This window comes from Schistocerca piceifrons, chromosome 2 (assembly GCF_021461385.2).
Source record: "Schistocerca piceifrons isolate TAMUIC-IGC-003096 chromosome 2, iqSchPice1.1, whole genome shotgun sequence".
In the NCBI taxonomy this organism is placed as follows: domain Eukaryota; kingdom Metazoa; phylum Arthropoda; class Insecta; order Orthoptera; family Acrididae; genus Schistocerca; species Schistocerca piceifrons.
The window spans coordinates 734,797,833-735,086,190 of NC_060139.1; the positions used below are offsets into that span (position 1 = coordinate 734,797,833).

General features: G+C 42.4%; 1 protein-coding gene across 1 annotated transcript; it reads right to left on the bottom strand.

The window, feature by feature from the left end:
- Positions 1 to 85,140: 85,140 nt before the first annotated feature.
- LOC124776719 (circadian clock-controlled protein daywake-like) lies at positions 85,141 to 211,227 on the bottom strand. Its single transcript, XM_047251836.1, has 6 exons — positions 211,021 to 211,227; positions 126,380 to 126,472; positions 113,624 to 113,771; positions 100,564 to 100,697; positions 95,231 to 95,380; positions 85,141 to 86,213 (listed from the first exon to the last, which is right to left on the bottom strand). Exons 1-6 carry the CDS (start codon positions 211,187 to 211,189, stop codon positions 86,059 to 86,061), a joined length of 849 nt encoding a protein of 282 aa, XP_047107792.1. The 5' UTR covers positions 211,190 to 211,227; the 3' UTR covers positions 85,141 to 86,058.
- Positions 211,228 to 288,358: the final 77,131 nt, after the last annotated feature.

Genomic DNA, 288,358 nt, shown 5'->3' on the forward strand with positions numbered 1-288,358 from the left:
GAATCACGAAGGCCCTGCCGTAAAGTACTAGGTCACATGTGGCGTTCAACAGTACATTTTCTCCTCCTCAGTCACCAGTTCTTCGACTGCTCTCGTAATGGACTTCATCCCTTTTTACTATTTTGTATCAAAATCTAAGGCTTTGGGTATTTACTGAATCTTTCATCTTCGGTGATTTGATTACATGATATAATCGCTGCGCCCCCTTCTCATCCTCCCAGTCTGTCTACTCTACTGTTCTTTGTCTGATTAACTGTTATTTGCTTTAGCAGACGTTATTTTAATCTGCCCCTTCCATCAATACGCGTTTTACGTAAAGCTTTGCCATCTGTACATTTTAGTACCTCTTCATTCTCTACTCAATACACCAAATTTTTAACGACCTTCTAGCACACCGTACGTTGCGTTCATAAGGATCTTATTCGATTACATAGTTTTCCCTTCCATTCAGGTCTTGAAAGAGAGACCTAACTTCTTTTTGTATAGCTTTATTTGATCAGTATATTTAGTACATCCGTTGCACAAGTTCAAAATAAAATATTTGATTAACAATGTTCGTACACTCAAAATAATTACAAATAATAAGAAGTAGATGGAAATATGTAAACAATTTAATCTCAGCATCAACAGCAACTGCCATAATACTATGTGCATTTAATATTGTAGCGTATTTTTCTTGTTGTATCTCCGCTTTTTTTCGTCTCCAACGTAACCATAAAACAAATCCACATCTAAATGTCAAATAGATTTTACCACCTGCGATAAAGTAGAGCAAACGTTCACATTATTCTCTCTGTTTGAAAAGAGAGAGAAGTTAGTTCTATTTCGTCACTGTAAACAATAAGTCGCATGTTGTTAAGTGATTCACAATTAGATGTCCATCACTTTAATAATACATAGGAAAACAGTGGAGACTGTAATATTGCTGTGAGAGAAGAAATACATTTAAACGCAAGTGCATACTCGGAATAACTTTATGAACCAACAATAATAAACACACTAATTTAATTTGGGATGTTATTCTGTGTCTTCTGTACGTTATTGTTACAAAAGAATCTTATGTTTCCAGAAACATATTTACATAGGACCAACGAAGTATTTTATTGTTATGGTTTTCCAAGTCTCAAGTCACAGGCAGTATATTAGATGACTGTATATATGTTTGGGACGAATTAAATAATACGAAACTCTTAAAGTATCAAAAAAAGAGAGGGAAAGGAATGAGTACCGTGTTTCTATTTTTCTGACCATTGTTGTTGCAGTAATTTGCTGGATAGCGTTCACCGAGCCATTTCTCATTGTTTGTATACTTCACTCCAACTCTTGTATCCTACTAAACATCTCCAAGGCTAACATCTTGTTCTCGGGGAAGCGCTGTTACCCATCTTAAGATGTAGTTTTAGAGGAGTACCGTTTATCTGACAGAAATTACGAGAATGAACATGGACAGAAAGGTTTACCAGAGAAGTAAGACCCACAAAGTATTTGGAAGCGATGTGAACAGAGACTCATTAAACAGTACTGTCAAGGAAATTGGTCGATAACAAAATTGGAAAGATGGAGAAAATTCGTAAAGAGTAACCCTTTCGTCTCAACAGACACAATGACGCTGTGATAATCCCTGGGTAGTATGTTTGTCCGTAGCCAGATCACCTTCTGTACGAATAATGAGACAATCAGTCCTGCGCCCATTTTCCAAAGTCCAAGGTCGGCAAGCGAAAACAAAAGCATTCATGATGCATGTCTATCATTAATCGAGACCACAGTCAGAGCAGTACTGATGTAATAGAGTATGGGCCATACCGCAGGCGTAACCCTGAATACATCACTGGATCTGCAAGATATTTCTGTTGGCGTCGATGGTGCAACTTTGCCTTTGGCGTAGTGGGCTCCTTCCAGATGGTGTTGCCGTCCTCGTCTGTGTTCTCGTCGATATCTCGCGAAGATACAATCTAATTTACGAGGGGTAGTTTTGCAGCTTTAATTATGACCTTGAAAAAGCAAGGGTAAGTTCTTCTTTGTTTATTTCCAGGTACATGTCTAAAGTCGTGGTACACATGGAAGTCCCCACCTGTGAGCATTTCGCTCTCATTTAAGTATATGGCCGAAAGAGTCAGCTTTCAGGAATTGTGAAACGAACTCTATCGTTCAGGACCGGATGCCACAAAGGGCGCAGATTCACCACGAGATGGGGAAACTCACAGGCGTATATTGTCTATTGAGGCCTAAGCGCTGTAGTGTGCGAGTGAGACAGACGAGAACCTACGTCATAGGGAAACCCAGTAAAAGGCTTTTGTGCCCAAGGAGGCGTAGCAGTGTTATATATGATGGACCTAAATCGGCATAAAGGAAAACATTTATGAAAACTATTTAATTCTGTAGTGGTGCAGGGAATCAAACCACAGTAATTTTAATCTGCCATCCTCCATAAATTTTCATGGTGATTCCAATAAAACTTGAATACTGATCACATATAAGATAGTGTAAGATTTAATGTTAAAGCGAAATTCACAATTTTTGTAACAGAGACCTGAATGCTAAAATATGAACCCTTTTGTCGATCTTAACGATCGACATTTCATACAGAAGCACATCATTAAAATGAAAAATGTTGTAAATATCAACTCTGTAACTTTATTTATTTAAAAGATGTAGTAAATTTAAATTATCAGTATTTACAGTTAAGCACCAGATCATCATTTCCTCCACACAAAAAACATTGAACGATGACAGCATGACACCTTATTGGTGTGAACTCTAACTTTTCACGTAGATGTATTTCGCGATGAGATTGTGAATGATCGAATTGTGTCAAGTGGATATGTGCTCGAGTGTAACAGTAACTCTAAATACGATCACTTTCGCTGTTAGTTTGCTTTCTGAATAAACATTATTCTAACCAAATCGTAACGGTGTGAACTACATAATTTATGTGTGGTTAATTTAATTCCCGATATTATCATTACTGTTATTACATGTTATGTTAACTTTGTATTTCGCAAACTTGCCATGAGCCAGCAGACAATTTAACCAAAGGATCACAAGTGTCTAATTTATGGCGTGTAATGCGACACGTGCTGTTCAATCCCTAGACGAGTTTGAGACAAGACATTTCGACGAATGTGAGCCCGAACATCACAGGGATGTTAGCTCGCACAAATCACAGTAGTATAGCACACCGATAGTGGAGACAAAACAAAATGACGGATCATAGTGACAATGTGAAACATCGTGTGGTGAATCGTTTCCGGCAATAGTGGAGATGCTGCAGCTGCATCAGACCAATACAAATGACATTTAGCCGTCTGGATTACTGTTTGAGACGCTCTCTCGTAAAACATTGTTGCGCCGCAGAATGGGCTATCATCAGTAGTGATTTAGGAGAGACATGTCAACAGAAGTCGCTGTACATACGGCGATTTCACATGCTAAAGAAAGCTAAAGTACGCACGTTCCAGAGATGATGATTGATTCCATGTGTGCTTCTGAAGGTCTCTAATAATCATATTGTTTTGGGCTTCAGAGGCTTTCGGACTGTCCACATGTGCTGTGCCACTGCTTGAGATACTGCTGAAGTTGACAAACCTCGTTAATGTGCCCAGGAAAAGAAATTTAAAAAAATTCAAGAGCTGTTTCCAGCGATCGGAGTGTGTTCCAGAGTATTGCTACGGCACTTTCGTCTCAACAGCCATTATCTTTTTTCCGCTAAACAAACGACACTCGCTACACGTGATTACACAGTGACACTGCGATAATCTTTGAGTAGGATGTTTGTCCAGATCACGGGACAGTCGGTCCTCCGTCTGTTCGCAAAATCCAGCGACCAGCAAATACAGAACCATACAGCGGTAACCTAAATTGGCTGGTGCCATTTGGAAATGAAATACTGGTTATTACAAGCGATGATTGCATAAGATAAGTACTGTTCTTCACTCCATAGACGACAGATATGTTGTTGAAGTGTCAAATTATCACTACACAATATTAAGTACCTGCTGCTCAAAAGCAACCTTTCAAGAAAATCCAAAATTAAATTGAAATATCTAGATGCATTCCTAGATGAATATACTAACTTCACATGTCTTGTAGGCAGACACAGACGGACAGCAGGTGATGCATAAAATTTTCAAAATCGCAAGTGAATAACTTCGATTTCTAACGGTAAAACTGACATTGGATGTAGCGATTGCAACGCTGTTAGATGGTGCATAAGGTCACACTTCCCGATCGAGAGAGAAAATTTTTGTATTAGCAACTTCGACTTCCGCTGAAAACGCGTGTGGTACACAACCCTAGCCAAGCTCGCCATGTGTGTTCGTGCGAGGTCTCTATCAAAGAACGAGAGCCCGAATAATTAATAATCCATACTTACTGCAATTTCAAAACCCATTCTTAATGTCTAAAACGCTGGTGAACTTGTAATTTTACGTTACCGATTCTATTTCAAGGATTCCTAAACTTTAAATGAGAATTAACCACTTGGGTATTAAACATTCAGAGACAAAGGAGGCAATAATAGATTAATGATATTTTGAGGAATAATATTCTGCAATTTGTCTTTGCATGCACTGATTTTGAGAGGATTTAGTTATTTGCTCAAGTTGACAGCAACTGTTAAACTCAGATAAAAATTCGAAGAACTCCTTCATCTTCCTCGAGGAGATATAATGACGCAAAGACGTCCGCGTTTCGACAGATGGAGCTAACGCATGAGGTGAAACCTTCGTTGTCAGAAGCCATTGCCTGTTCTCTAGGTTCCGGTAGGTGGCCCTTGACCACTGCTACTCGTAGGTGGTACTAGACCTGTTTTCTGAGGTCGGAAGCTGACTACAGCCAGACGACGGAGAGGTCCTAAAACTTTGGAGCACACATATCCCAGCCCCATTTCACCGATTTTTCTTCAATCCAACGGCTGCAGCCAAACGACACGAATGCGAACGCGCTCTGCTTTTGGCATTTACCGCGCCGAGTCAGCTTCATTGCCTTAGCCGAAGATAGTGATGTCGCTCGTATATAGTTGTCACAGTCACATTGTTGACATGAGACGACGACATCTTCCGCTGTGTGGTAACGTGCCACAGTAACTCTCCCCATTTGTCACAATCGTTGTCTTATGAGTAAAGCTCTCTCTCTGGCATATTAGGATTCCGACACACATTCAATTCTCTCCTGAACGTTAGTATTGCAGGTGTACTTAGACTCATTTGGTAACTTTGTAAGTAGGCTGTTTAGGTTTTTATGTTGGTAACTCCACGTAGCGCTCTGTAGAAAATCACTGACTGTGCTGTGTGCAGTCTGTGGCTGGTTGGCACTGTTGGAATATTCGCTATTGTAGAGTTGGGCAGTTGGATGTGTACAGCGCGTAGCGTTGTGCAGTTGGAGGTGAGCCGCCAGCAGTGGTGGATGTGCGGATGTGGAGAGAGAGATGCCAGAGTTTTGAGCGGACGATCTGGACGTGTGTCCGTCAGAAAAAGGAAATTTGTTTAATTGGATGTCACAAAATTTGAACGCTATTAAGGTAAATGCATTTACTAACTATGCCTTTCAGTAGTTAGAATCTTTTATTTAGCTGGCAGTATTGGCGCTCGCTGTATTGCAGTAGTTCGAGTAACGAAGGTTTTTATGAGGTAAGTGATTCATGAAAGGTATAGGTTATTGTTAGCCAGGGCCATTCTTTTGTAGGGATTATTGAAATACAGATTGCGCTGCGCTAAAAACATTGTGTTTCAGTTTAGTGATGATCAGAATAAGTAAAGATAGAACTGACTGAGTGCGTTCAGTTTTACTCAGCTGTCTTTGTACCAAATAATGTAGTTTACCAACACAGTAATTCATAATTTTCCAAAGGGGACGTTTCAACTTTTTATGTCGCTTCCTTATTCAGTGGTTGATGTACTGCTCAGTGCCTCCCTTGTAAAACATCAGCGTAGGCTGCTCTTAGTTCTATGTTTGCGAATTCTGATAAAATACATCTCATTGTTAAACTTGATTTTACTAGTCTTCAATCTCCTATCCTCTTTCCTCCGTCGCCTGATTAATCGCGATCCCATGTAAGCATGGACGAAGTCAATTGCCGTCCATGGGCGAGATTGACTGAAATATCAGTACAATTTCTTGCAGCTTCTAAATTTCTTTTGCAAAAAGCGGAGCCAATTAGAGTGGTCTGGCTATTTTGGGGCGAGCTATTTACAATAAGTCGTTGACGTCTGGGCACAACAGATGTCGTACATTCAGAGGATAGCACCATTTTATTATAACCTCTGTTTTGGGGTACACAACAACCGTATGGGCAGATATACTACAGTCTGTAATTTCAGCTTCATTACTCACAAGACTGCAACGAGGCTAGATAATTAGCTTAATAGGATTCTTCTCTACTACCCCACTCCAGGCCTATGGAAACCCTTGTTGGATCTGAAAATCAGAAAAACAGGAACCGAGCACTGACTGAAGAATGGCGAACAAATTCATAACATGATACTCTGAACTGTTCAATGCGAAAACAGATATACTGTTTTGCGTTTTACAGACATGGGACACTATGACTTACACAATGTACCATAAAATTTCTCCCTTACATCAGCAGAGATTAACCATGAGATTCCCTAATATCTCCGGTGGTCTGATTCACTGCCTGACTTGTCAGGCACCGTATGCAGCGTAACAAATGTGTCGGATAAGTGATACTTCTGCTTTTGGCAGTATGGGTACTACGGAGCATGCTGATTGCTTTACGAATATGTAGCTCATCGCGAAGGTCAGGTGGACGTTTGATACGGGTGTAATATTGAGGGGCGAGTTGACATGACACATCCTCGAGGATACAGTATCCGCAGTATTCAGGAAAGGCCGTAGAGGACTTCACAAGAGATCCAGTCGACGATATTTTACTTTCCCGCCAGTAAAGGTTCTGTGGAGCTGATGAGAAGGCAGTTAAAGTCGATGCCTACAGACCGAAATGATACGGAACCGGGCCAACCCCGGCAGGCCAAACAGTATGCGAGCTGCATGTTTGGGCCACGTGCAAACCGATGTTCGTCCTTTCTAGGCTTTGCTCAGTCCTTTCTAGAAGAATGCGATCGACACAGTTCGGGAGAATCGTGGTATCAGCCTTGTTTACCCTTCGCTATTTGTTCGTAGTAAGAAGGACGTTTACAGGTCCAGTGGCTGACTGAAAAAAAAAATGGAGATACTGCAGTGATCAGTCGTGACAAGCCTTTACAAGTGAATGTGAATGACAGTAGAGAGAGATGAGATTGTCAGTATGTGTCATGCAGTGGAATAATCGACGGGTACTGCAAATATGCAATGAAACGACGTTACAAGAATTTAAAGATTTAGTTGACAGTAAAGAGCAAAAAATGCAACGATCGACAGGCAGGATTAATTGTTCTGTACGTCATGAAGCACTTTGTGTTAAATTAACGGGCATGGAGCACGTGAAGAAATTGGTTGTACGGATAGTACAATTTGCGAAGTCGCACGCATTATTCCACTGTCAGTTGTAGCAGTTAAATACATGGAATTTAACGACCCTTTCGCCTGCCCAGCTATGGACTGCACTCTCTCGCCCGCATCTCCACACATCGTGGTCCGCTGTATTTATGGCACTTTTGATGGACTGTGACCCTCGATCTGACGGTCAGCCGGCTACGTTCGGCCTACTGCCGTCCTTTCCGGATTCATGGCACGCTTGAGGCAACGTGGGCCCATGCTTTCTGCTTACCTGACGAATCGCTAATTGCGTCATTTACTCATAGGCAAGGAATGTTCGGTCCCGTCCATGTAGCAAACTTTATGTCATGGTATAACGTATCTAACCTGATGACGTGACCTTTAATCTATGGAGCTGACAGTTAAATAAATTATTTACAAGAACAACCAAGCGATTATTATTCTAGATGTCTACTTAACGACTGCGGTTGTCCCTCATACAAGATAATTTGTAACTTGCATATTAGACATCGATAATATCATTTTTGCTGCAGTTTGTCGAAATAATCGTCCCCATATTTAGCTTTGCTCTCACTCTGGCAAACGACATAAATGGGGCGTTCGGAACACAAAGAGCTTCAAGTCCATTTTTGGCCATTTGGGACTTACTCCACCTTTAAGTATTATTTATGAACCTGCTTTCAGCGCATAAAAGATTCATGTCCAGATATTGTAAATAACATTCTTGAACATGGAGGAAAGCAGTATTTTGTTCAGAGCGCAATGGGAACATGTCCATTGTCACAGTTTGTATGGTTCGTATCGTCGGCGTATGAGCTCTGATTAAAGCAGACTACTGATTATGAGTGTTTCGTTTGAAGTTATGGAAGATAACCCATCGAAATATCAGTGTTATAACTCGGGTAAGCTGACAGTTTCTCTGTAATTTTGATAAGTCAGAATGAACTATGTGTTAATAATCACACTGGACTGCTGAGCCTAAATGTGTGATAACAATATTTTGCGGTACTTTCACAGTTATTGTATGTTATCTTACCACATTTTTCTTTTAATGCAGGACACGCCACAGCTGCTGAGGAAGATGGTGCTTCTGGTGCAGCTGATAATGATGTCTGCAATCAGGCTGGAGCAGAGAGCAGAGGAAGAAGACGTTGTCGACATCCTGAGAAGTGGAGGACGAGTGTTAGGCAATGGCAACGGAAATGTGGCGAGGAGTATACTACAAGGAAGGGCGTAAGCGTTCTAGCAAACAGCCTTTCTGCCAACGTTCTCACCTGCCAGCCGCAGTGGTTACAGTCGTCAAAATATATACGTTGTAGGACTTCATTTAGGTCCAATTTGAAGTCTCGGGAAAGAGTTGGTTCTGGAAATCCTAAAGGTGTTAGCTCCAAATGTTTCTTAAAGACAGGAGTGAGATCAGTAAGGGCGTGTGACGTTTGCACATAATAAAATGATGGTAATGTTCAGACTCTTGTACCATCCAAAACCTGACCATCAAAATGTCATTGTCTCACATGAATTTATGTCAAAATCCGAGCGTGAAGCTTCAGGACATACTTACTTACCTAATGATAATGATTATAGTTTTGCGGAGAAGTCCAGTAGAGAAATTTCGCACATTTACACACCAAATGATTGGATACGTGTCATTAGGCAAGCAAAGAAAATGTCCCCAGATTTCAGGTCACTGAAATGAATTTCTCAGACTCCTTGTCCTCCAGTAACTTGGAGAAGTCAATAATGAGGAGAAAAAAAGTTAATGGTTAAGATTCAAATGGCTCTGAGCACTATGGGACTTAACTTCTGAGGTCATTAGTCCCCTAGAACTTAGAACTACTTAAACCTAACTAACCTAAGGACATCACACACATCCATACCCGAGGCAGGATTCGAACCTGCGACTGTAGCGGTCGCGCGGGTCCAGACTGAAGCGCCTAGAACCGCTCGGCCACCCCGGCCGGCAATGGTTAAGGGATCAACTGGCTGTATGAGATGGGTATATTATGAAATGGAAACTCATTTTATCCTGATCTTTAAGCAGACTCTGATGTGGAGTTTGAAAAAGTTGACTTAAGAAAGAAGCCCGTCCATCCTATGGCGTACTCTTGTAACGTCAAGCAGGGCCCTGTTTGTACCCCACGTCGACCAGTAACAGAAGCGTAAAAAAAAGGACGTGGAGGACTTACTGTTATGTAAAGCACCAGTGCATCACCATTTTTCAAGAACCTATCGTGTGATACTGCCACAAGAGCTTCCTCAGCTTTGCAAGACAAAGAACGCGAAAGTGAAGACACTTTTCTTTGAATCTGAATTGTGTAGCTCCCTGTTTGGAAGTATTTAACAGAGACAAAGGTAATAAATTTAAAAGTATACATTCAAGAAATATATTTCTTTACTGTTTCCTTCAGAAAACCGGAAGTAGAACAATACGTTCCGTGAACAAAAGAGTCATCTCCAAATTTTTTCTTTTCTGTTCAAGGTAGCATTTAATAAATTCACCCTCCTTCGCTATGAGAGTATATTACACAAAATACCGTCTACCATTCAAACATTTTAAAGTGGTGTAAACTTTTTCCTGTAATTAATTATTCAGCAAAAACATTGTTCTTCTCAAAGCTTTATTGTTGTGATTTGATTCTACCGCGCACTGAACGTTCCTTCTGTTCCAATATCATATTTGTATGCGCGCAGTCACCATAATCAAAAATGATGCTTATGAATTATGTAAACAACTGTTATCTCCTTTCCAGTATTTACTTGCTTAACTTGACAGATACATTTCTCGTTGAATACAGGGTCACCCTGCATCTCTTTTCCAACCGAAACCTTAAGCGAAACCCGAGCTTTAACCCACATGCCCTCAGCTACCAGCCGGTGTCGATTGCATTTCTCGTTCAAGAGACCTGCTCTGAGATTTGTCATTTACATGAACTCAAAAGAAACCGAAAAATAAATGCACATATACTTCACTCAACCTCCAAAACAACCTCCAACAAGAATACGCGTTGGCGTCATTTGAACAGAGCTCTTCATGCTATTGGTCTCGAAAATATACTAATGCTTATGGGTCGTTACGATAGTGCAAATGCGTTCAGTATTGCATTTCACACGACAAATGAACTGGGAAGCTTTAACTGAATTTTTTTCTAATTAAATTTTTGTATATGGCTTCTGGAATGAAGCTATCTGAAAAACAGCTGAAATTAGAATTACAGTTTCGTGAACAAAGAAGACGGTATGAAACTAAATAGTTCATAGGACAGAGGCTTCATAAAATTAAAAGAGTTCGGAGGGCGCTAAGCGAAAGCGTGCGACGCCACCGTAACCCGTTGCGCGGATGTGTAATAGCGTTAACAATAGACCCACGACAGTGAGAAAAGTCAGTTGAAAAATGGTAGATATTTAATCACCGTTCGCGATCAGAACTCGTCTACACCATATGTCTACGTCAAAGAACACCTATGACAGCAGGGACTGTATTTTACTTTCACTTGGTCCTGTTTCCTGAGTAATTTATCGTCCGCTCCTTGGAACATAAAAGCTGGAGACGGCATTGACGCACTTCTTCCTATCTGGATCGTACGGTACGGGTCACAGTCTCTCATTTCGAGAGGAGACCCCGTGAGTGACAAGAGAGGCTGTTAATACGTGTCAGGGCTATCTGCTCGCTCCAGAGGCAGTGCCCACAGATCTCTGACAGATCCTGAGTGCGACTGTCGAATGGGCAGTGTTTCAGGCGCTGAGCTGTGCGGCATGCCCTTCTTGCGTAATTTCGTTATGGCTCTATTGAGAAAGCATCTCTCCAAATTCGAAGACGTGATTAAAATATAACATATGCTGAGAGTTTTCCTTATTATCTGCGAAAGTGCATCTCGTCTACATCCATACTTTGTAAACTACTGTGAAGTACACGGCAGAGAATATTTCCCCTTGTACCAGTTATTCAGGCTTCTTCTCACTCCATTCACGTACGGAGCACGGAAAGAATGACTGTTTAAACGCCTCTGTGCGCTGTAGCTAATCTAATCTTGACCTCACGATCCCTACGTGAGAGATAAGAAGAGTATGATATATTTTCCTAGATTCATTGCCGTAAGTATGTTTTTTCGGTGTAGTTGCTTCTATCTTCAAGTGTCCGCCACTTCAGGTACTTCAGCGTCTCTGTAACACTCTTCCAACGGTCAAAAAAATCTTGTGGCGATTCGTGCAGACCTTTCCTAAATACGTTCAATACCCCGTGTTAGTTCTACTTGGTGCGGGTCCCACACACTTCAGCAACATTCTATTGTGAGTCGTACGAGTGATTAATAAGCAACGAGCCCTAAGTTCTCTTATTTTATCGTTATGATCATTTCTCCATATGTAGGTGGGTGCCAACAGAATGTTTTCGCAGTGGGAGGAGTAAACTGGGGATTGAATTTTTATGAGAAGATCCCGTCGCAACGAAAAACGGCCTTTTTTTTCTTCTAACTATTGCCACTCCAATTCACATATCATGTCTGTGGCCCTATCGACCCTATTTCGCAATAATACAAAACGAGCTGCCCTTCTTTGTACTGCCGGCCAGTGTAGCCGAGCGGTTCTGGACGCTTCAGTCCGGAACCGCGCGAGCGCTACGGTTGCAGGTTCGAATCCTGCCTCGGGCATGGATGTGTGTGATGTCCTTAGGTTAGTTAGGTTTAAGTAGTTCTAAGTTCTAGGGGACTGATGACCTTAGAAGTTAAGTCCCATAGTGCTCAGAGCCATTTGAACAATTTTTTCTTTGTACTTTTTCGATGTCATCTTTCAGTCTTACCTGATGCGGATCCCACACCGCACAGCAATACTCCAGAATATCCCGGACAAGCGTGGTGTAAGCAGCCTCTTTAGTAGACCTGATGCACCTTCTAAGTGTTCTGCAGGCGCTCCTGTTTGAAGCTCTTAAAAATATGTAACAAACGAACGGTGTACTCGCCTTATTAACAGCAGGAACACGAGGTGCTCTGTCTCTGACGGTCTATCCGACGCTACCTTCTACAGAGCCCATGTGTCAGTTCCATTTCCTATTGCTACATATTGCTACAACCGTGTACACTGACCGAAAAGCCGGCCGCGGTGGTCTAGCGGTTCTAGGCGATCAGTCCGGAACCGCGGGACTGCTACGGTCGCAGGTTCGAATCTTGCCTCGGGCATGGATGTGTGTGCAGTCCTTAGGTTAGTTAGGTTTAATTAGTTCTAAGTTCTAGGCGACTGATGACCTCAGAAGTTAAGTCGCATAGTGCTCAGAGCCAGCCATTTAGCCACTGACCGAAAAAAATCCCAACACCAACAAGGAACAGTGCGAGATGAACGAATGACGGTAGGTGTGTTTCTACTTCTGAAAGATGAAGTCTGTTCAGATTTCTCACCAGTCGCATAAGAATGTTGCTATTACCACCATTGTGAGGATGCAGATCAAGTTAACTTTAAACACGTGCTGTAAAGGTCGTGAGCGTTAGTTACCTTTGAGGCTGGACGTTGTGAGTTGATGTTAGTCAAGAACGCCTTTAAGACGACGAAGATGCTATTACCAACAGCTCGATGAGTTGAAGTCCTGTAATAGGGCTACGAGAAGCTGCATATTACTTCTGCAGTATTGCAGAAAGACGTGGCAGGAATGTAGCCACAATGCATGATTGCTGGCAGCAGTGGTCACGAGAATGAACGGTCGCAAGAAGACCGGGCTGCGGACGGCCACGTGGCACTACCGAGAGGGAAGACCGTCGTCGTGTCCGGTGTATGATTGTGGCACGTCGTACTGCGCCTGCTGCAGCAATTTGAGCAGCAGTTGTCACCGCAGTGACACAACGAACTGTTACAAATCCGTTACTTCAAGGACAGTTCCGTGCCAGACACCCTGTAGCGTACATGCCACTGACCCCAGACCACCGCCGTTGCAACTTCAGTGATGGCAAGCGAGAGCTCATTACAGGGCGGAGGTCCGTCGCGTTTTATGATGAAACCTGGTTCTCCATCGGTGACAGTGATGGCCCAATGTTGGTTAGACGGAGGTCAGTTGAGGGCCTGCACCAACCTTTCTGCGTGCTAGACACATTGGACTTGTACCTAGATTTACGGTCTGGGATGCGAATTCGTACAATAGCAGGAGCGCTCTCGTGGTTATATCACACACCTTGCCTGCAAATTTGTACTCCGTCTAGTGACTAAGTCTGTTGTGCTGCCACTCGTGAACAGCATTCCAGGGGATGTTTCACACATACCGCTGTAGTAACCCGACACACTCTACAGAGTGTCGAGATGTGGCCTTGGTCTGTTCCATCAACGCATTTGTCCTCCATCGAGCACGTATGGAACATCGTCGGATGAGAAATCTTTTCGTCATCCACAATCAGCATTAACCGTCCCTGTATTCACCGACCAAGTGCTAATTGACATCCGGCGCCTGTACAACAGAATGCATGCACTTCTGCATACATGCGTTCAGTTTTCTAGCGGTTACAACGGTTATTAATGTACCAACATTTCACATTTCCATTTGCTTTTCTTGCGGTTACATTAACCTGTGATCTTTCAATGTTTACCACTTACGTATGTTACCTAGACAAATGTATTACCGAAATTACATTACTCTAATTACTTTTTGGTGTTGGGGATTTTGTTCTGTCAGCCTATTTGTATGAGTTGGCCTATTCCGACTTGAAGTCGTTGACACTTTAGTGACAGGAGAACACGCTTTTTCGTTTTTTGAAGTGCACAATTTTACTTTTCTGAACATTATAAAGCAAACTGTCAATCTTTGCTTCTCAAAATCCAACTGAATATTTGTGGAGCTTATTTTCAGACAGTACTTCGTTGTAGATGACCTCATCATCTACGAAAAGTCTGAAGCAGCTATTAATATTATCGACCTGGCCATAAGTATGCAACATGAACAGCAACAGCACCAACATGCTTCCCTGAGGCGACCGGAGTTTATTTCTACATCTGTCGTTAACTTCTTACTTCTGCAAAGTATTACATTAATATACACACCTGTCCAAAATTGAAGAAACAAATCAAAATTTTGCTAGGTTGTGTTTATTTTGCAACAAAACAGCGTAATCAGGTGATACTAAAATAGAAACACTATGAAGAATACAGAACATAAACAACTGCAACGTGCATAACGGCAGACAAAAATGTTCTTCCTTTTTTCCAACTTAACAGATTGACACACACACTCCAACAACTCGTTAATGCTCTCAGTGCTACCATCTCTGGCAGCAAAACAGGCTTGACAAATGACGTAGCTTGCTGTAAATGATGCCATCAATCTCATGTTGAGGCAATAACGCCAATTCTTCCTGAAGCGCTGCTCACAAGTCTTTGAGAGTGGATGGTGGATATTGACGTGACGCAACCCATTTTCCTAGTGCATCCCACACATGCTCTGTGGGATTTAAATCGGGAGAGCGAGCAGGCCACGCCATGTGTGCAATATCTCCCGTTTCCAAGAAAACATCAACCAAGCGTGTTCTATGAGGTCGAGCACTATTTTCCAAAAATACGAAGTCTGGGCCCACAGCACCTCGCAACAGCCGCACTTGAGGTCCAAAGATCTCGTCACGATACCTTACAGCAGTTAAACCTTGCCCATTTAACCGTACAATTTCATGAAGAGGTATTCGAGTGGTAAACATAATCCCCGCCCACGCCATTAAGAATCATCTTCGATATCATTCTCTTTCCACAATGGTTGGGTCCCAAATCGTGTTCCACGTTCCCTCCACATGAGAATCTGTCGAGAATCGTTGTCCAGACCAAATTGGGACTCAGCTGTGGAAAGAACATTGGCCCACTGTTCTATCATCCAGATGGCATGTTGGCGGCTCCATTCTAGACGTTCCCTTCTGTGCATACGCATCAGTGGTATACATACAGCAGGTTTATGACAATAAAGGCCACTCTGCCGAAGTCTTGTGTAAGCCGATTGTCTCGATACAACACGTCCAGTGGATGCTGCGAAGTCAGATGTCATTTGCCGTGCAGTACTAAGGCGGTAGCGTCGTACCCGTACAGCGAAATAACCGTTCTCTCTTTCTGAAGTTACACGTGGTCGGCAGCGCCCCGGTCTTCGGAATATAGTTTCGATCTCTATAAACTGTCGCCACATCCGAAAAACAACAGAACGATTCACATTAAGCCATCGGGCCATATCAGTTTGCCATAGACCTGCTTCCATTCTTCCTACAGCCCTCCATCGCAGAGAGCCTAGTAGGACTCTTCTCTGCACCGTCTGTGACTGTGTACACAGCGATTGCAGCTGTGGGACTACCAGGCAAACACAATACCGTTTGATAGGCGCCCTGATGTCATTGTTGACGCGGTTGTCCGTTGACCAGAATGCCATCTTCCGTCCAAGACACGATCATACGTACATATGTTGACAGTTTATATAATTATATCGTGAACAGGATGGGGAAATAATGGTTTGTTTACTTTAATTTTGGACACCAGAGTATTACTTTGGTATTTTGATCAACACAGTACATTTTTATAAATTAGTGTTACACATTTGAGCACCACTGCTAAAAAGAGAACTGCGAAAATATGCATCGAAGTAGCTGACTTCTGTATGAACGTGTTTAATATTAAATAGGTGATCAACGGCATCTTGTATGACTTCATGAATCACTACCTACTTCTACAATGGTTTAAAAGAGCCATCGATTGTTAAGTAGAGACTTTATAGTTCAGCCTTCGACTAGAGGAACAGAGAAACTCTCTGTCCAAATAAGTCCGATGCTTGTTGGTTACTCTAATTTTTAGGACGCAGAATGGTTTCAGGGTTTTATTATTTCTATCTTCAGTGATATTTCTTTATCAGCTGAGGCTACCACATGTCAGCACAATATGTACTGTGTGGATTACTCAGCGTTCATAACGAGTATTACAAATACTATAAAGGTAATTCAGATTTCACTAGCAGATACAAATTAAGAAAGTACTTTGATGGAGGCTCTTGCGAACTTAGTTTATCATCTCAAACATCGCCATCGCTGTGCTGCGACTGTATGGTTAAATCAGTACTCGCTGGCGATACTACAGCTACGTCTATGGATTTTCTACTTCTTGGTGCTTTGTCCGTCAGAGCTGCCATTCACTGTGGCAGCGACCTCCATCTGTGGACACAGGATAACTTAATTATCTTCTGGACAGATCAGTGGCGCACTGGTGTACGACACACTAACAATTGATTTTCCAGTGGTTTTCATTTTGTAGATACTCAAGGATTATCCTTGTAAAATTATGCGATTATGTGCTTGTCGCCACAGACACAAAGCTCAACATACGAACTCAATATCTTTCATTGCTGGATAAGTGAATTTAAACGCGATCGCAAGATGACAGAAATTTAGAGATGTTTCGGACCCCACATTGACTTCTCTTCTGAAGAACTGCACGATAGTATTCGAGTTGGCGTAGAAAAAAACTGTCACATTAAGAATATATAAATTGAATCGATAGGCTGATCATATGAATAGCTACTAATATCCTGCTTATGAATAAGGAGAGTGCGCTATGGGTGCGGTGCTTTTTGTCACCAAGCAAAAACACTCGAGGGAAGAGATTTCACAATCTTTGTTGGAAAGGTGTGAGCGTAATCGAAAGCACTGCTAAAGTTATTTAGTGGCTGTTGAAGTAATGGAACACATTACCTCAGGAGCGAAACAATAGTCAAAATATTGGATGGACGAAAATGTAAGTGAATCAAGAAAGTGAAAATCGTTTAGTGGGCGCTAAAAATGGTAGTGATTGGTTTTTTTCGGTTGTTTGTTCGTAAAAGTGTAAAACACTGGAAGTTATTATCCAACTTTATTGGACATTTTGTGTAGAGAGCTGAGCGAGAAGCGACAGAGACTGGTGCGCAGAACAGTGCTTTTGCACCTGGACAATGCTTCTGCTCACATATCGGCAACTGCGACTGAAAAAATGCACGAAGTGAGTTTCGGTATGATTCTTCACCCACATTATCTCCCATATTCGCCATCATTGTCCTTATTCTCTCTCCTAATCTCAAAGCAAGTCTAGAGGTAAAAAAGAGTCGAATGAAGACATGATCAATGTTGTAAACGAGTATTATGTGGAGATGGATAGCAATTTTATTTTGTTTTTGAATTAAGATTTTGGAATGTCACTGAATTAATTGCATTTCTCAAAGCGTAGATTATTTGGATGAATAAACGATTGTTTTTACAAAATAATTGTTTGATAAGTAAGCACTTACTAGGTTAAAATCGAGTGCTGCAGAGGACTCGAACCTAAAACTTTTACCCTTCCTGGCAATGTTTTCAATCTTCCAGGAGGTTTCAAAACAGTGCACGCTCTGCTGCTGAGAGAAACACTGTATTCAGTCCACTTATTTGTTATGTCTTTCATCAATCTGTTCAACTCATTTTCATATATTCTGCTTCAAGCATACACAAAGTGCATCTAAGACGCGATTGAAATTTTACGGAATCAGCTGAGTGAATACGATCAGCCTATAAACAACTGGCACTGAACTGAGTTCTGCAATATGTCAGTCAGTGTATCACTTGAAACTGCTGTATAATTTATTCCAGGAACAGTAATTTCTTTTGTTACAATAAATAAACAAACAGCATTTGGACCACTTCTTTTATTACTGACTACCGGCTTCAATCTGTGACGAAGATAATTTTCAGGTCTAGTTGGAACAGCAAAAAGGGGCAACAACAATAAAATTCCAAACGTGTGGTATTACAAACACTATCATCACAGAATGCACAATTAACAACAAAATTTATGAGAACGCATACACTTCTGACGCTGCAAGTGCACTTTGTCAGCTATCGTAAAATACAAAGTAGAGTAAAAGTTTTTGTTTACTCACGTGAATTGTTATTATGTCATAGGCTAATACATTAAACGGCGTCAATGAGATTCCACTATCATAACATGTATTTTTATTTGTAAAAATGAAGGCCAATTCTTAAAGTTGTATTTTAATAGACGGAAGACAAACTATGCTAATCAGATATGTTTGTTAATTTTGACGTCTTTTAAAATATACAAACAAGAACGAAATGTACGGTGCAAATTGCACTGTGAGGTTTTTCACAGTTGTTTTATCTTTTGTTCTGTAACGTATCATACACACAGAGTATCATGTCTTTTAATACTCGATTTCATTATTTATTTCATTTTATTTATTTGTGTTTGTCTGCCCATGACACGTGCAGATAAAAAAAGTTCTACTGCACTATGTATTTTACGTAGATGACAAACTGCACTTTGCTCTGCGAGGTATGTGTGGATTCTCATAATATTCTGTTGTTAATTTTGCAACCTCTGATGGCAGTCTTTGAAATATTATAAGGTTTCCTACCTCCATTACGTATCCTCAGATCACAAAAATTTATTATAATTCAAGTAGTCGGGATGAATAAAATACTGAAACGGGATATTTTATTCCTTTCAGACTTAGTTTATTACGAAGCCAAATCTCTCCTCTCTGCCCTCCTCGACACCAAATCCACGTGGAATTGCCAAAAATTGTCCCTGTTAATGGCCAAACTGCTCGCACAAATTGAACCAATGGCGTACTGATAACACCGCACCAGAACTCCCCCTTGGACACGGCATAACGGTACTGCTCCAACGAGAAAGTTTGCCGTCAAAATCAACGTTCTTCTCCGCTAAACTTGCAGCCTGAGAAACATGTGTGCACTCCACGCCTGTGGCTCCTTCCCAGAGCAATCACAAAGCTCGGGGCCTGTCTGACGATCAGACACCCAAAGTGGACTATACGCATCTGGAATGCAGGCAGCTGGCCATCGTCCTGCTGAAGACTGGGCCGCTCTCGTGGGCCGACTTTATTTCGATGGGCCACCGTATGCGCCCACAAGCAAAGAGATCACGCTTTTGTGGAAGCCTTGATGCTTTCCCGGAAGGGCCTACCGCTGTTTCTTTGACTTCTGCAGCACTAGTCACGTCTCCCTGCTATCCTCGTCGATACAAAAATGGCTCTGAGCACTATGTGACATAACTTCTGTGGTCATCCGTCCCCTAGAACTTAGAACTACTTAAACCTAACTAACCTAAGGACATCACACACACCCATGCCCGAGGCAGGATTCGAATCTGCGACCGTAGCGGTCGCGCGGTTCCAGACTGTAGCGCCTAGAACCGCTCGGCCATCCCGGCCGGCCTCGTCGATACAGAAAAAAATCTACTGCTACAACTACTATTGCTAGCGACAAACAAACTCTTTGTCATAACTACAATTAGTTGTCATGATGACTCGCTACATAGTTGAAATGGCTGCAATGCCTCTGCAGGACTACATAATTAACAAGGGCTGATAGATAGCGTGCCCAAAGAGTCGCCACCTTTCAATACCACACTTTTGTAATTTTTATTGTTATTGCTCCTTTTTCCAATTCCATCTGGATCTGAAGATGATCTTCAGTGCAGGTTGAAACTGGTAGACGGTAATAAAAGAAGTGACAACTGGTGTTCTTTGTTTAGTATACAGAGTGATTCAAAAAGAAAGAACAGATATCAATTGTTTATTGCAGAGAATTTATAAATGATAGAAGCACAATGTGCATGTCACTGGATAGACGATTCACAGTTCTACGTTCACATAGACGCTATACCATTGGCACCATGAATAGCGCAAGAAACATCGAAGAGGTAGTCCATTTGATTCTACACATGAATCAACAGGTTCCTGTTTATTGAACTGACAGCTTCAGCAATTCGATTTCTCAGCTCTTGAGGAGTAGTTGTCATAGGTAGGTTCAAAAATGGCTCTGAGCACTATGGGACTTAACATCTGAGGTCATCAGTCCCCTAGAACTTAGAACTACTTAAATCTAACTAACCGAAGGACATCACACACATCCATGCCTGAGGCAGGATTCGAACCTGCGACCGTAGCGGTCTCGCGGTTCCAGACAGTAGCACCTAGAACCGCTCAGTCACTCTGGCCGGCTCATAGGTAGGACTTTGTGTTATTTGTACCTCAACAGATAAAAATTAAAGGTATGAGGTCTGGTGACTATGGAGACCAAAAGTAATAAACAAGATCTTCCTGTCCACCTCTTTCAATCCAACGTTGTGGGATGATGTTGTCAAGATAACGCAGCATCTCAAGGTGAAAGCTATGCATAAAATGAAATCATTGGAATCGTAGTGAAGTTGGGGAAGTAGCCAGTTTTGCAGCGTGACCAGGCATGACATTCCCGTCAAAGTTTCCTCTGCAAAAAAGAATAGTCTATAAACTATTGAACAGAAACTGCACAAAACACAGTGTGTTTCTGTATGTCCATCTTTTTAGCGATAGTTCCGGGACTCGGCTGTTCGATAGAGGATGTCAAATTACACGCCTTTCAGTCCTCAATTTTCAACCTTATTTTATTGGGCAACCCGTTTCAGCGTTTTACTGCACCATCTTCTGGCCCCTGACCGACGTGTAGGAATACTCTACCACGCTTGTGATCAAAACAGGGGCCAGCAATACTGGTATTAGTAGATATTTGTTGCAATGACCACAAACAAATATCTACTACCCGTAATACCAGTATTTCTGGCTCCTGTTTTGATCACAAGCGTGGTAGTACTATTCAAACTTGAGATAATAATAATTATCAACCGTAAGTGGCATACACGTGTTTCTTGCTAACATTAATTTTAGTTAATTATTTTTAATAATAAAATTTAGACGTTTCAGAAAGTGCGATATGTTACAAGCTGGATACAGCATATCTGAAGAATCTTGTGGACGCTTTCTCTTCGAATCAGAGGTGTTTACAAGAGTAACGGCGGTGTTAGGCGGTATCAGGCCGATGTCTCTTGAAGGTGACTAACGTTTGGTCCAGCGTCCTTATCTCCGTTAGTCGCACGTGGCTTTTTTTCTTTTCACTTCTCGATGGCGGTGGAGTGTGTCTGTCCACCAACGAACAGAGGGATTCTGTACACTGCACTAAGTTGCCTCTGGACTTCGCCGTTTCGGTTCACAAACATTCTCCGGGCTTGCGCGTTAAGTAACCACATAACGGTGCCAGAGATACAGTATCAGCGAAGAAAATACAACTAGCTCCAGAATGGGCGCCATTGATACGGTATCGTTGCCTCAGACACAACTACGTTTATTTTCGTATCTTGTTAGTTCCTACTCCTGTAACTCAAGCTGTTTCAAAAGCAACTGCAGTAAATTCCGAGTTACGTAAAAATATTTTGGGGAATTATTTTCCTAAATCGGTCTTGAGTATTACTCAACGCAGTGCATTCAGTGTCATTTAGGAAAGATATAGAGTAAACTGTTTTCCTGTGCAGGCTGCGCCATTGTATTCCAGACCAATTCTATCTCGGAGAGACCGAAAGACCTCGCCACTTGAAGTCTGACACGAGACGCCCTATCTGGTTAAACTTCACGTAGCGAGCACGTGGATGCCTAGTGTCTACAGCACCTGACGAAGAGAAGGACAGTTGTCTAAGTACTGAACACAAAACAAAAACCATCGATATGCCTAGACTTATGAAACTATAGCTTCAGCAATGGGACCGATAAAACTTTCGAAAACCTCCTCACTGAGCGCGGTAAACCAGACACACACACACACACACACACACACACACACACACACACACACACACATCTCGATATCACAACGATGATCAAAATAAAAAGAGTTAAGTGTAAGCAATTGTGGGCGTGGACGGAGAAGAATGAGGAACCTCTACTGCCAAGCATCCACGCCCATAGAACAGCGGGTGGTTTATCGTGTGTAAGAAAATGCGAACAGGAGTAACAGAGAGGAACTAATGTAAAGAAATTGAGGATAATCTACTTGGAACTTCAGTATGGATGTTCCGACTGACATGGTAACATGTCACAGGGTTGACAGCATTTTTACGAATTCCGATGATCAGTTCATTCAAAAATGGCTCTGAGCACTGTGGGACTTAACATCTGAGGTCATCAGTCCCCTAGAGCTTAGAACTACTTAAACCTAACTAACCTAAGCACATCACACACATCCATGCCCGAGGCAGGATTCGAACCTGCGACCGTAGCGGTCGCGCGGTTCCAGACTGAAGCGCGTAGAACCGCTCGGCCACACCGGCCGGCTCAGTTCATTCGTTAATAGTGTTGTGCTCAGACAAGTGCAGATGTTCTAGTGGTCTAATGTGTAAGATTGCAAGGATTGCTACATTCACATAACCAACGAAAAAGTAAAAAACACAGTTTTCGATTTTTTCTGCAGTTACTTTACGCCGCCATAAAATGACTTTCAGTCGATGTCAATGTGATTGACGTAAAACATTGTCTCAGTTGGAGTAGAAAAACCTCTGCGTTCTTAGTGAAGCCAACATACGATCATACATATCACATAATGCAGAGAAACAATGGCTACCTTTAGCTGAACACATAGAAGCATGTGGAAATTTGAGTGTGACCGTAAGTCGTGCGGTTTTATAGTGCTGTTTTATAGACACGAATCTTTCTTGTGATTTGATGTTGTCCTTCAGTTTTCCAGTCATGATCTAGTTTATTCATGACTGCACACCTGCTATAGCCAACATGCCCAGTTATCTATGCTGCATGCCCAGTTATTCATATTCTCTTTAAATTCTTCACTATGATGCTACCTACACAACTACATCTACGTCTACATCTACGTGATTACTCTGCTATTCACCATGAAGTGCCTGGCAGAGGGTTCAATGAACCACATTCAAGCTGTCTCTCTGCCGTTCCACTCTCGAACGGCACGCGGGAAAAACGAGCGCTTAAATTTTTCTGTGCGAGCCCTGATTTTTCTTATTTTATCGTGATGATCGTTTCTCCCTATGTAGATGGGTGCCAACAGAATGTTTTCGCAATCGTGAGAGAAAATTAGTGATTGAAATTTCATGAGAAGAACCCGTGTTCTTTTAATGATAGCCACTCCAATTCACGTATCATGTCTGTGGCACTATCTCACCTACTTCGCGATAATACAAAACGAGCCGCCCTTCTTTGTACTTTTTCGATGTCATTCGACAGTGCCATCTGATGTGGATCCCGCATCGCACAGCAATACCCCAGAATAGAGTGGACAAGTGTGGTGTAAGCAGTCTCCTTAGTAGACCTGTTGCACCTTTTAAGTGTTCTGCCAATGAATCGCAATCTTTGGTTGGCTCTACCCACAACATTATCTATCTGTTCGTTCCAATTTAGGGCATTTGTAATTGTAATCCGTAAGATTTAGTTGAATTTACAGATTTCAAATTTGTGTAACTAATCGCGTAATCGAAATTTAGTGGATTTGTTTTAGTACTCATGTGAATAACTTCACACTTTTCTTTATTTAGGGTCAATTGCCAGTTTTCGCACCATACAGATAACACATCTAAATCATTTTGCGATTCGTTTTGGTCATCTGATGTCTTTGCAAGACGGTAAATGACAGCATCATCTACAAACAATCTAAGAAGGCTACTGAAATTGTCTTCTATATCGTTAATATAGACCAGGAACAATGGAGGGCCTATAACACTTCCTTGGGGAACGCCGCATAGTATTTCTGTTTTATTCGCTGGCTTTCCGTCTATTACTACGAACTGTGACCTTTCTGACAGGAAATCACGAATCCAGTAGCACAACTGAGGCGATATTCCAAAGGTACGCAGCTTGGTTAGAAGACGCTTGTGAGGAACAGTGTCGAAAGCCTTCTGGAAATCTAAAAGTATGGAATCAATTTGACATCCCCTGTCAATAACACTCATTACTTCATGAGTATAAAGAGATAGATGTGTTTCACAAGAACGTTATTTTCTGGACCCGTGCTATGTGTCAATAAATCGTTCTCTTCGGGGTACTGCATAATGTGCGAATACCGCATATGTTCCAAAACTCTACCGCAAATCGACTTTAGTGATATAGGGGTTGTAAGTCAACGGAATACTCCTACTTCCCTTTTTGGGTATTGGTGTAACTTGAGCAGTTTTCCGGTCTTTAGGTACGAATCTTTCTGTGAGCGAGCTGTTATATATAATTGCTAAATATGGAGCTATTGTATCAGCATACTCTAAGAGAAACCTGACTGGTATACAATCTGGACCGGAGGCCTTGATTTTATTAAGCGATTTAAGCTGCTTTGCGACACTGAGGATACTGTTTGTGTGTTTCTCATCTTGGCAGTTGTTCTTGATTGGAATTCAGTAATATTTACTTCGTCTTCTTTGGTGAAAGAGTTTCGGAAAACTGTGTTGAAAAACTCTACTTTAGTGGCACTGTCATCAGTGACTTTACCGTTGTTATTGCGCAGTGAAGGTATATGCGTCTTGCCATTGGTGTTCTTTATGTATGACCAGAATCTCCTTGAGTTTTCTGCCAGATTTCGAGACAGCGTTTCGTTGTGGAAATTGTTGAAAGCATCTTGCACCGAAGTACGCACTATATTTCGAACTTCTGCAAAACTTTCTCAGTCTTGGGGATTTTGCGTTCTTTTAAATTTGGCATGCTTTTTTCACTGCTTCTGAAACAGCAATCTGACCCGGTTTGTGTACCATGAGGGATCAGTACAATCACTTATTAATTTATGTGGTATATATATCTCTCAATTTCTGTGGATACTATCTCTCTGAAATCATTCCACAACTTTTCTACACTTACATGATCAGATCGGAAGGAGTGAAGACTGTCCCTTAAAACGACGTTAAGAAAATTTTTATCAGCTTTTTTGAACAGATATACTTTGCGTTTCTTTTTGATTGTTGTAGGTGTTACGGCATTCAGCCTAGCAGCAACTGCCTTGTGGTCGCTAATCCCTGTATTCGTCACGATACTCACTATTTTCCCATGATTATTTGTTGCTAAGAGTTGAAGTATGCTTTTGCAACCATTTACGCTTCGAGTGGGCTCATGAACTAATTGTTCAAAATAATTTTCTGAGAAAGCATGAAGTACAATACACGGTCAAATTAGCTTTTCCTATAGGCCGTCGCCCTCGAATCTTTCCATTCTTTTGCTTATTCATTTCATAGATTTTTATTTATTGCTTTATTTGTTCACTGAGTTGTTAAGACCCTCACTGACCTGCATATTTCAGTTTCTACAGTTTTAGGTTTTTCATCCGTCTCCTCTTCCACTTCCTTGAAGTTCTTTATTCCAATCGAGAACTTCAAAAACGTTTTCCGCAACTCTAGCCCAATGCATCACATCAGTAGGTGTGTCCGCCTATACTAGATTCGTTTCTGTTTCCTCCAACGTTATCAGCAGCGAACTGCAATCTGATGTCCTTCCTGCTTTTGGTACCATATGTTTTAATTAGCTCGTTCTTTCAATTCTAAAGTTACAAGTTTTGGTTTCTTTCAGCCGTAACAGCAATGCCAGATATGAACAGCAACAAACGTATTTGTTTCCATGAAAGCTTTATCCATGCCATGAAGTGTCTTCTTTCATGCGGTTCTTTTTTATCCAAGCCCATATTTTAAATAATCTTACACTTTTTTTATTCGCAATTAGTTTGTATGGATATTGTAAACTATTTACTAGTGTAAGTTCATTACTCTTATTACCAACATAACTGCACTTTGCGTTATCTTAGGTGTACTGTGGAGTTATAAATGGCATGAAGGCGTTTCTATTGTCTTTGATTTTGTTTTCCATTTCCAAACTTAAATTTAGAATTGATTCACCGTGTTCCACAGTAATCGCATGCATTCAGATGGTATAGAGTAAAAACAATACTTGCAGTAATTAGTTAAACGACGTGATATTGGGGACAAACGCACTTCTTTCTCAAATAACTTTGTCCAATCATAGAACAGAGCCCTCATACATGAAAATGATGTTTGACTATATGTTTAAAAGAAATTATTATGATTACATGAATAATTAATACACCGGAAACGCATGAAACAATCTTTCGTCTGCTCTGAAGACATAATTTGCTTGACTAACATTTATAGCTGAACTCTGGAAACTGAACTGTGCAATACAGATGTCTAAATATCGTGAGAGTCAGCCTGTCCCTGTTTTAAAATTGTACATTACAAACAAAACGATTTGTTAACAACACTGCAATTGCATTGCCCAGCACCGAGTATTTGAACAGTGGTGGGGAAGCTCCGAAAGTCAGGAGGTATTGTAGGAGGAGCATTCAATAAGCAATGCACTTTTTTTTTGAAAGCGGGTTGGTTTTATTCAGGGTTCCAATACACCATCTTACTGCCCACTCTTTTGGCTACAGGACTTTATTTTTCAACGTAATCTCTATTCTATGCGATGACCTCGCGATACCGTGTTGGGAGGGCCTGTATACCCGTATGGTACCACTCTACTGGTCGGCGTCGCAGCCAATGTCTCGCTGCATCAATAACCTCCCGGTTATCAACTTCCGAGGAATGCATCCTTCATTCGGTCAAACAGATGGAAGTCGGAAGGTGCAAATTCCAGGCTGTAGGCTGTATGAAGAGGAAGAGTCCATTGAAGTTTGTGAGCTTGTAACGCCGGAAATGCATATCCTCCTATTTCCATCTATTGCACTGCAAATTTTTTTCCTTATTTTGTTACCTGAAGATATAACATTTCTGTGTCTTTGTATATTGTAATTGTTTTACTATTTGTATATATATGCATTTATGTCGATGTATAATTGGTTTGTTTTGTGAATATTATTTGTATTTATACGCTGGGTCTGGCCTAGGGAAAACTATACTATCGAACGAATACATCGATAGGTCGTGTGGAGAACGAAAGTGTTTAGGATCTTTGGTAGTGTTAACTATGCCGCGTGGAGCGCGGGCTGAGCAGAGAGAGTCTGGCTGGGGTGGTGCAGTGGAGCAGGTGTGTTGTATGACGCTCCCGCGAGTTGCCGCGCTTTCGGGGTTGGGCAGCATGTAATTGCGCTCGACTTGCTATGATAGTTTCTGACACGGTGTCGCGGACTGGAAGCATTAGCTGGCGCACATCAAGAGCCCGTTTCGCCTGGTGACCGTGTCGAGAAGAAGGCGCGCCAACATCCAGCTTCTGCAACAGCGACGGCCGACAATATGTGACTGTCGCCACCTCCTCGATTGACGGCTTCAAACCTTCAATCAACCAACAAGGAAGACTGGAAGCACGTAAAGTTTTAGAACTGTATGGGAGACCTCAGCTTTTCAAACTGTTCCATTTTCGTAACTATAATTACAGCAACTTAGCATGAACATTTGTCGCCCATTGTCCCAATTGCATTACCAAGCAGGGTCCCTTCCTTTTCCGGAATGAACTCGAGTGTCGTTGAAATTCAAATGCCAGCATCATTCGATTTCACTGCTTTAATTTCAAAGTTCAGAAACAGCAATCTGACCCGGTTTGTGTACCATGAGGGATCAGTACAATCACTTATTAATTTATGTGGTATATATATCTCTCAATTTCTGTGGATACTATCTCTCTGAAATCATTCCACAACTTTTCTACACTTACATGATCAGATCGGAAGGAGTGAAGACTGTCCCTTAAAACGACGTTAAGAAAATTTTTATCAGCTTTTTTGAACAGATATACTTTGCGTTTCTTTTTGATTGTTGTAGGTGTTACGGCATTCAGCCTAGCAGCAACTGCCTTGTGGTCGCTAATCCCTGTATTCGTCACGATACTCACTATTTTCCCATGATTATTTGTTGCTAAGAGTTGAAGTATGCTTTTGCAACCATTTACGCTTCGAGTGGGCTCATGAACTAATTGTTCAAAATAATTTTCTGAGAAAGCATGAAGTACAATACACGGTCAAATTAGCTTTTCCTATAGGCCGTCGCCCTCGAATCTTTCCATTCTTTTGCTTATTCATTTCATAGATTTTTATTTATTGCTTTATTTGTTCACTGAGTTGTTAAGACCCTCACTGACCTGCATATTTCAGTTTCTACAGTTTTAGGTTTTTCATCCGTCTCCTCTTCCACTTCCTTGAAGTTCTTTATTCCAATCGAGAACTTCAAAAACGTTTTCCGCAACTCTAGCCCAATGCATCACATCAGTAGGTGTGTCCGCCTATACTAGATTCGTTTCTGTTTCCTCCAACGTTATCAGCAGCGAACTGCAATCTGATGTCCTTCCTGCTTTTGGTACCATATGTTTTAATTAGCTCGTTCTTTCAATTCTAAAGTTACAAGTTTTGGTTTCTTTCAGCCGTAACAGCAATGCCAGATATGAACAGCAACAAACGTATTTGTTTCCATGAAAGCTTTATCCATGCCATGAAGTGTCTTCTTTCATGCGGTTCTTTTTTATCCAAGCCCATATTTTAAATAATCTTACACTTTTTTTATTCGCAATTAGTTTGTATGGATATTGTAAACTATTTACTAGTGTAAGTTCATTACTCTTATTACCAACATAACTGCACTTTGCGTTATCTTAGGTGTACTGTGGAGTTATAAATGGCATGAAGGCGTTTCTATTGTCTTTGATTTTGTTTTCCATTTCCAAACTTAAATTTAGAATTGATTCACCGTGTTCCACAGTAATCGCATGCATTCAGATGGTATAGAGTAAAAACAATACTTGCAGTAATTAGTTAAACGACGTGATATTGGGGACAAACGCACTTCTTTCTCAAATAACTTTGTCCAATCATAGAACAGAGCCCTCATACATGAAAATGATGTTTGACTATATGTTTAAAAGAAATTATTATGATTACATGAATAATTAATACACCGGAAACGCATGAAACAATCTTTCGTCTGCTCTGAAGACATAATTTGCTTGACTAACATTTATAGCTGAACTCTGGAAACTGAACTGTGCAATACAGATGTCTAAATATCGTGAGAGTCAGCCTGTCCCTGTTTTAAAATTGTACATTACAAACAAAACGATTTGTTAACAACACTGCAATTGCATTGCCCAGCACCGAGTATTTGAACAGTGGTGGGGAAGCTCCGAAAGTCAGGAGGTATTGTAGGAGGAGCATTCAATAAGCAATGCACTTTTTTTTTGAAAGCGGGTTGGTTTTATTCAGGGTTCCAATACACCATCTTACTGCCCACTCTTTTGGCTACAGGACTTTATTTTTCAACGTAATCTCTATTCTATGCGATGACCTCGCGATACCGTGTTGGGAGGGCCTGTATACCCGTATGGTACCACTCTACTGGTCGGCGTCGCAGCCAATGTCTCGCTGCATCAATAACCTCCCGGTTATCAACTTCCGAGGAATGCATCCTTCATTCGGTCAAACAGATGGAAGTCGGAAGGTGCAAATTCCAGGCTGTAGGCTGTATGAAGAGGAAGAGTCCATTGAAGTTTGTGAGCTTGTAACGCCGGAAATGCATATCCTCCTATTTCCATCTATTGCACTGCAAATTTTTTTCCTTATTTTGTTACCTGAAGATATAACATTTCTGTGTCTTTGTATATTGTAATTGTTTTACTATTTGTATATATATGCATTTATGTCGATGTATAATTGGTTTGTTTTGTGAATATTATTTGTATTTATACGCTGGGTCTGGCCTAGGGAAAACTATACTATCGAACGAATACATCGATAGGTCGTGTGGAGAACGAAAGTGTTTAGGATCTTTGGTAGTGTTAACTATGCCGCGTGGAGCGCGGGCTGAGCAGAGAGAGTCTGGCTGGGGTGGTGCAGTGGAGCAGGTGTGTTGTATGACGCTCCCGCGAGTTGCCGCGCTTTCGGGGTTGGGCAGCATGTAATTGCGCTCGACTTGCTATGATAGTTTCTGACACGGTGTCGCGGACTGGAAGCATTAGCTGGCGCACATCAAGAGCCCGTTTCGCCTGGTGACCGTGTCGAGAAGAAGGCGCGCCAACATCCAGCTTCTGCAACAGCGACGGCCGACAATATGTGACTGTCGCCACCTCCTCGATTGACGGCTTCAAACCTTCAATCAACCAACAAGGAAGACTGGAAGCACGTAAAGTTTTAGAACTGTATGGGAGACCTCAGCTTTTCAAACTGTTCCATTTTCGTAACTATAATTACAGCAACTTAGCATGAACATTTGTCGCCCATTGTCCCAATTGCATTACCAAGCAGGGTCCCTTCCTTTTCCGGAATGAACTCGAGTGTCGTTGAAATTCAAATGCCAGCATCATTCGATTTCACTGCTTTAATTTCAAAGTTCAGTTAAGGTATTCATATCTGGCTACAATATTTAGATTACACAAGCACAAATTAAGAGTGCGAGTTTTGTTTGCATATTTTAGCATACCTGTGACTCCAACTCAGCTTGGCACGTACTAAATTTTACTATTGTTAATTGTTCAGAATCATTTACTTCAAGTTCAAAGTTAAATCTCTTATTTCTAAATTGCGTAGATTCAAGTAGCTTTTGAAATGATTGTTGAGGTAGTCCAAGACTAACCGTATTTTACTGAATTTCGATGTGCTTCAGAAAGAAAGCTCACTATTAATTTCAGTCACTAAATTAACTTTCGATTTTCCGGTTTTATTAATTCTTTTGCTAAATTAAGTCAGAGTGTAGCGAAATTTATTACTTCTGACAAACTTTCAGTTTTCACACTACACGTGTCAACCTTCAGTTGCCACGCTTCTAGTGCTAATTATATGTGTAATAACCTTTCTTTTTCAGTTACTATAGTAATTGTTCATAGGACTGGCGACCGTAATTTCCCCCAAATGTCAAATATCTAATTACCGCTAGTTAATTGTTAACGTAACGGCCGCACATTTACTTTCTTTATTAACTTTACCCCTTTTCAAAATTAATTTCCACCAGTTTCATTTGATTTTTCCTTTCATTTAGATGTAACCCTTTCCTCCCTCTTTACCGACAGATTAACTTCGGTGACGATTGCTTTTCCCAAATTTCCATTAGGTCCACGTGGTTTAATTTTTCACTGTCATTAAGGTCGATAAGTGAGGGGGAGGTTACACGCGGCGACCTGGTGACAGGACAATCTTCAGATTTGAGGTTGTTCTGGACACGAATTTTGTATGGTGCAAATGTTGTAACAAAGTATTGGTTACGAACAGGTAGTCACGTCAGCGAGATAAAGTAGTGGGAGGAATCCTAATTAGATTTTAGATATGGCATTTATACTGAAAATTATTAAAATGAGTGAAGGCAACAATTATCAAAATTTGGTAGACTTGGATACGGAACAATCGGTCGAACAGTGGGAAACGCGCACCACGGTACCCATTGTTGAGAGGCAGGCGGCTAGCATGAAAGACGCGACCGCCGAAACACAACAAAGAGCAGAAATGGAATTCCAAACTTTGGAAAATGTTTCGGAATCGGAAGTGAAAATCAAGTCTGAACCCCTTGATGATGAATACGGGGGGACAATTAAAGAGGAAGCCGCTACGGATGTGAAACCGGTAGTTTCCGGGAATTTAACTGATTTATTGAATGTTTTGATTAATGAAATCAAGAGTCAATCGGCAGAAATTAATGCTCAGGCTGCCAAGCAAGAAGCTCAGGCTGAAGAAGTTGAACGGAAGCTAGACAACCAAAACAAAGCTATTAATGTTGTTAACAACAATGTTGGAGTTGTTAACACAAAAGTTGATAAAATGAAAGAAGATATTGTTGTAATTAATACCGAAATCGGTAATCTTAAACAGGAAATGATAAGCGTTCAGGTGGAAATACTCGTTTTAATTCCGAAATTAGCAGAATCGAGAAAAGTGTAGGAGAAGCAGTTGCTCCGATCATCGAGAATAAGGTGACGGAACAAATTCAATTAGTGAAAAAAGAGGATCAACAGAAGGTGGAAACTTTAAAGGCTTTAGTGTCCGGGGTTGATGCTAAAGTGACGAAGCAGGCTAATACCTGCGAAGAGAAAAAAAAGGGAAGTAGAAACGCTTGCGACAACCACTTGCCAAGTAATTACGAGAGTTTCAGAATTAGAAAAGAAACTTGACGAAAAACAGAGCTATGTGCCAATCTGTGCACATAGTTCGGAATTGTTGACGAAAGAGGAGCGGTTCGACCCCTTGAAAAAAGGCGGTATACACCCGACGGATTTCATTAAAAATCGTGAAAGAGTTTTACCCAGATCATGGCCTAATGAGAGAAAAATTAATGCGGTTATTGATGTGTTGGCTGGTGATGCCAAGCGTTGGGGCTTAAACCTCAGCTTTACGAACCTGACTTTTGACGAGTTTAAAAATTTGTTTCTGGCTGAATACTGGTCAGAGCAAAAACAGCAAAGTGTCTGGCGCGAATTTGTCGTATCGAGGCCTTTCGATGCGAATTCGCGCGGTTCGATGAAGGAGTTTTGTGAGGGCTGGATCCGCAAGTTGGAATACTTGCGTGATCGCCGCACGGAATCCGAAATAGTCTGGGAACTCTACAAGAAGCTTCCAGATGATACAAAACGCTACTAGGAAACAATTACAGGACAATCAATGATTTCCTGGAAAGAGTTGAGGACGAGGACAGTTGGCGCAATAATCGCGACAGTGGCAGAGGCCGTGGTAACAACAACGGGTACCACAGCAACCACAACAATGATAACTATGGGAATAACGCATACCGCAATCTTGGCAGCAATAACAGTAGTGGTTCGGGCCGTAATGACAATTGGTACAATGCAAATAATAACAGGAATGACGGAAACCAGTTTCATAGTAGCGTGATACATGCTTCGCAGAATAGTAATAACGCCAGAGGGTGCGGTCAGCCGCCTCAGCAGCATCCGGGGAGCGTATCTGCTGGGACGAGACAGGGAAACCATTAGCCGCGCCGGTGAGGGGCCGACCGGACGTGGAGAAATTTTGGTGGCCCAATAACAGGAGAAAACCCAGGTGTCGTCGTTATGAAAATTCCGGGTGGAATAATCAACGGCGGGAGAGTGTGCCAGTGTTAGGAGAAAGGAGTGCGCCCACAAGTAGTAGATCAGCTGTAGACACGGCAGTAGAAAATACATTCACTGTCAGTGAGAACAATTTAAGTAGTGTTCCGGAAATCGATTATAAAGTGGCAGCTGTAACACCCACAGTGGTAATGGAGATTGAGTTTAAGAATAATTCGCAATTGTTGAGAGAAGATCAGATGTCGGATAATACGCCCGTCATCGAGTGAGGGGATGCAGAGAGGGATGAGGTCTGGTTAAGGCAGTTCGGTCGCTTATACGACGAACTAAGAGATTATAGGGGCCTGTATGGGAGAAGTGTTTATGGGGAGCGCGGGCAGGATTTGCCGCGTCTCGTCCCGCAGGAAGGTACTGTTTGTGAAGTGATTGAAAGTTCTGGCCCTAACCGGCAGACTTTACCAGAAATAGTTGATGTTAATGGGGAGCACGAGCAAGATTCGGCGTGTTTCATACCGCAAGAGTTGGATGTTGAAGTAGTAACGGAAAGTTCTGGCCCTAACCGGCAGACCTTACCGAAAGCTGTAGTGGTAGAAGTAGCCGACGCATCCGACGCAAACCTCCAGTTTAAACATTGCGAGAGTATTAAGGGGCTCCGGAACGCCCTATACTTGCAATATTAAAATAACGCTTATAAATGACATCTTTCCTCACAAAGTGTTTGAGGTAGGAAGTTGAACTTTTTACAGATTATTTATTGGAATATGGGCTACAACTTAACACAGGGATTTTACAAAATTTTAGTTCAGTTATTAAAAAAGATTTTTTCAATTGTAATGAAAATTCACAACATTTTTTTGCAATTTTTTATTTATATATTCAAAAATATACAGTTTTTTGGAAAAAGGCTGTGTTAAATTATGCAGAAGGTACTGTGTAACATTTACTGAAAGTTTGAAACAAATATGTTTGGAAGATCCTTAGAAAACATGTAATTAGTATGAGAAAATAAAAGTTTTGGGAATCGAGCGACAAAGATTGGATTAACTTTTTGGTGCATTCCAGGTCCATAGGATGGATTATCTTCATCCTCCGCAAACTCCTCCTCCAGCTTCCTCTTGTTCCTCCTCCTGTTTACTCTTGCTTGTATTTCTAGATCTTTACAGCCCTGTCTGCAGCCCGAAGGCGTTCCTTGTCTAAAGCAAGCATCGCTCGTTGTTGTGTTCGTACATTTTGCTACGATTTTCTTCAGTTGCAGTTACTGCAACACTGTTCCAAAAGGTGGTCATGTATGAACACTTATCACATTTCAGTTGTATTTCACTAGCAAGTCCTACGTGCTTTATTATGGAGAGTTCCAGACCAACTTCACTACAATGAATACATCTTACACAGTTTGAAAAAATTCATTTGAGAACCGACATATCAAATATTTCATTCACATCCGATTCGCCCATAAAACATTCATAGTTTTCACTCATTGAACCAAGCTTCTGTGAAGTATTTTCTTTCCCACTTTGACTGCTATGGGCAGGTGTACTTGAGAGGTTAGGTTCACTCACTTGGTTATCGTCTTTATTGTTTACAGTAATAACACATACCTTTGGCTTTCCAACATTTCTCCTTTTCTTAAAAGCCTTCAGAGGATTTCTAATAACTTTACTTTTACTCATTATTATACTTCAACAAAACAGAGACTCAAGAAACAGAATTAATTTCGAATATTTTCGAGGTAACGACAGAGTAAATAAACATGAAACAATCGACAATCACGCCAGCGATATATATTGAACCATCACAGGTTAGCCACAACACATACTTTATCTCACATCACTAAAATGTACCTGATGAACACGGACGTTAGTAATAACACCATTTGACAGCAGTTTAACAGCGCCACAGTGGGTCACGCCCATGTAGAACACACTTCAAAAAAAATTTAAAAATAGTTGTAGTCTTCGGAATTGAATAAATTATATATCTATTAAAAGGTAATAGTCTGCAGATTCAGAAAACGCAAAAAAGTAAAAATTGAACTTTTCATGATTTTGAGCCTTTCCGGAGCCCCTTAAGGAGAAAAATTACGAAAATTTTAGTGATAGCCGGACACGATTGGTAGAAAAGCACATAGATTACAGCGTGTATGAGGTTAGAGCTGACATTATACGGTCAGACGATAGCAGTGTGGGTTGCGCAGATCTAGAGGAAGTAATTGCAGATACTACTGGGCACATTCCTCCAGGTAGATTGGCAGATGAGATCAATCTGGCCAAAGATGAATCAACGAAGGTGACAATTAGTGAACTGATAGCAAAGCAACACTCAATAGTTGACGAGTTACAAGAAAAGGTTTCGGTATTGGAGGCGAAACTACAGACTAAGCCTCAGGACAAACCTGTTGAAATTAAAACTGTATGTGAACAGAGGCTGAAAAAGCCGCCAGATAAGCCGGATTTAGGATCAAAGCCAGATGGTTTTTTCTGGAATGACCTGGATATAGACGAGGATTTACTGTGGGAAAATAAAGAAACAGTCGAGGACAAGTGTAGACAGATAGTAGTGTCTGTTAATATGCACGGCCTACAACTAAACGTGTTGATTGACACCGGTGCAGAATTGAGTGCTGTATCTGGGAAAATATTTGAGTTACTGAAAGACAGACCTGGCATCGTAGTTATGCCAGTAACAGGAGAGAAAATTATCGGTGCTACTGGGAAGGCCAGTAAACCGGTCACAAAACAGATTTTTGTCAACTACGAGATATGTGGGGCACGATTTGAACAAGAGTTTGTCGTCGTGCCAGACTTAACTACGGAAGTAATTATCGGGTTAGATTGGCTATTAAAGTACCGTGCGGTGATTAATTGCGAAAGCAAAACTTTGACATGTACGTCACAAGATAAAGCAATAGTAGTTAGTTTTGACGAGGCAGGAGACGATGTGCATAGGCAATACCAGCCTATACACATTGTTAACTGGCCGGATGACATTGACGTAGGAATGAATTTGAACTGCCGTAACGTGAGGAATCTCGGCATTGACAAAAGTTTAGAAAGTGAATTGGAAGAGATAATCAAATTTCCTCCACGGATTGACATTAGTATTGGTGTGAAAAAAGCTCGTTTGCGAGAAGTAATGAAGCTAAAAGCCGATGCTCGCATACGTCGTCATGACGCTAAAGCGCGTTTTGCTAAGTTTGCAATCGGAGACTTAATACTTGTAAAAGCTCATGAGAAATCGAGCGAGATAGACGATGAAATCTCTAAATTTGTTTATAATGGACCAAATAAAGTCATTGGTATACCTCACACAAATGTTTATTGATTAGAGTATCCAAGCTCTGGAAAACTATTAGGTATACGGAACATTATAGACTTGAAATTGTACCAACCTAGGATTGATTAATACCACACAATAGGTAATTTGTACAGTATGTAAATATAGAGTGTAAGATTAAACGATTTGCTAGATTGCCATGCTTTTGCCTGACCAAGAGGACATTAAAGAAGTTGTAATTAATAAGTAATTAATTTTTACTAAATGATTTAAGAGAAACTGATTATTAATCTACTGAAAAATCCAAGCTGCTAGTTTAAGTTTTCAGCTGAGTCACAGTAAATTAAGGAATGTAAATATGATTTTGTAACTAGTTGTAAGATTTAATGAATGTGTAATTTACTAGTCGTTTCCGATGTACTTAGACGTTGTTTTGAGTTTCAGGCTAGTACATGCGTGTGATGATGGACAGTGTCGAGTTGAATTCTGCTGTCAATATTTATGTTTTTTTCGATCTGCTGTGTATTATTTTCTTGTTTAGCGTTAAGTGGACTCTCATGACGAGAAAATTAATTATGAAAAGGTTATATAAAATGTGTATTCTATGTGATTAATTATTAATTTGCGTATTTTGATCTACCTGTTTTTATGACCATGTACTCTGATTAATTTTGTAAATAGTATTCCATTTCTTGATAGTGTTACGAATTTTGACGATTTTGGAATAGCTAAACCATTTTCTATGTTTTCTATCAATTTTAATATGTTGTCAACCTGTTTTATTTTGTGCAAGATGACAGAGTGGAATAAGATTAGGAGTGTCTCCACTCAATTATTGTGGTCTAAAAATTGATTTATGCTTAATTAGTCGAATACTAAATTTTGTTGATGTTTTGAGCACATGCATTTCCGCTGTTTCTTTTTTGGGACATTTTCTGAGTCTGTTTAGGTTACACGAACATCCTCAGACAATATGGGGCACGTGTAACGCCGGAAATGCATATCCTCCTATTTCCATCTATTACACTGCAAATTTTTTTCCTTATTTTGTTACCTGAAGATATAACATTTCTGTGTCTTTGTATATTGTAATTGTTTTACTATTTATATATATATGCATTTATGTCGATGTATAATTGGTTTGTTTTGTGAATATTATTTGTATTTATACGCTGGGTCTGGCCTAGGGAAAACTATACTATCGAACGAATACATCGATAGGTCGTGTGGAGAACGAAAGTGTTTGGGATCTTTGGTAGTGTTAACTATGCTGCGTGGAGCGCGGGCTGAGCAGAGAGAGTCTGGCTGGGGTGGTGCAGTGGAGCAGGTGTGTTGTATGACGCTCCTGCGAGTTGCCGCGCTTTCGGGGTTGGGCAGCATGTAATTGCGCTCGACTTGCTATGATAGTTTCTGACACGGTGTCGCGGACTGGAAGCATTAGCTGGCGCACATCAAGAGCCCGTTTCGCCTGGTGACCGTGTCGAGAAGAAGGCGCGCCAACATCCAGCTTCTGCAACAGCGACGGCCGACAATATGTGACTGTCGCCACCTCCTCGATCGACGGCTTCAAACCTTCAATCAACCAACAAGGAAGACTGGAAGCACGTAAAGTTTTAGAACTGTATGGGAGACCTCAGCTTTTCAAACTGTTCCATTTTCGTAACTATAATTACAGCAACTTAGCATGAACATTTGTCGCCCATTGTCCCAATTGCATTACCAAGCAGGGCCGCTTCCTTTTCCGGAATGAACTCGAGTGTCGTTGAAATTCAAATGCCAGCATCATTCGATTTCACTGCTTTAATTTCAAAGTTCAGTTAAGGTATTCATATCTGGCTACAATATTTAGATTACACAAGCACAAATTAAGAGTGCGAGTTTTGTTTGCATATTTTAGCATACCTGTGACTCCAACTCAGCTTGGTACGTACTAAATTTTACTATTGTTAATTGTTCAGAATCATTTAATTCAAGTTCAAAGTTAAATCTCTTATTTCTAAATTGCGTAGATTCAAGTAGCTCTTGAAATGATTGTTGAGGTAGTCCAAGACTAACCGTATTTTACTGAATTTCGATGTGCTTCAGAAAGAAAGCTCACTATTAATTTCAGTCACTAAATTAACTTTCGATTTTCGGGTTTTATTAATTCTTTTGCTAAATTAAGTCAGAGTGTAGCGAAATTTATTACTTCTGACAAACTTTCAGTTTTCACACTACACGTGTCAACCTTCAGTTGCCACGCTTCTAGTGCTAATTATATGTGTAATAACCTTTCTTTTTCAGTTACTATAGTAATTGTTCATAGGACTGGCGACCGTAATTTCCCCCAAATGTCAAATATCTAATTACCGCTAGTTAATTGTTAACGTAACGGCCGCACATTTACTTTCTTTATTAACTTTACCCCTTTTCAAAATTAATTTCCACCAGTTTCATTTGCATTTTTCCTTTCATTTAGATGTAACCCTTTCCTCCCTCTTTACCGACAGATTAACTTCGGTGACGACTGCTTTTCCCAAATATCCATTAGGTACACGTGGTTTAATTTTTCACTGTCATTAAGGTCGATAAGTGAGGGGGAGGTTACAAGCTCCTCTCGGGGGACAGACTTTTGTGAGGCCTTGCGTTGTCATCAAGAAGTTTTTTTCAGCTTTGAAGTTTTTCTTCGGAGGACTGCTGGTATGGCGCCACTCCATGGACTGCCGTTTTGTTTCCGGTTCGAAGTGATGAACACATGTTTCATCGCCTATGACGATGTTCGACAAAAATCTGTCACGATCAGCCGTGTAATGCACAAGCAACTCCGCACAGACGGTCCTTCGTTGCTCTCTATAGACTTCTGTTAGTCGGCGAGGAGCCTAGAGGGCGAATATCTTTCAATACCCCAAATGATGGGCGAGTGCGTCAGCACTAGCAACTGAGACGTGCAGTAGTGCAGCGAGGGGTTTAATTGTGATCCGTCGATCACCTCGATTGAGAGTGTCCGCACGTTCCAAAATTGGAGGAGTCGCAGCTGCCACACCCGCTGACACATTGTTGCGATGAGTACAAATGCCTCGTCCAACGACACACTGTGCTTTTGTTCACGCCTGGTCTCCGTGGACTTTCTGCAGACGCCTACGAATATCTGTGGTGCTCTGGTTTCCTACCAGCATAAATTCAATGACAGCTCTCTGCATGGAACGAATCTCCGTTACAAACGCAATTTGAAGGTTACATATAGCGTCGCCACCTATTGGAACTTCATGAAACTATAATGGATGAAGCAGGAATATTCTACGATGTCCCACAACAAATTCCACATTTTTTGAAACGAAATTGATCGAGAAAAATTGTGTTGCATTAGTTACTGAAAGCCGCTCTTATGACAACAGACATGGATGCTTAGTGGCCAAGTAAAATCGAGTAAGATGTAATTAGTCTCTTGATTATGTGTGGCCAACGAAACATGTACATCGAAAGACAACATATTCTGAACAGGATTTTTGGATACACCGAAGGCTAATACGTCCAACATACACACTCGGCTCCTAGACGTCAATACAGATCACAAACTCTTGAAGATATCTATATCTGTTTGGGAAATGACTAGCGCGTCACGTGTCAATAAAGCTATTATCACGTACTGTAGGCGTCTGTGTTTTGTTAGATAGGGTGGTTATTACACAGATTCTGATAACGAAATTACTTGGCCCCTGACTCTCATATGAAGTGAATAAAAGGCAAAAGGACAAACCAGGCAGCATGGACTACGAACCGTGCCAGCGATCACGTCCGCCGTTAAGTGTCATTCGACTTATGCCATGCAACACAGAAAGAACGGCTGCGTTCTTCAAGACCTCACCACTCACAACGAAGGAGCTCTAATTCAGAGATGGCTTCCTGAGAACATCTGCAAGAGCTCTCTGGTAAAATATTGCTCTTCACTAATCCAAATTAAGGTCGAGTCTGGCATTTACTTTCACATTTCCACAAAAGGACCTAAACAAGAAAGAGCAAGTCCTTCATTTTATTACCTAAGATAAACATTGCCTATACCGGACGATTCATACGGGTCCCTGAACAGCCTTGTCACAAGACATTGTTCTTGACGGGGAAAACAGTGATCGGTGTTCGGACAGTTGATATTCCACATTTGGACCAGAAGTTGGTTGATAAGAGCTTGAGGATATTTTGTTTACATTAACATTCTCCACAGACGGATTCAGTCACATACCTCACATTTAGTAGAAAGTAAATATTGCATACTGACTAATGTACTTTGGTTTCTCTGATCTGCGTATGGTGGACTATGCAGTGTAAAGGACTTGCGTTGTTATACAGGTTACGAGATGCAAGTGGAAGCCGGTATTTTAACGCGGAAGAGGCTAGTGCGTGAAGTATCGATATACCTTCATGGAGGTCGATTTTGTAAAGTATCTACTTGATGCCACCCTCTGCTAAATATAAGCAAACCGGCTAATGAAATGACAGAGCGACCGTCCTGTTCTTCTCCTGGCGAGTGAATCTACGCTGGTGCCCATCGAGATTGTGTGGGTACTGACGTGATATCGGTTTTGAAAACAACTGAAAGCTTTGAAGTTACAGGTTTCATTAACGTGGGAGTCGTATTCCGCATCCGAGCATTCTACCAATTTAGGGGACTTATTTCTATGTTGTATATTAATTTACACATACTATAAATAAAAGTCCCTCGCCGATTGTTTCTCTCTGTATGTAAGGGTAGTCTCAGGAACTACCTGTATGGATTTTCTTACTGTTTGCACCAATGAGTAGTTTGCTTCACGAGGTAGGTTTGTGTGTATAATTTATAGGTAATGACGAGTGTATAATATATGGTTACTGTTCCTTATTGAACAGCCGTTTAGAGTGACATCTCGTGGCAGTTATGGGAGCTACGTGCTGGTAAGCTATAGAGGAAGCACTATTCGGCGGGCGAAGCAGTGAAGTAAACAGAGGCTGCAACTCCAGAGAGCGGCGAAGCAGTAAACAGAGGCAGCAACTCCAGAGAGCGGCGACGCTTTACTAGGTTTCAATTGTCTGTCTTCGTCTTTTTCTTATGCTTTTGTCCCACATTAGCACAGGGTTGGTATAATTATTAACGGATTTGGTATGGTTAAATTGGTGATGGGGGGACGGATGCCCTTTCTGTCGCCATTCCAACAGTCAGGCTGGTAACCTACCGCTGTCCGGGGCGTCTTCAGAAACATCTTCGCTGGTTATCAGGCCCCATTTCAAAGCGAGACTTATCACTCAAGACAATTCTGCTCCAGACCTAAGACCACAGGCCGAAGGCGTCTCTGGAGCAGCCCCAGACAGCGTTGGAAATCAATTTGTCTCCCGGAATACTATTCGACAAACATGAGTGATTGTCTGGGATGCCATTTCTTTTCATAACAGGACTCATTTGGTTGTTATCCGCGGCACGCTTACAGCACAGTGAAATGTCAACGATATTTTACGCCCAGTTTTGTTGCCACTCATGGCAAGCCAAAAAAAAAAAAAGCCTCTGAGCACTATGGGACTTAACATCGATGGTCATCAGTCCCCTAGAACTTAGAACTACTTAAACCTAACTAACCTAAGGACATCACACACATCCACGACCGAGGCAGGATTCGAACCTGCGACTGTAACAGTCGCGTGGTTCCAGACTGAAGCGCTAAAATTATTTGTGTTGCACTAACTCCACGCCCTGTAAGAGGATCGTGATGTAACTGATGGTGTCCGTGAGAATTCCAGCATGGATCGTTGTGCAGTTTTCCGTGCACCGAGAGATACAGCCATGCTCCACCAGAAAGAAAAGAGCATTTCACGATCAGGTTTAGTATCATGCACAGAATGCAAGAGCCGGATGCGGTGCCAACGTCGAACAGAAGTATGTGAATTTGTGAGTTGATGCACTTCCGTTATTTTGCGAGGTTTCAACTTCAGTTTGTGCAGAGCCCTGTGAGAAGATGCTACTGACACATCAATCCGAAATGCTACATTGCTCAGCGGTGTTCTCTGACTTCTTATGAAGACCCCTCCTACGTTGTCCCTTTTTACGCTGTTAAACACTTCCTTTTCTAAATCTTTTTATGTGTAACACGAATCCTTGAAAATTCTTTACTAACCTATTTATCGTCAAATCAGTGGGAACGATGTATACCGGGAAATTATAAAATGAAAGAAAGACGATATTCCACATCGTCTCTATTTTTCCTTAATGCAGCAAAAGAACCACTTGTTTCCCATCGCCGGCCGGAGTGGCCGTGCGGTTCTAGGCGCTGAAGACTGGAGCCGGGCGACCGCTACGGTCGCAGGTTCGAATCCTGCCTCGGGCATGGATGTGTGTGATGTCCTTAGGTTAGTTAGGTTTAAGTAGTTCTAAGTTCTAGGGGACTGATGACCACAGCAGTTGAGTCCCATAGTGCTCAGAGCCATTTTTGTTTCCCTTCACGTACAGCGTAATGCACAGAAATTAGACAGTAACGAAGAAAAAACGTATGCTTGACAGCAAATCAAACGAGACACAACACACACACACACACACACACACACACACACACACACACACACACACACAACCCCCACCCCCTTCCCCCAAACTGTTAACCAACACGTTACCTGCCAGGCTGACCGAGCAACTGACCGCAGCGTCATGCATTGATCACAGCGTACACAGGTGGTATGGGATTTTGCTCGCCACGCAACGCAGTAGACAGCGCTTAAGCACTTAAGTAGTGCGTGAAACGCCCTGTACTTGCAGACGTAGAGCTATAAGATTTATTCTGTGCCAAACTCTTATTAATGGTTTAAACGAAAGCGATGTAAAAGATTTCTACTTTTTTTTATATACGCAATATGATAGAAGGCATCAGGCACCCCTATGTAATGCGGAATCGACCGATAGACGTCACAAGAGGTGGACCTACATCTGCATCTACATCTACATCTACCGGGTGATCAAAAGGTCAGTATAAATTTCAAAACTTAATAAACCACGGAATAATGTAGATAGAGAGGTAAAAATTGACTAATATGCTTGGAATAACATGGAGTTTTATTAGAACAAAAAAAAAGAAAGTCCTCAAAATGTTCGACAGATGGCGCTGGACAGCAAAATGTCAGTGACTGCGCATGACAATCGTGTATAAAAGGAGCTGTAATGAGAGAGAGAATCAGATGCGCCAGCAGTTGCAGCATGTTGACGCTACCTGAAAAGGCGCTTTTAGTGAAGCTGTATTATCAGAATGGGGAATGTGCTAGTTCAGCGTTACGATCCTATCGCCATACGAAGGGGAGTCGAACGGGTAAAGGTCCGTTGACAATTGCAGCTGTGGCGAGAATGATTTCTAAGTTCGAAGCCACGGGTTGTTCAGACGATAGATCCCGTAGTGGCCGACCGAACACAAGGCGTAATGCTGCTGAGACAGTTCAGGAAGAAATGGAGACTGTAGCGTGTTCGTCTATGCACGGAAAAGTCAGCGCTCGTGCAGTCGCACGTCGCACCGGCATTCCATACACTACTGTTTGGTTGGCACTTAGGAGTACCCTCCGATGCTATCCGTACAAAATCCATCGGCATCATGAACTGTTACCAGGCGATTTAGTGAAGCGGGGGGCATTTGCGGAGTGGGCGTTCCAAAAGATGGCGGAAGATGACGATTGGTTGAGTAACGTGTTGTGGACCAACGAAGCTCATTTCACGCTCTGAGGGTCTGTCAACGCCCACAACTGCAGAATTTGGGCTACCGAAAATCCTATAACAGTCGTGGAAACTCCATTGCACGACGAGAAAGTCACGGTATGGGTTGGATTTACCACATCTAACGTTATCGGGCCTTCTTTCTTCGAGGAAATGCGTGATTCTGGTTTTGTAACTGCTATCGTGACGGGTGAGAGGTACGCCGATATGTTACGGAATCGCATCATCCCCAGCCTGGCTGATAAACACCTGCTGGAACGTACGATGTTTATGCAGGATGGCGCTGCACCCCATATTGCTAGACGCGTGAAAGATCTCTTGCGCGCGTCGTTTGGTGATGATCGTGTGCTCAGCTGCCACTTTCGTCATGCTTGGCCTGTTAGGTCCCCAGACTTCAGTCCGTGCGATTATTGGCTTTGGGGTTACCTAAAGTCGCAAGTGTATCGTGATCGACCGACATCTCTAGGGATGCTGAAAGAGAACATCCGACGCCAATGCCTCACCATAACTCCGGACATGCTTTACAGTGCTGTTCACAACATTATTCCTCGACTACAGCTATTGTTGAGGAACGATGGTGGACATATTGAGCATTTCCTGTAAAGAACATCATCTTTGCTTTGTTTAGCTTTGTTATGCTAATTATTGCTATTCTGATCAGATGAAGCGCCATCTGTCGGACATTGTTTGAACTTTTGCATTTTTTTTTTTTTTTTTTTTTTTTTTTTGTGCTGATAAAACTGCATGTCATTCCAAACATGTGAGTCAATTTGTACCTCTCTATCTATATTATTCCGTAATTTATTCAGTTTTCAAATTTATGTTGACTTTTTGATCACCCAGTACATGGAGACTCTACAAGTGCCTGGCAGAGGGTTCATCGAACAACCTTCACAACAATTCTCTATTATTGCGTTCTCGAACAGCGCGCGGAAAAAAACGAACACATACGTCATTACAAGCGAGCTCTAATTTCCCTTATTTTATTATGATGATCGTTCCTCCCCATGTAATTTGGCGGCAATAAAATATTTTCGCATTCAGAGGAGAAAGTTGGTGACTGAAACTTTGTGTAAAGATTACACCGCAGCGAAAAACGCCTTTGGCTCTGAACACTATGGGACTCAACTTCTGAGATCATTAGTCCCCTAGAACTTGGAACTAGTTAAACCTAACTAACCTAAGGACATTACACACATCCATGCCCGAGGCAGCATTCGAACCTGCGATCGTAGCGGTCTCGCGGTTCCAGACTGCAGCGCCTAGAACCGCACGGTCACTTCGGCCGGCGAAAAACGGCTTTGTTTTAATGGTGTCCATCCCAAATCCTGTATCATATCAGTGACATTCTCTCCTCTATTTCACTATGATACAAAACGTGGTGCTCTTCTTTGAACTTTCTCGATGTACTCCATTAACAGTATCTGGTGAGGATCCCAGACCGCGCTGCAGTACTTCAAAAGAGGATGGACAAGCGAAGTGTATACAGTCTCTTTAGTAGATATGTTACATTTTCTAAGTGTTCTGCTAACAAAACGCAGTCTTTGGTTTGCCTTCTCCACAACATTTTCTATGCGTGCTCTCCAATTTAAATAGTTTCTAAATGTAATTCCTTGGTATTTAGCTGAATGTACAGATTTTAGATCAGACTGGTTTATCATGTAGCCGAAATTTAGAGGATTTCTTTTAGCACTCATGTGGATGACGTCACATTTTTCATTATTTAGGTTCAATTGCAAATTTTTTCACCATTCAGATATCTTTTGTAAATCGTTTTGCAGTTGCTTTTGATCTTCTTGTGAGTTTATTCGACGATAAACCGACAGCATCATCTGCAAACAAACCATGGCGGTTGCTCATATTGTCTTTTAGATCGTTTATATATATAAGGAACAGCAGAAGGGCTATAACACTACCATGGGGAACGCCAGAAATCACTTCTGTTTTACTCGATGACTTTCCGTCAGTTTCTACTTACTGTGACCTCTCTGAAAGAAAATCACGAATCCAGTCACATAACAGAGACGATATTCCACAAGCACCAATTTCACTACATACCTCTTGTGTGGTACAGTGTGATAGGCCTTTTTGAAATCTAGAAATACGGAATCAATTTGAAACCCCTTGTCAATAGCACTCAACACTTCATGTGAGTAAAGAGCTGGTTGTGTTTCACAAGAACGATGTCTTCTAAATCCGTGTTGACTGTGAGACAATAGATTGCTGTCTTCGAGCTCATTCATAATGTTCGAACACAATATGAGTTCCAAAATCCTGTTGCATATCGACGTGAATGATATTGGCCTGTAATTTAGTGGATTACTCCTACTACTTATCTTGAATATTGGTGTGACCTGCACAACTTTCCAGTCCTTTGGTACGGATCTTTCGTCGAGCGAACGGTTGTATATGATTGTTAAGTATGGAGCTATTGCATCAGCATACTCTGAAATGAATCTAATTGGTATAGTGTCAGGACCAGAAGACTTGCTTTTATTAAGTACTTTAAGTTACTTCACTACTCTGGGGATATATACTTCTAAGGTACTCTGCTGGAAGCTGTTCTTGATTCAAATTTTGGAATATTTATCTCGTCTACTTTAGTAAAGGAGTTTCAAAACGCTGCGTTTAGTAACTCTGCTTTCTCAGCACTGTCGTCGATAGTATTTCCACTGCTATTGCGTAGAGAAGGCACTGACTGTGTCTTGTTGCTAGCATACTTTACATACGACCAGAATGTGTTTGGATTTTCTGCCAGGTTACTAGATAAAGTTTCGCTGTGGGAACTATTATAAGCTTCTCGCATTGAAGTCCGCGCTAAATATCGAGCTTCTATAAAAGATGCCGAGTCTTGGAGATTTTGCGTCTCTTTAAACTTGGCATGATTTTCTCGTTGCTTCTGAAGCACTGTTATGACCCGTTTTTTTTTTTTTTTTTTGCACCATGGGGGATCAGCTCCGTCGATTGTTAATTTATTTGGTATAAATCTCTCAATTGCTGCCGATACTATTTCTTTGAATTCAAGCCACATCTGGTTTACATTTACATTTGGAAGGAGAGGAGATTGTATCTCAGGAAGACGTCATGTAAATTTCTATCTGATTTTTTGAATAGGTTTACTTTTCGTGTATTTTTGGAGGATTTAGGGGTTACAATATTCAGTGTAGCTACGACAACCCTTTGTTCACTAATCCCTGTGTCCGTTTTGATGCTTGTTGTTAGCTCAGGATTATTTGTTGCTAAGAGGTCAAGTGTGTTTTCGCGACCTTTTGCTTTTCGCGTGGGTCCATGAACTAATTGCTCGAAATATTTTTCAGAGGGTAAATTAAAGTCACCACCAACTATAACTGAATGAGTCAAGTACTTGTTTGAAATTAAACTCAAGTTTTCTTTGAACTTTTCAGAAATTGTATCATCTGAGTTGAGAGGTCGGTAAAAGGATTATAACAATTCTGGAATCGAGTCCCGACCTGCCTTAATGGAACACCCTGAGCTGAATCAGAACTTAGACTTCCCTCCAGATTCCTGCATGCAACGTAAATACCTCCTCTGGTTGCGGCTCTTGAGGAAGAATGGGCTGCAATTCTGGCACAGACATTCACGCAGATTTATCCCAGTCTAATCTCTCTCAGTATTCGCATTTCCTATGAACATTCATTTGTGGTCAGTACAGTCACTTAACTATAAACCGTACAGCGTGTCCGTGATATAATTAGAAGATAGAATCAGGAAAAATTTTGGTTTAGCGCTCTATTGGCACTAAGGCCATTAGAGACGGAAGATTAAGGTTTAATGACCAGCCAGTGACGAGATCGTTAGGCTAGGATCAGAAGCTCGGGTTGGGGAGGGATGGGAAAGGAAATCGGCCTTGCCGTTTCGAAAGAATTATTCGTTTTAAACGATTTAGGAAAAAACTAAATCTGGATCGCCGTCCCCGCGAAAATCATCCCAGCATCTTACCAACTGCGCCATCTTGCTCGGTATGATATGTACTAGTACGGCGAAGGAAATCTTCCGCTGCCTTCTTGGAGGATTCTTTCGTCGTTTTCCCGTTTTAGGAAACCTCGATAGTCACTCACGAATTGGAATACCGTTTCTCCCAAATTCGAGTCCAGTGTCTTATTAATCACAGCGCCGCTTCACTCATTCATAATATGTGTGGAATCAAGGCGAAGCAGTCACGTGGTTTTAAATGCGACGCACGCCGGCAGAAAGGACGCCATTCTGTAGTCCGGCTGTCAGGACTGTTAACCGTGTATACAAGCGTGTCTGGCAGCCTTTGTGATAAGGGTCCGGGCCGCTACATTGGGGAGGTCAGTGTCAGAGGTCAGAGATACGCCGGCGGCCGACTCGCTGCCGCCAACCGCCAGTGGCAGGAGGCGGCGGTGGCGGCGGCGGCGGCGGAGGCGCCGATATGCGAAAACCGAGGAAAACCCTCAGGACCCGCTGAGCTGCTAGCACCACAGAATTGCCTTCAGAATGCTGTTCTACTGTTAACATTATTGTGGATGACGCACTACATTACAGCCCAGATAACGTCAGGTGTCATTCAACGGTGCCTACGAGGGCGGTTTGGTAAATCTGATAGAAAAGGAAGAAAATTTTTTTTTGTAAACAACTTACCTTTTTTCTCGACATAGTTTTTTGTGTGAGATAAACTTATTCCAGCGATCCTCTGGCTTTTCCATCCCATTGGAAAAATAGGTTCTTCAAACTCTGCAAAATACTCTATGACTGCAACTGCCTCTTCCTCATTTGATGAAAATTTCATTCCCATCAAGCCAAAGTTACAAGTTACGGAACAGAACGAAGTCACTTAGGGCTAATTGTGGTGAATAGGGTGGATGAGGAACCAATTGAAAGCCCATTTTGTGCACTTTCACCATTGTAATCGCTGATGTGTGGGATGGTGCGTTATCCTGATGAGAGAGCACCTTTTTGCCCGCCAACTTTGGTCTTTTTTTCAACCAGTGCAAGGTTCAAACGATCCAATAATGAAGCATAATGGGGTCCAGTCATCGCTCTGCCTTTTTCCAAATGGTCTGTGAGGATTGCTACTTGGCAATTCCCCCCCTCCCCCCCCCCCAAAAAAAACAGTGGTCATCATCTTATCAGTTGACAAAATGGTATTTGATTTCTTCGGTGCACTTTCATGAGCCTTTGTGCATTGTTTTTAAGGCCGTTTTGACTCTGGTGCGTATTGATGGATCTAGATTCATCAACAGTCACACATCGGTGCAAGAAGTCTTGGAGATTGTGATTAAACATTGCCAGAAATTGTGTTGAATTGTCTGCCAGATGCGCTTTTGGTCGACTGTGAGCAATAGCAGCACCCACCTGGCACACAGCTACTTCATAGCCAATTCTCCGTGCAGGATATTATGCACTCGCTTAGTTGAGATGCCTATAACAGCAATCTCAAGCATGATGTTTGGACAACATGGTTGTGGAGTAACTGCGATTGATATAAAATTAACTTAGTATTAGGAAAACAGGTGTGGCAGGAGACACACCTTGGTAGACGTGACACCACCAGCAGTCGACCAGCGGTATGGTCGCCCTGGAGATGGTCTCTGCGATGGGCTGAAACCGGTCAGCACTAAATAAGTAAGTAAACGCGATTAAGACTGTTTTCCTAATATCAAGTTAATCTCAAGCATCTTTATTTGGCGGCCTTGCATTGCCATATCTTCAGTGTTGGTGCAGAATCCGCGTGAAATTCATCCAGTTCTGTTTTGATCTGTGCGACAGTCCAACCCTTCAGATGAAAATGTTTAATAACAGCACGAAGCTCCATTCCTCCATTTTCAGTCGCCGCCCACACACTGAGCAATTCAGCCGGCTGTCAGTAATGAACTGTGCATTGTACATTGCTGAAAGTCTTTATACGATCATTGAAATAATCAAGATTACCAACCATGAAGGCGCTGCAAAAATATTCCATTGTTTCACGGAAATTTACCAGACTTGCCGATCCGCCCTGGAATTAGGGATGCTATTAGAACTTTTATAAGAGACAGCATTAGGATCATTTCTAAATACAATCCATCTTAACGGATTCCCACTGCAACTGAAAGTATTTTTATTTACTACGCTGCCTTTTAAAGAAAACGTTTCTGCTGAGAGGTACTAGGAGGCAAATCGTGACTTTTATTCGAATCCGAATACTGGATGACTTTACAGGAAGCTTCTTCCTTACTGAAGGCAGCTGTCATCGTGGTGACAACTACTCAGCTGCACTAGTAGCTATCTCATAATTACTCCACCAGTAGACACCGGAACGAAGGTAGCTTTACAACATCATGAAGCTGTCACACATCCAGGAGAGTTTTAATGAACTATACGGTACTTATAGCACGAAAATTTGTTACGCATCACAATGAAAATAAAGAGTAAAGGTAATTGCAGTCAGATGCAAACTAGCACCAAAGGAGCCGCCAGGTTTGACGTTGCTATCTGACGGAAGACTCATCAGCACCCGCCCGGGCTACTCTACGAGCATATTTGGTATTTATCTAAATAAACTGACGTACTGTCTGATCAGGACGTGACCCTCAACGTTCTTACTCGTTGCTTCCTTCTTTCCGGTGCCCTCTATCCAGCCAATGCTGGATAGGAAATTGTATTTACCACCCCTTTATGCGGGCTATTATTACGATGGTCGCCAGTCCCAAAGATGTTTTACAGCCGTTGCCAATTCCCTCCTCCAGGGATGAGTCAGAGTACTCCTTCCATCCAGGACTTGTGTTCATCGCACGATCGACCAAGTATGATATAGTTTTTCAGACTGTTTGCACATCGTATAAACGTGGGAGCCAGCCCGGTATTTACGTCGGTTTATTTCGAAAACCGTCTAAAAACTGCAGCCATACTGATCGGCACATCGGCCCCGTCGTTTATCCGTGCGCCTTCCCAGTTCCCGATATCGAGCTGTTTAATGCGCTGGGCTAACGGAAGAGATAACAATATTCGAAATTTCTTCTATCACTTGGACTACAACCGACTACCGCCAGATCATCGAATGGCACTCGACAAGATTCGTTAACGATTTCGGCTGCGGAGTCATTCCTGACTATATATGTAGGTAAATGAAGACAAAGCGCATGAATCAAAAGCCGGTAGATTTCGGCCATAGCATCATCGATAAGCAACCACGTGCTGTAACGCCTGTGAAAGACGCAAAGTGACGTTAAATTAAATGAGTACATGAAGGCGTTGATAAAACATATTAGTTGCAGGATTCGTTTAATAGAAATAATTCTGAGAATGTGCAATTACCCTAGGGTGCAAACCGACTGCAAAACTCTTGTGCGACGCATCCATGAACTTTACTCCAGTCATAGGGTTTCTTCCAAGGGCGGTGTGAAGAAAGAAGCTGGGTAAATTCGTGGATGCAGTGCTGATTTCTGACTAATAACTATTTTTTCGTAATAGATTCGAGAACATACTCAGTATCATTAAGTGAAAAATGATGCAGTTAAGACGGCCTTGTGTAAGTGCAAAGTTAGTGGTACAATTTTGAGATTAATTTTTCGAGACAAACTCTAAACTAGTTCTGTTGTCTGCAGAGTATGTTTCGCCTAAGGAGCATAAGAGCCAGCAAGAACTTCTAAGATATACAAGCAGGCATTCAGTCGGTTTTTTCTAGCCCTATTCAGGAATGTAAGGCGAAGAAAAAGCAAAGAAGAGTAAGCTTCTGGAGAAGTAATCTTAATGTAAGTCAAGACATAGAATGTGGAGGAGCAAGGTCAAAGACGGAGCTGAAGCCCGGACTGGGGAAGGACAGACAACGAAATTGATCGTGCGCTTTCAAAGGAACCATCCCAGCATGTGCCTTAAGCGATACAGCGAAAAACATAAAGGTGAATTGCCGGACGCGGGTTTGAACCGTAGTCCTCTCGAATGCGAGTCCAGTGTGCTAATCACTGCGCTACCTCGGTCGGTTAGAATGTGGATATAGCTGTGAGATGGCAATATTCTTCGCATGTCAGATCGTATATATATATATAAACAGTATGTAGTATTAAAATTTTTGCTGATGGAATCAATCATTCGATAATAAGCGAAATCATAAACATTAGTCCAATTCTGCACGACAAGCTGAAAAAAGTAATGAACTTGTCCTAAGAGGAGCGGCTGTGATTACGTCAGTCACTCGTGTACCGCATGTGAATTTTAATAAAGCAACATTGCAGGGTGATATGTACAGCGGCTGACAAATTACGCTGTTGATACAAACTTGACTTGAAGACCGACCCTAGAGCTGATAACTGTAACTGCTTCACGTCATCCGTAGTATCAGTATTCTCTCATGGACGTGTCACTGCAAAATTGATATAGCACTACCAGGCGCGTGTAATAGTACCACGGAATTCTGTTTTGTCTGCAGAAGTAAGATGAGTGATAATTAGAGTACATATCTCTAAGGTGACTTCTGCAGTTGCATGCAAAGAAAATGAACATTTCTGTGTTAGAATTGTCATCGGTTTTAAGGTCATAAGAAGCGGAGCTTCAGCTCAGAGAAGACAGGGATGGAGACAGGAATCACTGACATTCTAAAAATCGCCTGCAGAACTTAGGGGAAATCACAGGAAAAATGTCCCAGGGATTTGTGCCCGCATCGCTCAATCTACAGCCCATGTCTTGTATTTGCATCATCTATTTTAGAGAGGAAGAAACGTGGTCGTCGGTTTGTTTAAGAGCACATCCTTAAAGCACTAATATCTAAATGTGCTTTTCAAACGTCTAAATTACATTTTTGATTTCATACACAGGAAAATGTATAGCTGTATTAAAAAGAAAAAAGAATTATTAGGTGTTTGCATTTCACTCGAAAATATAACACATACCCAAAGGATTAACATTTGACTGTATTTTTCAGACGTTTATTACATTACCGTTTTGACGCTGTACACAGTAAAAATTAAATGGGTCGCAAAAAAAGTTCGTAGGAACTTAAATCCCTTTCATGAATGTAATGACTGGGCGGGAGACTTTATCGATAGATCACGAACGTAAATATGAATGTTGTTGAAGAATAACTTTCCATGTCACTCATTGCTTGATATAAGCTTTTCAATGGTACATTATCTTGGCAGTTTGGTTCTCGAAGTGGTAGATGTGTAACTGTGCAGTGTCGATGACTGTGAAGAGTACATTCAGCGCGTGCTGTCGTGTTTGAGTAAGTGATATTGACGAGAGGAGAGATAGGATGCATATTCTGTTTCTAGTGAGCTTGGTGTACAACACGAAAGGGTATTTTCGAGGACGGAACAGCAATGTAACCTATGCTCACTCCGTGAGATACTGCAGGCAAGTACGGCGAAGCCAGTTTCTTTCGTTACACGGTTAGAACTGAGAGCCATCACACAAGTAGGCGCCAGTGGTCTCGGTGACGGCGGCGTATTACAGAACAATCGCAGACCTAGAAAACTGGAGATTAAGTCTCCGAATCCACCGCTTCTGTATCATAATCCTCAGCCTTCTGACACACAGAAGCACTTGGGACTACAGTTTGAACCGTCACTGATAAAATACATAAGAATGGCCAAACCTAATGAAAATTTATTTCTTCTGACCTACAAGTATACCGAGCCTTTATCTAGTCGATTCTCACCATTGCCCACATACGCTGTATGTCCGCCGCTTCGATTCTTCTTTCCTCCCCAAGTTCCTGAACGCCACAAGTTCCTCTTGATTTACTGCAACCACTTCCTTCCATGTTATTAATCAAAACCATTTTATTGATGACTTATATCTTCCATATACGTTTCCCTCCATAAGCTAACATCAATTATCTTTTCCTCTCACTCATCGATCTTGGCAACACCCAACCTGTATCCAGTTACCGCTTCCCTCCTATTTCGTTCTCTTCATATCTGTTTCCAAAGTGTTTTAAATATATTCACTCTTTCACACTTCTTTAAATTAGCCGTAAACCTCATCCACATGTATGAATCAGTACCTCACCCACCAAACACTTGCTTTTTAGGCACCGACACTGCATCCCTTTCTACGTTGCACAACCGTCATCACCCCAAGACAAAGTGCTGTATCTTTCTTTGCCACCATCTTCCCTCCCAGGGCTCTTTTCAAAAACATTTGCGCAACCTTTCTATCCCATTGTCACACACATTGCTCAGTAGCAGCATACTACTACCGTTACGTCGTCCGCCAACATTTTCACATGGTCATCGCCGTAGAGAAGGTGTTTAACCTATTCTTTCACATCCATCAACGTAATGAACGTCCCCTCTATTTAAATCTTTACTTAACTACACTACGGATCCAGAGTAAATTGAAGAAAGACGGCAGTAATTACCGGTAGCGGAAATAGCATTAGCGATAAACTTAACATCAAAACTGGGGACAACGAAGTAAACGAAGGAATTCTGATAACTTGGAATAAAAATAACACCTTAATGACGAAGCGACGAGGACATAAAATGCTGACTAGCGCAGCCAAAGAGGGCGTTCTTCACCAAAAGAAGCCTAATATTATTAATCATCATCCTTAATGTGAAGAAGAAATTTCTGGGAATGTAAATTCGGAGCACAGCGTTATCTGGAAGTGCGTCAAGGACTGTGGGAAACCCAGAAAAGAAGAGAATCGAAGCGTTTTAAATGTAATGATAAATAAGGACGTCGAAAATTAGGTGAACTGAAAAGATAATAAATGAAGAGGTTCTCTGCAGGATCGGAGAGGTAGGGATCGTATGGGGAACGCTGATTAGGAGAAGGGACAGGATGATGGGACATATGTTAAGACAACAAGGAACAACCTCGGAGCTACTGTACTAGAAGAAGCTGCAGAGGTCAAAAACTGTAGGGGTGAACAGGGATTAGAAAATATCCTACAAATAATTGAGAAGGATGCGGGTGTTATTCTAAGATGAAGAGTTTGGCTGTGCTGTTTTGTCCAGGCATTTGTGTAGCCTCACTACGCTATTCCTTTACATCATATTGACAGCAACAAAAAAGCTTCTCCATAATCGTCACCTTCACTGTCTTCACCAAGGGCTTCGTAGCTGCCAGCAGCACCATCTCCGTCATCGGAGTTGCAACATCATCACACAAAATGATCAGTCGCATCAACATACTATAGTTCCATCACCATCAACATTTTCACTGATCTTCATAGTAAAAAAATTATAACTCCTCGTTTCACATCCATCAATATAATGAATGTTCCCTCAATTTAAATTCTTACTGAGTTGAGGTTGCTAGCAGAAAATTGGTTTAGTTAGCTCACACCGAGATACAGAATATGAATAACAGAATATGAATAACAGGAAGTTGAATCATAGTGCAAGGAGTTGACGTGAGGTGCAGCTACGAAGAGCTTTTGAAAAGTCCGAGCAAAGCCCGAGAGATGGCACCACCGGCGCGTATCGAGGTCATATTTAGTTAGCAGCATTTTTGGAAAGATCGCACACGAAATTTCAGCCATATTGGTCTATTTCTTTATGTTTGGCATTCGTGTGAATCAAGGTAGTCAAGTGATTGTCAAAAAATGGACGAAAAAAAAGATTTCGTGTGGTGATTAAACATTACTTTATGAAAGGCAAAACGCCTCAGGAGACTTAAGAGAAGCTTTATAAACATTACGGTGACTCTGCACCTTCGATTAGAACAGTTTAAAAGTGGTTTCAAAATTTTCGGAGTGGCCATATGGCCACAAGTGATGCTGAACGTTCTGGACGTCCTGTGGAGGTTAAGACCCTAGAAATCACTGATAAAATCCGTGATATGGTGATGGATGACAGAAGAATTAAGGTGCGTGAGATTTCCAGTGCTGTGGGCATCTCGAATGAATGAGTACATAATATTTTGCATAAACATTTGGACATGAGAAAGTTATCCACAAGATGGGTTCCGCGATTGCTCACGCTTGACCAAAAACGGAATCGTGCGAAGTGTTGCAAGGATAGTTTGCAGCTTTTCTGGAAGAATCTGTAGGACTTACAGCGTCATTTAGTCACTGTGGATGAAACATGGATACATTACTATACTCCTGAGACCAAACAACAATCTAAACAATGGGTTACCAAAGGAGAATCTGCACAAAAAATGGCGAAGACCGTTCCTTCGGCCAGGAAGGTTATGGCGACTGTCTTTTGGGATTCACAAGGGATAATTCTCATCGACTATCTGGCAAAGGGTAAAACTATTATAGATGCATATTATTTATCGTTATTTGAAAACCGAGCTACAAGAAAAACGCCGGCGAGTGGACCGCAAATAGTCCTTTTCCATCATGACAATGCACCAGCACATACCTCAGCAGTTGTGGTCTCAAAATTATTGGAAATAGGATTCCAACTCGTTTCACATTCCCCCCCCCCCCCCATTTTCTAGACTTGGTTCCCTCGGACTACTATTTGTTCCCCAATTTAAAGAAATGGCTGGCGGGACAAAGATTTTATTCAAACGACGAGGTGATTGCAGCAACTAATAGCTATTTTGCAGACTTGGACAATTCCTATTATTCGGAAGGGATAAACAAATTAGAACAGCGTTGGACGAGGTGTATAAGTCTAAAAGGAGACTATGTCAAAAAATAAATAAGATTTACCCCAAACACGTAAGTAGTTTTTATTTTTGTACGGACTTTTCAAACGCCCCTCGTACTGGTTGCGCCTGTAAACAGCGCATGGCCTACGTATTGCAGAGAAGAACTTCGGTGATGAAAGTTGGCTGAAATGGTTACACAAGACGCGGGCCTACGGAGTGACACATTGGGGCCAATGCGCCCATTACTGCGGTGCGGATGTGGCAGCTTCTCGCTGGCCTCTGGCCTCAGAGTATTGGCTGGCTATCACTCATGGGCAGCCGACAAATGCGCAGTTCCCGTCCATCACATGCGCGTCTACTACACCAGGAGACGCGATTGATAGTCTCCTGTCGACTGATTACTCCCACTAGCGTTCAGTCATCCAAATGGTCGTAGCTCCGCTGTGCTTCCCGGTTAGTTCAGCGTACGTGTCAAGTGCAACTTCGCCAGCGACTTGCTGAAACTCTGACGCTGTTATAACTGACCACGCTCACGTCTAGACATGTTGTACAACGCTGCAGAACTTTGCTCCGTTGTAGAGATTCCCATCTTGTACCGAGATGGTTCCACTACAGTAGACGCAATTACGAATTTTTTGGATCTTTAAAATCACATTCTTGCTGAGGAATGGAGCGCTCGTCTAGAACGATGTTTGTTATCTACTCATAACCGTTTTATGGAGGTTAAATAGTGCAACTCTTTATAACAGTGCCGTAGAGGTACTCTAAGTAAATGTCTCAATGAGATCACTACTTAGTGGAAAATTTTCTATGGTGATAGCGCAGTAGTGCAATATTTTTTAAAAGTATAAACTGTCATTTGATTGTGTATTTATATTCTGTACCATCTAGATTTCGCCTTTTGTGCCATTATCAAGCCTAGTGCTAAAAGTTATCATAACTGTTAACGCAATCAGAAGCCCCTTTGGACTGGCATAATAGATATAACATAATAACTGTCTAACAACTTTTAGCATTATACTTGACAATGGCATAAAAGACGAAATCTAGATGCTAGAGAAGATAAATATACTAATAACCGTCAAATGGTTGCGGCTTACTTTAAAAAAAAAATGAATTTTCTTAGAGTATAGCTCGGCAACGAAAGGCGACACAGTAGAATTCCAGTCATTGGATTTTGCATCGCGTCTTAATTTAAGTGTCCCATAAAGGCAAGTCAGCTACCGCAGGCAGCCACGGTTTCTTTTGTGACGAGGCGTTACGACAGTATAATATTTACTACACTTTTCTTACGTAGCAGTAGAGGTCCTGCTTCATTGTTCTCTAATCTTTTTCAAGATGTGGACTTAAGTTATATTTTGAAGAGACGCAGACGATTAAATTCATACGTACAAGACCTACAGCCGTCTCATCGTCACGCATGCAAAATATTCGATGGATTGTTACACCTTCCAAGTTTTACAATTTTCACCAAATCCTTGAGAATCATGCACTCCATCTCACTATCGGTATTCGTTTACCTTTTCTCAACAGGTCTTCTGTACCAACTCATAAGGTTATCAGACTTCCTCAGACACGTGGAAAAACCTTCGCCATTCCTCTATTACTCTCAAAATTGAATTTCAGCACCACTTAGTACCCTTTATCCTCAGAATCGTGGCCTGGTGCCATACTTCTGTTATCACGTACTACCATCCTTTCACCTCCTTTTCAAGAATAATTTCAACGTCTTCTTCTCTACGATCATGAAATCATTCCTGATATATCCCCATTGTATCAACAAATAATAATAATGTCGTGTGACAAGGGCCTCCCGTCGGGTAGACCGTTCGCCGGGTGCAAGTCTTTCGATTAGGACAATACAACACCCAGTCCCTGAGCGGAGAAAATCTCCGACCCCGCTGGGAATCGAACCCGGGCACTTAATGTTGACATTCTGTCGCGCTAACCACTCGGCTACCGGGGGCGGACTGTATCAACAAAATTCCGCGCTACCTCATTCTTTCATAAAGAAGATTCCATCGCACCCTGTCCTTGAATTTCTGCATTCCTACTCGCCTCCTACCACCTACAGGCCTTCTCTTTGCCCACTTCATTTTATATGCTTTCTTCTATAACTTCCTCTCCAAATCCATGAGCATCCAACACTCTCACTTAAAAATGTTACGTCCATAGCACTGCTATCCTTACAGAATTTCAAGTGCGCATACATCACCTCATAAAGCCCAAATTATTTTTATTCCTAGCAATGTGCATCTTTCTGTGTTTCAATTTTTGTAATCAAAGCCTGAGGCTCGGCTAAATGCCTCCTGCAAATCGTCACTCCCCGCCCCGCCCTCTCTCGGTTGTACTGGAGGACTGTAAATAACGTATAAATTAGCTAATTACTAGTAGTACTAATTATATAATATCTTTGGGAAATATGAAAGTAGCCAGGTAGATGGGCAGCTGTAAACATATATTAATACGACATACACTGAAGAGGCAAAGAGACTGATACATGTGCCTAATAACGTGTGAGGCCTCTGCGAGCACGCAGAAGTGCCGCACCACGACGTGGCATGGATTCGGCTAATGTCTGAAGTAGTGCTGGAGGGAACTGACGCCATGAATCCTGCAGGGCTGTCCATAAATCCGTAAGAGTACGAGGGAGTGGAGATCTTTTCCGATCGGCACGTTGCAATGCATCCCAGATATGCTCAATAAGATTCATATCTGGGGAGTATGGTGGCCAGCGGAAGTGTTTAAACTCAGAAGAGTGTTCCTGGAGCCACTGTGTAGCAATTCTGGACGTGTGGGGTGTCGCATTGTCGTGCTGGAATTCCCCAAGTCCGTCGGAATGCACAATGGACATGAATGGATGCATACTTACGTGGATATGGTGTCTGTTCTTTCGGACATGTCCGTTACACACATATTACCCGACCTCTTACGGGCCTTGGTAAGAATGTCTTCCATGAGTAATGAGTGTGTTGGGTAGGGGCACTATGAATGTAGTGTGTGGACATATAAGGTGAGAATGTGGGTCTCGCGGGAGGCGTCCACGAGATAGTCCCTGCAGTCGCACTATCCTCTGTGCCCTCGGTGGCTCAGATGAATAGAGCGTCTGCCATGTAAGCAGGAGATCCCGGGTTCGAGTCCCGGTCGGAGCACACATTTTCACCTGACCCCGTTGATATATATCAACGCCCGTCAGCAGCTGAAGGTATTAATATATAATTCTAATGTTGAATGGATGCAGGTGATCGGACGGGATGCCACCTGTCAGAGTCGAATCTAGACGTATCAGGGGTACCATGTCACTCCAACTGCACACGCTCCACACTATTACAGAGCCTCCACCAACTTGAACAGTTCCTTGCTGACATGCGGGGTCCATGGATTCATGAGGTTGTCTTCATACCTGTACACGTCCAACCGCTAGATACAATTTGAAGCGAGACTCGTCCGACCAGGCAACATGTTTCCAGTCATCAACTGTTCAATGTCGGTGTTGACGGGACCTGGAGAGACGTAAAGATTTGTGTTGTGCAGTCATCAAAGGTACACGAGAAGACCTTCGGCTCCGGTAGCCCATATCGATGATGTTTCGTTGAACGGTTCACACGCTGGCACCTGTTGATGGTCCAACTCTGAAATCTGCAGCAGTTTGCGGAAGGGTTGCACTTCCGTCACGTTGAACGATTCTCCCCCAGTCGTCGTTGGTCCCGTAGTTGCAGGATCTTTTTCCGGCTGCAGCGATGTCGGAGATTGATATTTACAGTACGCTCGTGAAATGGTCGTATGCGAAAATCTCCAAATGGCTCTGAGCACTATGGGACTTAACATCTGAGGTCATCAGTCCCCTAGAACTTAGAACTACTTAAACCTAACTAACCTAAGGACGTCACACACATCCATGCCCGAGGCAGGATTCGAACCTGCGACCGTAGCAGTGGCGTGGTTCCGGACTGAAGCGCCTAGATCGCTTGGCCACCGCGGCCGGCGAAAATCTCCACTTCATCGCTACCTCGCAGATGCTGTCTCTCTTCGCTCGTCCGCCGATTATAACAACGCGTTAAAACTCACTTAAATTTTGATAACCTGCCATTGTAGCAGCCGTAACCGATCTAGCAACTGCGCCAGACACTTGTCGTCTCATATAGGCGTTGCCGACCGCAGCACCGTATTCTGCCTTTTTACATATCTCTGTATCTGAATACCCATGCTGATACCAATTTCTTTGGCGCTTCAGTGTATTTTGTATAGGTGTCGCCACACACATTCTCAGTATTTGGGATAGGAAAACATGGTCGCCGGAAGGATAAAATACTATTTTACTTAATACTACAACTGGTTTCGATAGATTTAACATCATCTGCTCGAAGATAATGAATAATAATAATAATACTGGATAAGTATGTGGAGTCTTGATTCACGGCACAAGATGACAGTGGTTCGCAATAATTTGCCAGTATGACTCGATTAAGTTCGACCAAATGACAATAATGCTGTCGAAACTGATTGTCGAATGAAGTCCTATTGTAGCTTTCTCGTTGTCACGTCTTCGTTTGGAAATTCTTTCACTTATTAATACTAAGTTGTTGCAACATATAGTGAATATCAGAAAGTAACTAGTTTCAACAGCAATTACCATTACAGAAGTCTATTTGCGCAGGCGACACACTTAATTTTTTGTGTAAACCGCAGCAGCCAGCTAGAAATATCCGAAAGGACACAAACTCGGAGGATGTACAGAACAGTGTAATAACAGTAAGAGATTGCGTCAGAATAGAGATGGTATGCAGATAGGCCTGGCAGCGCGCCCAGAAGATTCAGTGCTACGAGTAGCTCAGTCAATAAAGAGCTGTCAGGCGAAGTGGAAACGTAAAAGCAAGAGCTAATAGGCCTCATTGACTTCAAAACAGAAAAGCACGTGTGTGAGTTCTAACGGAGCAGAATACTAGGTCTCCAGAGGGTGTACTTGTCATACCGTGACTTTTTGGTTCGTGCAGGGCACATTGCTGCCACAGTGTCGAACTACAGAACAGAAGAGAGTTGTACACAGCAATCAGCGGGCACTGTCCTACACAATGTGACAACAGCATGGTACAGTAACCAATTCGACTGCATAGTCACAGTTGCTAATAAACTGTTATCCACAAAGTCGACTCGATTCTAAAAATTATAGATCCGCCTGCGTCGACGATTCTACACCGTTCACTGCGGGCCGAACTGACAGACTGCGTGGCATTGCATCTGCTTCCATTGTCGAGAAACCACAAACACTTCATGCGGCGGTGGTCAGGTTAACACCGTCAGTGGGAAGGTGAGTAGCTAAGTGTTGCGTTTTCTGACGAGTCTTACTTCCACCTAACCTACAGCGAAGTCCACATGTGAGTTAACGCGCTGCCAGGCCACAATCTGGCAGTTTCCGTTGATGAACTACGTAGCGCTCAAACGCAAGCCGCAGTGGTTTGGAGCGCCATTGGATACATGTGACCTTGACAACAACGTATTGAGTGTAATATGAACAGTGATCGCGACATCGGTAGGAGTCCAAAGTTGTATCCCTACTGTAGACGACTCCACATGTAATATTTCAGCAGGAAAATACCTGGCGAAATGGTTGTGGAAGATGTAAGCTTTCTTCGAATGGTGAAGGGTAAGATTCATTCTCCGGCCAACAGTTCCGACTGACATCGCATCCATCCAGCATGAGCCGGCTGTTGTGCCCGTGCGGTTCAAGGCGCTTCAGTCTGGAACCGTGCGACCGCTACGGTCGCAGGTCCGAATCCTGCCTCGGGCATGGATGTGTGTGATGTCCTTAGGTTAGTTAGGTTTAAGTAGTTATAAGTTCTGGGGTACTGATGACCTCAGATGTTAAGTCCCATAGTGCTCAGAGCCATTTGAACCATGCTTTCGATATACACGCCTGGCAATATTTTAGTCACAGTTTTCCAACAACAGCTGCCGATGCTTAACAGTCTCGCATGCATATCACATTGAGGGAGATTCCGCTGGAACATATCCAAGTTATTTTTGAGTCCATGTTAAGACGTGCCTATCATTACAACACGTGAGGGCTTCACACTATATTAAATTCTTAAAATTAGAGAACATGTACTCTTCCATACTCCGAATCATTTGCATATTGGGATGTACCGAACCTGCTATGTAATATTTTCCAGTCATGTATATTCTTCTTAGTTTCAAAATTTTGAAAAGAAAGTCAATGTAGATATCACTATGTGTACATATGTTGATCCATAATACCCTACTGTTTTACATTTGAGGTATTTCCTCACACCCGGCCGGAGTGCCAGAGCGGTTCTAGGCGCTACTGTCTGGAACCGCGCGACTGCTACGGTCGCAGGTTCGAATCCTGCCTTGGGCATGGATGTGTGTGATGTCCTTAGGTTAATTAGGTTTAAGTAGTTCTAACTTCTAGGGGACTGATGACCTCAGCAGTTAAGTCCCATAGTGCTCAGAGCCATTTGGACCATATTTCCTCACATAGAGATAAAGTATTCATACTATTAAAGAAACCATTCAGATACACGTTGCTTCGTTCTTTTTTAAAAAGTAAACTAATGGTTTAGTCTTTCGTAATTTATCCACAAGTCCATAGGCACAATTTTAACAACGATTCCTTCTTTTCAGCTTCTCCTTGTATATATTTTTCGTTTTTGATAATCATTTAGTTCTGCGTTACAAACTGTACAATATATTCCGATAATACAAGCATTGGTATTAGTTACTGTGAGCGTAGTGTATATCCCTGACTAACTCAATGTTGATAAATAACGTGGTGGAGGGTATTACATCATGGAGGCCAGATGAACTGTCACGTCTGAGATAAATAAAATAAAAAAAGGCGTTGCTATGCTAGACCGGACTACCAAATAAGATTCTAATGTGGTCCTTTATCACACATACTGACTAGATATTGGATTGTGTCCCTGCATTAAAGGGAATCATTCTTTGTCGATGTTTCAATGCAACTAAAAACTGACATGTATTCAGTTGTAGCTATATGGCAACACGCTTTGGTGGACAACTAGCAATGTTCTAGTGTGATTACTGCAGCTCATCGAAAATAAGAAATAAAGTATGTAAAATCTATAAATCGAATACATACCAGCTTCTAAATACACCACTAGAATAAATGCGGAATCTGGAAAAGCATAGGCACTGAAAAATGCATAAAAGTTGTGTATATCATTGCCGAAATGTAATAAATGTTAATAAGACGAGAATTAAAAGGTATTGCCAATTACCATAACGCTATCAGTTACAGCTTCGCAACCTAATTACGACTCTTTAATTACTGCGATATGGCAGCTAAAGGGATCTTTCTCATATAGTGTACTGAGTTTTTCATAATATGTCTTCCATTAGTTACACACAGCTGTTAGCACCGCTCATGGAAGTTATCCGCGTGGAAATGGGAGATTCCGTGTGAATGCTAAACTTTCCACTATGCGCTATAAACAGAAACGTCAAACGTTTGCATCGCTTTTAAGAAACGTTTGTATCTTCCGTCTTTACTCTGCTAAGAAAGAAAATTCACTTGTATCTCGAATGGCACTTTCGATTCCAATAGTTGTCTTAAACTCGCGTCGGCTTACGAAGAATGCAGGGAAGAAATGCTCCCAGTCATTGAACTCAAATATATTCCGTGTCATTTTTCCGTTTCCCAATCGCACAATCTTTGACAGTTTCAAATGACGCTCCATAACTTACTGGCAAAACCGCAGGAGAACCAGATATTGTGTCACGATTGGCTAATAAATTGTTACGCGCTAATAACCGCTAGTAAACGAGATTTATACAGTAAACATTGATAGCGTGCGTTTTTCTTTTGTACATACTCGCGGTCACTCATTAAGACATGTTTATTGCGAAGAGTTCACGGCTTTTCCTGGACTGGAGTTCATTGACTGCAGATTGTACAGTACGCTGATCGCTTTACAACGATCGACAACCATTGATACTGGTAAACATAACAAGTACTCTGTGGTCTCTGAGTATAAAACTGATACAGCGTGCATTAGCTATTCATAGACCATTTTATCAAATGAGAGGAATTCCAGTGATGTCAGTCTTAATTCAGTGCAAATAACAGTGAAGAGATCAAGGCATACCTCGTTGCACTTGGAAGATTGGGATATAGGAAAAATTGTTCTTTTGTTGTTCGAGGTGTGATCAAGGGTTCAACAAATTGCAGCTGGTTCTTTACGAATGTACATGTAAGCTGGTCCGTTGGTTTGGGGGAGGGGACCAAACTGCGAGGTCGTCGGTCCAATGGGAATATTTAAGGATGGGGAAGGAAGTCGGCCGTGCCCTTTCAATGGAACCATCCCGGAATTTGTCGGAAGTGATTTAGAGAAATCAGGATGGCCGGACAGAGGTTTCGAATAGTCATCCTCCCGAATGCGAGCCCAGTTTGCTAACCAATGCGCCACTTCGCTCGGTACATGTAAGTACAGCGTGGCGGGAACAATTCTGTCCTAAAAATGTATCACAGTTTTTCAATACTTCAAGAAGTCATTTAGTTTGAAAATAATTTTCATTCTATGCGCTGAACGCTTAGAGTGGAACAGTAGTTGGTTTTCTAAATTTGTCTCAGTATCACAAAAAGAACCAATGACCACGTTAAGAATAATTATTTCAAGACAACAGTTTTACTGGCGAGCCCTCAGGTGTTTCGATTGATAATGGAGTTCTAGCTATAATAAACGTAATGTAAATGCGAAGAAACTTAATTTTGCACTATTTGTTGTCATAATCGTTAACCCGAAGTACAAGTGCCAATTTTCACAAACGAAATCTATATACTTCCGTCCGCCCCAGTAGCTGAGTGGTCAGCGTGACGGATTGCCGTCCTCTGGGCCCGGGTTCGATTCCCGGCTGGGTCGGAGATTCTCTCCGCTCAGGGACTGGGTGTTGTGTTGTGTTCATCATCATTTCATCCCCATCCGGCGTGCAGGTCGCCCAATGTGGCGCCGAATGTAATAAGACCTGCGAAATGGCGGCCGGACCTGCCCCGCGAGGGGCCTCCCGGCCAATGACGCCAAACGCTCATTTCCATTTATATACTTCCGAATAGAATGTAAATATAGTAAACAGAAAAAAATCGAAATATATATCATCGCAAAAAGACCGACAAAAAATCTGTGATAGGTACGCTCAATGAGTTTTAATGAGATAAAAAACATACTTTCTGTTTTACATTTATCTCCGGGTCTTCATATTTCTATGCACTATATTTCTTAACATAAATAATTTCAAATACAAACTAAAGAGTGAAATTATAACTGAAAACTCAGAATTTTGGTTTAAATTAAAAACGACAGGCTATTAACATGCCTTTCAGAAACCCTTAGAGAATAAGCGTTCCCTGCTCAAACTGAATAAAATCAATAACATTATTTTTGTGATATTTGCAATAACTGATACGTCATGTTTTAGAACTATAAGCAGTATTCCCTTTTTAGTGGGGTTTGCACTATAATGAAATTTTCTGTCGGACTGTAAATCGAACGTGGTTATTTAGACTGACCTGATATGTGGCTTTAATCTGTGAAAATCCTAGACCCTAACATGTTTTGAGGGACAGGTCTGATTCAACTGTCTACACCAGGCCATCATCTAGCCCTTATTATTGTGGATAATTCCTCTCAAAATTCAGTTTCTACAGAAATGACACATCGCTAAGTGCTAGAAAATGATGGAAATCTACCTGTTCTTTAGCACTTTACGATCTGCTAACCAAATACATAAAATACTGAAAACAGCTTAGGAGCTTGGATCCTCGAAAGAAATACTAGTGTCCTCTGTTTCTCTGCCCATTGCTAACCTTAGACTTTGGCATCTTATTCTCCTACATCAAATTTCCTGTAAGTTAACTCGTGTTATTGTTACATTAACTTACAGACATAGCGCTACTATCTATTAAACTCTGAAATTGTATCTTTTCTGTATAAGTAAGCTTTGATTCGAGAGATGGGAAATGAGTAACATTTTGTAGAAACTATAGCTGAATAGCTGTTGGTCTCTTTCCGAGACGCACTACCGCATCTTCCAGCGCGGGAAACCTTAAATTTCCTCATTGACATCTAAGCACTTACGACAGTCAAATATGAGATTGCTTCCTTCTTCCACGGAAATTTTTATTTTTGCCAACTGGTAAAAGCGAAACTAGTTCAAACGAAGAAAGACTGGGCTTTAATGTCTCACCGACGACAAGGTAGTTAGGGACGAAGCAGTGGCTGCTGTTGGGGCAGGATGCGGAAGGAAAGTGGGCATGAAGTTTCAACGAAGCCATTTCAGATTTTGCCTTAACTGATTTATGGAAAGCACGGGATCCCGAACTTTGAGCGGTAACTGGGGAACTGGATCCCGATTGTACCAGATATGAAACCAGAGTCTTAAGCACTGCGCCGTCTCTCTTGACCACAGTTTGATTAGTCCTCCTGACTTCTGTACATGACTTTGGATCTGAGAATTACAAACAATTTCGCTTATTACTAGACAGAAAAACTCGCTAATGATTACGGAGGCGGGAGAAATATATAGAAACCTACTTGTACTTAGCTGTGGCGCATTCTAGTAGACAGACAGAAAGACCAATCACATAATAATTTTCGCTTTATCTGCAGCTGAATACACGTTATCTAGCCCTCTACTAACATTTTCCACCCCAAAACCGTCTCCTATTTAGTACGCTTCGATACATATATTACACATTCCGTAAACAATTATTATTTCAACCTAGTGTTAAGTTTGTAATGTTTTACTACATTTGAAAAGGGGAATTGGTATATTCGCACATTTAGAAATAAGAGGCTCCTGGAAGCGCAAGAAAAGGTATACGAACGTAGCAAAGTTTCACAATAATCCAGCTACCACTTAGTTTTATAATGATTTATTTCCAAGGCAATGCCAATGGCAATTATTTGTGTTGTCAGGTGTGTTACAACACTCTATTTGACGACTTCTTTACCTCGAAGCTTCTGATTACTGCAATCACAAGAGGTAATGGCCAAGTGTGTGCTTTCAGGAGGTTAGAAACGCGTGTGTGTAATTTACCAGTTTTTCACGAACGCAGTCTACAGGTAGTACACACTGCATCCAAAACACATCGTTTTCGCTGTATGACAAAAAATACAAGACTCCTGGAGAGAAGTCATAGAAATAAAGCACGTGGTCTATAAAGCACATAATTAAAACTGTTTCTTCCAGAGGTCTTACATTATTTACATTCACGCTATATCAAACTGTACGCCAACATTCAAAACGTGTTTAATTATCTTTGTTATATCTGTTCTATAATACTTGAGAAATTTTTATTTATAAATTTAAAGTCATTTCTGTGGAAATACTGATTAATTATTAATTTTCCATAAAAATTCCTTTTTATTCCTTTTAATATTTTGTTCAGTGTTTTAAGTATTGTCTTTTATTCTAATGAAATTACGTACTGTTTCCTGTGTTTGGCTTACAACAGGTGAATGCTCATTGTTGTCACAGGAATTTTTTGTAATCGTCATATAGTTAAGAGAATTCCTTTGTAGTTTTACATATGTAATGCATATAACAACGCGAACGTATGATCTGGTATATTACAGATTGTGTTAAGTATCCTGTGTCCTCATGTGTACTATGGTTCAGTTTCTGTGACAAGTCGAGATTTATATTTTAACTTTATACTATGTGAAAAAGTTTACGACTTTTACAGAACTTTCGTTACATTCGGAGTGAGAGTTACTGGAGTAAAAGGCTTTCGGTTGATTGATTACTGTTTGTGTCATAGTATTGGTTTTATTGTATATTTTTTTGTCTAAGTTTGATATTCTGTGTATTTGTATGTCGTATGTTCTTAATAAAATCATTTCCACCTTCTCGTTCTGTTGATTATACTTGGTGGTTGCTGGGTAACACAGTGATTTTCTTGTGCATGTTGCTTCAAGTTTTTCACAATGTCTTGAGTTTATAAATTTTTCTACGGATAAACCGTCTAGATCTAAGAATTGTGTGCTTATATTTTCTTCGCGTTAGTCAGGGAAGCTAACTATGTGATCTCTTCAACATAGGATACTAGTATATTACTTACAGCTTATCTCGTGGCTATTACTATGAGGGGCAAACTTGCTGTGTGGAGAAGGAGTTACTGCTTCAGATTACTGTTGTTGGCTTGTATGTATTGTTACGAACCAGTTTAATTTATTGAAAATGTTGAAATTTTTTAAAAGTCAGCTCAGAACAGAGTAGGTTAGCGCAGGACTAATGTGCCAGTCAGCATGTCAACAAGGCGTACCACTAATGCAACAGACCTCAGAGCGTGGTAGGCATAAACGCAATATACAGGGTGATCAAAAAGTCAGTATAAATTTGAAAACTTAATAAACCACGGAATAATGTAGATAGAGAGGTAAAAATTGACACACATGCTTAGAATGACATGGGGTTTTATTAGAACATAAAGTTCATAAAATGTCCGACAGATGGCGCTGGACAGCAAAAAGTCAGTGACTGCGCATGACAACCGTGTATAAAAGGAACTGTAATGAGAAAGAGAGAATCAGATGCGCCAGCAGTCGCAGCATATTGACGTTACCGGAAAAGGCGCTTTTAGTGAAGCTGTATTATCAGAATGGGGAATGTACTAGTTCAGCGCTACGATTCTATCGCCATAGGAAGGGTATTCGAAAGCGTAAAGGTCCGTTGACAAATGCAGCTGTGGCGAGAATGATTTGGAAGTTCGAAGCCACGGGTTGTTTAGACGATAGACCCCGTAGTGGCCGACCAAGCACAAGGCGTAATGCTGCTGAGACAGTTCAGGAAGAAATGGAGACTGTAGCGGATTCGTCTATGCACGGGGAAGTCATCTCTCGTGCAGTTGCACGTCGCACCGGCATTCCATACACTACTGTTTGGTTGGCACTGAGGCGTACCCTCCGATGCTATCCGTACAAAATCCATCGGCATCATGAACTGTTACCTGGCGATTTAGTGAAGCGGAGGTCATTTGCGGTGTGGGCGTTTCAAAAGATGATGGAAGATGACGATTGGTTGAGTAATGTGTTGTGGACCGACGAAGTTCATTTCACGCTCCGAGGGTCTGTCAACGCCCACAACTGCAGAATTTGGGCTACCGATAATCCTAGAACTGTCGAGGAAACTCCATTGCACGACGAGAAAGTCACGGTATGGGTTGGATTTACCACATCTACCGTTATCGGGTCTTCTTTCTTCGAGGAAATGCGTGATTCTGGTTTTGTAACTGCTACCGTGACGGGTGATAGGTACGCCGATATGTTACAGAATCGCATCATCCACAGCCTGGCTGATAAAGACCTGCTGGAACGTACGATGTTTATGCAGGAAGGCGCTGCACCCCATATTGCTAGACGCGTGAAAGATCTCTTGCGCGCGTCGTTTGGTGATGATCGTGTGCTCAGTCGCCACTTTCTTCATGCTTGACCTCCCAGGTCCCCAGACCTCAGTCCGTGCGATTATTGGCTCTGGGGTTACCCGAAGTCGCAAGTGTTTCGTGATCGATCGACATCTCTGGGGATGCTGAAAGAGAACATCCGACGCCAATGCCTCACCATAACTCCGGACATGCTTTACAGTGCTGTTCACAACATTATTCCTCGACTACAGCTATTGTTGAGGAATGATGGTGGACATATTGAGCATTTCCTGTAAAGAACATCACCTTTGCTTTGTCTTACTTTGTTATGCTAATTATTGCTATTCTGATCAGATGAAGCGCCATCTGTCAGACATTGTTTGAACTTTTGTATTTTTTTTAATCTAATAAAACCCATTGTCATTCCAAGCATGTGTGTCAATTTGTACCTCTCTATCTACATTATTCCGTGATTTATTCCGTTTTCAAATTTATACTGACTTTTTGATCACCTGGTACTACTACTGTGCTACTTAACAAGGCACTGTGAGGAAACGCTACGTAACTCCACTGCCAGAGCACCACTACAAAATCAAATGTAGACAGGAAGAAACGAGCTGAAAGACCCAGAATAATTACTAAATTACCACAGAGAGGCAAGGACCACTGATGGGGTCCAAATAAACAAGGGCAAAGGCGTTCCCACTCCCAGAGTACCTTGTCATAGGTGCGGACTCGACCCTTTAAATAGCGAGGGTTTCGTGACTCAAGAACATCTTCTGTCGTGCTGCTATCCTGTCTGTGTCGCTAGAACCAGAGAGAATAACAGTTTATTGAGTTTCAGTGAAACCTCGAGAAGCTGATCAATGATGGCCAGCCTGCTGCTTGCATGGTGACTCCAACAGCAAGATGCAACCAACCTGATGCATACGTTAGCCATGGTCTGCCATTGCTGTCTACTATGTCATCGTGGATAAGAAGACTTGTGTGCGGCCTGCCCTCCTACACTACGGGCCATTGCCGATGATCTGCAAGCTGTTACCTTCAAACTAACATGGCATGGCGTATCTGGATAGCATCCTGGCCTACTCTTGAGCTCCTGTTGCAATCTTGGTCGATCCATGGTGAATGGCTAGGGCCTAGTGTTCACGAAAACTGTTTCTGGACCACAGTCGATGGTCTCCAACTAAGGGTGTGGTGGGTTGTCTTCGAGAGCGCCGAGGCGGTAGCCACACTGTGTCATTGCATAGTGTCTGGGCGGCAGCATATTCCTCGTCGCCATCACCAGCACAGCACGCGGCCACGGCTCTGACAAGAGGTAGCGACGTCATGACTAGCTGACAACCCGTCAGCCCTTCTTCGTGACGCATGCGCTTTCTCCCGACGGCCGAGTGCAACTCTGAAGACTGCGTAATAAATGTTATTACAGATACTGCTGTGTCACTGACCCTCTGGGCGTGAAGTGGGCCACTCATCCACACTTTACAATCGATTTACTGTTCACACCACGACCCCAGCACAAGGGTCGCAACATTGGCGTCAGGAAGTGGTTTTGACGCCGCAACACTGTATCAGAATTGCCTGTTACCTCAAGACATCGGTGGCATTGAAGCTAAGTCTACATGTTGATCGTCATCTAGCAGTACCAGCAAAATGTGGTGTGATGAACGAAATTTTTATTTGTTGATGGCCTTTTAAGTCTATATGTGTGTCTCTTTTGGGCCATATCACTTTGCAGAGACGTCAGTAGCACCCTTACCACGTTATTTGTTAAATCAAAAGAGCCTGTGGATTTGTCACAGTTTAGAGCGAATGCTAGAGATACTTATTTGACACCAGTCACCATGTACCAAGACTGTGCCATTCGCCATGTAATACTTGTTGAATATCTTGTTTATGCGCCCGTAAACAGCATGTAAAAATATTACAAAATGCATTACAGTGCGATGTCTGTGATAATGATATTTATTCTGCTACTGGTTTGGGTCTAAAACCATCTTCAGCGGCAGCCGTACAACATACAAAGTGGACAATGCGACAAACGCTTTTTCGGTTTTGATCTTATTTCGTTTTGCTCTGCCACATTGTCCACTTTCTATGTTGTACGGCTGCCGTCGAAGATGGTTTAAGACCGAAACCGGTAACATAATAAATATCATTATCACAGACAGCACAGTGTTATGCATTTTGTATAATACTTGTTGGCGATTTGGGCATGTGGCATAGTATCGTTCTGAGTCTCGTTGGGCGATGATACGCCGGAAAGATTAGTGTGTAACTGTTGTGTACGTATTGGAAGTACAGTATTTCCTTTCTTATTTCTTGTTTTTGAAAACGGAAATAGTAAATTACGCAAAATGCCAGATACCATTTCTGCTACTACAGGTGAGACTGTTGTTGCCTTGATGCAGCAGGTACAAGTAGCGTCATAGTTGAATTCCCAGACACAGCGGGAAAAGGAGGAGCTACATAGGAAGGTAGAAGTTCTACAAGATGTGGTTAAGTAATTACAATCAGGGCTTGTGCAAACCAAGACAGTTGTATCTGTACCTTCCCCTTCTTCTTTCGATCTTACAGCGGTCACGTTAACAACACCTTTTTCTGACAAGGCAACGGAGGACGTAACAGCGTTCATTGACAATGTTAAGGCTACCGCCGCAGCGAGTGGTCCGACAGACGAGATTTGTCTCTGAGTGGCTAATTTACGACTGGCCGGCGAAGAAAAGACGTATGTGTTGTACCATGAAGTTGCCAGTAAAGCAGAAACATTCCAGCAACATGAGTTATGCCGACGTTATCAGAAGCAAGTAGCACAAGGTTTTTCCGGGGAAGATCAAGTACCTTGACAAAGAAACATAAGAAATCGGTATAAACCTTTTTAGATAGAATTCGGAGGGTCAATGCACAAACATACCACCTGATGCAAAATGCGATCTTGTTTGGGAAGTCGAGAATAGGGCTTTGGACATTTTTCTACGAGGTATCTAAGCAGAGATGTCACTTATCGTATATATGAAAAATCCTGAGGATTTAGTGGCGGCTCTCAGGGTCGCAACACAATTAGGAGAGATCGGTATTGATACTAGAACACGTACGGATCATCGCGATTTTTCTGCGGAATTAAAGTGTTACAGATGCAGATGTAAAAGTCTCGTGTGAAAGCAGTGTCAGCAACCTGAGTTCTATAAGTGTGGACAAGCACAGAACTGTGGGAATCATACGAAGGGGAAGCAACGTCAGCAGCAGTAGCCGTTGAACGCAGACGGGAGCGCTTCACTGTTGTAAGATATTCCCAATAGGACGTAACATTGCACAAGTAGATGCACAGACGGAATGATGCTTGTCACGCTGTGTAAAAGGCAAGGAACATAAATGTTTGGTGGACATAGATGTGCACATGTCAGTCGTCATTCTGGATCTCATGGTCAGAAGGAGGCTGGGGGCCACAAATCATAAACTGCGTGGAGTGGGTGAGAATAATGTAGTCATTGGGCACAACATCGCTCAGTTTCAGTATCAGAGATTTTCAGAAGTATATGGAAGTATTACTATAAGTGGATCACGGGTATTCGGCAATTACTGGGCTAGGTTTTCTCGACAAAAGATACGTAAAATCGATCTTTGACATTGGGACCGTGTTTTAATTGGATGATACAGCTGTAAATGAGGTAATGCCGCAAGTTGCACCTGTCATGACGATGTTACCAACTCAACCGTAAACCCATATGCTAAAGACTGATTCTCATGATAAAATACCAGCAGGTATGGGAAAGTCAGTGGTGGTTTCCATTGATACCGATTTACTACAAGAAGTATTATATGTGGTACAGAAACTGAAGGAAAATGAAAAATTAGACAGAATTCATTACTTTGTGCATAGAACTGTAGCGCACTTAAGTATTATTAATGGTAAATTTGACCTTCTCGTAAGCTTGGATAGCTTTGGCATGGACATGGTTAGTCTGTTGAAGGGTTTAATGATTGCCACATTGGAGGTATTAGATGATACGTGAAGTGATAACCGGAGCTGTAAGTAAATGATCTATGCAGCAGCGTTAACGAGAAAAAAATGAGTCACTTGTGAGGTAATATTCGGCAGGCAGTGGAAACATCACTACTGCAGTTTATGGTTTCCTTTAACATGAAGGGTTTTTTGCCAGTAACACCAGATAACCAGCACCGAACTCCTATGGAAAATAATGGGCTGGTTCATCGGAAACGGCATCACACACTGAGACAACTTCAACCCATAATGGAGGCGTAGATCAATAGTTAGTGGAAGGTATAATAGAGTAAAGTGAGAGCCCGTGGGATACTGATGTCGTCACCATGCCAAAAACCTCAACATATGGTACCAGGAAGTACAGAGTCTTTTGCAATTATCGCTACCTGAATAAGAAGACCGTGACGGATACATATCCAGTTCCCAATAGTATGGAAACATTAGACAACCTAGGACAGTGCCAACACTTAACAACAATGGATCTGAGGAGAAGCAAGTATCAACAGCTAGAGGTAGTCCCAGGAGATAGGGGTTATTGGATGGAGTTCTACATGGTTTAAAGCTGAAAACTTGAATGGTATATTTGGATGATATCATCAGAGCATGTGAAATGCTGGCGAGATGTGTTCAGTATGCTATGATCTGCACATCTAATATTTAGCATCGGCCACTTTGCACAAATGCAGGTAAACTACATTGGCTATGTGATTAGTGGGAACAGTGTTCAAATCAGTCCCCGCCTTGCAGAGATGACAGCGTAACATGATTGGCCAATCGTATTGTATACAGAGAAAGTATTATCAAAATCTGATAGACTGGCAGCTAGCGTTTTAGCACATGTCAGTAGACTATGTACAAATATTTCAGAACTAATAAATGGTCAACTAGTAAATGTACGCAAACAGATAGAAAACGCAGAACACGATTTATCTCTGCTTCCCTTTGCAAATGATGATTTACCAAACTATATCTTAAGCTATATAGAAAACTTCGTACATGATTTCTCTTTGGTACTTTTTGCAAATGTTGAACTTCTGGATGAACATAAAGCAGAAAATAAAAGAAATGACTTCTCTATCCTCCCTTTTGGCACGAATGAATTAATAGATGATTGCAATAACATAGAAAAATTTGAGAATTGCTTTTCCGTCTTGCCTTTTGTAGATGATGATTTGTTCAGTGAGAGAGAAAATGTGGACTCAGTACCTGTAGTCAAACGGAATTCGAGTAAGAGGTCATCACAAAATGAATTTTTGAGGGATGTGAATTGTGTCACTTTTGTGAAGAAATTAAAAAAAATTGTATAAAAAAGGCACTGAAATGGCCACAGAGCCTCACAACAGTTATGAACACAAAGCAGTTTGAGTTGAATTTTGACACGTTTAGTACAAGTTCTCAGTTATATCCATTCGACAACATGTATCCAGATATCAGTAATGGTTTAGTAAACACGATAGACTACTTTGGAACCAAGTACTATAGTAATATGCGACAAAGAAATGTACCTTTTCACAACCTGCCTTACGATCTGGGGGCTCTGCTTGCTTTTCTAATAATTTCATCCTCTAATAATACAGTACGTAGTAACAAGCATGATCACAAGAAGACACTCTCCCATCACCTAATGTCATATAATCCTGGGTCAGTAATGAAATTTACACCTATTTTCATGTTTCACAACATTCTATTCAAACACTGACAGTTAGTTACTCAGGTCTGAAACGATGGCCAAAGAATTTTATTCGTACATGACCTTGCAGTCGTACAGAAACTAGCTCATGGCCCGTACAATTACAAGAAAAGAAAAAAAAAATAATAATCATAGCGTGTAGGCTTTCACGGCCGGCGTCTTCAGTAATTAAAACTTCCGGGCTAAGATGGTGGTGGTTGTTGGGATGTTTAAGGGGGACTAATCAGCTAAGGTCATCAGTCCCCCACCGGGCTAAGAGGCCGTGGTCCAATAGTAGAAATACTTTTCCCTAACGTTTCGTTGCCAGCTGCGGGCAACATCATCTGAGGTGACTCTACGACTGCCTGCTAGGCCGTGGAGGTCCTGTTTATACAGAGCGCGTAGAGGGCGCCACCACTCTAAGTCCAGCCGTTGCTAATATTTTTATGGAATTTTTTGAACAGCAAGCACTGCAGTCAGCCAGAAAAAGGCCTTTGAAGTGGTATCGGTATGTGGACGACACTTTTGTCATATGGAATCACGGTGAAGAAGAACTGGACCGTTTTTTGAAGCATTTGAATAGCATCAATTCAAAAATACAATTCACTATGGAGACAGAGAGTAATGGACAGATTAATTTTTTGGACGTCTCAGTAGAAATACTGAGATGAGCAGATGGGACTCTGGGTCACAAAGTCTACAGAAAAGATCCGTATACCGATCGTTATCTTCATAAGGATTCGAACCATCATCCCAGGCAGGTACTATCAAGACATTGGTGGACAGGGCTAATAAAATCTGTGAGACAGCTTACTTGCAAGAGGAACTAAACCACTTGCGAACCGCTTTCCAGAAAAATGGGTACGCTGGCAAGGAGATAGATCGAGCACTCCATCCCAGAAGAAAAAGTCCGAAAACGTGCAACAACAACAACCATCGGTGGGGAAAGTTTTTCTTCCATTCATCCACAATATTACGGACCCTATCGGGAAAGTGCTGGCCAAGTTCAGAGTTGAAACAATCTTCAGACCCACCAAGAAGATTAGTGAATGCTTAAGATCGGCGAAAGACGCACGACACCCTTTAGCTACTCCTGGTGTGTATAAAATTCCGTGTAGTTGTGGGAAGGTTTACACTGGAACCACAAAAAGAAGTATCAATACTCGCCTAACTGAACACAAAAGGAACTGTCGACTGGGACACACGGACAAATTGGCTGTAGCGGAACATGTTTTTGAAACGGGTGACCATGAAATAAAATTTAGTGAGACGAGCGTGCTAGCTAAGACATCGCATTATTATGCACGTATGTATAGAGAGGCTATAGAGATTTTTAAACACCACAATAATTTTAACAGGAAAGAAGAAGGCTTGAAGTTAGATAAGATATGGCGATCGACTTTGTACCAAAGATGTGACAATCGATTACCTTCGATCGAGAGTAATGACGCCAGCCAGAGATAATTTTACTGTTGACAATACGTGACGAGTGGTGGCGCCCTCTACGCGCTCTATATAAACAGGACCTCCACGGCCTAGCAGCCAGTCGTAGACTCACCTCAGATGATGTTGCCCGCAGCTGGCAACGAAACGTCAGGGAGAAGTATTTCTACTATTGGACCACGGCCTCTTAGCCCGGAAGTTTTAATTACTAAAAAAATAATAGCTGGTATCAGGCGGACTCCTGCTTGTCTAACAACAGCTTAGCCATATTTTAGGTAACGCGCAAACAACAACACAGTACCAAATAATACTCCATGCTACATTACGATCTGAAGCAGACAGTAATTAGGCAACCTGTATCGCAGACATTGAAGGAGGCAAATATAAGACTCCGTGTCCAGTTTTCTTTTCTTTGTTTTCTGTATGTAAAATTTAAAATATATGTCACGAGGAAGAGGACCCAAGAGTCCGATAGCGATATATAACTTACTGAAATAAGATACTTATAAATGAAGGTATGCGCAGCCTTCACGTTTTTCTGCAACCTGCCAGGAGAAGTCTTGCTGTTTCGCACTATCTTCCTTTTCCCATCTACTATCGTGTAAGCATCAATAACCAGTCACTCATTAACTATGAATTTACTGAATCCGTTTAATGTCTATCTGGGCTGTTTATTTCAAAACCAGATCATGTCCTTGTATATTATTCTATGTAATTATCAGGTTTCGTATTACATGAAATGAGACGCAAAATTTCAGACACTCTGCAGTTACTCTGAAACGAAGTACGACATTTAATAAACTATACAGCATAACGTGATTGAGCGATCGAATTTTGCATATATTTTTCGAAACTACGACAGTCCACGTCTTTAGCTTAGTGAATCATTCCACTACAGGTATGAAGTAAACTAAAGCGAGCAGCATCGGCATTCCTTGTGAGTAATGTTTGTCGTTGAGAGAAGCTTTTCCAGAAAATTAAGTAGCTGACCTCTGAGGACACTAAAGCAATTATAAGCTCTATTCTTTGTTTCCTTTATCTTCGTTCCGTATTCACAGGTAGCGAGAAGCTCATAGATATTACTGCCGTTGCAACAATTCTTGTCAGGGTCGTGACTAGCATAAATAGAATTTCCTACAGAGCTACTACATGAACAGAGGTGTTGGAAAAGAACTCAGAAATGTTTTACCACACGGCGACAGTGGGAGTACGCATAGAGCAACGTCATACATAGTGGTTCGACTACCAGTTGTAAGGATGAACGCGCAGTATCGATGATACATGGTTCTTCCTTATCTAGTGAGACGGACAGCGATGAGAAAAAGGGTATAAATAAAGTCGAGAGAGGTGGTAATAATTCCTGAGCATGGGAAGCTCACGCTCTTATGTCACTAACGCTACTACAAGAGGCTTAGAAGGAGAATATCATCTTTCGCACAGGCAGAGTAGACTGACGCCCAGTCATGCGAGATACAATTATTTCTGGGGAAAACAGATGCAACGAAATTTCAGAAAAAAATATTAGCACCACAGCCTTATTTGCAGTAGGTAAGAGTGCATTGGATGTACTCAGTTTTTGCAACAGAACATATTATCATGAAATGCTATGAGAATTGGAAACCTCAGGGCTTGGTAAAGCTCGACTTGCATGATAGTGGTTTTGGTAAACGGCACGACTTGCGAGATAGCCGAGACGAACTTCCGTCTCCCAGCTACACTCACGAGTACGACTGTACTCCAGTTCACTCCTTCTGCATTGTATTGACCAGATAAACCGTTAGAAGTACTGCAACCGCAAAATCTAACTTACCTTAACAACACTCTGAACCCTGAGCTCATATATTCTTTAGACACACAAAGCATCACAGAAAGGCGACATTTCCATTGGGCAAATGTTGGAACATACACGCATCAAAAAATGTTTTGCATCATGCCGGTTCCCAGAACTCCTGAAAATTGACGTTGACTGTGAATATTGTATCGTAGACACAGTGCCTTTGACTATTCAGAGATGTCACTAAACCCTCAAAATGTTCAAATGTGTGTGAAATCTTATGGGACTTAAGCGCTAAGGTCATCAGTCCCTAAGCTTACACACTACTTAACCTAAATTATCCTAAGGACAAACACACACACCCATGTCCGAGGGAGGACTCGAACCTCCGCCGGGACCAGCTGCACAGGCCATGACTGCAGCGCCTGAGACCGCTCGGGTAATCCCGCGCGACTACTAAACCCTCTCAAAGATGTAAACAACCATGCATGAGCAGCGCCTATTAGACGGTGGGGTCCGACAGCCGATCACTTCCAATCATTCCACCAGGAAGGAGATACACGGCTCGTGTTGTCTGTAGTTCAACCATGCCTAGACGGTCAATACCGCTGCTCGATCGCGTCCGCATTGTTACTTTGTGCCAGGAAGGGCTCTCAACAAGGGAAGTGTCCAGGGATCTCGGAGTGAACCAAAGCGATGTTGTTCGGACATGGAGGAGATACAGAAAGACAGGAACTGTCGATGACATGCCTCGTTCAGGCCGCCCAAGGGCTACTACTGCAGTGGATGGCCGCTACCTACGGATTATGAGTCGGAGGAACCATGACAGCAACGCCACCATGTTGAATAATGCTTTTCGTGCAGCCACAGGACTTCCTGTTACGAGTCAAACTCTGTGCAATAGGCTGCACGATGCGCTGATGGTTCAAATGGCTCTGAGCACTATGGGACTTAACATCTGAGGTATCAGTCCCCTAGAACTTAGAACTACTTAAACCTAACTAACCTAAGGACATCACACACATCCACGCCCGAGGCAGGATGCGAACCTGCGACCGTAGCGGTCGCGCGGTCCCAGACTGAAGCGCCTAGAACCGCTCGGCCACTGCAGCCGGGCATGATGCGCAACTTCATTCTCGACGTACATGGCGAGGTCCATCTTTGCAACCACGACACCATGCAGCGCGGTACAGATGGGCCAAACAACATGCCGAATGGACCGCTCAGGATTGCCATCACATTCTCTTTACCGATGAGTGTCGCATATACCTTCAGCCAGACAATCGTCGGAGACGTGCTTGGAGGCAATTCGGTCAGGCTGAACGCCTTAGACACACTGTCCAGCGAGTGCAGCAAGGAGGTTTTGGGCTGTCATTATGTGGGGCCGATGTACGCCGGTGGCAGTCATGGAAGGCGCCGTAACGGCTGTACGATACGTGAATGCCATTCTCCGACCGATACTGCAACCATATCAGCAGCATATTGGCGAGGTATTCATCTTCATGAACGACAACTCGCGCCCCCGACATGTACGTCTTGAGAATGACTTCCTTCAGGATAGCGACTAGAGTGGCCAGCATGTTCTCCAGACATGAACCCTATCGAATATGCCTGGGATAGATTGAAAAGTGCTTTTTATGGAAGACGCGACCGACCAACGACTCTGGGGGATCTACGCCGAATCGCCTTTGAGGAGTGGTAGAATCTGGACCAACAGTGCCTTGATGAACTTGTAGATAGTATGCCACGACGAATACAGGCATGCATCAATGCAAGAAGACGTGCTACTGGGTATTAGAGGTACCGGTGTGTACAGCAATCTGGACCACCACCTCTGAAGGTCTCGCTGTAAGGTGATACAACATTCAATGTGTGGGTTTCATGAGCAATAAAAAAAGGCGGCAATGATATTTATGTTGATCGTTATTCCAATTTTCTGTACGGATTCCGGAACTCTTGGAACCGAGGTGATGCAAACTGTTTTTGATGTTTGTATTTAGCAATACCAGGAGAACCGACGCCAAAATGTGGTACCCATAAGCATTTCGGCCACTCATCTTGCCTTGTTTCAGATAGCAATCTGTGTATATCTTAGACGTAGATGCATCCAACGTGCATGCTTACTGACACATCAGATACGTCAGACACTTGTCGAGTGATTAACTAACGTTAACTGAAAAAGATGGACTAAGAAATCTGTAAAATTAGCATAAATCGTAAAAACGAAAATAGGGATAAGGTAGTGTAACTTTAACGAAGTTTCAGCATACCGAATTTTAAGAATAACGATACAGAATTAGGAAACGATCTGTGTAAATCAGCTCCCAGGAGTAACTAAGTTGGTGCAATGTGCACAACGAACAATTATGTAAGTAGATCTATGAGATTGGTGCGGAGGATAAACATTGACAAAATTCAGGACGACTTTCTTGGGACAGGGGAGGAGTACTGCTGAGCAGAATAGTTTATTGTACATGTTTAAATTTTTTAAATTTTCCACCAGACGAGATCAGAAACGAGTGGGTTAGTGCTGGGTTGATGTGACAGTTAGTATGTCAACAAGGCGTACCAACATTGCAACAGACCTCAGAGCGCCGTAGAGAGAAACGCAAGTGCTGCTTCACCAGGCACTGTGAGGTAACGCTGCGTAACTTCACCATCCGAGCACCTCTGCTAAATCAAAGGTAGGCAGAAAAATCCCAGCTCAGCGACCCAGAATAATTACTGAATTATCACAGAAAGGTCAGGAGCGCTGATGGCTCCGACAAACGAGGGCAAATGCGCTCATGTATTCAGAGCCACAGTGTCATGGATGCGGGCTAGGTCCTTTAAATAGCGAGGCTTCCGTAGCTCAAGAACATATTCTGTCGTGCTGCCATTCTGTCCGTGTCACTAGAACCAGAGAGAATGAGAGTCTATTGAGTTTCAGTGAAAACACGAGAAGCTGATCGATGATGGCCAGCCTGATGCTTGCTTGCTGACTTCAGTACCAGGATGCAGCCAACCTGATACACGCCATAGCTGCTGTCTACTGGGTCATTGCGTATGAGAAGACTCTTGTGCTGCCAGCCCTCCTACAATATGGGTGATTGCGGATGTTCCGCAGGCTCCTGTCTTCACAGTAACAAGGCATGACGCATCTCCACAGCCTCCTGGTAGATGGTTGAGCATCTTCTGCCGTCCTGGTCGACCAACCGTGGATGGCCAGGACCTAGTCTTCACAACAAGTGAGTTCCTGGACCGCAGGCGGCAGTCTCCACCTGAGTGCATGATGGGTTGCCTTATAGAGCGCTTCTGTGGTAGCCGCACTGTGTCATTGTAGAGTGTCTGGGTGGGCAACACCTTCCTCGCTTCGCCGACGTCACCAGCATTGCGCGCAGTCATGGCTCTGATCAGAGGTAGTGACGTCGTGACCAGCTGACGAGGCGTCAGGACTTCATTGTAATACGTGCGCTTAACACCTGGACTCAAACTGCAGCTCTGAAGAGACTTACTACTCTGTACACTTTGCAAATGTTATTACAGATACCGCTTTGTCACTGACGCCTCCAGGGGTGGACTGGACCACTCACTCTCACTTTCCACTCAACCTCCTAGTCACAACATGACCCAGACATGCGATTCACGTAAGTGTGTAAGGTACTGCAGCTAATGTAGTTGGCCACTGGATTGTATCTGTATGAAAAAAAATTGTGGCTTAATATCGGATCTAACACATCCATGAATTCGATAGTTTCGGACACGATAATTTTTATCACTTATTATGTTGTATTTGATGACCACTGCTACTACTCCCAGGGACTTAGATGCATATAACTTGGGTGAAAGACTATTCCTGAGATGTTTACCTCTTCGATATGATCTTTATTATAATCTTAGTTTCAAGGTGCCTTTTTTTATAAAAAATGTGCAGATTTTCTGCAATAATATTTTACAAGTAAAATATGTTACAGTATTTGAATAAAGGCTTTGTCTGATCGGGTTATATGGCCCATGGACACTATATTTTTCGCATGTATGTTCGACGTTATATGAATAGTGTAGCGCTATCAGCATTGACGACATTTGTAGACAGATGTACCATGCTTATTTGGTTATTCAGATCGAGTCAAACGCACAGGTACAAATAACTTTCAAACACAGTATGGGGAGGAACCTTCTACACAGCCGTCTACACTGTGCAGCAATATAGTGCAGAAAGTCAGTGTGGGTAGGAAGCATCATTTTGACCAACCAAAGAAAAGCGAACCTGGTGTGGTTTCTCTCTTCTAAGCCATGTCGCTTTCCTGAAAATAGGCTAATCAGAGTGCTTCTAAGACAACACATGCAAATTTTGCTCTCCCATTCGCATGCCAGTATTTTACCGGTCCTTAAAATGAAACAGCCAATCAATATGAGCCCTATAATCGGCTATCTTGTTCTGTGTACCACATTTGGCTCCAAAATACGACCATAGTTCGATCATTGTATCCCACTTGGTGCACAATCTATCAAAAAAATGTTTCAAATGGCTCTGAGCACTATGGGACTTAACATCTGAGGTCATCAGTCCCCTAGAACTTAGAACTACTTAAACCCAACTAACGTAAGGACATCACACACATTCATGCCCGAGGCAGGATTCGAACCTGCGACCGTAGCGGTCACGCGGTTCCAGATTGAAGCGCAGAGAACCGCTCGGCCACTCCGGCCGGCCACAATGGATCCTTAAATTAAATATCACAGTGTTATTTGTCCATATTACGATAAAGGTACAAGATATATGTGGCTCACTTATTAGAACTATTGGTTTAGCTTACAGGTTAAGGTGCACCTGAGAATAACAGTAGTTCCATCTCTGTACCAAAGTAAAAATTGCACTTCAAAGAAACCAAAAATAATCTGCATTATTTACCAAAATACATAAATATTAGTTATGTAAAAGTACAAAACACTTGTGGCTCATTTTATTGACACTTCTGTAATATTTATCAAAGTATGTAAATATATTCGTCTTTCGATCTTAGGCCAACTTGATTTTATGTTATTGGCGACACAATGGTTGAAGTTTCATGTCTGGAGTTTTTAGAAGTACTAATGCTTCACCTCACTTAACCACATTTTAGGGCGGAAGAAGATAACACATCATGTTCTACGCTAGAAAAATGTATCTAAGGTTGTTAACTGCCTAATATAGCTTTTAACTTCTTTCGACCTTAGGCCTACTGGACCTAATGTTCAACTGGTAGCACAAAAACCTAAGGTTTTACAGAAATTTTTCAGTAATACTTTTCCTCACAAGCACCATTCTAGTGATGACAAGGCTGATGCATCACATTCTGCGCTGGAAAAATATGACTGGCGTTACTGAGTGGCTAACATAGGTTTTTATTATTTTTACTCTTACGCCTACTTGAGGCTATGTTCTATTGGTTGCATAGAACCGAAGTTTCAACACGTGAAGTTTTTATAAGATTTTGACTAATACTTCACCTCAACAAAAATCATTTTATGAGTGAAAGAAGATAATGCATTATGGTATACACAAGAAAAATATATTTGACGTTACTGATTGGCGCTATTTTCTGTATTTCGTGATAATTCCGACACCACATTATGTCTGAACAGGCCTGAGTCATAGTTGCCATTCTGCGGCTGCTACATTTACTGAACGGAGCTATGGCGCCAAGACTAAGTTTAATGCCAATTTGTATAGTATTAAAAAAGCAATCAGTAGGTGGTTTTTGGTGTAATAGTATCTAACCGGTCTACATCCTTGGATTCATTAACCTCTTATTTAGAAGTGTATTATAATGCGAATAATAATACTCATGACTGTTTCTTCGGTAAACTTAACTGTCGATATATGACTATCCGAATGCTGGGGAACAACAAAGTAAAAAAGAATTTTAATGGTCTGAAAGTAAAAGTCTTAGGATTATTTTTATGCATTTGCCTTCGTAGCATTTAGATTACAGTCGTGAGAAAACATGCTTATATAACCTGGACATTTGGATTAAATGAAGACATACAAATTATTTTCTTTCAGTCATATTCAATTTTCTTTTTGAGTGAGGTTCTGATTGTCACTAACTGCTCATCTTATTGTTGGGTTAAAACATTAAATTAAGGAACTATTTGTAGCAGAAGTCTTTCAGTTAATATCACACACAATGACGAAAGAAGATACGATAATATCTTTATTATACTTTGTACGTATTTCATTAACAAAATTTGTTTCACTACAAGCAACAATCCTGGCGGCTATACGAGCTTTCTCAAACAATTACAAAAATAAATTGTATTTAAAGTTAGACATTACGATGTGGTCTGGAAGTGAAATAAGAGTGAAGTAACAGATCGCTTGGAACTAATGGAGCTAACTTGATTTCTCCTAGTATTGAGTCGTAAGGCACTTATAATGAGAAATCCTGAATATGCACATATGAATGCGAACTCGAACGGCTTTCTTGATATTAAAATAATTACACAAATAGCATTTACTTAAAAACTCTGTATATTTCTGTCCAAAAGTCGATCTAGCAGCTTTTTTCACTACTTCACTTTTTGTTGAGAGCAAATATTTTATCAATTATTACAAACAGAAAATAAGGCTTAATCTGATATGTACTTCCAAGATTAACTAATCATTAACTTTGTAAGGTGGTACTACTAGATAAAAACTCTTTCCTTGAAACTATAGTTACGAGCTGACGACATTGTTCTTAGCGTCTACAGAATGTATGAGATAGACCATGTTGACACATTTTACTAGGAGATATAGTGGAATATTCTTGTAATTTGGATTTTTCCTAGCAGGATGTTGCAGTAGTGAACGAAATTGAACTGTCCAACTTTTGATCGAGATCACATAAGTACTCCACCAGCAACGTCCGACAGCTTTGAGGGCGTTCCCTGGAGCCCACGACGCTGTATGGGAAGTCACAGCCTGGCAGCACTTGAGTTTCGCACTCGGCAACAGTCTCTGACACAGAGTTTGTGCAGTGAAGCACTTTGGACGCTTGTTCCTCGCCGAGCGCCCCAACTGCTAATGACGTCATCGAGCGGAGGCCCCTGCACTGCACTGGTTGGCTACTGGTCGCGCAGCCATATCCTGATAGGCACGCGCAGCAGCGCCACATTGAGGTACTCCTTGAAGTGCCTGCTGATGCTCTGCGCCGCCGCTGGCTTCATTTCCTTGATGATCTCATTGGCATTCTGGTTCAGGAACTGGTTCATCGCCTCCCCTGAGTGTAAAAAAGCCTAAAGTTTACCACCAACAACATACTGAAACAAACTAGGATGTATACTAGAGAAAGAAACAAAGAGTCATATGGAATTGTTGTCTAGGAGATCTCAAGGGGTTGTTCAGCCACCTATCTCGAAAGGGTTTTTTTCCTCAGTATTATGAAAGGATAGTTGCTACTCACCATATAGTGGAGGTGTTGAGTCACAGATAGGCACAACAAAAAGACTGACACAAAATAAGCTTTTTGCCAACAAGGCCTTTGTCAAAAATAGATGACAGACAGAGATGCACACAACAAACAAACACACACACACACACACACACACACACACACACATGCAACAGCAACTCACACACAAATGACCACAGCCTCTTGCAACTGAAGCTACACGATGAGCAGCAGCAGCAGCAGTGCATGATGGTGGGAGAGGCAACTGAGTGCAGGTAAGGAGGAGGCTGGGGTAGGGAAGGGAGAGAGAGAGCAGGGTATGTGTGGGGGACAGTGATGTGCTGCTCGGACCATGCAGGGACAAGGTGGAGAGTGGGTAGGGCAGATAGGCGCAGTCGAGAGGTTAGATGGAGAGCGGAGGAGAGGTGGGGGGGAGGAGGGGGGGTAGCGGAAAATGAGAGAAGTAAACAGACTGGGTGCGTTGGTGGAACAGGGGGCTGTGTAGTGCTGGAATGTTAACAAGGAAGGGGCTAGATGGGTGACTAATAAAGGTTGAAGCCAGGAGGATTACAGGAACGTAGGATATATTGCAGGGAGGTTTCCCACCTGCACAATTCAGAGAAGCTGGTGTTGGTGGGAAGGATCCATATGGAACAGGCTGTGAAGCATTTATTGAAATGAAGTATGCCATGCTTGGCGGTGTGTTCAGCAACAGTGTGGTCCAGTTGTTGCTTGGTCACAGTTTGTCAGTGGCCATTCATGTGAAAAGACAGTTTGGTTGGGGCACCCACATAGAATGCAGCACAGTGGTTGCCACTTAGCTTGTAGATCACATAGCTGGTTTCATAGGTTGCCCTGCCTTTGATTGGATAGGTGATGTTTGTGATCGGATTGGAGTAGGTGGTGATGGGAGGATGAATGGGACAGGTCTTGCCTCTAACTCTATTACAGGGAAATGAACTATGAGATAAGAGGCTGGGAGCAGGGGTTGTGTAGGGGTGGACGAGTATGTTGTGTAGCTCTGGTGGAAGGCGGAATATCAGTGTAAGAGTAGGAAGTATAGTGGGCAGGACATTTCTCATTTCAGGGCAAGACGAGTGGTAGTCGAAACCCTGGCAGAGAATTTCTCCATTCAGGATTTTCCATTGTTTTGGCTTTCTTCCTCTGTGGATAATGGTCCCTTTCTATGCGACATATAGGAGCTGTACCTGATGTTTATCTTATGAGTGTAAGTGTCTGTCAGGGTTACCTACGTAGCACTGTGTCATGTTCATAGAGTACAATGAAAAAAAAGGGGGGGGAGAGGGTGAAACTCAGCATCGGCACATAACCTCTCGTCTAGCGCCAAGTGGACCACCGGTCTTGTGCTTCCCGTCCAATGGGCAGATCATCATCAACACTATCACAAGCCCTCACTTCATCAGACATTGCTGAGAGTTTTGGATGTTGATCCATGACGTTGGCCAAATTTGACGATTAGGAGCTTCTCACCCACCGTACTGTTATTTAATTTTTTTCCACCACGCTTCCAACTGGCTGCCTGCAACACGAGCACCACTTCAGAGGCATGCGTAAGCGACCGCTACGGAGGCGGGTTGCTGGAGGAAAAAAAAAAGGATATTTATGTGACGGTGCTTTGCACCATAATTATGGACTCAGTTTGTAAGAGAAGTTGAATCACATCGCAAAAAGTAACAAAAACTTCGAAGGTAGCTTCCCACGAGTGCGTGCTGAAAAATAATACCTCCGAATTTTTTATGTGAAAATTCAAGAACCCTATTGAATAAACAAAAAGCTGTTAACATTCTACATCTTTATTCTTCATGTCTACACAATCATTCCTCAGCATAGTCACCTTGACGACCAACACATTTTCCCAACTAGAGACCAGTTTCTTGTTATAAAAATAAAAGTACAAGAGAAGCAGTGGTTAATGGAACCAGATACTACGTTAAATGTTTGTATAATAACGCCATTGATTGCCAAGCTTTAGCTGGAAAAATGCGAATTTTGATTCCGTGTGTACTATTTTACCTTTTGAGTTTCAAAGAGAACAATTCCCAATTATTTCTGCGTTTGAACAGAGATAATCATTCAAAAAAGGTGGTACTTTACTAAGGCAACCAGTTTTTATGCGTGGTCAGTTATATGTTGCAGCAAGTAGAATTCGAGCCTCCATGGATTAAAATTATATATTAAGATGCTTTAAGAGTTTTCATATAAAAAAATTAATGCACTACTTTTCAGCATACTTTTGTGGAATGCTACGTTCGAAATTTTTGTTACTTTTTGTGATATGATTCAACTTCCCCTACAGCATCAATCCACAATTATGACGTAAAGTACCGATACATAAATGACCTATTTTTCCCCAGCAACCCGTCTCCGCAGGAGTCGCTTACGCACGCCTTAGAGGTGGCACTCGACTTGCAAGTCGGCTCTAGTTCGTGGTGGTAAAGTGGAGACTGTATCAGGGTTGGAGACATTTAACAGCCAAGAAGTTATTGCTTATCGTACATTTCAGATATGTGAAGTGTATAACAGAGATCGTGGTTCATATTGCTATATGTCTACAATGCCGTTTGTTCTTCGGACAAGGAATCGTCGTAAAGTAAATGAATCAGAGTCTGTGTCCGTATGGGTTAAAGGTGGAAAAAATTTTCACCACCAGTAAACTGCAGGAAGGGGGGGGGGGGGGGTGAAAAGTTCCTGGTCGTCAGACTTTGCGCCAACGTCATGGATCAACATCCAAAGCACCCGCCGTGTCTCACTAAGTGAGGGCTTGTGATAGTGTTGCTGGTGATCCGTTCATCGGATGGGGACGTTAAGCCTGGTGGTCTCCTTCGTGCTATTCTCCGTTTTCTTTCTTCGTACTGTACGAACATGACATAGCGAACAGGATTATTTAGCGAATGTTGAAAGGATATTTACGAAAAATATAATTTGTACTGAAGCATTGTATCGTTAAATTGAAAAATAAAGTAATTATTTCCCTAATCTGTGTCTTTAATTTTCTGGTTCTTCTTCTCCCTTTCTTAGTCTTTTCCACATAGCGTTCACGTACGTACTAAAAATCTGTTTAGTGTTCAAGTAAGAACTAGGTATACACTTACGAATAAAATTCCAATTAGTTTTACAAAAATTTGAGTTTCGCTACTTTGTTGTTGTTGTTGTTGTGGTGGTCTTCAGTCCAGAGACTGGTTTGATGCAGCTTTCCATGCTACTCTATCCTGTGCAAGCCTCTTAATCTCCGAGTAACTACTGCAACCCATATCCTTCTGAATCTGCTTAGTGTATTCATCTCTTGGTCTCCCTCTACGATTTTTACCGTCCACGCTGCCCTCCAATACTGAATTGATGATCCCTTGATGCTTCAGAACATATCCTACCAACCGATCCCATCTTCTAGTCAACTTGTGCCACAAATTCCTCTTCTCCCCAATTGTATTCAGTACCTCCTCATTAGTTACGTGATCTACCCGTCTAATCTTCAGCATTCTTCTGTAGCACCACATTTCGAAAGCTTCTATTCTCTTCTTGTCTAAACAATTTATCGTCCATGTATCGCTTTCGTGCATGGCTACACTCCATACAAATACTTTCAGAAAAGGCTTCCTGACACTTAAATCTATACTCGATGTTAACAAATTTCTCTTCTTCAGAAACGCTTTCCTTTCAATTGCCAGTCTACATTTTATATCCTCTCTACTTCGACCATCATAGGTTATTTTGCCCCCCAGATAGCAAAACTCATCTACTACTTTAAATGTCTGATTTGATAATCTAATTCCCTCAGCATCACCTGATTTAATTCGACTGTATTCCATTATCGTCGTTTTGCTTTTGTTGATGTTCATCTTATATCCTCCTTTATTCGTTACTTTATAAACGCAATAAGTGGAATTTCGACCAGTGGCATTACAGGTCTGTGTAAAATGCCGAACCTGTCATCAGAACTCTATGGATTGAGGTGAAAGTGAATTGAGGTGAAAGTGACTGCTAATGGTAATGCATCTGTCGGTATGGAAGTCGAACCGGGAGGACGTCGTCTTATGATTTGAGGGTGTGAGAACTGCTAGTTTCACCTTTTAACTTTCATTTCCAAATCAACAAATAGCATCTAACAACAACTACAGTGACTTCACTATAGTCGATATATTCTTCTTGAGAGAAACAGCAACTGTATTGATATTTAACACAGTTTTCAGTATCATCTCCGGATCTAAGTAGCTGCGTCTGCTACCCTTCTTTTCTACTCACAGTCAAATATCAGAGTTCTCTAATATTTGGTTTTGAGGAGACGAGACGGGTTGCTGACCCATCTGCTTGGATCTGAAGATGTTCCTGAGTATTCGAAACATGTAATTTAATTAAAAGTGGGCAACTAAGACTGAACAGTAAAAGTAACATCGATTGAATACAGTCACCCACGTTAAGCAGTAACAAGTTTAATAATTAATATAAGAAAGTCTTCTCGTTAGTTGGTTCTTTGGTTGATTTGTATTACGATAGGTGTCGACAATCTCTACTGTCCCACATCTTGTGCCTCTTCCTTAATCTGCTGCTAAATTCTTCCGTCATGCAATACTATTTTCTACCTCTCCCTCTCTTCGTTGCGTGACAATGTCACAAGATATTTGACCCACCCAAGAATTTTTCTTCTTTAAGACAACTTATGGGAATTCAGCAAGGTGACCGACAATCGCCGATATTTTGACAGGTACACACCCTGTCATTATCGGCGCACAAATACAATGAGACAGCGCGGTGCAAATAAATTTAACTCCTCGCTATGCAGGGCATATGCCGAAAGATAACACTCACAACAGCATAAACACTTGCGCTACCACACAACTAAAGATGACCAAATCATAAGTTACCGACAATGAATATTAAACACCTCGATTGCTGACCACGTAAACCTCACCGTTCCTTAAAATGCCGCCATTTTTATGGCTATTCAAAGTACGTGCCCAGCGCAATGCAACGAATGCTGGCCGACCCTTCAATACACGCGATTTTATATTTAAAAGCGGGAAAAATCGTACGCCATCAAATAACGGAAGCAGAAGTCGACCGAATTTTTCGCGTTCCGTCAACGGACAGAACAGACAATCGAAGTGTTAATTACCAATGAGGGTTGGTGTGGGGTGGGGGCGAGGGGATGAGAGGTAGCATTAACTCATTCCTTCTGTTATTTGATCACGGATATAACAGGACTCAAAAAATAACTAAACGAAACTTTCGTCTATTTTGATGGACATTTTGTTTAAATTCTGATTTCTCTATTTAGACGGAGGTTTTTGCCTAAGTTTTGCTTTGAATCCTACTTTTTCCCTGGTCAAACAAAGGGACAGAGTCGATGTTAACTCAACCATCGGAAATTAATATTCACTGTCAGATAACTTCTGACTGTGGTCATCTTTGGTTGTATCGTAGAGCAAATGTTTACGGCATTGTGTGTGGTATCTTTTGGCATATGCCTTGTATACTGAGGAATTAAATTTATTTGCACAACATTCTCCAAAGTAAAAAAGTGTTTTTGGCCTGATCCTGTCAACACTGCTGAATCATCTCCATACTTGATCGTCTCAATCCATTCTTCTCCTAATACAATGGCTTACTATTTTTGTAAAATGATTCATCTGTTACTTTAGCAGAAAAAACAGAAACAAACGGTGAAAAATTGCAACCCTGTATAACATATCTCCTAATACCTGAAAAATGTGTGGCCTCCAAAGGCAAGTTCGAAGTGGTTCAGCAATGTTAATAAAAAGGTAACTTGATTTGTTAATTACTACCGTCAGAACATGCAAAGGAATTATTCATCCTTTGGTTTTGAAGCTCTTGCAACAGACATGTTTGGGTAAAACAAGGGCTCTAAAAAGCATACTTTAAGAGCTACGAACACTTGTTCAATACAGAGGTGTGTTCCATTGTAGCGAAGATGAACAAGTGCTCATAGTTTCGCAGATATGCGTCCTAGAGCCCATGTTTACTAGAGATTTTTGTCTTCGTTTGGTCCATGTTACCACCTCTGAAAGTTCCCTATTCTATAGCATTAGCAAGAACAGTATCAGTACATATATTCCACTGTCAGAGATATCAGAACAGTTTTCGCTTATAACCATCGACTCGTTCGTTTCCGGTAGAGCAACTCTTCCTCAAATTGATATATCTATCCTTCTCCATCGTCCCAGATAGTTTGTAACATCATCAGAGAATCACCCTGTATTAACATACATTAACAGGCGCGGGCGCCTGTAACTTTGACGGTCTGTAGCGTTGTTGGATCACGTTTCCGGACAAGGCTTCCTATGTAAAACTTGATCTGATAAGTCCCCTCTACAACCTCTAGAAGTGTGTAACATGAATTGTGAGACACCTTGTACACATGGCTCTGGTCGACTGTCACTGGAATGCAATATAGTAGATGTAGAGAAGCATTCAAAAGCAATATTCAAAACAGTAACACTGTAAACGAACTTTCGCAGATTGTATATGGTGTTTATGTGTGCACCTCAACGACAGATGAGTACGCAGCCGAGAAAGGATATTTCTCCACTAACTATGACAAGGTACCAATATCCAGTAGTCCGAAGAGGGTCCTACACTATCCAATAACGTAGAAAAATTGAGAAGTGTGGGAACTCAATAAAGAATACTCAGTAACGATAGCTCAAAGGCGCTGAAACATGTTAACATTTATTTGGATAACAGGCGAAAATGATATCCCTTAAGAAGGCACATTATCTAGGTAAACACAATAACAACACTGAACGACAGAGACGGCTGTTACCTACAGCAGTGCATTTAAAAAAATTGAATGGCAGTAAGAGCGGATTTTTCTGATTAAAAATTATTTATTTACACAAAAAAACAAGTTACTATATTATAGGAAGAACTATAATGTAATGCAGCAGGATAAATAAACCTGTCGACGCTAGTCAACAGTAACCAAACGTAGCTGGGTCTTACGAACAAAAAATGCAGTATCTCACAAGGACTTCCATTTATAATATATTTAGTGATCTGCCTCGATCTTAGCACGGCCTCGCGTCAGCGCTACGGGGCACGTTGTTTTGTCATTCGAAGCTTCTGACTTCTACTTTATCAGAGTTTTTGATATCGGTTGAGCTATTTCTGAGAACACTGTTTCAGAGAAATCGGCTTTAGTGAGTGGGTTGTCTGTGTTGACAAACAATGGTTAGTATAATTAAAGCGACGACCGTTACGTAACTGATAACGACGGTCACGTCGGCTATGGCTATTTCGATGGGGACCTACGACGTTTCTGCTGACTACATTTGCTACAAAACTCGCAGCACGACAGTGAACCACAGTATAGAACAGCGGAACTCCAAGTCAACTATGTTACCTGAAACAGACAATATGTTTTCGCTATTAAGCTTTAACTACGTAGGCTACGGAAAATGCAGTGTCGCCCAGGCTAAAAGTCTTTCTATGGACACTGTTTACTAATTTGTTAACCTGATTGGGTCTCGCCTACGCTTACGTAGAAGGAGGAAAGTCTGTAAGACGTCAGTTCCAGGGCAGACACCGAGCGAGGTGGCGCAGTGGTTAGACACTGGACTCGCATTCGGGAGGACGACGGTTCAATCCCGCGTCCGGCCATCCTGATTTAGGTTTTCCGTGATTTCCCTAAATCGCTCCAGGCAAATGCCGGGATGGTTCCTTTCAAAGGGCACGGCCGATTTCCTTCCCCGTCCTTCCCTAATCCGATGAGACCGATGACCTCGCTGTCTGGTCTCCTTCCCCGAAACAACCAACCAACCAACCAGGGCAGACATGTTACAAAAGCAATTCTCTGTCAGAGTGACATAGGGATAACCTACCTCGAAATAAGGGAACGAAACGGTGAAGGTGTAGCCCATGAGGCGAATTTTTCCGTACTGTTTTGTACACAGAATTACTAATTACACAGATCTAATTGGACGGGAAACAGGGTAAACTAAATGTTAAGGAATGATCCATGTCTTATTTTAAAAACAGAGTTCTCTCAAACAAACATTAAAGTAACTTTACATATGTGGCAGAAATAAACCTTACTTATAGAATGAAATGTTAATCGTTCTGGACTAGCTCATATCTCATCAGTGAATTGCTAAAGAATACAGTAACATTTCGTTCAGTATACTGATTCATACGTTCATTCATCGTGTTGTATAGAACCCATCACGGAGAAGAAGCGTCAAGGATGGGGGTGAGTGAAAATAGAACTTAATAACAGAAGACATTTGCCGAAAGCAACACCTGTAGGCTGAATCAACAATGAACTGTTATTAATCGGCTATAAGCTAATTGTGCTTAGAAAGGTAATAAATGAAAATAATGCAATTAATAAAAAAATGTTTTTCTTTAAAAGACGAGCTGCTTTCTCTTTGTTTATCTCTGAAGTTTACAAGAACTTATGTGAATACTTTGTACATGCTCATTAGTAACCAGTTACAGAAAAATTAGGTTTTCGTGAACAACTTATATATTTTTCGCGTTACTTGATTTATAACATGCACATCTGCCCGCCACAGGATATGCTTTTCTGATGTTATTCAAATTGGAGTTTGCCAGGAATAAAACAACCGTAAGAAGAATATAGCCTTAAGACTTGTTTTCCAATATAAGTTCCCTCTTTGTTCTTAGTTACACCGACACTTAACTTTTAGATTCATATCAACTTATGTGTCTGTTCTTTACGTTATTTTCCATCAAGACCTCACCAAAAGTCAATAAGTTTCACAAGTTACATCGATATTGTAAGAAAGACAAACCTGACCTATGAAAACAAAATCGTGTTAAAATTTGGTAATTTTCTCCATTATGCTTACCGAGAACATTGCCAGTGTTGAGGAAATCCTTGACACGAAATCTACCCTTTGACAAGTTGAAGTCAACGAGCAGCTTGTCTATGCGCATGAATTTCTCCCCGTCGTTTGCAACCTCTTTGCCAAACACCCTCACAACTGCTGCAATGTCGTCTGAAAATAAAGTTTTTGCATTAGCTTCCTTTCCAACAGCATAACAATAAATGTCATAAAAATTGCAGAAACTACCTTAGGCTATATTTTTAAGTGATTAATGCTCAGTGAATCGGTTTACACAGCCGTAATTGTCCGTTAGCAAGAAGTCAGAGATGACATAATTTTTAGAAACGCCTGTTTTTTCGGATGAATATTGACGACGTTTGGTAACCAATCAAATGTTTCCTGGGCCGTTAGCTATTGGAATGCTTCGATGCTGACCTCCATTTCTCCTTCTCCGTGCTAATGTCTTCTTTCCTACTGATCTATGAATACCAACTTTCTCGATAAGGTGTGCTGCACAATCTAATCTTTGTCTGCTGTTACTTTATGGTCAAGGCGCTACCCTTTCTCTCTCATTCAGATACAGATATAAAGCCACTGTACCCCGACACTAGTTTTCTATAAGCTATCTGGTGACAAGATGGCAGAGACACGCTTGTATTTCACTTAAACTAAGCTTTACGGTGATACCGGAAACTTTTAGTACTTGACTGTTCACGACAAATGATAATTCTCGGGTTAACCGATGCGTATCGCCATAAATTTAACTGTTCATAGGAACATCAGCACAGTCCCGTGGTGCACCTTAACATATCGAATCATTTATTTCAAAGTGTCCAACCTTAGAAACGATAGCGCCACTAATACTTTCTCACTGTAGGGAGCGTCACCGTTCCCAGTCGTCTCCGATGACTCTATCAAAACATTGAAACGAAGCAGAAAAATATACCAGATGTCTTCGTTTCCTCCAGTTGACATTGCAACTCTGTTAGCTCACAAATAACGCAGAAACTCTTAGAATCTTCAACATTTACACTGCCTATAAACTTTACCTAAGCAAACTATAGTATTAGTGACGAATGCTGTCACCATCATCATTATGTTCTATGTGTACTACGCTTAGCCTATTACCCCTCCTTGCAAAGATCAGTTGAAGTGCTTCTATCTGGTTTTACATCTCCTTAAGTTTCTTAGTCCTGTTGATTTGCGTCATTTGCGGTAGTCTGTCATCCTACATCCTACCGATGTGCTGTTTCCATTTCATTCTGTATTCTTCTATTATTTTCATTTAGAGATATTAATCTTATTTATCCTCCCTCTAAACGCTCCACTTGGTCTATTTTTTCCTTTTGTTTTTTGAAATGGAAAACGATGCAGTTAATCATCTCATTTGTATAGTGTCTAATTTATTGAGAGTATATTGTGATAAGCAACATCGGGTGTTTTGATTCTGGGGGTAAAAACGAAAATGTTTTGCGGTTATCCAACAAGCGAACATACTAGGCATAGCTGTCCGTGCGACAAACACTATTCATTTAAATTCACTTCATTACACTGGTATTATTGTCTTTGTGCTTTACTGACTGTCACACGGTAATCTTAGGGAAACTGGAGTCCTGTAAAGCAGAATCGTTAGTTGAAATGAGTGGAAACCATGGTAAGAATACTAACTTGCCATTTAGGAGCGTTTTCCGATTAAAGTTTCCACTTCTAAGACACTGTTTAGAGCAGTGAGCGAATTTAGGAGCTCTGTGTTTTCGTCTTGGTTCAGCATTGCAAGAACGGATATAAGCATTTTTTTCTTCCCCTGGTATCACATTATGTATTCGGTAATTTGTTTGTTGAACTACGTCATTTATTGGTGCTAAAATTGTTCTTCGTTTATATAGTTTTTGTTTACAAGCACATATATTTTTTGATGAACTGTTCCTGTGTTTACAACATTGTACAACTCATCGGTTGCGGATCGTTGCTATACATACCGTTTCCAAGTTGTATTCTAGAATATTCGAAAATATTTTATAACATTCGACAATATTCGTTAAATTTCGAGAATATTCTTAAACGCTCGAGAACTTTGTAGAACAATCTCAATGTTTCCCTCGAAAAATATCTGATGCGAAATAGAAGATATCCTGGTGAGAGGCACTATATGCTGATGACCACTCTAAGAGCGCTTATCTCTGAAACCACAACAGCTACAGCCGCAGAGCCACTATTGCGCACAACGGGGAAACTAAGGGTAGCACTAGAAACAAAAACCAGAGATTAAAGGTGGGTGGTTTTGAAGGTACTGTCAACTTCACTCTGTATACAGGGTATCCCAGGAGGAATGGTCAGTACTCAGGTATATAATATTCAGGTATATGACGGGAATGGCCTTTCGAAGCAAAAACGTCCAGTAGACACACGCTCTAAAATGTATAACTTAAGAGCTATGAGCATTTCTTCATCTTCGCTACTGTGAAACACGTCTCGTTTACTGAACATGTGCTCATAGCTTTTTTAAAGCCCATGTTAATCGGAAAAATTTTTCTTGTTTTGTCCATACTACCTCGTCCCAAAATATGGAAAGCAAGGATAGTAAAGTACAAGAAGTGCTCATAGCTCTTAAAGTACGCGTTTTGGAGCCCATGTTTACTAGACTTGTTTGCTTCGCATGATCGTTCCTGTCATATCCCTGAATACTGACCTTTCCTCCTGGGACACCCAGTACAGTGATTTCGTTTTCGACCTTGTTTTGTCTATTCAGCTGCATGTCTTAGAAATCTCACTTCCATACTCTGTTATCGACTCCTTTTTTCTTGTTATTTAGGTTTCTATTTCAAACATTAAAACTAGGAGAAACGGTGTTTTGTAAAATTTCAGAAGGTTCTCTTTTCTTACTTTCCCCTCTTTCTCCCTGTATCTATCTGAATTCAGTTTTAGTACCTCGTTTAGTACGTTAATTCCAATTGTGGCCACTAGAAGCCAATCTGGCGTTGTACACCTAGTGACATCCACGCTGTCATTTGAAAAGCCGTAGTGTGAAGGAACAGTATGGCTATCGAAAAGAGAGACCATGCGCTGTTAGTGAAACTGTTTTGTATGAACGGTAGCGATTACAACATTGCACTGAGAGAATATCGCCGACTGAAAGGCCTGAGGATAAGCCCGAAGTCATTAAATGGTTTAAAGAAGATTATAATGAAATTGTAAAACAGTGGTGAGCTTTGTGTGAACCTGGAAGTTGAAGGCATCTTATCCCGGTGGTAGTTATTGACGAGATTGTTGCTGCTGTAAGTGACAATGCAGCAAGTGCCCCAGGTAATTGTCCACCCTCTACGTTTTCTGGCACGGATCGTAGTTGATTACATATGGCCGGCAATATTCTATGGAGTGACGAGGCACATTTTACGCAACAGGTTGCAGTGAATACACAGAACTGCCGAATTTGTGGTACTGTTAAAACACATGTTGTGCACGAAGAGCTATTGCACTCGCCATGTGTGATTCTGTGATGTCGATTCACAAGCACATTTATTCTCGATCCATTCTTTTTGAAGAGAACGTACCTAGAGAGCCTGTCTGGTACAATTCCTGCTTTCGAAGAGCGCAGCTGTGTGGACACCACTCTTTTCATGCAAAATGTCGCTCGTTCAGTGAAATATCTGCTTAATGCAAACATCCACGAACGTGTTATTTTCGGAGATTTTCCAAATGCACGGCCTGCAAGCTCACCTGACCTGAATCCAGGTGACCTTTGACTCTGGGTACATCTAAAAACAGCTTCACTGTGGACACAGTCGGTCTCTACCTGATCTGGAGGCCAGTAAACAGGAAAACGTTGCTCAGATTCCACCGCAACTGATGCCAGAAACAGTCGATTACGTCGTTTTACGGATGCAGCATCCCGTCGACGTCTCCGACGATCATACTGAACAAATTGTGTAAACAACGGTTAATTACAAAATCAGCATTATGCCTTTCTCACTTGAATGTTTATTTGACATTACAATAGTGCAGCCATGGTGACAGTACATAAATTTTTTCTTAAAAAAAGAGGTTACATTATCGGTTTCAACAAACTACATTGTCATTTTCAAATGTATAATATCAGTTGGAGAATGTGTAATGGAATTACGACCATACATCAAACAACAATTACGAGAAATAATGAGACCGAGGCAACTGATGTTTTACATTTGAAAGTGACGACGTAGTTCGTTGAAACCGGTAATGTACCCCCCCTTTTTTTTTAGAAAAAATTTATGTGCTGTGACTATGGCTACACTATTGTAATGTCAAATAAACATTCAAGTTGTGTTATGGTCACGCTCCTTACGACAATTATGTCGGAATATAGAACCTTTGTCACTTGTTTCACCGTTTCTGCTCACATACCGTTCCTAATCCATTACATGTGGAAGAATTTCTACACGTGTTTTTGCATTCACAGCGTCAGAGTTACACCTAGTGACCAAAATTGGAACTAATTTTTCTTTCACCATAAATCGGTTCCACATTTACGCATCAGAATATCTACCGAGATTCAATTCCGTACGATAATTACAGCCCAAACTGGACCTCTGTCGGTAGCTGCACTTTGATTATAACCACCCGGTAGAAGTGATCAGTCTAGTTTGCTTTCAGGCAGGTATCGTGGTCATTAATTTTTGCTGTTTAGAGACATTCAGGTATTGACAGAGCAGTAGTTCAAAGAATGGCTCTGAGCACTATGGGACTCAACTGCTGAGGTTATTAGTCCCCTAGAACTTAGAACTAGTTAAACCTAATTAATCTAAGGACATCACAAACATCCATGCCCGAGGCAGGATTCGAACCTGCGACCGTAGCGGTCTTGCGGTTCCAGACTGCAGCGCCTTTAACCGCACGGCCACTTCGGCCGGCGACAGAGCAGTAGTGATGAAGATTTTTTTCCCGAACGAAGCTGTCTTGATCACTTAATATGTATATAGTTATTCGACGTTTCGGATGCCATCATCAGATACACTAGAAATTATCACTCGTAAAACAGTGCCAGCTATCATAAAATCTATGCTTGACAAGCAACATTGATGGACTTTGTTTTACGAGGTCTACGTTCTAGTTGATCCGAAGATGGCAGTCGAAATTAGTGTAAGTTATTAAGCGGCGCGGACGACTTTGTTCCCAAAAGTCCTCACTGTTCGCAGACTCACTTAGGGAAATCATTTCCGTTATGAGTAAGAAGATAAGTGATGAGTATAGGATTTTTGCTTACCTCGTGCGGCAGGTGAATAGAGAAGTTAGGAGGACATGCGTTTAGTAGACAGCGGGTGCGCCCGCCACCGCTTGTGTTACCTGTGACAGGGCAGGCGCGGCCGTGGTGTACTCACAGAAGCCGGCCCAGAACTCGCCGCGGCTGCGCACGGGGAACAGCAGGATGTTGCCCGACACGTCGTACCGGCCCGTCGTCTCTATGCTGGGCAGCCGCAGGCCCACGTCGATGCGGTACGTCGTCATGTCGGCCCTGCTCCACACACACACACACACCATACACAGAGAGTTAAGGACCAATCTAGCGCTAGTGGCTAATGAAACAGTGCCGCCTGCACCCAAACTGCAACGGAAAGGTGTCGCAGGTGTTCAGGGATAGTTTGCTGTAACGGACCTGTGGGCTCCGGTGGATCAGAACGGAATAGTTTTTTGTAGATGGGACATCACGGGCATATGAATTACCTCGAAGAGAACGGTCTATTGAGACACAGTCAAAACTGTTTTAGAAAACATCGTTCTTGTGGAACAGAACTTGGCTCTTGTAGTGCTAACGACAACGGATTTCTAGATTTCAGAATGCTTACGACACTGTACCACGCAAGTGGCTTATAGTGAAATCGCATTCTTACGGAATATCCTCTCAGTTACGTGACCGGATTCGTGATTTCCTGTCAGAGAGATCACAGTTAGTAGTAACTAATGAAAAGCCATCGAGTAAAACAGAAGTGATTTCTGGCGTTCCCCAAGGTAGTGTTATAAGCCCTCTGCTGCTCCTTATTTATACAAACGATTTAGGAAAATCCATCTTAAGTAGTTTGCAGGTGATGCTGTTGTTTATCGTGTGTAAAGTCATCGGAAGATCAAAACAATTTGCAAAACGATTTAGGAATGATATCTGTATGGCGCAAAAATTGGCAGTTGATGCTAAACGGTGAAAAGTGTGAGGTCATCTACACGAGTGCTATGAGAAATCTTTTAAACTTCCGTTACACGATAAATCAGCCAAATCTAAAGGCCCTAGATTCAACTAAATACCTACGAATTACAATTACGATATATTTAAATTGGAAAGGACACATAGAAAATGCTGTGGGGAATGCAAACTTAAGACTGCATTTTATTGGCAGAACACATAGAAAATGTAACAGATCTGCTAAAGAAACTGCCTACACTACTCTTGTCCATCCTCTTCTCGAGTATTGCTGCACGGTCTGCGATCCTTACCAGATAGGATTAACGGCGTACATAAAGAAATTTCAAAGGAGAGCAACACGTTTTGTATTATCGCAAAATAGAGGAGAGAGTGTCACTGAAACGATACAGGGTTTGGCGCTTTTCGTTGTGGCGGAATCTTCTCACGAAATTTCAATCACCAACTTTCTCCTCCGAATTTGTAAATATTTTGTTGACGTCGACCTACATAGGGAGAAACGATCATCATAACAAAATAAGGGAAATCAAAGCTCACATGTAAAGATGCAGGTGTACGTTTATAACGCGCTGTTCGAGACTGGAATAACAGAGAATTATTGTGAAGGTGATTCGATGAACCCTTTCTCAGGTACTTAATTGTGATTTGCAAAGTACCCATATAGATATAAGTGTACATGGCAGCTTTTGAGTGTAAAAATCAGGTTCTTCATCAAGTCTACTGTTAGAATTTCGTCTCGTGGCCATTACCAAGTGCAGTACTTCACTACACGTCAAAAGATTTTTTAAAAGTTTTGGTATGTACTGGACCACAACTACTCGGCTTGATAATGACATTGCAACAGCGGATTTTATAAACATAATTTTTTTTACAGTAGGTAATGACCATGCTGCCCTTTTAAAATCCGTTAACAGTAATATTTAATCATGATTTATTGGAGTTTTTCTTCCTATTACGTTTCTGTCAAAATGTCTTCAGAGCAGTGGAAATGCCTGTAATACGCAACCACCAAAACGTATTGCAGAAAATACGCAGTAATACAATAAACCACGAGACAAAAGACGTACAATTTCATCACTGTGACTTCAATCAGTTCTGTCAGAGTCCACTACAGCAAGTAACAAATGCTGAACTCCTCCCTTACACGTATTGTTCAAAATTTTGATCCCCATGATCGCGCCGGAGTGTACAGTGAATATTAACGTACAACTAACGCAAGCGGAAAAACAAATCAGAGAAAAAACTGAGCAGTACTGATGCAAGCTTGAGAATGAAAACTAAAGTAGGCCTTTCTCTTGTCAGTAGTAGATATATGAATGGACGCGACAAGTTTGTTTCCAAATAAAACACATAAAGCCTACCTTCGACGTTTACAGTGTTGTGCACATATTCTCGATGCAATTTGGAAACAAAGCTAAATGGAGGTAATAAATCAAATGATATGCAATTACTCTGCAATGAACCACCGCATACCACAGGTCTCTAATACCAAAATACTCAGGCAGTATCCCAGAATAAGCTTCGAAACTTTGTCAGCGGTGGTCCAGTTCATCTTTCATATAAAGGGGGGCGTGAGCGGCTGGAAATTCTTCTTAGTGTGTGACTCCATGGTGACGTAAAAATAAGACCCACGTCTCATTTAATGTAGCTGCCAGCATTTATAAAGATCACATTATGCTTGTGTGTTTTTAAAAATGAAAAATCTGTCTCATGAAGAAGATAAAATTTTTCTGGATGTAGACCCAGACGAAGATAATTGCATTCGTGGTCTAAACGTCAGTGACTGTTATTTCTTACATGAAGTGGCTTTCCACCCAGAAAACGTTTGGTGTAACTACCTCCGAGGATGAAAAGTTACCCACTCACGATTTTAAGGCCACTGTCATTGGCAGTCGTTATCGGCAAACTATTGATGTAGCTGCTTGCAGCAATATTCAAACATTCTGCTTTTACTTCATGATATGGATACACAATCAGAAGAATTTCCTTGAATGGACAGGGACCAGTTTTTCTCAGAACATGCTGTGACGATTATTGATGAGCAATGCGTGCAAGGATTAAAGAGAAATTTAGAGTCTATGCTTTAGACATTCGGCTCTTCCTCACATCGGTACACATTGTTTAGCAAGCCTTCTCATTCAGAGTCATTATTGAAGAAAAGAAAACATTCAAATATTTTGTGGAATGATTTGTCTAAAAGTAAGAAATAAAATAGAGTACAGGAACCTCTGACACGCTTTTGAGTGATGCTGGAAATCATGTACGGCAATATTATCCCAACTGGTAAAAATTTTACCGCTTGACTTCACATAGCAACAGTATCTCAAAGCCACACAACAGCACAACAGCAGACTTCACGGTTTACATAACCCACTAGACAAATATCCTCTAGCACTCATTAGAATTCTAAGATTCTAAGTTAAACACTGGGCTTTAAATTCTCAGTCAGCACCCCATTTGCTAAACAAAATTTCGAGCACCATTCTTAGGCACGTCAAACGTTTCTCTAATCACTTTTATTTTTCTCACATTTAAATAAATCATTTTACGAAACATCTGACCTTTCAAAAAAATCTCAACATTTTTTAAAATCTAAGTATGACACTAATGTAACTTTTTATGCGCAAAATAGCTAGGTCTTGAAGAGATTAAATTTTTACACTTCATTTACATAGGTAGCAGTAGCTTTTCGTGAAATATTTCAGTTTTCCCTCAAACTACTAATTAAGTTTTTTAATAATCCTGATTAGTTTCAAACAATTAAACTTTTTTTTTCAAATTTAGACTTCACGCTGGTCAGTTTGATACCCCATTTTTGCCTTCACACTCTTTCTTTGGCTCTGAAAATTGTGTAATTTTCCCTCGAGCTACTAATTCAGTTTTTATAAAACGTCTTGATTATTCTGTAGCAATAAGTATTTGCTTTTAAAAGAAGATAAGATGCTGGTCAGTTTGATACCTCAAGTCTCGATTTCCCATTCTACGTTTAGCTACGAAAATTCGCACACAAAATTTTCCCTGCAATTTCTTATTAGGTTTTTCTTAATTACCCTGACATCTTTCAACCAATTGAATCTTTCTTTGCAAAATTATATCTCACGCTGGTCAATTTGATCTCCCATTTGTCAATTTTCCGGTCTTTGTTTGACTGTGTAAAATGGCGCAAAAATTCATTATGTAATTTCCGAGGAGTCTTGATTTTGCTTCTCTCAAACATTTGACCAAATACCAATGGAGCAACTGTTGGATGGTCTGACCTGGTTTAGCTGAGAGAGCATGGCGGCACCACACAACCTATCTGTGCAAAAACGACCATTCTCAGAGGGTACTGCCACCCTAATACATTATACGCCATGAATTCACACCGTCAGAGCATGTGTGGACACAGGAGCACAGAAAACACATAGCCACACTCAGAGTAATAGCAGTCTGTGTCTGTGTGGATTGAAGTCTTCAGCAGCGCGGTCCGAACTTTTAGTCCCTGGGAAAGCCAGATGGTGGCACCCGCTGCGCGACACGAGGGAGGCCGACAGCGGCTTCCACCTGCTCTTCGATATTCAGGTCACGTGAGTACGAAGGACGCTCGATTCGCAAGGCGTTCTCTCTGTCACCAGTGTCGTACTAGTGTGGACGATTACATGAGTTAAGACTCTGTCCATGAAACTGGATCCGTGGCCCACTCCATCACGGAAACGTTGAATATGTCACTTACAAGGGAACCTCCCCATTGCACCCCTCTCAGATTTAGTTATAAGTTGGCACAGTGGATAGGCCTTGAAAAACTGAACACAGATCAATCGAGAAAACAGGAAGAAGTTGTGTGGAACTATGAAAAAATAAGCAAAATATACAAACTGAGTAGTCCACGCGCAAGATAGGCCATATCAAGGAGAATGTGAGCTCAGGAGCGCCGTGGTCCCGTGGTTAGCGTGAGCGGCTGTGGAAGGAGAGGTCCTTGGTTCAAGTCTTCCCTCGGGTGAAAAGTTTCAATTTTTTATTTTCGGAGAATTATTATCTGACAAACTCTTATGTTTTCATCACCTTTTTGGGAGTGATTATCACATCCACAAGAAAACCTAAATCGGGCAAGGTAGAAGAATCTTATTACCCATTCGCCAGGTGTACAAGTTAGGTGGGTCGACAACATATTCCCGTCATGTGGCGCACATGCCATCACCAGTGTCGTATAGAATATATCAGACGTGATTTCCTGTGGAGGAATGGGTTGACCTATGACCTTGCGATCAAATGTTTTCGGTTCCCATTAGAGAGGCACGTCCTTTCGTCTACTAATCGCACGGTTTCGCGGTGCGGTCGCAAAACACAGACACTTAACTTATTTCAGTGAACAGAGACGTTAATGAACGAACGGATAGATCATAACTTTGGGAAAATAAAAAAAATAAACTTTTCGCTCGAGGGAAGACTTGAACCAAGGACCTCTCGTTCCACAGCCGCTCACGCTAACCACGGGACCACGGCGCTCCTAATTTCGACCTATCCTTGATGTTGCTTATGTTGCTCATGGACTACTCAGTTTGTATATTTTGCTTATTTTTTTCATAGTTCTACACAACTTCTTCCTGTTTTCTCGATTGATCTGTGTTCAGTTTTTCAAGGTCTATCCACTGTGCCAACTTATAACTAAATCTGAGGGGGTGCGATGGGGAGGTTCCCTTGTTAGTTGTATCCATAAAATGCTGTTTTCCTGTGACCAACTATGTTGTGGAAATATCGGTTGGAAGAAGGAACTTAGGGGTCGCTAGGGACTATACAGAAGCTCGGTTTAAGGACGGACAGTGAGATAAATCACTTTTTTCGTCTTCAAAGGTACCAGCATTTGTTTTAAGCGAATTTGGGTAAGTATGAAAAAAATCTAAATCTGGGTTACAGTAAATACATTCGCAGTTGCGAATACGAACGACATCACGTATATAAGGGATTAACGACACAAAATTTGTTCCGAACCAGGAATCGAACCTAGATTTCCCACTTTATGAGAGCGGTCGCCTTAACTGCTTCGGTTATCCTTGCACGGCCTACGGCGAGACCCAGACTTCCACAAGTCTTCGTTCCCGTGTCACAACCTGTACTCTTACACACACTATGTAGATCTCCTACAAGTGAGGGAAAGTCGCTGCCTGGTATATCTTCTCAGTCCACCAAATTTTCAACATCCCACCATATCACCAATTCTCAAACGTTTCGATTCTCTTCTTTCCCGGTGTTCCCACAGTCCATGATTCATTACCATACAATTTTGTGCTGATGTATATCTTCAGAAATTGTTTCCTCAAATTAAGGTCTACGTTTGAGACCATTAGCCTTCTATTGGCCAGGAATGTCCGCTCTGCCTGTGCTAGTGTGCTTCTTACATCCTCCTTGCCTTGTCCATCATGTGTTATTTTGCATCCAAGATAACGGAACTCCTCGCCTCAGTTAACTCCGTGCTCACCAACTATGTTACGCTTATCGTTAATTTCTTCTATTCCTCATTACTTTTCGTGTTTCTTCCGTCTACTATCAATCCATAATGCGTGCTTATTAAACTGTTCGTTCCATTCAAGAAGTTGCGAAATTCTTCTCCCTCTCACTGAGTAGAGCAAGGTCACCTTTTACCCACTATTTTAATGCCAGTTTTGCAACGTTATTTTATTCTCGCCTTTGTGTCATAGATATATGGGTTGAATTATAGGCTCGAGTGGCGGTGCTGTTGTATTCTAACGGCTCTTTCCAGAGCACACCGAGGTCTCGAGCAACCGCACAGACGGAGCCACGCTAAGGCAGTGTCCACAGCGGGTCACTTGTAGCATCATTCACAATACATCAGCTATCTACCACTCACTGGAGGATTTGTAGCCCACATATAATCAAGCCACTGACAAACAGAATTTTAACTTACTCTATTTGATAACTCTCATGAAATAACCGTAATGACAGACTGATAATAGGATTTCAGCAATATACAGGGTGTTACAAAAAGGTACTGCCAAACTTTCAGGAAACATTCCTCACACACAAATAAAGAAAAGATGTTATGTGGACATGTGGCCGCTCATTTTAGTTTCGTCAGTATGCACTGTACGTCCTCGATTCACCGCCAGTTGGCCCAATTGAAGGAAGGTAATGTTGACTTCGGTGCTTGTGTTGACATGCGACTCATTGCTCTACAGTACTAGCATCAAGCACATCAGTACGTAGCATCAACAGGTCAGTGTTCATCACGAACGTGGTTTTGCAGTCAGTGCAATGTTTACAAATGCCGAGTTGGCAGATGCCCATTTGATGTATGGATTAGCACGGGGCAATAGCCGTGGCGCGGTGCGTTTGTATCGAGACAGATTTCCAGAACGAAGGTGTCCCGACAGGAAGACGTTCGAAGCAATTGATCGGCGTCCTAGGGAGCACGGAACATTCCAGCCTATGACTCGCGACTGGGAAAGACCTAGAACGACGAGGACACCTGCAATGGACGAGGCAATACCTCGTGCAGTTGACGATAACCCTAATGTCAGCGTCAGAGAAATTGCTGCTGTACAAGGTAACGTTGACCACGTCACTGTATGGAGAGTGCTTCGGGAGAACCAGTTGTTTCCGTACCATGTACAGCGTATTCAGGCACTATCAGCAGCTGATTGGCCTCCACGGGTACACTTCTGCGCATCCAACAATGTGTCAATCCTCATTTCAATGCAAATGTTCTCTTTACGGATGAGGCTTCATTCCAACGTGATCAAATTGTAAATTTTCACAATCAACATGTGTGGGCTGACGAGAATCCGCACGCAATTGTGCAGTCACGTCATCAACACAGATTTTCTGTGAACGTTTGGGCAGGCATTGTTGGTGATGTCCTGATTGGGCCCCATGTTCTTCCACCTACGCTCAATGGAGCACGTTATCATGATTTCATACGGGATACTCAACCTGTGCTGCTAGAACATGTGTCTTTACAAGTACGACACAACATGTGGTTCATACACGATGGAGCTCCTGCACATTTCAGTCGAAGTATTCGTACGCTTCTCAACAACAGATTCAGTGACCGATGGATTGGTAGAGGCGGACCAATTCCATGGCCTCCACGCTCTCCTGACCTCAACCCTCTTGACTTTCATTTATGGGGGAATGTGAAAGCTCTTGTCTGCGCGACCCCGGTACCAAATGTAGAGACTCTTCGTGCTGTGATACAATACGCCATTCTCCAGGGCTGAATCAGCGCATCAGGGATTCCATGCGACGGAGGGTGGATGCATGTATCCTCGCTAACGGAGGACATTTTGAACATTTCCTGTAACAAAGTGTTTGAAGTCAGCTGGTACGTTCTGTCGCTGTGTGTTTCCATTCCATGATTAATGTGATTTGAAGAGAAGTAATAAAATGAGCTCTAACATGGAAAGTAAGTGTTTCCGGATACATGTCCACATAACATATTTTCTTTCTTTGTGTGTGAGGAATGTTTCCTGAAAGTTTGGCCGTACCTTTTTGTAACACCCTGTATAGCAGATGCGTGAGTAGCAAGGGCGATGTCTATGAGCGCTAAACGCAACAACAGTACAGAGTAAATTCAGACAGATGCAGTTAGTCGACTGCGACACCCTCGGAGACTGACGAAGACCAAAGTAATCAGTTGTTTTACGGACAGTGGAAGAGTGCTACAGACGTTACCAAAATGATTATGAGTATCGAAGAGTAGCTGGTGCGCTCACGATTGGAGAAACCTTTTATTAGAGGAATACATGGGAATGGCACGTTTGAGACGATTAGTACGTAGCCCACCCGAAGAAAAAGAAAGTGTCCACTATTCTTGCGTAAATAGTTTATAACCTAGATAATCCATCCGCTAGCCATGTATCTTCCAGAAACATTGCATGATGAGTGCACAGTTTCCAGGTGTATAACCTGAACCGCTACAAGTTACGTTGATACCCTCCCACCACTTTACCAAATTACAGGGCTATATTGGGCAGTGTGATTAGGACCAATTACAATGGGGCAGGACAGTTCCCGTGGATAAAATACATTTGCAATGAGCAGACCCAGAATGACGTAGTGAGAACTGTCAACATGTCAGCATACTCAGAAGATTTTGGAAGCTGACAATTGCTCAGAACGTTTTGACTCTGTCACAGCAGATATAGCGATGAATGCGAGACCTCCAGTCGACACTTAGAGTGAGGTGCACATGGCGAAACACTGTCATCGCAATCGGGAGGACGGCGGTTAAAATGCCCGTTCAGCAATCCTGATCTACGATATTGCAGTGCCTGTGTTGTTAAGAGGAACAATACAATGCTCTTTCGGATATTACATCGTTCCTCTTAATAACACAAGCACTGCAGTATCGGAGGGCGCTTTGCACAGTCGGTGAAGAAAGTATCATATGCAAAACACCAACAAAAAGAAGCGACAGGATGGCAGGACATATGGTTAGTCATCAAGAAATCACCTCCATGGTACCACAGGGAACTGTGGAGGGTAAACATTGTTACTTAAGACAAGACGCTGGAATATATCCAACAAGTAAGTGAGGACGTAGAGTGCAGTAGCTATTCTGAAATGAAGAGGTTGCTGCAAGAGAGGAATTCGTGACGGTCCTCATCGAATCAGTCAGAAGATAGAGGGAAGAAAGGGCTACCAAAGCAGAACCATCTTATGGCCGCCTGACTGCACCGGTCTGTATTATTCAGGCAAGCAGGCTGGGTTCTTCACGGACGACATTATCCCACCGAGATTCAACGTTACGAGATATGACTAAACATTCAGTCCATTGAAGATGCTCAAATATTCGAGTATGGCTTCTCTTGAACATGACATGAGACAACTAACATGAATTGTCCGGATCAGCTGGAGAGGAAAGCTAACATGAGATTATCGTTTAGCTGTCAGGGGAATCAGACATGCACTGTAGTTTAGTAGGATTGATGGAAAGGGCAGCAGTAACTCCTGTCTTGGGTTTCCGAAGTAGCTCATATTTTAATAGCATGAGAGGTGGGCACAAATGGATTGTCATACTAGTCGCGGGTTTGGTTGATTCAAGTTCACTGTCAGATATTGGTTCAAATGGCTCTAAGCACTATGGGACTTAACATCTGAGGTCATAAGTACCCTCGACTTAGAACTACTTAGACCTAACTGACCTAAGAATATCACACACATCCATTTCCGAGGCAGGATTCGAACCTGCGACCGTAACAGACTGAAGCGCCTAGAACCTCTCGGCCACAGCGGCCAGCGCAAACTACATGAGGTCATGCCTGTTGGATGTTAATAAACCTATCGTACTCCTGCTTCTGGCAGGATGTACTGTTACGACTTGAGACCATGGATTGAGCACAGTCTTAAATTTGATTCTGGCTGTACGAAGATCCTTACTATGTAATTGACATTTAAGAAGTTCAGTGCGCTATGTAGTTGAATATTTTGATTAAGATAAAATACGAAGAGAAGAAGTAGTAAAAAGGATACTTTAGTAAAGAACTCTAGATAAAATCTCAATCGGTGTGGGTGTGCTGCATTTTTTCAGTTTAGAATGCCCTACAAATTGTTTAATAGGACAAAAATTGTTGTTTGATGAAGGGACGAGTTCATATGACATGTGTTGAGGGAACCGGAACAGTTAATTTCGCAGTAGAAAAAAATAAAAGGAAGGACGCTTAAGGTTTACATACAGTCGTTAAAAATGGGTGAGAAGTTCACAATTGGAAAGTGATCTGTAGTGTCTTTTTGGAAGGAAATATTCGGGGATTTGCCCTAATCAATTTATGAGAAACACGGAAAACATAAATCAGGGCGGTCAAACGGTGTTCTGAATCCCGTTCCTTCTACCTAAGAGTTAACCACTGAATCTTATCGGTGGAAAAACTAGTAGCGGCTAAAACTACAAGGCTAAAAAAATTTGAATATTTAAAGCAGATTTCAGAAATCTTTAGGAGTATCTGATATATGCAGATAAAAAAATTGATAAATGGTAGAAAGAGATGACAGAACATGTGGGAAAGTATCCTATGTGATATAAAATTTCCTGGCGAGTCACTGCAGACGCGTTATTTAGTCTCGGTATGTGTGTCTTTGAGGACCACTCAACAAGGAGAATGGAGAGAGCTCAAACGGAGAATGACTTTGGGAGCCGATAAGTTAGACATTCCGTCATACAGATGTCACTGTAGTTGCCTGTGCATACATACGACGTTATTTTGAAACGTAAATGTCTGGGAAGCAGTTGCTCTGCTAGATCTATTGAAATAACTGGAAGGAATTGCTGAACCTTAAATGTGCACTGCATGAGCTATATGTCAAATGTTCTAATCATCTACTGCAGCTTAGATACCCGTATGGAAGAGAACGAACTGAAAGAGGTGATACGAATCTGTTTCTATGGTCGTGGAATTACTCGGAACTGCTTGTCACAAGAACGAATTGCTTTGACGAAATGGGGTATTAGAAGACGGTTTTACCAAGTACTGAATCGCTGTAAATGATGCAAAAATCAAAATGGGATACGTGTACCTGGCATTTACATAAGTATGCTGTGGTAATGTGGAAATGTGGTGTACGTAGTGTGATCATATGGGAATATTTCTCCAGATATGAGTCAAGGACATTACTTCTGGTCAATATCACACACATCCATTTCCGAGGATATTTGCCGACAATTATATGCAATGCCTATGACAATATTTCGGATAGTTACAAGTTTTACAAGTTTAGGCATCAGGCTTTGTCTATACCACAAATAATAGCCAGAATATTCCTGTGAAAGAACATACACTGAATCGCCAAAGAAACAGATGTAGACATGCGTATTCAAATTCAGAGATATGTAACCAGGCAGAATACGGCGCTGCGGTCGGCAACGCCTATATGACATCAAGTGCCTCGGAGTTGTCTGATCGGTTACTGCCGCTACAATGGCAGGTTATTAAGATTTAAGTGAGTTTGAACGTGGTGTTATAGTCGGCGCACGTGCGATGGGACACAGCATCTTCGAGTCAGCGATGAAGTAGGGATTTTCCCGTGCGACTAGTTCACGAGTGTACCGTGAATATCATGAATCCGGTAAAATATCAAATCTGCGACATCGCTGCGGCGGAAAAATATCTGTGCAAGAACGGGACCAACGACGACTGAAGAGAATCGTTTAACATGACAGAAGTGCTATCCTTCCGCAAATTGCTGCAGATTTCAGTGCTGGGCCATCAAGAAGTGTCAGAGTGCGAACCATTCAACGTAACATCATCGATATGGGCTTTTGGAGCCGAAGGCCCACACGTGTACCCTTGATGACTGCACGATACAAAGCTTCACGCCTCGCCTGGATCCGTCAACACTGACACTGGACTGTTGATAACGGGAAACATGTTGCCTGGTCGGACGAGTCTGGTTTCAAATTGTATCGAGCGGATCGACGTGTACGGGTATGGAGATAACTTCATGAATCGATGGACCCTGCATGTCAACAGGGGACTGTTGCAGGTGGTGGAGGCTTTCGAATGGAGTGGGCCGTGTGCGGTTGTAGCGATATGTGACCCCTGATACGTCTAGATACGACTCTGACAGGTGACACATACGTAAGTATCCTGTCTTATCACCTGCATCCGTTCATGTTCATTGTGCGTTCCGACGAACTTGGACGTTTCCAGCAGGACAATGCCACAACGCACTCGTTTAAATATGCTACAGAAAGGCTCCAGGAAGACTCTTCTGAGTTTAAACGCTTCCGCTGGCCACCAAACTCCCTAGACATGAACATTATTGAGCGTAATTGGGATGCCTTGAAACGTGCTGTTCAGAAGAGATATGCAACCCCTCGTACTCTTACGGATTTATGGACTGCCCTGCGGGATTCATGGTGACAGTTCCCTCCAGCACTACTTCAGACATTAGTCGAGTCCATGCCACGTCGTGTCGCGGTACTTCTGCGTGCTCGCGGGGGCCAGGTTCTTTGGCTCTTCAGAGTACAATAATGTTGCTGAAAAGATGATAATATGCATTCTGTGGTCTGGCCTGATAACTGTAACGATGAAATAGGGCGTCGGTTGCTTGCCATGTCAATACAGGGGACAAAGAACTGGCAACGACTATTTCATGATAATTGCAATTATTTGTTTTTGATTTCAGCGACAAGAACGCGTTGTGCAGCATCCAAAGAAATGTGAATACTGAGATAGTGAGTGTCCGGGGAGTTACGGCCACAGGTGGCTGGCTGGTGAGTATCGCTAGAAGCGCTGGTGTGGAGAGAGACGTACTTGACGGCGGAGACGGTGTAGTTGCTGGCGCCGACGATGGTGACGTTGTGGAAGGCGGCGCGCACCCTCACCGCACCGTTGCCGTTCTCCATGGAGAGCCGCGGGATCACCAGCGGCTCGATCGTGGGCACCGCCAGCTCCGGGATACCTGCGGGCAGCGAGTCACGCGCTGGAGAGCCGGGCGCTGACTGCAGACACATACCTTACACACCAAGCCCACAGTCGCTATCTAGGCGCCGCCTATTTCTATAGAAGTAAAATATAATTATTTAAATAAAAACCTTTTTAATATAACACGTTTTAAAGACGGACTAAAAAGTATACAAGAATTTCCCGTAGCTCCATACAGATTCCTAACCCTATAGAGATGGTCCTGAAAATTTGTGATTGTGAGTTTTTAATACCTATGAAATTACTTGCAGAATTAAAACCCAAAACATGGGGAACAAGCAACAGACAATGGCAAGGAGGTGAACTATCCGTGGGCCCCAAGTTCTTCGCTTTAAATTCCACAAATATTTGCACAGCTATTACAAATTCAGAAGCACAAATTTTCACGACTAAGAATGTGTACGGGGCTAGGAGAAATTATTTTGTACCATTTAGTCCACTTGTTGTATTAAAAGCCTTTCTTTCTGTTCACGAATTACAGAATTTGAATAATTTTAAGGGCCGGTGTGCTACCGTTCTGTCAGCAATGATGTCGTTGTCCATCTGGTCTGTCAAAATGTCTATGGAAGAAAGAAGTCCCTGGCAGTGCGATCAGACGAAACCAAGTCCGTAAAGGGCAGTTTCGGCTATGCAGACAACAGAGAACTCAATTATTATGCATGACTCCCTCTCTGTTGTAGTTATCCACCACTTTCCGGTTCTCATGGCCACGCTGAAGATCCGTGAGTTTTCACTGTGCTACCAACTAGGTTATCCAATGAAGAAACGAATATGGTAAGTAACAAAGTGCTGTGTATGATGTTGGACGTAGATTGTTAAGCTGAATTTTGTTCTCAGGGTGACTGACAACCCGTTCTTATTCTGTGTTATGAGCATGTCATATTTGCGCGACTTATTGTTTCATTGCACATCCCGTCACTGGCCTTTTTGGTAACAGTGCGTTTTAAACGAAGTGCTACGTTACCAACTTTTATTCTGTACTTGGGAGTCCGTATGTGTGCGTTTGTATGCCTCCGAGAGAGTACATGCCGTTTTGATTAACACTAAAAGACTCCAGTTACTCTAATTTTTGAAGATGTGTATAACGGAAAACCAGGTTCCAGAAAGATAGCACACACATTGGTCTAGCACCTTTATCCCTTCTGTTGCCTTAATAGCGATATCCGAACCCTAATCAATGAAAAATCCTCAAGGACGAGCGATCTTGTCCTACAAAGATCGCGATTTTCTTCCCCATTCTACCCGGACATCGTTCCGTCGTACCTGATCCAACTTCCATTTATTTTCTATCGTTAGAGGCATGCAAATCAAATATGAGTATTTCTCATCGAGGTCAAAACACGCGAGATGAACGTGCGCATTTATTAGACAGGCTTTGTGTGATCGATGCTCGGAAAAATGAAGCCTCATTGTGTGGCTTTCGCCACGTACAGGACACATCTCTACTCGAGTCATTCGTGTGTGGAATTGCGGTGTGGCTTACCAGTCGGTTGTAGAGAAAGTCAAGAAACGTCGCAGAAAAGTGATACGTGGTAGGTGTCAGGAGCGTAGCTAACTTATCTGAGGACACTGTGCGTGGGGCAGAAAAAATCATGACCTTTTGGGTCCAGTGTCTCGCGCCCACGTGAGCACTCTCTAATGTCCTGAAAAACGTCTCTCCGGTAGATTTCATCGCGTCAGACTGCTTTAATCTACATTTACATCTACATCCAGTTTTATACTCTGCGAACCACTGTAGAGTACATGGTAACAATATTGTCGATTTTCTGTTCCATTCTACTCGCATACTGAGCGAGGATGAAAATGACAATGTGTTTCTGTACGTGCACTAATCACTTTTATTCTCAACATCCTTAAACAAAATATTCGGCAGCCGCAGCTTCTTCGAGTACACTTTCTCTAAATTTGCCCGACAAATTTTACCCGATGCGGTTTCCCGAAAACTGTGTCGTCTTTCTTCCAAGGATTCTCATTATAGGCTCCCTCAGCATATCCGTTACACTTTCATAAAGGCTCTGTCTGTCTGTTACAATTGTAGCAGCGGGGGTCGGAATCCGTTCGATGTATTGCGACGATACCTAAGTTTTCTGCCAGTTCAGTGGTCTTCAAAACAGCATCGCATACGAGCAAATCAGGTGTCTTTATCTGTCGTTACTGATACTTTAGGTACTGAGGCGATGCACGGCTCTGTTTAAAAATAATAGCTTGATGTAGTCATAAGGTAGAGACGCGCACGTCTGCATTCACGCCCCGCAGCTAATTCGCTGCAAATAATAACCTATAGCTGTCATACTACAGTCAAATAGTCTATGCATTGGCTAGAACTGCGAGGTAATAAAGTACACAGAAATACAAAATAAAAATTAAATGAGTAATTTATTAGCAAGTGTTCCATTCTAATGTCTGTAATTTATGTAGGTGATAGATATGAAATAAACGATATTCAGTTAAAACACAGACAGAAAATACCCTTACCGAATGCAGTAGTTATGTTGAGAGCATTATGAGAATGGTAGCAAAAGCCCCAAACTAAATAGTCATCAAAGATATGCAAAAACTAAGTTCATATTGTAATCACAAAACACAAAATATTCACCAGATCTAAAAAGTTCATAGTTCAACATAATGATTTACAAATTAACACGCAATACAAAGAAGAGTAACTCATACTCTGTTTATCCACAGAGCGGAAATACAAGCGGAAAAATTTAGAATTATACTCTGGAGCACAATCAGACCTCTAGAAATATAGAGCCTCTTCAGAAGTTAATGTATCATAGTGGCCTACAACCAAACACCTCACCTGAATGATCGAATACCACTAATTAGCACAGACAGATCTGCCTCCTTTTAGAAGTTCCAAAAGTCGTTCCCTTGAGCTATCCACTCCAAAAAGTCCCCATCTCCACTTGACTCCCGTAGTGTTCCCCTCTTGTCTGCTTTTCCATTGGCTGAAGGCTGTCCCTACCAAGAATACATCGCTCTTACTTTCTACAGACATCATTTGATTCAGCTCGACCAGTTACCTTACTAAACTATCGTCTTAAAACAATATTTAAATAACGAAATGTTATAAACATTCGGTCACATTCAGACCATTCACAATAAATGTAAATAAAGATTTGTAGATAAATAAATAATCCAGTATTCCTGTGCAAGTGCAATAATGTTAAATGGCAACAGATTGTTGTTAAATATTGTTCAAACAATTGTTTAAGCCTGCTTGTCAGAAGCAAATGGCTCTCTTCTACAAAGATGGTGTCAGCTAACGCATGTGACTGACCACTTCTTAAATAACCATGATTTTCTACTATCAATTGCAATTAATGTTGAAATAATGTTACCAGAAAAATGGTAAACTGTTCATTTAATAAGTACACAAGTATGACAAAATGTGAGGTGTTCATGCTGTATTCATTTGCTGTGTAATTGTGGGGGATACGAAGTTCTGGCAAACATCGGCGTAATGAGAAGATATAAGAAACGGAATAAATAAATAAATAGAATAGATACAGGTACGTAGCTTCCAGAGATGATAGCTATAGTGCAATGCTGTCATCTGATATACTGTTTGTTGAAATCGCATGAAGCTTTTGAAAGTTGTTACTTCAGAGGTTCATTGTGACATTGTTTATTAGCTGTGAAATATTAACTAGTGTAGTTTTAAGGATATTGAAAATATTTTTGTGTCGTTGGATGCACCTCATTTTTCTGAGATCGCAGATGTATTCAGTTCTGCCTTAATACTTGACTGTGATTTATTATGGATTCTCAGAGAGCTGCAAGAAGCCACCTTTCAGTTTTTTTGAGCGTATCTGGCCTTCTTAAGCGATCGAAGCGTCGTCCAAATACCGGGACTTTCCCCACATCTGACCCTTTGGCGATGCCTTTGCGCCTGGCTCGTCTGTCCTGGCTGCTTCGGCTTGCCCAGCCGCGGCTCTTTGGCTGGGGCGGCCACGCTGCGTCCTGCGTCCTGGACCCTACTAGCAAATTCACATTTCCTTCATCTAAGGTGGCCAAATCTCTCGCCGACAGAAGCGTAACGTTAAAGTCTGTTGTCATCTCCACTTGATAAGCTCTCCAAACGCTGCAACAATACTCTCAAATTCGTCATACTTAAAGATTTGACGTCCACATTTATTTCACGAAGAGAAAAATTTTTGAAGTCTTTTTACGTTCTTTTTTACAAGTGTCCAATGACGATACTTTCCTGTGGACAACAGAGTCGTCAGTGATGAATCTTGTAGTACTGCTGATACTATCCGATAAATCGTTTATATACACTGAGGAAATCAGACTTTCTTTTACGCATACCTGGGACCCATACGATGTTACCTTCGTTTCTGTAGAATATTTGCCGATAATTATAACGCTTTGGAATATTCTTGGACTGGAACGGGTTGCATTCAGCATCGTGATTCCAATTGAGGAGCTACTTGATCAAGTAGGTCACGAAAACTGACAACAGGGAGAGTGGTGTGCTGCCCCACGCCCCTTCAGACCGCATTCAGTGACGCCATTGGTGGAAGATGGCACGGCGGTCGGTCGGTACAGATGTGACCTCCAGGCCTGTGGACCGAGTTTACGTTTGCAGTCTTATATTTGCTAAATCGACGGCAGGGCACAGTGCCGAACGCCTAGAAAGACTTCATGTAATTGGCTCGGTAAAGTGAACCAGAAAGTCGCCCGCTCAGCTCCCACGTAGGAAACGAGTGCAGTTGTCTACTTCTGGGACGGGACCTACTTATCTGTGGTTGGTGTCGTGTGTTGTGCCGGGATCAGGATATGCTTGCTAGTATTAGCTGAGCAATATCGCAATCTCCTTGGGTGTATTTTCTCCTGCAAAGGATTGCATTGCCTTCCAGAACCACTACTTGTGAGCGCTGTCACTCCTGCTAGTCTTATAATGGCGGGGCTGATATTAATTACAATGTAACAAGGCAACTGCAAAGTTTTTCTTATTCTCGCAGGGACTTTTAATGATCATCTTCTCCGCATGTTAATGTAAGGTTTTTGTTGTATTACCTAAGGTTGACATAACCTAAGGAAGCATGACGTAATGCTGACATACGCTGACCAATCACAAGCTTGTTGTGACCTGTAAAACTGCATTGCAGTATCATACACGACAGCCAATTGGTGCTGGTGAATACGACATTAGTGGTCAGCGAAAGATTAATGTTTGACCCTGGTTTGATGCCTCAAGAAAACCGAGAATGTTTTATTCACTTTTAAAACATCATTCCTGCGTCCTACATTGCCAGTCACTCGTCACTTATGGACGATATTCACTTGTAACAGTGGAGAAATGTGTAAGAGGATAGCTTTCGGAACCTGTACAATGCAAATGATCGTTGTATCACTACCTTCGTTGCAGTGGGGAGGGGCGTTACCTGCCCCTGAACTAGGACCTACTGCTCAGTTTCACTCAAGTGTAGTGATTTCTCTACAATCACATGTCTTCGTTGCTCTGCTATCTTATCGCAATCATATTAAGAGTGATACGTCTCCTTGTCGATTAAAAAAATGGTTCAAATGGCTCTGAGCACTATGGGACTCAACATCTGAAGACATCATTCCTTAGAACTTAGAACTACTTAAACCTAACTAACCTAAGGACATCACACACATCCATGCCCGAGGCAGGATTCGAACCTGCGACCATAGCGGTCGAGCGGTTCCAGACTGAAGTGCCTAGAACCGCTCGGTCACAACGGCCGGCCTTGTCGATTAGGGATTGCCACATTCGTCTATGTATTGTATCAAACGGAACTGAATCCTATTAGCAGTAGTCATACTGAGACGGAAATTTTATTAAAGCCTAATTATCTGTTCTGATTAGGCGATCTACTATGATTATTTAATTGTCCGTTGTTTTGAAGGTAAAATTCCTTTTCGTATTTATTGACCTTCCTCTGTTCATAGAGTCGTGACTAGTATGTGAGTGTACTTTCTTATGTTATGAAAATGCTCCCTCTATGGAAATTTGTATAATGTAATAAATTAATTTATTGTGTGTTATGCCTACTTAGCACTAAATATAATCTGTGCTAAAGCTAAACAAGGGAGACGAAGACAATTGATAGAGGAGTTGTGAGTTGGAATATACTGGAGTTTTTGGTTTTTATGAGGTTTGGTGAATGTGGGTATGTGAAGGAGGAGTAATTTGGTCTGCATCTGTGGAATGAGTGTTAAACGAAGTGTCAGTTGATAAAGAAAAAGGTGAAATCGGGCCCGAGAGATATTGTCGCGTGTTGAAATCTGTCGTGGTATCGGTGCGTGGTGCTGGTGCTGTATACACTAACTGTTTGATGAATGCTGTTTACTGTACACAAGGACAGTGTATGTATTAAAGGATGGTAAAGTAGAGGAACGAGAACTGAAAAATGGATAGAGGTGTTTCCTTGGTGAAGATTCGCGAGTGGGAAAGAGCAGAAGATATTCAGAAAAACTTAATTGGCTGCTAGCATCTACGTGAAATTCGAGAAGCTTCATAGTTGATTGGCATTGTAGCAAGGCGTACAGTAGGAATAGGTATGAGGAATAACTGACGTTGTTGTTGTTGTTGTTGTGGTCTTCAGTCCTGAGACTGGTTTGATGCAGCTCTCCATGCTACTCTATCCTGTGCAAGCTTTTTCATCTCCCAGTACCTACTGCAACCTAAATCCTTCTGAATCTGCTTAGTGTATTCATCTCTTGGTCTCCCTCTACGATTTTTACCCTCCACGCTGCCCTCCAATACTAAATTGGTGATCCCTTGATGCCTCAGAACATGTCCTACCAACCGATCCCTTCTTCTAGTCAAGTTGTGCCACAAACTTCTCTTCTCCCCAATCCTATTCAATACTTCATCATTAGTTATGTGATCTACCCATCTAATCTTCAGCATTCTTCTGTAGCACCACATTTCGAAAGCTTCTATTCTCTTCTTGTCCAAACTATTTATCGTCCATGTTTCACTTCCATACATGGCTACACTCCATACGAATACTTTCAGAAATGACTTCCTGACACTTAAATCAATACAGGATGTTAACAAATTTCTCTTCTTCAGAAACGCTTTCCTTGCCATTGCCAGCCTACATTTTATATCCTCTCTACTTCGACCATCATCAGTTATTTTGCTCCCCAAATAGCAAAACTCCTTTACTACTTTAAGTGCCTCATTTCCTAATCTAATTCCCTCAGCATCACCCGACTTAATTAGACTACATTCCATTATCCTTGTTTTGCTTTTGTTGATGTTCATCTTATATCCTCCTTTCAAGACACTGTCCATTCCATTCAACTGCTCTTCCAAGTCCTTTGCTGTCTCTGACAGAATTACAATGTCATCGGCAAACCTCAAAGTTTTTATTTCTTCTCCATGGATTTTAATACCTACTCCGAATTTTTCTTTTGTTTCCTTTACTGCTTGCTCAATATACAGATTGAACAACATTGGGGAGAGGTTACAACCCTGTCTTACTCCCTTCCCAACCACTGCTTCCCTTTCATGTCCCTCGACTCTTATAACTGCCATCTGGTTTCTGTACAAATTGTAAATAGCCTTTCGCTCGCTGTATTTTACCCCTGCCACCTTTAGAATTTGAAAGAGAGTATTCCAGTCAACACTGTCAAAAGCTTTCTCTAAGTCTACAAATGCTAGAACCGTAGGTTTGCCTTTCCTTAATCTTTCTTCTAAGATAAGTCGTATGGTCAGTATTGCCTCACGTGTTCCAGTGTTTCTACGGAATCCAAACTGATCTTCCCCGAGGTTGGCTTCTACTAGTTTTTCCATTCGTCTGTAAAGAATTCGTGTTAGTATTTTGCAGCTGTGACTTATTAAACTGATAGTTCGGTAATTTTCACATCTGTCAACACCTGCTTTCTTTGGGATTGGAATTATTATATTCTTCTTGAAGTCTGAGGGTATTTCGCCTGTTTCATACATCTTGCTCACCAGATGGTAGAGTTTTGTCAGGACTGGCTCTCCCACGGCCGTCAGTAGTTCCAATGGAATATTGTCTACTCCGGGGGCCTTGTTTCGACTCAGGTCTTTCAGTGCTCTGTCAAACTCTTCACGCAGTATCATATCTCCCATTTCATCTTCATCTACATCCTCTTCCATTTCCATAATATTGTCCTCAAGTACATCGCCCTTGTATAGACCCTCTATATATTCCTTCCACCTTTCTGCTTTCCCTTCTTTGCTTAGAACTGGGTTTCCATCTGAGCTCTTGATATTCATACAAGTCGTTCTCTTATCTCCAAAGGTCTCTTTAATTTTCCTGTAGGCGGTATCTATCTTACCCCTAGTGAGATAGGCCTCTACATCCTTACATTTGTCCTCTAGCCATCCCTGCTTAGCCATTTTGCACTTCCTGTCGATCTCATTTTTGAGACGTTTGTATTCCTTTTTGCCTGTTTCACTTACTGCATTTTTATATTTTCACCTTTCATCAATTAAATTCAATGTTTCTTCTGTTACCCAAGGATTTCTACTAGCCCTCGTCTTTTTACCTACTTGATCCTCTGCTGCCTTCACTACTTCATCCCTCAAAGCTACCCATTCTTCTTCTACTGTCTTTATTTCCCCCATTCCTGTCAATTGCTCCCTTATGCTCTCCCTGAATCTCTGTACAGCCTCTGGTTCTTTTAGTTTATCCAGGTCCCATCTCCTTAAATTCCCACCTTTTTGCAGTTTCTTCAGTTTTAATCTACAGGTCATAACCAATAGATTGTGGTCAGAGTCCACATCTGCCGCTGGAAATGTCTTACAATTTAAAACCTGGTTCCTAAATCTCTGTCTTACCATTATATAATCTATCTGATACCTTTTGGTATCTCCAGGGTTCTTCCATGTATACAACCTTCTTTCATGATTCTTAAACCAAGTGTTAGTTATGATTATGTTGTGCTCTGTGCAAAATTCTACCAGGCGGCTTTCTCTTTCATTTCTGTCCCCCAATCCATATTCACCTACTATGTTTCCTTCTCTCCCTTTTCCTACACTCGAATTCCAGTCACCCATGACTATTAAATTTTCGTCTCCCTTCACAATCTGAATAATTTCTTTTATTTCATCATACATTTCTTCAATTTCTTCGTCATCTGCAGAGCTAGTTGGCATATAAACTTGTACTACTGTAGTAGGTGTGGGCTTCGTATCTATCTTGGCCACAATAATGCGTTCACTATGCTGTTTGTAGTAGCTTACCCGCATTCCTATTTTCCTATTCATTATTAAACCTACTCCTGCATTACCCCTATTTGATTTTGTGTTTATAACCCTGTAGTCACCTGACCAGAAGTCTTGTTCCTCCTGCCACCGAACTTCACTAATTCCCACTATATCTAACTTCAACCTATCCATTTCCCTTTTTAAATTTTCTAACCTACCTGTCCGATTAAGGGATCTGACATTCCACGCTCCGATCCGTAGAACGCCAGTTTTCTTTCTCCTGATAACGACATCCTCTTGAGTAGTCCCCGCCCGGAGATCCGAATGGGGGACTATTTTACCTCCGGAATATTTTACCCAAGAGGACGCCATCATCATGTAATCATACAGTAAAGCTGCATGCCCTCGGGAAAAATTACGGCTGTAGTTTCCCCTTGCTTTCAGCCGTTCGCAGTACCAGCACAGCAAGGCCGTTTTGGTTATTGTTACAAGGCCAGATCAGTCAATCATCCAGACTGTTGCCCTTGCAACTACTGAAAAGGCTGCTGCCCCTCTTCAGGAACCACACGTTTGTCTGGCCTCTCAACAGATACCCCTCCGTTGTGGTTGCACCTACGGTACGGCTATCTGTATCGCTGAGGCACGCAAGCCTCCCCACCAACGGCAACTGACGTTAAGAGTCAATAATACTGTCAGGAAAAAAACTATGTATTTCATGGACTGTGAATGGACTGTGCTGACAAAGGGAAAAACATTATGCTCATGTTCGAGTTTCGGGACAAAAGTAAAGCTATTATTAACTATTATTAATTGTAAGAGCATAGCACGAACTTGCATTGAAGCGAATCTGTCAATAAATGTGCACGCTCCAAACAAATATATTCAAGGAGGAGTGCATTCTCGAATACGACAATGTTGTGTTTCCGTGGGTCATCAGGACACATCCTATCCAGTGGCATCGTTTGCGTTATTTAAAACTTTTATTCATAATCTAGCGCTGTTCAGAAGCAAGAATTTTGGATGTAATAATTTTCAACAAAATTTTAGCTTAAGTGCTGTCGAGAGTTGTCATTTGTAGCAGACTACGACATGAGAGGAGCAGAGATCGCGCATCTTCCCGCCGCAGCCATTGGTGACGTCAGCAAGGTAAGAAGGTATATCGCTGGTCGTTGATGAGAAGCAAACTGTCGCAATATGGACACAAAGTCAGATTTCCTAATAAGAATTACAGTAAATCTATTAGAAATTTATGATTGACCGTATGGGTTTTAATGTAGTCAATTACTTGTTTAAAAAGAGGCTCAGGCCTAATAGTGGAATTTATTGTAAATCTAACCAGCCTAGCTTTCTGGTCTGTACAGCAAGCACAGGAAGCTTCTCACAGGCGAAACCTATTTAAATCAATATGTAATATAAAGTTAAATTCCTGATTACTGTGAAGATCCTCATGTATCGTAATTCAGTCAATTTTATATTCTAATGTTGGATTAACGGTTATTGCCTTCTTTTGCTGTTTAAAATATAGCCATATAAATGGTGAGCTACTAACTCAGAGTAATGAATAATAAATTTCAACAGCAACATGAACGTAACATGAACTTCAGACATAATAATTTTTATTCTTCGTTCCTGCATGTTTTTGCTACCGAAATTGCCATATGATTAATGTCTACAACGCTGTTCTTCTAGCGTGTTTGAATGAGTGATTAAACGTATGAGTTGTATAGTCTACGAGGTTTAACGAGCAGCTTATTTCAGTATAACAGTTTACTAAAGAGAAGCTAGCAGTGGTCTTAGCGAAAGGTAGAGATTCTGCAGTACAGGTAGTAGAAATTACTTAACAGAGATAGCAGGAAGCACAGAGGAAATAAGTCAGCTGTGTTTTAATACGAGTTATATTACATACTTCTTTTCATAGTACTTCTTATACAAGAATTTGTGTTTTAAACAGACACAAAGAAATTATTTACAAACGAATGACGTCGCTATGAAAAATGAAGGAGCTAACGAGATTAAGTATAATGCGGGTTTCGTAAATTTAAGTCTTGTCCAATGTTCCTAACTTCGTTTGTAATATTATACGAGGCGCGTTCAATAGGCAATGCAACAATTTTTTTTTTTCTCGGCCAATTTTGGTTGAAAAAATGCGGAAGTTGTGTGACATCGTGGAATATTCCCGCATCGGCACCTATAGATTCATAAGTTCCGATAAGTGGCGGCAGTGTGCGTACTCTTCACACGGAGGTCCGTTCCAAATAGAGAGCTGTCATTGAGTTTCTTTTGGCGGAAAACCAGAGCATCACAGGTATTGATAGGCACTTGCAGAATGTTTATAAAAAGCACAGTGATTCGTTGGGCGAGGCGTCCGCCATCGCTGCATCAAGGTCGCGTAAACCTGTGCGATCTCCCGCCTGCCGGCCGGCTGCACATAGCTGTGGACTCCTGCAATGTTGGAACGTGCGGACACTCTCATTAGAGGTGATCGACGGATTACAATCAAGCAGCTCACTGCACAACTGGACGTCTCTGTTGTTGGTGCTTACGCTCGTCCAAAAGTTGGTGTACTGAAAGGTGCGTGACCGTTGTGTTCCAAGCCGCCCAACAGAAGACCATAAAGAGCAACGAAGAACCAGCTGTGCAGAATTACTTGCATAGTTCGAGGCTGATCGTGACAATTTTTTGTCGAACACCGTCATAGCCGATAAAACATCGGTTGATCCGTTCGAACCGAAAAAAAATAGCAGTAGATGGAGTAACCCCATACTACCTGTCCTCCGAAGAAAACGCCGCACCCTCTACCGGTAAAGTCATGGTGACGGTCTTCTGGGACTCTGAAGGGGCTATTCTGTTTGATGTTCTCCCTCATGGTGCAACGATCAGCTCTGTAGAGTACTATGCTACCTTCGGGAAACGGAAGAAACGACATCAGCGTTTTCGTCACAAAACAAATGCAAACGGACTTCACCTTCGTCACGACAGCGCAACGCCTCACACAAGTGTGTGCACCCAAGAGGAGCTCACAAAACTACTGTGGAATTTTCTTCTTCATCCACCCTACAGCTTGGACCTCGCACCTTCCGACTTCCACCTGTCTGGTCCAATGAAGGATGCACTTCGCGAGAAGCAGTACCTGGATGATGGGGAGGTTATTGATACAGCAAGACGCTGTCGCCGACGTCGACCAGTAGAGCGGTACCATGAGGGCACCCCACGTGCTCTCCCAGTATGGGGGTTTAAGGCCGTCGAATTGAAATGTGGTGTATTGGAATACTGAATAAAACCAACAGCTTACAGGAAAAAAGTGTTGCATTACTTATTGATCGCCCCTCGTATTATAACTGTGCAATAGACCTCCGAAAGGAAATGAATTGGGTTCAGAATCCTTCTCTGGAATGTGGTATTGAGGCACCTGTGTGACTTACCCTTGACGATGAAGGGTCGCAGGTGGTCGATGGCGCGCCCGATGCACGCGCTCAGCTCAGGGTCAGACCGCGCGCAAGGCCGCACGTACTCCGCTGCAACAAAGGCACCGCATACGAGATCACACACCAGCACAACTCCAGACGCGAATATTTCAATAGTAAGCGATACACACTGCCTTTGAGAGAAAGGTACTACGAAGAATTGTTGGTCCAACTTACGACAGAGGAAGCTAGGTTTGAGTTGTTCACTGTCTGTTAAGATCCACCTATGGGAAGAATAGTAAACTCAGCCAGATTACAATTTGCGCGGTATGTGGCACGGATAAGTGGTAAATAGTTAAAAGGGTATTCGATGGAAACGGAAGTGGTCAAAGGTGTCGGAGTCAAAATTTTCAAATGTGTGCGAATTCCTAAGGGACCAAACTGCTGGGGTCATCTGATGCTAGACTTACACACTACTTAAACTAACTTACGCTAAGAACACCACACACACCCATGCCCGAGGGAGGACTCGAACCTTCGGCGGGAGGGCCGCGCAATCCGGGACACGGCGCCTCTAACCGCACAGCCACTCCGCGCGGCATGACGGAATCGACTGAGAACCGGACGGATAGTTGGAGTCATAGAGGATGTGACAAGACAGCATAAAGTTTTCTTTGTGATCGAGCGTTTCAGTCCAAGAAAGACATGAGACACACAGTGGGAGTAATCTTTGTCAATAAAGACAATAATTTGTCTGTTTTTTTTGTACAAGTTTCTCTTTATTGAGGTCATAGAGTCATGACGTACACAGTCTGTTGAATAAGTTCCAAGATTGATTTTATTCATGGCGACTAGGCTACCTAAGTGCAGTAACTACGTTGGTAGCTTCCACTAACAACTGTTAACAACAAAAGCGCTTTCGTCCAGCTAGTTGTGAGCAGACAGTTTTAAGTAGTGGACGTTCTACTTTAATACGTCACAAATCACAATGGAGCAGCGTCTCTAAACAAAGTGTGCAAGAAATTCTGCAGAATATTTTAAAGAGGAGAAAAGCATGTGCAAAACTTGTCCCACACATCTTGTATCCCGAACAAAAAGAACGATGCGCGGACGCCTGCCACGACTTGATTGAAATGCAAAATACGAACAGTTTTTTGTAGACACGGATGACGAAACTTGTTTATCAGCACGAACCTACCACAGAACGGCAAAGCGTAGAAATTCACATGAAGGGTCAACGCGTTGACGACATAACAGACATTCAAGCGAACCTGACGTTTCACATGGTTGTATCAAAGTTCTGTGCGCTGTACTCAAGTGGGGAGAGGGGGCTATGTAAAACACTTGAAACAATAAAATCTCCGTCTTAACTATCCTTTATTTTTTCTTAGTGTAATCTCGAAACTTTTTGGACTCCTGGAGTATAAGCCGGACACTCCTGGAGAGTGCAGAACCAGTAACGACCCATCACAGGCCAACGAAAAAATGTTTTGGGAAACTTTTTTTACTTTGATAGCTGATCTATATAGATTTTTATGAGCTGAATCCAAATCTAGCATTAGTTTTTTTGTATCACCCATAGCTTTCGAGCACTATGCTTTTTATTATATAGTATAAAAACCCTATGTTATACGGTAAACGGGGAAATTAATAAAGCTCTTTGTTACGACATAAGCATGGTTTGTAATTATAGTAAATTACTTAAAACAATGATATGTGTTAATAGAGGTTTCACTTGTCAGCTGAAATTGGTTTGGATTTTCTTTCTCTTTTTTCTTTGAAGCTTCTTGTGTAGCCTTTTCTCTGATGAGTTGCTTGCTAGACTTCTTGGCGAAGTGACCAACAGTAGTCCCCCACCATGTTGATGTTCCAGCGGCCTTGGTAGCCTTTTTCCATCACTATGTTTGGATGAATCAATAAACAGTCTCCAGTCTTCCTTTTTGTATTCAATACCAAACTCATTCATCAGACTGGGAATGTCTGAGCAGTACACTAAATCACCTTCTTGTTGAAAAAAACTTGGAAAATTTCTGCTCTCTCTTTCTATACAGGTATATGGTGGTTCCAACTGCTAGTAAGTTGTTTTCTTTTAATCTAGAGCCAAGCAATTCAGCAATTCTTTCGTTAAGCCCAGATCACTAACCAAATCGTTAAGCTCGGTGTGAGTAAACAATTTGGGCTCTACACTTTCTGTATTGCAATGGAAATCATCATCATCTGGTTCATCTAAATCAGATTGTACACCAGAAAATACTTCTGCTGGAATAGAATTTAAATCATCTGGTGGGTCAGGAACTGGCAAATCTACACCATGCCCTACTGGTCGGATGGCGGACTGAAGGTAGGGTAGCTTATTACTTTCTTGTTTTTCGAATTATGACCAGTAATATCAACACTGGAAAAGTAGCAATCATCGGAATAATTTCATGGCTCCCTCCACATCACAGGAACGGCAAATCTAAAGGCTCTTTTCTCCTTTATGGAGCATTTTCTCAGATCTTCAACACACACATAACATACCTTATTCGGCGCCAAAGATTTATCTTGATTACCAAGTTTAGATACAAAGTATGATAGATAAAACTTTTTCACAAAGTCTTTGGTGTTTTTTAATCACAAATTCACCACATATATAACAAAAACTGTCAGCAGAGTTTTACAACCACGATTAGACATTGTACTGAGCACATGTACAGGAAACGGGAAAGTGAGATTAGGTTGACAGTAAGTAAAACACCATAGGTTAACACAAAAATAGAATCAGCCTTTTTTTGCCAGCAAATATTTTTCAGAAGTACTACCAACATCATCTACATTCATTACACCTCCTTTTTAAATTATTTTAACTATATAAAAGCTGTTACATTCTTTTAAAAATCGCTTAATTTAATAAATTTAACTGTAACATGTGAAGAACTGGTGGGCGATACAGTTTTTTAAGTATCATATTTGGATTTACCACCCTAAAAACGTAAGAATAAAGTATTTTCAGCAAAAAGGTTTTTTCCATCGGTGGACTGTGTTAGCTGGAACAGATATATCTGTGCCTATGACCAGAGAACAGAAGAACTAAGTATACGCACGCTGAGCCGCAGGCAGAATACACCGACATGGTGGCTTCTAATTGGTAAAACTGGAACGGTCCGAAAAGCACTGATGGATTGTCTCAGTTCTCCCTTAGAGCTGTTTCGAAGTAGACGTTTGTGCTCTGGTGATGTAGGCTACAGAGATATAGTTTTCATCCTTTCTTTAATTTGGTCTGGGTCAAATGAAAGCGCTTTTTTAGGCCAAGAAAGTTTTTGATATTTACTGACCATAGAAGTGTTGGAGGAATTTCATTGAAATGAATACCATTAGCTGCATACAGGCGTTGATATATATGTCAACGGGAACAATTGAAAATGTGTGCCCCGACCGGGACTCAAACTTTAGATCTCCTGCTTACATGACAGACGCTCTATCCATCTGAGCCACCGATGACACAGACGATAGTGCGACTGCAGGGACTTATCTCTGGAACGCCTCCCGTGAGACCCACATTCGCAACTTATTGTCCCGCACTGTATTCATAGTGCCCCTTCCCATCTTACTCATTATTCGCGGCTTTACCGCCGATTCCCGTAAGAGTTCGGGCACTGTTTGTGCATCCGCACAGAAGAAGATGGTCAAACGGCCGGTGAGCCTTAACTATATATATATATATATATATATATATATATATATATTTTTTTTTTTTTTTTGAAGATGGTGGTAACGTAGGTTAGTCAGAGCCAATGCCAGAAGTGAGACTTATTTCTTTCTTCGGGGAAGCTGAAATGTATCTGAGTGCATTGGAAAAGTAGTTCTCGAGACGTTTGTTTGATTTTTGATTTTGAAATTCTGATAATACCTTAGGCGGTGGGCGTATATAGGATCCATCAGAAATGAACAGTAAAACAATTAGGCTTTCATGATGTTCGCTGACATAAATACAAGTAAATCTCAGTTGCCTTCAAAAGTGAGAAATGTGTCTTTCTTACTGAAAGAGTTACTTTTAATTTGCTTCTGCTAAAGGCATTGTTGGCTGAAGTTCACTCCAAAAGGTACTGGCTAAAAGATTCAAAAAATAAAAATAGTTCACCACATCACAAGAACCTGCAGAAAATGGGCAGTAGGATATGGAAAGTTCGAGCGTTGGATTGTAGTAACTTGGTGGAGCTACACAATGAACTGTAGAGCCACAGAAGAAAAACATGAAGGAGAAGGAGGAGAAGAGTACACATTTCAGTTATCCCGAAATAATTCAGCACTGAACATCCTGGCGGGGGACATTACAGCGTAAACATTTTTTTTAATTGCATCTTATGTGAGTGCGCACTTTATTTATTCAACTTTTAGTACATACTGTAGACTACTCGTGTGTCGCTGTACTTGCACCTTGTCTCCTTACATACTATTGAGCATATTTTCATATTAAAGGGACAAAGTTTTTCTCTAATTCAAGAAGTGTTATGGAAGTACCTTGAATTTCGGTAACTCTTTCTACTATTACCACTGCATAGTGTTCAAAATGGTTCAAATGGCTCTGAGCACTATGGGACTCAACTGCTGTGGTCATGAGTCCCCTAGAACTTACAACTACTTAAACTTAACTAACCTAAGGACATCACACACACTCATGCCCGAGCCATAATTCGAACCTGCGACCGTAGCAGAAGCGCGGCTCGGGACTGGAGCGCCTAGAGCCGCACGGCCACCGCGGCCGGCACTGCAGAGTGCCAATGAAACTGCAGTATACATGTACAGTGAATGAACTCTCTAGATCACACTTTATTTAATCGTATAATCCGTAGAGCGTTTGGGGAAATTGCCAAAATCAAGTTCTAGATGTAAGAAATAAGCAACACACAATAATCGACAAAATTTTAATTTAATCGTACGATGTAGTACACAGTATTTGCACATAATACGAATCACTACAAAATTATCTTCTTGAACCTGTCCATGGAATTCTGCCGCAGCAAGCACTTTACAATTGATAAGAAAACTAAGTAGCCACTACGACATGTGGGATACCGGTTTATTTCAGTGCAACAGTTTACAGAAAGAGTTATGGAATATCCGATTCTTGGTAGTTAGCGCTTGTCGCACGTCCGTTATCGATACATAATAAAACCCAAGTCAATATCGCACAATAAAATTTAGGCTAGATACTGGGAAAGTTCAAATGGTACTCTAACTGTATTAGATAGCTAAATAAAGAGCTTTCGGTCAGGCCACTACGATTTTTCGACGACTACGTTTCGTGGTAGTTATGTAACTTTTTCTCTTATAAATCATGTCCTCTCTTATTTACTTGTAGGGAGTTAAGTATATAAGAAATTTTTTTATGCTCTAATTGAAAAGCTGACAAAGAATTTCATTTCTTCCCTACGTTTAATTTGTGAATGAGCGACTTCCTAGCAGGACACTTATATTTCAGTATTATCTAGAATTCGACTGTTATATGATGTTGCTAATTCACGTCTACACCGAGGTATGCTTTTCATTCCAGTTTCTGGTTCCTCACTCAATATCTGTGTATTATTACAGGAATAATGTCTGTGTTATTACAGTTCTAAAGATAGATTTCTGTACCAGCTAGTGTTTATACTCCTCTTTCCTCTGTTGGAAATTGAAAATGAATGAGTTGGCTAAAGACAGCTAAGTAGAATACAAACTCCAGCGACCCATTGCCTTCGTATTCCTTTCCAATAGCCCATTTGTAAGACAATCCACTTTGCTGCTTTTGCCAATGTATAATGTATTCTAGTCTTCAATGGGGCAAAGTGGTGGAGCACGAGACGCATATTGTGGAAGAGCAGTGATCGAAATCCCCCCCCCCCCACCCCCTCGTCCATCTATATGCAGGTTTTCCTCTGTTTTCTTAAATCATTTATGATGAAACATGAGGCGGTCGCTTGATTAAGGGCACAACGAATACGCCGGCCGGAACACAGACAACTGACGTGCTGTGAAGAACCCATACGTTGCAGTAACAAGCCGGCCAAAATGGCCGTGCGGTTCTAGCCGCTACAGTCTGGAACCGGGCGACAGCTACGGTCGCAGGTTCGAATCCTGCCTCGGGCATGGATGTTTGTGATGTCCTTAGGTTAGTTGGGTTTAATTAGTTCTAAGTTCTAGGCGACTGATGACCTCAGAAGTTAAGTCGCTTAGTGCTCAGAGCCATTTGAACAACGAATACTTTCCCCATTCTTCTCCAACAGTCAGACGTCAGTTCTGCAGCTTTCCGCTGTCGACTAGACCAAATTAATAGCTCCTTTCCTCCTTTCTATAGTGTCTTTGTCCCTTATATATATATATATATATATATATATATATATATATATATATATATATATATACCTTAGCGGTAGCGCGGTTCCAGACTGTAGCGCCTAGAGTCGCTCGGCCACTCCGGCCGGCTCTGTATTAGTTCCCCCCTTAAAAGATGCCACCCAAGGAATTCGTTTGGGGAACAGATTTTTCTAAAGGAAAAAGTCCTATTTCCCTATTTAGTCTACTACGTTCTGTAATTTTCTGTACCTTTATAATTTAATGCTTAATTATTCTTAATAGCTACTTCTGCAGCCTAGAACACTCTCTACTCATTCTTCTGCCCCATTTATACTGTCGTAAAAGTATGGAAATTTCTTTTTGCATTACTTGTATTATCAAGACAGTTGACTAGTCTAACTCGCTACAGTACTGCATTAGCTAATAAGCATATGTTATACCGTAACTGGGCATTCTTGTGATAAATTTCTCAATTTTCTCCTCTTATTTAGAATATGTTGAGTTGCGTTTGAAATATTAACGTTATAGCATGCAAATGGATTCGTGTTAACTGTTTAACTGCAAATGAATATAGAGCTTTTATATCAACAATTTTGTGGTTGTGTGTGCGTGCAACTGAGTAAATGCATTTCATGTTTTGCCATGCGCTTTTCGTTATATTGAATTTATTCAGTCACATGCAGGAATAATTTTAAATCGTTAATAGTATTATTGGTAACGGTGAGATCTGTGTAGCTTTTTCGACTGAAACTACTTGAACCAAAGCAACAGCGCTATCGCGAAAGATAGGGTAACATTCAGTATGTTAGTAACCATAGTGATGGCATTTGGGTTGCGGAAATACGACAGAAAGTTGCTGAGTGGATTCCCTCTGGGAAATGGTCAGCCACTTTCTCCCAGTTAACAGCGACAGGAGTGATGTTTCTTCCTTCACCAGTACGTACGCTAAAGGTCAACTTCTACTTTGCCTCCAGAGGGACCTGAGGGATTTCTTGGAGAGGTCTTCCATCGTCTCGCACCAGAGAACTGGACGGGAACCAGATGTATGATTATGTGCACCCGTTTGTTCACGTCAGCTTCGCGCAGGCAGTAACAACGGAGCGCCGCTGCACGACTGAGTCAAAATAGTGTGTGTTTCAAATATTTATGCGATATCACAAACTATATATTCCATAAGAATGAAGATAGGAGCATGTTGGTGAATTTCAAGTTGCGTTTCTAAAGTGAAACATTACCTTGACGCCATTTGTAAATAGCCAGTTCATGTGGTTGCCGTGAAGTCTGCCAAGCGCAGGGGTTGGACATAATTATGGTAACACGGCGAGCAATGAATGCTTGTCCGCCCGGTTAGCCGAGAGGTCTACCGCACGGCTTTCCGGAGCGGGAAGGAGCGCCTGGTCCCCGGTACGAATCCGCCCAGCGGACTTGTGTCGAGGTCCGGTGAGCAGGCCAGTCTGTGGATGGTTTTTAGGCGGTTTTCCATCTGCCTCGGCGAATGCCGGCTGATTACACTTATTCCGCCTCAGTTACACTATGTCGGCGATTGCTGCGCAGAAGAGTTCTCCACGTACGCGTACACCATCATTACTCTGCCACGCAAACATGCAGACATATGGGTTGCACTCGTGTGGTGTGAGACGTTTCCTGGGACGGGAGGGGGGGGGGGGGGGGCGGACTGCGGTAGTCGTCGTGGGGTTGTGGACCACTGCGGCTGCGTCGGGGACGGAGCCTCTCCGTCGTTTCTAGGTCCCCGATTACCATACAACATACAACATACAATGAATGCTTGAACATAAATGAATATGTTAGGCAAGTCTGAAGGTAGCGCTGTTGTATCTGACCACTAACGACACCTGTGCATGTCCTCAACACGTTGCAAATGTAGGTCGCGGTCTAAAATGGTTCAAATGGCTCTGAGCACTATGGGACTTAACATCTTAGGTCATCAGTCCCCTAGAACTTAGAACTACTTAAACCTAACTAGCCTAAGGACATCACACACATCCATGCCCGAGGCAGGATTCGAACCTGCGACCGTAGCGGTCTCGCGGTTCCAAACTGACGCGCCTAGAACAGCTCGGCCACACTGGCCGGCGGTCGTGGTCTAACAGTATAGTTGTGAGTGCGTTATGTTGGAGCTGAGAGAATTCGAACGCGGACAAATTGTTGGTGCTCGTGTGGTGAGTGCTTGCGTAACCAAGGTGGCCGAAGTGTTTGGCGTTTCAAGAGGCTCCATATCGAGCATTTATACCGCGTACAAAAAAATGGTTCAAATGGATCTGAGCACTATGGGACTTAACTTCTGAGGACATCAGTTCCCTAGAACTTAGAACTACTGAAACCTAACTAACCTGAGGACATCACACTCGTCCTTGCCCGAGGCAGGATTCGAACCTGCTACCGTAGCGGTCGCGCGGTTCCATACTGTAGCGCATAGAACCGCAAGGCCACTCCGGCCGGCTATACCGCGTGCAGGGAAAGCGGCAAACATCACCCGCTCAGTCGCAACGCGGACGAAAATGTGTGTTAATTGACGGTGTCAGACGGTCATTAAAGGGGATTGGAAGAAAAATAAGAAGACAGCAGCTGCAAAAGTCACTGCAGAATTGAATGTCGCACTCGCGAATCCTGTCAGGACCAAAAGAACACGAAGGGAACTCCAGAATCAGAGAACTGCAAGGCGAGATGGAATTCAATTCCAACGCCACTCACCAGTGATGCAAAGCCCCACAACAGGAAAAGGCGGTGCTGTGGTCGAATGAGTCTTGGTCCACACTGTTTTCAACTTCTGGACGAGTTTTCGTTCCAAATGTGAAAGAACACGAGGTTTCGGTGATGATTTGAGCAACCGTATCGTCGTATTCCACGACTCTGAAAGGTCGTATTACTGCCAAGGATAATGTGATCATTTTGGCCTATCAGCTCAAACCAATTATACAATATTTGTTCCCCTACGATGATGCTGTGTTCCAAGATGGCAGGGTTCCTGTTCAAAAAGCTCGCATCGTGTAGGACTGGCTTTGTGAGCAGAAGGATGAATTGTCTCATCTCCCCTGACAACCAGATCCATCAGATCTCAATATTATACAGCCGCTGTGGTCTACATTGGAGAGGAAGGTGCGTTATCATCATCTACTTCCGTCATTGTTTCCTGAACTTGCCACTACTTTGCAGGAAGAATGCTGTAAAATTCCTTTGAAAATCACAGAAGATCTGGACATGTATTTATCTACTCAGAGACGACTGGAAGCTGTTTAGAGCACCAATGGTTTCTCTACAGTGTCTTACGGATACTAAAATGTTGTGGTTTTGTTGTTTAGATATTTCTGCCAATTCCCTGTAGCTCTCTAGGACGCTCCCTCGCTCGGGCATTATCCAACTTGCTTCGAGTTGAGACTGTGATAACACAGCAGCAAAAGGCGTTTGCGCCGGCCGGTGTGGCAGAGCGGTTCTAGGCACTTCAGTCCGGAACCACGCGGCTGCTACGGTCGCAGGTTCGAATCCTGCCTCGGGCATGGATGTGTATGATGTCCTTACGTTAGCTAGGTTTAAGTAGTTCTAAGTTCTAGGGGACTGATGACCTCAGATGTTACGTCCCATAGTGCTCAGAGCCATTTGCCAAAAGGCGTTTGCGTACTTCGTACCTCAGGTACAGTTACGGCTGTGCAGCGTGGGTTTTGTCGAGAGTACGGCGCTGCATCTCCTACAGTTCATACCATTCGACGGTGACACTAGCAGTTGCAAAACACAGGTTGTTTGTATAAAGGGATGGCGTCTTCCAACAGCATAATCGTGGTACAAAACCTGAATCTTGTTTGAGGAAGATGAGAGGGCTGACGTTGAAGTGGTGCAGGTATTCAGCGATAATGTTCACACATCCCATAGCTTTTGCAACGAAATTTTGTCCTTCAACGTAGGTAGAAAAGGCGCCGTAATTACACATTAGCCAGAGAACGATTTTTTCACTCTACTGCTTTATGATAACAGTTTCCAAGTTCAGAGACATCTATAATTTAGATTTCTCGCACTGTAAATTCGTATGCTCAGAGCCACTGTTGTACTTTATGCTAAACGAATGAAAGAAGATTATGGTTTAGCATCTACGACGAAGTTATTAGAAACACACATTCGGGTGGGATGGTACGTGGAAAGAAATTGGCCGTGCCATTTCGAAGGAAGTGTTCCTTCATTCGCCCTGAGAGATATAGGTAAATCACGAGAAACTTAAATCTGGATGGTCTGATGGGGGTTAAGGCGGCGGAACGCGGAATATGAGTCCCATGTATTACCGGTGCTGCACCTCGCTCGGTGGGACACTAAAATTTGTAGACCTGGCGCTGTCGTTAAGGCAGTGGAGAGGTATTTTGCAAGTTTCCTGGAAAGTTAAACGATAGCAGTACTCGTGGTGTAGGCCTTAGACCTTTCTGAAGCCGGCCGCGGTGGTCTCGCGGTTCTAGGCGCGCAGTCCGGAACCGCGCGACTGCTACGGTCGCAGGTTCGAATCCTGCCTCGGGCATGGATGTGTGTGATGTCCTTAGGTTAGTTAGGTTTAACTAGTTCTAAGTTCTAGGGGACTGATGACCACAGCTGTTAAGTCCCATAGTGCTCAGAGCCATTTGAACCATTTGAACCTTTCTGAATCTGTTTTTACCCATTGTTCCATGAGTCACTTCTGACAAAAAGACCACCTGCGTGGCCCAACGTTAGAGTTTGGTAGCAGTTGACGCAAATCTCGGACATGGTTCCCGATGGTCGGCCCTCATTTTACTGTAATGGACGTTTCTCGGAGCGTGTCGGTACTCTTACTGTCTAGGCAAAATGGGAATCTGCCTGAGATAAAGTACGGGCGAAACTGAGACTCAGTTTGAGAGAGTCGCTCCTCGTTGCAAGTTACACATTAATCTTATTTCTGACAAGCTGATCGAATGATACCTCCAATACCATGATCGATTTTCTACTTCATCGTTGTACAACTCAGCTTGTGCGTAGTGCTAATACTCTCATTATGCAGGAGACATTTATGGCTATCTATTGTTACTTCCTGGATGACGGAGCAGCCTGTCTGTCCTAAAGATGTCGATTCCGGATCGTATATTCCTCCTGCATTCGGCCATTATGAAACGAAATTGCGCCCCATATCGAAGGCCCACTCGCCGCACTGACCTTTGACGCGAGAAAGTAGAGTGTTACATTTGGCGGCGCGGCGCGGCGTGTTCCGCTGTTACACAAGGCGGCCGCGGAAGGCCGGCTGACCGGGTGACGCGCAGCACTTCACTTTCTCCGCGGCACACTTCGCCTTCCGCACTCCGTACACTGCCCCAGCTGCCCCCTGCGGTAGAGTCGAGCACCTCGAATTAAGTCCGCTGGCGTGTCGACGCCCGATCGCGCTAAGGGAAGTCTGACTCTACGATAACGTGCGAGAAAACTGCAAAAGACGTCTGGTCATGTATAAAATCCACAGAAATTATAAAAATTGATGTACATAAATGAATGTACTTACGTATGTGTGTCCACATCTCTTCCTAAACCACTGGACCAATTTCAACTATACTTGGTATACATATCACTTGCTGTCTGGAAAGAACTGCTGTGGGGGTAAGAGCCAGCCACCTATAAAAGGATTAAGGGTGCGGGTGGGGCAACCGGAACACGCAGCGACACAGGAGGAGCAGCAGCAGCAGCGCTCACCTCCTCGACAGGACTGATCATTCCATGACAATCTGGCATTGCTCTATGGTACTGACGCATGATAGACAACCACTAACATAACCTTACCTTGCACGATCTGTCGCAGATAGCAAGAAACCGCTACTGCCCTTACTACCCAACCTGACACTGTCGCCGGCCGGGGTGGCCAAGCGGTTAAAGGCGCAGCAGTCTGGAACCGCGCTAACGCTACGGTCGCAGGTTAGAATCCTGCCTCGGTCATGGGTGTGTGTGATGTCCTTAGGTTAGTTAGGTTTAAGTAGTTCTAAGTTCTAGGGGACTGATGACCTTAGAAGTTAAGTCCCATAGTGCTCAGAGCCATTTGACACTGTCGCAGATGTTTTTTTCTCTTGGCACTTGCCTTGGCACTTTTTTCCCTCTGCCCTTAAAACCGCTCTTCTTTTAAGCTTGATTCTGTCAAGCTTTTTCGACCACTTCTATCACCCAGATCCGCCCGTATTAATGGGTAATCTTACGCAGATTGTAAGTAGGCTGTTTATGTTTTCTTATTGGCAGTTGGAGGTGAGCCGCCAGCAGTGGTGGATGTGGGGAGAGAGATTGCGGAGTTTTGAAATTTGTAAGACTGGATGTCATGAACTGCTATATATATTATGACTATTAAGGTAAATACATTGTTTGTTCTCTATTAAAATCTTTCATTTGCTAACTATGCCTATCAGTAGTTAGTGCCTTCCGTAGTTTGAATCTTTTATTTAGCTGGCAGTAGTGGCGCTCGATGTATTGCAGTAGTTCGAGTAACCAAGATTTTTGTGAGGTAAGCGATTTGTGAAACGTATAGGTTAACGTTAGTCAGGGCCATTTTTTTGTAGGGATTTTTGAAAGTCAGATTGCGTTGCGCTAAAAATATTGTGTGTCAGTTTAAGCACAGTCATGTTTAATTTTTCTAAGGGGACGTTTCAAGATGTACGGATAACATCGCAGTTCCTCGTTCCTGCGATCTCCTCGATTCTAACTACTAACAACGCAGAGGTGACAGTACACCTTTTGAGTTGGTCACCATGCTTGTGCGAGCGTGGAGGGGCTCCTACCATAAAAAAAAAGGTGGGTGTGAAAAAGCATTGTAATCCATGACGCGAAAATACTCATACTTTAATCATCCATTATTTGAGAATCAGAGTACTTAGAGACTGGCAACAAACTTTTCACATGATTTCAGAGCACTATGAAATTTTTTCTCGCTGACGAACACCATAAAATCGCGAAAGGAAAAAGTTAATCGCTTACTTCATTTTCGCTATTTATGTAGCAGATAGCCGCATGAGTATCACACTTTAATTTTATCTCAAGTACTAACTGTATTCACAAGATACTACGCAGACAGTAGCCATATACAGGGTGTTACAAAAAGGTACGGCCAAACTTACAGGAAACATTCCTCACACACAAAGAAAGAAAATATATTATGTGGACATGTGTCTGGAAACGCTTACTTTCCATGGTAGAGCTCATTTTATTACTTCTCTTCAAATCACATTAATCATGGAATGGAAACACACAGCAACAGAACGTACCAGCGTGACTTCAAACACTTTATTACAGGAAATGTTCAAAATGTCCTCCGTTACCGAGGACACATGCATCCACCCTCCGTCGCATGGAATCCCTGATGCGCTGATTCAGCCCTGGAGAATGGCGTATTGTATCACAGCCGTCCACAATACGAGCACGAAGAGTATCTACATTTGATACCTGGGTTGCGTAGACAAGAGCTTTCAAATTCCCCCATAAATGAAAGTCAAGAGGGTTGAGGTCAGGAGAGCGTGGAGGCCATGAAATTGGTCCGCCTCTACCAATCCATCGGTCACCGAATGTGTTGTTGAGAAGCGTACGAACACTTCGACTGAAATGTGCAGGAGTTCCATCGTGCATGAATCACATGTTGTGTCGTACTTGTAAAGGCACATGTTCTAACAGCACAGGTAGAGTATCCCGTATGAAATCATGATAACGTGCTCCATTGAGTGTAAGGGGAAGAACATGGGGCCCAATCAAGACATCACCATCAATGCCTGCCCAAACGTTCACAGAAAATCTGTGTTGATGACGTGATTGCAGAATTGCGTGCGGATTCTCGTCAGCCCACACATGTTGATTGAGAAAATTTACAATTTGATCTCGTTGGAATGAAGCTTCATCCGTAAAGAGAACATTTGCACTGAAATGAGGATTGACACATTGTTGGATGAACCATTCGCAGACGTGTACCCGTGGAGGCCAATCAGCTGCTGATAGTGCCTGCACACGCTGTACATGGTACGGAAACAACTGGTTCTCCCGTAGTACTCTCCATACAGTGACGTGGTCAACGTTACCCTTTACAGCAGCAACTTCTCTGACGCTGACAATAGGGTTATCGTCAACTGCACGAAGAATTGCCTCGTCCATTGCAGGTGCCCTCGTCGTTCTAGATCTTCCCCACTCGCGAGTCATAGGCTGGAATGTCCCGTGCTCCCTAAGACGCCGATCAATTGCTTCTACGTCTTCCTGTCGGGACACCTTCTTTCTGGAAATCTGTCTCGATACAAACGTACCGCGCCACTGCACTTTCCCCGTGCTAGTCCATACATCAAATGGGTATCTGCCAACTCCGCATTTGTAAACATTGCACTGACTGCAAAACCACGTTCGTGATGAACACTAACCTGTTGATACTACGTACTGATGTACTGTAGAGCAATGAGTCGCATGTCAACACAAGCACCGAAGTCAACATTACCTTCCTTCAATTGGGCCAACTGGCGGTGAATCGAGGAAGTACAGTACATACTGAAGAAACTAAAATGAGCTCTAACATGGAAATTAAGCGTTTCCGGACACTTTTCCACATAACATATATTTTTTATTTGTGTGTGAGGAATGTTTCCTGAAAGTTTGGCCGTACCTTTTTGCAGCACCCTGTATAACACTGAACGTACCTGAAAAATTATCTCATTGTACATCACATTGTTCAGGAGGTTCGACGTCATAAACGTTGAGCTGTGTGAAAATGAATCTGCGGGGCAAAAATCGCTAGACATACCGGTGAAATATGTGTGCAAATACGTGTGAAATATGTTAAGTATGTGTGAAATATATTTGTCATGTGTGCAAGCGAGCAAAGCAGCGGGTAATACACTACTGGCCATTAAAATTGCTGCACCTCGAAGATGACGTGCTGCAGACGCGAAATTTAACCGACAGTAAGAAGATGCTGTGGTATGCAAATGATTAGCTTTTCAGAGCATTCACACAATGTTGGCGCCGGTGGCGACACCTACAACGCGCTGGCATGAGGGAAGTTTCCAACCGATTTCTCATACACAAACAGCAGTTGACACGCGTTGCCTGGTGAAACGTTATTGTGATGCCTCGTGTAAGGAGGAGAAACGCGTACCATTACGTTTCCGACTTTGATAAAGGTTGGATTGTAGCCTATCGCGATTGCGGTTTATCGTATCGCGACATTGCTGCTTGCGTTGGTCGAGATTCAATGACTGTTAGCATAATATGGAATCGGTGGGTTCAGGAGGGTAATACGGAACGCCGTGCTGGATCCCAACGGCCTCGTATCACTAGCAGTCGAGATGACAAGCATCTTATCCGCACGGCTGTAACGGATCGTGCAGCCACGTCTCGATCCCTGAGTCAACAGATGGGGACGTTTGCAAGTCAACAACCATCTGCACGAACTGTTCGATGACGTTTGCAGGCGCATGGACTATCAGCTCGGAGACCATGGCTGCGGTTACTCTTGACGCTACATCAGAGACAGGAGCGCCTGCGATGGTGTACTCAACGACGAACCTGGGTGCACGAATGGCAAAACGTCATTTTTTCAGATGAATCCAGGTTCTGTTTACAGCATCATGATGGTCGCATCCGTGTTTGGCGACATCATGGTGAACGCACATTGGAAGCGTGTATTCATCATCGCCATACTGGAGTATCACCCAGCGTGATGGTATGGGATGCCATGGTTACACGTCTCGGTCACCTCTTGTTCGAATTGCCGGCACATTGAACAGTGGACGTTACATTTCAGATGTGTTACGACTCGTGGCTCTACCCTTCATTCGATCCCTGCGAAGCCCTACTTTTCAGCAGGATAATGCACGACCGAATGTTGCAGGTCCTGTACGGGCCTTTCTGGATACAGAAAATGTTCGACTGCTGCCCTGGCCAGCACATTGTCCAGATCTCTCACGAACTGAAAACGTCTGGTCAATGGTGTCCGAGTAACTGGCTCATCACAGTACGCCAGTCACTACTCTTGATGAACTGTGGTATCACGTTGAAGCTGCATGGGCAGCTGTACCTGTACACCCCATCCAAGCTCTGTTTGACTCAATGCCCAGGCGTATCATGGCCGTTATTACGGTCAGAGGTGGTTATTCTGAGTACTGATTTCTCAGGATCTATGCACCCAACTTGCGTGAAAATGTAATGTCAGTTCTAGTATAATATATTTGTCCAATGAATACCCATTTATCATCTGCATTTCTTCTTGGTGTAGCAATTTTACTGGGCAGTAGAGTGTGATCAATCTGAACCCCTGGAATGATTTCAATCTAATTTGTTACACAATAGTTACAATCTGGAAATAAATATTGTAGGGGTAAAAACCACCAGCCTCCTATTTTGGTGTGCGTCATAACGTGGAGAGAAAAAGAGAGGGGTTGGAGGAGATAGGCACAGACAGGAGGAGGAGCAGGTAGACGCAGAGAGGGAGAGGACAGGTTGGACAGAGAAAGGAAAGGGGAGGAGATGAACAGGTGCAAGGAGGAGACAGACAGTGAAAGGGGGAGAAGGACAGAAAGGGGGGGAAGGAGAAGACTGACAAAGTAAGGAGGAGGAGGTGGTGGATCTACAGGGGGAGAGAGAAGACTGAAGAGGGGAAGGAGCAGATGGACAGAGGTCAGAGGAGAAGATAGAGAGAAAGGGGGGAGGAGAACATGGAGAAAAATGTGGGGTGAAGGAGGTGGAAAGAGATAGGTGATGGAGGAGATGGACAGAGCGGAGGTGAAAGCAGAGATGGACAGAGAGGAAGAAGGTGAAGGAGGAGATTCACTGACACAGGGGGAGGAAGAGATGGGCTAGCATAGAATTGGAATAAATATATACCCGGGAACACCGAGTACTCAACTAATCACTTAATAAGTTGTGGCACACTCCATTCACATTCTTAGAAAGTTAAACGTAAACACCACTAGTGGATTAGGGTTTAGACCTGTTTCACCTGGCCGTCTGCTGCCTGCGAGGAGTACGAGGGACGGTAAATGATCTTGGGACATGTGATTATCACATCACCAACCTACAGCCGTTACTGCCGTTGGATGATTCATGATGGTGCCGCTGCTTTTTATTCAAGCAGCTCGTCGTTTAGCAGGTTGCGTTGACCCTTTTCACACTCCCTATCCTGTAAAAAGTCTTAGGAGAAACCGACAATTGAACGCAGTCCTTCTGCACCGAAGGAAGTGACGCTAACCACCTTAATTTTTTAGTTTTCTTTCTTCCTGGTTTTGCCTCCACCGGTTAGGTACTTTGAGCTGTATTGGTATGTTTCTCAATTAACTGTATTATTCTTGCTAAAAATTAACTAAATCTTTTATGCCTTCTTAAAAACAAAACTTTCTTCTTCTTTAATGTAGCTTATTATTCGATTTGCAGCATCTTAAAAGATCTTAATATAAGATCTTTCTTTATTAGAAATTATGAGAGTAAACTGTGCTATTACATTAACTGTGCTATTACATTAATTCAAAAATGGCTTCCTCTTAAATGTATATTTTCGGTGTTTTAGGTTTTAGTTGTCCTTGGTTTTCTATCATTCACCTACAATAACGGTCATTCTTAGAAGGCCTTATGTTTTTTTCCATTTGCCACTTCCTACATTGTCATGATTTAAAAAGGTGGAATCCAAGCAATCAGTGGACAGTAGAGGGTTATACGTAGCTGGGAGTGCCTACTGGACCGAGATATTTGATCACAGCGAGGATAATCATCATCGTGTCCGCATGGCCATACTGTAATGTACAGCTATCCTCCACTGTTTCGTTGCTTTGGGAATACTCTGTAGCACGGTTACAATTGTGCACCTGTGTGCTTCGATTGTTCGACGCTTTTGGCTGCAGGCTGGACTGGTGGTACAAATACTGGCGTCTCCTCTTTTAGTCAGAACCACAAACATTTTGCTTAACATTGCCATGTCACCACTGTCGCTGGCATACTAACTGGCAAATTGTAATTTTTCTGAACGAGGTGCATCTGATATTTTCTTAAAGTGATACTCGTATCTGTAAAATGCAACTGTGATGGCCACGTTTTTCAGCAGCTTAATGGACAAAGGTTAAGTGTGCTGCTTTGTACGCTACTGAACACATCTCGCAATTCCAACTCCTATATATTAGGAATATCTTAACAGCAAGCAGCTAGGTCCTCGATCTAGAGATACTGCTTCACCTTCAATCAACTCGGTATACCATGTTTCACCAAATTTTGGGAGGCACATATGAGAATGTAGAAGATTTCTCTGGTTAACAACGGTTGCCACTTTTTCTGTACTACAGGTTCTCCTGACAAATCACCCATCGAACGTGTTTGGAACTGGGTTGGTCAGAAATTAATCCGGCGAATTGCTAGACTTGCATTGAAACAGTGTGTCACGTGATTCCTCAGGAATCTCAGTTTATTTTATTCCTTGGAGTATGTATATTATTAGAATAATATTTAATTCTGCTTATACGTGTGTGTTGCAGTGCAGGTTATTCATTATTGAACTCCTTATTTAGCGAAACCAGGGGTGAACTCAGAAATGGGCCTCATTGTATGCTTCGGTTAGTCTTGTGGTATTCACCAAGTCAGTTTGTAAATTCCTCATACGTCCGTGGAAAAGGTAGCTATTTTCGTAATACAGCTGGCCAGCATATTCTAGTAAGTTCACATTACTTGTCCTTAGCTGTTTCAAAACCATCCGCCTCTGTAATTATCTTGTAATTTATTTATTTGCCGTTTCTGCACACTGGAATTCGTTGATTCCATCTGCATGTTTGGTTGACTATTGCCCCTGTTTGGTTTCCTGTAACCTCTGAAATTCGGCGTTCGCGTTGGTTTGGTATTTTATATTTCAGTTGTGTATGAAATAACGTAACTAATTTCTTTTCAGTCCCGATCAAATAAATCTAAGCAACACGGTCTAGAGGCAGACTTTAATATAAGTTCATTCTGATGTTCTGGTCAGCCATTGCGCCGTACAGCTGTCTGTGTTTATACCCCTGATGACCTGCCTGCTAGTGGAAACATGTTTAGACGTAAACTTAAGATCCTTCAAAATAATTACTAACGCATTTTTTCTAGTTGAACCAAATTTCATGTAAATTCGCAAACACTTTCACCAACTGCTAAGTTGGTTTGTGTGACCGCCGGTTGTTAATTCAGTTATACTACATCTGTTCCTACCGTGCAGAGTAGCCGTGCGGTTTGAGGCGCCATGTCATGGATTGCGCGGCTCCTCCCGCCGGAGGTTCGAATCTTCCCTCGGGCATGGGTGTGTGTGTATTGTTCTTAGGATAAAAGTAGTTTAAGTAGTGTGTAAGTCTAGGGACCGATCACCTCAGCAATTTGGCCCCTTCGGAATTCACACTCATGTGAACACACATATCTGTTTCAAATGCTATTAAACTTCTTTGCAGTTAAATTCTGTTCACATAAGATTCGTCAGTGTTGCCGTAAACTGGTCGTTATGGCCGTAGCATTGTGTTATTTAATGAAATTTGTATGTAAAATTGTATTACTTGATACGGCTATGTCAAGGTAGACATTTATTATGGGATACTAAGCCATTTGTTCAGTTGCTAAGTATAATTATTTGTCTAATCAACTGACTTTCTTGACCTGCAATTGATCAGCTGATGGTTAAAATGCATATTCTGCAATACTCAATGTTTGCTCGTTCTTGCCTCACGAAAACATTAAATTTCAAAGATTGTATTTAACAGTGTATTTTCACATTGTAAAGAGTCCGTCCCCGGTAGCTGAGCGGCAGTCTGCCGCCGGCAGTGCTGCGAGGCGGTCACGCGCCAGAGCGCTGCGGGCGAGGCGCGCACGGTGTGTTTGTGTTTACTTCGGCCGCTGTAAGTGCCGTTTTCCTTCTAGACCACCATGGCGCACAACTATCGGAAGAAGACATTACGTTTCAACTTTTGTTCCGACTTCGCCCGACCCAAGGCCCTGGAGGTAGAACGGTTTATACGCGATGAAGTTAAAATACCACCAACGGATCTAATTGGTATCCACTTGTCCATAGTTAGCAGTACCGTCTACGTCAAAATGATCAACGATGCGGCGTGCGACAAGGTGCTTCAAGAGGCAAAACGTGGACTGCGCTTCTGTCATTCCGACGGCAACGTCGGACCCGTTACCGTCGATCACGCAGGTCTCGGCACACGGACGATAAGGATCTTCGAACTGCCGTTCGAACTACCTGCAGACGTCGTCATCGAGGCGCTCCGTCCCTATGGCAACGTTCTGGAACATGTTGCCGAACGATGGGTCCAATTTCAGACCTATCCAGTTTTAAACGGTGTTAGACAGGTCCGCATCGAGTTGCAGAAACACGTGCCTTCCTATCTACGTATCGGAGGCTGCCGTGCCATTATAATGTACGACGGCCAACCTCGGACCTGTTCCGCTTGCGGGAAAGAAGGTCACCTACGGTCTGAATGCATTCAACGACGTGTCGCGCAGCTCCCGTTGTCGGAAGCGTCCGTCACACCCACGATGACCGCCCTACCGGTCACTTACGCAGCGGCTCTTGCCACGTCTACAGTTTCGTCCAGTCCGTCGCCCGGTCCTTCCGATCGGCACGTCCCACCGTCCCAGTCACCAACGGACGGTACAGACGTCCCACCTGACAACCTTGCCGCCGAACAGGCTCCCGCACCGGATGCTGAGGAGACCAGTACATCTTCACAACATCTGTTTGACAATTTCATTGTACCCACCGACGCCTTCGAACCAGGTCGACGCTCCTCCTTGCCGTCGTCCGACACTGAGGAACACGTGCGCAACCAACGCTCGCCACGTAGGCGCAAACGCCGTCGCCGTTCACCCACGGGCTCTCAGAGCGTTGCCACCCGCGACGACGAAGACGACACCCAAGCAGCCGACATTTCCACGCAGAGGTCGGCGGACAACTTTCACGATGAACAAGACGTTTCGCAGGACGGGACCACTATGGAGGTCGCCACGCACAATGTAACAATCGGTGCGCCGGTTGAGACGCCTGTCTCCCCGCCGACAACTCCAGATCTCTCTCACAACGACGCAATTCCCATGGACATTGGACAGACCCACGGCACAGGAGCATGGGCCGACGACATTGAGGAAGGTACGCCCCCTCCTCCGGATGAGTTACCTCCGCCGGACGAGGCTACCTGTTAACATCAAAAGCGAGGCATTGCAGCTGATGGGACGGGACTTCCTGTCGGTGCCCTCCTCTTACTTCCCTTGGTGATGGTAGATGCGCGTCCACCACCACTGAAACAAACATACCGGTTTGCCACACTGAACATCAACATGATCGGCACTGCACCCAAGCTGCAACTCCTATGTGACATGCTTCGGGCCTCTGACGTCGACGTCGCCCTTCTTCAGGAAGTACGCGTTACCACACTACCACCAGTCTACGGCTACGACTCATACACGTCCACATGTGATCAATCAGGGCGTGGAGTGGCTTTCTACATACGCGAAGGAATCCCACTCACGGACACGACAATCCTTCCCTGTGGAAGAGGCATGGCTGTTACCATCTTCGACACGCGCGTCATCAATATCTACGCTCCGTCTGGCTCCACGAACCGTCGGCAGCGGTCCACTTTCTTCGGACATGACGTGGCGCCCCTGTTTTCTGGACGCTATGATCGCCTTATCATGGGAGGCGATTTCAACTGTGTCCTCCATCCGCAGGACCAAGTACCTGGTTATTCGCCATGCCCGGCGCTGCTCACCTTAATCGAAGATTTTCATCTAGTGGACGTTTGGGAGAAAATTCATGGCAATACCCCCGGTTTTACCCATTATACAGCACATTCTGCGAGCAGACTGGACCGGTTTTATGTCTCTGCTCACCTCGGCAATGAAGTCGCCCAAGCTGAACGATGGCCCCTTGCATTTTCGGACCATTGCGCCGTCATTTGCTCTCTGGCTCTGCCACCTCAGTCAGTGTGGCGCAGCAGAGGTTACTGGAAGCTTAATACCTCCCTCCTTAATGATCCACACTGCCGACAATGTATTGCCACTACATGGGCGTCTTGCGAAAGACGCCTTGCGCAGTACACATCCACGTTCCATTGGTGGCTCAAATGTGCCAAGCCTGCGATCAGAAAGGCCTTCATACAATGTGGCAAGGAAGCAGCAGCATGGCATCGAGACACCACAAATTTTCACTACGCCGTCCTCCGTGAGCTCGATGCGCTCCCTCCATCACCTGACACCCACAGGGAACGACAACGTACTGAAGCTCGTCTCCTCTCTCTTCAACGTGCACGACTGCATGGTGTCGTGGTGCGTTCCCGACGACAAGACCTCCTCCACGACGAAACCCCATCCACAATCCATGCCGCATCCGACCATAGTCGTCGACGTCGGCTTTTCGTCCCCAACATCACGACCTCCGATGGTGTTCACCACACAACACAGGCGGCGGTCGTGTCCGCCTTTGCTGAACATTATCGCCAATTTTATGATGATGAACCGATGGCGACGCCCATTCCTGATGATCTCCGTCCTTCCCCTGATCGGACTCTCACCGTAGCGGAGTCAACGTCCATGATGTCTGCAATCACCGCAGAAGAGGTGGTAGATGCGATCAACAAAGGGGCCAAGAACAAATCACCCGGACCAGATGGTCTCCCAGTGGAATTTTACCGGGCGTTCACCACGTTAATGCTTCCTCGCTGGACGGAAATGATTCAGGAACTCTTTACTCCGTCCTTCCCAATTCCACCTGAATTCGTCACTGGCATTCTTCTACCTGTGCCTAAACCGAAGGGAGGGTCTCATGTCTCTGCATATCGCCCCCTTACACTACTGAATGCAGACTATAAAATCTATGCACGCCTCTTAGCAGCGCGCATACGCTCCGTCTTACCTACGGTCCTTTCACCTGAGCAGACTGCACGTGGTTGTGGGGCCACCTTACAAACAGCCCTAGGAGAATGCCGTGACCTCATTGTACTGGCGTCGGTTTGTCGCCTTCGTGCAGCACTGGTATCCGTCGATTTCACGAGTGCCTTTGATCGCGTTCGACACCCATTCCTCCTCATGGTGGCGACACGTATGGGGTTCCCTTTGCTTTTTGTCGATGCCATTCGCCGGTTACTCCTTCCCGCGGTCTCGATGGTACAAGTCAATGGCAGGCTTGTAGGACCGATTCCTATACGCCGCTCTGTGCGTCAAGGATGCCCTATGTCTACTTTACTATATGCCATTGCACTTGAGCCCCTCATCACTGGACTTACCTCTAGACTGCAGGGCCTCACTTTGCGTGACCACACCTTTCACTGTAGGGCTTATGCGGACGATCTCCTCTTTCTCACCTGCTCCTCCACGGAACTCAATGACGCCATCCAATGGATCCACCAGTATGGACGTCTTTCTGGTAGCATTCTTAATGTCAGTAAATCGACTATGATGCACATTGGGCGCGGCCTCCCGGCTATGGTGCCGACCCCACTCCCAGTTAGTGCCACCCTTCGTTACTTGGGTATCGAATTTACGAGCTCCACACACCGCACAGTGGCCCTGGCTTACCGGCGGCTTTTGCAGTCGATTCGGCACCATGTTCGCGGTCAAGTGCACCGTAACTTAAACCAACTCCAACGTGTGTCCTATGTCAACATCTATGTCGCCCCTAAACTGGTACACGTCGCCCAGATCCTCCCAATGCCGTTACTCCTTGGCCGCCGCATCCAATCAGCCTTTGGATATTTCGTGTCAGCAGGGGCACTTCTCAAAGTCCGCTACAACACTCTAACACTGCCTCCTGCAAAAGGTGGCCTCGGACTCGTCAACGTGCGGGCACGCTCTTCTGCACTCTTTGTCCACACTCTGTTGCGGCACTGGCAGGGGCCGGTCCCGTCCTTAACACGCAGCCTCTTAGATGTCCTCCGACCAGCTTCTCTCGATCCACCGATCAATGTGGCAGCTATTTCTCCATTATTGTACTACGTCGCGAATTGTTTCATAGAACTCAGCTACGTTCGGGCCGATCTTCCAGTCACCCGTCCTCCCCGTACAAAAGATTATTATCGTTTGTTTATGCTGTCCAACCCTTGCGACCCCATGGTGCTACAGCATCCTGACATTCACTGGCGCACTGTTTGGGGGTGTGTGCATGCACCCTTTTTACCGTCGTCTGTGTCTGCACTCTGGTATGTTTTAGTCTATGGAAAATTCCCGACTAATAGTCGACTTTATCGCATAGGACTGGCCACCTCCCCACTCTGCCCTGACTGTCAGCTCGAAGACACCGACGAGCACCGTCTTACGTGCCCCCTGAAACAAAACGTATGGCTCCTCATCAAACGAATCGTGGGCTTTTACCTCCGTGCCCCGCCAACGACGGTAACCCCGGATTTCCTGTTGTTGCCCCAGACATTTCACTACCCTCTTGCTAAGCACCATACCCTAATCTGGTTTCGAGGACAGGCTTTAGAATATCTCTTTCGGAGTGGTCCGCATACAGTCCTTGACTTCTGGCACAAAGTTGTGACCGCGCATAGCACCCTCACCCGAAAACCATCTTACCGACAAACTTTTGCCGGTTATCTCCGCAGCGTCTTCCTTGACCCCCCTCAAAGTTGGGGTGTACCATGCCTACCTGTCACATGATGCAACACCCTTATCCACGTTCTCATGCATGGACCAAAAACAAACACAAATTTTTTTTCTTTTTTTTAGGAAGAAGACAGAATATGTTATATTTTGTTGTATTTAATTTTTTTTTAACTGACAGTCATTTGTATATTTTTAAATGGTACCTTGAAGAACTTTTGCATAGTGAATATATATGTACTTTTAGTTTGTTCAATACAAATTTTTAAACAAAAACAAAACAAAAAAAACAAAAAAAAAGGAAAACAGGATATGTTCTAATTTGTTGTATTTCATGTTATTCTAATAATTTGTTTACCTAACACTCATTTGTATATGTTTAACTGGTACCTTGAAGAACTTTTGCTTTGTGTATATATATATATGTACTCTCCGTTTGTTCAATAAAAAAAAAAAAAAAAAAAAAAAAAAAAAAAAAAAAAAAAAAGCGGTCAGCGTGACAGACTGTCAATCCTAAGGGCCCGGGTTCGATTCCCGGCTGGGTCGGAGATTTTCTCCGCTCAGGGACTGGGTGTTGTGTTGTCCTAATCATCATCATTTCATCCCCATCGACGCACAGGTCGCCGAAGTGGCGTCAAATCGAAAGACCTGCACCAGGCGAACGGTCTACCCGACGAGAGGCCCTAGCCACCCGACATTTCATTTACATTGTAAAGGGTTTAGTTGTTTCCGATAATAAATTGCTGTTGAAGTATACTTTATTTGGCGGTTCCAGTATGTTGCCATCCCCCCACCAGTTCTCTAACGCTTCAGCTTCATTAAATGGGGTAATAATTTCGTGTGGTTCAATGGCGACGTAGGTGCAAGTCAAGTCCCTAATTTACTCCCGTTGTCTAGCCGGCGAAAAAGGACATATATTTTGTAGTAGAGTGGGAACCACGTGTCGTTCCCGGCTATCACAACCATAATTAACAAATGAAAGCTAGATTAAAGGTAGACTGTCAATTTTCATTGTCCGGTAATAACTGGAGCCCTCGAACTCTGAGTTTCCAGGCAAACACTTTCCCACTAGACCACGAGGCCTGGTAGCAGGTTGATGACATAGATACTGGAGAGCATCAAAACCCTAGACACATGTGAGCAGCACACGTAATATTTAAACAAAAATTCACTGTGTGAGGTTCAATATACACAATATCAACTGATATTTTGCGCAATGTGAATAGTACAGGGTGATAATTATTTTTGAACTATATGAAACGAAAAACAGAAATTAGTTACAAACTACGGCGTGCACACACTTTTTTCAACATGTAAACGTCACCACAGACATTCGGATTTAGGTCATGACATGTTCGATATGCCTGCCATCATTGGCGAAGATGTGGCGCAGACTAACAGCGAATTCTGCGAGATCCGCTGAAGTGTCCAAACATCCGTGCTGTCGATGACCTCCTGAGTGGCTGTTTCCAACTCAGTAATGGTTTTGGCGTTGTTGATGTACGCCTTGTCTTTAATATAGCTCCACAAAAAGGAATCGCATGTGTTGAGACCCGGAAAATGTGCCAAGCAACTAATCGAGGGCAAGGCAGTGGTCTCTGGATACCCCGAAGTCAAAATGTGATCCCCAAAGTGCTCCTCCAGGACATAAAACACTTTCCTGCTTCGATTGCGTCAAGCTCCGTTTTGCATGAACCACATCTTGTCGAAATGAAGGTCATTTTTGAATGGGGATGAAATCATCTTCCAAAATCTTCGCGTACCATTTGGTAATCACCGTGCCATTAAGGAATATCGCTCAGATTATTCTGTGACTGGAGATTGCACACCACACAGTTATCCGGTGAGAGTGAAGAGACTTCTCGATCGCGAAATGCGGATTATCAGTCCCCAAATGATCCAATTTTGCTTGTTTGCGAACTCAGCCATATGAAACAACAAGGCGCGTGAGTATGAGCATACTAATTCCCATGATGCCCCGCGGCCAACTGTGCAGTTTGAACATCCTTATACAAACGATTTTATTTCGTATAGTTCAATAATTGTTACCCTTTATGGAGGAATTAGAAGACCTTCCACTAATATTAATAAACCGTCAATCAGGTAATCCCGAAACATTGTTTCCTAACTGCATTAGTAAACAATGAATACTCAATACCACAAGAATTTACTGCTTATTCAAAATTGTTCAGTCTAAGTTTCTGTTGACTTTGCAGAAGTCACGCGCTATCATTAACTTTAGAATCCGACAACGATTTGGGTTGCGTACCCACAAGTATCGATACGTAGGGATGGTCAGAGATACTTGGACTTCATATTACCACTACAGCTAGCTCCCAGGGAGGGCGCTGCCATGTCACTTGGCCGGTCCACTGAAGCGACAGAGTCCACACGTGCCATGGAAATCATACTTGTCTGGCAGTTCTCGCTATTTTCTGAAACCTTCGATCCGCGTCGTTGACGGTAGAATGATTGTCGTTCTCTGTATTTACGTTTCTAGGTTCGGATCGCTGTCTGGACTGTTTGCGCATGCTTATGAGGATTTTCGCTATGCTCTCGACTTTGATTCTGGCTAGCCATTCACTCTGTAGATTCCGCCGTCTTCGACCATAGCAACTGCCTGTGTGTTCCACCTGGTTCGGCGTCACTGACAGTGCGAGTGATAACAAACTGTGTTCAAGTAGTATACAAAATTAACGGTCCACCGTGCTAGCTGTGCAAAAAGATACACACACACACACACACACACACACAAAAGTAAAACACTGGTCTTGTATTCAGAGTAAGTATGGTTCATGTCCCACTTCCGTGCTTCCCCCTCTATACTGTACCCAACCTGTAATAAATGTATTCTAAATCAAATGCAAATGTCGGTAATCATTCGGAAATGTAGTCATCGTTTCTCCTGTATTAGTATAGCGAAGAATAGACAGAGCGCTTTTGCTGGATGAGGAGAAACTGAAGTAAACGATCCGTGAGGGGATAAGGAGCACAACAGGTCGTACAGCAATACGGCTGGAAATGCTTTCTGAATGGGAAGATGAAAATGTAAAATCTTTGACGGTGACCCTAGTATCAGAACCAGAGAAGTGGCCCGCTAGCATGGTGTGAGCCAGACAAATGCGTAGAACATTCTCCATCACAACTTTCATCATTTGCAGTATGTGCAGGCATTATTATCTATGGAATTGCTTCCGTGGGGACGGTTTTGTCGCTGGTTCTTCGCACATTCCACCACTCCACCACTGTGCTGGGAATCCTGTCATCCATGATATTCACAGATGAGGCTATCTTTACGAGATGTGGTCGCAGTACAGCCTCAGTGCGTGGACTGGGACTGAGAGCGCCTCGTGGAACAAGTCATCCTTTTGAGGTTCGAAGAGTAATGTAACCACACGACGGTGCTCCAGCTCACAATGCTACACAGGCGAGGCATATCAGCACTTCCTGCGATAGCTCTGCCATCCCTGCTGGAACATGTACCTTTGATGGTACGAAGGGTAATGTAACCATACGATGGTCCCGCAGCTCACTACACTCTTTGACATTAATATGGGTAGGACATTCTCGCTTTCCTGGTGCGTTTTTTTTTGCTCCTTATCCTCGCGGGGATCGTTTTGTTGCAGTTTGACCCCATTTAGCAAAATCACCCTTTACATGCCAGTGCTGCAGCTGCCGCTAGACTTCACGAGGATATCGGGAAATGGAGAACTGAAGCAAGCGTCCGACAAGGCGTTATTCATCGTGGCCTTAAACTGGGAAGTGAAGAATGGATGCTTCTTACTGGAGCGGTCCTAAATCACCTTACTTTACAGATAACACTTTACTGTCTTTAGTGCAGACAGATCTCAACAACGAATGGAACACATTAACGGAGCAAATCTGATAACACGGTTAAATTATTTATAATGATCATATAAGACGCACACATCAACATGTCGGTAAGGGTGTAATACAAACTGAAAATGAGGACGTAGAGCTAGATAACGAGCTCGTGTATTTAGGGCAATTGAAGACGTCACCTGATGGAGAGTGGTTTTGGTAAACTGTCAGCAACTCGTGGTCAGCGCTGCCCCCGGGTTCGATTGCTGGGCTGTTCGATGATTTTCTCGGCTCGGTACTGTGTCTGTGTGTGTTGTCATCAAAAGCGATTCGCAGGAGGACGGAAATCTGGAGATGCTTCTCCATGACGGTGCTCCTGTTTCCATGGTAGTCTCGCCATGACACAGCTGCTGGCAGTCTGCAGGTGCTACCCCGTGACACTACTGCCGACTTCAACAGTTATCGACGTCCAAGTCACCGAACTGACGACATGTAAAAAGACTGGCACCAGACGACCGAACTTCGCGAAAGGCGATCTTGGTCAAAAATACCATAAGCACATTTCATTTCATTTTTTGGTAAACTAAAGAGAGGTATCACGAGTCCGATGTGTCTGGAACGGAGAGATCACAATGAGTGTTTGTCGCCGGTTTTACTTGTAGTAATGGAACATAAGCATTCAACGAAGAGCCAATAAGAAATTGGGGGTTACACTTCAAGCGAAGGAGGGTACTCATTGGAAATTGACAGGAGAGATAGGAAAGTGGACTGATGGATTAAGGTCAATATGTGTTCGATCTGTAGGGTGCGACATTGGGGTTAAAATAACATCTCAATGTGTCTTCCATCTGTGGGATGCCAGTGTTTACATTATGCCGACTGTCCATCTGTAGGGTGCGAGTGTTTACTGACACGCTTACTGAAGCTACTGAGACATCGTTGAAGGGTTTTACTCACTGTAGCTGCTGCGATGACACGTCAATCACCCGAGTTTTAACCAAAAAATGTTATACAATAAACAATCTCTGATTTTTTACTGCGAGAGCCTGCTGTGGCGCCGAGAGCTTCTCCCTGGACCACGAGACACTCACTCGTAAGCTGTGAAGGAAACGAAATAACTCACTCTGGTGTTACTCAAGCGACTATATGGGTGTCTATTGAATTCCGTATGACGCTAATGAACTCTATTGTTGGAAGTCTGCCATTTTGTGAATTTTTTAAATTCTAAAAGTTAATGAATAGAGAAAGTCGAAATGAGTTAAATACAAATGCTAATTATCGCTGTATAAGAAGAGTATGCAAAAATACATCATTGTTTAGTTTGAAGAGGTAATTACCATTTTTGTCAGGTGATACTGTGTATATGAATCACAAACCGTTGCACATTGGAATAGACGTTCGGACAAATGGACTTTGGTAGAAAATTTGCGAGGGTGCGCACGATCACAACTTTGCTGGGAGAAACTTTGTTCACCGAAAAAGCGGTTTTCTCCCGTCTGAGGTTTTCCTTGAATATTGCTCACCAGTGTGGGATCCGTACCAGGTGGGGTTGATATAAGAGATAGAGAACATCCAACAGAGAGCAGCGCGCTTCGTTACAGGATCATTTAGTAATCGTGAAAGCGTTGCGGAGATGATAGATAAACTCCAGTGGAAGACTCTGCAGGAGAGACGCTCAGTAGCTCGGTCCGGGATTTTGTTGAGGTTTCGAGAACATACCTTCACCGAGGAGTCAAGCAGTATATTGCTCCCTCCTACCTATATCTCGCGAAGAGACCATGAGGATAAAATCAGAGAGATTGGAGCCCACACAGAGGCATAACGACAATCTTTCTTTCCACGAACAATACGAGACTGTAATAGAAGGGAGAACCGATACCAGTACCCTCCGCCACACACCGTCTGGCGGCTTGCGGAGTATGGATGTAGATGTAGATAGATGTAGATGTAGAAGGATGTTACTGCCAGATTCCTGTCTCAAACAATGACATTACATAGACAACTACTGAACATTCTGCTGCGAGGATTCTAATTTCTTTCGGATTTCTAGCTTACGACAAACCTAGCAGCGGGACGTCGGGCAGCAGAAGACAAATTTCGCCGAGTTTCAGAGGGCAGTTGCCAGAAGGAAGCGCCACTTAACAAGCGCGATGATAATTACACGAACGTTATCTGAATACTTAGGACATTATCTTCGATATCGTCATTAAATTCGAGATAACGTCAAACAAATAACATCAATTAAATTCCAAGGAACAAATTAATTAAACTGATTAACACTAACATTCTTGCATGTAATGAAGACACTAAAAGAATTGAGTCCTTAAATAAAATTAGATACAATTGAGCAAAATATTTAGGGAGGTAAATAGACCAAAGTGTATCGCTCGATTCAAACACGCAAGGAAAGACCGAGACGACAATCTAATGCTAAGGTAAGTAGATGACACGATCGGCGGGGGGGAGTCAACAGACAGATGCCTAACTGCGGAAGACTGTATTGATTTGTGAAGTGCAGAAGAATGCTTTAATCGGAAGATGCAAGATGATGTTACTACAACAAAGACACATAAATGAAGTTCACCGAATGTCCAATGGACGTTGAACAAACGAATATCGCTCGACATCAAAACAATCTAAGTAGTTCGTATGCTTCGTATGCTGTAGTATGCCAAAATAGTTGTATATTCACGTATCCAGTCCTGGTAGGTGACATCCAAATCATCCAGTTTCCATCGTCCTTTCCTTTCCACAGCTGCTTATGTGAACGTAGCTAACGGGATCTTCTGGGCTGTGGGCCAAACACAGAAGGCCCTGAGGCGGTGGTTGGCTAGGCACTCCTTTTCTGTCAGAGCGTAGCGCCGTCTGGGCGTCGCAAAAAGGAAGCAGGAGAAAGTGGAAGCGGGGTGCCCGCCGGTCACGGCTGGAAGTGGCCGCCGCCTTATGTAAGGCTCCGTCACACAGCACAGCTCCTGCTTTCCTCCGCCTTGCGTCACTGGACGTAACTGCTTGCACAACGCGCGCAAGCCACCCGGGGATCACCGTCCGCGACAAGGGCCCGCCGAGACCCGCGTCGCCCGTTGGATGCGTCCTCACCGGGAAGGTACATCCGCTAGGATTACATCGACTGCCTCAGTTTTTCTGTAGAAGCCCACAGAAAATCATACGGCGAGTAAGATGACATACAGTATGGTGCATCATTCCATCCACCTTGTCATCGTGACAGCCCATTCGCGATTACATTACTGTTCATGCTCTCCAGTAAGCAGAACGTCGGAGAACTCAGGGAAGTCCATAGAGATAAATCTTTTAACTTTCTCTCTAGCCAGTGAGGACGTGGGTGGGCAAGCAGCAATACATTGTCTCTCCTCAGCAGAGAGCAGTAATAAAACAGATAAACGTATTTTATGTTTTTAAATTTGTTGTAAATTATGAAGGTGTTTTTAAAATTATTATATTGAATATTGTAAGTAAAATATTTTTATATACTTTATAAAATACAGTCAGCTGATGCCAGTATTTATAAAAACTGGCAAAGTTCGCTTTATTGAACAGTACAGTGTTGAAGTAAGTTTTGGAAAAGATTTAGGATAAGAATCATGGAGGGAGAGCCCGGACTAAGAATTTAGAAAGGGAGGAGGCGGGGGTTGGAGGGAAGGTGCGGGGTCCCTGATATGGAGACAACATGAGTATTGTTTAAATCTGTAATAATTACTACATTTCCGCGTGGACTTCACGGTCAGGCAAGGGGAAACTGTTAAAATTTGGTTTCAGAGTATGTAGATATAAGGTGAGAGGACGTGTTGGTACAAAATCAGTGGAGTACAAAGGTTAACAATTACTGATGACACTACAGTGTGCTTGGCTTGCTGTCCACTTTGTGGGAATGTAGAAAATCGGAAGGTTTTCAGTGGCAGGGAGAATAGAGGGAAAATTAAAAAAAACAATCATACAGGAGCTTAATGGGTGCCAGCAGGTGCATACGAAAGTCAAGGCACAGAGCATGTTGAGGGATTCGTAAAATTTTGGTGGAGTCAGAACGGAAGCTATACTCAATTGGAGGGACGATTATGTGTCATTCGTCTGTAAGGAATTCGTATCAGTAATCTGCAATCTTAATTATTAAACTTATAGTTCGGTACTATTTATACCTATTAGCACCTACAGTTTTGGAATTGGCATTTTTTACATTCCTCTACTAACCCTGTCCTCATCCCCCAGTCGACCTTGCCGTTGGCGTGGCTTGGTGCCTTAGCAATATAGATAGCCAAAGCTTAGGTGCAATACAACGCAGGTGTACCCTTTGAGAGCAGTCAAACGTGTGGTTCCTGAAAAAGGCCAGCAGCCTTTTTAGCAATTGACTGATCTGGCCTTGATAACATCAGCCAACATGGCCTTGCTGTGCTGGTACTGCAAACGGCTGAAAGCAAGGGAAAACTACAACAGTAACTGCTGCAGAGTGAAGCCATGTCTCCGCAATATTCTTTCTTTCAGGAGTACTAGTTCTGCAAGGTTCGCAGGAGAGCTTCTGTAAAGTTTGGAAGGTAGGAGACCAGGTACTGGCGGAAGTAAAGCTGTGAGGACGAGGCGTGAGTCGTGCTTGGGTAGCTCACTTGCCCGCGAAAGGCAAAGGTCCCGAGTTCGAGTCTCGGTCCCGCACACAGTTTTAATCTGCCAGGAAGTTTCATATAAGCGCTCACTCCACTGCAGAGTGAAAATCTCATTCTGGATACAGCAGTAACTTTTCCGGAGGGTATCCAGCTATACAATATGATCATATGGTAATGGCATCCTCTCCGGTAAAGTTTTCCGTAGGTGACATAGTCCCCCAACCGGATCTTCCTGCGGGGACTACTTACGAGAATGTCGTCATCAGGCAAAACGAAGCGTGAAATGTTAGATCCCTTAATGGGTCAGGTAGGTTAGAAAATTTAAAAAGGGAAACCAATCGTTTGAAATTAGATATAGTGGGGATAACCGAAGTTCGGTGGCAAGAGGAACAGGACTTCTGGTCAGGTCACTACAGGGCTATAAATATAAAATCAGTTAGGGTAATGCTGGAGTATGTTTAATAACGAACAAGAAATAAGAATGCCCATAAGTTATCGTAGCCAAGATACCAAGCTGACACCCATTACAGCAGTACAAGTTTATATGCCAAATAGCTGCGCAGATGATGAACAGATTTAACAAATGTATGATGAGATAATAGGAATCATTCAGATAGTTTAGGGAAACGAAAATTAATTGTGATGGGGAACTGGAATTCGATATTAGGTAAAAGAAGAAAAAGAAAAGTATGAGTGAAAATGAACCAAAAGAAAGGAATGAAGGAGGAAGCTGCCTGGTAAAATTTTGCGCAGAGCATAATTTAATCATTGTCAACACTTGATTTAAGATCCACGAAAGAAGGTTATATACGTGGAAGAGACCTTTGGACTGCAGAACGTTTCAGATTGATTATACAGCAGCAAGACAGAAATTTTGAAACCACATTTTAAACTCTAAGAGATTTCCAGGGGCTGTTGTGGTCTCCGATCACAATTTATTGGTTACGAGCTGCAGATTAAAACTGAAGAAATCTCAGAGAAGTAGGAAATTAAGGAGATGAGACATGGATAAGTTCAAAGAACCACAGGTTGTAGAAAGTTTCACAGGAAGCATTAGGTAACTAGAACAGTGGAATGAAATATAGCAGAAGATGAAAAGGTACTTTCGAGAGATGAAATAATGACTACTTCAGAGGAGTAAATAGGTAAAAAGACAAGGCCTAGTAGGAATCCTTGAACATCAAAGGAGATACTGAATTTAAATGACGAAAGGAATGCAAACACCTAAAAATGAGATGGACATGAAGTGCACAATGGCTAAGCAGGAATGGCTAGAAGACAAATGTAAGGATACAGAAGTGAATTTCACTCGATACCGCCTACATGAAAAGAGATGGAGCTGTGTGCATACCAAGACCTCAGATGGAAAGCCGATACTAAACAAAAGAGAAAGCTGAAAGGTAGAAGGAGTATACAGAGGGTCTATACAAGGGAAATGAACTTGAAGGCAGGATATTAGAAAGGAAACAGGACGTAGATGAAGCTGAGATGGGAGATATAATACTGCGAGAAGAATTTGACAGACTACTGAAAGACCGAAGTCGAATCAAGGGCCCTGGAGCGGACGACATTTCATCAGAACTACTGATAGCCTTGGAAGAGCCAGACGTGACAAAATTCCTCCACCTGGTGTGCAAGATGAGATAGTCGAAATACCCTCAGACTTCAAGATGAGTGTAGTAATTCTAATTCCAAAGAAAACAGGTGCTGAGGTGTGTGAATACTACGGAACGAATATGGAAGGGGGCGAGCACAGCCTCTGAGCAATTGCAGTGAGCTGCAACATTTTGGTAGAGCGGATATCTATGTGACATTGGCTTAAGAGAGAACTGGCGCATTAAAGCTTATTAGGTGTGAAGTGCGGCGGAAGGATGCAATTTCCATGTTCGTCTGGTTAGTTGATTTAGTAGTTTCAGTCCATTGTGGGCTACTCTGTGGGATGGTTAGTAGAAATGGTCTCGTGTTAATGTGCGGTCGAGGGTTAGTGCGAGATATTTCAATGTTAGTTATCGGATGGTCGTTTGTGGAGAGGTAAAAATGACGGTAACAGTTCGTTCTATAATTATTGTGTGAGGGTTTATTTTGAGAAGCAGCTGGTTGCACCAGTTGCAGTACTGTAGTAGGGATGGGGGCGTTGATGTTTCTGGAGGGTGGAGTATAGGGTTGGTGTCGTCGGCGTATTAGAAGTGAACGGGGCATGTAGGCAGTGTAGAGATTGCACAAGAGTGGACAAAGGACAGACTCTTGAGATACACAGGCAAGAGGAGGGGAAATGTGGGAGTTAGAGTTGTTTATGGTTACATAGGATGGGTAGTTGGATAGAAAGCATCCAATAAGGCGGGCATAGTTGTTAGAAGTGGAAACGTGTGGAATTTGCAAAGGAAAAGGAGTAACATACACGTTCATATCTTATCTGAAGGTCAGGGGACACACACAAAATCTACGGTTACTGTACTGTTGGGATAGGAGGTGACTAAGGTACAGGAGCAGATCATCGGCGGAGAAGTTGGGACGGAAGTCACACTGGCTGACAGGAAAGGGTAGGTGTTGTTTAAGGAGTCAATTCATGTGTTGGGAGGGAATGAAAGAATCTCCTTTTTTTGCAAATATTTAACTTTAGAACATCCCAGAATACTAATGGGATGTCCCTTCTTTTTCCTCCTGATCATACTACCTATTTCTGACTTGTCAATCTTTTCGACTCTTTTTTCCGACTTTTTATTAATTGAAATACCACGTCAGAAAACTGTTTTATGTGTTGAAAAAGGAATACTGCGAATGTGCCTGAGCATACCCACTACCGACTGGATGGAGGTTGCATCGGTGGCGTTATTCACATGTTACCCCTGAACAAAGGAATGCTGTACAAAACCAATTTATCTCATGTTAACGTAGGACAGCAGTATTACTGCTTAAGTTCTTTAGCAATGTTTGCCTAGACATGTTGCCTCTTTCTCGTAATTTGCATTGTCACTTGTATGTTCACAAATACCTTTTATGCTGCAAGCGTTGTTCGAACCCATTAGTTATGTCTCGAATTTGGTAACATTTTACCCATACCACCCGTGCCTTCTGTGATGTGTGCTGACCGAATGATCGTATTTTGTGAGGCATGCGTAAATGAAGTGCAGTGCTGTGCAGACGATTTCTCAGAGCTGGAAATAGAACACGATACCTGAAGCTGAACTTCCTGTATGGTTTTAACTTCTCACTTAGGAAGTATTAAACAATGCGTAAGTAGGAATAAACAGTGTTGCTAATGACTGAACTCGCTAAGACAGTCTTATTCATGAAATATCTGAGGATCACTCTGTCTAGGTCCAATTGCATACTTCTAGCTCTGCTGAGCAGTCCTTTAATCACACCTACATCCATAGCCAAGGTCACTAGCGTGCGTTTATTTCCTCGTGAGCATTTGAGTAGTAAGGTGATCAGTGGTGGCATCGTGAAAATTGTAACAGCCAGACTTTGATCGAATGTCTTGTGTTAAGTTCTCAATGCCTCCTCATTTTCTTACTGGGGCAGGGCATGTGACTGTTGAGCCGTTCATCGACTGGGAGCGCTAAGATAGGCAGTCCTCTTGGTGCTATTCGACGCTAGTTGGCTTTGTGCCGACTTCTGCGTTTAACCTCTCCCTTTTCTCATCAATCATTATCTTTATCATCAATAACAACACAAACATAATATTTCACTTCGGATACCTACTGTGGCAGTGCTAAGAAATTATTTACCATAAATGTAAATTTAATTCAAAATAAATTTCTACTGTACAGATCTTACGTGTCCATAACTTCATTACTGAGCGGAATTCCAATTCTTCTGTCCTCCGATTTATCTCTACAGCTGTTTCGCTAAGTTACTTCTCCCGAGTGTGACGTACAGCAGATTTCCTGTCCTAAATACGTCCAACATTGGTTTATTTTCTGTCTTTAACAACAATGACGTCGAGACCCTCCCATCTTTTCTACGTTTCTGGATATTGTAAGCATCGTACACTACCGCGTGCTCTCCGAGAGTATCTTTTCCTTACTGCAATCTCTAGCACTACTGCAAATCCAATATACATTGAAGCGCCAAAGAAACTGGTATAAGCATGCATATTCAAATAGAGAGATATGTAAACAGGCAGAATATGGCACTTGTGGTCGGCAACGCCTATGTAAGACAACAAGAGTCTGTTACCGTTGTTACATCGGTTACTGTTGATACAATGGCAGGTTATCAAGATTAAGTGAATTTTAACGTGGTGTTATACTCGGCGCACGAGCGATGGGGCACAACATCTCCGAGGTAGCGACGAAATGGACATTTTCCCGTACGACCATTTCACTTGTGCACTGTGAATATCAGGAGTCCGGTAAAAGATAAAATCTCCGACATCGCTACGGCAGGAATTTGTTGTAGATTTCAGTACTGGGCCATCAACAAATGTCATCTTGCGAACCATTCAAAGAAACATCATCGATGTCGACTTCAAGCCGAAGGCCCACTCGTGTGCCTTTGATGATTGCGTGACTCAAAGCTTTAGGCCTCGTCTGGGCCCGTCAGCACCGACATTGGACTATTGATGACTGGAAGCATGTTGCCTGGTCGGAAGAGTCTAGTTTCAAATTGTATCGATGGGATATACGTGTACGGGTATGGAGACAACCTCATGAATCCAAGGACCCTGAATGTCAGCATGGGACTGTTCGCGCTGGTAGAGGTCCTGTAATGGTGTGGGACATGTGCCGTTAGAGTGACCTGGGACCCCTGATACGTCAAGATACGACTCTGTAGGTGGCACATACGTAAGCATCCTGTCTGATCACCCAAACCTATTGATGTCCGTTGTGCATTTCGACGGTCAATTCCAGCAGGACAATGCGACACCCCACACTTCAAGGATTGCTACAAAGTGGCTCCAGGAACACTCTTCTGAGTTTAAACACTTCCGCTGGTCACCAGACTCCCCAGAGATGAACATTATTGAGCGTATCTGGGATACCTTGCAATGTGCTGGTCAGAAGAGATCTCCACTCCCTCATACTCTTCCGGTTTCATAGATAGCCCTGCAGGATTGATGGTGTTATTTCCCTCCAGCACTACTTCAGGCATTAGTCGGGTCCATGCCTCGTCGTCTTGCGGCATTTCTGCGCGCTCACGGGGGCCCTACACAATATTAGGCAGGTGTACCAGTTTGTTTGGCTCTTCAGTGCATCTTCTACCGTAGACCTACGCGTAGTTGTTCTTAGAATAGCAGTCGCCATAGAAGTGTAAGCTATTTCAGCTACATTTATTTCTACAGTTATTTGTAAAAATATCTGAAACGGCTCCAAGAGTTTGTCAATATATTAGTGGAAGAGGCTAGTAAGAGGGAAAATGGCAGGAGTCGATTCGGACTGAGATATAACACTAATTATTGTTAATTTATAGGAGGTATACAGACGTGAAGCCAACGGCCTTGCCCGTCAGATCACCAAAGTTAAGCGCTATCGGGTTGGGCTAGCACTTGGATGGGTCACCATCCGGTCTTCCGAGCGGTGTTCGCAAGCGGGGTGAACTCGGCCCATGTGAGGCAAACTGAGGTGCTACTTGATTGAGAACTAGCGGCTCCGGTCTCGGAAACTGACATACGGCCGGGAGAGCGGCGTGCTGACCACATGCCCCTCCATTTCCGCATCCAGTGACGCCTATGGGTTGAGGATGACACGGCGGCCGGTCGGTACCGTTGGGCTTTCATGGCCTGTTCGAGAGGATTTATTTTTTTACGGACATGACGAAACTGGCATTGAATTAAAAAGGGTGGAGAGTAAAGCGTGGGAATTAGGGGAGAAGAAGGTGGGTGCTGAAGAAAAATTGCTCTGTCTTCCATTTTTTTCCCGCCAAGCAAACATGACGCGGAGTTACACTGGGAGCTAGTCATAAAATATGGTACAATAGCTTTGCTTTTCTTACAAGACTAGATCATATTTATGCAAAAGATTCCCCGACTGAAATTTTTATCAGAGTAGGTAGGGTCAATACAGATGAAGAGGTCAAAGAAGCCATTGGAATTTAATGCTGAAAGTATTTTTAAACTGACTTATATCCCAAGACAATAGCTATGTATGGAATGTCCTTGTGTTACAGTCACAGTACTTTTTAGTCCTTGCTAATCACTGTCAATGTTGAGGATGACGTTAATAACCGGAGAAGGTCGCCACAATGTTATTGCCTGAGAGCGTAACGAGTAAATTTCCGAGGACCCGTGACGCTGGCTGGCACCTGCGAAGCTCAAGGACGCGCCAAGCCACGCATGGCGCACGCCGTTGTGGGTAGGCTGGAAAGCTCCCCGCCTAGGATCCTGCTAACAGTTTGCGTTTCTCGAAATTTTTATGACCAAAAATTATTTTAAAAACAGGCATACCTGTAAAACTAATATTGGCCATAGGTCCTCTCTAGGACACAGCTGTACTGTATAAAGGCAAATAATGTCTCATCCACCAAATTTCTTGTGTGGTTGAGTCGTTTGAAGCTTTATGGAAAGCCAAATCACTTCAGATTTCAGTGCGAGCTGTGTGCGCTTGTCATAAGGATTAATGCCGCTTTTTAAATATAAATCTGATCACTTCCTCTGTTATCAGTCTCTGCCGTCATATAATATGATAATAATTGGGTTGGAATAATCCTGTACAAAAGTCCTTTATATATATCGCCAACCTTTTCGAAGCCTGTAAAGAAAATGCTGCTAACCTACCAGTTTTTATTTATTTATTTATTTAAGGGGCAGTGGCACAGTTCGTTTCCAATATGAAATGCACTTTACACATATGCTGAAAATACTAACGGAAGACCAAATTCAGTCGAGAGTTTCTTGATAAACATGGCAATGTATTCTAAAGAGGGTATTTTTATGAGCAGACTGTGGTCATTGATCCGAGCAGGCTTGCTGAGATACGAGAAAGTGCGTCTTCTTACATTCATACACAGAAGGAAGGGGCTGTAGTTATGTTTAAAGCTGCTAATTATTTACGTTGTAGTGCAACCAGTTATTAAAATACGACCATGATCGCGATATACCTATCCAGCAATAGTGGTTAACTGTCTTTCGCGATACCTGTTACACTGACGTTCCTTTCCTTTAGCTTAGTTCATTGTGTACCTGTCGTCGAACGTCGTCCTGCCATAACGCTGACTTCTCATTACTTCACAACTGCTAAAGATCAGTTGTAAGTCGGAGCACAGTCTTTCTACTACCATATCCAAGGAACGTGCTGATTTATAGTTTAGATTAGTACGCCGAAAAACACCTTTCAGTGAGTTTCGGGGTTTCATTGTGTTCCAGAATAATTATCCCATTCGTATTCCAGCCGCGGATAGCATTCGGCAAGAATAATAATTGTCTGTACTCTTCCACCTCGACCGACCTTTACTGAATTTATCGTCGTGGTTATTACAAGGGCTGTTAGTTAAAAGATTGTGTTGATGGATTAGTATTTAAAAATGGACTCTAGCAACTTTCAGAATTTTTAGTCTCTCCGCAATCCATAGAAAGTTTTTGTAGTATATTATAGGCACTTCTCATCACGGACCGACCCGGAGGATAAAACACTGAACGTACTCGGAGCAGTATAGTAAGACACAATATTTGGCTTTACCCCACACATGACAACAGAGCGGTAAGAGTGATCAACACAAACAAAAACTGGTGGAATGTGGCCATCCCTTTTCCGATACTATACTGTGTCGTTCATTTATTGGCCATGATACCAGCTCAGATACCGAGCGAAGTGGCGCAGTGGTTAGCACACTGGACTCGTATTCTGAAGGACGGCGGTTCAAATCCGCTTCCGGCCATCCAGATTTCGATTTTCCCGCATTTCCCTAAATCGCTCCAGGCACGTTAAACCATAACCTTTCTTCCTTCCTTCGTCCTTGTTCATTCCTATTAGCACCAGCAAATGCAAACAACCACTACGTTTGTTGGTAGTAAGTGGATAGTATCTCTACCAAACATACTGTTCAGCACGAGAATTAGTTGTCAAGGAATTCTGACAGAAACGTATGCTCCTGAATATATAATTCTAAGGCATCTGATGCTGGGATAGAGAACATGAACAGTTCCTCCTCGTAGGCTATGACGCTTTCGTACAACTTCCAATACCATCACAGGCACAGCGATTTCTCGGACAAAAGCTGCTTTCTCCAGCCACGAGCTTATACTTAATGTCCAGGAATTCTGACAGAAACGTATGCTCCTGAATATATAATTCTAAGGCATCTGATGCTGGGATAGAGAACATGAACAGTTCCTCCTCGTAGGCTATGACGCTTTCGTACAACTTCCAATACCATCACAGGCACAGCGATTTCTCGGACAAAAGCTGCTTTCTCCAGCCACGAGCTTATACTTAATGTCCAGTCCTATTTTCCACTGATATCAAATTCCAGAACGACGAAAATATTTCGATCAACAACGACCATCAAAATGGCATCCCATGATCACCAACACTGGTACGACGTCTCGTACCCCTCCCCTAACAGAATTATTCACTGCATGCGGAAATACAGCAACAACAATTAATGCTTTACTTGTCAGTATACATTGAAAGAAAGTGCATTACGCAAAGAGTTATAAGTAAGTGATTACGTAGTCATTTTAATTTCTGCAAAAAGTATGTGGTTCTGTTCAAAATACTTAATTCCATGCGGCATGTTGGAAATCCAATCCAGAACAATACATCTCAGTATGATGAAATTGAAGGTCTATTATATGACGATCAGTTTGGATTTCAGAAAGGTAGGAGCCCCAGACAGGCACTTATGACGTTACGGTTGGTAATCGAAGCAACGGTTAAGAAAACTCGAGACACGTTCGAAGGACCTGGGAAAAGCATACGATAATGATAATGATGCAAGATATTCGAAATTCTGAGGAAATTAGGAATAAGCTATAGAGAAAAACGGAAAAGACACAAAATGTACAAGAATCAAGAGGGAGCATCAGGAACGGAAGACTAAAAACGAAGTGCTCGGATTAAAAAGGGTGTAAGACAGGGATGTAGTCTTTCGCTTCCACTGTTCAATCCGTATATCGAAGAAACAATGACGAAAATAAGGTTCAAAAGTGAGATTAAAATTCAGTGCGAAAGGGTACCAATGATCAGATTCTCTGATGACGACGCTATCCTCAGTGAAAGTCAAGAGGAATTGCTGGATTGTTGGATGGAATGAACGGTAGTAAGTACAAAATATGGATTTAGAATAAACCGAAGGACGACGAGAGTACTGAGGAGAAGCTGAAATGAAATTTGTGATAAACGTAACATAAAAATTGACAACTATGAAGTAGACGAAGATATTATGCTATATTGGAATCAAAATTACGCTTGACGGACGAATCAAAGAGCTATGAAAAGCAGACAAGCACAAACAAAGAGGGCATTCCTGAGTAAGAGAAATCTGCTAGTACCAAACATGGGCCTTAATCTGAGGAAGAAGTTTCTGAGAATGTAAGTTTAGAGCATGATATTGTATGGTAGTGGATCATGGACAGAGGGAAAACCGGGATAGAAGAAAATCGAAATGTTTGAGATGAGGTGGTTATAAAGGGATGTTGAAAAATGGGCTGACTAATGAGATAAGGAATGAGAAAGTTCCCAACAGAATGGGCGAGAAAACGAACATATGACGAACACTGACAAAAAGGGTCAGCATGACAAGACATGTTTTAAGACATCAGGTAACAGCTTCCACGATACTAGAGGGAGAGGTAGAGAGTAGGGGAAACAAAGAATGGAATACATCCAACGAATAATTAAGGACTTAGGGTACAAGTGCTACCTCTGAGATAAGGAGGAAATTTGGAAGTTTGTCGTAAGGTCTTATGGGGCCAAACTGCTGAGGTGCTTACGCACTACTTAATCTAACTTAAACTGACTTGCACTAAGGACAACTCATAGACGCATGCCCGAGGGATGACTCGAATCTCCGACGGGGGGAGCCGCGCGGACCGTGACAAGGCGCCAGAGACCACGCGGCTACCCCACGCGGCGAGATGAGGAGCTCCGCTCACGAGAAGAACACATCGAACCAGCCAGAAGACTGATGAACCCGGAAAAAAATGAGCATAAGCTGTAAGCAGTCGTCTCTCTCTTCTGGCTGAATTCTTGGTATGAAAATTTATTGCACTATCAATGATCGAATTACCTACCTCTGCATCGAGCGGCATCTTCAAAATGAGAATGTATTTCTGAAACGCGTTGTCCTTCACACTAAACATGTAACAAGTGTTGTAAAATTGTTTCTTCCATACATCTAACATAATTATTATGAACAATATTTAAGTAACAGCAGAGACCAGCTTGACTGGAAGTGTGTAGAGTGCCAGTCGAAAATAAATGCATGAAGTCAAACACTAGGCATCCAGCGCTAATTTACTGATATTTCTCTCTCCTTTCCGATACTGTTCCACGGCTAGCAATCGTCTAGTGTCTGTTAGTTTCTTAATTAGCACTAATCAAGACCTAAGACTGTCCTTTGTCAAAGAACACAGGTCTCTGTCACCCGGTTTTGAGTTCATTGTTAGGATATTGGAAAAATGTACTCAATCTATATAAGAGACTGCTTACAAAACAGGAGTCAGAGCTACGTTCAAATTTTCTCGGTTGTGAAGGGATTGTTGAACTTACAGAACGAGGCCACAAATGGCCACAGGTTTTTCTGACTAACCGGAGGGCGCCACGGAAATGATAAACAACGTGAATCAGCAATACTTGAAGACAGACGCCAGTTATCCCACGAAGGCGTACATAAAATGTTTCTTGAAACAGTATTAGTAGACCCCTATGGATAGCTCAGAACTGTAAAAAGAACATTAAAATATTCGCACACAGGGGCATTTATGCAGTGTCTCATTCCAGCACTCCATATGCGATTGTACCGCGAAGACTCCGTAATATTGTGCATATGTACTCTGTTTATTCAAATAAGTTTCATTTTCAAAATTTATTGAGTAGATATCTGTGGTATTTCGACATACATCTGAAGGTGAACTGAAATTTCAATTCGCATTCCGTTAACGGGAATGAGGCATACTTTTCGGATTTCGTTCCGAAACTAAATTACACCGATCTTAGGAATCGGCTTATGTTTCGTGTCTTTGGATTTCAGTTTATTGTTTCCACAATGCTTTTGATGTAATTTTTTATGGTTACCATCCGGGTTGTTTCTGTCACATACTTTACAGCTTAAATGCAGCCAAAGTAGATTGCTTAACGATTTGTAGCAAACAGTCGAACATGAAAGCTTCTCCTTTTTGTTTTTATTATTGCTTGGTTTCCTTTTCAACAGAGGAAATAATTTACTTCTGCTGCTTACACGATAGTAGACAAAGATTTTGCGAATTATTTCACAATACTGTCAGATAAAGCCGAAAAAATTTGGTATTGTATGTGAAGTAAACTATGTAATGATTCTGATTAGTAAAATATTTAAAACAACTGAAGTACTACGAAAGGAATTACGTTCACCATGTATGAAGTTATTAGACCTCACGATACACTGAGTCGCCTGGAAGCCATGAATACTATAGACTTAATCTTAATTTTCTTGGGTGGTCTTGTCATTGCAAGAAACTGTTGCGCAACAATTTTCAAACAGATATCAGCGATATTTTAGCACGCTTGCTATTGTTTTTGTTACTGAACTCATCACAGTTATACGTAGCTATTCGAAGTCTTACAGTTTTCCTATATGGCTGTGAATTATGTCCTCGTATGATTCCTACTACATATGGCTATTATTCTTGTTTTTAGATATTTTCATAGGCTTTTCACTCATAAAAAATACGAAAATTGTTTATTGAGTATAATGTTTATCGAAATTGACGTTCTGATGTCCCCTAGTAATGAAGAGCCTGATGTTGGCTGAAAGTCGGAAACGGTATGGGGATTATGACGCCGCCGGTAGTTAAGCACCCATTTCGCAATTCCTGCCTGTATACGAAATTGCAACTGGCGCCACCTATCAGGAACTTTGGAGAATCTAAACGCACACCAAGCAGAACAAACACAGCAGTTCTCTGCTGTCACTTCATCACTTATTCATTCGATTACGTTATTAGAACACCATAGTCGACTCAGGACAAAACGAAAATGGCTGAAATATTTCAAAGTATCTCTCTGTCTGTTATGCGGACCATAATTAGTGAATAAGTTGATGTAGAAAACAAAGAAAATTAATAAAAATAAGCACCTCACAATACACACATCGTCGCTATGTCAGCTCACCGGCATTCATTCGTTGTACTTGGCGTGTTTTACATTCTTGGAAGTAAATGAACCACTGTATGATCAGGTACATGAAGCTATCAATCGAGTAAGAATATATTCAGCAATGTTTAATACTGTTCCGTTGAAACTGAATTTTAATCTAATAGGCTAGCTCAGGCTTCCGCGGACGTAACCAATCAGTTTCAATAAAAATCCTTCAGCGTATGCGAGCGTGTTGAGTTCCTTCGAGTGCTCCTAGAAGAGACCTCCATCATGTACAGTGTGGTCAGAAACAGTCTGAACAGCTTGTGAGGGTGTTGCAAAGTAGGTTGTGCTGGGAAATAATTTTTAAGAAAAAATCGATACGTTGCGTCGTTTCCGAGTTAATTAACGTTGAAGTTCTCCAGTCAGACCTTTACTCGCGCAAATTCAAGCTTCCCGCCAGATACAATGTCGCGTTTTTTTCGTTTGGTGTCCTAAATCCGAACAAGAGAGCGATATAAAAACTGGACTTGTGACGGTAGTAAGGATCGAACCAGAGACAAAGGCTGAGCAGTCTCGTGCGCTATCATCTACGCTGTGAGAACAACTGACAGTAATTGTATTTGGCGGGCCTCTTGAATTTTGCGTGCGCAACGCTCTAAGTGGCTAACTTCAATGCGGATTAACCCGAAAATGGCGCTAAGTATCGATTTTTCTTCTTAACAATTATTTCTCAGTACAAACTATATAAAAACACTGTTACAAGCTTTTCAGACTGTTTCTGACCAGGCAAAATTACACTGATAGATAATCCTACACATAGTCTTTTGAGATCAGGAACCAACGGTATGACATGAATATTTCTGGCGGTACGACGTGTTTATTCTTGGTAACAAATAACTGCATGCCACATCTGTGTTGGTGGTGCTATCTTGAAAAACAGTGCATTGTCGTTTATGTCGTCTCAGTGCAATTCAATACTGTTTAAAGTTCAGGGTTGGTCGTGTCACATAGAGCACTGCTTGTTACAGGGACTTGCAGGCGTGTATTTACCGTATTATGCAATAAGACATATTGTCCCGAATACTGAACTAATGTACAGAGAAAAATTTGGCAAGAAACATTACCTGCACTGGAAGAAATTTGTGGCTGTGAACAGAAATTCAAGAGCAAGTGGATCGTTCAGATCACAGGCACCTGGCCAAGGACCTCGGTAAAGAACTGTACACAAAAGAATTGGAAAAGGTGTTGGGCGGGATCGTGTGGGAGAAGATTCATGAATAAGCATCCATTAAGTTGCTCTCTATGCTAAATGCGTTTTCCGAATAAAATTGTGTGGTAAGTACTGTTGAAGTAGCAATTTTACCCCTGCCATAAACAACGTGCTCAAGAATTGGGGCAAAAAAAAGTTTTGAATGTAGAGTTCAGTTCTATCAACGTATTATCCAGGGCAGTACTGTGGTGCCAAACTTCCCACTGTTTTTGTCGTTGACCTGTGAGGAATCTTTGAACAGTTTTTTCCACTGCAGAAGTATCCGTGGTCAGAGTGATGCAAATCCATACCTCACGCTCGTCTCAGATCACCAGCAACGATTCTCTGTCATCCTGTGGGCTGGAATGTGCAAGGTTTATTGACTTCTTGACATCCTGTTGTACTGTCATAGTTGTTGGACATTGTATGGTATTCAGGACCAACGTAAGAAAATCGTTCCTGTTACTGACGTGGGTTGCTTGCACACAGCAACTACACAACCTCGTCACAGGGCCAAACAGGTTTCCGCAAACTACAGCAGAAATTATGGAAAAACAGATTGGCTACAATCAACAACAGTTTATTAACAGAAATTTTATAATGCTCAATTAAAGTATGAAGATGATGTGTAGCAATGTTAAACGTTTACTTTTACAGATCAATCCTCGGACACTGGCCTAGTCCTCAGTTCAGTGAGCCATGACTAGAATGTACAGCTGGGCTCTTATAGGCGGCGACTATAGACACGGTTCTGATGCAGCCTTGCGGTACTGTTGATACTCCGGACAAACTGTTGGACAAGCTTAGCTCATTCACTTGTCTGGCGAACGGATGTCACCCTGGAGACTGTTTGGGCGACGTAAGGCGGAAGCAATACATATCTCGTGTTGTCTGCGCCCTCTATGGCGTCTGACCTCCACCATGTGGGCCTCTGTGGGCTGGCCTTGCCATGTGGTGCCCTACCTGTGTATGGCTGTGTACTGTATCGTCTGGCGTACACGGCACTGTTCCTATCATTACCCGTGACAATACGTCGGTGCACCACCACGTCAGTGCGCCATCCCACGTCGATACTGTATTCGTCAGCAGCTGAACAACAGATACTCTATATGAAATCGTTGATGTATGAAGCCACAGTATCGACCGAGGAGGACGTAACTTCAATCGGGACTCGTCATATGAAACATAGAAACAAGGAAACGCAAAAATAAATGTAGCTAGTTACCAGAGTTAACGTTGGTTCTCCCATTGTACAACAGACAATAGGAATATTCGTGAGAGCGGGAAAATTGTATTCTCTGAAATTCCTGCTCTATCCCATGAGCAATACTTCTGTGGAGCGATGCTTAAACGACCTCTAAATACAACACCCAAATCAGAGACCAGTGCCAACAGCTAATTAGGACAATTAAGCCAGCCATCAATCAGCGCTCTGCAAGGCTTAAGGCTGTACGTGATTCACAACGTAGTTAAAAATGCATCCCTGGTCAACTTCATATACGCTGGAGACCAACAACTAAATGCAACAAGTGAACCGCTTTAACCGACGTAAGACATATCGGACATTAGCTCCACCAGAATTGAGTACTGTGTTAAGACCTCTAAACATAAACTCAAAATAACAACAACTGACAAGTTTAAAAGAGAAAAACAATAACAACAACACTAATACTAACACAAATTTCATCTTCAGCTGGGTACCCCAGTGACTGGCCTGCTTAACAACTTCAAAAACCAGCGACTCCCAGATAAACCTGACATTGAAACCCACTGAGGCACAAACAATTATTCAAATTTAAAACAGCAAATATGAGCACCAACGGTCAACGACACCCTAAGAAAAAATTTGAATTAAGCCACTGAATTTCGGATGTGCTGCGAAAGAGGAAAATACTTGCAACCAAAGGCAAGTGCCTTCGAAAGATATGCTTGTACGGGAATCGAACCGGATCTTCATGAGTAATGCTGACACCGACGACCTCGTACACGGTAAAATGCTATGGGATACCTCAGACCAGACATTTCAAATAGCTTCCATAATATGAATTTGACCCTCACTACCCCAGCAGAAATAATGTCCATCATAAAATCTTTAAGATCAAAAACATTTAGTGGATGTGATGAAATATCAACAAAGTTAATTAAATATTATGATTCTGAGCTAAGTAACATATTAAGCTATCTGTGTAACTAGTAGTTTATCAGTGGAATATTTCGTGAATGGTTGAAATATGCTGAAGTTAGCCACTGTCTAAGAAAGGAGATAAAGAAATAGTGTCAAATTTCCGTCCAGTTTCACTTTTGCCAGCATTCTCAAAAATTTTAGAAAAGGTAATATACAATCGTCTTTATAACCATCTTATCACAAATAACATTCTGTCAAATTCACAGTTGGGATTTCTAAAGGGTTCTGGTATTGAGAAAGCTATCTACACTTAAAGTGAAAATGTACTTAATTCATTTTGTGATCTGTCAAAGGCATCTGACTATGTAAATCACAATATCCTTTTAAGTAAATTTGAATATTGTGGTGTAACAGGAAATGCTGCAAAATGGTTCAAATCTTATATCTCTGGCAGGAAACAAAGGGTGTTATTAGGAAAGAGACATGTATTAAGCTATCAAGCATCATCCAACTGGGAACTAATTACATGTGGGGTCCCACAAGGTTCCATCTTAGGGCCCTTACTTTTTCTTGAGTATATCAATGACTTTTCATCAGTAACATTACCAGATGCCAAGTTTGTTTTGTTTGCCGATGATACAAACATTGCAATAAATAGCAAATCATGTGTAGTCTTAGAAAGATCGACAAATAAAATATTTGTGGACATTAATCTCTGGTTTCTAGCCAATTCTTTGTCTCTAAACTTTGAAAAAAACACACTACATGCAGTTTAGAACTTGTAAGGAGTGTCCCACGAGTATATGCCTAACATATGATGACAAGCAGATAGAAAAAGTGGACAGTGTTAAATTCTTGGGATTACAGCTTGATAATAAATTCAGCTTGGAGGAACACAACACAGAACTGCTGAAGCGTCTAAACAAATCTCTATTTGCAATGCAAATTCTATCAGACAATAGGGGATATAAAAATGAAAAAGCTGGCGTACTATGCTTACTTCCACTCGATAATGTCACATGGGAACTTTTTTGGCGTAATTCATCAAGCCAAGCTAAAGTTTTCTGGGCACAAGAACGTGTGGTAAGATGGTGTGGACTCAAGAACATCCTGCAGAGGCCTGTTTAGGGAACAAGGGATACTAACTACTGCTTCCCAATATATTTATTACTTTATGAAATTTGTCATTAAAAATATATCACTTTTTCAAACCGACAGCTCAGTTCATGGACTCAATACTAGAAATAAGAATAATCTTCACAAGGATTTTAAGTCACTTACTCTTGTACAAGATGGTGTGCATTATTCAGGAACACATATTTTCAGTAAGTTACCAGCAGCCATAAAAATCTTAACAACCAATGAAATTCAGTTTAAGAGAAGCCTGAAGGGTGTATTGGTGGCCAACTCCTTCTACTTCATTGATGAATTTCTCAGTAGAACTATATATATATATATATATATATATATATATATATTCTAACTTCTGCACCATTTCAGTTCAGTAATGTGTTCATTATGAATAAGTATTGCAGTAGTTCTATTATATGTTTATTACCTCACAAATAATTTTTTTTAAACTTTAAATTCAGTGCATTCATGCGATCTTAGTAAAATAATCCTTTCATATAGTGTTCAATAAAAAAAAAAAAAGCCGACGATCATTCCACTTGGGACCTGTGGAAGATACGTTAGCTTATTTGGTTTAGTTGGAAATATTTGTCATGTATTAATGTTTTTCAGAATGTTCTACATCCTGTAGGACATCCTCATTACAGATGAATTGGAATGAAAGTAAATCTAATTAAATATAATCTATTGAAAACCATTTGTTATGTTTTGTACAGTTTTAAAGGTACTAAAGTTTTAAATGGTAAAGATAATTTGTGGGCACACTGTATAATCAGCACACCAAACGTAATAGATGCCACACTGATCGGAGTCGCAGTTGAAACCACATAAATATTTAAAGAGCAACTAGAGCAACATTAACCACAGCAAAACAAACGTCAAGAGAATTCCTCTCAAGGGAAAATAAGCAAGGACGACAACATATCAGCAAGCGTGATAAATCCTCAGTTCCTGTTCGTATTCCCTTAACACCACCTAACACCAAGAGAAAAACATATCACCATTGAACTTGTCAACATCGACGGCCTGCAATTAATCAAGGTAATCAACCATCTCTAACTACACAGCTTTTCAATGGAGAGCGGCCAAAAGAACATCAAAAAAGAAAACCACTCGCAGCCACTCTCAGAGACAACAACATGTCGACGGCCCATCGCACTCCACGGCGGAGGCTCCGTCAGAATCCCCGCCCGCTCGGCGGGCCGCCGCCGGCGCTCCCCTGGCTAACGCTAGGGGGCTCCGCCCGCTTACCCAAGACCACAACAGCGGGTCTTTCACATCAACGCCGTAGTCCACCATGTCCGAAAGCGAAAGAAAAACTGTCGGGAAGTAGCATACGGCACAGCGCCATGTCGTTGCAAATACTGATGATGGTGGTCCTCACTTTGAAGTTGCTATACACTTAAGCTGTTGCTGTAAGGTGAAAGTTGTTTGCTCATTATACCAGTGCGCTATGTTTAGGAAACCTCTGCCACCTGTATAATTTTTATCCTTTGCAGGCTGATAAAATTCAAGTAAAAGGCGGCAGCGTCCTTACTTACTATTTCCGTACCCAGCTGACGAACTTCATAACGCTCTTGTGAAGTAGTAATAGTTACAGAAAAAAATGTATTATTATAGAAGAGACAGTCAAATGAAAAAAAAGTCAGGTGGAAAAAGTAAATAAATTGTTTATTATTTCAAAAATAATCGCCGTAACTGTTAATACACCCAACTATGAAACAAAACGGCCAATGTATCCCCGAAAAAATATTTACGGTTGAATACGGAACCATGATTCTACCCAGATGTGGACTTCCTTGACCGAAAGTAAATCGACGGCCACGATCTGTTTTCTTCAGGCCTCCAAAAATATGGAAATCGCGTTGGGAGATATCGAGACCGCTTCCCAGCGAAACTTGTGTAGCGTAGTCGAAACAACCTCGGAGACAACCCGTCCAAGGATGTTGACGGACTGCTTCATTCTGTTGCAGCATAATGCCCACCCACAGGTCGTCAAGGTTGTTTCGACTACGCCACCGATGATCCAGTGGGAAGCACTTACACACCCTGCACACATTTCGGATCTCTCCCCAATGGTTTTTCACAGTTTCGGAGCCCTAAAGATAGGAAATTGTGGTCATCGATATGCTCCGGACGAAGAAGTGCACGTCTGGATACAAACATAATTCCGTAGACAACACCAAACAGTTGTCCATGAAAGAAATTGCGTATCTTGTCTCACATTCAGATAAATGAATTAACATTTATGGCGATTACTTTTGAAATAATAAATGGTTTGCTATCTTTTTTCCATGTCTCGTATTTATTTGCTCCTCATAATGGAACAAAATTGGGAATGAACTGTAATAGATAACATATTAGTTTGTTGCATAAGTTCGTAGCGTTAGCATGTTAGTGTTCTTGTAGCTATGAGTTTATTTATCGACTGCAATTTTTTATTTGTAGCTCACTGTTGCTATTTGAATTTACATTATGTCATTTTGTCATTTGAAAACAGTGAATGGGGCTGTGGATGCTAGAAAATGGAGTGTCAACTGGAGAAATTGGAACATTTCCGATATATACTTCTGTTTGAGTGCAGTAGAGGGATGAAAGCAGCGGAGACTGTCAGTAACATTTGTATCTTGCGTGGGGTTAATACCATTGAACAGTTTTTAGGAGGATAGCTTTGACATTAGTGACTTTCCAAGTTCAGGAAGACCTTCTGAGTTTGATGAAGATCTTTAAATGCACTAATCCACTAAGCTTGACGAGAGTGTATAGGAGAGTGGCAGATATGATGAACTGTGATCATTCCACCATCGCGCGACATTGGTATGCAATGGGGAAGGCTCAAAAATCGGATGTTTGTGTACCGCAAGCGCTAGACCAAAATCACTATCAGCGGGTGACCTTACGTGCATCTCTGCTTGCTCGTCATCAATTGGTTCGTGAACAACACCGACCATTCCTATCCCAAATTGTTGTCGGTAACCAGAATAGCGTCTCTATGCTAACATAAGTAAAAGAAAAGAATGAGCCCATACAAAGCTGCAAATCCTCGTACAAAGACCAGCTCGCAGCCACGAACGAACATGTTATGCATCTGATGGAAAAGCAACGGCGTGATGTACTGCGAATTGCTTTCCTGAGGCGGAGCCATCACTGACAAAACGCACTGTACAGAGGCTGGGTTGAAAAGTCATTTTGCAACCAACTTATTGACCTGATCTAGCCCCCTCTGATTTTCCGCTCTCTATCGAACATCCTTCAAGGAACTTCCATTCCTGGTGAAAATGCGCACCGAACATGGCTCGACGAGTTCTTCGACTCAAAACCACGTGATTTCTATAGTCATGGAATCGAAAAAATACGCCAGCGTTGATAGATTGTTTTAAATAATGGAGTGGAATATATTACTGATGGCCGGCCGCTGTGACCGAGCGGTTCTAGGCGCTTCAGTCCGGAACCAGACGGCTGCTACGGTCGCAGGCTCGAATAATCTACATCTACATTTATACTCCGCAAGCCACCCAACGGTGTGTGGCGGAGGGCACTTTACGTGCCACTGTCATTACCTCCCTTTCCTGTTCCACTCGCGTATGGTTCCCGGGAAGAACGACTGCCGGAAAGCCTCCGTGCTCGATCGAATCTCTCTAATTTTACATTCGTCATCTTCACGGGAGGAATAAGTAGGGGGAAGCAATATATTCGATACCTCATCCAGAAACGCACCCTCTCGAAACCTGGACAGCAAGCTACACCGCGGTGCAGAGCGCCGCTCTTGAAGAGTCTGCCACTTGAGTTTGTTAAACATTTCCGTAACGCTATCACGCTTACGAAATAACCTGTGACGAAACGCGCCGCTCTTCTTTGGATCTTCTCTATCTCCTCTGTCAACCCCACCTGGTACGGATCCCACACTGATGAGCAATACTCCAGTATAGGTCGAACGAGTGTTTTGTAAGTCACCTCCTTTGGCGATGGACTACATTTTCTAAGGACTCTCCCAATGAATCACAACCTGGCACTCGTCTTACTAACAATTAATTTTATATGATCATTCCACTTCAAATCGTTCCGTACGCATACTCCCAGATATTTTACAGAAGTAACTGCTACCAGTGTTTGTTCCGCTATCATATAAGCAAACAATAAAGGATCCTTCTTTGTATGTATTCGCAATACAGTACATTTGTCTATGTTAAGGGTCAGTTGCCACTCCCTGCACCAAGTGCCTACCCGCTGCAGACCTTCCTGCATTCCGCTGCAATTTTCTAATGCTGCAACTTCTCTGTATACTACAGCATCATCCGCGAAAAGCCGCATGGAACTTCCGACACTATCTACTAGGTCGTTTATATATATTGTGAAAATTGCCTCGGGCATGGATGTGTTTATATATATTGTGAAAATTGCCTCGGGCATGGATGTGTTTATATATATTGTGAAAATTGCCTCGGGCATGGATGTGTGTGTATGTGTCTGTTGTGTTTATAAAAATTACGGTAAAATGCTACGTACTTTTGCACCAACCCGGTTTAATAATGGACGCCACTTGGTATACTGAACGTAAAGTTGGTCCTTGTTATATTGCGCCGTAATAGACCAAGAAGAAGTTAAAGGAAAATACTAGTTGCGACCGTAGGAGCAAGAAGGGGAACAGTTAGTCGGATTAAGAAACAGACTCAATCGTTGTGTAATCGGCGGTGATGACAGGCTCACGAAAAGCCCATTGCAAATTATTATGGAATGAAAATGTATCGGGAATACCCGTAATATGATTTTTTCTCTCTGGCTAGTGAAGGTGTAGGCTGGAATGTCTCATTGTCCATGCTTCTACCATTCTAGCACTTTTCTTGCTAGGAGATGACAGTCACGTTTCTGACAATGTACGACGCAGTATTCTGCAGGGCGTCGCTTGCTCGCTGGCTTACATAAACACTTCCTCGCCGCTGGCGGCCGCCGGCGCGTCGCTATGGCTGCGGCGTCTCCGCGGCGTTCCCCTGCAGAACGCTTCCGCGCACTGTCGCCCGCACCTGCCACGGCCGGCGCGCCATTGTCATGCCTACCTATAAGGCGCTGCCCGCTTTGATAGGCCCGCCGTGTCGCCCGGTGTCCGTGGCGCCGTGAGACCACCGCCTACCACTTCCCGCCTCGCTCCTATCGTCACGGTATTGGCTTACGCCCGATCTTACGACTACGTCAGCTCCGGTATCTTCGACTTTCTACATCTCTTCAGATGGAGGTTCTTCCGTCGAGAAACTGATTGCCTCAGCCACATTTTGAACTCTTGTATGGAAAGTGTGGTGCTCGCTTTCATTATGGCGAAATAATGCCGTGTTACTTCACGTAACCACCCGAAGCTACACGTGGCCGGAAATCGTACAAGGGGAGTAGCGAGCATTATTCACAGCATTTTCGAGGGTGTAAAAAGTTTACTGGAAGAAGGGATGCAAAAGTAGAATAACTTGTTGTGGGAATAGCATATGAAACACACAAAAACTGATCAGTACTGTCTTCTGTTCCGTTGAATATCATTATGTTCTAGCGCCTGAACCCACAGACCTTACGTATAGGCTAGTGTTCCCTTGGACCAATTGGGCTTAAGGGCTGGCAGGAGCTAGTGTTCAAGTTTTGGCGTTTAGAACGTTACAGCGAGGAGTGATGCCAGAACAGGATAAAATTGGAGTTGTAGTTACTGACCTCACGTTAGCTTCTGATACATTATGGATTGAATGGATCGCATTCTGCCTAACAGTCTGAGGCTGACTTTTACTCTGCTCATAAAGATGGTAAACAGAACAAAAGCCCGAGTTATACTTGATGGCAATGCACTGGGCAATTGCTTACCACAGCGGTCAACGATATTGCTTCTCTCTTTTGCCTTATGCATGGTGGGCTTGGCGAAAGTGTCATCTTGTGAAATTCAAGCCAAACTGAAGAAAGCACTAAAGATGCTACAAAAATTTTGCACTAAGAAGCACTTACACCCACATCCAGATAAGACGAATGCCCAGATAAGACGAATGCTGCGATGACGCGCCTCTGCAACATGGAGACAAGCAGAAAGTTTCAGCTGTCAATAGATAGTCAGTGCACAAATAGTGAGGAGACACCCAAATCGTTGAGAGCAATGCTGGACCTAAGGCTATCATATTCATCCTCCCCTAGAAGGTATGAAGCAAAATTGAGGAGCCGTAATTTTGCTGTAGCTAAATTTACAGATACATGACGCGGCTGTGATACTCACACCTGAAGTACATCGACTCTAGCATTGGCGTGTAACGTGACAGAATATTGTACACCTGTTTGGTGTAATAGCGCCCATGTACCTAACGTTGATGCCCATCAAAGAAAGCACTTAAAAAGAACCCCTTGAGTCTGAGGTTGCAAGTTCAATCCTTAGTAAGCCTCATTTGAAAGTGTCGTGTTAACAATTACGACAGGAAAAATATAACCTGCTAATGACACACCATGAGCATCGGGAGGGCGACAGAAAATGAGTGTCCGGGAGGTGCTGAGATCAACCTTCTGTGGGATGTATGTATTACATTTCACAAAATGAACGTCGTCGACATTCAAGAGATGTTCAAACCAAACTATTAATTTGCACCGTGAACACCGAATGAAAAACGACGCTCCACAGTGATCACAAAGTTTCGCTCCATCAAGATCCAAGGCGAACTCAGGGATTAGCAAACCGTGCAGGACGTTTAGCTAGATATCCACTTTTAAAGAAAGTATATAGAATCTTATTGATGCAACGGGGATGATGACTGGATGGAGTGTGATGGCGTGCAACCGAATGCGAAGCAGTTTGTCGTGGAGCTTATCGGGAAATGGCTATCCTTTAAGGTGTACTTGTAGATAGTCCGATAATGTGTTTTATAGGCACGGAAAAAACAGACATCCAGAGGCTGAATTTGTCCATTGGGTTCCAGATGGTATGGCCTACAACGTCAAACACTTTCAGGAGGGATGGTTTGCTCTAAAGAAGTATGATTTTTATACGCAGACCAGTAATCAAGCAAAAGCAAGGTATTTTGACCTGCTATCGGCCAAAAGTAGTGTTCATACCACTCTTGCTTGCTGTGACGTAGAGTTCAGAACACTTCAAAACTTCTTGTAGCACAATAAACAACTTTTCAGCGAATTTACCATCCAGTTTAATAGTCGTCGTAATTATTTACGAATGCGCTAGCTGATCTAGATACAGCTCTCTTGCTACTTCTAATTTCCACGGCGCCTTTCATATGCATTTCCTCTTCAAACCCCGGTTGGTGAGAGTTGAAAGCAAATTCCTTACGGAACGATGGGATAAGTTTATCTCCTCTACAAATTTTCGGACAGATTCCGCAGTTTCTTGTGCATCGTGAAGTTGACGCTTTGTATGAAATTTTGTTACTTTACGTCTTCCAATTCCGTAGCACTGTTTGGAGTTATACAACCACCCACTGCTTCTCTTGAAATCACCGTAATCTACGTCACGCGTAGTTTCATGTGCATAACGTAGTATATCACTATCATGCAGATCCTGTAAATTGTATCGCGCATCGTCGATTATGCAGTTCAACTCCCGTCCGTAGCCTCATGTTATGCACTCCATTGGATACTTACAGTTCCGGCCCCTGTTGCCGTTAGCAGCCACTGATATGCAATATGTGGGTTGTCGAATGCCGTAAGCATCATTGGCGTTTAGCGACCTCTCGCTCAAGGAATTCCTTCTTAGGCGCACACATTACCCATAGTTTACATCTTTGGTTCCCATAGAACATCTGGATGTTAGAAGAGTCTTTCAGGTAGTTAAATAGCTCAAGAAGATCAAGAACAAGACCGATATTCCAATACACCAAGATCCCTTAGGGACTAATCACCTCAAATTCATATCCCCGCTACGCAGACAAAGGCAGCAATACAAAATGTAACAGAATATTCTTATTGGTACATACAAACACTCGGAAAACGGAAATTATCTCATTATGTGTTGAAGTATTCACTTATTGTGATGAATAATAATGATATGGTGGTTAGAATGAACGTCGGGATTCTTTTAAAAGAAACGAAATGTAAAGCATGGAAGTTACACTACATAAACCGCAACTAAACAAGTATATATTACATTATATATATTACATACAGCATCAGTAACTAAAGAGGTTATCCCACATGAAGAAGAAACTGGGACGAGCGACTGACTGCAAATCGACGGACGCCAGCTAAGCTAACAACTCCGCTAGAAAACAAAATCTACGTGCGTTAATATCATTGAACAAAACAATCTAATGCAGAATTATGCTTAACAACACTAAAGGAGTAGATCGGCGAGGTATACAAAAGCGAATTTATTGTCATACTTTTATACATGAGAGCCGCTGTTGCATAAATTGCCCATGGGCGGCCAGTGACACTAGTATATGACTAGAGCATCTTCATTTCCTTTTTTAATTATGTATATTATTATTAGTGAATTACGAGTATGATTTTGTGATATCGACATATAAAATAAACTATCTTCGAACACGAGTAATTTCTCTGTCTTGCGTGCCGGCCGCGGTGGCCGAGCGTTACTAGGCGCTTCAGTCCGGAACAGCGCGACTGCTACGGTCGCAGGTTCGAATCTTGCCTCGGGCATGGATGTGTGTGATGTCTATATGTTAGTCAGGTTTAAGTAGTTCTAAGTTCTAGGGGACTGATGACCTCAGATGTTAAGTCCCATAGTGCTCAGAGCCATTTGAACCCTCTGTTTTGCGTCTGAAGGCATCTGCAAAGTCGCAGGCGGCGTAGTTGTCCTGTATAGTTTGATCTTTTTCATTACAGAAAAAGATCGGTCAGTATTTGTTGGATGCGTAATGGCAATCGTGGAAGTCACTGGGCACAAGATCGGGAAACCTCGTGGATGATTTGTCTCGTCTCGTTACTGTCGTGCGGGCGTGCGTCATCATTTTGCGGGAGCGCTCGTAGCAACCCTTGCAGTTGTCTTCTCCACAAATGTGGCCGCAGGATGTCTTCATTCCTTGCAACCCATAACGTATTTCGAGGTATGCTTTTTATCACAGAGCTATGTAACATGAACCTGTGAAGATGCCAAGAAACTTATGTACTCAATGTTGGTTTTTGGACTGGCTTCCACCATTCCATTATTTTCCTCATATTTGCACAGATGTACCACTTTTCTTTCCTAGAAACAATCTTGGATGGGATATAGCTGATGTTATTGCCCACATCTAGGCGATAAGTAGGATGTAATCTCTGCACAAATGGTATCTGATGGTTACTGAGGCGTTTTCACCAAAAGCTTGCGGGACCCACACAGAAGAAATCTTATTTTAACCATCCCTGTCTATATGAATGTCACCGAATCGAAGAATGGTCACAGTTCCAAATATCTTGGTTGATTGACGTAGATCATCACGGAAAAAAATATTCAAAACTTTTGTTAGCAGGCTGCTATGGAGCCCGTTGCCGTACTTAATGTGTCCCCTTTGAAATGAAAGAATAGTTTCCCTGTTGTTTTAAAATCAACAATGTTGTTTCTTTCATTTCCTTTCATGATCATAAAATCGTTTGGTCATTAGACTTTCGATTTCGGTCAGCGATGACCATCTTCAGACTTGTGCTAATATAATGAAGCCATAGTGCCATCGTCAAAAAATACACAGAAAATCGACTTAGCATCGTCGCACATACTTAAAATACGGTGTAAACTTGGCCACAGTGCCGGCGGAGTCATGCTGTTAACAGCGCTTTGTTCCTAACAACCTCCTTGTGTTTTACCTGCGAATCGTGGAAGTGTATCAAGTCACAGACACTGTTCTTAATTTATGCGTTACACTAAAATAGACCGAAACGTTCATTTTTTTTACTTGATACTCGCGCTTCTTTAGTTAACAAATAGCACAAAATGAACTTAATACTTCGAAAAATGTTACATGGCACTTCTGAAACAATATCCTAACAACGAATAAATACGCTACCAACTTAATGATAAACGCAGACTAATTTGCGGGTCCGGCAAACTGATGCCTGTTTTGAGTATGCGTGTTACATCACTCCTGTGGTGGTAGCTTTCCCTTTGCTTACTCATTCGACCTTTGTTCTTTGCTCGCAATGCCTAAAAACGATGAGAAACGCGAAAGTATCACTGTAACCCCAAAAACACTAACATACAAGCGAAAAGAATACAAGATTCGTCCCATCAATCAGTGAACGCTATCGTGAAAAAAAGAAAAGAAAAAAAGAAGGAGGAAACACTAACAAAATATATCCGTTGATTATAGGACACTTTGGAAAATTTTATTTTACAAAGCTACTGGGAACGATCAGCTAGGAGAAGATCGAAGCTGATGTCATGCATCTCTGGTCGTACGTGGGAAAGTTATGCACTTGGTGAGCAATACGGTCATAAATCTTGCCTCCTGTATGCTGGATCGAACTGGTTGCAATGATGGAACAGGAGAATCTCGGTTCAAAAGTTACTATTCGTCGCACCTCCTGCCAGTCACTCAATTTGGGTGGCACAAATCGAAACACATCTTCCACTTGCGTTTATCTTTGTGTTAACGTAATTCGCCCGCTGATATCTGTAATCGGTCCGTGTACGACACTGCACATTCTCAATATGTTCCACAAAGCAACACACGAAAATGCGATTTTGCAGCGGGTCATATCTCGGGTTCTATTGATCACGGAGATAAGGGCCGGCCGGTGTGGCTGTGCGGTTCTAGGCGCTTCATTCAGGAACCGCGTGACCGCTACGGTCGCAGGTTCGAATCCTGCCTGGGGCATGGATGTGTGTGATGTCCTTAGGTTAGTTAGGTTTAAGTAGTTCTAAGTTCTAGGGGACTGATGACCACAGATGTTAAGCCCCATAGTGCTCAGAGCCATTTGAACTATTTGAACAAAGATAAGGATTCTGGTGTTTTGGACACAACGGTTCCTAAGAAAACCCAGAAAAAAGCCATGATTTTTGAGTACCAAAAGTACCAACTGTGGGGATGGTGACTTCTATAATTTCTGTTCACGGCAAATAGTCGAAGTTTTCAGCATATGCTCTTAGGATGATGTTCTCGTGGAACCATGAAACTTTTTTCGACATCATTTTTAGTTACCAATATCCAGAGGTTCATATTTACGGTGCACGTAAGGTCATCATTATGTATCTGAGGTCGCTTGTTCGTCATTGAAGTGCAGTGTGGAGTTTCAGTGAAGTGATTAAAACTCAATGGAATAGAACACCTCATGGCATTGGTCCAGTCAATGTTATCATTGAGACTTTTGAAGCTGGTCTACTGTTGTCTGCATATAACCGAAAATTACGTCGAATGTACCTATGTTCCCTTAGTGAAAAGTCAGTACTTTTCCATTCCGCTGAGTTTTATTCACTTCATTGATACTCCTTGTTAGCACTTCGATAAAGCGTAAGGGAAGAACATACAACACATCAACACGTATTTTTTGAAATATGAACCTGTGAGTGCTATATGTGTTAACAAATGTTGTTTCAAGGAAATGTTGAGGTTTTTGCTAAATAATAACCCATCTACAGGACGTAGCGTGCGTAATTTCTGGTCAGAATTGTCTGTCAGATGGTAATATGTCCTCAGAGAACTGTGCTTCTGTACTCGCTAACCTTTCAACATCTATTATACACATGTGCTGAGCTGTAGACATAAAAGACCTCGTTGAGTGACAGAATAGATGAATTCCCAGTCTTTACGATGTCTTGTATTCTGTTTCAGCAGCTCGAGAAGGGCAGTTCCCTTGCTAGCTTGTTTCTTCATATCCAGATAAATGCATACATTTTTAACATATGTTAACATTTATATATTAGCCCATAAAGGAACATGTGAAAGGCACAGTGTTTGGAAATTGTGTGATACTGCGATTTTCGGGACAATATGGTTCCGGGAACAATGAACAACGCTTTACTTACAGACTGCTGCTTGTGAGTTGACACAGGGGGTGTAGCAGTAGTGGGAGCGTGTGCGCTGTCAACACGGGCGGCTAAGCGAGGAGAGGTTTGCTTTCCGGGCCAGCAGGTAGGGGGCGTGCCCGGGCCAGCGCGAGGCCAGAGAGAGGACGCCGCACTTACGGGACTGCCTTCTACAGTACTATATGTGTTACTGCTCACACCAGTGCTTGCACGGCCTCCGCAAGGAGAACTTCCCAAGATTGTAATGTAACACCTTTAGGGAGGCTCTTACTGACATACATAGCACAAATCATGAGTAATTTTAATTTGGAAGATATTACGAAGTACTATACTTAATTTTTGACTGTGTTCACTTTCAAAGAGGTGTCTGCTCACCGGGTCGATCAGTTCGGAGGGGTAGCACCTTAGCAAGTTGTTTTCTTTGGGCTTCCTCTCCCAGCCATCAAAAGTGTGTTTTACACACAAAAAAATAGCTCCTTTGCTATTTTCCTCAAAGATATATTAAAATAGTTGCTCCGGTCCATGTAATGGTTCCAATAAAGCTCTTAATTTTATGTTAGCATCACATTATCTGTCTACTACTTACATGTCGTATATCTCGTGATCTGTTGAAAGCATACTGTGTCTTTGATTTGCTCACTCTGAAACACCCGTAAAATAGCTGTAGTATATGTATAGTCATGTTGCTCTACTTACATTAGCTGCAAATATCATTTTAACCGGTAATGTGAAATAAGGATTAAACCATTTGTGTACATACGTTAGCGTTTTACATGTGATGTATTGCAGTATATTCAGGCAGCTCATTTGGGTATACATTGAATGTATCTGTTGTTTTAATCAGTAAGTTTGTCTATGTGCAGTTTCAAACATTGTGTCAACTGTAATTAGTCACACACTACATACAGTTGTTGTTTTAATCAGCGACAGTGTAGTGTGTTTGAGCTGTTACATAGTATACAGCATGCACGAAACATACAACTAGTACCACTGTCATACCTTAGCAAAAGATCTGGCAGAGAACCCGAGAAAGTTCTGATCCTATGTAAAATCCCTAAGTGGGTCTAAGAATTCAATCCAGTCACTTGTTGACCAGTCTGGTATGGTTGTTGAAGATAGCAAACCTAAAGCCCATGTATTAAACTACATGTTCGAGAAATCGTTCACTCAGGAGGATCGTACAAACATACTGTCGTTTGGCCATCGAACAGACTCCCGTATGGACGAAATAATAATAAGCACCCCTGTTGGAGAGAGACAACTGAAGGAGTTGAAAGCAAATAAGTCACCATATCCGGATGGAGTCCCAATTCGGAGTTGCAGAGAGTACTCTTCGGCGTTGGCTCCTTACTTGACTCGCATTTATAGTGAATCTCTCACCCGGCGCAAAGTCCCAAGCGACTGAAAGAAAGCCAGGTGACACCTGTGTACAAGACGGGCAAATAACGGACCCGCAGAATTACAGACCAATATCCCTAACATCGATTTCGTGCAGAATCCTTGAACAGTTCGAATATAATATAAGATCGAGAAGCTTATGTCCACGGATCAGCATGCTTTTAGAAAGCATCGCTTGTGCGAAACTCAGCTTGCCTTTTCTTCACACGATACACTGCGAACTATAGATGAAGAACAACTGGCAGATTCCACATTTCTAGATCTCTGGAAAGCATTTAACACGGTGCCCCATTACAGGCTGTAATGAAGGTACGAGCATATGGAATAACTTCACAGATATGTGAGTGGCCCGGACAATTCTTAAGTTATAGAACCCATTATGTTGTCCTCGACGGCGGACGTTCATCAGAGACAAGTGTATCGTCGGGAGTGGTCCGAGGAAGGATGATAGGAGCGTTGTTCTCTATATACATAAATGATTTAGCGGATAGTGTGGGCAGCAATCTGCTGTTGTTTGCTGATGATGCTGTGGTGAACCGTAAAGTTGAGTGACTTCAGGAGGATACAAGATGACTTAAACAAAACTTCTAGTTGGTGTGATGAATGAAAGATAGCTCTAAATGTAGAAAAATGTAAGTCAGCGCGGATAAGCAGGAAGACCAAATCCGTAATGTTCGGATACAGCATTAAGTAGTGTCTGATTGACACAGTTATGCCGTTTAAATTTCTGAGCGTAACGTTGCAACGCGATATGATCTGGAACGAACATGTGAGGTTGCGATAGGAAAGGCGAATGGTCCACTTCGGTTTACCGGGAGAACTGTAGGAAAGTGTGGTTCGTCTGTAAAGGAGACCACATATAGAACGCTAGTGCGACCTGTTCGTGAGTACTTCTCTAGTGTTTGGAATCCGTACCAGGTCGGATTGAAGGAAGACATCGAAGCAACTCAGAGGCGGGCTGCTAGATTTGTTACAGGTAGGTTCGAACAACACGAAAGTGTTACAGAGATGCTTCGGAAACAAACGGGATTCCCTGGAGGGGAGACGATATTCTTTTTCAAGCAACACTATTGAGAAAATTTAGAGAACGGCATTTGAAGTAAGGACCACGCAGATACGAGAAATTAGGGCTCATACGGAGGCACATAGATAGTCGTTTTTCCCTCGTTCTATTTTCGAGAGGAACAGGAAAGGAAATGACTAGTAGTTGTACAAGGTACTCCTCACCACGCATCGTAAGGTGGCTTGCAGAGTATTGCTGTAGATGTAGATGTATAATAATTTCCACTGGGTGTGGCTTGGGCCATCGACAACATACTTGTAACTAAATCCCTAAACAATGTCGTCCTATTTTGTACAGGGCCACTGTATTACTACATCCCTTACATTATTGGGAGCTACATTTAGTGCAGTTTTATATTTTATGGAGCAGGCGAAATCCCATACTTCAAATTTTCCCTCTTGTTGCTCCACTTAATTTTGGCTGCAGTATGGTTTGTCCCTCAAATATCACTGTTGGACGGAAGCAGTGTACATCGTGAATCTGGTCGTAGTTTGTAGCATACAGACGCTATGCTGGTATGTGGTTCGTTACTATTACGCATTTCGTTTCTGTCACGTAAACCGTTCTTGCGACACATGTAGTCTACTGTTGGATGGAACGTACAGAATATTAAACTGTAGGATTGTCAAATTTACTCATTTTAACATATGACACACGTACATATTTTATCGTAGATCATCTTTGATTCAAGTGATAAACAGTGATCAGCTGTGCTGTCGGCAGTATGTATAATGCCTCCGTTCGTAGCATTAATGCACTGTTTGCTTAGGTTGCCAAGCTGAGAGGGGCCCCAGAGGCGATAGAAGTGTAAGACTACAGGACGTATCACAGTTAGTAGCGGCCACCTGTTCCGCCAAGCTGGGAGGTGCTCCCAAGTGCAAGATTTGTGTACATCATAAAGTAGCGAAAACTGACACGGGGGACAGTATACGAGGGAAAAGGGGAAAGGGAGGGAGGCATCAAACTAAAAGTCGTTTGTGTGGAAAAAATATTCTCGAACCGCTATGTATGCTATGCCATGCCGTAGTCGGTTACACTATTCAGTGTGTTGTACTTTTATTTTCAGCGACAAATTCATGGACGGAACCGTTGCGCGATCGATAGCTCGCGCCACGTCTCCTGGAACATGATGTTTGGCGTGAAGGTGGCGTGGCACGTTTGCTGCGATCGCCTTGAGACGATTTTCCGGGGAGAGGCAGTGTGCGAAGCACCACGGACAGCGCAGGTCTGTGGGGCAACGGGCGGGCTGTTTGTTCTACCGCCTGTGTGACTTACAAGTCTGTCTGGACACGAGGGCTCTGCCCCGGAAATGGGAGCGGTCCCATTATTCCTTCGGCCGTTCAGGTCTGTAGGGAAGCGGTGAGTCGCCGTCATCCACACATCTCTTGGCGGCTCCAAGTTTTTCCACTGTTTGTCATCGTACAGCAGCCTCGTGTGCTTGGTGAGGTACTTTTAGTTTGTTGCTTCGGTGCCGAGACCAGGCAGCATTCGTACAGACTGATTTTGCTTTCCGCTGTGAATGTGATTATTGTCACTGTTCACTGGTTCGCTTCCTGTGCGTGTTTGCGCCCTGCTGCTTCTACAAACAAGTGCCAATGAGACTGGAATAGGCAGGCGTATTCAAATACAGAGATATATAAACCGACAGAAAACGGCGCTGGGGTCAGCAACGTCTATAAATACAAGTGTCTGGCGCAGTTGTTAGATCGGTTACTTCTGCCACAATCCAGGTTATGCCGATTTAAGTGAATTTGACCGTGTTGTTATAGTCGGCGCGCGAGCGATGGGACACAGCATCTTCGAGGTAACGATGAAGTGGGGATTTTCCCGTATGATCATTTCGCGAATGTGCCGCGAATATCAGGAATCCGGTGAAACATCAAATTTCCGATATTGCTGCCGCCGAAAAAGATTATGCAAGAGCAATACCAACGACGACTGGAAAGAATCATTCAGCGTGTCAGAAGTGCAACCCTTTCGAAAATTGCTGCAGATTTCAATGCTAGGCCATCAACAAATGTCAGAGTGCGAACCACTCAACCAAACATCATCGATATCGAGTTTCGGAGCCGAAGGCCCACTCGTGTACCTCGGTGACTGCACAACACAGAGCTTTACGCCCCACCTATACCCGTCAACACCGACATTGGACTGTTGATGACTGGAAACATGTTGTTGGGTCGGACGAGTCTCGTTTCAAATTGTATCGAGCGGATGGACATGTACGGGCATGGAGACAACCTCGTGAATCCATGGAGCCTGCATGTCAGCAGGGGACTGTTCACGCTGGTGATGGCTCTGTAATGGTGTGGGGCGTGTGCAGTTGGAGCAATATGGGGCTCCTGATACTTCTAGATACGACTTTGACACATGACACGTACGCAAGCATCCTGTCTGATCACCTGCATCTGTTGATGTCCATTGTGCATTCCGACGGACTTGAGCAGTTTCAACAGGATAATGCGACACCCCAAAAGTCCGGAATTGCTACAGAACGGCTCCAGGAACACTCCTATGAGTTTAAACAGTTTCGATGGCCACCAAACTCCCCAGACGTGAACATTAGTGAGCATATCTGGGATGCCTTACAACGTGCTGTTCAGAAGAGATCTCCAGCCCCACGTGCTCTTACAGATATGTGGACAGCCTTGAAGTATTCATGGTGTCCATACCCTCCAGCACTAGTTTTCCTTCGTCGAGTCCATGGCACGTCGTGTTGCGGCACTTCTGCGTGCTCGCGGGGGGTCCTCCACGATATTAGGGAGGCGTACCAGTTTCTTTGGCTCTTAGTGTATATAAGAGTCGGTTAAGTCTCCTGTTGTTTTTGTTCACTGTTTCCATGTCTGGCCAGGCGATTTGAGGAGCGTGTAGCTCGTATCAGAATATAATAGCTTCTATTTGATAAATGTTATAGAGTCGTATTTGAGAGTGCGTTTTAAATTATTGGAGTTTTGTAACATTAATTTTTATTGTATTGTTATTTAGGACTTCGAAAGCTTTTTTCCCTGGTATGGTGTACACTAAATCGCCAAGTCACTTTCTTGAGTTACTTGGAGCCCTCAGCTTATGCGCCTTACCGCGGCAAATCTTGTTGCATGTATTTTGGTGGGTTACACTTCTAAGCCAAGGTTACGTTTATGTACGTGAGGTTCATCAGCCAGCCGTTAGCGATTTCCTTCGACCTATGTTTCCCATCCCGTGCGACGTACGAGTATTTACCGTTTCCATCTCGTGGCGTGATCTGAAGCTGTGTTTCGGTTGGCCACTGAACTTCTTTATCATCGGGTGTAAGTGAATGTGGTTGCCTTGGCCAGTTAGCTTAGCTTTTAGCGACTTTTCATACATGTTTTGTCCGCTCTGCCAGCGTGTAATCTAATGAATTAAGTGTTTATTCGTTTTACTTAAAAATTACTTCTCTGTTCATCAGGCCATCATTGTATGTTTGTGCCCTGGAGGTTGCTGCCACTGGCTGCATAGGAAAGCAGGGGCATGGTGAGCAGTGTATCGGACCCGTCCTCAGTAATTTCGGGTCCTTTCGTCCGGACCACATTGACCGGTGTGTGGTGATTTCATATCGAGCAACCTTAATTGTTTTCTATTTCCTTTTAATGGGCTCCTTTTTCGGTAAACCTGAATCATTTGTTGTTTTTTATTTAAACACATTCTATAGATGTTCTGGCCTACCTGTTTTAAACCTGTTTTCTTAGAATCTTTGAAGAGATTGTTATGTAACTTCAGTTGGTGAAATATTATCTTGCTTCTTTTATTGAAACTGTCCGTAAATATTTCAGCAATGGTAACCAATGGCACACAAAAATTGTATATTCTGAAAAGAGGATAACATTTGTTGCAAATTTAAATTATCATACCTCACGTTCCCATGCATGACCATTTGGAGAGTTGAGATCAAGTATTTGAACTAACATTATGACCTTTTGTCATTGATCTCACTGAAATATTTGACAACATTGTTGACTGATTATCAGGAATTGTTCTTAAATGGTTTTTTTCCAGTTACATAGCTTTGTCTTCATATGTCAAGATCCTGTTGAACTAATATGTAAAGTTATTTTGGCTGAGGAGTGTTAAACTCTTGACACGAATGATGTTCTATCCTTAGTTTGCCCAGTCGTTCCACTCCCAGGCAACATTACGTCGGTAGTGCTTACCATGGATTTTATTATATGGCGCCACTGATATTATGTCGCCTAGTACGTTTTTATGTGAGTATGTGACATTTTTATTATGTGAGCTTTTTCGTTAACATATACATCAGTTAGCAGGGTAGTGATAGCCTAATCTTGTAACGATCTGCACATGTTCTTTTAGTTGGTATGTAGGGAACTGATGAGATTACGTGTACCGAAACTGGTTATTCAGTACGGAACTTTTATCAGCAGCTCTTGGCAGTAAATCATGACGTTATTCAAATGTTTACGAGCTGTGGAGCACCACGTGCTTAACCGACAGTCACGTTTCACAACTACGCAACGTTTGGCAAGGCATCGTTCTCCGAAGGTGCGGTTTGGCGCTGGTATCAGTTTTGAGCTGTAGGTTTTCTGCCGTGAAATTTGAAAAGGAAACAGTCAGTGTGTTCATATGAATGCACGCCACCAAACGTGGCGAGGCCGGCCAATCGTGACCATCCTGCAAAACGCAGCGACACCCAAGCGGAATGTGATTTTCTGCTCTGTGCCTCAACGTGGCGCGCTCAGGCCGCTGTTGCTTGCTCGTTCACATGCCCCCGATCAACGCTTGCAGCATGGGGGAACGCGTCTCCCCTGCTCTTGTTTCTTGAACGCCGCAGAAGGTCTGCTAGTGTTATGTACTACCGCAGGTTAAGAAGTTGGTAATACAGATAAAACAGTTTTCAACGACGAATTCTCTTCTTCTTCTAGTTCAAAATTGGTTCAAATGGCTCTGAGCACTATGGGACTTAACATCTGTGGTCATCAGTCCCCTAGAACTTAGAACTACTTAAACCTAACTAACCTAAGGACACCACACACATCCATGCCCGAGGCAGGATTCGAACCTGCGACCGTAGCGGTCACGCGGTTCCAGACTGAAGCGCCTAGGACCGCACGGCCACACCGGCCGGCCTTCTTCTAGCCCCTAGCGTTTATCCCGACCAGTATGCGGTCACTTTTACGCGATTATTATCTAACTTCGTCTCCGGACGCCATTCTGACACCATAGTTGTTAAAGAAACCTGAAGGAGGTAAGTCGTGTGCGCCGACTGTCTGCAAAACGTGTAAACTTCGTTCTGTGTGGTATTTTAACTGTTTGCGTGTCATATTATCTGAAGTAGGATTTGAGGACCAGCCCGAAATTCACCTAAACGAGCGTGGGAAAGCGTGTGAAAACCACACACAGAATGACCGGTGTACCAGCCCATTTCATTACCCCGTCGTGCGGACTCGATCCGTGTCTTTCGCCTTCCTGTCTGGCAAGCTAGTGTGCCGTACCTTACGCTGTACGAGAAGGTCTTCATAAACAAGGACTGCGTAGTCATATTACACGTTACACTTCTGGCCTGACATCATAGTGGCTGTTTAGGTACTTGAGGGCGGATTAGTTTCCAAGTTCTTCAGCCAAGATGGAAAAGGCGGTAAGACACTAGTGATGTGTTTGGTATACGTTTTATGTCGCATAGTAAACCTGGATGACAATTCTAAGTTTTTCATCCCTGGAAGAGGTCGAGCAGATTCTGCTACATATAGTGAAAGTAGATCAGTTTCATTAAAACCCTTTGCCGGTCCCTGTGGCCGAGCGGTTCGAGGCACGTCAGTCAGGAACTACGCGGCTGCTACGGTTGCAGGTTCGAATCCTGCCTCGGGCATGGATGTGTGTGATGTCCTTAGATCAGTTAGGTTTACGTAGTTTTAAGTCTAGGGGACTGATGACCTCAGATGTTAAGTCCCATAGTGCTTAGAGCCATTTGAGCCATTAAAACACTTTAATACTGGAAGCTTTAAAGACATCCATGTCCACATGAGAGGCAATATACATTTTATACGATTGCATAACACATTGATAACATATATGCAGATTAAGCGACCAATGAAAATTTGTACTAAGGCCGCGATTCGAACCCAGGTCTGCTCACTACGCAGATGCGCTAACCAGTATGCCGCCTTGGCACGGTGGCCTTGCACAACTGCGTGGACTACTCTAGCACGCCTGCCTCCTCAATCTAAATTCTGATTCACACATCAGCTCACACTGTATTGCCCCTAAACTCGAACAACATTGCAGCTGTAATGGAATAGCACTAGCATCCAACGAAATGGGGCATCCTGCCTGAAACCTAGGCATAGCTACTTTAATGAAATGGAACTATATGGTTCCAGAGACCTTTTCAACTCTCAGACATGTATGATGTTTGAGACTTGAACAGGTCTCTGGTACCCTATAGTTTCATTTGGCAATAACAACAGTTTAGTTCTTCCACTGAATGACAGTCAAATATTACTTTACATTTAACTATGAACTTCAGCACACTGTTCTAATGACGCCGGCTCGCCCCTGCTGGTTTTGAACTATGATGATGCTGCTATCAGAGTGATTGCTCAGAGAGTGGGCTATCAAACAGTGGGCGAACGGCTCTGCACTCTAAATAGACTACCAGCAGTGGCCGCGGACGGAACCTCTTGAAGACGTGTCTTCGTAGACGTCCTCATTCATGGCTGTGTTTGGCAGCGCTGTGTTTAGGTTGTGGTTTCATCATCAGGTATTTGGACACCACCACAAGAAGCAGCGTTAAACCTCGAGATGAATATTTTCGTTGAGAATTTGCACAGGTTGCTTAAATTACTTCAAGCGGATATCGTAAAGGTTCAATTAACAAGGCCACGGTCGATTGTTTCCCCATTCTCGTCAAATCCCAGCAATCACTCCGTCCCTAATGATTTCGAAGGCTGTGGAACTTTAATATTATGTGCTTCCTATATTTGCACTCCTTTCCGACCCGATAGAGGAAGAAAAGGGTTAATAAAAACTGAAGATCGAGGAATGTGCATGTAGAACGTGTGGGGAGCTACGAAAATATTTGTGGTAGTCAGAGAATGTACTTCGTTTAACAGAAGCTGAAACTAACAGAAAACAACGAAAATATAAAAGTATACGCGGCATTCCTTTACTTCTGGAGATCGCCTTCTGCTGTCTTTGAGTTAATTAAGTTGGTATATGTTGCGTGAAGGAAGTTTTTTTTTTTTTTTTTGTTGATCAGGAACACATACGCTTTCAGAGCTTTTTACTTCCGCACAACCTTACTTTCCGAAATTTTGTATCGCTCACGTTAACACCAGTGGGAATATGTGTGGCCAACATGATTAAGACCATTGAAGGATGTGAGTGGAAGTTTTTTCCTTTTCGCACTATGTTGACTGCATTACCTACGTGTTTTATCCTTGGACACACAGAAAAAACGTTAAATTTCGAAGATAGTCGCAGTGATGTTGATTACTTAAAAGTATATGATCACAGATGCTAAACAGTTCCAGTGTCTACAAAGACTTGTGAAATAATTGTCTCTGAAGTTAGTAGTAGTCAGTATCAGTATCCCAAAATACATCCATTAGAGACTCATATGTCACGCGGATGAGTCAATAAATAATTCTCAAACTGGGACACAAACATCAGAGCGGCGTGTCTCAACCTGAAATTTATTTTCCTTTTCCACATAATCCCCTTTTAAACGTAAAGACTTATCCCATCGCTCGACAAGCGTTAAAAACCTGCAGCGGGGAAAATTTCTGTGGGAGCGTTCGCATCTGAGGAGTGACAGCTCAGGATGTAACAAGTTATTTGGTTTTTTAAATTGGTGCAACCCACAAGACCAATGTGTCCTGGGGGTAGCGAAATACCCCTAGACGGGAAACCATATGCCACCACTGAATAACCAGGACGCTCCCTGTTTGTGAATTTTTTTTAGTTCGTCCTTTGATGAATTCTTAAATCCAATCGCACAAAAATATCCAAGAAATACAATTGTAACCATATACGGGACGAATTGCATTATATGCTTGCTCTACGGACAGTCCCTCGACTCATGAAAATCGCGTTGGTCTAGACGCTTACACGCCCATAGCATTCCTGCCATCATGATCTGACTGCAGATCCTTAACCATGGGCCACCGAATACTGTGCATCGGCTACCGTCCAGGCGAATTGTGCTGCTACCTCCTGGAGCCGTACAAGCGTGAAATTTAAAACGTTATGCCATATTCTGGCGTTGACGATTTATTTGTTGACTCCTCACATATTTCCCTATAACATTCCAAAATACATTCTTCAGTCTGACTAAAATCATTATGCTAGTTTCCTTGAGTTTTACTGCCACAAAAACTGACGTTCGCGTACATCATGAAGTTAGACTAGATTATACAACAAAAAGTGTACTCTGTATGAATTAGAGTTGTAAATGGCAGTCATTACAAGCTTATGTGCGTTCTGAGTAGAGGGTGATCAATAGACGCAGTAATGTGGAAACTCGTTAGATATTACTGTTAAGACAGGTAGTACTCAAAGGTTCAAGATCTAGAGATATACCAGGAAAATTGTAGAGAATGAAGTTAAACTCTTCCATTGCTGCACATAAGTTCATTTATATATTTTTTTAATTTTTTTATTTCAATGAAGCAACACCAAAGCCTATACATGCACTTGAATCAGAAACTGCTTCCATTAAGTCTCGATAGTTGGCCCGATGAATGCTAATTCAACATATATGTATCATGAATGTACTGCAACAGTCGTTACTAGATAAATGTGAACGTGGGTCGAAACAGCATGATGATACTTAAGAAACACATGTGAAACTTCTCTGATGTGTTGTAACGGTATACAGGAGCTGCTATGGTCGTTTCACAAGATAATGATTTCATCCCTGTAATTGACTAGAACAAGTAATTGAGGACGCGGAGTGTAAGTGCTACTCTAAGATAAAACGACGGGCACAGGAGAGTAAACCACGGCGGACCGCATCAAAACAATCGTAGCACCATGACACAAAAAATATTATTCGTCCCCTTTCCTTACTGGTCGGTCTAGGTGACTGGCGTACAGAGAACCTCCGTTCGAACCAGTGCGAGTATGCCGGAATGGCCTTAAGAGGACTACCGCAGCCGAAGAGTCACCTCAGGTTTTCAAATCCGACAACTCGGGAAATCTATGTGCTAATCATTTGTCCTTCAGCTGTGCCATCCATTGGTAACAAGATTGTTTTGAGTAATCCGCCCGAACCCGTCTAAAGAGCAGCGGTCGCTGAAGAAGCCACTACGGGGGTGCCGGTCCGAATGTAGGCGGTTCCGAACACCTTCGGTGGAAGAAATTTTCGTCACATGTTATTAACGGCACAACAGTACTCTGGGGTATAGCCCACACCTTTCGGTAGAGTGAGTAAGGGCGCTGATTTGCACCTTACGTTTTCATGCAATCTTCCTGAAAAAGGGGAAGACTCGAATGATTTTATCTACTAAGTAATTTATTTTTCTCTCGCGACAGACCTATTGGTAGTGTTCTTCTGCCTTTGATATTTAATTTATCATTATACTTTAAAAACGCATAATCAGCTATCAAACTGGGGAGCCAGAAACTCATGATCGAGCGAATAGAAAAATTATGAAGTTCATTTGTCCCCGGCACTGCTGGACACAGTTTTACCGATTGTTTTATAGATGTGCTCTACTATAACGTTCGGCCTTAAATCCTAGTTATTTCCATTGCGGCATAGGGACTGAAGGCCATTAGTTATTTACATGTAGATTGAAAAATAGAACGTAGACATGCAAAAGTACAATAAATCATATATATTTCTAGCTATACCTTAGAGGACGACTTATGAACTTGTCTAGATATCTTTGGAGACGTATTTAATGAATCATAATAACTTATTATTTCCCGACATGCAGGGCAAATAGATTTTCTTCTCTGCTGCTTCTCTTACGCGGTAGGTATTGTGACATATGCTTATGGAACTCCTTCCTTGTTTGGCATGTCTGTTATTGCATTAATCGAAAGGAAATGTGAAAGTAACCAATTTAAAACCGTTTAACCGGCCAGTACACAACGGGAGTAGGCAATAATAGCCACTTTCAATTCCTTTGCGAGAAGTGGGAAACGTACAATGTCAACAGCACGCTCCATACGTAAAAATTAATAAAACATGAAAAAGGTTAAACTAGATTCTTCAAGGAGGATCCATAGTTGTAGGTGGACTGAAAACGTAGGCGCAACATGAAATTTTTGCGTGCCATAAATACTATTTCCGATGAAAGTAATATTTTGTGCCAGTTATAGTACTGTGCTCCATTGGAGATCAGATCCCGGACCTTAGGACTGAGACACAAAATACAAAATCGTCTTAATAAAATTTGTAAGCGAATAAATAATTAAAGAATCACTAAATGCACAATATATAAAACTACTGATCAGGAATTTCACAGTAAAATGGCAAAAACAGTATGTTTACTGAAAATAACATCGAAAGGCTTATTTGCATGAAGGGTAGTGCCTACTACATCCAGTCTCTTTATATTCCTTTTACACTCACATTACTTGCAGAATTTTCTATGTCCATTAATGTTATATTGTGTGCCACTATGTACTTTGAACAGTTGCTGCAACACTTGTGATTAATCATGATTTCAGCGGTTATGCGAACTGTATTGATGGAGATAGGTCGGTGATAAAAACCTATTATGAGAAACAGACCTGTTTGAATCTGATATCCCCTTCCTAATTCTACTTTGTTTGGAATTTCGTAAATAATTTCAGTCGACCGTGGCTGTACTACCAAGCTCAGTGTCGATATTTTTTTTACATCGTGTGTTATGTTCGCATGTACTTCGGTTTTACGTCTACCATCCCATCATAATCTTCGTGGAAGTAATTTTTGACACTGACCTGATATAAATTCTACTAACAGCCTCTTCGTTTAGCGTAGAACGAAGTAAGCTTTGCTGAAAAGTGACCGACGCTTTGTCCTTTGTGTTTAGAGTGTTGAGAGATCAGGTAATCGCTTCTGTTGCTCTCTCCCGATGAGGTTACGTTCGGGTTAGCTGCATTCCACTAGGCGGAGGGAAAGTGCATCCGTTAGGCACTAATGCGACTTGCACTTTTCCCGTTATCATCTACTGCCGTCAACGCTTCCTGGAACAGTGTTCATCAAAGACAAATGGGAACTTCTCAGAGTCGACGTCTGTGCATACCCCTCCAGTTTAATACTTAATAAATTTCTAAATTGATTGACAGCGATTATCTATTGTACGATGATTTTGAATTTCATTACGAAGAAGATGAACACAGTATGTGAGAAATACCCATCACAGGAACAACGTCACAAAAGCAAACTTAAAGAACTCTTAAAGCATGCAACCCATTTTTCATCAAAATATTGCATGCTTTACTAAGCATACAAATTTGCGGGTGACATTTTCTTGAATTCTTACGATCTGGGAGCCACCTTAATAGTCTGTTACAGGGGGACCAGAAATAAAAGCATTAAATACAACCTACCTTCAAAGATAAACACGACATAGTCCTCATACTGGACAGTTTTCGAAATCCAATCCCTTCGATTCCAAATCGTAAATATGAACATTGGCGGTGCCGATCCTGTCAACTGTAGTTTAACGAATGATTATTTTACATTACACGCACTCTTCTTCACAGTAGAATGGAAATGAGCTTATGGCATCGTTGGCTGGGAGGCCCCTATTCGGGGAAGTTCGGCCACTGAGTGCAAGTCTTATTTCATTCGACGCCACTTTGGGCGACTTGCGCGCCGGTGATGAGGATGAAATGATGAAGAGGATAACACAACATCCAGTCCCCGAGCGGAGAAAATCTCCAACCTGGCCGGAAATAGAACCCAGGCCCGCTTCCATGGGAGGCGAGCACGTTACCACCCAGTTAAGCAGGCGGACATTCTTCACAGTATTCTATTAGGAATGTGGATCTGCGAACAATGAATTCAAAACATACAGACAAACATCACTTACGGCTTTGATGGACGTCACTTTACAAACCAAACGTTTAATTACACATGCTGTTGGGTTTCCAGAGACGAAAGGGAGCTTTGTTTTAACAGTAGCATGGAGTGAGTAACCGTCCCAGTCTTAACACAGAATACACAGGAAAACCGCAATCCGCACTGACAGGACAAAAGAACGTTACCGTCAGATACTATGGGATAGAGTAAGAGTAGATCACATGTCGTGATAGGAAGCAACGTAAACAAGCTGTTGAGGTGACTGTTTTCTTTATGGAGGGCTTTCACCTGTACGTACGTCTGTCGCTTTTAAGGTTCAAATAGTTCATATGGCTCTAAGCACTATGGGACTTAACATCTGAGGTCATCAGTCCCCTAGACTTAGAACTACTTAAACCTAACTAACCTAAGGACATCACACACTTCCATGCCCGAGGCAGGATTCGAACCTGCGACCGTAGCAGCAGTGCGGTTCCGAACTGAAGCTCCTAGAACCGCTGGGCCACAGCGGCCGGCAGCTGTTAAGGACTGTACTCTTACGGCCAGGACTGTGGACTAGTCCATGTTGATACTGAGCAGCAGCGTCGTAGCAGATGTGTTTTGTACTGGACGTGTCGGTGCAGTTAAACTAACTACTTGCTGCAAACCATAGACTTGCTACAGTAACTTGAGAATCATAGTTATGAATTCCGGTTGATGTCGTAGCCATGAACATCACAGAAAATATCTAGAGTGTCTTCAGAAACCAACTAGAGCTAGCAAATAGGAACTTACATGCGACAGGTAGTAACTGTGATCCAGAATACCAATAGAAATCGGGACGTCGAAATAAAGACTTGCACATAAATCCCGCCCGAATCCACTATTTTAACGACTATTCCATTTCATTAGCCCAGTGTCGCAACGTGTCTTGAAACCTGTGTTATAAAATTTTCTTCGAAAGGGCAGTTGCTATAATGTGAAACATTCTGAATTTTTAATACAATTGTTCTGAGCTGAGGCCAAATATACTACCAACGCATTTGGTGAATTCGTCTACCTTGAAGGTAAGCTGCTACAGCTACTCAAAGGAAAGAACACTGGCCAGCACGTCCTCGCCTTTGTCCAGACCGAGTCAGAGTTCCATCTGTATTGACCTCGATGTTCATTGGACATTAAAGTTTACCCGCCATTTCTTCTTTCAAAGCACCTCAAAGAAAACATCATGTCATACCTCATGGTTTTTAACTGAGGTAATTTTTGGTTATTTATGGGTGTTACGTACTCCTGTACAAGACATCATAATATATCTGCCATAAAGGAACTTGTAGTCAATTAATTTTCTTTTTTCACATTTCAATGTAAATTTATCATTGCCTAAATAATATTACCCATTTATTGATCACTACTTTTAAACCACTGTGGAAAAGTTTGTCCAAACTGAAGATTACACAGGAATAATTATACACCTGCATATATTATTTAAAAGATGCTGTACAGTGCATGAAACAGAGTTCTTCGTATCGATGTTAGCCGTTTGCCATGCAATTACATTCACGTATGCGGCGAAGGAAAGAAGACTGCATGCTTCCGTGTACGCCCTAATCTCTCGTTCACGATCGTTATGCAGTTTAAGCGATAGAGGCATTAGAATTATTGAACGGTACACCTCAAATATCGGTTCTACAATTTCCATTGAAGGATTTTGCGATTATAATATCACTACCCTTCATGCGTCTCTGTCACGTTTGCCTAAGAGCTATACAGACCAGTTACGATCCGAACAACTCGGCTGGATCATTCGACGCTTTCCATAAGGCTCATGTGATTCCAGAACGCTGGAACACTATTCAATGATTCGTTGCACTAGGGACTTTCATATACTTTTCTTTACAAATTCTCCGCTATTTCCCAGATTTCTCTCAACAAATCCAACTCTTCCGTATTCTGTATTTACTACTGAGTTGACGTTTTATACTATTTCATATACCTTCGTTGTAATACATCTTAATTAAACACTGGTGGGTTCTCTAAGATTACTATTAATCTTGTAACAGGATATTCTCATGTACTCTCTAGTTGTCACTTCCAATTTACCTACATTTTAGAGAGCTGTCATTTAGTGAACCAACTTGAGATACATTCTAAGTCGTTCTGCATCTCCTTACAATTACACAGCGACGGGATTCTCATGTAGACAACGTGACAGCGAACAATCAGAACGTGCTGCTAGCACCAAACGATAAATCGTTTAGGCGAATTGTCGAGAATATTGTTCAGTGCCGTACGTTCGATAACTGGGCTACCACTGGAATCTTTTCTTTTTTTCATCTATCGATCGACATGGCATTTCGGTAAAGACGAAAAAGAGACATTCGAAAGGCGATGGGTTCAAATAACTGATGGTTTATACTCTTTCATGCTTTTAGCGATTCCCTAAGTGGTTCCGGACTAGTGCCGGAGCGACTCTTATGGAGCGAGGTGGCGCTGTGGTTAACACCCCGAACTCGCATTCGGAAGGGCAGCAGTTCAATGCCGTTCGGCGATGCAGGTTTAGCTTTTCTGTGGTTTCCGTAAACTACTTCAAGTAAATTCTCGATTGGCTCCCTTGAAAAGCCCACAGCGTATTTCCTTCCCGATTCTTTCCCAATCTGAATTTGTGCTGCGTCTCTGATGACATTACATCGGCAGGAGTTTATCCCCTAACCTTCCTTTTTTTTCAGAATAATTCATCTTCACAGGGATGGCCAGTTTCCTTTCACATCTTTTTCCAACTGCACTAGTGTTCCGTCTATAGTGACGATGCTGGCGGTGTGCTGGAGTCTAAACTTTTTCTCTTTTTCCGTTCATTACTAAGAACTGCCGAGAACAGTATCCAGCCTAGGAATCTTGAAATTCGAAGTTATGAAATGCTGCCCTTATCTATTGCGTATTGAACAGGTGCAGCTCTCCTAACAGGTAAAACAAAATTTCAGCCAATATCTACATTTCTTTTTCCACTTTTGAAGCCACCATATATCGTTTGCTGAAGGGCACGTAATGTTTTTGAATTATTTTCTGGGCTTCGTTTTTCATACATGAATATTTCGGGTTCACGAAAATTGTTTATGCCGCTGTCCAGTCCTAAATTTCTCTGATTTTATCATCGTAGACATTAATAGAAATGTATGCTAGCGGAAGTGATATGTTTCTTGACTCATGTGGGAACGGGCGTATCGAATTTTCAGAATAGGTTATCCAAAGTCTTTCTTATAACTCCTCCTAGTGCATCCTTAAACATTTCTTTGGTTGTCACTCGCCGACTAAGACACTTGTAATGAATCTGATTGTTCCCTTGAATTAATTCAATGTCCCCCTCTCTCAAGGCGCTACAGTCTGGAACCGCGCGACCGCTACGGTCGCAGGTTCGAATCCTGCCTCGGGCATGGATGTGTGTGATGTCCTTAGGTTAGTTAGGTTTAAGTAGTTCTAAGTTCTAGGGGACTGATGACCTCAGAAGTTAAGTCCCACAGTGCTCAGAGCCATTTGAACCTCTCTCAAGTTTTGATCACACGAGAGTTTTACAAGCAACCTTTCTGCGAAAATTGCACTTCCTCAGGATTCTTGTAACGAATGTCAGACTAGAAAACATCTTCCTCAAGTCTACATTTAATTTGTCGTTTCAGGTTGCTTATTACGACTGATTCCAATGAGATATCGCCGATTATGTTTTTAAACGGATTACGATACATTTCTCTTACAGTGATGTGAGCTGCCAGTCCTTGTACCAAAAGGTGGTCAATTGCTCATCTCTCCACTTCTCGTAACAATTTTCTAACCACAAAACCCCCTTGCTTAGCTGATGAACAGCTACGGTTGGCTACAGACGTTGTCCGCAAGGTCATTTATGCACCGTTTGTATAAATAGAGTACAATCACAGTCCTACCACTGTTCTTGACGTACGTCATGTATCGTTTTATTTCCGACGGTGTTTCCCTATTAAGAAAGTATTACTGATTTTCGTTTGGCGGGAACTCTTTAATCCAATCGCACTTTATTCATAGCATGTGTTTTGTTTACTAGAAGACTTGATGAGTTTTACCTATTGAATTTTCGAGAGTCATCTGCTCTCAACAGCTTCCTGGATATCGCGAACAACGTCAAACGTTTGTCATTTTGTTGGAAAAGGTCCCCTGTCTGCACTCACTTTTTTCAGATCTGTTTTTCACTTACAGCTCGACCTTTAATATGGTTGAGAATTAGTATTCAGGAGTAGTGGCGTTCAAATTTCTGTACGGCCATCTAGATTTATCTTTCCGTGGTTTCCACAAATCACTTCAGATGAATATGGGACTGATTGTTTTAAATAGCCGGTACCCAGTTTTCTGCCACATCATTGTTCCTCTACAGTGCTCCGAAAACATTGATATCGAAGTGCGCTATTCCATAGCATTCCTTTTTTCAGTTTATTGCTGGATACTGACTCGCTTTACGCATAGATTAAAGCGCAGTTGTCTAATATGTTAAGATGGGGAGATGAACCAGACCTAGATTGACTTCACTCACCTGACTAACGATCGTTTGCCTAATACACCGGTAAGCCAAAGAGTAGATTTTAAGCTGTTTTCCACACTCGTCCACGTGAAAGCTAGGCTTGTTCACCTCCTCCGCCTTAGAAAGAAACCACAGATCGTTAAAATACGAACACACGATACAAAGACAGAAGGCACACATGACTTTCCTCCATTAGTGTATTGACGATTGAGACGACAGGAAGGAGATCGGGAAGGGTAATTAAGACAAAATAATTTTCATATGGATACTGACAACTCGGGTCACACGATGAAAAAGAAGATTGTTCTTTACTGTACAGAGTGCTTGTTAAATAGCTACTCTCAACTTTCAAATACGTTATTACTTTATTTCGTGAAGTAGCCGTTACAGAATCCACGCAAAGTTGACAGTGTAACAAAGTCGACTACAGATAGTCGAGATCTTTGAAGTCTCCTTGCTGTGAGGTTTGATAACATGTTTCCGCCCGCTTAGGCCTGTTAGCGTTGCAGCAGGTTCGCAAACGCAGTATCGAAGCATTTTCAAACAACATACTTTTGTTCATAGGTGTGCACGGCGTGAACGTGTTCCTTGTTCTCGGCAGCGTCGCAGGCTGGCGGTTTTGATGAAATGGTTCAGATTATTGCGCTTATCTGTAGGCAGTGTCTATTAGCATAGTGATTCCATTAGGTATGATAGATATTTATATTAAGTGGTCAGATTTTCACGGATTTAAGTGGCTATGTTATATTTGCTACGACGAAAAGCATGATTGGCATTCTGTTACTATTTTATTGTCTTACGAGGTCTTTAGTTACGAACTGTGGTACATAATCCGAATTCAGTCATTCATTTCAACTCCCTTGGCCATCAATATTTACTACATGAGCATAGCTTTCACTCTTTCACGATTTCATGGTCATGTCTTGCAAAGTGCAACCAGACCTCCGCTAACTAATGCCTCTGATAATTTTCGTTTTAAACTGGGCGTAATACGTGGCAACCCCTAGACCGGTTACAGTATTACATATTCTTGTTGTTCGCGTTTGTGTAACACCCAGAGAGGTACGTTTCGACGCAGTTGCTGCTCCGAGAGACGCAGTTCGTGTATCTACAGAAGTATATCTATCTGGTGTTTCACAAACGACCATGCAAAAAGTGATTCTTAGCACTGTTTTCTAGCATATCTTTGTGGGCTATGGATGTTCAACCTTGCTAGAATTTTGTATAAAGGGCAGACAAACGAAAACAAGGAGGTGGAAGAAAGTAAGTAAACTGTTTATTATTTCAAAAATAGCCGCCATAGCTATTAATATCTGTATCCCACTGTGAAACAAGACGGTCAGTCTCTTCGTGGAAAATCAATGTTTGCGCTTGCCTACAGAATCATAATTATATTCAGGAGTGTACCACTTTGTTCGAAGCAAACCGACATCTACGAAAGTCTTTCTTCAGGGCTCGAAAAATATGGAAATGGCATGAGGAGAGGTCGGGACCGTAAGGAGGATGTGGGCCCGCCCACATGTTGCCAAGGTGATTTCGAGTACGCTGTAGAAAGTTCTCTGGGAAGCTCCTACATATGCTCCATATGGTACCAATCTCTCACCACGCAATTTGCACATTTCTGGAGCCATGAAGGAAAACATTTGTGGACGTCGATTCTTTTTTCGGACGGAGGGGTGCACGCCTGGGTACAATCATGGTTCCGTGGGTAACTGCCAACATTTTTCCACGAAGGCATTGACCGTCTTGTCTCACAGTGGAATAAATGGTATTAACAGTTGTGCCGATTAATTTTGAAATAATAAACGGTTTCGTTAGTTTTTTTCCCATCTGTGTTGTTTTCATTTGACAGCTCCTTATAAATAATATTTCGGGTTCAGTCAGGTTTCGTCACTGCAGTAAGCCTATTTTTTTCTGTGTTGGGCGATTAATTATAATCATGTCCTGCTCAGTTACCTTTCAGTTAGTTCGTTGCAGTCAAATTATGTTTGTTAATGTCTTTGGTGGGTCATTACTGGGACAGTTATAAGGCATGGTTTATCCATCAGTAAACCCAGATTCCTTAAAGATTCGAACTCCCATGTATAAAACAGCTTCAAACGTCACATTACTTTACAAATGTGTTAAATATTTGACGTTAAGCATCTAGGCGAAGAAAAGGTAAGAAAAGTGCTCTCATTATGAAATACTGGATGAATTTGAACCTCTCAATTTGATCTCCGCTTTAAGCAAAATTTATTTGTTGATGCATGTCAAAGTTTATGATGTCATATCTCACGAACTACAAGTCGTAAAATGATATACTTTTGCAGATACGTTCAGTGGTATATGTGGCTATAGCCGCGGGGATTGGCAGCGTGGTTAGAGGAGACATGTCACTGATTGCGCAGCACCTCCCGCCGGAGTTTCGAGTCCTCCTTCGCGCAAAGGTGAGAGTGTTGTTCTTGGAATAAGTTAGTTTAAGTAGTGTGTAAGTCTAGGGACCGATAACCTCAGGAGTTTGGTCCCTTAGGAATTCACACACATTTTTTATGTGGATACAGTCTGCAAAATGTGTTGAAAATAGTCAGTAGTAAATTAAAACATCATACCTGATAGGGTAGTTTTACTGCATGAACAGCGAAAATGTAGTAAACGTTAACCTTTTTTCCTTTCACTACTTTGTGGGTTGGGTTGTTTGGAGGAAGAGAGCCGGCCGGAGTGGCCGTGCGGTTCCAGGCGCTACAGTCTGGAGCCGCGTGACCGCTACGGTCGCAGGTCCGAATCCTGCCTTGGGCATGGATGTGTGTGATGTCCTTAGGTTAGTTAGGTTTAAGTAGTTCTAAGTTCTAGGGAACTGATGACCACAGCAGTTAAGTCCCATAGTGCTCAGAGCCATTTGAACCATTTTTTTTTTTTTTTTTGGAGGAAGTGACCAAACATCGAGGTCATCGGTCTCATCGGATTAGGGAAGGACGGGGAAGGAAGTCGGCCGTGCCCTTTCAGAGGAACCATCCCGGCATTTGCCTGGAGCAATTTAGGGAAATCACGGAAAACCTAAATCAGGATGGCTGGACGCGGGATTGAACCGTCGTCCTCCCGAATGCGAGTCCAGTGTGCTAACCACTGCACCACCTCGCTCGGTCACCGCTTTGTGGATCGTGTCAGTGAGGGAAATTTCATGAAGGTTTGAAAGTATGTGTCAAGTTTCTTCCAAATCACTAAATCCTTTCTTTCTCGAAACTTGGATCAATATATTGTGTTGAGTTGTGCTGTATCAAAAAATTTACACAGTTCGTGATATTAACACTTGTCTTACTGCGTTAAACTCTTAATGTACGATTATACCTGTTAATGAGTAGATTAATAAATTTGGTGAATAAATATGAGAGATATTGGAAATAAAATTTACGTTGCATGTGCGTCGTTAGATGGGCAACACCGAGACTGAGTACCATGACACTGGCTATCCTTTTAGTAATACAGATTTCAGGGCAAGTGAGGTTTACTTTGCATACACCTTACACAGTCTAGGAATCTCTAAAAAGACAGGTCATGAAACGGTGACCTTATCTACTACATTTGTTTACAACTGTGGCGAATTTGTTTGCCACGAATACGTCGGAGAACTGTTGTGGATGTCCCACAGATAAAAATTTATGCTAATGCACTCCGTCTCGGATGGCCTTAATATTAGAAATAACGGATGATGTAGTTGGCTTTTTTTACTGTACACATTGCTAGTGGCCAGTACAGTAGGAGAAGAGCAGTTGTGGGCGCTCACGTGTCTCTTTGATGACGTCGGCGGAGGTACAGGCCGTCGGTAGGGTGATGGCCAGCAGCAGCGCGAGCAGCCGGAGCAGAGGCGGCGGCTGCTGCTGGGGGCGCGGGGGCGCTTGCCGCGCCGGCTGCGCCACCCTCTGCTGCTGCGACGTCTGCGCTGGCTGCGGCATGTCTGCGGGCGACGCACTGGAGTCTGACGCTGCGGCTGGCCGGCACCTGGCGCGCCACTGGGAGAAAGCGCCCACCGCGCCCGTCTTATTGGGCGTGGCTGCGGCGTGGAGGGGGTGGGGGAGGAGGCGCCGCCAGCACGTCCGGCCGCGGCCGCCGACGCCCCTTCTTGGGACCGCGCTGTCAACATTGGTCAAGGTGCCGTCTGCAGAGGCCAGCTCACACCTTCTCTCAAAAGGGTGGCCAAGGTGTTCCTGAGGATATTCTGAACAGGCACACCATACGGTACATTCTCGACAGGAAGAGTCCAGTTTATCTCGGGGTAGTGTGGTAGAACCATCATTATCCACGGTCTTTATAAATGACTTGGAAAAATATAATTGCCTAGGCTTCCGCGGCCAGAGTCAGTCGACATGGTCGTAGATTCCAGGACGTGCTAGGCTCCACCAAGGACAAGGTGGATGCACTACACACTGCAGGCGTTTACAAGGTGGAATGCGAATGTGGAGAGGCATATGTCGGCGTGCCTGGTAGGCCAATAGCAACGCGCATTCGGGAGCACGAGCGTTATATTCGTCTAGGGCAACACAACAAATCCGCAGTGGCAGAACATCACCGTGACTGCGGAAAAGAAATAAAATTCAGCGAAGCCTGTCTGTTGGCCAAGCAGCCAATTATAACGAAACGCAAAATCAGAGAGGCCATCGAGATACTTAAACACCCTAACAACATGAACAGGGAGGATGGACTCAGGCTTGCCCCTTCTTGGCTGCCAGCAATCAGAGCTCAACAGACCGCACTGTCAACACGAGGCACGAGCACTACCGGCGAGTAACTGCCGCCGCGCGGCCGACGTCCTGCAGTTGATAAACAGCAGCAAACTTCTCATTCGACGGTGGCCACCAAGCATGGTACATAACACAAGAGCAATAACCTATTAAAATAAAGTTCCCTCTCCTTCTTCCTTAAGTGACCAATAACTAACTACTTTTTTAAAATTATGACGTAATGGCATGCGCAGTGAACACTAACAACAAAATATAAAGGACACTGCATAGCTAGAACGCACCCAGAAGAAGGCCACTGCAATCGTGGCCGAAACGTTGGCTTTTCTATAGCGGCGGTAGCTTTACATTATGAAAACCCAGAAAACTTTTATGTCGACTTGGAAAAAGTCTGACTCCCTTAGGCTGATATCAGGCGTCATGTAAGTGTACATGGAATCTGCGTCCTTAATACTTCTGTCCTTGTCTTGAAATTAGGCATAACTGTATTAAACCTGTATTTCAACTTTTGACTTGGTAATATATAAACGACACACAGTATTGTGGTCTACAGCCAAAAGACAGGTTTGATGTGGCTGTCCATGCCACTCAATCATGCACAAGCCTCTTCAACTCCAAATAACTACTGCAACATATATCGTTCTGGTATTCGTTTCTCGGTCTCCTTCTATGATTTTTACCTCCTCCCCCCCCCATACTTCCCTCCAGTACTTAATTAGTGCTCCGTTGAAGTCTCAGTGTATGTCCTATATGTCCTATCAACTGACCACTTCTTTTAGTCAAGTTCTGTCACAAATTTCTTGGCCGGCCGGAGTGGCCGTGCGGTTCTAGGCGCTACAGTCTGGAGCCGCGAGACCGATACGGTCGCAGGTTCGAATCCTGCCTCGGGCATGGATGTGTATGATGTCCTTAGGTAAGTTAGGTTTAAGTAGTTCTAAGTTCTAGGGGACTGATGATCTCAGAAGTTGAGTCCCATGGTGCTCAGAGCCATTACAACTATTTGAACAAATTTTTTGTCTCCCTAATTCAGTTCAGTACCTCCTCATTAGTTACGTGACCTACCCATCTAATCTACATCTACATTTACATGGTTACTTTGCAATTCACACGCAAGTGTCTGGCAGAGGGTTCATGGAACCATTTTTCATACTGCTTCTCTACCATTCCATCCTCGAATGGCGCGTGGGAAAAAAGGAACACCTAAATCTTTCCCTTCAAGCTCTGATTTCTCATATTTTATTGTGATGATCATTTCTCCCTACGTAAGTGGGTGTTAACAAAATATTTACGCATTCGGAAGTTAAGCCCGCATCTCGTGGTCGTGCGGTAGCGTTCTCGCTTCCCACGCCCGGGTTCCTGGGTTCGATTCCCGGCGGGTCAGGGATTTTCTCTGCCTCGTGATGGCTGGGTGTTGTGTGCTGTCCTTAGGTTAGTTAGGTTTAAGTAGTTCTAAGTTCTCGGGGACTGATGACCATAGATGTTAAGTCCCATAGTGCTCAGAGCCATTTTGAGCATTCGGAAGAGAAAGTTGGTGATTGAAATTTCGTAAATAGATCTCGCCGCAAAGAAAACCGGCTTTGTTTCAGTCACTGCCACCCCAACTCATATCAGTGACACCATCACCCCTATTGCGCGATAATACGAAACGAGCTGCCTTTCTTTACACTTTTCGATGTCCTCCGTCAATCCTACCTGGTAAGGATCCCATGCTGCGCAGCAATGATCCAGCAGAGGACGGACAAGTGTAATGTAGGCTGTCTCTTCAGTGGGCTTGCCGCTTCTTCTAAGTGGTCTGCCAACAAACCGCAGTCTTTGTTTCGCCTTCCCCACAATATTATCTATGTGGTCTTTCCAATTTAAGTTGCTCGTAATTGTAATTCCTAGGTACTTAGTCGAATTGACAGCCCTTAGATTTGTGCGATCGTATACCCAAAATTTATCGGATTTCTTTTAGCACCCATGTGCATGATCTCACACTTTTCTTTGTTTAGTGCCAACTGCCACTTTTCGAACCATACAGAAATTCTCTCTAGATCATTTTGTAATTGGAACTGATCGTCTGATGGTTTTACTAGACGGTAAATTACAGCGTCATCTGCAGACAATCGAAGGGGGGCTGCTCAGATTATCACGTAGATGATTTATATAAATCAGGAACAGCAGAGGGTCTATGACACTACCTTGCGGAACGCCAGGTATCACTTCTGTTCTACTCGATGATTTACCGTCTATCGTTACGTACTGTGACCTCTCTGAGAGGAAATCACGAATCCAGTCACACAACTGACACGATACTTCATATTCACGCCATTTGATTAATAGTCTCTTGTGAGGAAAGGTATCAAAAGTCATCTGGAAATCTAGGAATGTGGAATCGATCTGAGATCCCATATAGACAGCACTCATTACTTCATGGGAATAAAGAGCTGGCTGTGTTACACAAAAACGATATTTTCTGAATCCGTGTTGGTTATGTATCAATAAGTCATTTCCTTCAAGGTGATTCATAATGTTCGAGTATAGTATATGCTCCAAAATCTTACTGCAAATTGAGGTCAGTGATATGGGTCTGTATTTCAATGGGTTGCTACTATTTCCTTTCTTGAACATTGATGTGACCTGTGCTACTTTCCAGTCTTTAGGAATAGACCTTTCGTCAAGTGAGCGGTTGTATATGATTGTTAAGAAAGGCGCTCGCTATTGTGTCTGCATACTCTGAGAGGAACCTGATTGGTATACCATGTTGACTGGAAGACTTACTTTTCTTAAGTGATTTGAGTTATTTTCGCAACACCTACAATATCTACTTTAATGTCACTCATGCTAACAGTTGTTCTGGTTTCGAATTCTGGAATATTTACTTCGTCTTCTTTCGTGAAGGAATTACGGAAAACGATATGTAGCAACTCCGCTTTAGTGGCACCATCATCGCTAACTTTTCCATCGCTATCGCGAAGTGACGCTATTGACTGCTTTTTTGCCACTGGTGTACTTTACATAAGACCAGAATCTCTTTGGGTTTTCTACCATATTTTGAGTCAATATTTCATTGTGGAAGCTATTAAAAGCATCTCGCATTGAGGTCCGCACTAAATTTGTTCTGACGTGTTTTGTGTACCATGGTGGATCAGTCCCGTCTCTTATTAACTTATGCGGTATGGATCTATATTGCTGTCGATACTGTATCTTTGAATTTGAGCCATATCTGCTCTACACTTACATAATTAGCTTGGAAGGATGGGAGACTCTCTCTTAGGAAAGCATCAAGCGAATTTCTATCTGATGTTTTAAATAGATATTTTGCGTTTATTTTTAGTGGTTTTGGTTGATATGGTTTTGAGCCTCGCTACAATGACTTGTGTTCAATAACCCCTGTATCCGTCATGACGCTCTCTATTGGATCAGGATTATTTGTGGCTAAGAGGTCAAGTGTGTTTTCGCAACCACTTCAGCGTTCTTTTCTTTTAAACCTTTCAGGAGTTGCAATTCCCTGTGATAGGTAGAATGGCCAACAACCAGTGTTGTTCGTGTTAAGTGTTATCATGCTTGGTAAGGAATACAAAGGGCGTGAACAGCTGCAGGTGTTGAGCGGCCACTGTGAATGGCGCTGAGATGCTGCATACTCGTGTCACAGAGTGTCATTAGTGTCTAACAGATTTCAGAAGGGTCTGCCTCACTGTAGGTCTCCTTTTGGAAAGCTGTTCGAATCATCGATTACCTTGATGATTCGGATATGACACTGTCCCAATGTAGTATTTCTTGGGAACTTGAGGGCAAGCATACTCATTGACAAGTTTCCATCCAATCACATCTGAACACCAAAAAAGGGGGTCGCTGTATTGTGCACCAAGCACATTATATCACTTTCACATCAGTGGCTTCCATCCGAGAACAAGTAATGGACTCCTTGCAACATTCTCTGTCTTCCCGCTCCATTGGTTGAAGACTAGCAGCAGCCAAACCATGAATTACCGTCGCTTATCTAGACTACTGTTAAGATCGCAACACAGATGGCTGCATCTGGATCCATGCCACGAGTGGAAAACGTGGATTGCTGTCGAATACCACTGCACTGTGTGCAGTAGTGAATCGCAGTTCTGCAGTACCACAGATGACTGTCGTCAGCAAATATGTTAGTGACATGAGGAGAAGTCCCATTAATATAACGTTTTTGAGAGGTACAGTGGCGTTGCGTCTGGTGTGGGGAACCATTGGGCATGGCGTCAGATCATGGGTGGACGTGATTGAGGGAGTTCTGATGGAACGTTGGTACATTATGAACATACTGCACACTCATGTGTTACCTCCCATGGGTCAATATCATGGTGCCATTTTCAATTGAACAATACTTGCCCACTCATAGCATGTGTCTCTAAGAAATCTCTGATGTTTAGGTCCTCCTATGGCCAGCACGATCTTCAGATCTGTTCATGATAGAACATGGGTGGGACCAGTTCGACTGTCAACTCTATGTGTTTGCGAAGGCAAGAAGACACTTTGAACAACATACTGCATCAAGAGCCATGATACCGCTTTATGGCTATGTTTTTTCGCCACTGCATCCACCATCAGGAAACGTTACGCAAATTTTTTAAATACGTCTCTTTGCTAAAGTTTTCAAATAATAAGTATTTAAGACTAACTATGTATCACAAATCGTGTCTGATACTAAGTCATTAACCTTCATAGCATCCTAGAACTATTACAAGAATGTTATGAGTTTTCTCTTACGAGAATGTGAAATTGTTTTAATGATTAATTATGGTAGTTAAAAGGGCTGTTAATTTCGTGGAGCAATAGTATTTGGTTTCGAAAACAGCCTTTTGAGTGATGCACTCCACATGGTATATGAAATTCTTAAGTTCAGTTCACAGTAAAAGTGTATTCAGTTACAATTTAATTTTGAAGTGAAATTTCAAAGATACTTGAAAGATTATTTCTCATTTTACTAGAAAACAGTGATTACAGAAATAAAGTGAAGGCACTAATGATTATAAGGCCTACAACATTCATGCTGTTGCAACAGGTTTATAAATAGCGATTTTGTCTGTATGTTTCCTCTTGTGTTTCTTATGATTTTTTGTTATTAAAAGGTTAATCAGGAATTTTATTATGAGACAGAACTTTTCAGGGTCCCACCCTGCATTATAGTAAGTCAATCAGCAAGTCACAGTGAAAGTTCATGAAGATACTTAATTAATTACTTTTGAACTATTCGTGGTATTACGAGTAAAATCATGAGTTACGTTATCTTACTTAAACTATAACAGAGTTATGGCTCCCACGTACAATTCATGATCTGTGCTATGCTACAGTGTACATAAAGTATACTGTATGAAAGCTATTAGTGCGCTTGTTAGTTTAAATAGCAACTGAGTAACCATTTCAAAATTGCTATCATTCAATAGTGAAAAGTTTCAGAGCCTCTGTGTGTTCAAATTATCAGTACTTTTCCTCTGATGAGTGATACAATGTAATTAGCATTAGCTTTCAAATTCTAAAGCCGACATGTACATTAGGGTGAAGTAGTTCATTGCGCCTGTGCTTAATCAGATAGCAGATTCACTTAAGAATAGTCATTTTGCTAATGAATGCTAGAGTGTGCTGTTGTTTTTCATATCCAGTTTCCAAACAATTTTCCCAGTGAAGTTAACTTTAATATTGTAGTTAGTATAACTTTTTCACTGTACCTGTACTTTTGGTTAATTAAGCTGGGAACTACATTCATTTGAATGACCACAGATTTTACGTTTCAAAACACAAATCGTTGGTTCGATTACTACTCGAATAAAAGTGGATGTTTCCAACACATAATCCTTAAGGTGATGAATTACACTTTGATTTATTTCAATTAGCATACAAAATCACCATCAAACTTAATTTCTGTCAAAGGGGTAGAATTTTAGGGTGGAACTGTGTGTGTGTGTGTGTGTGTGTGTGTGTGTGTGTGTGTGTGTGTGTGTGTGTGTGTGTGTGTATGCGCGTGTGTGTGTGTGTGTGTATGTGTGTGTGCATGTCTGTTAGTGAGAGAGAGAGATAGGTAGATAGATAGATAGATAGATAGAGAGAGAGAGAGAGAGAGAGAGTTCTCTTCCAGTTGTTCTATTATGAGTACATTTGTTTCTTTTTTTAGTGTTTTTTGTTGCTATGTTGATATCTTTTAGCTATCTGTTCTGCTTTGTCTGTCATATGCCATAGGACTGTAGTAGGATTGTTCAGGTATTCGCTATCTGCAGGTGGAAATTGTATAGCTTTTTGTATAGTTCAGGTTTTTTGGTATATTTTTATCTAATTGCATTATTTAACCAAGATATCTCAGCTTTGTTTGCTACCTGAGAACCAATACATAAGTTTACATAAACCTAATTTGGAGTCAGTTTGTTAAATATCAAATTGTTTCTTGTGTTGTCGAATTGGATGAGAATATGTGCCTTATGTGTGCCTTGGATAAGCTTGACAGACTTGATAGGCAGTAATAATCCATATAACTTAGATATACTGTGTGATATGTACCACCTAGCTCCCATAGAGGTGACGAGGTGGATAAAGAAGTGTTGGCAATGCTTTACATCTAGGCTTCCCTGCATGACTAGTATGTTGTGCAGGTAGTATCAGAATGCATTCGAAGGGGATGTACATTGCTGAGTAGAAAAGGGGGAAGAGGACATGAATAGTGAAAGGAGGAGGCTGAGGTGGATGGAGGGAGGACAGGACTGACAGAGTGGGAAGTAGGAGAGGTTGCCAACTAATGACTGCTTTTCCTTAATAGCCTTCTACTCCATCGGCACGCAGCACACCTCCTGGTTGAGTTTTTCTAAATAGAACTTCATATACCATGCTTCTTTTCTATTATGTAATCATCTTTGCATATGTCTCTTCACTGTTTGAGGACATATATACCAGCAGGCGTCTAATTTCCTGAACACGTAGATTTCAGAGTTAGATGATTTTACGTGAGTGGTTCACAATATTTAAGAGAGTCGAAGCACGGCATCAAATAATAATGGAAGAGGATCTGAAAATGTCCTTTATGGACCGATATGTTAACGAATACGAAGTTCGCTGTTAGGCTGTATATATTTGCTACAGCAAATTCTCTTTCAGTTGCAATAACTTTTTATATAAGAAAATATAAGAAACTATCAGCCTCAATTGTGGTAATGATACCAACCCTTATCTAGGTTTCAGCCTAAGTAATTGACCCTTCTTCATAAGTAAACCTCATTATATAATATGTCTACGAGGGCATGACCTAGAAATAATACTAAAACAGCCTGAATAGGCGTAGTCACATTTCAAAAATGCGGTACGTAGGTACTAAGTCACCACCAAGACTTGACTTAAGCTCCGGCGAGCGCCTCGTCTCCATGGCCGCCGTGCGGTGGGCCTCGGGAGCTCACGTGAAACTAAGTAGACCTAGATGACGCGCTGCAGATCAACATGGCGGGGAACACTGCGCGTGTCTAACTGAGACCATGACTGTCAAAGATAAAAGACCAACGCACTTATATCTTAAAATAAATAACTTATGGTATGGTTGAAACACTGAAAGATAAAGCTTCTGCACCAGGTTTTGGTTAAAATGTAACAAACTATGCATGGATTTTTATGTGAGTGCGAACACACTACCCCGATTTCAATATATATCGGCCCTTTCACAACGAATGCTGCATAACTCAACCATCGTTATTAATGAAATATGACATAAAACAGCGAAACTGTAGTACGTAATCGCCAAAATGCAATAATTTTGGATAACCTGTACACAGATGGTCGAGTAGGTGTTTTTATCAGTTTATGTAAATATACTTCTTATTGCTGAGATGCAATGAATGAAGAATATTATCAAGATTAATTTTTATCTTATTACTAATAATTTTATGTTTTAGAGTTTGACTTGCTGTTATGATAGTCCTAATTTTAAAAGGCTAGATGGAATGGAATCGTGATCGTCGACCACAGAAGAAAACCATCTGCTGAGTTAGTGTGACAAAAGCCACAGTTGCTACTGCTGCTGTTATTGACCATACAGAGCTCTTGACTATCCCTGTAGTGCAATGTTAAGACATGTTGCTTTTTTTCTGCACTCATTTCAGGTGGTTACTTTTTCGGCTCTTCAGATATGCTCTCAACTTATCGAGTTGTTCGTTTTTGGCAGTTTCTTGTTGCGAAGTTTACATAATGTCGCAAATATAGTAAGATCATAAATAAAGCGAATTCTTAGTGACGAAAGTACCGATGGCAACTATGGACTCATTGAAAATGCCTTGCCCTGTGCCTCTGGGGTCTAGATGACAGTTGTGGATAATGTCGGGTCCAGTGGCAAGGAACAAACTGTAATGTGCCCATTAAAACTCATTACTCTTATGTCATAATCTCAGACGTTAATGGGAAGTAGTCGCTGAGCCGTGCGGCTCTGCTTCCTTCGAAATCCTGGGTTCGTGTGTGCTTTGTTGTTCGCTTCTGAGATGTTCTTGTTCTGGTGGAGGCACTGGCCTCGCGGCGGCAGCTATATTTCAGCGACGGTGGGCGCGAGATGGCGCGATCGGCAGTGCGGCGGACGGAGTGATCGATGCAAGGCAGTTGTGCGGAGCGGCTCTGGTCGGACGGCAGTGGCAGTGCGAGTTAGCACGCGACCGAGGAATGGTCAGGAGGCCCCATCGGTTTTCAGAACGAGACGCCCACAGGTGTTTGCGTTTGGTTGACGGGATCCCCGTCCACCCTGGCCGTGTTTCCACTACTTAGTGACCTTTAACTTCCGATATTTGGGTAGTGGCTATAGTGGGTTGATGCCGGACACGAATTTTGATCCTAGCTATAAACGCTGATTGATGCCTTGACTGTTTTCTGTAGTGAATTGACGAAAGAATGAGCCCGGAGAGCGTCGCCTTGGAGGCAGTTGTTTCATATTTACTCAATTAATCTGAAGCCCTCCCCCCCTCCCCCCTCCCCTGCAATTATTCTATTCTAGATATTTCCTGACATCGTAGGGGTAATGGGTGTGCGTCATTATACTCTGCAAGTTGCTGTCTTCTTCGGATTTGACCTAAGCTGGGAGACTGTTTGGTTTAATCTCTGCGTCTGTCGGCCACACTTGAGTTGTGCTGGGTCCCCGTAACGTCTCTGTGTTTTGATTAGATAGGGCCGTATGGAGGCTGTGAGCCTTACTTTCTGCCCGTTGCCTTTCGAGCCCCTGGTGGCTCGGTGCTTCCATATCGACTGCGGTTTCGCAGAGGCATTGTGCTATTTCGCACTGGACTTATATTTCCCTCCCGTGTGTGTTTGTTAAAAGTACTTTTCGACAAGTGATATGGAAGTGTTCTAGTTTTCCCGGCGTGAGGGCCACACCTTGCAGAAGACGACGCCAGGCTGACGGGGTTGAAGGACTCCCGAACCTGCGACAGCCGAGGGACGACGGCCCTGCAAGTGGCTCACCGAATCAACAGTTACGGAAGGCAATTATATATAATAGGAAGCTTGACTTGAAACCACTTTTGGGGGTGTCACTTAAATGGTTCTTTTTCTTAAATAGTTAATACCTTTTGAAAGAAAAAGTCCTGTTGTTTAAACGAAAGGAAAATGTAAGATTTTGATAAATATTCTGGACTCCTTGGGGGTTTAATGTCTTAAAGAATTTGATAAATATCTGCTAAGTCGAGCTGAAAGCACATTTTTTGGGAGTGCCTTATTTTTTTTTCCTTTAGTGATTAACACCTCTTTTAAGAATTGGGCAATTGTAATACTTTCTCAAGCGCTTTAACTTTATCATATTTCTTAAAACACCGAAAATGTTTTCTTGTTGTAAAATTTTTGGGTCTTGTTGAAATAAAGCGTGATAACTAAAGGGTGAAAGGGGGTTCCCTGAGTCCTGCCTGTCCGTTCCACCTTACCATGACCTTGTTTCTAAAACTATTACTAAGTTTTGATTGGCCATGTCAGCCGCAGTGGTAATGCTGGAAATAGCTGTGTAATGAGGAACAGTATTATAGTAGCAATGGTAAAAGAAGTACTGAAGTAATCTGTATCAGACACCAACAACATTTAATTACAGCTGGAGTTCTTCTTGTAATTCCCTTCATGCATTTAGCGAATCAACATACTTTATGAGACTATATGATGTATTTTGTTTAACTGTCGATAATTCTACTTACGTATAATTCTAGTTATGATTCTAAATAACTGACACCCACGAAGAAAGCTTCCTTCTCAAAACACCTATACCGATATCATATATTGGCGTGTAATACAGCAACAAGTTTCAGAAAGGATACTTCTCGAGCAGTGCATTACATAGGAGGGATAGTTTCACCATAGGTATTCTATAGGGAAAAAACCAGGAACCATATTAATTGTGTTGAAAGAAAATAAGCGCGCAGATAAAATGCGAAATGAAAATATGCTAGAAGGAATGCTTGAGGATAGAGCTAACTAGAGGGAGGAACTGATTAATGGGGGATGCACTACGGCATAGGAATGCTTAACTTGACGCTGGGTGGACTGGTGCAGAAAGTATAGTCAGTCTGGAACAAAGCCTGGTAAATCAACCACTATGCCGTAACCTCCTCATTCTTAAATGTTAGCTTTCTGAAAGCGATGTGGCTTGACGTCCCTGACACCTCAGTTGCCCACAAAATGCGTCGTCTGCCTCGTTATTGTAACTCATCCGGAAAATCTTTGGCAATATCATGAATCGAACCCTAATTGTCTGTAAGCAGCCACATTGATTGCTCGTAACTTCCGTAGGACTGGAAGGCGCAATAGTGAAAACAGGAGCAGACAAAGATACAACAGATTATGGAGAATGTTGGCTGTAGTAGGTATGTAGAGGCGAACATATTCACACTAGATACAAAGAGATGGGGACAGTCAAGAGACACAGACAGAGAGAGAGAGAGAGGGAAAAAAAGAATGCTGATCATTACTTCGCTGGCGTTATGTGATGAGTTTAGGAAATAGTTCACAAAGAAATTTCATTGTGTTACTTCGCCTCCTAATGGCATTACCGTTGGTTCCTTTATTGGTCGCCAGTGTACTGACATTAAAGATAAAGGGGTGTTTGAGAAACATAAATTTTTGACATTTCATTCCAGCTCTGTTACCTGGGACGTCCAGATACTGTATTTCCCAAGTATCAACAACTTCTCATCATTGATTACTTTTATAGTTTTGATGTTGACTCTGAGCTGTGACCTCCATAGACTTCCTTTTAGTCTACAAACTACACGGTAGACCGCAGGTACGTTTTCTAAACATATTTATTTTATCCATGATCTGATTATCTTAGTATAATTACTCTTAAATAAATTTCATACTTACTTTTGTGAGGAAGTATGTGTCAATTGGCATGCATCAATATTGATTTAGTGATTTAAATTTTTGTAAGCTACCTAAAACACAGTATCCAAATGCCAGAGGCGTTTTCGTATCCACATCCACAGACATTTGAAAACTGAGCTACTAGTCTGACCTCAATGACTGCGCCGCCAAAGAGATGCGAAACGACATGAACGTTCGCCTCGTGCTATTGTACGAATGTAATTCGCCCACTCATCAGGACTGATTCGCTTGGACGTTATTTATTTGTTTATTTTTGAGTCATCTGTTTTCTGACTGCCTACATGCGGCCCGCGACGAATTCCTCTTCTGAACCAACCTTTTCATCTCAGAGTAGCAATCGCAAAAAACGTCCAATTACAGGTATTTGCTGGATGTGTTCCAATCTCTGTCTTCCTCTACAGCTTTTAGCCTCTACAGCTCCCTCTGTTACCATGGAAGTTATTCATTGACGTCATAACATATGTCCTGTCATCCTGTCCCTTCTTCTTATGTCTTTTCCATATGTTCCTTTCCTCCCTGATTCTGCGGAGACCCCCCTCATTCCTTATTTTATTAGTCCACAAAATTTTTTCTGTAACAGCACATTTCAAAGGCTTCGATTCTTTTCTGTTCCGGTTTTCCCACGGTTCATGTCTCACTACAACACTATACTGCGCTCCAAACGTACATTTTCTGAATTTCTTCCTCAAATTAAGACATATGTTTGATACTAGCCCTTCTTGGCAATGATAGTCTACTGTTTATGCCCTCCTTGCTCCAACAGTCATGGACTATTTCGCAGCCTAGGTGGTAGAATTCCTTAAATCCGTTTACTACGTGCACCCCAATTTCGATGTTAAGTTCCTCGCTGTTGTCATTTCCGCTACTTCTCAATGCTTTCGTCTTTTTTTGATTTGCTCTCAATCCATATTCTGTACCCATTAGACTGCTCATTCCATTCAGCGTATCCTGTAATTCTTCTTCACTTGCAGTCAGGATGTAATGTCATAGCGAATCTTTCATTGATATCCTTTCACCCCGATTTTTAATCCAACTCCTAAACCTTTTTTTATTTCCATCAATACTTCTTCGATGTATTGATTAAACAGTAGGGACGAAAGTCTACATCCCTGTCTTACATCCTTTTTAGTCTGAGCACTTACTACTTGGTTTTCCAGTATAATTGTTCGCTCTTGCCTCTTGTAGATATTGTATATTACCCGTCTTTCCCTATAGATTATCTCTATTTTTCTGGAATTTCGAACATCTTGCACCACTTTACATTGTCGAACGCTTTTTCCAAGTCAACAGAACCTATGAACTTGTCTTGATTTTTCTTTAATCTTCCTTCCATTATCAGCCGTAACAGCGGAACGCCTCTCTGGTGCCTTCACGTTTGCTAAAGCCAAACTATCCTCAAGTATCTTGTCCATTCTTCTGTGTATTATCCTTGTCAGCAACTTGGATCCTTGAGCTGTGAAGCTGACTTTGCGATAAATCTCGCATTCTTCGGCTCATGCTGTTTTCGAAACAAATTAGTTATTATAAATTTTGTATCTTGTTAACAGAGTACACTTTTTTACAATCGCTTGTATAAGATATCTATTAATTGGTGTAGAAGTTTCGAAGTAGGCAATGGTAGGTGTCAGGGGAGCTGGGATAAATAATAGTTCGTTAGATTGTCGTCTAGAAATATATCTGGTGAAACAGTGAAAATAAGATTCTTGATGATTAGGTTTCATCATGTTCCTCTTGAAACTACTTTTTATAGTAGCCGACGTCGCAATTATTCTTAGATTTTCTTCAGGAGTATTCTCGTGTCGTTGCTTTGCTCGGTATTTCTTACTAAGCAGTTGGACAGAGCATGTGAGTAAGTTCTTTATACCATTGTTTCTGGTGTTTAATTTATGGAAGTAAAGAAACTGTTTACTTTTCTTGCGCAGCGGTGAGGGTTTCATTTGTGTGTACTAGCGAGCGAGCTAAAAAATAAAACTTGAGTTTAGTGTCAGAGAATGGCTCTAACATAAGAAGTGACGTCAGAAGTAGTTTATCTTTTACATTAGCACTGGCACGGGAGTACAAGTGAGGATAACATCATTATACGACTTTCCAGCTCCGCATTTCAGGTTTTCTGGTTACCTATGACTTCTTATTTGACGGACAGGAAAATTTTGCACACGAACTTTTTGATAATCTTGTGAATATGATCTCATCGTTCATTTACGTGTCTTTCACTTTGTGGATAGCCTGCGAAATAATCATGCAACCTACTGATACACTGCTGTGTTATAACTGATAAAAAAAGATTTAGATTTTACTTAGTACTACTTAACTACATACTGACAATGGAAACACTAAACCTGTACAAACTGTACTAGACATTTCACTTTTTAAATTTGTACAGGCTTACTAAATGTCGACAAGTACAATTCGTACAGTCAACTGGATTGTAGGGATGTCGCATTTTACTCCTGTGAATGCCTGACCAGGCCTTCTGGGTTATACATTGGCACACCGGACGTACGAAAGCACCCTTCTGTTACTGCTGGTGCCTCTGGGCCAAGAAAAGTGTACACAATCGCCCTCTTGGGCCAAGAATGCAGCAACATGTAGTATGAGTTCTGGGCCGCGCCATCGGACGAGCAAAAATTGATTGACCGACGACTGCAGGGCACATAATGGCAGCGAAGACCAGCACGAATCTTACACTGCAATCTGACCTGCGGAGAAGGGTACGCTCGTGAGACTGCCTCCAAACTCACTGACCCTCTCCACTCCACAGCGCTTCAACACGAGAAAAATTCGCGAAAGCAACTGGAAAGACGAATGGCACACAGTCGTAATAGTGACGAGAGCACATACTGCCTTTGGTTGCTTGAAAATTCGACGTCGATAGATGGGCTACAGTGCAAGCAAGTACGTTACTAATTTAATTCAGGACAACGAAAACCGTTAAGCAGCCATGTTATCCATAACCACAACATCGACTTTGGGTACAGCAGCAGCGGCCCCACACGGGTACCTCTGCCCATCACACGTGACATAGCACCGAGATTAACATGACCGCCGCAACACTGCCTCTGGACACTCGAACGATGAAGAAAAGTGTTGGCCTGAAGAGATGTGTTGGCCTGACGAATCGTAGTACGCGCTAGTATACGACGATGACAGGGTGCGAGATGTCGAAAACTGAATATAGCATTTCATTCCACAGTTTTCTGAAGGAAAATGCTTATTTAATGCTCTAATCCTATTATACCACTAAGTACTTAGATTAAAGTGGTGTGCAGCACATGGTCATTATAATATGTTTTGTATCTAGTTAGTGCTGTGTAAATAACTGAGTCCATAAAAACGTTTTCAGCATACATTAAGCGATGGTACTACAGGTCACTGACTGCTACTTTTCACATTAAGTCACAAATTACCTGAAACACCTAGCTCCCGTAATAAGTGAACTGCGATTCCTTAATCTGTCTCGTTTTACGCCACACAGGGTATATCGAACTACAAATTTGGGACAAATAGCACTGAAGTCTAAAAGCTCATCAGTTACTTATTTCGTTACCTATTTCGTTCTATAAATTTTGATGAGCAATGTATTATAATACATCATATACCTTCTAAATGAAACGTATAAAGGATCATTTAAAAAGGATATTGTGATAAAATCTAAAAGCTTTTCCCCTCTAGCCGTCTGTCAACGTATTCAGAAAGTAACTGCGCAACAACTGTAGCCTGGAAACGGGGAAACGCTGAAAGTGCGAAGCGTCAGAATGTAAATAAACAAGAAAAAATCATGGTATATTCTCATTATAAATTGTTTTATTCGAAGTAATCCTAATCGTAATAGTTTGACATCGTTTGCAACGTCTGGCAGAAAAACTGTTGCAAAAGTGTAATAGGTTTAGTTTTAAAAAAGTATAAAAATGAAAATTTAGTTAATGCTGTAAGTGGCATGATTCACTTCTAAGGAATCACTGTATGTGCACATCACCACCTCACTTATTTCTGAGCTGTAACAAAGAATACAGTATTGACATGATTGACAAAACTACAAGTAAACCTTCACCTCATGAAAATTTTTCAGCACTTGATATGTTGGGCAATTGAGCGCAAGGAATGTTTCCCAGAATTGGAAGGTCACGGTGTTTGAACACAAAAATTGCACGGTACTTTGCTTTATTTCATTATTTTGCGCAGTTAAATTCTACTGATTTCAACGTGAGGTGGTTGCTTCTGAGCGACAGCTGTTCTTTTGTCTGCTAAATGCGGCTTTCCTTTAATTCGTTGTTTTAATTGTGCCTTTCGTTCACATCATATAGCACTAGACGCAAAACATTCGCTTCCCAAAAAGCTGGAATGAAGTAAAATGTACTATTCTCGTTGCTTGTAGGAAAAAGTGATAAACAGGTTATAAAATGTTTACCACAGCGGTTAAAGGCGTTCGGCGAGTTCAGCGTTCACCGTGTAACGAAAAAAGGAACCTACACACTTCTGAATGTAGTGCAGGTACGAAGGCTGGACAAAAATATGGAAACTTCAGAATCACAACACATTAACATGCCTAATAAGGTGGCACTCGAAACAGCTTTCAGCCGTCTCGGAATGGATAAAAACATGTCCTGCATGGCTTGCAAGGTTCAAATGGCTCTGAGCACTATGCGACTTAACTTCTGAGGTCATCAGTCGCCTAGAACGTAGAACTACTTAAACCTAACTAACCTAAGGACATCACACACATCCATGCCCGAGGCAGGGTTCGAACCTGCGACCGTAGCGGTCGCTCGGTTCCAGACGGTAGCGCCTAGAACCGCACGGCCACTCCAGCCGGCGGCTTGTAAGGGTGGTTACAATTGAAATGCAGCTACTCGCAGAGGTCCATTGTGGGCTGTAACTATCGTATGGCAACGAAACTTGGCAGGCAGGCCTAATGCGGAGCCCGTTTACGCTGGAAGAAAATTATTTCCACTTTTAGCCCTAAGGAGCAAACTTGCGCTGTGAATGTAGCGAAGATGTATAGAAATGTTTCCATATCTAATGGATAGGAACAGGACGTGGGCAGAAAAGCTCAAACAAGTGAGAAAGGCAGAACATTGGTTTTGTTATTAACGGCAGCTTACACACTTTATTCAGTATGAGCACTGGAGACGCCGACGAAAGCTAAAACCGCAAATTGACGTGATAAATAATTGCTCGCAGCCGTTCCGGTGGACTCTGAGCAATATGTTCCTTTATACTGGCCCTCAGAACACTTAGAGACAGAACGTGTCCCTGGTAAACACGTTCTTTTTGATATACAGAAGTCGCATGGTTTCAGATGAAGTGATCTTGTAGACCATACATCTGGAAAACTCTGGAAAAACACGTTGGTAATAGGTTGCATTAAACATCTTTCACTAGGCGAACGATATGGGATGTTGCCCCATCTTGCATGAAAACAAGTGTCCATTCAGCTGCGCTCCCCAAATCAGGAACCACTTGCTGTAGGAGTAGGTCCTGATAACCTGCAGACCTAATGGTGCACCTGACAGTCTCTCTGTGTGCATTTTCTTCAAAGAAGAAAGGACCGAGAATAAAGGTGCTTGTGAATCCACACCACACAGTCACATACAGCGAGTGCGGTAGTCCTTCATGCAGAACACGCGGTTTAGCAGTACCCCACATTCGGTGGTTCTGTGTATTCACCGCACCTTGTAGTGTAAAATGCGCCTCGTCATTCCACAGAATGTTGCCTGGCTACATGTCATCAACGTCAGTCTGTGCCGGGAACCGAAGAGCAAATTCAGAACATTGCCGCGGATCAAGAAGTTTCATTTACTGCACCGTGTCGATCTTGTACTGGTATCAGTATAATATAGACTACAAAACTTCCCGTACTGTTTACTTCGAGTCTCGTGACAACGCACAGGCACTACCACAAGCCGGGACGAGTGCTGCATGGTCAGTTACAGCAGCAGAAACCTCTTCAGTAACTTTCACCGGGACAGGACGCCTTCCTCTTCCAGGTGCCACACCAAGTTCACCGGTGTTTCTCCTTTAAAGCGGTTAATGACATCGGGCTTCTCCTCAGAAATTTCAGTCGACGATACTCTTTCAATGCAGCACTGTAATTGCTCCCGTTCACGTAAAACAGTTTCTCTAACAGCACAGGTTCTCTTTCCTCGATAGGCATACTATTCACTCACATTAAGGATTCTCAAATGATAGCGTGGTAGTCATAGAATCATCTACATCTCTGTCATTATTCTGCTATTCACAATAAAGTGCCTGGCAGAAGATTCAGTGAAACACCTTCAAGTTGTCTCTCTAATGTTCCACTCTCGAACGGCCCGCGGGAAAAACGAGCACTTAATTTTTTCTGTGCGAGCTCTGATTTCTCTTATTTTCTCGTGATTATCAGTTCTCCCTATGTAGGTGGGTGCCAAAAGAATGTTTTCGCAATCGGAGGAGAAAACTGGTGATCGAAATTTTATGAGAAGAACCCGTCGACACGAAAACCGCCTTTGTTTTAATGATTGCCACTCGAATTGACGTATCATTTCTGTGACACTATCTCCCCTATTTCGCGATAACACGAAACGAGATGCCCTTCTTTGAACTTTTTCGATGTCAGCCTTCAGTCCCACCTGATGCGGATCCCACGCCGCACAACAGTACTCCAGAATAGGGCGGACAAGCGTGGTGTAAGCAGTCTATTTAGTAGATCTCTTGCACCTTCTAAGTGTTTTGTTAGTGAGCCGTAGTCTTTGGTTTGCTCTACCCACAACATTATCTATGTGATCGTTCCAATTTAGGTTATTTGTAACTGTAATTCCTAAGTATTTAGTTGAATTTACAGCCTTCAGATTTGTGTGACAATTCACGTAATCGAAATTTAGTGGATTTCTTTTAGTACTCATGTGAATAACTTCACAATTTTCTGTAGTCTCGGTCAATTAGCGCTTTTCGCACCATACAGATTTCTTATCTAAATCATTTTGCAATTCGTTTTGGTCATCTCATGACTTTACGAGACGGTAAATGACAGCATCATGTGCAAACAATGTAACAGTGTACAGCGCCAGTTTTGCACTTAATGGTCAAAATTGGAACTAATTTCTTTCATCGTAAATTTATCCCGCAAAAAGCGTTAGCATATCTACCAAGTTTCGCTGCCATACGATAATTACAGCCCAGACTGGACTTCCGTGCGTAGCTGCATTTTAATTATAACTACCCGGTACCAATCTTCCTGCAAAACAAGATGGTTACCTGAACTTACCACTAAGATGGGAGTGCGTAGCAATCATCGACCCTTCTCTCCAAAGCAGACCACAAACACTCAGTTATCTTGAGGTCTGGTGCCTGTGGTGGCCGTGGCAGATTCGGCAATTCAGCCTTTTGAACAGGGTCCTGTCCTCTTGAAACACGGCATCACCATTTGGGAACCGAATTTGTACCGTGCGATGGGCGTGATCAGCCAAAATGTCACCTCATCCGTGGTAGTAATGCGACCTTCCGGAGTAACCATGGGGTCCATGGAAAACCACGATATGTCTGCCCAAATCATTACCGAACAGTCGCTATGTTGCGCTACTGGCACATAAACCTGGCCGGAAATTGGAAACAGTTTGAAACAAGACTCACCCGACCTAATGACTTTCTGCTATTTCTCCATAGTACAGATTTTATGGCTTCGGCACCACATTTTTCCTGTTACAGGCATTTGCATCACTCGTAAGTGGTTTTAGAATTCAAGCTCACTCTGCTGTTCCCAGCTAATGGAACTCCCTTCAGTTGTTTAGGTGCTGACAGGGTTCGTGCTTGCGACATTCAGTTCTGCAGCTACTTTTTCAGCTTTCGTCCTCTCATTTTTCGTCACAGTCCTCTTCAATGGCCGTCTGGCACGATCACTCAACACACACTTTCCTTTGCGTTGTGACTTAGAGGATGATGTTTTTCTGCTTACCTTGTGTGCTGTGTACGTATCAAATGGCTCTGAGCACTATGGGACTTAACTTCTGAGGTCATCAGTACCCCAGAACTCAGAACTACTTAAACCTAACTGACCTAAGGACATCACACACATCCATACCCGAGGCAGGATCAGAACCTGCGACCGTAGCGGTCGCGCGGTTCCAGACTGTAGCGCCTAGAACCGCTCGGCCACTCCGGCCGGCGCTGTGTATGTATATCTTCGATAAGGTGCCTCTTGAAACACCAAATACTCCGGCTACCTTGGTTACAGAAGCGGCCACCATAAGAGGACCAACAATTTGCCCTCTTTCGAATTCACTTAGCTCCGACATAATGCACTCAAAACTACAGCGAATACTGTTCTGACCACGACTGACACTTGCAACGAACAGAAGACATGTCACTGGAGCCGTTCGTGTTCAAATACAACGGCGCAACTTGCAGGATTGGCTAGCATCTGCATTTGTATTCATGAGCTGTGGCGGTAGCTTCCTTGCAAGGTATCGTTATCACTATTCATTTGATCTCTGACCAACATCTGGCCGTTGGAGCGCAGCGCCCTCTGGTGTGGCGGCTCCGGGCGTGGTGGCCACTTTGGTGAGCACTATAAGGTGAGGAACGAAGTTGAAACGAGCTTTCCGTGGGGCCCCTTTGCCGTGAAGTTCACTATTGGCGGGCGACCAATATTGGGGTCATGTTGCCCCGTGTAAATTGTCGAGTACCGACGTGGCATGTGCTGTGGTTTATCAGGAGGGTGCCGAGCTGTCAAGGCAGTGTTCACTGTCATTTTGGTCTGTCTTCCTTCTGCTTGTTGGATATTGATGCCAGTGTCCCCATGGTATTCGAAGGGCAACGTGGTTTAAAGATCTGGTAGACATTTTAAACTGATTAATTGACTGATATCTCATTATAATTTGTTTTATGTGTTAACCTTATTCGTGGTGCTTGTGAACCTTAAGCCAATGTAAAACGACGTGTTTCGGAAGAAAGTTTATTTTAAATATTGGCAGTGTGCGTTAGTATATGCGTTAAATTAGTGTTCACCTCCCCTTAATTCTTCTTATTTTGAAATCAGTTACCATGGATTATTAATTGTTCATGTCAGAATCTGTGTCTGTTTCGCTGTTTTATTGGCCTATTTATAATTTGCTTTTGTTATTCTAGTTTCTTTGAAGGTAAAGCTAAAGGCCTATGCTGTCTAAGAAATTACGAAATGCGTCTGTTCTATTTAAGTGGCTCAGATAAATTTTAGTCTTTACCAGGAGGCATTTGTTTTCTCTGAACCGGTATGGACTAATCTGTGTACTGACGACCTTTGAATGTCATACGAGTGTGCTTGCAACTGCTTTAATGGTTCGTCAGAAATGAAAATTTTTCTGCTGTTACTTTCTTATTCCTGTAATTATTTTTGGTTAATTTGTTAAAAAGCAGTTAAGTTGTCATGGTTTATGATAAGAGTTCAAATTAATTAAAACTACCCTAAGAGTTATTTATCTGATGCACAGCTTGTGTTAGAATTGTGCTGCAGGAAACTGTCGCTAATAATCTCTTGTACTCCACTGCTGGCACGTGTTACCTAGGATCGGGTCTCACTTATGCACGCCTCGTCGTATTACTTAGTTGGCTGTTTACGTCATTTGGAGTGCATACGCTTGGCAGCTCTCGCCGCTGTCTGTCTTTCGGGCTATTTCCTCCAACAGCGGGTACACTACTTAACGTTCCTGTTCAAGTTAAGTTTATACTTGGAATAATTCTGAATTTGTATCCGTTAACTTGTTGCCTTCATCTTAAGCAAATTTTGACGTGTGTTGGGACCACAACATATGCCTTAATCTGTTGTACGGTAATTGTTCCTGGAAAATGTGTTAAATCTTCAACTGACGTATTTTTCTGTGTTTAAAATTGTCTTACCTAGATATTGGTGTTAAACTGTTTTTCATTGTTTTAAGTAAGGTATTAGTGTTTTTTAATCAGTCAGGTTTAAATTATATTTTATTCTCACCATTTTATAATTAAAGCATTTCTGATAATGTTGTTAGATTACGGTTTAGCCTTATTACATTCTGTGTCTTATGTAGGGAGAGTCTTGCCTTAAAGAATATTAAGTCATCTTGGGTTAAGTTTAATTTTAAATTTTCTGTAAATTATTTGACACTGAGTTTTAAATGTGTTCCTCTTGCTAGGCCTTTTAATTAATTAAGAAAATAAAAAATTTAATTGGCTGTTATAAGATTGAAACTGTTTAAAATAAATTTGCGCTCTATCAGTGAATGAAGTGTGTAAAATCCCAGCTGGTCAATCCTTCCCGGTTTTCCTTCATGGCTGAATGAAGAGATAGTAATTATCACCATTTCAGTTCCAGCATGCGTTTCTCGCGTTGTCTTCACATTTTTGTCTGTCACTAGATTTTGAAGTACAAGGAGCTTCTCTTGTATTTCCAACCTACCTTAAGTTATTAGCCACGGCACGTTTAGCGTTTTGCAGACAAGAACTAAATATACAATTTTGGCACTTCCAGCGTTACCCATTCCCAATGTTCAATTATAAAATGCAATAAACGTTAGTGCATTGTTTAAAATTAATTAATCATATTCTGCCAGCAATGTTTCCAAAACTATTTAGTATATTGTGTTGTAAATATTAAAAAGAGTTATGTAAAAATGGTATCTCCAACACAAGCACTGCTAGGAAACTTCTATACTGTTGGTATCATAATAAAAATTATCAGAGGTTAATATGCTACCAGAAACTGTCATTATTACGAAAATACTAAGAGTAGTTTATGACCGTATGTGAATAGTGAGAGTTATTGATGTGTGGTACCATGCTTCTCATATATACTATGCTGGTTTTCAGTGGTTCCCTTGCTCCCCCAGCGCTAACTACACATGTTACCTATTTTACTGCAATGGACACGTGGTGTACTCCATTTTAAACTTTAAAGTATTCAATAGTATTATACGATTAGGTATTACACTTATATATTTGGCTTCAGTAATCTGTATGCTTTTATTGCCTATGCCAACGGCTGCCATGTTAGTGACATCGGTTCCCACTCGATCACCGAAGATGACTAAAGTTGGGCTAGTACTTAGGTGGATGACCGTATGGGAAAACCCGAGCTTTAAAGCAGTGAAAGTCGCCCAAATACCGTCAAAGTGGAAGACTTGCACCAGAGCGTCGCGCCCCACGACATTATTTTTTTATATTACTTCACTTCATGCATCCTTACTAGGAGGAACAATAGGACGGCAGCCAATTTATATATATAACCAGCAACAAATAACCCAACGTCTGTCTTTTCGTCTCTGATTTATTTCATAGGTAACCGGTTTCGCCATTCCATAATGCCATCATCAGTCCCTCTGTGGTAAGGTAGTGGGTGAGCTTACATTAGCAACAAACTATCATGCTAATGCGGACCATTATCTACAGCAGCGTGTGTAACATTGCTACACACTCGTAAACAGTCTGAACTCAAATTACGTAAAAACTGAGCTCAGATTGTTTACGAGTTTATAGTTGTGTTAGGTACACTGTCATGATACTGGTTCGCTTTTGCATGATATTTTGTTGCCAATACAAGCTCAGCCACAATGCTACCGCAGAGGGCCTGTCGATGGCGTAATGGAACTCCGAAACCGGTTGTCTTTGGAATAATTCAGACCAAAATACCGCTGTTGGTTTATTTACTGTTGATTATATCATATATTATTCATGGGTTACAAAAAGATGTCGTACTTTGCATCATAATAAAGATTTTAGTAACTATTTGAAGTACACATAAAAATTTTCATGTCGTATTCAGAATCATTATTCACTTAGCTGTTTCTACTCATAATGTTTGCTGTACGTATTTCCAAGTTTATACTTTTTGTGATGTTCCTTGTCATTATAATTACAAAATGGTAAATAAACGTACTCTTACTCCCACTCCTGCCCCTCTTCCGCTCTACCGCCTCCTACATCTTCCTAATCATTCTACTGCTACTATTAGTGTTACTGTAGTGGTCTTCAGTCCGAAAACTGGTTTGTTGCAGCTCTACGTGCTACTCTATTCTTGTGCAAGCCCCATCATCTCCGAATAGCTACTGCAACATACATCCTTCTGAATAACTAACAGACATACATAGTCTGAAACTTCCGGCAGTTCACATTAAACACAGGCGTGTGCAGGGATGCCAACCGCATTTTGCTCCAACATATCACTGGCACGAAATCAAGGGTGTTCCGGAATTTTTCGAACAGACCTAATATGCCAGCATTTGATAGACAATCTGTAATTGGGCTCAAAAAAGCCAATTGGAGTAATCGGCGAGTCGTTCGAATTTGGTAGGAGCAATGCCGCTATTTGACGATTTTGGTAGGAATGAGTGGACCGTGGGCTAAGACAGCGTCAAGGAGAAAGAGAGTCGACCTGGAGAGACGACAAAAAGAGAGGACCGTGCAATCGTAAGACAGGCACTCAGAGCTCCTGATTCATCATTATCATCGAGCCGACGCGCAACTGATGCGTCAGTGAGCACAGAAAGGGGGTTAAGCTCATGGCGCCCCTTGCGCCGACTACCATTGACCTCTGTACACCAGCAAGCCTATCTACTGTGGTGTTGGGAACATTCGGCCTGGAATCTCATTGGCTGGAGTAGAACTGTCTTCAGCGATGAGTCCCGCTTCGAAATGATCCCCGATGATCAGCGAAGACGTGCCTGGAGACGCTCTGGACAGCGGTGAGATATCGACCTGAATGTCGCCCATCATACGGCCCGACAACCAGGAGTGATGGTCAGGGGTGCCACTTCATTTCATACCAGGATCTCTTTGGTAATCACCCATGGCATTTTCACAGCGCAGAGGTACGTCGACGATATTCTACGCCCATTTTGTTGCCCTTCGTGGGAAGCTATCTTGCGCTTTCATTTCAGCAATATAATGAGGCCCGCACACGGCGGGAGTTTCTACTGCTTATCTTCGTGCTTGACAAATTCGACCTTTGCCAGCAAGGTCGCTGAATATCTCTCCAATTGAGAATGTTTAGAGCATTATGGGCAGGGCCCTCCATCTCCTCCAACCAGCTCGGAACTCTGACGATCTAATGCACCAACTGCACAGAATTTGGCACGATATTATTCAGGAGGACATCCAACAACTCTGTCAATCAATGTCAAGCCGAATAATTGTTTGCGTAAGGACCAGAGGGGGACCGATGATTTACTGACATGCTCAATTTGTGAGTCTCTTTCTCTTGGATGAATCATCCAATTTTTCTGAAACTGTAATCACTTGTTTGTCTGCATATGTACATCACATCTCGCTTTACCGATTTCCGTCCCTTCGGATGGCACCTTCGTGGTGCGTCCTTTTTTTAGAGTATTTATGCAGAGGTGATGAGGACTTCACAGCACAGCTTGGCTTGGGGTGCTACATCAGCTGAATACTGCAACAACAAGAATTTAGCGTATGTCGACTACATGATACCTGTTTGTGACACGAAAGACCATTTCAGATTGGATCAATAGGTCCTTGCGACATCTATTCCGAAATGTGACGTTTGCAAAATGCTTCTGACGGAAGAATCATCTCAGTCTGTGCTTTTGTGGGGAAAAGGCGGCACTGTAACCTGCAGCATTATCCACGTTCTGTTACTGCAACCACTGTATCTGTATCAACAGATCTTTCTGGGTAGGCTGGTCAACTATAGCTCACTGAGCTATCTGGCCTGGCAGCCAAGGCATCAGGTTCATATTCCGGGCAAACTGGTACAAACTGCGATCCATTCTGTACCTAACTTTTCAAAATGCGAGATGAATGCAACTTAATTCTTTCGAGAAAGCGTTAGTCAGAGTCTTTCAATCGTACTTACCCTACTGCAGGATTTAATGCCTATTCACAATCAGTGGATTGAAATCCGGATCCAACTGTCCAGATTTATATTTTCCGTAGTTCCCCCAAACTATAAATGCGAATTCCGTTATGAAACAGACTCTGGTGGTTTCCTCCTGGCATCTGTGGCATCTGAGTTTGTACTCTGTCTGCAATATCCTCGTCTGCGGCCTGACGTTCAGGAATAATCTTCATTCTGCCTGCATTCTTCCGACAAATTTAACCCTCGGCACGTACACTGAAGAGCCAACGAAATAGGTGCATCTGCCTAAAATCGTATATAGTCCCTGCTAGGACGCTGAAATGCCACAGCACGACGTGGCATGGACTCGACTACTGTCTGAAGTAGTGCTAGAGGGAACTGACACCATGAGTCCTGCAGGGCTGCAGATCTCTTCTGAACAGCACGTTGCAAGGCATCCAAGATATGCTCAATAATGTCAATGCCTGTGGAGTCTGGTGGCCAGATGCAGTGTTTAAACACAGCAGGGTGTGCCTGGAGCCACTCTGTAGCAATTTTGGACGTGTTGGGTGTCGCGTTGTCCTGCTCTAATTGCTCAAGTCCTTCGGAATGCAGAATGGACATCAACAGATGCAGGTGATCAGACACAATGCTTACGTACGTGTCACATGTCTGAGTCGTATCTAGACATATCAGGAGTCCCATATCACTCCAGATGATCACGCCACACACCATTAAAGAGCCTCCACCAGCTTGAACAGCCCCCTGCTGACACGCAGTCTCCGTGGATTCGTGAGGTTGTCTCCATATCCGTACACATCCATCCGCTGGATACAATTTGAAACAAGACTCGTCTGACCAGGCAACATGTTTCCAGTCATCAACAGTCCAATGACGGCGCTGAGGGCTCAGGCGAGGAGTAAAGCTTTGTGTTGGCAGTCTTCAAGGGTACACGAGTGGGCCTTGAGTCCGAAAGCCAATACAGATGATGTTTCGTTGAATGGTTCGCACACTGACACTTGTTAATTGCCCAGCACTGAAATCTGCGGCAATTTGCGGAAGGATTGCACTTCTGTCACGTTGAACGCTTCTCTTCGATCGTCGTTGGTCTCGTGCTTGCAAGATGTTTTTCCGGCCAGAGCGATATCGAAGATTTGATGTTTTAGAGGATTCCTGATACTCACGGTACACTCGTGAAATGGTCGTACGGGAAAATCCCCACTTCATCGCTATCTCGGGGATGCTGTGTCCCATCTCTCGCGACGCCGACTGTAACATAACGTTCAAACTCACTTAAATCTTGATAACCTGCCATTGTAGCAACAGTAACCTACCTAACAACTACGCCAGACAATTTTTGTCTTTGTAGACGTTTCCGACCGCAGCGCCGTATTCTGCGTGTTTACATACTTCGGTATAGGAATACGCTTGCCTATACCAGTTTCTTTGGCGCTTCAGTGTAAGTACCTTACCGTCAACGATTCTTTAAATCCAAAGATAAGCAACTGTATCTCCTGAACGATCATGAAGTCTCACATGCAGCTTTGCGTCTTCTTACACATATAACATCGTGAAATGCAAATTTCGAATATCGCCTGTTTTTCTACGTTCTTCGGTTGGATAAAAGACAGACATTGCTAATGTATTGGTAGTCTGAGTACATAGCTCTTCAAGTGAAAGTACGGAAATCTCAGTCAAACCATCGTCACTCGAGTACAGAATGATAATTTCTAAGTTAATCAGACACGTAATGAACTCGAAGAGACTCCGCTTTCTTCTCGGCGTTGTTTCTAAATGCGCGGGTAGCAAATTAAGGACGGCAATTTTTTTAATTTTGTTTGTTCATTTGACTTTCTGGAATAAAAATAACTAGACGTACACCTAAACGGTAATATATGCTATTAAAGTATAGCATTTCAGTGCTACCACAAGTTTACATTTTGTACAACATGTTCTTTTTAATCATTTGCGGCATTAATTCCATCCCCTTAATTGTGTGTCCACAATAGGCAGAATTTGCTGCTCAGTTATAAAAAATGAAAGACTCTGCAACCTGACGTCTCTTATTGCAATCACGTGATCACACAAAGAATTTTGCTGCATAATTTAGCCTTGTAAACCCGTTGAAACCGTGAGTATTAATTCTTCTGTCATTGAGTATATGCCTGTATCTAAATACACTAACGGATAATTTAGGATTGTGCATCTGTCGCTGTTGTGGCCTTCAGTCTATATTGGTTTCATCCAACTCTCCACGCTGCTCTATCCTGTGCGCCTTCATCACCGAATAACTACTGCAAGCTACCAAATTTATCTTATACAGAAATGCTTTGTTTGCCATTGCCTCTCAACATTTTATATCCTCTCTGCTTCGGCTATCATCTGTTATTTTTCTTCCCGAATAGCAAAACTTATCTACTACTTTAAGAGTCTCGTTTACTAACCTAATTTCTCTAGCATCACCTTTCAAGAGAATGTCCATTCCGTGCAACTGCTGTTCCATGTCCTTTGCTGTCTCTGTCAGATTTACAATGTCATCGGTAAACCTGAAAGTTTTTGTTTCTTTTCTCTGAACTTTAATTGCTACTCGAAATTTTTCTTTGGTTTTCTTTATTGTTGTTCAATCTTCGGATTGAATAACATCGGTGATGGGCTAAAACCACGTCTCATTCCGTTCTCAACCACTGCTTCCCTTTCATTGTCCTCCACTCTTATAATCGTACAAGTTGTAAATAACATTTCTTTCCTTGTATTTTACCCCTGCTACCTTGACAGTTTCAAAGAGAGGATTTCAGTCAAATTCTCAAAAGTTTTGTCTGCGTGTACAACTGCTATAATCGTATTTCTGCCTTTCCTCAACCTATCTTCTAAGAGAAGTCGTTGGGTGAGTATTGTCTCGTGTGTTTACGCATTTCTCCGGAATCAAAACTAATCTTCACCGAAGTCGGCTTCTACCAGTTTTTGCATTCTTTTGTAGGGAATTCGTGTCAGTATTTGGCAATCATGACTTATTAAACTGATAGTTCGGTAATTTTCACTCTTGTCAGCAGTTGCATTTTTTGGAATTGGAATTATGATATTCTTCTTCAAGTATGAGCGTATTTCGCTTGTCTCATACATTTTGCCCACCAGATGGAACATTTTTTCATTGCTGGCTCTCCCAAGGCTATCAGTAGTTGTGACGAATATGGTCTACTCCCGGAGCCTTGTTTCGATTTAGATCTTTCACTGCTCTGTCAAATTCTTGTCACAGTATCATATGTCCAAACTCGTCTTCATCTATGTCCACTTCCCTTTCTGTAATACTACCTCCAATTTTATCTCCTTTGTATAGACGGTCAATGTACTCATTCAATCTTTCGGCTTTCCCTTCTTTGATCGGACTTGTGTTCCATCTGAGCTCTTGCTTTGTACTACTATTACCACTACTAATACTATTTCTAATGATAATAAAAGCAATGGTACTAGCGCAATGAGAAAACCTTTTGAGCGTTATTCAGACTGAGCAGAAATTAAACCCCGGTCTGGCCTTGTAACTTTTACTTGGGTTCATGAAGTTATTGCAGGTGAATGTAGAGATAGTTTAGAACAACAGCACTCTTCCCGTTTGCTAGCGTTTTCCAACAGACTGGCGCTTGCGTCTTTAATAATTTTAATGTTAATCCTAATCTAGAGTCTTTCTCGTAAAGCTTATGCTGGGCAAGACTGTATAATATTAAGCGATGGTATCTACTATTAATGTGTAAGCTGGAATTCTACAAGTCTTGTTGAAGAAATAAGAGTGTAAATGAAGATTCATTGGAGGAGCTTTTCAAGCGTTTGAAAGAGTACTGGGTAAAACGGAAGCAAGTTAGAGCGCAGCAAATGCGTTGTTTCCCTTTCCATCAGGTAATCTTTCGTAACGTATTGTGACTCAAGCACTGTAACACACCTGTTGAAACTTGTAAGATAGTACTTCCTTAAAAACTCTTTTGTCCGGGAAACAAGGCCCCGAACATATCCGTGGGCTACCTTGTGATTGTCAAGGAAGTTCCCCCGGCGTGGTGGATGACGCTCAGCCCACGGTCTTTGCCCTCGACGGTGCGGTGTGTCCTCACGTAATAATACATAGCACCGGCGGAAGCAAGGCCTAATGACAGGGCAGGGGGCGGCGCTGCGCGAATCTCGGATTCGCCGTCCCCCGCAGCTCGCGTGTGTTGTCGGTAAACGTCTGCACTTCCGTGACAGTTCGCAGACGCTCGGAACTGCTACATTGTCTGCTACCAAATGACGCTTCTGCAACGGCGTCATTGTATGTCTAATAAGGAACCCCTTGAGTACGGAGTCTCATGATCAATCTTTAGTAAGGTTCATTTGAAAGTGTTGTGTTAACAATTACGACGGGAAAACTATTAGCTGCTAATGACTCACCATGTGCATCAGGAGGGCGACATAAAATGAGTCTGGGAGGTGCTGAAATCAACCTTCTATGGGATGTATGTATTACACTGCACTGAATGGACATCGCTTACATTCAAGAAATGTTCAGAACAAACCATTAACTTGCACCATGAACACAGAACGAAAAATGGCAGCCGGCCGCAGTGGCCGAGTGGTTCTGGGTGCTTAAGTCCGGAACCGCGCGACTGCTACGGTCGCAGGTTCAAATCCTGCCTCGGGGATGGACGTGTGTGATGTCCTTAAGTTAGTTAGGTTTAAGTAGTTCTAAGTTCTAGGGGACTGATGACCTCAGATGTTAAGTTCCATAGTGCTCAGAGCCATTTGAACCATTTTGAAAAATGTCGCGCCACAGTGATCACAAAGATTCGCACCATCAAGACCGATGGTGAACTCTTTGGGATTGGCAAACTGTGCACGACGTTTTGCTCAGGTATACCGTCTTAAAAAATGCGTATAGAATGACATAGGCGTTACGGGGTGATGTGAACTGATGGAATGTGATGGCGTGCAACCGAATAGCAGTAACAGTCTGTCGTGATGCTTATCGTGAAGCTGTCTATCCTTTAAGGCGTAGTTGCAGACAGTGCGATAATGTGTCTTAAAGGCACACAAAAAACAAGTATCCAGAGGCTGAATTTGTCCTTCAATGGCTGCATCTGGTTTCCAGGTATCCCAAAATAACCATTTTCGGTCAGTGATCGGTTCAATTGGACAAGAGAATCCAGTCCATTCTATGTAAACCCAGCCCACACTATTAATGAGCCACCACCAGCTTGCACGGTATCTTGTTGCAACTTGGGTCCATGACTTCGTGGAGTATGTACCACATTTTCGAACCCTATCCTCAGCTCTTACTAATTGAGACCGGCAGTCATCTGATCAGCCCAGGGTTTTTCAGTCGTCTAGGGTCCAAGCGACCGTCACGAGTCCAGGAGACGTGTTGCAGGTGACGGCATGCTGTTAGCAAAGGCACTCGCGTCGGTCGTCTGCTTCCATAGTCCATTAACGCCAAATTGCGCTGCACTGTCCTAAAGTATACATTCGTCGTATGTCCCACACTGATTTCTGCAGTTGATTGTCTGTTAGCACTAAAAACTGTACGGAAACGCCGCTACTTTCGGTATTCAAGCGAAGGCCGTCAGCCACTGCCTTGTCCGTGGTGCGAGATATTGCTTGTAATATGGTATTCTCGGCACCCTTTTGACGCTGTGGATCTCGGAATATCGAATTTCCTAACGATTTCCGAAATGGAATGTCGCATGCGGCCAGCTCCAACTAACATTTGCAAATAATGTTATATATATCTATATATAAATATGATTATTTATATTAATTTGGTTTTTTTATAATTTTTGTTGAACTGAATTGAGATGGATGGAAATATTTTAAAAAGTCAGTAAATATATTTAAACCATGATAAGGTGGCATAGGACAATTACTTTGAGAATTTCGTCGCCGTAAGAAGGAGGTTCGTGGGCCACTTATTTCTGAGCTAAAATGAGATAAATACTGAAAATACAGTTTACATGTAATGTTGAAATTTTAGGATCATGGATTAAACAAATAATGAAATCACAATAGCGTTAATCATAACTATAATTACTGAAGTGCACTATGCTACTTACATTGGGAACACAATATTAATCACTAGTGATATGTTGATTATCCGCACGTCGGTATCTCGTCCGTGGGCAGAGGAAATTTCCTTATATAATTACTAGTATGTGCGAGTATGCGCCCTGCAGTACGCAGTGACTTTTTATAAAATTAAAGAGTTTAAATTAGAGCGGCCAGTCTAACGCGCGAGGCTCTCTCTCGACTCCATTCCAGAACAGATAACAGAAGAAGTAATTAACAAAAGACTAGACATCCTTTCTGTGTCTCACCAGCGATCACATGCGACTGCGCACAAGATAACTTGCATTGGCTTTCATGCTGTATTAAACAGGGTTCTCTGATTAAAAAAATAGATTTACATGCTATGGCTAAACATGTGCTTGTAGAGATTCTGCATTCAAAATCTGTTAATCTCAGTCGTGCGGCCATAATCACTTGGGAAATCTTTTCACATGAATCACCAATGTACAAATAGCAGCTTCATCAATGCGTTGCCCTTTTATACCCTGTGTACACGATACTACCACCATCTGTATATGAGCACATTGCTGACCCATGATGTCTGTAACCTCAGTGTATATGGGACATGAAAAGTGTTCGACCCTTTTAAATCAGACAAGAAGACATCCATGTGCAGACACTAAAGCTTCCACGACGATCGCTTTGCAGGATGTTATGAAACAGGAATCCTGTGGGATTTGTCGGCTGCTGTACTTATATTCCTCGAAATAGGCGCCTGTGCACTAGTCACGCGTTTGACACGATACTATCAAGGAAACTACCTACTCGATACTACTTTCTCTTTCGGAGTTTGCAGAAAATCTCTGCTTGGGCGTCATACTTTGATAAACGTTCAAAATATTTATTTTCGTATAAAGAGTTATAAACCACAATACGCAATAAAATCGTTCTGTAAATTTGTTGAACTCTGCACCAAGGCCAGTTGAGACATCGAAGGTCCGAAGGTCTGTTTGCCAAAGTTTTTAACACGTAGAGAGTCGAGGTATTCCATGAGTATGGGTTCGAATTTCCATCCTGTTTCTCCACAAAAAAGTTCAAAGTTCTTATAATCTAAATAAATTAACCTAATGAGCTACAGTGATTAACAAGAGCATACACCAACGAACACGTAGGACAAATCGGAGTTGCTACATTTTGTACAAAAATGATCACAGATTGAACTTGCTGGAGGAAACTGGAAGTCACAGTCATGAGAACACTGACGGTGAATTCATTCTCCATGAGAAAATAATCAGCCAACACCGACGTCCTGAAACACTTCCAAAAGGTTTTATCTCTTATATGTCATCTTCATCAGACATTAAAGGCAAAGCCTTGCTGACGTATCCATCTTACTCTGTCCCTCGCCATCTATATCATTTGGTTGTACTTGTAGCAGTTAAGTACACTGACTTCACTTTGTTATATGGACAGATCTGGCTCTTAATTTTGTTCCCACGATTTTCCGTCCTAAGACCTTTTTCAATTTCCTCACATTTTTCATGCAGCCGTTTCGCCTTAGCTTTCCTACGCTTCCCATTTATTTCATTCCTAAGTGACTTGCATTTGTATTCCCGAATTCCCCTGAACATTTTTGTATTTCCTTCTTTCATTGATCAACAGAAGTATTTGTTTCGTTACCCACGGTTCGTTCGCAATTACCTTCTTTGTACCTATGTGTTTCTTTCCTAATTCTGTGATTGCTCTTTTCAGAGATGTCAATTCCTTTTCAACTGAACTACCTACTAAGCTGCTTTTATCGCATCATCTCTCATATCAGAGAACTTCAAGCGTATCTCTTCATTCCTTAGTATTTCCATGTCCCACTTCTTTGATTCTTCCTGACTGGTCTTTTAAGCTTCAGCCTGCTCTTCATCACTAATATATCCGCTCCTGGATACACGTTGCAGTCCAGTATCTAATTTCGGATTCTCTGCCTGACGGTGATGTAATCTAACTGAAATCTTCCCGCATCACCCGTCCTTTCCCAAGTATATCTCCTCCTCTTGTGATTCTTGAACAGATTATTCGCTATTACTAGCTGACATTTATTGCAGAACTCAGCCTTTCTCCTCTCTCATTCATAGTACTATATTCTCCCGTAAACTTTTCTTCCACCCCTTCCCCCCATAACCGCATTCCTGTTCCCCATGACTATTACATTTTCATCACCTTTCATGGACTGAGTTACCCGTTCTATATGGTTATATACTTTCTTTACCTCTTCATCTGCAGCTTGCGGAATCTACGTGTACACCTGAACTATGTTGTCGGTGTTGGTTTGCTGTCGATTCTAATGAGAACAGTACTATCACCGAAATGTTCACAGTAACTCATTATCTGTCCTGCCTTCCTGTTCACGTTATATTTCTGCTACTGCTGATATTATCCTGTACTCATCTGACCATAAATCTTTGTTTTCTTTCGATTTCACGTCATTAATCCTCACTGTATCTAGATTGGGCCTTAGCGTTTCCCTTTCCAGATGTTGTAGCTTCCCTAAAACGTTCAAACTTGTGACATTCCACGCCCCAATTCGTAGAGCGTTATCTTTTCGTTGGTTTTTGAATCTTTTTCTCATGGACTCGTTCCATTGACAATCTCCTCCCGGAGATACGAATGGGAGACCGTTTAGGAATGTTTTGCCAATGGAGAGATCATCATGACACTTTTTCAATTACAGGCTACATGTCCTTTGGATACACATTATGTTTCTTTAATGCAGTGATTTTCACAGCCTTCTGCATCCTCATGCACTTTATCATTGTTGGTTCTTCCGCCTTTAGGGGCAGTTTCCCACCCCAAGCACAAGAGTGTGAGCCGAACGTCTGTGCGCTCCTCCGCCCTCTTTGACAAGGGCGTTGGGTGAGTGGGGGTGACTTTTTATGCCGGAAAACCAGCCGCCATTGCTGATAATTTTTATTCAGAGTTTAACGGTGGCAGGTTTCGAACCTGAGACCGAGGATGTTTTGATTGTGAATCAACGACACTACCCTTAGTCCATGAGTGGTTGTCATAAATCTACACACCCTTGTAATAGAATATGGAAGGACAGCGACCCCTGATGATATATAGACCTAAGTACTAAATCTACATATCCTAAAATACAATTTACCAACACTATAATAAAATTAAAAAAATATTATGTAAATTACGCAGAGGCCATAAAGATGGTAACCTTGCCGAAATGAATCTGTCACAATAAATACACCATTAAACTTCTATAGCAGCAATCTGGATTTTATTGCATAAATTTTCTGAGAGTTATTTTCAGCGCTGTGAGTCCATTGGATCATAAATTTAACGAATAGTTCATGTCATTTAGAGAACCAGCTATGACTAGGATATTATCAGAAAATGGAATGCAGAGTATCTTATCACTAACTTTGATCCATTTGATGCTGGTTTTCATTATTTGTATTTCGCTTTCTATCAATAAATTAAATAAATAAGGAGAGAGAGGATACCCTTTTCGGACATCTATTCCTAGTCTCTTTCTTAGTGCCATTGATAGCTATTTCCGTACTCTAGTTTTTGCGTAGACTGAGAATCAGTTTTTTTGTTTTTCCGGTCTATTTCAGTTTGATTGAGTTTTTCCAAACTATAGTTTATCAAAGATTTTCACGAGCTCAATGAATGCGACACATGTTTTACTGTTGATCTCAATTCTTCTTTCTATGATCATGATACACGTTTTCCTGTTGATCTCAATTCTTCTAAGATCATTGGTGGTGCCATTATATATTCTCCGGTTCCTTTTCTTTTCCTAAACCCAAACTGGCCTTCTCCTAAAGTTTATATTGTACTCTTCCCTTAAAAATATTGAGTAGTATTTTTGATGCACGGATTAGTAGCACCAAGGTTCAATAATCAGAACAATCATTGGCATTTAATTTTTTTATTTTATTGTTGTTTTATTTTGTATGAAATCAGTTGGTAAAGTTTCGTCCTCACAGTAGACGCGAGTAAATCTGTACATAGTTCTTTCGCTTCTTCCCCAGCATTCTGTAATAAGTCAGCAGGGTTGTTATCTGTTGCAGTCACTTTGTTGTTGCCAAGTTGTTTAAAACGTTGTTGAGTTGGTAATTTGTAGTCCTGTTTACTTATTTTCCTCATAGTCCATTCTTTTTATGTATTCTGAGCAATCACTGATGTTTTTTCCATCATATAGTTCTTTTGTGCGTTCTTTCCACCTATCTGCTATTTTTTTCCTGTTCAGACATAATGTTACCTTTTTCAACTTTAACTATGTAACTACACACATCAAAAAAAGTTTTGCATCACCTCAGATCTGAGCGTTTCCGAACATGTACAAAAAACTGGAATAGCCATAAACATAAACATCACTTCTGCCCTTTTTATTGCTCATGAAATCCACACATTGCCTTTTGTACCGCCATACAGCAAGACCTTCAGAGGTGGTGGTCCAGATTACTGAACACACCTGTACCTCTAATACCCAGTAGCACGTCCTCTTGCATTGATGCCTGTATTCGTCGTTGCATACTATCCAGAAGTCCATCAAGGCACTGTTGGTCCAGATTGTCCCACTCCTCAACGGCGATTCGGCGTAGATCCCTCAGAGTGGTTGGTGTGTCGCGTCTTCCATAAACAGCATTTTTCAGTCTATCCCAGGCATGTTCGATAGTGTTCATGTCTGAAAAACATGCTGGCCACTCCACTCGAACGATGTCGATATTCTGAAGGGAGTACTTGACAAGATGTGCACGATGGGGCGCGAGTTTTCGTCCATGAAGACGAAAGTCTGGCCAATATGCTGCCGATGTGGTTGCACTACCGTCCGGAGGATGGCATTCACGTATCAAACAGCCGCTACGGCGCCTTCCATGACCACAAGCGGAGTACGTCGGCCCCACATAATGACACCCCAAAACCTCCTTGCTGCACTCGCTGGACAGTGTGTCTAAGGCGTTCAGCCTGACCGGGTTGCCTCCAAACACGTCTCCGACGATTGTCTGGTTGAAGACATATGAAACACTCATCGGTTAAGAGAACATGGTGCCAATACTGAGCGATCAATTCGGCGTGTTGTTAGGCCCATCTGTACCGGCACTGCATGGTGTCGTGGTTGCAGAGATGGACCTCGCCATGGAAGTCGGGAGTGAAGTTGCGCATCATTGCACACAGTTTGAGTCGTAACACGACATCCTATGGCTGCACGAAAAGCGTTATTCAACATGGTGGCGTTGCTGTCAGTGTTCCTCCGAGCCATAATCCGTAGGTAGCGGTTATCCACTGCACTAGTAGCCCTTAGGCGGCCTCAGCGAGGCATGTCATAGACAGTTCCTGTCTATTTGTATCTCCTCCATGTCTGAACAACATCGCTTTGGTTCACTCCGAGACGCCTGGACACTTCCCTTGTTGAGAGCCCTTCCTGACACAAATGGTTCAATTGGCTCTGAGCACTATGGGACTTAACAGCTGTGGTCATCAGTCCCCTAGAACTTAGAACTACTTAAACCTAACTAACCTAAGGACATCACACACATCCATGCCCGAGGCAGGATTCGAACCAGCGACCGTAGCAGTCGCGCGGTTCCGGACTGCGCGCCTAGAACCGCGAGACCACCGCGGCCGGCCCTGACACAAAGTAACAATGATAACGCGATAGAACCGCGGTATTGACCGTGTAGGCATGGTTGAACTACAGGCAACACGAGACGTGTTCCCCCGTCCTGGTGGAATGCCTGGAACTGATCGGCTGTCGGATCCCCTCCGTCTAATAGGCGCTACTCATGCATGGTTGTTTACATCTTTGGGCGGGTTTAGTAACATCTCTGAACAGTCAAAGTGACTGTGTCGGTAATACAATATCTACAGTCAACGTCTGTCTTCAGAAGTTCTAGGAACCGCGGTGATGCAAAACTTTTTTTGATGTGTGTGTAAGTCCTATATTTAAACTGTAGTAATCTAATTTTTGAGTACATCATATCTGTATTTCCTTCTTCTGTGTGTTCTATTTTCCATCTTAGTTTTCTCATCGGTTTGTATTTTTCTGTGTAGCACTTAGTTGTTATTTCATTTTTTGCATTGATTAAAATCTGTTTTATTCACTATTTCCTTCTCTTACGAGATCCAGAGTTCCTGGCTTCATCTGCTGTTTCCTTCATTCTTCCCTAGTACATTTTGTGTGCCTTCAGTGACATATTTTCTTATTTACTCCCAGCTTACTGGTTCCTATTATATCTTGTGCATCTCCACTCTAAGTTTCTCTGCTGTGTCTTCATTCTTTAGCCTTACTCCCAATTGTACTGTGTTACTTTTTAAATTTAATATCAGTGTCGAACGCAGGATGTGAATGACTAGATTTTATGTATATTTGACTGACTGCAACAAAATCTGTATATTTCCAGTACGAACTCAAGACAGGACGACCAACTTTGGTGACATAAGATCTTTATTGTAATTCCGTCACAGTTGATTTTTATTGTGCTGGCCACTAGTGTCGAACTACCAAGTTCAATGGCATATTAGTTTCGGTTGCTTTCTGTACTATAGTGTACCGGTTCTTTTTACGTATGATCCAAATTTGATCGAGCAGTATTAGCCGGCAGTGACACATCGTGCGGAAATTTCTTTCAACCGTTAATTTTGCACACCAGAGTAGTATGTTTCGTCGTGTAACCTAGTCAACCACCCTTAGTTTCTAGGGTTTTACGGGTGGAACATTTGACTACAACAAAGTATTGAGTTATGCTCTCAGTATGTTCTACTGAGCATATAACTGTTGATCTAAATAGGGCCATATGTAACTGTAGTTCGAATATTAAACGATAATCAATTGTGTAGTGTCTTGTCATTATAAGAATTACCTTCGCGGTTACAGAACATCAGGTCCACTTCGGAGTAACCTGGCAACTGACTATAGAGATTTCTGTCAATAATTAATTTACACCATATCTGAATCTTCCTTTCGATTACTACCGTTTCACATCACAATTGATCAGGCTGAGCTAAGTTTTTCCTGTCGTTCAGAGAGCAACGTACCGGAGACAAATGTTGATACAGATGATGGTTTGTAAATATGCCACTGATTTTCTCATATCCTATCAAATTCAAGTGTCCTGACACCTTTCTCATCAACGTGTCCCTAGAACGTTCTTCATTCGACGTGGATGTTATTTAACATAGCGTGACTTTTCAATCTGCACGGAATATTCCGAGCAAAATAATGTGTGCACAGTTGTTAAGCAAACGCAGGCAGCTGCTCTGATCCTTGAAGGTGTTATTCCCGGAATGCTTTTGAGCCTGTAGACACCAAAAAGTTGAAAACCAGGACTCTTAGTTCAAACTCCGAAAACTTGCCGCATGCAGCTGCAATTATGTTAGAAGACGCTTGCAAACGCGTACAAATCCTGCAGTAAACGATGACTTACGTATTATTCAGTTTGTAAGTACTGTTCAATTTTGACGGAAGTCTAGATTTTTCAGACATAATGGAAGTTTGATAATCAATTACGGTGAATCAAGAACCGAACTATGTACATGTTTCATATCAGTAACCAAGCGATGCAGCTCAGTGGTTAGCACACTGGACTCGCAATTGGGAGGCAGATGGTTCAGATCCGCTTCCCGCTATCCTGATTTAAGTTTTTCGTGGTTTTCCTAAAGGACTTAAGGCAAATGCCGAGATGGTTCCTTTGAAATGACATGGGCGATTTCCTTCATAATAGTTCCCTATCCCGAGCTGGTGTTTCGTCTCTAATGACATCGTTGCCGATAGGACGTTAGACTTAATTCTTCCTTCTTTCCTTTTACAGATCAGCACAATTTTCCAAGAATACAGCCTTGTCTTTATTTACTGAGAAGTATTCTCAGGCGCATAAGAACGAATGTTTAGGGTATTTGCACTTGAAAGTTCTCTCCTTTACAGAATATGTGAACTATGTCTTAAGTACATCTCTTGGATATAGAGGAATGTGTAGGGATGTGTGAAAAGTGATGCACACGAACAAGAACACCGAGTGCCCATTGACCTCAGCTCCTCACAATACAGAAGCGCTGTTTTCGAATGTTTACCATCCACTTGGCCCTGAAATTGTTATAAGTGTTCGTATAACAAGAGAACACAGAGTGAATTAAAACCCTAACCGCTGTGCGTTCCTAGCAGTTATTGCGAAACACGAACAGAACATTTCAGTATTACACAAGAAAGGAAGAATCATAACACTTGTGCCTCCCATTACGAAAATACGCACTCCAGTTACATTGACGTGACCAGCTGTCAAAAGCCTGAGTAATCACCTTTTTCAGCGAGAAACGCTGAGAGACGTGCAGGAAGAGTGTCAGTGAGCTTGTGGAAGATAGCGACAGGGATGTGGAGTCGTGTAGATTCCATTGCCGTGGTCAGCTGCGGTAGGTTTGTCGGTTGAAGATCCGTGGCGCGAACCGCCCAATCGAGTTGGTCCCACAAATTCTCGACTGGGTTTTATTCTAGGGAGTTTCGTGACCAGGGGAGTATTGTTAAGTCATCGTGGTGTTTTTTTAACAACGCACGTACACTGCGAGCTGTGTGACACATTGCATTGTCCTGCTGGTAGATGCCATCGTGCCGAAGAAAAAGAAGCTGCATATAGGACTGGACTCCATAACCAATGATAGAGGCATACTTACGTCAATCCGTTGTGGCTTCCAGAATGACTATATCACCCAGGGAAATCCACGAAAACATTCCGTATGCCATACTTATGTCGATCCGTTGTAGCTTCCAGAACGACTATAGGACCAAGGGAACGTCACGAAAACATTCCGTAGGATATAACGCATGCAGGATGATTGCTTTCAGACGTTTAAAGCCGTACACACAGTCTGTCCAATGGAGTGTAAAACGTGATTCATCTGAAAAAGCCACCAGTCGCCACTCAGAGGTGGTGCAGTTGTGGTAGTTGTGGTGCTGGCGAGAAAATTCCACCCCTCATCACTGATGAACAGCAGTCAACATGGGTGCATGAACCAGGCGCCTACCGCGAATGTCCATACCTAACAACTTTCGCTTAACGGTCAATGACATGTCACTGTTGGTAGCCTCTTGGTTCATCTGGGCGGTCAGTTGCTTAACAGTTGCACGTCTGTTCGCCAGAACACATATCCGCAGCCGTCGTTCACCCCTGGCATCTATGGACCGTGGTGCTCTACAGTTGCCTCTGTGCTTGCTTTGGATAGTGTCATTTTGCCGCCGGCCGCTGTGGCCGAGCAGTTCTAGGCGCTTCAGTCCGGAACCGCGCTGCTGCTACGGTTTGAATCCTGCCTCAGGCATGGATGTGTGTGATTTCTTTAGGTTAGTTAGGTTTAAGTAGTTCTAAGTCTAGGGGACTGATGAACTCAGATGTTATGTCCCATAGTGCTCAGAGCCATTGAACCATTTTGTCATTTTGCCGTGCATGATATACTTTAACCATGGGTGCACACACTTAGCATACTTAGCACCAAAAACTTTGCCGTTCCAGAAATGCTTCCACCCTTGGCCCGAAAGCTAATGACAATACCCTTCTTGACGTCAGGAAAATCTCTCCGTTTCCGCATTACGAAAGCGAATGCACTGTTTTCCGCATCCCTCCATCACCTCAACTGCTAGTGCTACCATCAGCCGCCTGTCAGTGGTTATTGCACGTTGACGTCGAACATAGGCTATGTCACATTAATGTGACAGGACCGTGCAATTGATTACCGTTTCAGACTGACATACTGACTCCATAGCCAAGACATAGATAATATGTGACATCAACCTCAGTTCCTAGAAGTGACATCGAAATATATTTGAAACCTGCTCCCTTCCTTATTTTTTCGTGTTCCTTTATAAGCACAGATTTTTACAGAAAATTAACTGGATTTTCCGTTGGTGCTTGGCAAAACATCACAACAATATTAATTAGGAAACATTTTGTAGAACATTAGGAAGTGTTTCCTAACTAATATCTTCCTAAAAAAAATTTCTGTTCAATTTTCAAATGGACACCTCTTATACATTTGTAATCGACTTCACGGTAGACCGATCGATACGATACGGGAGTATGACGATGAAAAAATATGACGTTGAAAGAAAGATTCTGGAAATAAATTCTTGTTTGATAGGACTGGAATGTGGTGAACTCCGTCTCGTGGTGCCAACTAACGCACACTGAGTTATTTGAGTGAGGGAAGTGGCGGCTCCAAGGTCTAGGAAGCCGACAACGGCCGGGAGAGCGGTATGCTGTCCCCACGCCCCTTTATACCTCACCCGAATGACGTCATCCGTTACGAAGGCAACGTACAACTGTCTCATGAATCGGTACAGAGATTGTTATGCGCCAGTTGTCGAATGTATATATTTTCACCACTAGATTTTTCGGTACTACGTTATCCCATCTTCAATACATATATATCGCAATACTACATGTACTGTCGACCATTTAAAAACGCTTATATCGACCTGTAGTATGTCATATCTTAAAGCTTCTATGCCATTAAGCAAGTCAAAGTTAAAAGTAAAAACCCAGCTGCAAACATACGTTGTCAAACATAGAACTCGCTCCTAGAATATCTCATGTTGGCGTCCAAGTCTCTCAAGGCACAGTTGTAAACTAAAGGCAACCGCTTTCGTCTACCAAAGACAGAACACTCCTACAACAATTACTTCACAGCCCTAACAAAGCTTCTTTCTATTATAAACTCTACGAATATTATTTGTCAAGTCCTAAGAGATTCTTAAAACCAAAACTACATCTCTGTTCCATCGCGTGCATCAGTGTACAGTGGCCAACAGGAAACAAACTTAACGCTGCTAATTCGTATAAGTAGGTGTCTGCTTGCCAAGCAAGCCCAGAAATCCCACTTGACCACTTCTGTCTTCTCATTTAACATGCTGACGCAATGCTTTCTTATAGCGCAAAAGATTTTCACTGCCTCTAAATTTGACAACAGCCACCTTTTATCCTCAAAGTACAATAACCCCATGCTGCCTGTGATGTGTCTCTTCGTTTTATAGCACTTGATATGGGATAAAGTAGTCCCGAAATATATCGCGGTAAAAATATCACACGTTTGGCAACTAGTGGGTAACATCCGCAGCACTTAATGACGTCATTGGCAAAGGATGACACGGTAGCCGGTCGGTACTGAATGGTCCGACAGAACCAACAGACGGAGATCTAGCTTTTGGTTCCGGCATATGTGATACTGGTAGGTAATTGCACGTATTTAAATACTACGTTTCGTAAAATGTGAGCGAGATGTGGTATTCTCAATCCGATCTGTCAGAAAAAGTACTTTATTTCTCATTGGTGCTAGATCAAAATGCAGAGAGAGTTTTAAATCTGACAGATTTTAAAGCTGACAGATAGCAGGAACTATGTTTACCTTCTGCAGCTGGTTATATTACACCATTCCCGAGTTGGGGTGAGTTTACTTAGTTTCGTTATTATCTTTAGGCAGTATTAAGACGTTTTTGGTTCATTTTTGGAAAAATAGAAAGAGGATTTTTGTAATTTATATTTTATGAGGATTTTGTTTAAAAATTGCGAACGTCACTTTAACAGTAACTTTGGTATCAACATGGATTTTTTCGAACTCTGAAGTGAGTAACTGTCGTCTCTTTGTAGTTCTGGATTTATTACTTAGGCATAGTCAAAAGTCGATAGCTTAATCTCTGCAGAGGCGTGGTCGACGTTTAGAATCTGTTAGATTCTCTTGCGTCACTTAAGGTGTCAAACGGGCCAAGATCATTTCCTACCCTAATCCTACTGCAGCTGAGGATGGGTTCTTCTCTGACGGTCACGTCATCTAAGACACATTTAAATTTAATCTGTCTATCTTCAACATGTTGCAAAGGGAAGAAGTATCTAGTCCACCCGAAAATACAGGTACCACAGTTACCTTAGGCGAAATTCTACGTTTAAACACATTTCAGCGGCTTAATCGGAGGAGTTTTTTTCCTCGGCGGACGTAGGTATGTTTCGAGCACGAAACGTTGGTTTCGTATCCTAAGTGTATATCTTTTGGGGTACGGCTGCAGTGAGTGTACGCGTTGTTGTCTTAGCGCCTTTAATGACGAATGGAAGACGGAGAAACACATAGCCATTGACAAAAATACGCCGATCAGGTACAAGTTGAGGTTTATAATACCCTGTATTGTCATTTTTCAATTTGAACCTGATCGACAGAATTTTTATCAATGACTGTGTTAATAGCTGCATTCGTATATGTCCATTTTCGTACTATTTAAGGTGGTTTTGTTAGTTTCGTACCAGATTACGGTTTTTAACCGAAACCTTTAGTACAATAAAAGAACCAAATACAGCTCTGTGTTATGAATTTCGTGAAACATATATATATGTGGAAATGTTCAGCAAATTCAACGTGAAACTGATGGGTTATTTTATTGTGCGGCCAAACATTGGGACCAGTACAATAATCCTTTACAAGCAGTGGTACTATTGGAGTTTGTATGCTTTGTTCTATGTTGGGACGAGCGAACTGACCTTTCCTTTTTGGTAGCAGTGAATCTGTAGCAAATCTACTGTGTAACTTCGGTTTTTGACCTACACAAAAGTTTATTGAAGGTATACATCTACATTCTACATCTACATTTATACTCCGCAAGCCACCCAACGGTGTGTGGCGGAGGGCACTTTACGTGCCACTGTCATTATCTCCCTTTCCTGTTCCAGTCACGTATGGTTCGTGGGAAGAACGACTGTCTGAAAGCCTCCGTGCGCGCTCTAATCTCTCTAATTTTACATTCGTGATCTCCTCGGGAGTTATAAGTAGGGGGAAGCAATATATTCGATACCTCATCCAGAAACGCACCCTCTCGAAACCTGGCGAGCAAGCTACACCGCGATGCAGAGCGCCTCTCTTGCAGAGTCTGCCACTTGAGTTTGTTAAACATCTCCGTAACGCTATCACGCTTACCAAATAACCCTGTGACGAAACGCGCCGCTCTTCTTTGGATCTTCTCTATCTCCTCCGTCAACCCGATCTGGTACGGATCCCACACTGATGAGCAATACTCAAGTATAGGTCGAACGAGTGTTTTGTAAGCCACCTCCTTTGTTGATGGACTACATTTTCTAAGGACTCTCCCAATGAATCTCAACCTGGTACCCGCCTTACCAGCAATTAATTTTATATGATCATTCCACTTCAAATCGTTCCGCACGCATACTCCCAGATATTTTACAGAAGTAACTGCTACCAGTGTTTGTTCCGCTATCATATAATCATACAATAAAGGATCCTTCTTTCTATGTATCCGCAATACATTACATTTGTCTATGTTAAGGGTCAGTTGCCACTCCCTGCACCAAGTGCCTATCCGCTGCAGATCTTCCTGCATTTCGCTACAATTTTCTAATGCTGCAACGTCTCTGTATACTACAGCATCATCCGCGAAAAGCCGCATGGAACTTCCTACACTATCTACTAGGTCATTTATATATATTGTGAAAAGGAATGGACCCATAACACTCCCCTGTGGCACGCCAGAGGTTACTTTGACGTCTGTAGACATCTCTCCATTGATAACAACATGCTGTGTTTGCTAAAAACTCTTCAATCCAGCCACACAGCTGGTCTGATATTCCGTAGGCTCTTACTTTGTTTATCAGGCGACAGTGCGGAACTGTATCGAACGCCTTCCGGAAGTAAAGAAAAATAGCATCTACCTGGGAGCCCGTATCTAATATTTTCTGGGTCTCATGAACAAATAAAGCGAGATGGGTCTCACACGATCGCTGTTTCCGGAATCCGTGTTGATTCCTACATAGTAGATTCTGGGTTTCCAAAAACGACATGATACTCGAGCAAAAAACACGTTCTAAAATTCTACAACAGATCGACGTCAGAGATATAGGTCTATAGTTTTGCGCATCTGCTCGACAACCCTTCTTGAAGACTGGGACTACCTGTGCTCTTTTCCAATCATTTTGAACCTTCCGTTCCTCTAGAGACTTGCGGTACACGGCTGTTAGAAGAACCAGAGAAAACTGCATTGACATGTCGACAATCTGCTTCAGAGCGCCAGCGTTGGTTTCAAGTGGATACGACTATAGAATTGCTAAGGTACTGTGAGCACCTTCAGAACACTCTAAACAGGTGTTATGTGAGGCTATAGTGGGGTCAAGAGCACGGCGGATAATGAGGGAGTTGGCAGTCGAGGGCTGGCGCGCTCCGCGGTATGGTGGCGGAAGTCGTCCACTCAAGGAGCTGGCCCGCGCGACTGACCTCTGCCGGGCGCTCACCTTGAGCAACGAACTCTGTTCAACGCGCCACAGGCTAAGGGCCACCTCACGACTACATCGCGAGCACGGGCGGCACTATCAGATATGCTACAGCTGAGGCAGTTTTTAGCCAGAATCTATGGTCAATGTCGGCTGCGTACTGGCACATCTGATGATGCAGGGAATAGAGCACTATGCAATGCATAAAAAAAATTATCTGACGGTGTATTCCAATGGGTCCCAACCACTATCGATCACAATGTCAAAGATTCATCCAACAGAGCGATGTTGGAAATTCCCTCATTAACACCATTTTAAGTATAATTATGGCAGTGGTGGATGGTATCTTGCATCAGCAGATTATTAATGGGCCCACACCTACACAGACAGACAGAATTTCGTTTTATCTGACTGTGCTGACTGGGATCCTTGCACAAGCAGAAGAACCGTCGAGTTTAAGTCAGAGAGACACACAGACAGAGACAGGGAAATCGACAGACAGAAGCTAAAAGTTTAGTAAAAGTTACGCACTGGATACTGAATTCCATAAGAAAATATTTTTTTCTGAAATTTTCTGTGTTAACCTTGAAATCTAGTGTGTGATATATACTAGTGAAATGCTGCTTCACGAGTTCCACTCCACTCAGCGTAATGCCCGTCTCCTCATAAGTTGTACACCAATGACTTACTGAGGATTATATTTAACAGAGTGAAAAGTACACAGACTGTCCACAAGGTTCGGAGACTGATTTAATTCCTGGCGTATAAGCGACGTCAGCGCTGCAACTACGGTGGCAACTTGAACTGACAATTGTTAACAATCGATGAGTGAGCGGGCATTGTAAAGTAGTTGACGTGCGACCGCAATTTTCAACGCTGTTGTCACAAATCGCAGTGGAGCAACATCTGTACATCTTTAAAATGAATGTACAAGGCATTGTGCAGAGCGTTTTGAAGAAGGAAAAAGTGTGTGAAAAATTTGTCCCATACACGTTGACTCCCGAACAAAAAGAACGACATGTGGACGCTTGCCGCGACTTGACTGAAATGCAAAACGCGGGCATTTCTTTTCTGGAAAAAGTCGTTACGGGTGACAAGACTTGGTACTGTCAATATGAACCTATAACAAAACGACAAAGTGCAGAAATTTACGTGGAGGTCAGTGTTTTGAGGACATAACCGACATTCAAACCAGAGTAACGTCCAAGTTGAACAACGTCTTAAAGAAGGAATTTTCTGACAGTTCCTCGTGGTTATATGAACGTTATGTGTGTTGTACTCAAGTGGGGAGAGGCTGTATAAACAACTGGAGCATTAAAATCAGCGTCCTAACTTCTGTTTATTTTTATTAATCCAATCTCGAAACTGGACTGATGGCGTATGTCTGCATTTGCGGAGGCACATCTCCAAGTGTTGCTACGCAACCAGTAACGTAAATTATGCTGAATAATTTTACCTTCCAGAAACGTTACATGATAAAGGCGACGTTGGGGAGCCATCCTGAGCTATGCAAACTCAAAACCTATGCACAACTAATGTTGATTAGTCACGCCGATGTCATTGTTGTTGTTGTGGTCTTCAGTTCAGATACTGGTTTGATGCAGCTCTCCATGCTACTCTACGCTGTGCAAGCTTCTTCATCTTCCAGTACCTACTGCGACCTACATCCTTATTAATCTGCTTAGTGTATTCATCTCTTGGTCTACCTCTACAATTTTTACCCTCCACGCTGCCCTCCAATACTAAATTGATGATCCCTTGATGCCTCATAACATGTCCCACCAACCGATCCCTTCTTCTAGTCAAGTTGTGCCACAAACTCCTCTTCTCCCCAATTCTATTTAGTACCTCCTCATTAGTTACAAGATCTACCCTTCTAATCTTCAGCATTCTTCTGTAGCACCACATTTCGAAAGCTTCTATTCTCTTCTTGTCCAAACTGTATATCGTCCATGTTTCATTTCCATACATGGCTATACTCCATACAAATACTTTCAGGAACGACTTCCTGAAACTTAAATCTATACTTGATGCTAACAGATTCTTCTTCTTCAGGAACGCTTTCCTAGCCGTTGCCAGTCTACATTTTATATCCTCTCTGCTTTGACCATCATCAGTTATTTTGCTCCCCAAATAGCAAAACTCATGTACTACTTTAAGTGTCTCATTTCCTAATCTAATTCCCTCAGCATCACCCGACTTAATTCGACTACATTCCATTATCCTCATTTTGCTTTTGTCGATGTTCATCTTGTATCCTCCTTTCAAGACACCATCCATTCCGTTCAACTTCTCTCCCAGGTCCTCGGAATTAAAATGTCATCGGCGAACCTCAAAGTTTTTATTTCTTCTCCATTGATTTCAATTTCTACTCCGTCTTTTTCTTTTGTTTCCTTTACTGCTTGCTCAATTTACAGACTGAACAACATCGGGGATAGGCTACAACGCTGTCTCACTCCCTTCCCAACCACTGCTTCCCTTTCATGCCCCTCGACTCTTATAACTGCCGTCTGGTTTCTGTACAAATTGTAAATAGCCTTTCGCTCCCTGTATTTTACCCCTGCCACCTTCAGAATTTGAAAAAGAGTGTTCCAGTCAACACTGTCAAAAGCTTTCTCTAAGTCTACAAATGCTAGAAACATAGGTTTGCCGTTTCTTAATCTGTCTATTAATATAAGTCGTAGGGTCAGTATTGCCTCACGCGTTCCAACTTTTCTACGGAATCAAAACTGATCTTCCCCGAGGTCGGCTTCTACCAGTTTTTCCGTCATAGGGATCCGTAAATCCGTCGATGTTGTCCTATATGAATCAATAGAATTCTGGAGCAAGGGTGTGGTTCATAGTGCTGCTGAAGTCGCCAGTCATGTATAAGGTGCTGTAGGCAAACAAACAGATGCTCAAGGTCAGAAACACGCTTCCTTTGTTTTTCGCCAGTGAGAGACAATGGCAGATGTATCAGGGATCCCCGATTTATACATCCTCCACAGGATTATTTCCATCTCTTACCTGAACGGCGCTTTGTCGGAAAGCGGATTGCATAGTCTCGTGTCACTTTCTACGTACCCTTTCCTTGTCATCAGTATTTACCAAAGCTTACCACAGTTCATCAGTCCAGGCCCAGTTTGACTTGCTTCGGTCGTCCAGTGGCGGCGTTCTTGATCTAATTCAGACTCCTGTGCTCTTTGACGAACCGTGAGCTGAAGTGCACGTGTAGGGGAATGGCTTGTGTGCCGAATAGTGGGTAGCTGGTTCCGGATAGCACGGCTGCTCAGCAGTTTGTGCCATGCACTGAAGTGGCGTCTTTCTCTGTGTCACATCCACAACAGTCAGATGTGATACCTATGAACATGCAGTTTGAAGGTGATGGTTTTTCCCTGAATCGAGGTATTCGCGATACATCCGCCACATTGTGCCACGTGAAAAATTCAGAACGTGCGCGATGTCTAAGTGTTCCACACGTCGGGCACCCGCTACGTGGCAGCTATCAACTGCACACGCCAACCACATCCTGTGCTGTACTGCTCTATTGACAGTCAGTATAAGTTTTGATGATATCCCAGTCGGATGACACGCCGAATTAGTCCGTATGCGGTGGTGGCAGGTGCTCCCTTTTTGAAATTGCATCTATGTTTAATTCAAATACTTATCACTATACGCAAGTATTTCTCATGGGTAAATGAAAATAATACTCTTCCGTTTTAGATTTCAGCACAGTATGATTTCTATGCAAGATATATAAAGAAATGCCGTTAATGACAAGCCAGCAAAACTGTTTGCGGGCCAGTTTCGGAAAAAGGACGAATGAAATCCTTTTTCGGTTAGTTACTGATATACAACGAAATTTCTATCGAAATATATGATAGCTGCTTTCATAGACTTAACTACAGCATGCGATAACTCCATCCTGTTAATCTTAGGAAAAAAATGAATAAACATCAGATTCCAAAACCACCTGTGTGTAACGTTGTAACCTTTCTGAGCAATAGAAAGACAACCATTTTGCAATGCAGAACTACGGTGGGACCGGGAGACTCTAGAAGTGGGCTGCTGCAGGAATAAATCTTTGATCCATTATTATTTAGTCTCTGTTCTGCAGACCTTCATGACCTCTTTGTCACAGACATCCAAATATTACAACATGCAAGCTTATACATATATTCCGAAGACAGTCTCTCCCTTCCTGTCATCTGAAAGTGCATACCGCTCTTATACGTATGCTCGAGTGGTGTACAGAAAGTAACTTCGAAATCTCGTGACATTCAAGTCTACTCTTACGATTTTTACTCGACATAGGATTCCACTTCTGCAAACAACGCAACTGCGACATTGTACCTTCCCAGTTGTGAAAACAACTCAGTATCTTGGGATGACTATCGCAGTTGTGAAAACAACTCAGTATCTTGGGATGATTATCGATGAAAAATTAAGATGGACTCCTCGTATCCGACCTGTCATTATAAGAGCCACGGCTGGAGTACGGTGAGGCTCTGATAGGCGGACAGCCATGTCTTCACACCGGTCCTTACTAAGGACACCTGTGCTACGGATCATCATCAGTCAGCACGCTCCAGTACAAAACCTTGCATATAGCTACTAGGGTATTCATGTCAAACACAACCAATGCATTCCTGGTCGAAGCGAATGAACCACCATTTTTTTTTTATTTTTTTTTTTTGGCGGCTCTATTTCGACGGATACGAACCCCCTTGACGAAAATATTCTGGAATTAACGTTCCACTGTATATGCGGATGACACTGGATAAATAGCAACTTCACACGTTGTGGTTGAATTTATAGAGGTGCACGCATTAAGGCACACGGCGTGGAAAAGTCCTCTTCTACCGCACTACAGAAGGATATAGGAAAGGTCGACTCTGTAGAGTGATGCCAGGACCAATTTGCCGTGACAAAAGTAGTGCCCAGCTAACGCAACGGAAATGGAATTCCAGTCTCACTAATACGATGCGTGTGTGGTGTTTACAGATGGGTCTAAGTCTAGTCAAGGCGCTGGTAGAGCTCCTCGTATACCCCGAAGCAAACAATAAGTCCTATCTATACAAGTTGGACCCACATTACAATATTATGTCAGCCGAAGTGACTGCCATTCCGGAAGCCCTACTATTCGCACAGACGACCACAGAAGACACGATAGTTGTCAACTCTAATAGTATGTCAGCCCTAACGACATTTGAAGCTGACTGTGAACACCGCACTATCAAAAACTCTATCAAAAGATCGCGAATTATGCACTATGATCGAAGTGCTAGAGATATGTAGCTCGCTCTCTGACATACTTTTGTGTATATGTTCGAGAATTAACAATTAATGACCATACTGCAGAGTCATCTATTTACATTCGCTATAGTACTCACAAAGTAGTGGAGGAGCTGTTTAGTGATGATACATAAACTGGTAACCATGCTACCGCGTCATTGGTCGGTGTTGAAATTACGATAAAATCGCTAAAATTGATTGCACGATCAACTATGATGTTTATTATCGACGGTGTCTTTTCCAGCCCAACCGTCCCCTAGTACACTGTTAATTACCGTATAATGAATGACTGACAACCCTTGTTTGAGATGGAGAAAGAGTCCTGGTGGATGGTTAACAGCCGGCCGAAGTGGCCGTGCGGTTCTAGGCGCTGCAGTCTGGAACGGCGAGGTTCGAATCCTACCTCGGGCATGGATGTGTGTGGTGTCCATAGGTTAGTTAGGTTTAACTAGTTCTAAGTTCTAGGGGACTAATGACCTCAGGAGTTGTGTCCCATAGTGCTCAGAGCCATTTGAACCATTTGATGGCTAACACCGAAACAGTGATCACGTGCATGGTAGCAATATGAGGAATCAGTCAAACAGAACACAGCGCCATCAGCTATTCCGTCGCTGTGAATGATGAGTTTAAATGTAGAAGTCGTCAATAAGCTCTGGACAGCAGTTTGGAAACGCTTCACAGTCCCTCAAAACTCTTCCAGTTTCCTTTTGTTATGACTGTCTTTCGTTTCAATCACCCAGTGTGTGGGTATGTTGTGGGATCCGCAACACCACCATGATTTACACCGTGCGATGTATAGTTTTCAGGGCCAACCAATGGACCAAAATGTGTTAATGTTAGTTTACAACCTGACACAGACGTCGAAGTCGTGGCGGAAAAAAAATGTTTGGCAGTGTACAAAACATGTTACAGCAGAAAAAGGGGTGTATCAGACAATGCAACAGGAACCCTCTCCGGTGTCTGATAATCTGTGGGAGATGGTCCTTGTACAGCGTAGGTGATTAAACTTTACACTGGTCTGTGCAAGCGACTTCGATCACTGGCCGCCTGCTCCAATGGATCAATACATGTATATTTAGTAGAATCGCCGCATATGCTCGTTGCCAGCATGCAGTCAGTATTTGTTTTCGATATATCAGAAGAGAGAGATGTAGCAAACATCTATCAGATGAAGTTAGTGGAGCCTTCATAGTTCGTAATTTTTCTCTGTTGGATGAAATAGAATAACGATGACAGAATATTTGGGTGATAGACGTGAATGGACCCTGAGGGATGCGGATCTGCTTTGGACTGCAATGTCTCTATGGTGTTGAGTCTTCCTAATTTTCCCAATAAGAAACACAACAACGCTACCGTAACTGTTCGTTCTGTCTTTTATACTACGTCGTGTTGCAGGAGCAAGCTTCGTTTGGCGTTGTTCTTACGCATCATATATGGGTGGTGGAGCTACGATAACACGTTCCCATATCCACCGAATGGTCAATACACGGTCCTATAGCATTAACTCAGATCACTCTGTTTCTGCACAGGTTGCAGAATGTGGTAGATATAGCTCTCCCCGACATCTGGGTAAAATTGATCCTGCTGTCAATTGCGTTGTGTATTACAGTACATCATTCCATATCAACAGTGTCTTTCCTATCCCGACCGTCCAGTGGGTATGCTGATGACTGCCACATAATGATTGACTCACACCACTTGGTTGAGATGGAGGGAACCTTGGCGGAACACTGGATATCTGCTACTTGTCACTGTGGAGCATAGGATTAAATGTAGAGGTCATCACCACCATATAGTTGTTTGGTAGCGATCCTCAATGCCACAGACTGGTCCTATTTCCATATGCTGCACTGTCATGTATATGTTTTTACTATTTTTCACCAGAAAGGTGGCAGTACCTCCTTTTATTTGTACTACACCATGCGTGTTGTGAACAGCAGCTTCTGGCGATTGTCAACACCAGAACAGTAATCATGTACATGATTGCAGAATGAAGGAACAATGCTTTTCGAAATGTTACACCGAGACATCCGCTACCCTGTCGATGGGGAAGACGATATTAACTGTTCAGGTCACCTTCGAATAGTTATTGGAAGCGCGGTACAATACTGCAAACTCTTCCAGTTTCCTTATGTTGCGATGTCTTTCACATTTTTGTCAATGAGAAACACCACCTCTGTATTTTATCTGTACCAGCCTGTGTTGTGATAGCTGTACGGTTTATGTCATACGATGCTCAGCTTTCAGTAATATCCAGAGATTTAAAATGTGTTAATGTCAGTTTAGCAGCAGCTGAAATAGATCTATAAGTCATGGCAGAAACGCAAATGTATGGCGTTGTACACTGAATGGGTGTGCCACAACCGAAAAAACAATGTATTAAACTGCTTATGAAGGAGCAATACAGGAACCCTCTCGTGTGGTTGATACTTTACGCTGGTCTGTGGAAGCGACTTCGATCTTGACCAAGATGCAGAAGGACTGTCTAAAAAAAAAAAAAAAAAAAAAAAGACGCTGGAGTTTTTGTTGTATGGGATCCTTGCTAGGGCGGAATATGATTCACCAGTGGCTGTAATCATTAAAAGACGTCTCTACAGGGTCCAACGCAAGTACGTGGTAGAATGGATTGACTTGATTCCAAATCACAGACTGCATTTCTACCCAAAAGTGTAACACTATCAGCGACTCGTGCGTGTGTGTGTGTGTGTGTGTGTGTGTGTGTGTGTGTGTAGTCTCAAGAACGCATTTTATACAGCGTAATGGTAACTTAGTCCTTATGGTCGTGTTTTTAATAGCGATGACCTAGCGGGAAATGTATGGTTTGAGCTGTAGAATACCTCTGTTGTCATCTTCCTCAAAAAGAACATCGTGTTACCTCAGTGGATTTCTGGCAAATGTAATCCGACTACCGAAAAAAAACAAAAATTACTTGCGATGTAAAATGACTCTCTTGATCAATTTAATTAATTAGCCTATCAGTATGGTAACAATGACTTGCCACCTGGCGGGTGGAAGTGATGGTTAGGGCGCCATGGAATGATTCTTGACAGGTTTCTTTTTTTTTTTTCGTTGTGGCAATATCTTTTAACGAAATTTCGATGTCCCACCTACGCACGGCGATATAGGCTCTCACGATTTGTTTCGTAAACGCTAGTATGATATAGGATTATATTGGTAAAACGGGACCTGTCTTAGAGTATAAAGCAGCTACCTTCTCTTCATTTATTATTGTTGTTGTCGAATGTAATATGATTGTGTCTGCTCCGACATGTGAGCAAATGGCATGAAATATTGTTTTCTCTAATGTTATTTCACATGTCTCAAACGTTTGTAACACACACGTGCATGACAGTTTATTTACAGACACTGAACACGAAAGGTGCTCTCGGGTCATGTAATTTGTTCATCAAGATGAAAGAAATTGCTTCATATAGACATTTTTTCTACAGAGTTTAAAGTGTCGCTTTTTCTTTGCTCTGATGACAGTTTTGGTATAACGAGGACATTCTGCGGTGATCGGTAGTTTCCGCAACAAAATAGTCTAATGTATTTTTCCTGATTTTACGCAGGGTGGGCACGTCTCTGCTGATCATCTGTAATCGGTAGCGGTACACTTCGCTGGATGTTGCAAAATAAGGAGATGCGAATTGTATCCTTCTGTTGAATGAAAAAGCTGTATCGATTTAGTTTATAAAACTAAAATTAAATGAACTGCTACAATTTTCGAGGAAAGAGGACATTTATTTTCGTCGCAAATGTTTTCCTTATTTTAATTGATGCTTGATTATAGATCCGTTGACAACAAATACATCTGTTCTACATCGCAGAACAGTGGGCTGCTGCGGGCTAGTTCCCTAAGAGGCCACGGCTGTCCCTCTAGAGAAACAACCCGCTGTCAGGATAGGCCTCATTTATCATGGTTTTGTTCTGCGGGATGCCTGTGTTGCGGTCTGTTGTAACACTGACCGCCCGGCAGCGCATTGTACTGAAGACACTGCGGACCACCTGGATCATTTTCAAGAATTTCGTTGTTCCAAAAGGGGTCCGGGCTGGCCGCAGTGGATGAGCGGTTCTAGGCACTTCCGTCCGCAACCGCGCTGCTGCTACGGTCGCAGGTTCGAATCCTGCCTCGGACAGGGATGTGTGTGATGTCCTTAGGTTAGTTAGGTTTCGGTAGTTTCTAAGTCTAGGGGACTGATGACCTCAGATGTTAAGTCCTATAGTGCTTAGAGCTGTTTGAAGGGATCTGGTATTTCTGAGAAATTCTTTTAACAGAGTGCAAGAAAGAGTTGTTGACGTCAAATAAAAGTGTTTTCAATCACAGACGAGATGCCTATTGGAGGCGTTGGAGACCTGCCTAGTCTGTGTCAGGTCGCTGCCGCAAGTGCGCACCTAACCATTAGGGGTGGCTGTGTCACTATACCTTAGAGAAACAAGTCGCACTTGGGACAGCCGTCCTTTAATCTCCTATTGTTTAGTTAGCTATGTCTGCTTTTGTATCGGCGAAGGACCATCGCTTCAAGGCGGCCAGCGGCCAGCACACGCTTTGAGGTGGTTGGAGGGGTAGCTGGCCATTTGAAAATGCTTGTGTCTTCCCCACTGGTGGATGGAGGGAGGGAGGGGTGAGGATCTCGATTTGCGGGAGTTTATGATTGTACATCGAGAAGAATATAAATTCAACTACCACTTTTAAACTCCTCTGTCCAACACCAGCATCTCGCCAGTTGAACATATTTCTCGCCAAAAAGAATAACCAGCTTGTAGGTGCAGGGTAGAGTTTCAGTGTGTCCGTCATTAGTTTCGAGTGGTCTTGCGAAATTTTTTCTCAGCAGGAACACCCCAGTTGTATGGCATCGTCAGTTTTTGAGATGTATTGCGATCATATGCCATCGTTGTGTAGTGCTATGCATATGGTTGTGTAATTAGGCCCAATCTTTATGAAAAAATGGTTCAAATGGCTCTGAGCACTATGGGACTCAACTGCTGAGGTCATTAGTCGCCTAGAACTTAGAACTAGTTAAACCTGACTAACCCAAGGACATCACAAACATCCATGCCCGAGGCAGGATTCGAACCTGCGACCGTAGCGGTCTTGCGGTTCCAGACTGCAGCGCCTTTAACCGCACGGCCACTTCGGCCGGCCCAATCTTTATGATAAATTATGTAATTATGATCGGTTTTTACGTCCGTTTCCCGCCCAAAATAATTAATGCACGCTAACTTTACCTTCCTCTCCTGCATCTGGACAGTTTCCTTGTGTTAGGGAGGTGAACTTGGGCTTTCCGCCCAGGAGGATTAGGATTCGAGTTCCTGAAAGGACACCGCCAGTTTTAATTTTTCACCAATTGCCAGGTGTGTGTGTGGGGGGGGGGGGGGCGGGGAGGCGGGGTAGGGGGCTGGGGGTGGTATGTCAAGACAGCCCTGGGACAAAGAAATTCCCACAAAAATTCGAAATTCTCGCCAATAGGGTATGAGGTAGGTTGGGGAGGGGCAGGGGAAGTGTGTGGACAGGGGGGGGGCGTGGGGAACCCCCGTGCAGGCTGAGAAAAACATGCGTCGTCATCGAGGGCTGAAGGTGGGAGTAGTCGGGGGCGGTGGTGGGGTTTAATTGATAAATTTAATTAATGTGCATTTCAATTTCATATCAGAACTGTGCTTATACCGCCATCTCCCTGCCACTATTTTGTAATGAACGGAATGTTGGAGGCAAAAATTGTGAAGCGAGATTAAGGTCTTACCAAAGTAAGCAGGTTCTCATTGGTGTATGTTTCAACAGCTGCGGAAGGATGAAAAGACTTGGACAGGATAGAGCTGCATCAAATCAGTCTTAGGACTGAATACCACAACAGCAACATCTGGTTTACGCACTGGCTAGTGCCCAAAAAAGTTCCCTCAAATCGAGTTACATCCAGATGCACACACAATAATTTCTGCAAAGTTTTGGTATCTGATTTTTAATCGAGAAATAAGAAATAGTATTGTAGAAAGAGAATGGCGCCGTTAATTCACAGGGAAGAGATCACTTGACAGTTATACAACACTGTGGAAGGCTGCAAATAGTTGATGATGATGTGGCATGAAATGAGCAAGTGGGCAGAATGCGTCTCTGTGTGTATCATTTTCTTTAGGAGGAAGCAGAAGGAGATTAGTGTTAACGTCCCGTCGACAAAGAGGTTATTAGAGACGAAGCACAGGCTCGGATTAGGGAAGTATGGGGAAGGAAATCGATCGTTCCCTTTCAAAGGAACCATCCCAGCATTTGGCTGAAGCGATTCTGGGAAATCGCGAAACACCTAAATCAGGATGGCCGGAAACGGTTTTGAACCGTCTTCCTCCCGAATGCGGGTCCAGTGTGCTAACCACGGCGCTACCTCCCTTGGTATCTTTTCTTTATTTCAAGTCTATGATCAAAAATATTCTAGGTCCTCAGACTACCGGGTTCGGTCGGCAATGACCATCTTCAGATATGCAGCAAAACACAAATAAAACTAGTGGATGATGACAGCTTAAAACAATAAACAGCCCATGAAGAAAGGTATTATTTACATACATGTGAACATTATGCGTTTGAAGTACGAGGAGGCATACCTGTTTGATAAAAACATGTCCTAATATGCTGGAGCTATAGTGGCATCGTCAAATGCTAAATCAGCGCCACCATCGCCACGCATATAAAAATTATGGTATATACTGGAGTCATCTTGTTAACAGTGCTACTTTTCAAAAGAAACTGCCGTACAGTGGCCACAAAATGTTTGAGTTACAAATTCGCCAGATGTCGCTCCTGTAGGCGTACATATATCCTTCAATGATATAACTATAGGACGTAAAATAAAAAGAAGAACACGACCAGTAAAGTCTGTAGTAGGCTTACCAGATGTAAAAGTCATTACAGTAATAAAAAGCAATTAAGACACGCCAAAAGTTAGACTGTTAATAACGAAAAACTTAAGTGACAATAAATCTATTATGCTCTAGTGGTGAATTTTAGATGAAAATATAAAGGCATAAGTAATAATCAGCCTATGGAGCACACAGAATAATATACAAATGACAAAAGCAAACAGCGAAAGATGCCCAATGAATGAAAACATACTGTAGCACATAATCAGCGCCCTCTGTTGGAGCTGCCGCCGGAATGGTGCATAGGGCAGATGTGGTTAGAGGAACGTAATGGCCAGAGGGCCCCACGCACCCTGCAACACGCCGTTCCGAGAAAAGAATGATAAAACACTGTACCAGTCCATTGACAAGCTTATCTAGTTAGTGAAACATGTTATATAAGGAGATAAGAGACAAGAAGTAGTTGTGTTCTGTTGCAGGTCTGAAGATGATCATTGTGGACCTAAACCGACAGTGTGAGGGGGTACAATATTTGTGATCATAGACGTGAAATAAGGAAATGTATTCGGATCACTGTTTCATTCACAACTGTATCGCAACTTTTGAAAATAGTATCATTTGTCCGACATTACCACTGAGGACGTTGCAGATAATCTGCTCTGCATTCCATTCGTAAGACATAAAAATAAGCGCTTATACAACCTTATACACGACGAGAAAATCAGAGAAATTCGACAATCGTTCTTTCTATGCAAGTGATAGTGCTACCAGAAGTACTCTCTACCACTCACGTGGGGTCGCTTGCAGAGGAACAGACTAGAGAGATTAGGAAACAGAGTTACTTACGTCAGCTTTTAGTTCTCCCACTCATTTATCAAGTTTCTGGCCATAATCACAGCTCTCGTAAAGCAACTTCATTCTTCCTAGTGCTCTTGGAATTTCACAGGGAAAGTTTCTCGCGTTTTTAAAAAGAAGGTATGTACAGTAAATGAGACGTCGCTCTTTGACTTACATTTATTTGTAAGAAACGTTAACTCAGTTTAGAATATGCTGTGGCTGCAGCCTAGTATTCGTGCTTCAAATCTACATTTTTCTATCTAAATGAGTGCCTTAATCTCATTTCTGGGTGGGTTAGCATATTTATGTTTGTGGGAACTGGACATAAATGCGTTTTTGTCGTATCGAAAATACGTTTCCATGATTTGTTACAGAAAGTTACGTGATTGCCTTTCCTAACCCTCATTTAGTCCTAAACGAATAAAAATTCATAGTCGTGTATTGAAGATGAACCATAATCAAATTCCGATTACGACGAGATCATTAGAGTCGGAAGGCTAGATAAGATTGCACCTATGGCTAAGAATAGCGGCTGTGTACTTTCAAATGAAGCATCCCGTTCACAGGCTACGCTAACATAATTTTCCTCGTGACATTATTGTCCGAATAATATCATTGAGTTAGATCCTGATGTCCCAACTAGCAAAGTTTCATTCATGAGAAAGCTATTTCTGTAACTAGCGCTGCAATCCGACTCTTCACAGCTGAGGATTGAGAATTTCACACGCGTTCTCAACTTCTGATGAGGCAGGTAATTTCAACAGTGAATTTAGTCGTATACACTCGAGGGCGGAACACCATCTTTGGTAATGACTGTGACGTACTACCTTTCGGGAAACACATGAATTGTGAATAAAGAACTTGCTAATACCAATTGGTAATGACATGCATGTCCTAAGTACCACTGAAGATAAGATGAGCTAACGGAAGTATCGAAGATTCGATACTATGCACATGTTTTCGCCAATTTTTGCTTCGTTCGGAATTGGGCGGAAGCAGGGTACTTGACCGAGAGTTTTTACTTGTTCCCTGAACTGTGTGATAGCTCGCTGTACTTACGACAGAAACGTAAACCTCCTGCTTCGTCAGCGCAAGATATCTTCCCACGATTGTGTCAGCACTATACGCCCACTGTTCTTTGTAGCTGTACTTGAGTTTCGCGACGGACCTCCTGATGTAACATCCGGCGCTGTGACCAAAGCGCCGTTTCATGTATGGTGGGTCGAATGGGAAAGCGAGGCGTATCGCGTGTGTCTCTATCTGCAGCAGGTGCATCTTACAACACGAGCGCAAAATGTTCGGAACACGGGCGGCCTACTTCCCAAAGTCTTTGTCCAATCTGGCTGGCCAGCGACACAGCCACTGAATATGAAGAAGACAGCTGCAAACAACTCCTCAACGAGTATTTTTCTGACTCTGAAATACGTACTATCATACAGAAGAACCTCTACGCTCTGCAAGTGGAAGTGACGAAGTGAGTATCGATTGCGTATGTAGATTGCGTATGTATCGATTGCGTATGTGGCTACATATAAGAATTTCCTTATGATTTGTTTGTGTGTACTCTAGCACGGAAAGCCGGTACTTTCCTTGCCGCGTCACTTACCTGCTATGCCACTAGATGGCGTCCAGTCTCGCTATGGGCATCGGTCACAATTTTTTTTAAAGAAATTTCCGCCATTTGGACGTAAATTATTGCTCATTTATTTCGCACAATGATGTTTTCGTAGCCATTCTCAAGTGAATGTTGAAATGCTACAATATATCTGATCTGTCTACATGACATGTCATCGTCGAAAAAACATATTCCTGGTCTGGACCAGTTGTCGTATTACAGGATATGAGCACAAATCGAAGATACGTAAAATTAATGAACAGTAATTTACGACCACGTGTAGGAAATCTGTTTCAAAAATTTCTACATGACTGTCATTCTCCACGAAAATAAGAATCATCATTAGTGATCATAACATTTGGACCCGTGCATGACCGGTCACATTCAGTTGCTCATTCGAGGCAGAATCATCCATATCTTCGTTACTAGAGTAGTATCCACTCAGTACAGTAGTAGATATAGCTTTGGTTGATTGACACAAGTAGGGCAGCAGTGAGCGCATGTTGTTGTCATCCTGTGGTTTATATGTGCCTGGAACACCTTGGTGATAAATCAAAAGTACAACTGCTGGAAGAGGAATGAATCATGTCACAAAACACTCGAATATAAAGAAGGTACCTTTCTGAAGTGGTGTAGTTGTATGATTTTTATCCGGTAGTGGTGGTGGTGGTGGTGGTGGTGCTGGTGATGTTCATTTTCTTAGGAGTAAAGGTTATACATGTCTCAACAATTTGGATTACTAAAATCGATGGTACAACGAGTAGCTTTTTCTCCTATTAGCCAAGGAAATAAATTCCTGTAAAGGAATACGTGGTCGTTACAATATTTTGTGAATAACGTTGTCTAGATCTCTTAATGTATTTCTTACTCACTAATCGTCGTGAATGATGTAATATATAAAAAAAGATTAAGTGATGTGGACAGTATTAAATGCAAAAGGCTTTGTTACGAACAATAGGAGGCGTTTGGGATAGACAAGGTCACAATGAGTCGTGACTCACACAACGGTGACTATCAGTATCTCATATACGTAGCGGAATTGGTGTCAGAATGTCTTTCACCTGCAATATGTCTCTAAAACAGAAATACTACGCCAGACCGTCAGCAAAACTGTTAGCAGTTCCTTAGTGAAGTGAAGAGACTGGATTTTCTTTAACAACACTGCAACGTACTGCCACGATGACGTCGGGAGAAGGATCATGCTGCTTAGATTTATTTCCTACAACTTGTGATTAAACACTTCTACATATAAAGAGAGTTCGAAATGCAAAACAACCATCTGTGCAATGAGCATCCAGAAGCAAACACAACGGTTAGGTTCGCTTAAGTGTTGACTGATGAACTATCCTTCTCAATATCCGAAACGTTTCTTTAACGACTGGATACGTCGTAAGGACACCTTCGAGCTTTTTCTGCAGTGTGATGAGAGTGTTGGACACTTTGTTACTTTTTAATAACAACAGAATTATCGCTTAGAAAGTGTTATTGCTCAGTCTGTGACTCGTCCAAGCTCACTAAATCTAGCAATTCCAATCATCCTCCTATAATGTCCTATTGAAGAAGGCGATGGCGATTTTATTCGACTTGAGGTACGATATACTCGTGAAAGGATGTCTGCGAAAGTGCCAATATATGCGTGGTTTCGGTAATGGAGAGACTCATGTATCTAGGTCGGACGATTTCGCTGGTTTCAGATTCGCTGAGATTACGTCATATCACTCATCATGTGCGCTACGTCACTCTTATGCCAAGTGTGACGACTGATGACATCTCAGTTTCGTGGCAGGTACTCTACTTCACCAACGTGGCAGCCGGATTTCAACCCTCGTAGTATCACCGGGGTCAGTATGACCCCATAGGTTCACTGAGAATATGTGAGCGGTCAGAAACACCCTGAAAAGATAGTAAGAGTGTTCCAGAGCAGGTTGCGCTGAGAAATAATTGCTTAGAAAAAAAAAACAATATGTTGCACCGTTTCTGAGTTAATTGGCATTCAGATTAGCCAATCACACCGTCGCACACTAGTTCAAGCGGCCCGCCAGGAACAGTTAGTGTCAGTTGTTCTCATAGTGCGGTGATAGCGCACGAGACTGCTCAGCCTTTGGCTCAGGTTCAGTCCTACCGACCCATGCGCAGTTTTGGTCTGGCTCTCTTGTTAGGTTTTAGGAAACCAAAGGAAGAACACCTTTGGCACCGGAGGGCGTCAGTTGGTAGAAACAGAAGCCTTAGACGTAGAATTACTTTGTTGTCAGTTTGTCTGTCCGACTGTTAAGACCCTTCTTATCAGGAACAGGTATAGGTATCACATTGAAATTTATGTCAGGTACCAAGGTCGATACTCCCTTGGCGCTGTAAGAAATTTAAGCTTCTACGTCTACATGATTACTCTGCAGTTCATAATTAAGTGCCTGGCATAGGTTTCATCGAACCACCTTTAAGCTACTTCTCTACCGTTGCACACACTAACTGCACACGGGAATAATGATCACTTAAATATGTGCGAGTTATGATTTCTCTTATTTTATTATGATGATCATTTCTTTCTATGTAGGTGGGCGCTAGCAAAACATTTTCACACTCTAAGGAGGAAATTAGTGATTTAAACTTCATGAGAGGATCTTGCGGCAGCGAAAATCGCCTTTGTTTTAATGATTGCCACCCTAATCCGTTTATCATGTCCGCGGCACTCTCTCCCTTATTTCGCACTAATATAAAAAGAGCAGCCCTTCTTTGAACTTTTTCGAAGTACTCCGTCAATCGTGTATACTGCGGGTCCATCACCGCACAGCTATACGCCAGAAGAGAGCGGACAAGCATAGTGTAAGCAGTCTCTTTAGTAGACCTGTTACATTTTCTAAGTGTTCTGCTAATAAATCGCATTCTTTGGCTTGCTTTTCCCACAACATTATCTATGTGGTCGTTCCAATTTGAGGAATTCGTAATTGTAATCGCTATGTTTTTAATTGAGTTTACTGCCTTTAGATTTGTGTGATTTATCGTGTAACTGAAATTTAGGGGGTCCTCTTTAGTGCTCATGTAAATGACTTGTCTGATGTCCTTAGGTTAGTTAGGTTTAAGTAGTTCTAAGTTCTAGGGGACTGATGGCCCTAGATGTTAAGTCCCATAGTGCTCAGAGCCATTTAAACCTGTAGTATTGGTAGCATTGCTAGGGAAAGAAACGCACCGGAATGTGTGTGAGAGAAACTGGGAGCCCACGGCTTCTCTTTGTTTTTTGTTTGTTTTGCACATAATCAGAACCGCACATCTTCCACTGTTAGTGCAGTGTGTATCTTATATCCTTAAAAATATAAATTGCATTTTATGATAAATAAAAATTGGTTGATCGCGTAACTTCCGCGCTTTTATGTAACCAAAGCAACTGATTTTGATGCAAGTGCATTATTGATAAGTGTGAGAGTCGTTTATGAATAACATAAATTTGTTTTATATGAGCTCGACGAAGTGTTGTGGCGATGTTTGATACGTTTTTGTTTCGCAATTTTTTTTATATTTTACCATTTCTCAGGAAATTGCGTTTTCTAGCGCTATATGATAAATGTGTGATTTTTTTTTTATTTTTTTATTTTCACTACAACATCCCTCTGTTTCATGTCACAAACCAATGTATTTCGAGTAAATATTGAAAATTTCAATTTAACTGTGTATAATTTTTTTTAGCTAACAGACACAAGGGTAAATATGTTAAACTAAAATATTCCGTACTTAGCGCGGACGATAATGTATCCTCTCTCAATTTCTACGTGGTTTACCGATTTCTAGGAGAATCTAGTAATACAATGATCGGAAACGCAAACAAAGCTTCGAAATCAGGTAACGCCTGACAGGTATGCAACAGATTTAACGTACAGGTAATACAGTTATGATATTAGCTGTACACAGCTGCTAGGAAAACTACGCTTAGGCCGGTATTACACTATCAAATTTCTTTGTCAAAGATTTGATCAAAGATGTGATCCAATATTCCGTCCAATATATTTGACAAAGATCTTTGACGTAGCGCTACAAGGGGTATTACACTGTCATCAAATTTTTCGTCAAAGTTCAATATGGCTGACAACAACTTGTTATTAACCGCAGCAGTTCTACGTACTCCAATTGCATTGTGTGCACATGCGGAAAAGAAGTGGGGGGGGGGGGGGGGGGAAATGGAGCCATACATACGAGGTTGACAGTCTTAAAAGTCCTGGGATTACAACTTGATAGTAAATTCAGTTGGGAGGAGCACACCACAGAACTGCAGAAAGGCCTTAACAAATCTGTATTTGCAATTCGAGTGTTAGCAGACATAGGCAACATAAATATGAAAAAGCTTGCGTACTTTCATTCCATAATGTCATATGGGATAATATTTTGCGGTAAATCTTGAAGTCAAACAGAAGTTTTCAAGGTCCAAAAGCGTGTAATACGTATTATTTGTGGAGTAAATTCACGGACCTCCTGCAGAAACCTCTTCAAAGAACTGGGTATACTAACTACTGCCACTCATATTATTTACGACAAATTTCATTAAGAAGTAAATATACTATCTCTTTTTCCAACAAACAACTCAGTTCATACATACAGTACCAGGAACAAAAATGATCTGCACAAGGACTTAAAAGCACTTATTTCAGTTCAAAAAGGGGTCGTATACTCAGGAACACTCATCTTCAATAATTTGCCAGGAAACATAAAAAATTTAGTTAGAAATAAAGATCAGTTCAAAAGGAGCCTGAAAGACTTACTACTGGCCAACTCCTACTCCATTGGCGAAATTTTTAATAGAAACAAATGATGTACTGTATTTATTCATACTATTAGTATTGTTATTTCAGCTTTAAAAAAATCGACATGTTCCACATCCACGAGGATCTCCTCAGCACGGATCTATGGAACGAAAAACTAATCTAATCTGGGTGAAGCCGAGGGTTTTACGACGACACGATAAAAGCATTCAAAAAATCTTGTTACGTGAGCTTACAGTGGAAGACGTCAAGTCGTACACCAATTACTTAAGAATGGATGAGCATACATTTCTGTATGTGCTCAATGAAGTGTATCCTCATATCACAATGCACAATATTCACTTAAGAACTGCTACATCTTCAGAAGACAGGCTCACTATAACACTCCGATTCCTTGCTACTGGAGAGGGTTATGTTAGGTTAGGTCAGGTTAGGACACGTCGGGTCAGGTCAGGTTACGTCTCCAATCTTCTTAATCTATTTTTGTATTCAGAGTGCCTCACGTTGTAAAGCGCCTCATCAGCTTCAGGCATCTCTATTAATTTTGTAGTTGTCGGCACACACCAATTGTATTTACCGGCAATGGTTATAAAAACAATACAGACGACAGAACGCTGCAGCGATGCTAGCGCTCCATGTGGTAACATGTTACATTGCAGTGAACAGAAGACAAGCGGTTTCTTTGATCAAATATACAGCGAGACCCTAGATTTGATCAAATATTGGACGACATTTCACAAAGTCCCTATTACACTATCAAATATCTTTGACAAAGATTTTGGACAAAGATATTGGACAAAGAAATTTGATAGTGTAATACCGGCCTTACTAATGATAGTCTATGGTACCACTATAATTAATGGTGTTACTGCTCAAAGGATACATGTTTATTCCTTCCCACGTCACAACTAGGTCACAAGAGCCGGAGAAGTAATATTAGAAAATCACTTCTAAATTGTATTAAAGGTGTCATCTCGAAATGCTTTGAGATAAACACAGAAAAGATGGAACCTCAATGCTCTTCGGTTATTGTTGTCCGTTTCTGAAACTGCCTCGTTGCTCCCGCTACAAGTACCTTCTATTTGGACCGTCTTACTGGAAACATAGCAATAAGCGCACCCATTACTCTGCCAACGATCTGCAGGAGCGGAGAGAGGCCTGGGACCAGTCACTATCTGTGATTCGCCAGCAGCTGTCCGGGCGGAGAGAGAAAGTGGTTTGGATGCGCCTGCCTGCCCTGTGTTGTGACGCAACACGGTTGCCGGTTCCGGCGAAAGGCGCGCCCAGGACGTAACGCGGAACGCAGCGCCGGTGCTTAGGCAACACGCACGAAAAAGCCTGTTTCCTGTCACAGCAGGAAAACGACCGACAGCGCCGCGTGTGGGTGTGCGGATCTTTCCGGGATAGCTTAGTGTGGCGCTACACTCATAGGGTTGTCCCACTTTCTCATACTCTTCCCATGTGCGGAAAATCACTGTTTATAAACTTCATCAAAATTCCCGACTTTGCAAGCTTTCAAAGCATGTATTTAGGTTGGAGGTCTGTGCGGAAAAGAGAAATGCTGTTCGCACCTGATCTGCGAGCTCCGTATCCGCGTCTGAATCCGCATCCACATCCGCAAGTCTTTCACTCGCGTCTGCGTCCATGAATATTACAGTTTTCTGAACCGCTTTACACGGCGCAGTGTCCTGAATTTTCACTACTTCAGCCGGACGTCATAATTTACATTCCAAATACGAAAAAAAAAAAACAGAAGCCAATCATAACAAGGCTTTTAATACACTGCACAAAAAAGGGCGCACCACGAAGGAATTATCCGAGTGGGTTGGGTGTTGGTTTTGGGGAAGAGACCAAACAGCGAGGTCATCGATCTCATCGGATTAGGGAAGGGTGGGGAATGAAGTCGGCCGTGCCGTGTCAAAGGAACCATCCCGCCTGAAGCGATTTAGGGAAATCACGGAAAACCTAAATCAGGATGGCCGGACGTGGGACTGAACCGTCGTCCTCCCAGATTTGAGTGCAGTGTGCTAACCACTGCGCCACCTTACTCGGTCTCCGAGTGGGTCGGAAATCGGTAGATGTGATGTACATGTGCAGACAAACAAATGATTATAATTTTAGAAAAATTGGATGATATAGAGAAAGTGCTCCACCAACTGAGCAAGTCAATACCGCGTTGGTCCACCTCTGGCCCTTATGTAAGAAATTATTCTGCTTGGCATTGACCAATAGAGTTTTTGGATGTTCTGAGGAATATTGTGCGAAATTAAGTCCAATTGGCTCGTTAAATCAACAGAACAACGTGGGGAGTAGAATATCGTCTACGTACTTCTGCACTGTAAGGGTGCTTCGGATGACAACCAAAGGCTGAAATGAAATTGCATCCCAGACAATCAATTCTGGTTGTCGGGCCGTATAGCGGGTGTCAGTCAGATTGGTATTCCACTGCTGTCCGAGACGTCTGTAGACACGTCCTCGGTCTAGAATCTCACTGACTGAACTACAATCGTCTTCAGTTATTAGTTCCGCTTCGAATTGATCCCCCATGACAAGAGAGAACATCCAGCAGCTCTATTAATCAATACCAAGCCGAATAACTGCTTACATAAGGGCCAGATATGGACCAACCCTTTACTGACTTGCTCAATTTGTGTCGCTCTTTCTCTGGAATAAATCATCCAATTCTTCTGAAACGTTAGTCATTTGTTTTACGGTACATGTACATCAAATCCCCCCCCCCCCCCCCCACACCCTCCCGTTTCCAACCCATTTGGATAATTCCTTCCTGGTGGGTATTTTCTTGTCTTAAAGTGTATAACAAACCTTGTATATGTTTAGTAAGGTACAACATTCTGTCGTAATTAACGTTAGTCATATCGTTCGTTGATAAAATGTGCGTTAATTCATTATGTGAAGTCATCTGAAAGTACTACAGTGCTCAAGGTAATAAGAGCTGTAATGTATACTTCTAAAAATGTTTAAGGGAAACGTTGATAAATTCACTGACCAACCTGGATAGTCGCGGGCGAATCTGGGAGGCTGACCGGTCTCGGATGGAATCTGCCCGGCGGATTAACGTCGGGTGCCGGTGTCTCGGCCAGCCTGAGTGTATTTAGGCGGTTTCTCACATTCGATGAAGTGGATACCGGGTTGGCTCTCAAGTCCCGTCTCAGTTACACGATTCTCAAACACTCGGAAATGGAATAACATGATATACAAGAAGCTGAGAAACACCGATTCCGTCTATGTGTTTGTGTTTTGAGGGGGGGGGAGGGGGGGATCCTGCCTCCCTCTACCACTAACACTACCAAATCCAATAACAAACAGGCCGAACCTCTGAACAATACGGGCTAAAGGCCACGAAAAAGAAGAAAATGACATTCGTTAAACTCATTTCAAACATTATTTATGTGCTCTTAATACAAATATACAAAAATTGTATTGTAGACAGTGTTCTTTAACAATTAATCACAAATTATTGTTTTTACACTTACTTCTAAATATCTATTGTTTTTACATCGCGCTTTTGAAGTATGTCAATGAATTTGTCCCTCACCATGTTGATGCATGAAAGAAAGGCTTTGTTCCACATCTATTTTTTAAAGAATTCATTTTGTGGTTATGCACCTTAAATGATTGACGATATCAATGTGGTACTCCAAACTTACGTAGACTTAAGACAGGTAATTGGGGTCAAAAATGAATGAAACATCTTTATTAGTTAATGATAGTGAGAATTCCAATATTAATTTGATGTATGTTTAGAGGATACCCGAGAGATGGTAGTAATATACGGATATAAGAGCATTTTCCCCGATTTTCGTGAGCAGATACATAACGGCATTAACAAAGTACAAATTGTAGCGGAAAAGACGGTTTCCGTTAAAATCATGTCTTTGTTGGACGAATCCTACCTTCATGTTCGGGAGTACTTCTGAAAGGTGAAGGTCGGCGCTAAAATGTCACCAGAGACTGGGAACATAATTTCCTACTTTGGCCCTTCTAGAGCTTGCTTCGAAAACCGATATAGCTCGGTCATAATGTGTAGTTTCACTTCGATCAGTCGAGCATTTTTCTCGGAGCCAGAGGTTTCACATATGATCCGAGAACAGCACGCGCTCTCGCTATTTAGATGGCCCTTGAGTCAACATGAACTCCCGCTACTGGCATTAGCCAGTCTCGGGACCAGGAAGGCTTGCAGTTCAGGTGCCACGCCTGAACATGCTTCATCTGAGTTCTGAAGCTTCAGAAGCTTAAGGGAGCCTACCAACTTTCATAGAGCAGTCATTTTATGCATTTTGTTTCCCGCCGCCTAAAGTAACGCTGACAGCTCAAAAATGCGAGCCACCATATCATCCATAACGCCGCACAGGTAGTACTAACTGTTGTTCTGCCGTGGTATCTTTCTCGCTCGCCTAATTATGTAGTGGACTTTTTTATTTATTCTTCTTTGTATTCTCCAGTTAACAGAGCAATGATTCTTATATTTATTCTATGTTTATGTCAAACAACTTCGCTACCGGCTTCAAAAATTTGCAAATTTGTGGTAAGCTCTTACGGGACCAAACTGCTGAGTTCATCGGTCCCTAAGCTTACACACTAAGCTGAGAACGACACACACGCCCCTGCCCGAGGGAGGACTCGAACCTCGCACAGGGGAGCCGCGCGGACAGTGACAAGACGCCCTTAGATGGCACGGCTACCCCGTGCGGCTACCGGCTTCAGTGTGATTACATTTCTCGAAGTGAAAGGAAGGAAGGAAGATTGGGTTTAACGTCCTGTCGATATGGAGCTCATTAGAGATGATTCTCGATGTGGTCTCTTCGTGTGTGTAGTTGGTAAATTCAATACATCTGTTTATTTGAACCTGCATACGATTCTTATTTGAGTAGCGTTTAAAGCTTAACAATTTTATTTACTTTCTCACAGAAGCTTTAATCATGGTAATTACAATTAAGGAAAAGTTTGGGGTCAATTACGGCTACCAGCCGGAGATGAAAACTGAAGGTTAGGTAACGGGCAGGACAGGAAAGCTCCAGGTTAGTTCCCTGTTAAGGAGGAACTTAGAGTAGATGCAAGAGAATACTGGCGTTTGGCGACCATAGCGTCAACTGTTTTTTAAATCGTTTTTCTGGTTGTTGAGTTTTTTCACACTTATGTCCGAGCGAAAGAAAAATGCAGTTTCATTCACCGATTTTTTTTGTATTATTTAACTTCGTATGACTGTGAATCGTAGAATCATACACGTAGCTGAATGATCCCTCTCCCCTCTCCCGTACGCCCATGAACCATGGACGTTGCCGTTGGTGGGGTGGCTTGGGTGACTCAACGACACGGATAGGAGTAAAGCAGGTGCAGCCACAAAGAGGCTGTCGAGAGGCCAGACAAACCTGTGGTTTCTGAAGAAGGGCAGCAGCCTTTTCGGTAGTTTCAGGGGCCACAGTCTGGATGATTGACTGCTCTGGCCTTGTAATATCACCAAAATGGGCTCGTCGTGCTACGGATCGCCGGACGGGGACTGCTCAGGAGAAATAAAACTGGCATTTTACGGATCAGAGCGTAGAATATTAGATCCCTTAATCGGGCATGTGGATTAGAAAATTTAAAAAGGAAAGTGGATCAGGTGAAGCTAGATATAGTGGGAATTAGTGAAGTTCGATGGCTGGAGGTACAGAACTAACGGTCAGCTGAATACAGGGTTATAAACACAAAATCAAATAGGGGTAACGCAGGAGTAGGTTTAACAATGAATAAGAAAATAGGAACGCGGATAAGCTACTATGAACAGCATAGTGAACGCATTATTGTAGGCAACTTAGACATGGTACCTAGATCCACCACAGTAGTGAAAATTTATATGCCAACTAGCTCCGCAGATGAAGAGGAGATAGAGGAAATGTACGATGAGATAAAAAAAAGTATTCAAATAGTTAAGGGAGACGAAAATTTGATAGTCATGTGGGACTGGAATTCAATAGTAGGAAAAGGAAGAGAACGAAAAGTGGTAGGTGAATATGGACTGGAAAAAAGAAGCAGCCTGGTAGAATTTAGCACAGAGAATAATTTAATCATAGCTAACACTAGATTTACGAATCAGGAAAGAAGGTTGTATACGTGGAAGAGACCTGGAGGCACCGGAAGTATTCAGATTGATTATATAACGGTAAGGCAGAGATTTCGGAACCAGATTTTAAATTGTAAGACATTTGTAGGAGTAGATGTAGACACTGACCATAATTTATTGGCCGTGAACTGTAGATTAAACCTGAAGAAACTGGAAAAAGGCTGGAAATTAAGGAGATGGGACCCAGATAAGTTGAAAGACCTAGTGGTGCTGAAAGTTTCAGAGGGTGCGTTAGGCAAAGGTTGACTAGAACAGGGGAAAGGAATGCAGTACAAAACGAAATGAGATGAAATAGTGAAGGCAGCAGAGGATCAAATAGATGAAAAGACAAGACCTAGTAGGAATTATTGGCTAACACAAAAGATATTGAATTTAATTGATGAAGAGAGGAAATATAAAAATGCAGCAAATGAAGCAGGCGAAAGAGAATACAATCGTTTAAAAAATGAGACCGAGATGAAGTGCAAAATGGCTAACAGGGATGGCTGGAAGACAAATGTAAGGATTTAGTAGCATACTTCATCAGGAGAAATGTAGATATCGCCTACATGAAAATTAAAGGAGCCTTTGAGGAAAAGAAGAGCAGCTGTGTGAATATCAAGACCTCAAGTGGGAAACCAACCCTAAGCACAGAAGGGAAAGTTAAAAGGTTGAAGCAGAATGTAGAGGGTCTATACAAGGGAAATAAACTTGAAGGCAATATTATAGAAAGGGAGGTGGACGTAGATGAAGATGAGATGGGAGATATGATACTAGGAGAAGAATCCGACAGAGCTCTGAAAGACCTAATTCGAAACAAGGCCCCTGATAGCCTTGAGAGAGCCAGCAGTGACAAAACTCTTCCATCTGGTATGCAAGATCTATGAGACAGGCGATACCCTCAGACTTCAAGATGACTGTAACAATTTTAGCTACAAAGAAAGCAAATGTTCAGAGATTTGAATAATGCCGAACTATGAGTTTAATAAATCAACATTGCAAAATACTTTAACGAATTATTTGTAGAAGAATGTAAAAACTGAAAGAAGCCGACCTGGGAGAAGATTAGTTTGGATTCCCTAGAAATGTAGGTACACGTGAGGAAATAATGACCCTACGACATCTCTCAGAAGATAGGTTAAGGAAAAGCAGACCTACGTTTATAGCATTTGTAGACTTAGAGAAAGCCTTTGGCAATGCTGACTATAACCGTCTCGCTGAAATTCTGAAAGTAGCAGGGCTAAAATACAGGTCCGAAGGGCTATTTACAACTTGTAGAGGAAGCAGATGACAGTTATGAGTGGATGGGTGTGAAAGAGAAGGAGTGGTTGAGAAGGGAGTGACACAAGCGTATCCCTGATGTCATTCAATTAGTAGAATTAAAATTTAGGCAAAAGAAATAAAAACTTTCAGGTTTTCCGACAACGTAGTAATTTTGTTAGAGACAGGTAAGGACTTGAAAGAGCAGTTGAATGGAATGGACATTTTCTTGAAAAGAGGATATAAGATGAACATCAACTAAAGCAAAACAAGGATAATGGAATGTATTTGAAGTAAATCAGGTGATGCTGAGGGAATTAGATTAGGAAAAGAGGCATTTAAAACAGATATTTCGCTGATTGGGCAGCAAAATAACTAATTATGGTCAATGTAGAGAGGATATAAATTGTAGACTGGCGGTGGCAAGAAAAGCATATCTGAAGAAGAGAAATTTGTTAACATCGAATATAGATTTACGTGTTAGGAAGTCTTTTCCGACGGTATTAGTCTGTGGTATAATCATTTAGGGAAGTCAAACATGGACGATAAACAATCTAGACAAGAAGAGAGATATGGTGCTACAGAAGGAAGCTGAAGATAAGATGGGTAGACCACGTAACTAATGAGAAGGTGCTGAATAGAGTTGGGGAGACAAAAATTTTGTGGCACAACTTGACCAATATGAAGGGTCGGTTGATTGGACACATTCTAAGATATCAAGGGATCACTAATTTAGTGTTGAGGGAAAGTGTGGAGGGCAAAAATCGTTGACGGTGACCAAGAGATGAGTATAGTAAGCAGATTCAAAAGGATGTAGGTTGCAATAGTAATTCGGAGATGAAGAGGCTCGCACAGGCTAGAGTTGCATGGAGAGCTGCATCAAACCAGTCTTCGGACTGAAGACCACAACAGCAACAACTGCATTTAGATTCAGTCACAAACTTGCTGACAGAAGAATTAATACTTACGGCCGCGAGAGGTTTACAAGGCTAAATTACGCAGAAAAATTCTACGTGTAATCATTTCATTGGAATAAGAGACATCCGATCGTAGAGAGGTACACTGAAATCAGGAAAGTCATGTAGAAAACTTTTTTAAAATTGAGCGGCAAATTCAGACTATTGTAGACACACAATTACAGGCATTGAATTAATACAGCAAATGATTAAAAAGACTATGTTACACAAAAGATAAACATGTGATAACACTGAAATGCTATATTTTATTAGCATATATTGACGTTTACATGGACGTCTAATTATCTTTATTCCGGAAACCCAAATAAACAAACAAAATTTAAGAATATTGCCACACTTAATTTCCTAGTCGCGCAGTAAGAAACAACGCCGAGAAGTAAGCAGTCTATTCACGTTCATTACCTGTCAGATTAAGTCAGAAATTATCATTCTGTGCTCTAGCGACTTTGATTGGACTGAGATTTCCGTACTTTCACTTGAAGAGCTATGTACTCAGACTATCATTACATTAGCAATATCTGTCTTTTATCCGAAGGAAGAACGTAGAAATATAGGCAATATTTAAAATTTGCGTTACACAGTTTTATAATACAAGTGTAATAATATGCAAAGTTGCATGAGAGACTTCATGATCGTTCAGGAGATACAGATGTGTATCTTAGGAGTTAAAGTATGGTCGACAGCAAGGTACTTACATGCCGACGGTAAGTTTGTTGGAAGATTGCAGGAAGAATGAAGATTATTGCTCAATGTCTCGCCGGAGACGAGGGTATTACCTACGGAGTACAGGCTCAGATATCACAAAGCTGAAGGAGGAGTCCACCAGAGACGTTTCGTAACGTTTTATAGATTGAGGAAAACTACGAAAAATCTAAATCGGGAAGCCGTATGCGGATTTCAATTCGCTGATTCTCAATAGGCTGTAAATCATTCGATAGCGTAAATACGTTTGAAAGACTGATGAACACGGTTTTGAAAGAATAAAGTTGAATTCATCTCGAGTCGTTTTTGAAAAGTTAGGTACAGAATGAATAGTAGTTTATACCAATTTGCCCGGAACATTAACCCGATGTCTCTTTGCTACCAGACCATCTAGCTAACTGAGCTATGCAGAAAGGTCCTTTGATGCAGTGGCTGTGAAATAAGTGATTACAGAAACAGATCGTAGACAGTGCTGCAGTTACGGTTCCCCCACAAAACCACAGACGGAGGTGGATTGTCACATTTGGGAATAAGTGTCGCAAGGATCTTTTGATCTAATTTTAACTGGTCTTGCGTGTCACACGCGGGTATCATCTACATTACATAGGCTAAACTCTTCTTGTTGTGGTCTTCTGTCCGAAAACTGATTCGATACAGCGCCACAAGCCAGGCTACGCCGTGAAAGCCTCTTCGTTCCTGCATAAATACACTCTAAGACGAAAAACCGCATGAATAAGCAGTCATCCGAATGGGACGGAAATCCGTAGATGTGGTGTACATGTGCAGACAAACAAAAGATTGCAATTCCAGAAAAACTGGATGATTTATTTCAAGAGAAAGAGCTTCACAAATTGGGCAAGTTGGTAGGGCGTTGGTCCTCCTCCTTATGCAAACAGTTATTCGGCTTGTCACTGATTGACAGAGTTACTGGATATCCCCCCGTGGGAAGTCGCGCCAAATTCCGGACTGCTTGGGGAGTTGGAGGGCCCTGCCCATAATGTTCTAAACATTCTCAATTTTGGAGCGATTCAGTGACCTTTCTGGCAAAGGTGTGATTTGGCAAGCACAAAGACAAGCAGTAGAAACCCACGTCATATGCGGCTGCCATTATCTTGTTGAAATGGCTTCCCATCAAGAGCGACGAATCGGGCGTGTAATATCGTCGACGTACCACTGTGGCGTAGGGGGGCCGTGGATAACCAAATCAATCCTGCTATGAAATGAAGTGTTGTCATGAAGTGACGATCATTCCTGATTGTCGGATCGAGAGGCGGGCGACAGTCGGGTTGACATCACTTCGCTGTTAGGGGCGTCTCCAGACACGTATTCACTGGTTTTCGCTAATCATCAGGGATCAATTCGAAGCGGCATTCATCGCTGAAGACAGTTCTACTATAGTCAATGAGATTCTAGGCTGAATGTTCCTGAAGTCACTGCAAATGGACTTGCTGGTGTACTGAGTTCAATGGTAGTCGGCGCAAGGGGCGCCACGTGCTCAGCCCCCTCTCTGCGAGACGTCTATTAATGGTCCTTGTGCCCACTGAAGCAACAGTTGTACGTCGGATCGATGATAATTATGAGTCCGGAGCTCCCAGTGCCTCTCTGACGATTGCTCGGTCTTCGCTTTTTGTCGTCTCTCCAAGTAACCGTTTCCTCCTTGACGCTGTGTTCGGCCATGATCCACTCATTCCTGCCATCATCGTCGAATAGTGGTATAGCTCATATCAAATATCGAACGATTCGCGCCAACCGGCTTCTTTGAGCCCAATTACAGGTTGTCTATCAAATGTTGACATATGCGTACATTTTTCATACGTCTTCTGCGATGCGTAGTTACTATCCAATCGAGTAAACTTTATACCCCGGTATGTATTAACAGGTTTACCATCTTTGTCAGTTGCCACCAAAGTTTACAATTTTGCATTTTCCGTCGATACTTGTATGAATATCAATTTGTGACCCTTTTTCATAACTCCTTCGTGGCGCATCATTTTTTTTTTGTCTTAATGTATTAAAAAATTGCTTACTTCTGATGACTCTTGGTCTCCCTCTATAAACTGAATCATGTCCCTTTCCATGTTCCTGCATTAGGAATTGACAACTATATCGTTCTCCAAGATGTTTGCTATAAAACTGATACTTTCTTTAAATCGAGTTAACGTGATACACTTCTTTCCTCCCTAATTCAGTGCAGTACCTCGTCATTTGTAATACATGCTACCAATACAAATCTTCAGAATTTTTCTGTAAAATCACATTTCCAAATTTTCTGTTCTCTTCTTGTCTGAACTGTTTATCTTCTGCGTTTCACGTCCGTACAAGACTACTCTTCAGACAAATAACACATATCCAATGTTAACAAATTTCTCTTGTTCAGAAATGCTTTTCCTGACAGTACCAGTTTCCATTTTACATCCTCACCACTTCTGCCATAATCATTTGTTTTGTTGTAGGCTACGAAAGACAGATTTAAAAGCTGAAGGGGTTATCTTTATGGCGTTTCACACACATTCCGCCTTGTTGTGCTTAATTTTATTTCGCGGACTCAAGCTGCCAAGTATGAGGGGCGTTCAATAAGTAATGTAACACTTTTTTTCTCCGCCAGTCTCGGTTGAAAAAAATGCAGACATTCTTTTAGGA

Coding starts and splice junctions, on each gene's coding strand:
- LOC124776719 (XM_047251836.1), bottom strand. CDS start 211,189: ATGCCGCAGCCAGCGCAGACGTCGCAGCAGCAGAGGGTGGCGCAGCCG. Junction 95,381..100,563: donor CGAGTTCTGGGCCGGCTTCT/GTGAGTACACCA, acceptor CTTTATTTTCAG/ACGACATTGCAGCAGTTGTG. Junction 86,214..95,230: donor CAACACTGGCAATGTTCTCG/GTAAGCATAATG, acceptor TTTTACACTCAG/GGGAGGCGATGAACCAGTTC.